This window comes from Sciurus vulgaris, assembly GCF_902686455.1.
Source record: "Sciurus vulgaris genome assembly, chromosome: 7".
Taxonomy (NCBI): Eukaryota; Metazoa; Chordata; class Mammalia; order Rodentia; family Sciuridae; genus Sciurus; species Sciurus vulgaris.
Window position 1 is genome coordinate 70,608,942 of NC_136467.1, and position 288,358 is coordinate 70,897,299.

Below are 288,358 nucleotides of genomic sequence, written 5' to 3' on the forward strand. Positions count from 1 at the left end.
ATTTCTAAAGTGTTCTGTCATGTTTTGTGTTTTTCAAATAAATCCTTTTAAAAATAAAAATAAATGTCTTTTAAAGAATTTTAAATTTTTTTCAGAATTCCATTTTTAGGATTTTGTGCTTTGGGAATTTTAGACTTCAGAAATTTTGGACTTAAGGGATTTTAATCTTTCAGGATTATGGCATTCAGGATTGAGCATTTGGGGATTATGGCCAAACCTAAGGAATGATCCATGCAAATGTCTAGAGGAACTACATTCCTGGTGGAAGGGATTCAAATGTCCTGAGGTAGAAGCAGGACTGTTTTGTTAGAAGAACTGAAACCAGCATGGTGAGAAAAGGAGAGAATGGGCAAAATAGAGCAGGAGAAGTGTTGACAGCTTAGTGAGACTGTGTGAGCTGTTAATGAGCTTGACATTCACTCACAGTTGAGATGGGAGAAACTGGAGTGTTCCAGAACAGGAACAATGCCTTCTACTCTGGCTGCAAGGGTAGTGCTCCAGGCAAGGAGGGTTAACAGACTCATCCAACATCTAGGGGTTAGATAATGAATTTTAAACTAAAGTGCTGCATTTTACACCTAAATTTCTGAGTTACTAATACATAGAACATAATTTTTTGAAGTTCAGTTAGCAGCCACTTAGAAAATGAGGCCTGTCACTTTGAGTGATCTTAGCAATCTTTTGAGACCTAACAGTGACATATTTTTTAAGAAGCAAAACTACCCTTAAACTTTAAAGTGACCACAGACCAGACTGACATCCTGGTTGTAACCTTTGAGGGACCCTGAACTAGTGGACCCAGCTAAATTGTTCTAGATTCCTGGACCACCGTAACCATGAGATAAAAAATGTTGGTTGTGTTAAGCAGCCTAAGTTTGGTACTAATTTGTTATGCAGTTATATATAACTAATACGAGAACTTTCACAAAGTTTTGTGAGTATCTTATTATTCAAATTAAATTCCTTCAGCTTAAAATGCCTAAGGTCGCTTCTGTTTCTTCAAATAAGTGTAACTTACACACTCCCCATTGTGCACTTTACAAATTCTCATGCTGTCTGAAATCTCCTTTCCCCATAGCCTTTGTCTGACTAGCTATTATTTGCCACTCAACTTCAGTATAAAATGCCAACTAAGGATGTTCTCTGTAGTCTGATTTATTGTTCTGAATATACTTATCTAAACACCAACCTCACTTAAAAAGCACAATCTGTTAATTGTGCATATTTCTGCCACATACTAAAATAAGTATGTTTTGAGGACCAATAGGGAAAATACGTCTTATGTAACTTTGCATATCAGTATACCTAGCCTAAAGATAGCAGAATGTTTCTATAAAGTTAATGAATTGAGGAAAGGAAGGCATTAAAATAGAAAAGAATGAAGAAAGAAATGAAGGGAGGAAAAAAGTGCCAACTTAATTCTAAAACCAGACATTTTTTCTATTATAGTATGATGATTGCAACATGATTCTCTAAAGCCACAGGAACCACACATGAACTAGATTGTGATACTCGAAAATCTGATGTTAATGCATAGTCTGGTACCATGATATGGAAGAAGCATTGCTGGCTAAATATAGAAGAATGGACTAGAGTAGAAGCCGGAGCTGGAATGAGTTATATGGAGGCTTGCTAAGAGGAATACGCAGATCTGTATGTAATGGAAGTAGTTCAGAAAGGTAGGTGGTATATTGTCCAATGCATATTTTGACAGGAAAGAAATGGTACTGCATGAAAATGGTGGACTCAGATAAATTCAGGAAAAAAAAAAAAAAGAAAAGAAAAGAAAAAGGCAATGATTGTCAACAGATGGCAGGAAAAGTCAGGCATTGAAGAGCAGTTGACACCCAGTAGATGGCAGACAGTTCGCACCAAGAGGGTGTATCAACAAGTAGCAAGGCCTAAAGCATACAACTAATATCCTGGCAGGGTAGCCATTACAAGGATGTGGGTAATTGGAAATTCAGCTCCGAGGGAAGACATAAAATAGGGAGTTGGATACCAGTTTTGGAAAACCTAAGAAAGACCGTGATTTGAGAACTAAACTATGGTCTTCTGAGGATGTATGTACCGCATGTTCCTTGAACGTTGCCTTCCCAAGGCTAGGTTTAATTTGGATAGGAATAAGATGGAGACTGTTTGTCATCTGATGGGTACAGAGAAATATACAAAGCCTGTGAATCACATAGATCTTTAGAAACAATACATGGCATGGGTATGTGGTTAGGTAAGTATTCTTGGATCTATGTTTGAGATTCAAATCAGATATGCTTAAAGAAATAATTATGACATGATAAGCACTTACATTTAATATTGGAATAAACACCTTATAAAGGTGAACTCTGAAACAAATACATTTTGAATTAATAGTGTTACTAAAGAACATATGTCATAAAATCTATAAAATGCATTATAATATATTTTGTGCAACTGTACAAAAAAGTACACTGTTACACTAAAATTTCATTTAGAACTTTAAAAGATCTTTTTACAATATGTCTAACATTAAAATTTAATTTAATTAATGCTTTTTATTTTCTGATTAAAATGGATTTTTTAAGAATTAAAGTAGCTAAAAAATTAAAAAGCTGAATATAGAACATTTTTTGTTAACATTTTTTGTATTTTGAGGTGTTTGAATAGGCAGACTTCTAACATTAATTTTGTACTTGTTACTTCTTTACTTTTCATTCAGAATCTTTCTTTACAACCGTGGTTCATAGCCTTGAGAATAAGTTTAAGTGATTGAGTCATAATATTAGTTATGCAAAATGGACACATCTATGAATTTTCTCAAATATGATGATTCACGGCATTTTCCAAAAAGCACCTGAAAGCATGCATTTATCATATCATTTCAAAACTTGGAAAATAATTGCTCCCTCCAAAGTTTAACTCAAAGAAATATGCAAATATACGACTAATTGTTAAAGACAGATGTGATGAGTAGAGACAAATTAAATTGAGATCTAAGAAAACTCTCATAAGAGGTCCTGTCCTTCTTCATTGGAATACAACATGGTTTCTCCTTACAGTGTACTTGTGAGATCAATAAGTGTCTTTATGTTTTTCATCTGTCCTTAAAGGAGGCACATTTTGTCTGTTTGTCATGTTATTTAAAATTTTCAGACTTGCCATCAAAACCTCCATGTTAAAAGACTGCTGAGAGAATAACTAGCAGATATTAAAATATTTAATTAAAGGAAGATTGAACTCAGTCATTTCCTCATTCTAAAATCAACTAGAGAATGTTCCAGTCTACTTCTGTAGCTTTTTCTATAATAAGGTGCCTATGAAACCAAACAATGATAATAATAACCTCATAGAATCTGAGATGGATTGAAAATTTTCATGAACTTTTCTATGTGAGCTGAGTGGAAAGAGGGAAAATGATAACAACTTTAGACAAGTCAGATGACAAAATCTTGATTGTACACTAAATCATCTTGTGACTTATGGCCAATAGAGTGATTAAGAAGATATTATTATTATTGATAATGTCAAAATTAACACATAGAAGAACTGGCAGATTACCTTTTCCTACTATGCACATGATCTGCTTCCTGTTTCTAAAAGGAAACATTGGTCACAAAGACAACCTGATGGGTTATGTCTCTTGAGTAAAGGGTATGCTTTATTTATTTGCTGATACTTCCAGTATCTTTTTAAATACCTAGTAAATGCTTGAAAGTCCTATTTTTAAATTGAGGTCAGTAGTCTGAAATATTATGTTGTTCAGATTCTAATCCCTAAACGATTGACTCACATCATTAAGAAAAAATACAATTACTCATCTTTTTAAAGTTGGCTTGTTTTGGGGCAATCTAACATCTTCCTTCTGAGGCTTTTTCCTCTCCTTAATTGTCTAAGAAACCCTGGGAACATACTGAGTACAAAGGGATCAGATTTCACATGTTCAGTCTAGTACTAACTTTCTTAAATTTTGTCACTGCCATACTGTATAACTTTTAAAAATTGCCTTCTGGTAATACTACCAGAAGGATACCTTCTTTTGTAGACCCCCTCCTCAGTGTAATGTAAGTTCACATATGATTCACAATAGTACAGACAGCTCATTTCATTCATATTTGCATAATCAGCACAAGCACTATAGCTGGGTTGCTGTGTTTCAAAGGCCTTCAAGTCTTAGGCACATGTCTTCATTCAACAAAATTTAAGCTCAGAATTTTCCTTCCCTCAGAATGTGCACTTCTCTGAGTGTTCATCATTCCCAGCTCCGTGAGAATTACCCTCATCTTTTGGAGTTTCTAAAAGAAACTCAAGCGGGATTGGGTCAGGGTTCTCTCTTCCTAGCAAGGTCCTTGTCTCTTAAATTTGTCTATTCTCCAGAGAGAAAAACTGCATTCCAAGTCAAGGGTGCTGTGAGGTACCACCTTTGGCACTGCATAGAATTGTTCCCTGGAGATGATGCCAGTAGCTTTAAATTTTCAAAACAAGTAGGGGGCACCAGTCATGCATTTCTTTCTCCTTAACTTAAATACTTCTAAATTACTATGATATCTAGAAACCCCTATTGCTTGAACTCTTAAAATGCTTTGAGATTATTCAGACAATTTTGACATAATTTAATTTTTAGTATTAACTGGAGTAGGAGACTGGGATGAGAAGTGGTCTCTAAAGTATTTCTCAAGATAGAGAGTTATGGGAAATTCAGAGGATGGATTCTTATAATGAACCAGTCCTAAGCTCACTCCATCCCTCCCTGGCCCTATTTCCAGGATAAAATACTTTAGGATAAAGGTAGAGAGTTAGGAAGAATAATACCTGAGATCTATCTGGAAATTCAAAATTCTTCATATGTTTACTTAAAAAATTAAAAAGAACTTTTCTGAAACATGTTTTATCTTTTTAGGTGCCTTGGAGCCCATTCAGTTAAGGGCCTCTAGAATTAAGTGGTCATATCAATTTTTATACAGGTTTTTAATAGGTGAGCATAAATGCAGAGAGGATATGAAACTCGCAAGTATCAATGAGATTAAATGTTGTGTCTTCACAATATATACATACATATACATGTGTGCACACATATGCAATTCCATAATTAGCTCATCCTTATTTTAGTGTGCTCTTGATTGGCTGGGCCACCCAGAGGTCTGGCGCCCCCTGGTGGTCACTGAATCATCACAGATCTCTTGACACCTAAAAATCTACTGGATAAAGAATTGAAAAATTGGAAGACCAGAAACCATGAAAGCATGTAGAAGTAATTTGCATAATCTAAGCCAGGTCTTCTAATCAGCACCAGTGATTTACAGAAAAAGTAGTGTAGGTATTGGAAACAAAGAACCTTCTCAGGCAAAATCAACTTTGAAAAAAAAATTATTAAGAGTACTAAATATATGTTGTGATTTTGAATATCATAAGCTGCATTTCCCCACTCTTATTTCTTTTAATATCAATCTAACAATAAAATTTGACTCAAAAGTTGACATTTTAAGTGATCAAAAAATTTCAAAGACTTTGAAGAAAATTCTTACAATTTTGATAAAACCAATAGTCTTATTTATTTAAGCTATATTAAATTAACTCAACAATTGCAGTTGAAGAGTTATGACAATAATCTTTTGATCTTTGCCCATTTATCTGACCTCACAAAAGTGGGCGAAATTTCATAAAGACACAAAACACAGTCATGACTTTTTATTTGATTCCTGATTTCCAATTTCCTACACTGTCAGCTAAATCTGAAGCTAAGAAAAATAAGTATATCTTATTAGAAGATATAGCTAAACTATATCTTTATATCTTTATCAGTTTAGCTTGTATATAGTTTTTACATGAAATTGCAAATAAATATTTTATATACAGTACAGTACGTAAATCATACTAATATAAATATATAAATGATTTTTCTGCACAGTGGAAATATTGTTTACATTTTGACTGAAATCACAAGTATAGAACCCAATTTTCTATAATATCCATTAACTGAGTCATAATGTTTCTTTTCTGTTTATAATCAGTTTATTCTACACAATACTTCTCCTAATTCAGTTTAAATTACCCTTTTTTCCTGTGATGAACTTGCATTTTCACATTTACCAGCTGTGAATACATTTGGACAGAAAATACAAAAGTAGTAGGTTCAGAAACAGCCCTTTGATTTCATTGTTGCTGTTGTTGTTAACTGTTTACTTTGAGAGCCTTGGATTTGTAACTTGCCGAAATTTCCAGTTGTTTCTTTACCCTCTAAAGGGACATTACTACACACACACACTCACATACAGAGACAGCCTGTTATTTTATTTGAAAATCCATAGAACTTACTCCCTGAAGTTATTATACTTAACTGCTAAGTAACTATTCCTGTCATAAAATCATAGGCTATTTCCTAGAGGTACATACATAGTATGGTAAATATTAGTGTTGTAATAATTTATAAGAAAATAACAGCTGTACCTTCATTTGGGATATATATCTTGAATTTGACCACTTATTTTTACATGTGTACAGTTATATGTAATTAGTAGTAATGGTACAGAAAAAAATAACACAAAAGACATATAAATTGGGAGAATCTTCCTTGCATCAGAAGACAGGCATTTTTCATCCTTCCAATGCATCTTTATGATAGATAGTTCAAAGGAGGGGATATAAATTGAAATATTTAAGTTTTAGAATCTTTTTCCATTTTTTAAAAATTTTCTAACTGTATGTTAGCTTTATGAATTGCATTGTATAATGAATACATAAAGACTAAAAATTGTTTTCAGAACTTCTGCTTTGGCTCACCTATGTTGGTTGTATACAACATTTGGTATCATTCAAGAAAATGGATTATTTTCAATTCATTTTAAACATACACACTTTACTTTTCTCAAATTTGTTCTAGGAATAATCTGCTTAAAACATAGATATTAAGCTAAATAAAGTGGGGTTTTTTTCAAATGATTTAAGAAATCCACTATTGTTATTTGAAACATTTTGCTATCATTTTTTATTTAGGTGACTTTATATAGAAATAGGTTTATATGTTTTACTGCTAGTCAAATACAGTCTAATATAAATTTGTATATTAAAACATGTTGTATAATACTGTATAATCTACAATCTATTCTTGACTATTATTTTTTATTCAAATGCTTTAACTTCCTTATAAATATACTGATACATTACAAAAGAAAGAAAAGGAGTTTGGTAAACGTAAAACTGTATATTATTGTGCAGTTCTGCTGGGAGAATAATCTGGCACATGTACAGTTAATGAGAAGCTTCTTGTCTCTAAAAATAAAAGTGGGTCTGCACATGCCCCTGTGTCTGACAGAGAGGAGACACAACAAGGGGACTCCCACTACCACTTACACTCATTAGAGAAGAAAAGGATATTACTTGTTTTTCTGATTTTAATGGAAGAGTATTTGTATTCACATCACTGAGTATTAGTCATTCAATAGATGAAAGGAATATTTTAAACTTTAAAGGCTATCTTGGTGTCATTCTAAGAAGTGGGGATGAGACCCTAGGGGAAGTGTTCAAGTCCTGGAGAATTTATTTTAATGTTAGAAGTGGTTTAATATTTGTAACTTTGTGGTTCTGTGAGTTTTAAAGCCTGTGCGTAGAGATTTATGCCTTTAATTCTAATGTTTTAGCTTACAATTTTTACCCTATTTGGCTAAATTGTGCTTCATCTTCTAACAAGTGTGCTCTGCCTACATTGTTTTGTCTGTTTCCAAGTTTACTCTATTAAGCAGTTTACATTTTACATGCATCTTTCAAAGGGCATTTGGGATGCTTTTAGATACATTTTCTAAAATATTTAATAGGTGTAATGGCTAGGAATACGTAACATTTAAGAAATACAGACTCAAAGAGGTTAAAGATGGAAATTTCATTTCTCTCCTCTGTAATTCAGTAGGCAAGTAAAAACTACAGGGACAATTTATCATAAAATAAAATAAAAATATCTGGGGACTGACATCTCTGAAAAATCTTTAGTATACATACCAAAAATAACTCAATTTAGTTAATATTTGTAAATACGTCAGATAGGAATAGTTTGGAGTCTTAGGCAGAATCAAACTTTGTGTCTATCACCAATAAAGGTAAATAATAAATGAATGAGAAATTTTTTAAAGGAAGTAAGTATAGGATAAGAAAGATGCTCATCTTAAACATATGATCAAATTACTCAGTGACCTTTGAAATTGATGATTTGGCAATTAAGGTTTTAAAGTTCTTTTTCTTATTATATTACCCACTTCTTTTATGCAAAGTGTCCAAAACTGTCTAATGGAAAACAGATTTCTCTAGGCAGTTATCCTTTCTGTTCGGTTTGGATGAATTCAAGTGGAAATGGTTACATTTTTATTCTTAGTTTTCTTTTGGAACATCATTATAGAATAATCACCGTACGATTACTGAAAACAGTAAATATTTGAGAAAAAGGAAGGTCTTGCTTTATGAATTTGATCTATAGCAGCTTTCTTTAAAATTAAGAATAATTTGTGCAGCGAAATGGGAAACGATCTAAGTGGAAGAATCCAAGAAAAACCTCAGAAAACGATAAAGATGTAAGAAAAATGATACGAATTCTGTGAAGATTCCTTTCTAATGTCCCACTTCAGTCAACCAAGTATTGTGAAATGATAGAGCGGAGATGAAGGGAAGCTTAAAACAAAAGACTTCCTTTCTTTATGCCTGTTTCTTTTGCCAAAGGTTGTTTCAAACTCTTGCAAACATTGTTTAAACATAATACATTTGATTACTTTTATTCTTCCAGGGATGGTGTGTATGTGTGTGTTTTGGGGGTCGTGCTCAAAGTTGACTGCCCTTGGAGTAACAGAAAAAGAGAAGTCGTAACTTTTCAAAAATGGCAAAAACCAAAGTTACCCGACTCGCGGAGGTTGGAACAAAAAAGTAAGACACTTTACTTAAAGGCACAGCTCATTTCACTGTCCGGGCTCCACGCTTGGTAGCTGAGAGATGGCTGGCTTTGCGTCTGGTTTCTAAAAGACCGCGAGGAGCAGAGCTATGAAGAGGATTGTAAACTGGGAGCGTTATTCTCGGATTTATTCCGCTTCACAAAAGCTGCTGTTGCTAAAAGCAGAGCGCCCACAGTCGCACACCCCTCGGCTGCCATCCTCATCCTCCCTTTGCGAGCATCTAGCGCGAACAGAGCCAGAACCTGGAGGGAATCCTGGACCCGCAACCCGATTCCGCTCTGCGCCGATTGGCTCGTGTTTCGGACTCCGCCCCCTAGGTTGAGGCTGCCGTATCGCTGGGACCCGCCCCTCGGCCCTGGGAATCGCCGCCTGGCAGGCCGGTTGTGCCTGCCACTCAGTCAGAGTGGCGGAGGCTCTCGGATCGGAGCCCCGCCTCCTCCCCCCTAATTGATATTATTGGAGTGTGGAGCAAGCGGCCGGTCTGCAGTCGGAGACTTGCAGGCAGCAAACACGGTGCGAACGAACAGGAGGGGGGAAAAATAAAAAAATCTAAACGTGGAGCAGCCGGCCTGGACCGAGAAGGGGAATCGATGCAAGGAGCGCAGTAATTATAATAGAAACCCACTTCGGAGCAGACAGCATTTAAAAAAGCTGCGACTCAAGATAACAGAAACCTAAAATAAAACCTGCTCATGCACCATGGTTTTTCAAACTCGGTACCCTTCATGGATTATTTTATGCTACATCTGGCTGCTCCGCTTTGCACACACAGGGGAAGCGCAGGCTGCGAAGGAAGGTAAGGCGATGGGAAAGCAAAGTTTGTTCTGACTTATTTATTTAGCTGTCTACCTGCACGAGCCGGCTCGTCCGCGGCGCTGCCGGCCGCGCCTCCGGCGCCGGTCGACCCTCCCCCGCCGGCTCCCCGCCCCCTCACCGCTCAGGCAGCTCCTGGAAGACTGGCAGGCAGCTAGCCACGATTACTCCGAGCCTTCTGCAGCCCCGCGCCTGGGGCGTTCTATCTGCTGGGAGCGAGATTTCGAGCACTGGCAGTCCGGAGGGCAGCAGCGGCTTCGGAGGGTGCAGGGGTGGGTTGAAAGGGACTGCCAGTGAGCTCATTCCCTAGGACCTCTGGCAGGTCACATCTCTCCCTTTACCCCTCTCCCTTCTCGTCGTGTTCGCCTCCTGTGGGAGCTGCGACCAGAGTTGGGTTGGAGACTGAGGAGCGCAGCTCCTAGCGTTCCGACCAGCCCTCTAGCGAGCGTCAGGAGCCTGGAGCATTCCCAGAGTGCCTGAGACTTTTGAGAGCTCGGAACATTCGGGTTACTAATGAAGTGCTCACTGCGTCGGTGGAGGCGGCGCGGGCCTGAGGTTGGCGCTCGGCCGTCCGCACGGAACAATAACGCCTGGAAGGTGAAGCGGGGCGCGTGCGCCCGCGCTCGGCAGTCGGGGATGTCTCCATTCAGGGCGCTAAGCGCGCGGGGCCCAGTGTCCTTAAGGCAGCGGCAGCCCAGCGGGCACGGTAGTGCTGGGGAGGCAGAGGGGTGGGCTGGAACTGTGCAATTTGTAATGAGATGCCGGCTGAGTGACTAGAAGTCTCCCATCATTTGACCCACAGTACTGCAGTTAAGGAGTCCATGGGACCAAGCCTTGGGGAAGATCCAGGGTTAGTTCTGGTTGGAAAGATCAGGTTTCATTTGGCCAGCTAGACACGCCTGTGTATAGTTATTATTATTTTTTTCTTCATCTTCTTTGAACCATTGACAAAAGGTAAAATACCTTTCGGTGCCTGTAGTTGGAGCTGAGGAAAAATAAATCCTGTCAATGGAAGTGTCTTGCTTCTAATCAGTGTCACAACCCCCCACCCCATCTTCCAGGCCATATCAGTGTGCGATCGAGATATATATATATATATATATATATATATATATATATATATATATATATATACACATACACACACACAATACGAATAATTGCTTGTTTCTGAAGTGTAAAGTGCAAGAATCTGTTGGATTTAGGTCATGGTGGTAATAAAGAAGGGGAGTAGTATTGGCCGTAGCTTCGTCTATTCCTGAAAATTGAGTGATTTAATACTGCTCTTCATTTTCTTCGTGCACCCCTCTTCGTTCACTGAACACCCCCCCAACCCAGTGCCATATTCTACTCTTTCAAATAACTTGACCTTGTGACCCCAGTTTCCACATCTGCATTCTGCGTTGGCGCTGAACCCATTGAGAGAAAACCCTGCCTCTGAGCTGATGGTTACGTGTTTGCAAAGGGACAGACCTCTAATACAAATACGCAACCATACATACCAAAAGCCACATTTCGATTCTCCTGATATTAGCGATCAGAAACATGCAGTCCTGCCACCTTGTCGCGATTCCTCCAGAGTAGCCGGACTGGAGAAAAAGTTTACATCGCCGCGGCAAAGACCAGCGCGCGAGCACACGCAGACTCCAGCAGGAGTTTGAGCTATAAATAACTGCATCACTAGGGGGAGAGGTTCCTGCAGCCAGAATGTCTCGCTCGCTCGCTTGGTTCTTCTGGGTGCAAATTACGTGGAGTGGATTCTGATTCTCGGAGCCTGAATTTTCTAAATGAAAGAGTGAGACGATTTAGACAGGTGGAGGGAATTGCTCTATGGTGGGTGGTTGGCCAATGCGCCTGACTTCTCCGTATCTATGCTCCCAGCGCTCAGTGGCGATCAAGAGCTGCCGTTCTAGGAGCAAACAAGCCCCAAGGTGGCCCGGGGCGTCGTGGCACCCAGGGGTAAGCGCCGAGAAGCGCCTCGAGGGAATATTCAGCTTCTAGGATGGTTGGAGGTGGCTGGAAGAAGAAAAGGGCCCCCCTTCTTACACTTTCCCCACGCACTTTCTCTCGCGGAGGTCAGTTCCCGCTACTGGGAACGTAAGTCAGGGAGGGTGTAAGTCAGAGTCTGACGTCTAGAAGCTAAGTGAAGCTGCTCCTTTTCTTTTCTGTAAATGTAGCCGCCACTGATCCCTCAGAGGAGACGCTTCCCGAATGCGTCTCTCCAGCTACCCGCTCTTTCTGGAGCAAGGGCGCCACGGGCTCCCTGAAGTGCCAGGTCTGGCGAAAGCTTAATGGATGCTTGGCTCCGCGGGCGCGCAGGTCTCCAGCCCCCGCCCCGCCCCGCCAACGGCACTGCCCCGCCCCCGGCAAGCCACAGCTGCCCGGGCGGCCCTTGACTGGCTGGGTCTCCGCACGCCCGGCATCTTGCCTCTGTGCACTCGCCCACGCCGGCCTGCGCCGCAGGTTGGGGAGCTCAGGAGCCCTAGACCTGTGTCCCGCGTCTGGATCAGCTGCAGGGATGCGCCTCGGTGGCGAGAAGGGAGGATAGCACTCGGTACTCTCAGCAAAAGGGAAAAAGCGCGCACTTGTTTTTTTTTTGTTGTTGTTGTTGTTTTGTTTTTTTCCTGAGAGTGGACCGGGGGAAGTGATATACCGATCACTTGAGACTGCTTCTGATTAAAAACTCCGTGGTCGTTTTTTTTATTTTGTTTTGATATGTTGCTTGCTCTCTTGTTTGTCATCACCGCCCTGCTATGGTCCTTTGCTCCCACCCCGGGGCTGATCTGAGGGGTGATGGAATGGCAGTGGCAGTAAACGATAATCTCAATGTTAATTTCATTCCCAAAAATCACCCAAGAATGTCACCTGAATTTTGGATCCAGTTGTCTATTGTCAGTGCGGAAGCAGACAGTCTCAAAAGAAGAGTACCAGGAACCCACAGTTTCCTTGTGCTTCATTTCTCTTATTGAGGCACGAATAAACTTTAAATATGTCTTTTCACTTAAATGTTCTAGTCCAACGATTTGTTGATGTTCCAAATGGAAATACAGATTGATATGTTGTAAGTGTGTGAATGTTTCCTAATTGAAAGGAAGTCAAATGTTTGTGGTTAAGGTTTTTTTGTGACATAGACTCAAGTATAAAATATCGAAACAAAAACTGATGTTTCTTGTCTTATCTTCAGTTACGGGAAATAACTGAGGAGTGTGAAGCAGTTGAACACATAATCAAGGGCTCCTTTGTTTTCTTAACACGTTTTCATTACCTTTCAAGTAGTACACATTTTCCCTCTAGTGACTGAAAATTGTTCAGTATTTGAAAGATCATTCAACTACATATTTTGAAGTCAAAATTTTAACGGTTTGCTAGGGTTAACGTTAAGTATATTTACATACCCAAAGATATATGTTCATATGATTTCTGCCCAAATTAATGCGTTTACTAAAATGCAGTATTCAAATGAATTTTTTAAAGCACATAAACTTATGTAACTCCTAATTCAGTTTGATCCAGTTGTGCTTCATGGCAATAATTGTCCAAAATGCAATAAAATATATCAAATTGGAAGTAATGTGTATCAATGTACAATATTCTAATGCATTAAATTATGAATTCTATTTGCAATATTTATTATACTTTTATAAATATTTTAATTGCATTCTGGCTTTTGATAGTAAAAAGTGGAATACAGCTGGTTTTGGAAGTCAATTCAGAGTTTAGATATACCATTTTGAGAATTTGCTAATCCACTGAAATATTCAGAAACCCCCCCAAAAAAAATAGTGAAAGCTGATGTTTGATTAACTCAAAAATATGTCTTGTAGATATTAGTCAATTTGTTTTCCTCATAATATTGCTTAGCAGTTTTTAATATCTATAGGTTCACTTTGGCAAGAGAGAAAATACTGAAAAGTTTTTTTTTTCTTTTTTTAATAAACTCCAGTTCTCAAGAGGGAGTAGGAAATACAGTTGGCAGAATATTATAAATTAGTGACTGACTGAAGGGTAATATGGGAATTACACCTTATTATATTCATGCTGTTGTATTTGAGAAAGTTTGGAGAGTTCAATGGTTTACAAAACTAAAACATGTAATTCCTATGTAGTCAGTGTATCAAATTTCAACTTTTTACTCTCACTTTTATGTTTTAAAATTTATCGTAACATTTTAATTAAAGACTACCAAAAACATACTCATATTTACTATTCCTTTTCCTTCAGAAAGTATACTTTAATCAAGTGACTATTTTTTGTGCTATTCATTTATAAAAAGTTATCTGAATATCATGTCATAAAGTGGTAATTATATAAAAATTAGATTCATCTTAAAAATGCTTACAGATATGTTCAAATTTTTCATGTAACATTTGGAAATAAAACTTTCTTTTTCAGTACTACTGCTGGATTCTAAAGCACAACAAACAGAATTGGAATGGATTTCCTCTCCACCCAATGGGGTACGTACTTCTACTTATAAAATACCACTATTTATTTTTTAAAGTAAGAAACAAAAACCTCCCTCTGTTCCCCAGGGGAATTATTCACATTCTTTTATTTAAAGTGTTTTAATTCCAAACATGTTGTTCAATGTTTTTTTGTGTTATGAGACTCCAGTTCTTTGAATATACAAGACATACTTAGAACTTGGGTAAGTGGGGAAAATTATCCCTATAACCATAGCTTTTGAGTTCTTATTGTGAGTGGAATCATACTTCAGGGTCCAGGCTGTAAATACTAGCTAATTATAGGGGACATTCCCTTCACAAACTCACTTGAACCTTTGTTTTTTGTTGCTGTTGTTGCTTTACACTTCTGTAGTATAATCACCAGGTATCTTGTGTATAATTGCTTAAAAGGGTGTATAATCTCTTATCCTCTTTAAAAATTACTTTCAGCATCATTCATAACATACTCTAAAATGTAACTAAAAATGTAATATGCTTAACATTGAGGCATAAGATTTGCTGTAAAAATTCTCCATATTTATATCATATGCTATCTGCTGTTATTAATCAATAGTAATGGCAGAATGGCCACATTAGTGTAAAAATCTGCTGCAGTAAATGTAGCAATAAAAGTCTATCAGAACAGAAATAAACTTTTAAAATGTTGACAGTTATTTTTCATGTATTTAGAGAAACATTATTTACATTTTGTTAACTACCTGTGACTTCCAGCTTATCTTTAATTATAGGATAGGGCACATTTTTCATCCCTTATTCAGGCAGAGTGCTCCAAGAAAGGTGAGCTTACCCCAGTGTTACTTAAGTTTATCTCCACCACATGAGGAAATCTGGAATCAAAAAAACTTGAATTCTGAGAGAATATAAATTCTGTTAGATACTGCAAATAGAAGAATGAAAGTCTGAAAGGGACTTTTCAGTACAAAAGCAATATTAAAATCAATATGTCATGAACTGAAAGTTAGTTTTAGGAATGCACAATGTGGACAATTTTAATCTGCCTAAAACATTCAAACTTTTCATTACATTAATTTTTGAGAAATTGCTTCAGATCACATCTGTATTTGTCACAGTAAACTATGAAAAAGTGACAAATATTTTACAGATTACATATTGAAGTGCACTGAGTTTGAGGTATGAATGTAATACTTTCCCTGAAAGTGAAGTGATTTCCCTGAGTAAAATAATGTACATAATAGAAAGATATTGATGATTAAAAATGAAACACTTTTCTTGCCAATGACAGATTTTGTTCATTTTCTACAATTCATCAATTAAAACAGAGATAGAGCATGGTATTATCTTTGTAAAGAAGTAAACTAATATATGATTGTAGTATGTCACCCATGTAATCCGCAAAATGATAAAATATGACATTCAAAGTTATCTTGGTCTCAAATGGGTATTTTATCAGTACAGAGAATATTGAGCTAATTATTAAACATATATCACAGTATGAACCAACAGATACTATTAGAACATGAGGTTGACAATATTTTCCATATTTGACAGATTTATTCATATGATTAAATTGAAAACTGGACAAAAATTGTTATTAACATGTTGAGAAAATATTTTACAAGTATGCTATAAAAACACAGTGGCTATATTAAGATATCTTTCCCAATAGTGTCATTTGAGAAATGATTGCAGTTTTAGATCATAAAGCAAGAGTTGCATTAAATGTATTTATCTACATTTTATACTCACTCTTTGTTACCTATATAACAATTTTCTTGAACATTTCCCCTCAGAAATAAAAAGCTTTAAATAAAAATTAAAATTAAATGGGCTTCAAGGAAGTTAAATTAATTTTTTATGCATAGAATAAAAAGTTATTCTTGAGGTAGATACAGGAATTCTTGAAATGCATTGCCTCTTAATAATTAGCCTTGGTTTCTGCAAACTGAGGAATTGTCAAAAACACACTTATCTTTGAGGATTTTGCCTTTTTTGGTTGATTGACATTACCAATTTTACTTCATTTGATAATTTCAATCTAATTGAGGGACCAAAATCAACTCATCCAAATCTATTAATTTTGTATATTTGGCTGAGTGCCAAACAGACTATAAGCAACTAACTGAAACAAAGGAAAAAATGTGAGTACTGTTGACTAGTTAAACAAAATTTGTACTATGTGAAAGTGCAACATGAAAATTGGTTCTTTACTATATTTGAAGACCTTTGATAATACTAGCCTGTTACAATAAAATTGTAGCTTATATTATAGAACTATTATGGGAAATTTCTAAATTGTAGTGCATTGCTAACTTATCAGTTCTGTTAATTTTTGAACAACAGTTTTAAAAGAAGATAATATTATACAAAGCAATTAAACTGATAAATCTAATCATGTTTAACAAATAAAACTCATTATCAAATACTTTATTTTCCCATCTTTTCTTGAAACAATAGTTTAAATATTACATACTGATTTTGAACTTTCATACTATTATATTTTTATATTTGACTATTGATTTATATTTGAATCTAATGCAAGCAGATGTGTTTCAGTATTAAGGTATCATAGATGTAAAATAGGAAATTTCCCACTAAGAGTAAGAAAGATCAGAAACTATTCTTATTTTAAACTTTTAAGGCTATTAGATAAAATGAATTCTTTACTACTGAGCAGTAGGTAATACTATATACGGTTCAACAATCTTTGAAATTGTTACTAAACTGCCTGTTCTTTTGTTTTTTGGTGCAAACACATAATATTGGTTGTAGTATATATTGTGTCACAATATGAATAGACATTTTTAAACTTCTGATGTTTCCTGTCAGAAAGCACATTACTAAATGGGGTACCACTTGCTGATTTGTCATGTCTATTGAATGTCTGTTGAAAACAATTTTTATAAAGACGAATCACTTTTGAAACTACTTATTTATAGTTGTGTGGCTTTATGTACAATATTAAAGCAATACTTCATATATAAACAACTCTGTAAAAAGCTACTCCCTTATACCTCATTTTGAAAAGATCGTAATATATCTCGCATTGTAAATAACATGTCATTGAATACTTCGTATATTTCACTTCTCTTGGCATTTTCTCCCCCATGTTTTTAGGTAATCTCTAAGTTGTAATATAATATGGCCACTTAAAATGTCAACTGAGTTTTCAGAAATTCTGCTATGCATCCAAGTGTATATGCTTTAAATGGTAATTTAAATAATTGTGAGTCTTAGTCTATAAAAATTGTCATCTCAGTGAAGAATATAGATATAAGCAAACATGCAAAAAGAAATGCTAATACACTAGCAAACAGATATTAAACAGAATGAAATATTTATTGTATGTTCAAACAAAGCAAGCAACATAAGTGATGTTCCAAGCTGAAGTGGGAATCCTTTCTCTGGTTTGCAGTGTTTGTTGGTATAAGAATCAGCGTAACACTTTCAACTATCCACATTTGAGATATAGTATAAGATTCTTCACGCACTTTGAAAAGCAACATGTTATCATTCTTTTTTTTTTTTTCTTTAACTGAATAACTGATGACCTTTCTTTAAAATTTTACAGTGGGAAGAAATTAGTGGTTTGGATGAGAATTATACTCCGATAAGAACATACCAGGTGTGCCAGGTCATGGAGCCCAACCAAAACAACTGGCTGCGGACTAACTGGATTTCGAAAGGCAATGCACAAAGGATTTTTGTAGAATTGAAATTCACTCTGAGGGATTGTAACAGTCTTCCTGGAGTACTGGGAACTTGCAAGGAAACCTTTAATTTGTACTATTATGAAACAGACTACGATACTGGCAGGAATATAAGAGAAAACCTCTATGTAAAAATAGACACCATTGCTGCAGATGAAAGTTTTACCCAAGGTGACCTTGGTGAAAGAAAGATGAAGCTTAACACTGAGGTGAGAGAGATTGGACCTTTGTCCAAAAAGGGATTCTATCTTGCCTTTCAGGATGTAGGGGCTTGCATAGCTTTGGTTTCGGTCAAAGTATACTACAAGAAGTGCTGGTCCATTATTGAGAACTTAGCTATCTTTCCAGATACAGTGACTGGTTCAGAATTTTCCTCTTTAGTTGAGGTTCGAGGGACATGTGTCAGCAGTGCAGAGGAAGAGGCGGAAAACTCCCCCAGGATGCACTGCAGTGCAGAAGGAGAATGGTTAGTGCCCATTGGAAAATGTATCTGCAAAGCGGGCTACCAGCAAAAAGGGGACTTGTGTGAACGTAAGTAATATGTGCTATTACAATTCTACTTTGAATTTTTTCCTGTTTCAAATGTCAGACATTTTAAGTAATAATAATTATTCAAACAAGCAAATCTGCTCTATCCCAGCTGTCGAATTCAGTAGATCTGACACAAAGTCACTGTTGAACTTAGCAAATGCTTACTGTGATATGTGCACTAATGATATGCAGTAAATATTGGTGATAATGATATTTGTTAATAAAATTTAATTTGTCTGATATGGAACACAACAGTTGTACTTTGGGCTATGGAGTTTAAGAGAGGAGACCAAATAGGTGGGTTAGAATTAGGAGGATTAAGGTGACATTAATCAGGATTTAATGAAATGTGATTCCTCCTATTTTTAAGGCCTTTTAGTAGTAGAAAATAGAAGTTTAAGAGGACTGCTAGCAAGAGTTTTACAGATAGACAGGACATAAACTAATACATTTACAAACTTTAGAAATGTTTATTATAAATAATAAAGCTTTGACACGAAATCATCAAATTTCACTTTATAACTCTGCATTTACTTCTGCCAAAGATGTGATTCTTTCCTGAACTAGGTATTAAAATGAGTGCTCTTCTGATAAGTCAAGTTACAGTGGACCACATTTTTTGTGAAAGTGGGCCATAGTGAAGTTTTAGTTATCTGCACATCAGCTGAATGTTCTCTATTTTCAGACAATACTAGCATACGAATTACTAAATCTTTTTCTTTCCTTTGTAAAACAGGATTTTCTCTTGTACAGCATCATGTGGTCAACTGATTGGCTAGTATTTTTCATTTTAAAACAACATCACATGAACCTTTCAAATTGATAGATATTATTGTACATGTAGGTCCTGAAAAAATATCTTATTATAAAATTATATTACTTGAATTACTTATAACTTATAATACATAATATATCACCAAAAAAAACTTTTGTATATTCTTTTTGATCCTATGACAGCAGCCTTTTAGGTAGGTTAGAGGGGACTAGAGCTAATAATACCTATTATAACTGAATTTTCTTGATAACTTATTATTTTCATCCACTATTCTATGTGCTTTGCATATTAGCTTACTTAACAAGGTAGGTATGATTATCATGTCTATTTTAGAATGTAGAAAATTGAATCTAGGAATAATTAACTAGCTTGCTTGGTGTTATATTCGTAATACTTGCCTTTTCTTACATTCAAAGTAAAGGCATTCTGATTCTGCAGCCTGGGCTTTTAGCAGCAATATTGCTACAGTTTTTAATCACAAAATAAGAAGAGTCATAGTGAATGTTCTTTTATATTGCTGAAGTTAAACGTCTCATATGTATCATGTGGTGCCCCCATATACAACATAAAAATCATGTTATTTCCCCATAAATTTTTTATTTCAGTAAAATACTCAAAGAAGAAATAACAATTTAAAAATGTATTTAGATGTGTGATATTCAAAACAGTCATGTGTAGCTCTTTGCATTTTGGAAAGTGGCTACTCTGAATTCAGACATGTTGTAAATAGGAATTGCAAACTGAATTTCAAAGGCATAGTACAAAATAGGAATGTAAGATATGTCATTAGTGATTTTTAAAAATGTTTGCTGCAAACTAAAGTCATATTTTAGATATATTGGGTTAAATTTAATATAATATCAAAATAAATTTCAACTGTTTCTTTTTACTCTTTTTTAATGTAGCTACTAGAAATTCAGAAATGACACACATGGCTCACATTATATTTCTATTGGATAAACTTTTTTTAATAGAGTAACTGCAAATATATTTTTCATACCATTTGAAGAGTTAAATTCTTTATTAAGATGGTTGCTAAGTATAAAAAGTACTGTGGCTCAAAACTTGATTATTTACGTCTTACATGACAATGTAAAGTGAACTCTGAGCGAAACAAATGGAGGTGCTATATGTCAGGTCCCATAGAACAGCTTAGCAGCATCCTTCTGTACCCCTTGAAGAAGCCGAACCTGTTTCCCACTGTCTTCTTTCTTGGTCCCTCACTAATTCAGTAGAATTAGCAGGTCCTACAGTGTATGTAGAAATCACTGTTAGTAGGTAGAATGCTGTTGCACAGAGTATGTATAAAAATATATCCACTGAAGAAATTCTTGCTAGTGCACTACTCATTTCAGTGAAAGGCTTATTGATTAGAAATGATGAAGAGTTACTTGAAAATCATAGTGGCTCTAACGGTAACTTTTATTTCAAAATTTTAAGAACACTACTACATTTTTGTTGTAAAAGCAGCCAGTTTCAATATTTTTCAGATCTTAGTTGATGTGGAAATGAAATTTTAAAATTTCACACATTTAAAAATGGGAAAAATAAGAACAGACATACATATAAAAGTACACAATTAAATTTGTCTAAGAAAAGAATAGGAACTAACATCCAAAGTTTTGCTGTTTTAAAATTTAAATATTGTAATGAAAATCATAATAATTTTTTGTTTCATTTTATGTAATTTAATTCAAATGAGTTCTACATTTATTTGCCAAGAAAAAGAAAACAGGAAGTGTTTGAGTTCTATAAATCTAAGAAAATTTTTAATAAGAAAAAGGTTTTAACCACAGTAAACAGATATATTTACTATGAAAACAATTTCCCAGTTTCTTCCAAGTGAGCAAAATCATTTCTTTAAAAGTGGTACTGTTAAAATTAATTACTTTAGTTTTAAGAATTGAAACCACATTTGAATACCAAGATTATTGCAAGTAATATAAGGTACCTAAAAATAAACTAAAATTACTCCACTGTCATCGACATCAATGCTGCCTTGGAATAGCTGGAATTTGGTGTTAATAGTGAGAGTCTATTTTAGAAAAAAAAAAAAAAAACATGATTATAGAAGGCAGGATGCCTCCTATTGTTCCTTATTGTGTGCATTGCTGTAAGTCAGGTAAATTGTTTATGACATAACTTTCTTGTTTTTTAGATTTGATGATGTTGACAAAGGAATTAAATACCTTAAACTTAACTATGGAACCATGTTCATTTGCAAAAGCACTTCTCTCCCTGGCATAATTCCAGTGCATTGCTGTAAGAGTGCTTGTCTCTGGATTCAATCCAGGCCTGCCTTTATAATATTCCTCCTGTTTCCTTTCAATGATTCTGTTAAGAGTTTGAAAACAAATCCAGTACCATATTGAGGAAAACTAATGTTTTGAGAGAGGATGCTGGTGAGTCCCTAGCCAAATGAGGGTGGTTAGTCACTTAAAGGAAAGTTTATCTGGGTACTTCCTGATGTGGTGGCCCATTATATGTTTGACAGAGGATAATATAAAATATGAGTAACAGTGAAAACTGAGCACAATTTTAATCAGTTGATATAAGTGATTTTTTTTTTTTTTTCATGAGCTTGAAAAAAGAACTCAGTTTTAAAAGTCAGTCATTTCTCACATCTAATATTTGGAAAACTTCTAATTCTTAAATATAATGCTTTTATGAGGATACTTCTTTACAGTAACTTTAAAATATATAATTCTAGTTAGTAGGTTTTTATTGTCACAATTTATTTTGAAAAATTTACCCTTAAGTTGAAATGTGTAGTCAAACTAGCCAATACATTTTCCTAGATTAAAAACATGGTCCTTTTAAAAACTGAGAGTAGATTGTTATGTTTTACATGTACATAAAAGTTTTGAAAGCACTAATAAAATTGTATACTGAAATATATTTTAAATTTTTATAACTTCAGTTTAATTTTATTCAAATTAAAAAGAATGGTATTTGCAGAAGTGTAGAGCTGAGTATTATAACTTGAATTAGTGTAGGAAATTCACAGTTTGTGCTGAATAATCATGTTCATTTTCTCATTTAATACCACATCATTAAAAGATAGAAAATTTTATGTTTTTCTCTCTTTTTCAATATATGTACAAATCAAAGCTTGGAGATATTAATAAATGACACAATTAGATGAGAATTAAGAATCCTGATTATCAATTTGTCTTTTTTCCCCACCATACTATACTGCTGTGCTACAGTTTGTTCTGGAATTCTACTAGTAGATCTTATTTACTAAACAACTAATGAAACATTATTTTTAAGTAGAGTAACCAAATGCTCAGTTTGCCTAGAATAATTGTTTTACTTGTTATTCTTGCCTCTTTTCACTTTCAAATGTGTTTTTTCTAATAATATGATAAAATATAGGATCATTCTAACTGCAGAAAGTTAAGGATATAATGCAGTTTCATGCACATATTTCAGAACATAGAAATGTGATTCACTGTCCTCATTTATTGCTCAATTTTAAATTTTGTGAAAACTAAAATACAGAAATTTCCTTTTTGGCGATTTCATGTATATAGATGTATAATGTTCATTATAAGAAATTTCGTTAATAGTCACTAATTATTTTCCATTAATAAGTTAGCAGTTCTATAACTATTTTAATAATGTAAAGCTATACACACATCACATATAATTCTATAAATTAAAATATGCATTCAACCTAATAGCTGTAATAATATTTAAACTTATTTTGGAAATCATTCTTTATTTTTTATAGACAAGTAACATGTAAATTGTACCATCAATTTTCATGATAAAAATAAGTGTTTAAAATGCATAGTATTCATAATTAAATAACATTTACAGAAATGTAAGATGACTACATGGAATTGTGAGTTTTAAATAGAATTTTAAAATTTTTTCTCCACAACTTACCAAGTACATAAAGTAGGACAAACTCTCTAAACTTTAATTTCTTTAAGTATAAAATGGGGCTAATAAAAATAGTACCTCCCTCACAGGGTTCTTGTCAGAATTGAGTGAAATAATACATGTTGAAACCCTAAGAATAGTATCTGGGACATAGCAAATAATCAATGAATACTTGCTATTATTTTATTATTAATAATGCAACAAGAAATTTGCTAAGAAATTTCATAGTAATGAATGAATGAATGTATATCTCATAGACTACAAATAGTTAAATATCCTTTAAACCTGAAATTTACCTGAGATATTTACTTAGGAGGACACTCAAATAAAAGAACTTCTGACCTAGGCTTTTTTTCTCTCCAGCAATGTATATATCTTAAAATATTGGAAACAACTGGAATGTTTGAAGTTAAGGTGTATCACGTTAATTTAATTTAGTTCTTAAAATATCAATGCTGCCTGTCAATGATAGGAATTTTGAATTGTCTTAATAATATCAAATGAAAAAGAAAATAAACTTTTGCATATATTGATAGAGTCATGCATAATATACCAGAGAAAAGAATAAATGGGTCATTCATATAACAATGACTATATTAGGGTGAGATTGTGGGTGATCTTTTTTTCCTCTCAGAGATTTTAAAATATTGAGAAATTAATTTTTATCTTTCAAAATTTAATTTTTACTTATAAGTAACCTGATAGCCCATAGAAATACAAGGTGAATTGTACCTTCAAAGTATGGGTTTTTAAAATTATGTTAGCTTTTGTATAAAGCAGGTAATGAAACTGCAGTAAATGGCAAGCATAGTTTAAGCAATATAAAAGTGGAGAGTTTCAAGGCATTTGATAGGATTTTATTCATTTGATAGATTTTATTCATTTGATCATTAGTTATTAATACATAGCAAGCCCTATTTTAAGTACTTCACATGTATTAATAAATTTAATCTTAGAGGAAGGTGTCACTATGTCATTTGGCCTAATATGCATGCACTATCATTACCCAAATATAAAGCACTACTTTAATTGAAGTATTAATAAGAAATCTCAATAGTAAATAATAGCTTGCGTACATCACCTGTATATGATATATATAAACTTTGTTTTTAATGTAAAGAAAACAAAGCATATTGAAGATGGGTTAAGTACTGACTATCAGAGTGGCAGACTCCTATTTAATTAATCAAGGTGTTCTGGCTTCAGAATCTATAACCAGTTTCCTGGTTTTTTAATAGAGGAGCATTTTATCTATTGCAAATTTTTAGGAAAATGTAATTTCAGAATAGCTAGAAAATCAGCAATACTAATCTGAGCATTTTCCTTCACTTATAATTATTTCAACATTTTTGTCTCTGTCTTTCCTAACATTCTATTTCATCTGCTTTGTCATTTTCTTTCCTATTCTGGTTCTTTAAGTAGCACCTAGAATCACTTTGTAAATCACAATATGTATGAGATCCCTTTGTTATTGAGAAAATGCCAGGCTCTTAATTGTCCACAGAATTCCCCATTTTTTAGGTTAGCATTCACATCCTTTCATCTTGACCCTGATGATCTCTTCTAACTTTCAGTCACATATTGTCCTTGAAGTCCTTGCTCCCCTGCCTGGCAGTGGTCTTGCTCTACCTTAAGCATATTTGTAGATATTTCTGGGATGCCCTATTATTTAACATTTGGCCTCTAAAACCAGGAAAGCTAATTAAATGCTATGCCTCTCATGTTCACTTACTGTACTAAAATCCTGCATCCTGAAAGAAGCTTCCCTGCTTTCTTCTGTGACTTCTCTAGACAGAATTTTGGTGGTTAGGGTCAGTACCATTCTGTGTCTTACCATGCCTTGATTATTTTCTACATCTGTACTTTATCTTGTAGTTGCCTTACAACACCAAGGGTAACTTAGGTTAAAAATTTAGAACTTTCAAATTAAATACTATTTATAGCCAGTTTGATAATTTTTCCCTTTTGATTAGTTGTTCTCTGCCCTCTCCCCATGGCAATAATGGCATGGTATTACATTTTATTCATATGTACTTTCATATGTACTTCCCTGATACACTGTGAGGCTTTGTAACACCCCAAACTTAGGCTTTCTACTGACATACCACAGTATCTAGTGTGGTTCCTTGAATGAATGACCTTAGTCTTCCAATAAATGTTTATCAGATTTCTTAATATTTACTCATAAATTACCCAATGAAAAGGCAAATATTTTCTTACTTGCAATTCCTGTCATTAACTTACTTTTGTACATCACCGTTCTCTAGGAGTCATCTTAAACTTTGGGAGCACAAGAACTGTCCATTGTGTTTTATTTTCATTGTCACATAAAGGAGGGTGATGTGCTCATCGTTACAAATATGGACAGCACGCTGATCCAGATTTGAGAAACTTATTTCTATGAAAATAATTGTTTGCCTTCATTATCTGTTACCATTTCCTGTCTCTGCTGTTTTTTTCTTTCTTTCCAATTTCTCCATCTCCCTCCTCAAATGAAATGAGAGGTGTTTCACCCTCTTTATCATTGTATACGTCTTGGGAAACAGAGCCAAGAGTCTGAAAGCATTTTCTAAATCAAGGAGGTCTGGAGAGGTATTTATATTTCTTATATGGAAAAATAATTTTTCTTCTAAAATTATATTGTTTTGGTTCTGAATTATGTATCATAAATATTTTAATTGCAAAACAAAAAATAGAAATAAAATATAGAAATTATTCCCTAAGCTAATATGATATTCTTTTCTGAAAAGTGGAAAGTATGTATGTTCCATTTTTTATCAAAATGCAATTCTAGTTTGAATTATACCTCATTACCTTTATAATTTTCCCCACACTTCTTTAAATTATTCACATTCAGAAGCACAGAGTTGTTTTAAGGCATTTTTGAGTCAGTAAAGGATCTGGAGCAGTGTCATCCCCGTGGTCCAGAACCACAGACATCCATTCCAGAAGCATCTGCTGTTATCAGTTTCTTATGTACTTTGCAGAGATAGCTGTTCATATATTTTTTTAAATGTGAGGAAATATAATTGTAATTTTTATAAGTAGAATCATTCCACAATTTCCTTTTGGACTTTGTATGAGTCTTAACATTATCCTACATTTTTTTTTAACTCATCTTCTGTTATCTTTTTATGTACCCACAATACATTGAGTATGGTAATCAATTAGTAAATAAAGAATAGAAAGAAGGAAGAAGCAATAAAAGAAAGGAGAAAATAAGGAAGGAAATGTGAAATTAATGTGTCTGATTTAGTTTTCTTGAATTTATTTATTAAATGATTTTGAACATTTCTAATTAAGCTGATATTAGAAAGTATATGGTCATTTTTTATATTTCTAGTGGAAGCTTAAATTAGCTTCAATTCCTGCCAGGTAGTATTATAATATAAATCAAATATTTTGGATTTAATTTGATTTTTCTATATAATTTACAGAAATTTTCTCTAAGATAATTATTAATAATCTGTAAAACATTTTATTTACAATGATTTTATCTATATAAAAGTATGAAATATAGTTGTATTGGATGAAAATAATATTTTCATGAAGAAATTTGATTCAGCTATATATGTGATATTTTTCTCTATGTGCCTAAAATATATGAATCATAGAGGAAGATTTCAGAAAATTATTTTATTTCAATTTTTCTCACATTTAAATAATTTCAAATTAATCATTGCCTGCAAAATAACTCACACATTTAATTTTATGGACTGGATTCATATCTTCATTAGGTCATTGATGTAAAGTCAATGTGTTACAAGTTAAATGTCCCATACACATATAATTTAAGGTTTTATTTAAAACAATTCAACTTGGAGTTTAGATAAAATTAATGATTTATAGACTTTTTATTTTAATTTTCTACCAATGGTCTAAACTTTGTTAAAAGTAATTGAATCTGCATGTCACAGTGCAGTATTAGTCTCAAATGACAGCCTTTCTCTAGGAACCAAAATTTGGTTCATTCACTTAAATTACTTACTTACTTTTTTCATTGTTGTTCTATAATTTACTGGTTGTTTTTAATTTTTAATTTTTGTTTGTTCTAAAATTAGTCATACATGACACCAGAATTCATTTCTTTTCATTGTACATGAATGGAGCACAACTTTCCATTTCTCTGGTTGCACTCGATGTAGATTCATACCATTTTGTGCTTACTTTTGACCATAATGTTTTCTCTTGTCTTCAAAGCATTAGGAAGTAAAGCAGCTTTGAAAGGACACTCACTGTGCTTGCTCTATATCTTGCCTCATGTGTCACCTAATTTTTTCCCTTACCTCTGGTCACATTCGTTTGCCTCAGACCTGTATTAAAGTCATTAGCACTGAATTATAGCTTTTCGTGGAAAAACCAGATCTGGAGAAGGGAGTACCACCAGTACCATGGTTGTTTTATCAATAAAGTATAAGGTTCATCAGATATAATTTTAAGTGCATATCTTGCATTTAATATTTTTATAAAGTTGAATTATCAGTGATTTTTTATATTGGTGTATGCTTCTCTACTTTTTAAGAACATTAAAAAAACTGTATGAGAATTAGAATAGAAGTGTAGAGGAGTGTGTCTAAAGAATATGCTTGTACTACCAGCTAATAGATGTAATAAAAATTTATTTTGAGGAAAATAAGTGAATTAGTAAGCTTACCATATGACTTTATATTTTCCAGTGATTTATATAGTCTGTATCTATTTTCTTAGTAGTTTACTATTATTATCTAAACTACTTCCCATGCAGGTAATTTTACCTAATGACATTAATGACATTAATTTAAAATAATAGTTTAAATGAATAAACCTAGCGGAGCTTTAGAAATCTTTCTTTTTATCTACTTTTAATAAACAGAAATAAATTATGTTGCATACTGTTCCTAATTAAGTTGATATTTTCCTATAACATAGTTTTATCCTTGAAAAGAGACAGAATATAGGATTCACTACTTGCCCACTGAAATATCATGCATTCTTTATAACAAAGATACTTTAGGAAATACATGTACTATTTAAGGATATAGTTTCTTACAAGACAATTAGAATCATAAATTCTTGGAATGTGAGTGCACATCATTAAAGATAAATTAGAGGGTTTTATTTTTTATGGACTTTAATTTTTGTTTTAAATCAATGGGAGAAGTAAAATCCTCAAATGTAGTTCTAATAATTAATCAATGAGAGTTCTAAAATTAAAACCACAGCTTTCTTTTTCTGTTTTTTTTGTACTTCATCATCTCATGTCTACACAATAAAAATATACATACACATATATATATATGCCCTTAGCACACATATGTATGTAAACATGTTTACATGCATGCATACATATAAATATTTATACATATGCACATACACAATCACACACACACACACACTCAGCACATCCCTACACCCATCAAGAGGAAAACACAAGTGGAAATTATGGAACAAGGAAACAAAATTTATTTTTCCCCTTGACCCATTTTTAAGTTTCTAAATTGCTTTGCACTAATGCCTCTATTTATAAGTGCTTAAACAGTTAAGATTTTCTTTTCTGTGGATGTCACAATTAATAATTACGAATAGGCTAAAAAGTTCTGTAGAAAATTCTCGAATTATTACACATGTAAAGAAAAAAGAAAATAAAGCCACCACCGTAATGTCTTTAAATTTGACTTCACAAAGCCGAAAATTTACAAACAACTTTTAATTGTGAAGTAACTGCTTCAAGGATTTCTTTGTCACATGTAATACTTGAAGAATGTGTCTTGGAAGAGAAGAAAAAATAAGTTCACTTTTACTTATGCTGTATTTCTGTAATATTTTAGATCTGAAGAAGATGAATTTTAGCAATAAATATATGATTTTAGTATTATGGCAATTGTGTATAAATATGTTTTATTTATTTATTTATGTATTTATTTATTTTTTAGTATATTTGAAAATGAGAATAGTGGACATCTCTTACCTCTCAGACACCTAGGATTTGAGCAGGAACAGAAGCTTTGCCATTGAACCAGACAGTTTCTGACTAGAGTTCCACTGTGCATCTTTCAGATTTTATCCCCTCAGCCCTTGGAAAGGCAAAAGGACAGTTCTGCAAAATCTGTTTTACAAAACTAACTCTTAAATTTAGCACATGTTAAACATTCGGGGAGGGAGCTGTAGCTGGAAAGCATGGGCTCCAGGTTTATAGTGAGGTCATTATTCTCATTTGAAAACAAGGAAAACTGGCAAGAACTTTTAAATTTCATTATAGGCTACAATTCCTTCTGTGCCTGAAGTTTATTTTCCTCCTATAATAATTATACAAATCAAATTTAGATTTATGTGTTTCAGTGAAGTATAAAATTACAAAATTTAAAAAGTCATGTATAGAACTGTTTTTTTGGGGATGAGCATAACGATTTGATCATTTCTCTACTTTGAAAACTTCTCCAGTATGATAGAGTACTGCAACTCTAAATTCAAAGAACTGTCCTATAGACTTTCAAGATTATTAGGAGAATATCACTCCTTATGTACCTAGCCTTCTTTTTAATACAGCTTACCCATCACTAAGGTAGAATGGAATTTCTTTTTCATTCCTGCTCCCTCTGGTTTGTTTGTTCATTCCTTCTTTCCTTCCTTCTTCCCTCCCTCCCTTAATCACTGCCTGTCTGCCTGCCTTCCTTCCTTCCTCTTCCTCCTTTTTTTGTTTCTTATTATTTCTTTGCATCTTCTCTAATAGTGGTTTAGTCTTTGGCAATTGCTTCTTCTATTTACTTACACTATTCCTTGTTTAAAACATTTTAGGATATACCTTCTCATTTATTAAATGGATTGAAACAATGAAAGTACATCTGCCTTTCCCATTCTGTATCTTTATTTATTGAAATGTAAGTTTTTAGCTGATAACATTTTACCTTTTTTTGCAGTCCTTATATGACAGCCATCTTACATATTCAGTGTGATGCTTATTAATAATCAAAAGAAGTAACTGAACATTATTAATAATTGTTATTCTTTATCATTGCAAAGTTTTGATCTAATGATGACATGTATCTCTGTTTTAACTACCACACATTGCTTTATGTTTTCTAGTAGAACTTTTTTTTGGGGGGGGGGTGCTTTGCTGCTGAGCTACATTCCTGATTTTTTTTATTTTTTATTTTAAATTAGGGTCTCCCTAAGTTGCTTAGGGTCTTGCTAAATTGATGAGGCTGGCCTAGAACTTGCAATCCTCCTGCCTCAGCCTCCCAAGTCACTGGGATTACAGACCTGTGCCAATGCTCCCCGCTCCAATAGAATTCTAATTAGGTATAATAAGAAATGTAATTTTTGCCTCTTAAAAATCAATAGCAGTGTTCATGATTTACCAAACCTTGTGAAATTAAGCTTATAAAAGAGTTTAAAAAAGGAAAGATGAAATGATAAATTTAAAAAAATCACAAATCACAATACTGTAATTTGAATTTTGAACTGGTTTGTAGATTTAAGTAAACCACACAATCAGGCTGAAGTTTATAGTCACTTTTGTAGTATTAGAACTGTGACTGTATAATCAGAATGACCATCCTTAATTTTTTAAAAGAACACAGTCAGTTGTGCCTATGAGTGTTCAAAGTTCTTAAACCTTATTCTTTCAAAAATGTGTAACAGTTATATTACAGTATGCTTAAGTTGGAGGAAGAGAAATGGAAACTTATAAGAAGAAAGAGTGTAGTAATAAAGTTTTTTACTGCTGGAAAGGAAGATTAGGGGTGATTGTGTAAGGAACAAGGTTAGAATACTAACACAACTTCTTCTGATCTTTAGTTTTTAAGGATTTTCTGTCATTGTGTACTCTGTTGCAAAGAAAGCAAACTACATGTTATATCTGTAATAGAGCATAAATATCCATGAGCCTGTTAAGTACAGCTTATTTAAGCTTATATGATATAAGCAGAGACTAAGTTTAGGCTGACTTTTTGAAAAATGAAACACTGATGTATATTAGAATTCACATTAAGTAAAGATGTTTTATTATACCCTTTTTATTTTTTTCCTCCTTCTCCTTCCTTCTTGTTTCTTCTTTTTGGTATTTTATAATGTATACGATGAAAATAAAAAAAAAAAAGAAAGATGGAAACAAAAATCAGGTCAACTCTTGCATGTGTGATCTACACCAAATGTAATGTACATTTTATTCATATAAACCTAAAGGGCATGGTTATTTATTATTCATTGATGTCAGTAGATAACTGATTGTCACTTGCCGGTCAGAGTTGACTCTGATAGAATGTTGGCATTGATTGATGAACACATTTATGGGAATACACATTAGCAGACTGCTTAGGTCAGTTGAACATGAACCATTCTGAACTCAAATTTGGGGTGAGGAATTTTCTTGCTCTTATTAAAAACAAAAGTGTACATAATGAATAACAATTGATTCTTACAGAATTTTAGGTTTTAGTGCCATAGTTATTTAAAAAAATAAAATTTCATGAGTGCCTGAGATATACATCTTAGAAGACTTTTGATTTTGTTCTGTTTTATCCAAAGAAAAGTCTAAATTGACAGTTGTGCTGCAGATACTAACTTGAAATTATCAGAAATTTTCTTGAGGAAAAACTATTTACTCAGACAATAAAAAATGCTTTGTTGATGTACAGTCTATATGATGTTAAAAATGAAAGTCGCTATACTCCTGCATTGCTCTTTGCATGACTATGAGTATTGTATGTTTTCAGTGAGCTTACCCATCTCAGTAAGTGTACTTGTTTTAATTATAGTTGATCTATTAAGAACAATGTGTTGGCTACAGAAATTTTAATTTATAGTTGCTTTCAATCATAATTTGTTAATTTCCTCAACCTAAGTGAAATATGCAGAACTACATAATCTTTTAATCTAGGCTTAGACACTTTTGTTTCATAGCAAAGGAAAATGATCACATTATACTCTGCCTACAATCTAGTGAAAGAGTTAACATAAGTTAGAATTAGTATATTCTTATCTTTGTTTTTGTGAAATCTACTTTTATTTTTGCATTCCCCTTTTATAATGATGATTGGTATATATATATGTTATTGGTTAACTGTGCAAATAGTTTAGATCATATTTTGCATGGAATAAATAATTTTAACAATTATGTATTATAATATTTTAAAGCTTCTGAATTATAAATTCATATATGATTCAAAATAGTAATTTTCTCTAAAATGTGTTATGCATAGATCTGTTTTTAAGAACTTGTAGTCTTTTGAGCATATGCATTTTTGAACATTGTATAAGTAGCAAATCTCCAACTTATTAAGAGAGCTCATGGCCAACATTTGAAGGTAACATGTGCTTGTTCTATCTATCGTCTTTGTTCTAGATAGATCTTTGTTAGATATTCAGTATTCTGTGTGCTTTTTATCACATGTTCAGCAACTACACAATAGGAAAATATGATTCTGAATATCATGTGGACTGTTTTTAGCTACATACATTAAAATATGTTTGTTGAAAACTTTATTTAAAATGAATGGGGAAGCATTTTTCCCCTACATTCTGAATAGTTTTGTATGGTAGTTGTACACATATTAGTCATCAAAAGGGCATGGGAGTTTGAATTTTCCATTTAGAATTATACTCTGAGATTATTTCAGGGTTAACTTCAACAGATAAATGAGAAATCACTTTTATTAACATGACATTGGGAAACTGAGCTGAATAGTTCAGCATTTTCTGGGCTGACACGGTGTGTTTGCTGTCTGATTGCATCCTTTCCAATAGGCAGCAGAGAAGCAATTACGGGAAAAAAAAAAAAAAAAAAAAAAAAAATAGACATCTGTGCCAAGGTTTAGCTAGCCAAAAAGGGCAAGATCTTGTGTTTAAAAGGTAGAGAATCCAATCGATGAAAATGTCTGGATCTGTTAGCACTAATAAAACTGAAGGCCACTGGGAAGCTCAGAGAGGGTCTTTTGTTGTAGAGATAGAAAGAGACCCTAACTATGACACTTTGTGGGGAGCAGGGTCAGCAAGGAAGATCATCCATCTTCTTCAGTGGCAGCTTTCTGTCAGATTCTAACTCTGTTTAGTGGAGGGACTAAGCCTCTACTGTTGACACCTACTGATTCTCAGCCAAGTGTAAATGAAGCTAATATTCACTGACCTTATGCATAGCAAATGAAGCCCTCCCTGTCATTTGAGAAATAATGTTATCTGACACTTCAAAAAGTGAGTGATGGACAGAGAGAGAGAGAGAGAGAGAGAGAGAGAGAGAGAGAGAGAGAGAGAGAGAGAGAGAGAGAGAGAATGTGTATCAGCAAGTTTTTCTGTGTGTTGGTCAAATAAGTGAGGATATATCCTCCAGCCACTCCATATTTTCATTTGCTAATCACTGTAGCTACAGACTTACCATTTTGACATAAATTTAACTTTGTAGTGTTTTCATCTACATGGAATCATATTACATGACAAGCTTGGCCTTGCTGTAGAATAAGTTCTCGTTAAGCTTCCTCCAGTCTTTAAATTCAGTGTCTGGTCACAGAAAGAAAAGATTTAGTTTTCGCTAATAAAAGCTGTAACTTTTAAAGACAGTTCTGAGTTCCTTGTTTACATTCAAAACATAATGCAGAATATACTAATCTTAAAAAGTGGATTGATCTTATTAAAGAGCAAGACAAAGTTTGTATTTTGTTTATAATTTTTAAAGCAGGGTCTAAAAGGTCCTTTTCTTTCTATAGCAATGTCTGTTGCAATCTAACAGTTGTTCTTCATCTCTAAATCAAAATTTTCATAGTTTGCTCACTGAGGATAATAATTTTTTACTACATATTTCTTATAATGAAGGAATTTTCATTATTACTTTTTTAAAAAGTCTCACAAAACGAGGGTTAAATGCAGCAGAGTCCATAAATATCCATTACATTAATGATATAAAGTAGTTGCTGAGCAGTGAAGCCTTACCACTGACAAAAAAGAAAAATTATTGTGGCAAATATGAAACAATGATTTCAAAGAATGTGTGGAATGTAAGGATTTGAGGAAAAGATAAGTTAAAGCATACCGTCACATTTTCAAAGAGTTTCATGGAAGGTGATTATCTGCCATGGTGGATTTCATGAGAATCACCAGAACAGATCTGCATCTAATTGACATCAATCATGTTTAAACTGAAAATAAACAGTTGTAAAATTTTTGGAAGCTGTCTATTGATTTTTGTTCACCTCATCACTCTTGTTTATTTGTACTTATTAAAGGAGTGAACATGTTTCTTGTTCTATTGAACTTAAAAAGACAGCATCTGATCCGTAAGATATTTTCTTCTCAATTCTTTTTTACAAGTAACTAAAATCACATGAGATCATGCACAAAGTTACCTCTTGGCAGTATTCCTGAACCTAATCATACAAAGACACTAAACATGTGTTTAGTCAATTATTCGTATTTTTTGTCCACATTTTTTTTCTGAGTCTAAGCACCCTGCTGAGTAAAATGATGCTCAAAGACCAAAGAGAGATTATCTGTGTGGACAGTAACTTCACTGAATTCTTTCATATCTTTCTCTCATCAGTTGTTTATCCTATGCAGAATTTAACCATTATCTATATACCAAGTTTCAGAGTTGTGCCTTTGTTTATAAATTACATGCACTATCTGTACAGATAGATATTAAATTCTGTCAGTGGAGCAATTACTTTTGAAGCAGAATTCTGACAAATAATAACTTAAGTATTATTGCTAGTGGTGGTGTTGGTAGCAATGGACTAAATAGAGCTGGTTTTCAAATCTTTTGAATTATAATAGCTGGTTTCTATAAAAATCTTTGAGGTAAATCTAATAGACACAAACACATACAAACATATCTACTGCAGAAATGAGAAGTACCTCCTATTCTGGAGATAAGTATGGACGAGTGACTTACGTTGCTCAAGTCTCCTCATAAAAACTTTGTGGAAAAGCTGATGCAAAGATATAGATATTTTGTGAATTTTTACATTACTTTGTCATGAATTTTTAAAAAATTCTTCAGAAATTTCAATGAAAGTGTTTCCATAATGCACAGAAAAAAGGAAAAATTGGTTTAAAAGCTATGGATTTTGCTTCATGGAATCACGGGTTAATGGATTTAGCCAGGTGTTTGAATCTACATTGAAAGCCCAATTGTACTTTATGATCTGCAGAAGTCATATTAGATTAGTAACACTGAGGTTCAGAAACCAAAATATCATTTTATGCTGCTGTTAAGTAAGTTTCACCCTCTTACTCTTAGAATTTATATAGTTCAGTCCAGTTCAGTCCTGCTAACCCAGTGTAGGGTATTTTTATGCAAATCAATGTATTATGGTGTCTTAAAAGCTTCCAGAAACTTTAAAAAATTATTCCATGTGGAATCATTTCAGACAGTGATGTTGTCTCATAGGACTTTTTGGTTTATTCTTAGATGCATTGTTTGGATAGAGACATTTGAGCCTAAGAAGGTACTATTCATGTTCTGTTTTAACAATCATTGCACTACCATACTTAATATTATTTGGTACTATATTCACATGAACAATGATTTATATTTTAAATTTTTAGGAACCAACAATGTCTTAAAGTGAGTTTTAAGAATCTTTAAATTTATTCAGCCTATAGAATCAAAGCACATTATTCAGAGTTCACTGCAAAGCACAGTATTCAGAGTTTATTACAAGTATTGCCATAAATGATTATTAGTACCATGACATATTTTGCTCTAAGTAGCATTAATTTCTTGGGGCTGTATTAAGAGATTGCTCTCACTTATTTAGTAAATAAATGTATATAAATTTGAAATAATTATTCCCAATAAAGAATTTGATTCCACTTAGTTTTTAAGAAATAATTTAAGTAAATTTTTATTTTACCTTTTATGTTTTTATATTTAAGCTGTCACCTGGAAAATATATGATATCAAAATATGTGATATCAAGACATCATGTTTATTGTTTTTACAATAATAAATGATGGTTTATTGTCTAATAGATAGGGCTTGGCATGCTTTTATATGTAAATGTTAAAATAATCATTTCACATTTAAGCCAAAATGAAAAGAAGCAAGTCTATTCCTTGGCAGGCAATTTCTATGCTAAGTGTATACTAAATGTTATTTTGTGTCTTCAAGGATAATTTATAAGAAAATAAGTTAAATAGTGTTCGGTTTCAAATGTGTTTTTGTTTTCCTGTTGAAAAAGTAAAGAAAAAAGTGAGACAGATCCTTGGTAGTATAATCAATTGGAGAATCATAGAGCGAATAGTGACATCCCTAACTGAGACCCATAGAAGTTGTTGTCTTTTCCTTTGTCTGGAGGGAAAATAAACTAGAGTTCCAATATCTGTTCTGACTCCCCCCTCTCTTCTGATTGAGGCAGCCAGGAAAAAGCACTGGTGACAACTGCAAAGGTAACCATTCCTTTGAGGGCAGGGTTGATTTTACTTTTGATTCTAACTGTGCTATAGGGGTCAAAGATTTCTGGAGAAGATTAACCTATGTTTGCTGTCAGGAAAAGTAGGAGATTTTCCCTTTCTATACCTGCAGATCTCTGAAGTCATGTGTAGATTGGAGTTTACTCTGTACTGCTTTGTCAGCATAGCTCTGGCTTTCTTTGACAGATGTAAAAGAATCCTGAGATGGAAGGAATTGAGCGTAAAAATTGCCTTGTGTAGAGCAGTGGAACATAGAATAAAATTTTAAAAACTTTGTATTCTTTCATATATATATGTTGTGGATACATGTATATATGGTTATACCATTTTCTACTTAAGGAATTCAAGTCAAAAATCTGTCTGAATATTTTCCAAAGTATCAACATTTTGATGAATTAAAAACCAACTGCAGTTCAGATGTTAGATTTTCAGTTTTAGGGGTTCTGTTTCCAAAATCATAAAGAGTTATGTTTTATTCTATTTTTAAATAGTTGGAAGGTAAATTAGGAAGTAAGAGGTTAGTAGATTATTTTATTCTATTACTCTTATCTTTTTGCCAGTTAACTAAGGAACTAGTTAGCTTCCCTCTTTCATATTTGTTTCCTTCATCCTTCCTCCTTTCTTTCTCTCACTTACTTATATTAATAAATATAAGTAGGCAGTTCATAATCCATACAAGTATATTTATAAATATGTAGAGAGTTTGCTCAGGTTAATAGGCTCTGCAGTAAAGGCTTCTTTTTTTTTATTTTTTTTATTTTATTTTATTTTTTTTTTATTGTAAACAAATGGGATACATGTTGTTTCTCTGTTTGTACATGGCGTAAAGGCATACCATTTGTGTAATCATAAATTTACATAGAGTAATGTTGTTTGATTCATTCTGTTATTTTTTCCCTTCCCCCCACCCCTCCCACCCCTCTTTACCCTCTATACAGTAGTTCCTTCCTCCATACTTGTCCCCCTCCCTAACCCTAACTCTAACCCTAACACTAACCCTTCCCTCCCCCCCATTATGTGTCATCCTCCACTTATTAGTGATATCATTCGTCCTTTGGCTTTTTGAGATTGGCTTATCTCACTTAGCATGATATTCTCCAATTTCATCCATGGGCTGGGGAGATAGCTCAGTCAGTAGAGTGCTTGCCTGGCAAGCACAAGGCCCTGGGTTCAATCCCCAGCACTGCAAAAAAAAAAAAAAAAAAATTAGTAATAATAAATAATAAGTAAAGGCTTCTTATATGAAACTTTTTCCTTTGTGACTTGCCATTGTCCCTTGAATTTGCCTGTTCAAACTGCTTCCCTTAGAGTCTCCTGTGTCCTTCCTATGAAGGTGGAATGCTGATATGAAAAGAGTTCAATAAGCAACAGTTTTTTCTTAGTAAAACCATATAACTGTTTTACCATCTGAATATGGGGAAGCATTTTCCAGTTTGCTTTTCCTCTGTTGCCAGTTGCCTGCTTTTGTTTACTTCTTATACATTGGTATCATAGTAGAAGGTAAAGATGACACTAAAGTTTCCATGCACACTTTTATAATTATAATGACCTTTCTTCCTCCCAAGGTGAGATTCATGTTTAGGAATCTGTATGAATCTCTGAAGAGCTGAACCCTGGTGCAGAATTCTGGAGGGATTGTTCTCAGTAGAGTAAACGCAATAGGGCTACAAGTATAGTTCAGCTCGTTAGATATTTGTTGGCAATTTAAATCACATCAAAATGTAATGCATTTAAATGAGGAAAAAATGATGAAAGTTACAGGAATATAATATATGAGGGATTAGGCATTCTTCAGTGGTGCATGGAGAGCAGAAGATCAAATACAATAATAATATTAGCATTATCAGTACTAAAAAGACTTAGGGAAGGGTGTTTAAAATATAAAAACAATTTAATATAAAAATGTTCAACAAACATTTCTTGAATGCTTTTTGTTTATTGATACCTATGATATGTTTCTTGGGGATAGGTACATTTACATGAATTTGTAGTTTGGCAAAGGCTCTTAAAATTAATGCTGTTTACAATACAATTAGCAATATGTTTTTAACATTTGAGAAGTTAAATTCTACCTTACAGTCTTCCCCTTTAAAATACCAAGCCAACAGAAAACTAGAAAGATTAGTGTGAACACCCTAACATCTTCAGACCCTGTAATTGTTAAAAGCTTGCCATATTTATGTAACACCCACCCCCTCTGTGTGTGTGTTTGCAGGTGTGTGTTTAACCTTTTTTCTTTCTTTCTTTTTTTTTTTTCCTGGCTGAACCACTGGACAAGTAACTGTCAGATATCCTGAGAGTTAATTTCTAAAGATTCTAATAATAAAACATAGAATTCCAAAATAAAAGCATTTTAATACTACATTTCTAACTCAAGAAACTTAAAATCATTTAAATTTATCTTATTATATAGTCCTTATACAACTTCCTAGTTGTGTCAAACTCCCTTTATAGATTTTTTTTTTTACAGTCCATGATCCAGTTAAGGTCTCATATTTGTTTTGTTGCCGTATTTCTTTTCTTTCTTAATTTAGAATTTTCCCTCACTTTTTTTTTTTAAGAATCCAGATCAGTTACCTCTTAGAATATGCCATTTTCTAGATTTGCCTGGCTGTCTGTCCTCATTGCCTTATTAGATTCAAGTTAAAATTCTTGGTGGAGATAGACACAGTTGATATGGTTACTTTCCATGGCAGCATAGTACTTTTTCTCCATATTTTTAAAGCAGAGTTAGATAATTTGGTTCAAGTTAAGTATGCCATATTTCTCTATCACAAATTTACCATTGTTGCTGATATTTAGAGAAACTATAATTGATTTTACAGTTTCATGGCAATCTTTTACTCAGGTCTTTATCATCCAGTAGTGTCAATTGGAAACACTTATTGCATTGATAGGTACAAAATGTTCATTTTCTCTTTTCATATTCCTTTCACATGTAGTAGTTTTTTTTTTTTTTTTATTGTAAGAAAGAGGTTTTTTTTCTTTCTTTCTTTAGTCCCAATTTTTTTTCAATACAGCTATGGACTCAGATAATTCTTGAATTGAGCTATGTGCTCATACTAATGGAAGTATAACTTTATTAAAAAAAACTCACAACTAATTTATTTTGTACTTGATTAAGAATGAAATTGAATATTAATTATATTCACTTTTATGTCAAATCATAACTTTTCAGGTTGAAATTCCAGTTGGTTTATTCCAATCTTGGGTTTATTATAAATTTTTCCTCTGAAGGGAAGTTTAGTGCAACTTTATTTATAAGAATTGAATAGATATTTTATTTTCAGAGAACTTTTTGAATCATCTTTTAGAGTAACACCATTACTCTATTGAAGTAAATAAATAATGACTAAGACTATTTCTTCTAGACTTGATGTGGAAGTGCCAGGCTATCTACCATCTGTTTAGCTGTGTGAATGGGCTAGCTGCATAATCTCTGAAGGCCTTCATCTCCTCATTCTGAGGAGGGAAATAGTAACAGAATCCTCCTCCAGAAGTTTTCTGTGGATCAAATGATAAACAGACAACTTGTATGTACACATACAGCTGTGTGCATGTGTACATATACACACATACAGTTGTATCTATGTGTACATCCGCATGCATGTGTACATACATACACATACAGTTGTATTATGTGTACATACAACTGTAGCTCATAGATACTGGACAATAAATATGTATAAAAATGAGATGATGGTTGTAAAGCATTTGACAGAATAAATGTTAGCTACAATTGTTGTTATTCTAAAAATTGCTTTCTATGTTTGTACCTTAGTAAATGTGACTGGCAATGATCCAGAAATCTTACTGATTTTTTCCTCCATAAAAATCTCTAATCTATCCTATCTCTCTTCATCCTGCTGCCAATATTGTAGTTTAAGTTTTTGTTCTATCTTAGAGAATATCAATAGTCCTTTAATTTATTTGTTTGCATTTTGTCTTGTTTCCCACCAGTATTTTTAATCACTCATGATTCACTTGTTTTAAAAATGCAAATTCAAAGATTCCTTTCTTTAAAATACAAAGATCTTCCTTAAGGTCTGATTGAAAATCATTTGTGACCTACCTCTGCTTATACTGTTGCCCACTATCCAATGATCCTGAATAATCTGAGATATACTAAATGTTTTATTTCCCTCTGTGATTGTTTCACAGTAAAATTTTCTGCCTCCATTGTCATCTCTTTCTAAGCTCATCTCCTACTCTGTTTGTTCCCTTTCCAATGAGTCCACAGTCACGCTTGCTAGATGGGTTTCCAATATGCATCAACTTTACTCTAACATGTCCCATTAGATTATAGGTTACTAGAATATAAAGAAAACATATCCTCTGCATTTAGTACCTTCCTGACTAACTTACTAAAAGATCAATTAAACATATAAATGAAGTTATTTAGTTCATTTCTGTAAGGCAGGAAATAGAGAGTACATTTTCTTATCCAAAGTGCAATTGAGTGCCAGCAAGTAATTTTGATGATGACAATTTTCATGATAGTAGGGATTCTTCTCAAAGCAATAAAACGTCCTTTTACTCTTGAAAATAAAATTACAACTTAAATCTTCACGAATAGGGAACTAAGACTATGAAAGATATCCACATGGCAAGATGTTTCAGACTCACAGTGTTCATAATATTAGGCTAAGTAAAAATAGAACCCTAAGGATTTGTACGTTTTTAAAGAAAAAGGTGAGAAAACTATACATGACATTGTTAATGTGGATCATCTGTAGCTGCTGCATTTTTTAGAAAATTTTTTCATGCTTTCTGCATTGATTATATATATTGCTACATATGCATTGAATGTATGAGCATACCTATATCTACTTCTATCTATCAAATTTATTATGTATAATTTTAAAGTAAAAAAAGAAATGTAGGAGTAGAACATGACAAAATTAGTACATTCTTTCCTTGTTTTTCAGGATACAAGAACTATTTTTGGTTTTATTAAAACTATGGAATATCTTTACAGTTAAAAAACACAGGGTTCTTTATTTTCAGGAACTTCTAGTATAAATTTAAAAATGCAGTCTGAACCAATTTAAAAAATGCATTACCATACATGTCAGGAGAAATTGGAGCTTTGGGGGGTTTAACAGTTTGAAGCATTTCATTTTTATGATTTCTATCTAACTGCTTGATTATATAGAAATAAATTATTTGAATGTGTTTTAACATATAAAATAAATAAATCTGTGTATATGTGCATACATAATATATTTTACTCTACTATATTACTAATCTTTGAGCTATAGCTGTACTAATAAGCCATTATACCTTTTCAATCAATTGCTGTGCATCGTAGCAATGAATATCATTTATAGAATAAGCTGCAAATGAGTAGAATGGCTTCTAATAGTTTTATATATTAATTCCTCAAAGTTAAGTGTGTCTCTTTGTTTAAGGAAGTCATTGGTATATAATTACATATTAATTCCAAAAAGGAAACCAGGTTAATTATATAGCTTAACTCTAAAAGGAAGTGACTACATTGTTCCAGTCTTCTTCAATGCAAACTTTTTAGCACAACTAATTTTTTTGTTCCTCAGATATTGCATATTCAAAATCCCTGGGTTTCTTAGCTTCATCAAAAATACAGTTTTTAACTTTCATGCCATTCAGTGGGTTTATTTTAAGGTACTTATACGAGACTATAGGAAATATTTTAGGGGAAAAATCATATGAGTTTTACAATAGCATCTAATTTAGAACAATTTTTTTAAGGATATATAAAATGTAACCTTCAGCTCTGCTTAGTTCTGTGTGATTTTTGGTAGATCAGCCTTCTCTCCTTAGTAGATAACTATAATTTCAGGATCTCATTAGAAGATTCAGCAGCACAAGAAAACTTGTGATTGGCAGATGAAATGGAAAAAACCACCAAGAGTCAGTGTTTTCCAATTATAACTGCTGTTGAACAGCATAAAGCTTCCATGACAAAAACCTGTCCCACTGATCATCTTTTCCCCAATTTATCCCCCAACTCATCATATGGGGGGGGGGAAGCCAGATAAATGAACAAAACTATATTTTATGTATTTTCTGTATACTTCAAATAGACTTTATATCTACCCTAAGTATTGGTATTTTAAATAACTGGATAGAAGATAAGTCAGGAAAAGGTAAATTGTATGTGGATTTCAATTGAGGAAATAACTTTCAACCAGAGGAAAAATAAGGGAACCCAGCAGATAATGCATACATTAAGTTTTTATAGACAGATGTGAGAGCCTACCAAGGCATACAGGCACAGTGACATGACAAGCAATGGTGGGCCACCAAGCTGGGGTTTGTATGAGAAGGACGGAGAGATACAGCTGGGAAAATAAATAATTTGGAATGAATTCTGCAGTGCTGTGTTGTGGTAAGGAATAGTACTGCTGTTTGTAGTTATGGAAGAATCATCAAGGATTTCTAAGGAGGCACATAATCCAAGTGGAGCAGCAGTGATAACTTTAAGGGGAGCTGAAGACTAGATTGGAGAAGGGAACAGACTGAAGGCAACAGAACCTTTCAAAAAAATCTCTAGGTAAAGACTGGTGAAAATGGGAGGGAAGCAGAATGGTAGGGAATTGTTATTGAGGTAGAACTATTGTCCATAAAAACGAGATATGAAGGGTTACACATTGTGATTTTGAGCTTATCTTTTACTGTCTTTTTAAAGGAAACTTCACTTCAGCCAACTTTATTTAATCAATAAAGTTACTATTTTTGATTGTGCATGTTTTTATTCTGACAATATCTTCTCTCTCTCTTCCTATATATTCACATATTGTTTGTTCTTCAAAAGTCCAAATGTTACTTCTCCAGGAAGTCCTCTCTGATTTTCATGGTGAAAACTAGTATTTCTTGTCCTAGAAGCCCCAGAATACTTTACTTGCATATTTTATATAAGAAATAAATTTTTACCCAAGATATTATGTTTAAGTGATAAAACACAGGAGCTGAGGAATCAAACTCTTAGGTTACAGTGTATACCAGTGATGATCTTGGTCAAGTTACATAGTCTCACATAACTTCAGTTCTTCATTTTCAGTTGGGACTCATGATAAAAAAAATTCATTCTGAGTAATATACAATATTATTATTAATACATATATACTGATGACTAACATTGCTGGCCAAAATCAGTGCTTGGTAAATATAAGTGTAATTATTAGGTATTTTGTAAGATGATATTTATATTACATAGAAGATTTTTGGCAGTGGGAATGATATCTCCTGTCAAATGATGATGTAGCTAGTCTAATTGGTCACTCCTAATGAAGGTGTCTTGAAATGGGATAAAAACCTCATGATTGTGTGCAATGGACAAAAAAGAAAAGAATAATTTCAAATACCCAGTTTCCCTAAGATCTCTTTGTTGGCCAGGACAGAAAATGTACCAGTCTGAGCTTCTGTCATAGTGAGTGTGGCTATACATAGTAACCAGAATTTTAGTGATATATCTTGAGTGTGCTGGGACATTTTCAGAGACATGTTTGAAAATTGTAGTGATAGAAAAATCTGAGGAGATAAATTAGATTATATTCTGGTAGATCACAGATTCAGAAGGATTCAGGAGGATCACAAGTTAGGTCTCAATTTATCGCATTAACAGTGGTGAGTGCAAAGACTAAACTGGAGTGAACCAAGGAGGGGATGATAAAGTGAGAAGATAACTGGAATAATAGTTGGTGGGAACAGAAGAGAAATGACTAAGTAAACCTTGTTAGCAGAGTAAACAAAAGTTTAATTATTTGTATGACCCTTTTAATAAGGGTTTTGTCCCTTTTGGAGGGGTGTCATAATAGAAGCTTTGAGAAATTAATATTAAATAATTTTTCTATCTGAAGTTTCAGAAACTTATTTCATCAGTAGAATATGGATAGGAGAATACATACTTCCATGAAATCCCTAGTAGTATTTAGAGCAACATTTGCAAACTCATTTGGGAAAATCATCACCAGCATTATAGTGAGAAAGGAACAAAATATAAGGCTGAGATCAAAGTGGGGAATTTCAGGTTTTGTGCCTGGGAAATGAAAAATTCTGATTGTTGATGATAGCTTAAATATTGTTTTGCTCATTGACAGATGGGAATGCTATTTTGTCTCTCTTCGAAACAAAGAGGAATTGAGGTGAAAGGGACACAGGTATAAGAAAAAGAAAAAGGGGCTGGAGCTGTAACTCAGTGGTGGAGTGATTGCCCAGCATGCATGAAACCCTGGGTTTGATACTCAGCACTTCCCCCCACTCCCCAGCAAGAAAAAGAGTACTTTACTACAGAATTTCAGAATGTAATTATCTTTCCCCTAATTTATTAATTCATTGCTTTCAATAACCAACAACCAAAGATATAAAGTTTCTAAGCTTTGTAATTTGTGATTTAATTTGTGATTAATTTAATTTGCAATTAACTTGCTTATGTTTATTAATTATCTAGTTTTCAGAATTATTAAATACATGTGTTAATAATCACAATATCAAAAGAAGCAGCTTGTTTGCATTATATAATAACTCAAAGGTACTAGTTTTTAAGGACATATTTTGAAATAGAAATTTTTTTAAAAATCTGTAGTTTGTTTCAGAGAAGATGATAAATAAAACAGTATGAACTTTAGAAGGCATACTGAATTAGATCATACATGTTTCTCCACATTTCAGTTCTAGATTTTTGAAAATGACATATGCATTACTTACATACCTGATATCTTAAAATAATAATTTTTATTACTTAATTTCCTTACAAGTTAAAATATATTGGAATTTTCTGTTTGCAATTGTGTTGTTGAGAATAGATGTACATGAAACACTGAAAATAGATTTTTGTATAAAAAATGTGATCCTTTGAGATGAATATACCTGTAATAACACTAAAATTTTTCAGAAAAATCTACTAGATACTGTTTCTAAGGATGACATCATTATTTTTAAAGAGGATCCTTTCTGAAAATTTTCAGGAAGCATTAATGGCAGCTGAAGCAAATGAAAAGCAAATGGAAACAAGGCAGTCACCTTCTGGGAGCTTTGAATAGTTTCAGTGAAAAATTAAGGACCACCTGCCATGTTGAATTTCATAAGTATGAGTGATGCAGAGGTCCTTGCCAATGCATTCATGAATAAGTGAAAAAAAGAGGGGTTTTATATAGTAACACAAACCTTCAAATGGAGTTGAAAGACAAGGCTCTTCTTTACTGGGCGAAAGTTATCTGCTATATAGAAAGGCCTACTGAATGAAACATTTGTCCTCAAGGTCCTTTTAATCTGCTGTGAGGTTCTGCTTGTTACCTCACTTGGAATAATGTGCCAATTTTGTAAGGATAAAGAGAATTTTATCCTTTTTTCATTCCTTTAGCTTCTTGATGCAGCATTTCCTTGAATTTCACAGTACCTGCCTGTTTTTAGCAGCTCTAATTTCAGACTATCACTTTCCTGGACAAAAGTGTAAGAACTGATATTCTCATCGACTTGATGGAGAATATTCAAGAAATGCAATCCCAGTGAGAATGTCACTTACTAATGGATATTTCTTTCTGCAGGCATCTTGAAAAATTCTGTTACTATTCTCCCTCGCTAATACCTCTTATTCAGTACAAAGACGGATTAAAATGTCTGTTATCCAGGGACATTTGCTAGTGTGGAAGCATGTTGCTTTTGTATTATGAGTGCTTATTGTTCACATCTCATGCTTTTAATAGTGTGAGTTAAACTATTTTCCTTCCACTAACAAAATATTTACTTTGTCCTGTGATAGTTTAGAACTGAAGAGCAAGAATTATGAGAGATTTAATTGGATTTGATCTGTTTTGCTTTTACTCTTTACTCCTCTAAGTTGAAGTTGAAAGGGTTATGTGGAAATAATACTAGATTTTTTAATCTTGTTAAAATTGAAATCTGGTTTATAACTGGGATAAGGAATCCAGGTTCTTATCACTGGACAAAAGTGCTGCAGTTAGTATGGGGGACTGTTAAAATCAAGCAAGCAAAAAATTTGTTTTTAATTGAGCTTTAAGCAAATTGTTATTGTGAAATTTGTTGATTATAACTAATCATAAAAATATTGGTTGAAAACTAGTAAAATTTTATAAAATTTTCAGATATCAGAACTTTGGTGTATGTCTAGGTTATACATTTAATTTAGTTATATACTGAAGTGAATTTTATTAAAAGACTTAACCATCCAGGGTTCAAGACTCTTTAAAAGTCCTCTTCTCTTTCTTGGTATCTCATTGTAGTGATTAAGGTGACACTTATTCTGTTGCTATTATTAATAGCTACCTACTCCTTCACTCTTGAAAGGTCCTGTTTGGCTATTAAGGGGTCATCTTCCATTTAACTATTTTGGTGGGAAACAAATAGAAACTCTTGATTTTCTGTCATTGAAAGAACAAAGCAATGACAATTTCATATTTTTTTCTTTTGAAATTTGAAATAAGGGACAGTGATATACAAATGGATAATAAAAGTAGTCTACCAACTTAAATCTAGATAGCACATTCTTAGATTGTTTTAAAGCTTTCTTGTTCACAGAATTATTTCAACAATATTACTTACCAAGCATATTAGATAGGGAACTTCAAAGAAAAACTAAATTTTTGATGAACAGGACTAATGTTCCTTCTAAAAACAGGTTTTGTTTATGTTTAAGTATTTTAAAAAATTGAGCCATAACCCATATTTATTTTGCTTTATTTGAACTGGGTTTCATCAACCTCAAGCATAGGAGAACAACTGATATCTACTTGGTAGTAAAGCAGGTTTTCTTATCAACTGTATTGTTGACATTTTGAGAAGGATAATTCTTTGTCTTGGTATGTTTGATATCTGCCTACTAGATGCCAGTACCAGTCCCCTGGTTTATGATTATCAAAAACATTTCCAGACATTGCCAAATTCCTTTTTTTTGGGGGGGGGACAGAAAATGAATAATTAAAAATTAAAGCCCTCGATGCAGAGATAGGAAAACTTTGTAGTATATTAGACCTTCGTGATTCTCATGTGCATTATTTCTGTATCTTTTTTTTTTTTTTCTTATGGTTGTTTTTAACAAAATGTATAGCATCGGGATGATTTTTCTCCAATACTGTCAGAGTAGAAGTGCTAAGGTCTCTTTAACTGCTTGTTTTAAGAAGCAAAGACACCTGAGTAATAGGTCATAAGAACTTAAGATAGACAATTACTATATGTTTTGAAGATTTGCTTCAAAAATGAAACGAGTGTATGAGTTTTCCAGAATCTTGGACTTGGAGCTCAAGATTGAAGCATTAGAGTCCTTACAAGCCTCAGATATTGAACTTCAAGTTATTTGGTGCACATTTATACATATAGTATAATTTATCTTTGTTCAAATATGTTGATATGGAAGAACTTGGATGTCTACTCTATAACAGAGAACATGATTTTCCAGAAAATCTGTAGTATATTTTCCTGTGTTATCATGTGTTATCATATGATTTGTGATATTCTCAAATGATTCTTCTCAGTTGTTTCATTGCAAACTACCAGTGTTGGATTAGTATGTGCAAATGAAACCACAAGGGGAATCTGTTCTCTGATTACTGGTGGTGATGGTAAGACATGTCTCCTTCAGCATGTCCTCTCTCCTTCTCTCTGTTTATCTTCAGGCTCATTTAGTAATGAAAAGGTGACCCACCCTCAACTATTACTATATACCTTCTCCCATATGCATGTATCAAAAATCTTTCATGATGAAACTTTTGTGGACATACTGGCTAAGAGAAATAACAATGGAGGAAATCCTAAATTATTGTTGTTTTTTTTTTTCCCTTATATGTTTATGAAGGAAGGAAATGGGAGCTTTCATTTCTCTTAGTTGTCCTTAGAAGAAAATGGTGAGATCTTATAAATACGTGTGGAAAGTAAAGTGATATCATATTGTGTATGCATCACTGTTAAGGATAGCAAAGAAAAAGCATGAACTGCCTTGAATTATAAATCATATTATCATAGAAATCCATTCTTTTTTCATTATTTTTTTTCAAGTGTTTGATATATAACAGCTGCCTACAGGGTCCTAGAATTTTCCTTGGGCCTCCTAAAAACTTCTCTGAGTTTTTATCGGTCTTCATTATTTTCTTTTATGTGGGCATTACATGGAAGTTACAGGCATATGTTTGGACTGTTTTCTTGCATTGTAGAGTAAAAAGTACAGTTGTAGCTCTAACAAAATAACATCGTAAATGTTATGGTTTGGATTTTTAATATCCCCTCCAAAATTCATGTATTAGGCAATGCAGGAATGTTTAGAGGTGAAATGAGATTATGAGAGATGTAACTGCATCAGTGAATTCATCCATTTGAAGGATTAATAGTTTGAATGGATTACTTAATGATAAATGTAATTGGGTGGAGTATGACTGGAAGAAGTTCATCTCTGGGGTCATGACCTGGTCTATATCTGTCCTTGGCCCCATGAGCCAAAGCAAACCTTTCTCTTTCTACATTGTTTGTGTCAGGTGTTTTGGTTATAGCTATGAAAAACTGAATCAACAAAATAAGTTTACCCAGACCAAAACAATAGAAGGAAAAATAGGTTAACATTCAAATGATTTTTTAAAAACGTGCTATTATCTTAAAGGATCCAATATACATTATTTCTTTAGTTGAATATATCAAAGATATTTTAAAGTTGAAACTTATGTGCTTTTAGCTACATAGCTTATATTATGAGATAGTTACAGTTAAAGAGAATATTCACAAAATATTAGAGAATATTTCCAGAAATTTTTGTATGGTTTGGAAGAAGCAGTGTTATTTTAATTTAAAAATATATTGTTCTTCACTATATTACAATAAGTGACTGATATAAAGTACTTACTGTATGCTAGAAACATAAGTTTTTAAATTTAGTTTTTATCTCAATCCTATTAAGAAACTATGTTATACCCCTACTAAAGATGAGGAAACTCATGTAATTTCCTATTAGTGGTTTGGCATTTGAAGCCATAATTTAAACTCAAAGTATTTGGCTTCAACTTCATAGCCTGCAGCCTGTTGCAGTATCTTCTACTATTATGTAAAGGTTTTATGATTCATCAATATGACTTCATAGAAGCTTCTTATAGTTGGGTAAACAAACTTATAATCCACTTAACTATACATAAAATACCAACAAGCTAGGTGATATAAAAGATTTGCTAATAAAACATGACACATTGCAGGAAGACTTCAAAGACATAAACTCCTGTAAAATGTAAAGAAAATATGTTTGACACTTTAAAATTTAATTGCAGAAATATGGTGATCTTTTTGAATTATTGCAGTGCAGGTGTAATGTACTCAACACAATAGATAGATAGAATCATATCTGTATTCTATCTCTAACTGTATAATGGGAGAAATGGGAAGATAAAGGTAGGGCTTAGTGACCAAATCTAGAGTTCAGGTATGGCTTTACCAAGGAGGTGATGTGATATGAAATTTAACCAAATATACCTATAATGACTTTCAGGAAGTTTGATACCACATAGCTTATTATTTAATGTAATCTTCTCTAGATTTCATGATGATTTTCTTAAAGATCTAGTTAAATATTTGTTGGGGTACTCCATGTCAGTTTGGTGAACACTCTTTTGACTAGGAATTCAATACTGTTCTCTTATTAATTATTCTGATGTTTGATAAATTTATTTATTCTTATACTGTTTCTCTGTGAAAGTTAATATAAGTATTTATGAAATACTAATATGTAGTATAACAGAATTTATTTATTCATATACTAGTCTGTTATAAAATGAGCTTTGATATTCTACATTTGATATTCTACATTTGATATTCCACACAAAGTTATTCTAAATAACTTTGGAGATACTGGTGAATCCTGAGACCTAAAAATACCACGAATTTTCATACTGTGGTCTCATCTCTAATTAAATTGTTTCACATTACACTATGTGATAATTTTATGTGGTAAACAGCTGGCAAATTAGTGAAACATCAAATTTCAGAAAATCAGTAATGTATGCTAATGGCAAGAATGATAATCTATTCCATACAATTTCCACAAATTATATTAAAAAGAAATATGATTTAAATATACTACATGCAAGGCTTCATTTTGTACCAAAGAACTGATTGAAGAAACTTAACTATGGGACTCACTATTTCTAATAAGTTAAGCATTTTGCTTCATAGTTGAGACATGTTTGTTTTTCTGTTTACCTTTTATTTTTTTATTTTTATTTTTTTTGGTAGTGAAACCGTTGGAACAGTTGTAGAAGAAAAGATAGTGAGAATTAGTGATCTGAGAATTTTCTCTTAATTTTGATTTTTTTGACTTTTCATATCAAAGGGCCAATGTAGAAATTTCTATTATATTTAAGAAAATTAGATATAATGAAGTCTATAGAGAAAATGTCATTTCTGTTCATTCTAAGCGATTTACATGTCGTAATATAGAAGTCCAAATATAAATAAAAAGATGAGTGAAAGGAAGTCTATTAGATTAGAGGAAGGCCAGTCGGAGAGGGGAAGAAGAATGAAAGAAAAAGGGGAAACAAAAGGGGGATCTTGAACTGAAATTGATTGTCATGCATGTATGAGTTTTTTGAGGTGCACTCAACTGTATAACTATAATGCCCTAATAAAAATATGTGCGTAAATATAAAATACATATGTATTTTAATATATAGTTATGTGTCATGATTGCATGTAAATAGAAATATGTTTATATGTGTGTGTGTGCATATATATATATAATATATATAATATATCCTGATCTAATTGGACAATTGTTGTAAGACATATGCCCTAAATTGTAATTTTATATATTTTAATTTAGAGTACAGCAGAACATTTTGAGAATTCTCTGCTTTCTTTGCAATATAACTTTACTTGAAAGGATAGTGAAAGAAGTAATTCAATAAAAAATTAATGAAATTGTCACATAGATATTACAGCAAGGTCAGTATTTGAACTTGTTCAGCTATTTCATTTTTTATGGGAAAGTATGGTGTTTAACCAACCACATTAAATACCACTTAGGCTATTAGAGCTACAAACATCATTCTTCAGAGTTAGATATGCAAACCATTTGATGAATGAACAGAAAACCAACTCCTTTGAATGTTCAGGCAAAGTATTGTACAGTTGAAGATATAATTCAAATGGAAAATGAGTAAAGCAAAGATATAATGGCGATAACAAGAGCAATACATCTTATATTGTTTCTTCTGAATTCTAATTTTTGAAAAATTGTTATATCACTCAACACAATTTGTATGATAAGAGAAGAATTTCTGTCTGGGAAAATCAAAGAACTTTAAAGCCTTTATTGACACCATGTCTAGACATATTCCTCTAACATCTGTAGCTTGAAAAGGTTCACCTGCTAGCCTCTTACTTAAAGGACTACTAATTTAAACTACAAAATAATCACGTTGGAAAATGTCAAAAGAAATACTCATATCTTTACAGAGCTGGGACTCTCCCTGTTTAATTCTTGGCATTCAGCAAGAATTACCCTTAGCCTTGTCTTGCCTCAGATATTATGTTCATTATGGTGACATGAAAGCACAATGGAAAATTTTAAGTGTCAGGTACCTTACTTTTCCACTGGTATTGGTACACATGCAAACTGTCTACTTCACAAATTTTTATACAATGCTTGATTATCACTCAATTACCCAGGACTAAACTAGTCACAATTGGCTTTTCTGTATTCTGTTTATTTAAACATACATACTGTTTCTCTTATCAGTCTTTTGTTGAACATTTACCCCAAAAAATATTTCAACTTAAACTGTGAAACAAATCTATTCTAAAAATATTGCTGGACCCATTCCACCTGGTGTCCACCTGTGACAGCATGTCTTCACAATCTGTCATCTGCTTTTCTTCTGTATGTTCTTAACCTCTTTGTTTGGGTACAATTTTTGAAGAGCCATTTTCCCTTATTTTATGCATTCTAGTTAGTAAAAATTGACATTTCCAAATCTTTAGTCAGTTTCCCGGATGATTTGGTACTATATAATTAGGATGACTTAATGCACTATCAGTTCTCTATACATAATATTATTTTATAGCACTATTAGTGTAGAGATAAAATCAATCATTATATTCTAGTTTATCATTTTTTTCTGAGAACTTTCAACACATTTTTCATTTAGAAATGTGCACATTTACATTATTATCCTTTTCTAGGAAAACATAATATTTCACTTCTAAATTCCCAATTATTTTAGATTCACATATATTTGTGTACATGTTAAGTCTAGTATTATGCAGTGCTTGCCATTACTTTTTCTGGGTTTACTCTTAATGTTAAGGTACTTTATACTTTTGTCCCATTTTTGTTCAATTTAAGTTTTAGCTTGAAAAACATGAAAAAGTATAGGTGCATGTCAATAGTCTTTGACTCATAGTTTGTCTTGCCCACGACATCTATCTGATGTTAAATAAGTTAATTTATCTTGAAGATATATAAAATTAAAAGGGAAAACACAAATGTACAGAACAGCGTGTTGTTCTATATGTGGGTTTGTGCTCATAATAAAAGATGTAACAGCTCATTGTATTCATATTAATTTTTGTTTATAATAATTGCTCTTAAATTTTAAAGAGAATCAGTAAGAAATAAATTGAAATGATTTTTATAAAAAGGCATTAATTGTATTCTAGAGTTTTCTAATATAAATGTTAATTATAAAAATTTATTTTAATAGCTGCCCGTATAATTACAAATGTGTATGGCAATTCTAGTTAACCTAAAACTAGGAAAAATATATGTATATATTTTAGTTTGGATAGGTCATATCTTTAAGGTAAAATGGTATTTTTTAAAGAATCCAGAGCAAAAGAAAACTATTATTGCTTAGTGCTTTGGCTTGGGAAAGAACACTATGGTTTTATTATAACTAAAATTCACAATGTGGTTGTTTCCCTCTCTTGGACTATCTCTCTTCTATGTTGAATGGAGATGTCATTTATACATTTCTTTATGTTACTATATTGAGGATGCTGATGCAATCATGTTAGAAATCATCTAAAACATTATTCTTAAAGTGTCTGTGCAGTTGCCTGCCTATACAGTGTAGCAAGTAACTCTTCTAAGAGTGAAAGCCCATGAAATGTCTCTCCTAACTGATGTAGCCCAGTCTACACTGCCCACTAATGAAAATGGGCTGAATGGGCCACATCAATGCCATTATTGATTATCATGAAAAATTTAGACTTAGTGAATTACTTGTGTTAAGTAGAATGACATTGCAAGATGCACAATGCTGTCGAATGAATATTCTTCATTCTTTCATTCCATAAGTGTAGATTAACCTATGGGGTAGATGTTGTGTTAGGTGATAGGAATTCTTGGATATGTATGGCCCCAGCCCTTCAGGGGTTCGTAGTGAGGTAAAAAAAAAAAAAAAAGAAATTTTTTAGCAGTATTAATGTCATCATTTTGGTATGTTTCACAGGGTAAAACTGTTCTCCTAAGTACCTTAGAAGGTCAGATAAAATGGAGGATATAAAGCTTTTAACTGATATTTAATGGGAGAATTATTTATTGAAAAACGAATGAAACTATGTGGAGTGTCTATTTACATTTCTAACACAACTACTTTTTCTGATAAATTTATAAAAAAAAAACATAATTAAGTGGTATTCAACAAGTGCCTACATTGTCTTTTTGCAAAATACTGTAGATTCAGAGTGAATGCAATCTGCCTAGAGCTGTGTGAGATTATTTGTTTGACATGAAAAAAAAAAAAAAAACAATTATTTAACTAGTTGCTTTTACTAAGTAGAAAGGGTGAGAGTCCAGTCATAGGATTCTTAGTGTTTTGTTTCTAACAATTATATTTATGTCACAAGTTGTGCGAGTGTGCCTGTGTGTGTGTGTTGCCTCTTTTCTTTTTTCTCTTCTTTTCTGTGGCCAGCTCCTTTTTTGAAAAAGAATGATTGACTTCAACAACATCATTTGTTGTAAGAATTTATTTTGCCTGTTATTACATTTCTAAGAATTAAGGATTGAGAATATCCTCATTGTCCTGATGCATCTTTTTTAAATGTCATGCTTCAGGGTAAACTGATTTCTTTATGATCTTGGAAAATTTTCCACTGACATAACAGAAATGATTATTTATCTCCCTACATGTTCAAACTGCCTTATACTGCTTCAGGGTTATTTGCTTCACAAGACTTAGTATTGATTCACATTTTATAACTGACTAAATAAGGCAAATGTAGTCTTCACAAAATAGCTAGAAAGATTGCTTTAACTTATGACTTTGTTTTAAACATTTTTTGAAACTGTTGTAGAAAATTGATGATGAGAACCATGTTGAATGACTTCACAAAGGACAGCTCTTTATTTTATAAAATTAAGATAATCTTTCTTTTGACTTTGGATTCTGCACACATTTTTCTACAAATATGTAAACCTAAGTATATCGTGGGATAAAAACCAATCTTTGAGGAGTCACTCAGAAATTTGAATTGTTTGTACTGAGTTAAAAATATTTACTAAATATAACGAAATCTCAAACATTTGTGTATTTGTTGTATTTCTTGTTCAGTTGAAGTTTTATGACTGAGACTAACCTGCCCTTGTACTTTGCTGTTGTTGAATCCACCAATAACCTCACTGAAAAACAATCCAGTAAGTGCCACAAATAGCTTTCCAGTTTAAATATAATTGGTTGATAATATGTTCCTACCCATACATCCTGCACATCTAACCTGTGCTGTGTAGTTTTCTCACTTCACATTGATGAGATGCTGCAGCTTTGGCAGGAAAGGTGACTTTAGAATCTATCTTCACCATTGAAATTGAGATAATTAGGCAGTTGTGAAAGATAAAAATTAAGCACAATATTTATAATTTATAGAAGTAATTTCCTTTGAATAGCAGGAATTTAGCCTGAGGTCGTTCAACTAGTTATCCATACCATTTAACATTACTGATCAAAATGATAATGTAGTATTTAGGCATTATTATATTGTTTTTTAGGTGATACCTTTTTAGTCCATTGCCTAGCACTGATAGATAGAAAAAGTTAGTTATGTGGTTAGAGGATGCTTCATTTGGCTATATTTTGTTAATAATTAACTTGCCTTTCTACTACATATACATCTGGTTGTGGGAACATGGCTCAGAGGTTGTCAAGGGTAGAAATACTAGGGTAAGAGAAAAGATATTGCATGAGAATCGACAGTGCAAAATAGTCATGATAGTTAACTATCAAGTACTTATTCTTTGCTGGGCACTGTGCTATGTTCTTCATTTAAGTATATGCTCTAATTCACAACAATTTTAGGAGGTAATCTTATTCCTTTTTTCATTTTAGATATGGGAAAACTTGATTGAGAACTTAAGAAAATTTACATAAGTGACACAGCTAGTAAATTCTAGAAGAGAAACCAAACTACTCATTTATAAAAAGAACAAGCTGTACTGCTTCATTGCTATGAAATTAGCATGCTATGAAATTAGCCATGTTTATCATTCAAAATATGAATATTATCTTTTCAGAAATGTTTTTTAATAATTGTGTAAAAACAAGAGTACTGATATTTTAAAAGATGAATATTCATTTGTAAATGTTGTTTTTGTATGTAAAACCAATATTGAACTTTTAGTATATTTTCATAATGAATGAGTAATAAATTTTCAAAAAGTGATATTGTAAAGAATATTAGAAATATTTGAAAATAAGCTTGACAGTGGCATAAATGCTCCACTGTCTGAAATCTTCCTAATGCAATTGTAGTTTAAGAAACCTCTTCACAGCAGACTCCTGTTTATAATTGCATGTGCTCAAGAAAGTTTTTTAGTACAACAAAATATTGCCGTCACAAATAATCCACTCTTGTAGTTACTAAAAATATGTAAAATAGCATTTGAGTTAGCTAAGCTTGCTTCCCCTAAATTGTTTTTACAGATTTGCTCTAGATTTGGATTAGAAGTAGTATTAACTTTCTTTAAATTCTTTTCTAGTGCAGTTACTAATATCTGAGATTTCCTAGTAAGTTCATTCTTAAAATATATATGGGAATTTTATATACATATTATATATTTTAGTGAAACACATGATTTTCACATGATTTTAAAAACTCATACTGGATCTTTTTTACATGAGTCAAAATGAACATGCACATCTTTGAGAACCCCATCTATGCAGGATTTGACAACAGTGTTACAGGAGAGCTAGAGATGAATCCTAGGCAGAGGGAGAGGTGGCTGGCACTGTCAGATACCAGGCATTCAGGATGGCTCTTGTGGAACCTGCCCTTACACACTTGCTGAGTCACTATTGAAGGACTAAGTGGGTGTATTGAATATTTGTTCATGGTTGTTTTGTGGGTTGAGGTGGAGTAATAGGATATATACATGGTTTAAAAAATAACATTTCTCACTCTCTTTCTCTGTTTCTTTTCTTTCTTTTTTCTTCTGCTTTTTGTACTGAGGATTGAACCCAAGGATACAGTACTACAAAGCTACATTCCCAGTCCTTTTTTTTTTTTTAAGTTAGAATCGCGCTAAATTGCTGAGGCTGGCCTCATCTTGTGATTCTCCCGCCTCAACCTCCTGAGTGCCTGGGATTCCAGGCATGTGAGAGCTCTTCCAGTTTAAAGATAGCATTTCATTTAAAACAATTGTTGCATAGTTTAACAGTTACTTGAATGATTACTGTGTTATTGTTAAAACAACCTTTTTCAGATTGAAACAAAAAAAATAACTATTTTGTTCTTAGTACTTTAGAGTTAATAACAAGGACGAAAGGAAATTGAAGGTCAGTGTGAATTTTATTCTATGAAGTGGTGGAGCAGATTTGAACACAAATTCTTTAAGTTAAAATTCACTTCTCTTTTTATATTTCACATTACTTCGTAATCTCAGCCTAATATTTATAAAACAAAATACGCAGGACAAGAAAAGACAGGTAGAACTTGACGTCTTTTCCTCCTTTAAAAAAAAAATCTTTTCAACAGTGACATCAAAATTATGATAATGTTCTGGTAAAATAAAGAGTGGTTTAACTCAGGCCTCAAGAATATTCTTAGCATATTGCAATTTGATAGTCTACATAATGCTTTTTTTATATCATTTTGCATTATAAATCTTAAAAATAAAACTTTTAAATGTTTATTTTTGTATCTTTCATTTCCACCATGTATAATATCAATAAAAATTACTTAATTAAGTAATGAAAATAAATAACAAACACATATGCACAACACACATTTGTAATGCTCTGAAATGAAATTTTATTTTAGATTTTAAAATTCCCAAACTGTTTTCAGGAACTTGACTACCAAATTTCACAACCTGCATGATTTCTAAGCTCTTAGAAGTAAGTTACAGGGTAATATGGATGGTGCCTTACAAACTATAATACAGTCATTACATCATGTTGTTTCTATCCTCCCTGCCTGCTGTTCATTCTCAATGTGAAAAATCATAGCATATCAGCAACAGGAGGTCTGGATTTTAGATGGACTTTTGTAATTATTCCCACTGGGGCACTGTCAATAGGATTAAAATACAGATTCTGGATCTGTCCATCCCAGATGAGGTCAGCACTTTGAGCAGTGGGAATACTATTTCTACAAGCTGTGCTCTCCAGTCTGCCTTATAGAAGCACAGATATTAACATGACAAAAATATTTGAAAGCTCCTATGGAAACAGACTGGTTTTGCCTGAATTAAGTAAAATGTCCATCTGTAATAAATAAAACAACAGCATTCATTAGAATCCTCAACTATGTATGTATGTAGATTCTACAATAACATTAAAGCGCAGAAAGTTTCAATTACAGAACAATCCACTTATAGTTCATAATTAATAAACTCTTTGCAGCTGTAGAACTGTGGCCGGAAACATCTGCAAAGCCTCATATTTTACACAGACATATATAATTCCTCCAGAAAAAGTTCAGTTGTGCTTAAATTCACAGGTCTGGAGATTGAGTAAGACCCGAGGAAGCTGAGTCTCCTTGTATTCAGTTAACTCATGGGGGCGGCAGAGTGGGAGTGGAATGGGTGAAGGAAACCACCCCTCTGACAAAGTAATATGCGTAAAAAGTAAGAATGTTTATGATCTAGCCAGATATTTAATTACAACTATTTTTATGTAATGAATCAAAAATCTCTCCCAAATAAAAGCTTAGTATTGATGAGAAGCTGTTTTTTTTTTTACATTATAAAACTATTATTCCTCAGATAAAAGATAAACTATTACTTACACAACTGTAAAAATACACACCAAATTAATAGAAGAGTAATGACAATACACTGATATTGTTTCCAAGTTTTTAAATTACTCACAGGTAATTTTTTACACCTAAATACGACTTTATAAAAATAGATCAATAGTATACATGTTAGAAAGATACAGTCATAGATAAGATTGCTATTTTCTTAATGTTTGTCTCCTTAAATGTCAGTTTTGAAATAAAATTATTAATTGGACTTGTTATAAAAGCTTTATTGAAATGTGATTCACATACCATAGAGTTCACCCATTGAAGTGTACAATTTAATGGTTTTCAGTAGTCATAGAATTGTAGGACCATTACTGTAAATTGATTTTAGAAAATTGACATCACCCTGAAAATAAACCCTGTACTCTCTAACAGTTGCTTGCCAGTGTTCCTTACATATCCATCTCCCAGCAACCAGCAATCTATGTTCTATCTGTATAAATTTGCCTATTTTGAATATTTCATATAAATGGAATTATACATAATGGACTCTTTGGTGATGAAATTCTTTCATGCAGTCTGTTATCAAGGTTTGTCTGTCCTCCTGTGTGTGGTTGTGCATCTCCTTTGCATTGTTGAATAATAGTCATCCATTAGTTGATGGATATTTGGTTGTTTCCACTTTTTGTCTACTATGAATATTCCTGTGTGACATTTTGTGTGAATATATACTGTGATTTTTCTTATATATATCAAAAAGTGGGATTGCCGAGTCTTCTAAGAACAAGTTTGGGCCTTTTGAGGAAACTGTCAATCATTTTCAAATTGGGTACACTAATTTACATTCCAACCAGTAGTGTAGGAACTCTCTAATTCCTCTTTATTCTCTCCAGTATTTGTTATTTGCTTTTATATTATATCCTACTAAATGTGGTTTTGGTTTAGACTTTCCTAATGGAAATGCTGAGATGTTGAGTGTCTTTTTATGTGCTAATTGACCATTTGTATATCTTTATGGAGGAACACCTATTCAGATTCTTCCCCTATTGCTGATTAGCTTATGAATGTATTTTAATTTTTGTGTTATTGTTCTTAAATTTTTAATTTATTAAGTTTATTGATATTATCTCATTTTACCTTAAAGTTTCATGTTGTTGACATTTTATTATCATTCATCTTTAGAGACTGTCAGTTTTAAGAAAAGATGTGGTACCTCCAGGATGTTGATTCTGAACACCTGAACAATTTTTAAAATATGGAAATGTTCAGACCCTAGTAATAATTTAATGATTGTAATTGAGTCAAGGTATTTTTTTTTTTTTTTTTAAATGCCAGGGATTGAAAGCAGGGACACTTAACCACTAGGCCACTTCCCAAGCTCTTTTTATTTTTATATTTTTATTTTGAGACATGGTCTGTCTAATTTACTGTGGCTGGTATGAACTCGCAATCTTCCTCTTTTAGCCTCCCAAGCTGCTAGGACTATGGGCATGCACCACAGTGCCTGGCCAATAATGTCTTCTCAAGGATTCTCTGATGTGCAGCTCTGGAGAACAGCCAAGTAAGATATAGATAATCAGAGTCTTCATGTCCAGGATAATGTCAAGGATGTTGGTGATAAAAATTGGAGCTTAAGGTTTTTAAAGCTGAGAGCCTGTTGAGGGTCAGCAAATCTTTCTGGGGGGACTGTAGAAGAAATCTATAGTTATGTAGATTTTCTAGGACAAGACTGTGGGAAGGGGATCATTAGAAATAATAATCACATAGGATATCCCCAAGCTTACCCATATGAAACAGGCATGTCTGATTATTTGCATCCCCATTTAGGAGGGATGATCAATGTTACCTAATTATGTATCCTAGAGGACTGAAAATTAGTGTGCAGCTTTTCAGATGGTCTTTAGAATGTTTAGTTAGAACACAGTTGTTGCAACAGTACCATGATTGGTCCGCCGATGCCTCAAGCCTGAATAGATTCAGAGACCAAATAACTGTGGTTTTAATACTTGTTATGCATTGAAGGCAAGTGTGGAATATGTGATTGTTAGAAAGAAGAGTTTAATTGAAAATTATAATATAAAGTTTTAATATTGATTCTCTTACATATTTAAATATTTTTGTACTCAAAATTTTGATGCAGTATTATTTTTCTTAGGTCCTTGATTTATAAATAGGATACTCTATTGCCTTTTGTGTAAAGAATTTAAATCCCAAATATTATTTGAATCAATTCAGTTATATAAGGCAATGTATTCTTAATTAGAAATAGTTTAATATAATGATTATAAGCTATTCCTATCGCAATAAAACTAGCAGATCTTGTAGTGTGCTGCAATTAAATGTATTAGATATATTAGAGTGGATGACATTGTTACTATTATACAGAAGTTTCATGTGTTTCCTAGATTCTCTCCCCACCCCTTTTTTGTGTTTTTTTCATTTAAAGAACAGAATAAGCAATACCTTGCTTACCATGTGAAATCTAAGATTACAGCTCATACCTTTAGGATAACAAATTTATTTTATGCATTAAGGCCCTAAGAACTGAAAGAACAGTCAAAAGACTAAATGTCAGGCCTTTGTGTTCACAAAGAAAGATAGCATTCTATAGCAGGGGAGAGATTATTTTTTACAAAAGTAATTAAATATTTGAAACAAATTTCATACATATCCTCAATTTTCATCAATATAGCACAATGTTAATATTAAAGCAATATGTAGATTTAAAAAAAATCAAAAAGCATCTAAAGGCAGGAAGTTGAAATGTTACATTTCTTATTGTACTTTACTGTAGTGAGTGCTACATGAATTAAAGATTGCTTCAAGTGCAAGTGCTGTTGAGCAATTTGAGAAATATAGCAAAGGATGAAAAGTTTGTAAGGCTGCTGTTGCACAATTCCTAGAAAAATTTTCTTGTATTCTTAATAATTATGTGTAAAGGGAATTTATCTTTGAGCTTTTGGAAGGCATTTACCTCTAAGGACTTTTTCCTAATACTTTCTGGAAAACCAGCTGCATTTATAGAGAAGAAATTGTCTGGATTTCCGTGAAGCCTTTTTGGGAGCAATTGGAGAGCTGATCTAACACTCTCTTATGTGTGTGACTCTCAGATATGCTGCTTCACCCAGTTTCTCTCATTGAGTACTGGCCTCTAGCTCTTTCATGTGGATATCTTATCACAAATTCTAATTTTAAGAGCATCTGTTTCTTCCTTCCCAAGATTTCTACCACCCAATTGCTCACTATTATCCTAAGAGACAGTTTTTGTCTTCACATGTTCTTGGCTTCACTCTTAACACCCCTGCTCCAAAGATTTTGTACTTATTTTTAATAACTCTAAAGTGGTAGTTTCCTTAGAGGTTAAAATGAAAACTGGCTCGTTACAACTTATAATTTTCAATATTAACTCAACAGCAACAGAATATTACTTCAAAGAAAAAGTTCAAGACTTTTCTGGTATTGCCTTTGTCTATTTAATGATAACCATATATGTACTCCATAATTTTGCAGGCAATAATTAGTGCCAAAGTTCATGGTGGAATGGAGAATGCCTATTTAATATCTCTTCTTAAGGTGTGCTAGGATATTATTTTATAGTTTTCTAAGTTAAAGTAATAGATTTTAAATTAGTAGAAGTGCATGGTAAAAGATAATAAAGATCCATTGAAGATTATTCTAGAGTTAAAAAAACCCTTGATACCCATTAAATGAATGCCAAAATTTGACTCATTCTGCATTGAATAGTTTACGGTTGTCAGTAGTCCTGTGTCCTAAATCCAATTTTAACCTAGTCATGTGGAATTATTTGAAGAACTCAGGTTACTTTTTATTCAAATCTGTTTTCCCATCTGTTAAAAGGGGAAGAGAATGTAATGTAACTTGAAAATTGAATGATAAGAGTTTTATATTTCTCAACATTAGGTGTCATATATATGGAATATGCATACACATATGTGTATAGATATTTTTGAAATCATTTAAGTTAAACATTAAATGAACTCCCTAATTTGAGGGGGAAATGGAGATTTGCCTTTTTTAAGAGGTTTCATTCAGTGATTCCACTGGAAAGCATTAGTTTGTTGCATACTACTTGTGGAAACCTTTCCTAATAAATGTCATGTTGCCATTGTGGTTCTGGCTCTCTGCTCCTGCTCCCTAAGCTCCCTAAAATGTAAATAAATACACATTTATTATCCTTTACATTTATTTATAAAATGTAAATAAATACACATTTATTATCCTTTACTTGGGTGTTATTCAAAAACTTAATTACATTTTCTTTCTTAGAGGGTAGAAAATTACATTTTCATTCGTAGAGGGTCTCATTAAATACTCACAGTGTATCTTTTCCCTTTTTCTCACTCTTTCTGTTCTGTGTCTGTCTCCTTTACATTCTCAAACCCTAAAATTTTAAGCCCCAGGTTGTTAGTAAAGCATTGCTTTCTCCAATTTTTGGCTTGGGATCTTCGGTCTTTGAATATAGATAATACATAAAATAAAATACAGTGGAGGTCTGGGGCTGTAGTTCAGTGGTGGAGCGCTTGCCTCCCAGGTGCAGGGCACTGGGTTCGTTCCTTAGCCCACATAAAAATAAATAAATAAAGATGCTCTGTCCATCTACAACTAAAAAGTATTTTTAAAAGAGAAATCACCATTACAAAATAAAAGATACAGTGGATATTTAAAGAATAAAGATTTTTCATCTGGAGAAATCTAAGCTAAATCCTTTGTCCCTCCTGTTAACCATTCTCTAATGTAGCAAGATCCCATCTGCAGGTGTTATAGTTTTGTTATAGTATTTTATAATTAATCTCATTGTTTTCTTTGCATCTTAGATTTATAGTAATTGTTACTGAGAATATGTGAAAATGCACTATGCTTCTTTATCTAATGTGTTTGTGATTGCTAGCCATTTGTATGAATTGAGAAGCCAACAAAAGGCATTTAGCAAAGTGGCTTCTGAGGACAGTACTGGATTATGCATTTACAATGAAGTCGTTGTAGTTCTGTATATCTATCTGTGTATCCATGTATCTATCACATTATAACTCATGTCTAATTAAGTATCTATAAGTTATATAATATTCCTGTAAAACAGTCTTCTTACAGCTTAAATAATGATTTTGAGCTCTCAAATATATTACAAGTATACATTAATTATTCAACATGTGAGCAAAAGTAAAGAATGACTCAACATTTTTTCTGAAATTGTGCCATCTCAATGAGATGAGATTTTTTCCTACTTCCTACCCTCTAAGAATGAAAATGTAATTAAGTTTTTGAATAACACCCAAGTAAAGGATATTAAATAAACTTTCAAATACTAAGTTAAAATTTAAAACAGAATTGTTAAAAAATATTCACTACCTTTTCTTTGTAGATATGAATTATTAAGTTTCATAAACTGTGGAATGCCATCAATTAATAAAATAATAAAATATCAAAAATTTTCAATGTGATTATATTTAATTGAAGATAAACATAAATCTATAATATGCAGGAATATTAAATGTTGCATCGTTAGCTAATTGAACATCAGAATCTAAGGAAATAAGAGCAGCTTCATTAGGAGATGACAGAAACATTAGTACCTCAGTTCACTGCTGAGAGCAGTTGCTGGGTCCATGTAACTGAACCCTTAAACTTTCTCAGCAAGGAGAAAGCATCATCATCTCTCTAGCATGGATGACTCTCCCCATTTCTGGGCTAGCAATCACAAACACATTAGATAAAGAAGCATAGTGCATTTTCACATATTCTCAGTAACAATTACTATAAATCTAAGACGCAAAGAATCTAATCCTATGTAGCCATCTGCTCTACATAGGATTTTGTTATTTTTTGTAACAAAAGACATGCACATGATGGAAAGAAGCTTACCTGACAACTTGCATGGTTCAAATTATATCTCAAAGTTCTTGAGAAGGTGGGCACAGCTAGATCTGTCATATTTAGGTAAAAGATTTTACATCATCATTACTAATTTGTTAATTAAAATTTACTAATATTTTTCAACATGAGCCAATATAACACTTTAAAAAGTTAATTTACAACGACAGGAGACTAAGGAAATGTGAATGTGCTAGGGTAGATAAACAGTTAATTATTGCTGAAATCAAAGTCAAATTGGACTTAAATATCTAAAGTAAATAAATATCCTAAGATTTTGTCTAAATAAATTATGCTAGTATTCAGTTTTGCACTGTAGAATTTGGCTATTGCTAACTAAAGGTGCAAGTTTACTATATTTTTATAGTATATATTTATATTATTATATTATTATCTATTATATTATCTATTATTAGATAATAGATAATTATCTATTATCTATTATTATCTATTATATTATCTATTATATTATATTATTGTCTATTATCTATATTATTATATTTTGTTTCCATTATTTTGTATTAAGATTTATCATAACTGAGCTATTGACATATACTAAAATACATCTTGAAAAACTTGTTTTTTACAAAACAAATTTGATACTTTATTTGTGGCTAAATATTTCTATTTTATTTAAACAGTGTGTTTACTCATATGTTCCTGTTTTCACTTTCTCTTGCTCACCCAGCCTGTGGCCGTGGGTTCTACAAATCTTCCTCACAAGATCTTCAGTGCTCTCGTTGTCCAACCCACAGTTCCTCTGATCGAGAAGGCTCCTCCAGGTGTGAATGTGAAGATGGGTATTATAGGGCTCCATCTGATCCACCGTATGTTGCATGTACAAGTAAGTTCATGATGTGAAAGCAGCAAAGGGCTTGCAGAGCCTTTCCACTCAGTTGTACCATTGTGACATGATTGAGAAAGCTATTGAGTTTGTAAACAAATTTGTTCACTGTTCTTAAACATTCTGGAAACTTTTCATAAACATAGTTAAGTAATAATATAAAATAGGTATATCATATCATTTTCCATGTGATATTCATTTCTCCAAAATTAAAATATGTTTTAATAACATTTTCACATGTATTTAATAGAATTCAGAAAATTAAAAGTTATTAGAGCCCTAAATGGATATGAAATGTGATTAAAATTAATGTTTTCTGAATTAAAATCACATTGCTAAATAGAGCAAATCTCACATTGGTGCTTCTAATAAGAATGTTTTAGAGGTCCAAATTCAAAGCCAATACTGCACATTACTATAAATCATTCCTGAGCGCATTATGAATGAATAAATGTATTTTCTGTTATATGGCTAAAGGGAAGCTATTTCTGAACAACTGCACAACTGTTTCTTTAGGTGCCTTAACTGTTCTTTTTTTAATTGCTTGGAAGAAAAATAGCTAAAGACTGTGGCAAAAGTACAAAGACAGTTGTTATCCTGTTTTCGTTTTGACATATTAAATGGAAAATAAATAAAGCCTCTTGCCAAGTGAATTCAAGGAGGCTTTTATATAGCTTTTCTAGTAAAGGTAATGAAATGTTTATATGAAAGAAAGCATTTCAGCTAGTGTTCTCTTTGGTAATTAGGCCACTAGCTTAATATCCCCACATAGAATTTGTGGTTCATTTTACTGTTTTTTTTTTTTTTTTTTCTATTTTTGTTTATTTGTATTATTTTTTTAATTTTTATTTTTTGGTTTCTAAAGGGCCTCCATCTGCACCACAGAACCTCATTTTCAACATCAACCAAACCACAGTAAGTTTGGAATGGAGTCCTCCTGCAGACAATGGGGGAAGGAACGATGTCACCTACAGAATACTGTGTAAGCGGTGCAGTTGGGAGCAGGGCGAGTGTGTACCCTGTGGGAGTAACATTGGGTACATGCCCCAGCAGACTGGATTAGAGGATAACTACGTTACTGTCATGGACCTGCTAGCCCACGCCAATTACACCTTCGAAGTAGAAGCTGTGAATGGAGTTTCTGACCTGAGCCGATCTCAGAGGCTCTTTGCTGCTGTCAGTATCACCACAGGTCAAGCAGGTACGTTTTGTGTTTGTCTTTTCGGAAGGAGTAATGTGTGTGACTCTATAAATAAGGCAGAGCTTGTGTATTTACTTAACACTGCTTGATTTCCCAGCTCTAATTATTTACACCTTGAACTTTTTTTCTCCTGTTGCCTATTAAGCCATTACTGTACTCATTAACATATCCCTAGATCTTGCCAGAGAAATAAAAGGGATAAGTTGTAAACCAGTTGAGACTGCCGTTAAGTCAGACAACTTTGTTGAAAGATCTAGAGAAAAGTGAAAATATTGGTCAGAATGAGGTGAGGAATGTTTCTCGCATTTTTACCTGTTGTGCATGGTACCTGCTCATAATCATAATCTATATGATAATTAGGAATAATGAAAGAGCTGGCTCGCTGACTTATATAATGTCAATAAGCACTATTTTACTGCACAGAATACGATCTTTGTAACATATGACAAGTCTACATTTAAATATTCATGAAGAGATTTTAAGTTCATTAGTAGATTTGTGATTATATAAATGTCCATAATATTGGAATTAAAATGATAATGATAATCATGAACTTGTAGCTTAGTTTAAAGTAGTTATTTATTTATTTTTTACTAGTGTTTGAGTTGTTCTCCCTTGTCATTCTTTGTTATGGTTAAGTATTTTTAGGAAAATAACACTGGGAAGGAAATTTCAGAATCTGGAAACTTCTAATCTTCAGAAAATCATTAGTACTTCAGCAAGTTTCAGAAATAAAGCTATCTCAGTCTTCTGAAAAATTCTTGCAGCTGAAGAATGAAGCTCTGTAGCAGCTGTAGCCCAGTACTGTCTTACTGTCTTGAATAAAGTTGGATGTAGACTAGAGTTGTGTGAGCATGCTGGTTAGGCTTATCAAGAGGTCTTCTTGGTCTTTGGCTGTCTGTCTTAAAACATACAGTAATAGCCCAAATTCCTGGGAGAAGACTAATCTATTCTTCATTTCTATGCCAATTTTAACAAAATGTTGCCTCTTTAAATTACATCTGCAAAAAGAATACTGTGCATGTGATCTTATGCACCGACGAGTGGGTTCTTATTCTAAAGGTTTCATTCTGACATTTATTTTAAAAGACTATTTCAAATCTGATCTCCTGTGTAAGAGCAGATACATAAGATCAAACATAGAAACTTAAGACTTTAATAATGCGACAAAAGAAATAGCTGACTTAACTGATGTTTGACTTATTCATTTTGCCAACAATATTTGCACTCTTAATATTCTGTTAACATGCTTTTCTTAGTAGATATTTTCACCTGTGTTGAATTATATTGAAACTTGTCATCTAAAATTTATAGTGAGTGGGTTTGAAGCATTCTAGGTTTTTGACATTGACATTAGGGCTATCTTTTGGAAACATTAATAGGAACTATTGGGTCTATTTAGCTAGAATAAATTTGTTTTATTCCTATTAATATCAAGAAGTGATATTTTTGTACGTATGTATGTATGTATGTATGTACATATGTTACCAGAGATTGAATATGTGATTGATTTGTGTTTTTTTGGGGGTGGTTGGTAATTTAAATGTGAAAAATTATATCATGCAAATTGTACAGTTCTGTAAAGTACTAAAACATTTAATTTTGTCTTAAAATGAGTGAATTTTGTGCTTCATAACTTACAACTCAAAAAGAATAAGTAAACATGAAAAATAAATTATGAAAAGAAGAAATATAAAGTTTAAAAAGATAGATATGTATTCTTATACTAAAATATTAATTAATGATTACCTAGTTTCTACTATCTCTCAAATGCTAAAACCCATGAATTTACACTGTTAACTTTCTACTTTGAAATAAAGCACATAAATAAGACAATAAATAATTTTATTATGTTTTTATTAGTACATTATGATTTTACATAATGATAATATTTAAAAGATTTTTAACAGAAAAAATTGGGATATATTTTTGATTATCATTCAATTCCATTTGTATATTGCCTACTAACTCCCATATTTTTGCTCTTTATAAAAGGAGGGATGATTTGGAATTTTGTCCAAGTTTATGGCTATCCAGAAAAACCTGCATCATCCTTGAAATTCTCATTCTCCATGAAGCAAACAGCATTACTTTAACCTAGTTTATGTTGCTGTTGCTTTGATTATGAATTTAAAACTGTATCTTTGGTGATTCTCTTCATCAGCAATCCACTGATGCCTACTATAAAAAGGTTTTTTAAGAATAGCTCCATGTGTTTGGGAAAAGTTAAGAGTAATAATGAAAAATAATTAGACAGTGCTTGAGACATACTGTGTACAATATGTACTGTGTACAGTATGTACTATGTACAGGAGGGAGAAGTTGATTGTGGTTGTAAATAATAAGACTATTATTTGCCACCAGTTATCTTAAGACTGAGGTGCCTACTGAAAGCAATACTTTTAAGTTTTCCATGAGTCTCATAGAGAAGCATACTATGTAAATATTCATATTTACATAATTTACGTATTTACTTATCTGGTACATATGACTTACAGATTTGCTAAAACATAATTCTTTTTGACGTTGTTTTATTAGTAATTGTCACAGACATCAAACCTATGTACATTGGAGTTACTTTTTAATCTATGTAAGTGAAGAAGAAATCAAATGCATTAGATTTCTGGTATCATGATCTTCATGCTTTCTTACATTCAAAGGCTCTCTTAAACAAATACATAAGAATAGTAATGACTACTTAAGTTGTTAAGGATTATTGAGTGCTACTTTTTATTTGCTTAGCCTTGGCTTTTTAAAGATAATCTGCTGCCTGCACTGTTTTTGAACTCCTGGGTTCAAGTGATCATCCTCTCTTAGCCTCCTGAGTATCTGAGGCCTCAGGTTCTCACCTGGTGAATGCTACATTTAAAGACTAATTGAACCAACCATTTTAAGTATCAAGGGTGTGAACACCATTAGGGAATGCTGAGGATAGGAAAGCAAAGAATAGTCCTTCCTTATGAGTCCATATTGCAGCAGACATGCACTTACACAAGTAATAATACTAGCCTTGACTGTATGTAATACATATTGAGTGAACTAGAAGATGCCAGTTGATCTCAAGTTTTAGGATGGATATACTTTTGCCATATGAAGGACAATAAGTCATACTCAGGATATTAGGAGAAACATGATGCTCACCCAATTACGAGGTTGTAACTGCTACTAAAAATCTTCCACAGACTCAAGTACTGTAGCACACAAAAGGTTTGCAAAAGTATGAAACTTAATAAAAACAGATCACCTGAAAATTATTGCCTTTTTCTGTTATTTTGTCATTCACTTCACAATTACTTAAGCATTAAACTTTTTAAAAAATTGTTAGTAAATATGATGTAGAATTATACAATGTGATCTCTCCCCAGAGGAATTTAGGGGACTTTCAGTTATCCTTCACATCTGAACTGTGTTATGTTTATTTGTGTTACCACTATCTAGCCCAATTCTTTCCACATACAAACTGTAAAAAGAATGTTGTTTAATTAAAACCAATGGGAAATCTACTCATACACAATAAAAATTAAATGATTATACAAGAGTGAAAGCATTGGGACATTATTCTAAAGGAATTTTAGTTTGATGTTAGATGACATAATCACATGAATTTAGACGAGTTATTTCTCTTCGAACTTGAATTTTTCTCCCCATATCAATGGCATAATAGTATTTGACTCTACATATTATAAAAACTGTTTGTGACTCAGTAATGATTATAGTTATTAAACAAAAATGGGCATGTCATAGTATTATAATAATTATAATAGCAATAAAAAGTTACTATTTACTGAACATGCACTATGTCCCTGATACTTTTTAAATATAAATTGTACTTGAAATGAGTGTCAAAATTGAGTTACCTAATTTCTATGGCCTCAGTAGTCTCCTAGACAATCAAGAGGCATAAGATAATACTTAAGACCTTGTCTTACAACCATAACAAGTGGACAAATAATGATATAATACCAATTATATCACTGTGCAATACAGATGTCACTGCAAAATATTAATCAACTGAGTAGATTGTGTGCATGTGCTATAATTTTTAATGGGATTAATAACTGCTAACAAGTTCTGAAAGCTTCAGGAAGGAATTGGGATGAAAACTTAAACTCCCTGAAATAGGATATGGATGGTTTCTCAGACTTGACTTTCCTAAAACCAAACACCTAGGTGAAGGTCCATGAATAGGAATTTCCTTAAGGAGAACACTTGGGATCAACATCATCAGCACAAAAGGAAGGAAAAAAGACTGAGCAGAGGGAAAGTTGAGCTGTGCTGTAGTCTCATTGGAATCTTCCACTGTCTCTATGGGGGGGCTTTCCACTTGTAATAAAATAACCTCTATTGTCCAGACATTGGTTGCAGGATTCCCTAGAAAGTACGAGGTGTTATTTTTTACATTAAAAACATTCTAAAGGGGACAAGGAACAGAGGCCTGCTTTCTGGCAGCTATCTCAACACCTGGGCAAATAATTAGTCTTTTCATCACCAAGAAGAATGTGTCCACCATATCCCAACATCATTACAGGTAGTTACATCATGAAAAAGAATAAGAAGGACAAGGTTCAGGAAAGGAAGACAATGATATAAACTGTATGAAATAAGGAGGTTTAGTGGGGGAGTTTATTTTTAGGAAATCAGACCTTTCTGATAGATAGTCGGGGAAAATTGGATGTTTTGGATAGGCAAGTGACATAATTGATCTGATTGAATTTTAACTTTTACATATCTTCCACAGCACCTTTGAAGTATTGTTTATAGCCATTTGTTTAAAAATGTTCTGCATAGATATAATTTCTGGACATTTTCTGGAAATATGAAACAGCATCAGAAAATCTTCCATTATGATATGGACATTCTATTCTCATCAGAGATATAGTCTCTGTAGGGGGAAAAATCTTTTTTATTCCCTCATTATCAATTTTGTTGTATATGGATGAATGGTTTATATAGCATTCACCTATTATGCCATTATATTTTGGAGTAAATTTGTGAAGTTAAGACAAATTCTGATACCATTTAATAGAGTTGAGGTGAGAGTATGTGACTTTATAAGGGACACAGAGTAAATTATATAGTTATAATCCAGATTATTGCAATCAAGTCCATTGCTTACCTTCGAATTACTTGAAGTGTTTATATAAATGTATCATAGACTGTTACCATAAGGAACTTAGTTCTATAATTTATTACATAGGGGATTTGCAAATTGATTCAGTCATCAGGATAAAGAACTACTAAGTGAAAAGGAAACCTTCTAAGAAGTATTAAATTCTTAGGATATTAATAACAAATATAATTTCTGGGGGATAAGATTGGTAAACATTATATTTTACATCTGCTTACAATTTTATTGCCCTTCTAGAAACTTTAAAAATAGCCTTGCATATTTTAATTTGACTAATTTCCTTATCCTTTTCAGTGCCCAGATCTGATTTCTCAGTTAAAATAACTATTTGTTTTAATGTTCCTTTTTCTTTGATTTGTAATGTTTATAAAATGTTCCAAATGAAATATAACCATAGTCATATGATATAACCTTATACACAAAATATAAAATTATAGCACAAAAGACAGTACCAAAAAGTCGTTTCCTTTATTTGTCAGAAGTAGCTTCATTCACATGAATTAATGAGTCAACTGTGCCTATTTTTCTTATAAATTAACCCAGATCATCTCTTTTCAATGATTTAAAGTTAACACACATCAAATTATGTGTCCTTTAAATAAAATGAATTTATTCCATTTCAGTTTGTATATTTTAACATTTCTTGGGCATTTATTAACTTGATTTATTTTTTATGGAAATATGATATTAAGAAAATACATTTTCTACTTTCAGGGCATTACTGATTATATAAAGTAATATGTAGCATGAGGATGTGTCAGTGGCAAAGTACTTGCCCAGCATTCATGAGGCCTTAAGTTGAATCCCCAGCACCAACAAACAAAGCAAAACAACAAAAAGACTAAATAAATACATAAAATAATATTAAATTCAGCAATCTGCACAGGGTGAAACACTATATAATTTCATTACCATTAAGTTAAAAATGGTACACACATACACTCACACTTTATAGAAAGAGTGTAACTGTTATCCAGACATATATGTAAGCACACCTATTCCATATGCAGCAGAAAAATCAAATAAGCTAATGATGTGACAGGAGCCTACAGTCTATCCTTGGGAGGCTGAGGCAGCAGACAACACTTGAGTCCAGAAGTTTGAGACCAGGCTGAGAAACATGTTGATACCCCATCTTTAAAGAAAGGAAAGAAAAAGTAAAGTCAATTGAATCTGATTCCTTTATCAGTAAACTGTTTAAAATATCCAGTTCTGTATTTGTAGTCAGTTTTTAAGCCTAAAGTTTCTGAAAGATCAGAAATCTTACTAATTTATGCCACTGGTCACAATATTTTAGTAATTCATATATTTTGGCTAACAAAGAGGAGTCTTAGAATTTATGAAATTAAATTCTTAAATACATAAGTATTTTTGTGGCACTAGTAATTTAAAAATATATATATTGATTCACTTTTATTTTTTTATTCAGTAGATATTAGTCACAAAAACATATTTGTAAAGAAAAATCTTTTAGTTACTACTTTTATAGAATTTAAGTAGAGGAAATACAGCCATGTTGGCATAAATACAAATAACCATTACCTACTGTTAGTTCATGCTGTATGTTCCTAGAGTAACTATTGTATGTATTTATAGCATTCATCATGTACTGGTTGTGATATGTTTAGCTTCCCTGTTAAACATCACTTCCTAAGAATATAGTAGTATCTTTTTATTCTCTATTTTAGGATTATAACATCTTAGGCACAGGGTAGGTACTTTAGTCAATATTTATTGAAATTGAAATTCTTTGTATAGTATAATATGAAGACACTAAGATGATCTAGATTATTATAGATAACATTAATTTAATTAAAATGTAAAGTGTTATTTAAATTATCCAATGAATATATAAGGTAATAACTTCAAATATAGAAATTTTGTGCATTGATTCTTGAAACCATATATATATTTAAAATATTAAAATGAGTTTTTACTCATATCTTGGCATTTAAAGAGAAATTTAGCTCAACAAAAAAAGTGATCTTATAGAATATTAAAAATAAGTAAACTTTGTGAAAATTTTGTGATTATCCATATTTTCAAAAAAAGTTTCCGAAGATATAATTAATTTTGATCTTAAATGTGAACAAAGGCCAATATTGGAAATTCTTTTGATAATGCCCAGGATACGTGGTGCCAACTTTTTGTACATCATTTCAACATTTTGGTAGTTTTTGTAATTTGGTAAAGTTGTAGTTTTAATAATTTTGTAATTTTTGTAGTTGTGTGGCAGGTTGAGACTATAGTACATTATTGTGATATGATCTTTGTCAATTAAAATATATATAAGGGAATGTCTCTAAGCAAACTGCTCCCATCCTCAATCTTCATCTTTCTATCTCAACACCCATTCCTGAGTCTTAGTATCTTTCTGAGTTCTCAAATCTACCCTATTCTTATAATGTAAATATTTTTAATATGCTATTTATGCTTATGTTGGACCGAGAGTAACTAGTGAATCTATATATTGTTCAGTGGAGTGTCTCTGTTTGGACATTTGCAAGAAACCTGTTGGATGTTCGAAGTAGCCTCTCACATTTTCAATTAATACCTCTGTATCTTTTCTTATAATCATTTGCTCTCAAAATTGCTACTTTGTGAATAATGACGTTTAAGTATCTGGGAAGCAAGTTACTTGGCAATAACCCAGATATATTACTATGTATGTAATTATGTCCTCCCCAAATCCAAATGTTGAAGGCCTAACCCCCATGTGACCATACTTGAACATTGGATCTATAAAGCAGTAATTAAAATTAGATGAGGACATTGCATGAGGCTCTGATCTGATAATGTTAGTTGACCTGATATGATGATACACCAGAGTGCTGCATTCTCATTGTTTATCTCAGTTCTCCTACTGAGAAGCCAAATGAGCACACAGCCAGAAAACAGATACTTACTAGCCAGGAAAAGAGGCCTTTCTCAAAACTGAACACTGTTGGACCTTGTATTTGGACTTCGAGCCTCCAGAACTGTAAGAAAATAAAAAACTTAAGGCAATCTGTGGTATGTTGTTATAGCAACTCATGCAGAGTAATATGACTATTCATCCTTGAAAAAAATTGAATTCCATCCTATTACATTGAGGGTATTTTCAATATACCTGAGATAACTAAGGCATGCAAACTGTTTCCTATTGGACAAGGAGGGGGAGTTGTATAAATTTTCTGTGTACCCATGATTTTGCTTCCTTAAAAAAACTACTAAACTTGCTTAGTACCATTCATTAGTAAGTGCAGGACTGACCAATATCAATGTTTTGCTTTCAATATCCAAAATAGGATTTGTTTAATAGAACTTATTTATTATCTAGTAAATTATAGAAGGTGCTGCATTGATGGTAGCAGAACATCCAGTACAAAATTAGTTATGCATTTTTGTCTTTGAGTTTTCAAGCTTGAACAAGTTTGTCATATTCTTGGCAATTTTAATCTAGAAATTTGTACATATTTCTTAATAAGTCCTTTTTTTAAGATTGTAAAAGTTTCTAGTTGTGCATTTTTGAGACTTAAATTTATAACTTGCTAAATTAAACTTCTTTTAAGAAAACTCCAGGATCATTACACTGGAAGAGTTCATAATGATGAAATTATGTAAAATAATTCTTCTAACATGTGTTGCCCTTAATAGAAGATCCTTCATTTGATACTGTGAATTTATTGGATAGATATTGTAATAAAGTGAAATGCATTCACTAAAATAATATTTATAAAGAAATAACCAATTTATTTTTAAAGTGAAATTTAAGTGAGATACAGAAAGATTCCGTTTTAACTAAAATGCAACTGATCAAATCACCCACTCTTTACTTTTATGGGGAAAAATACAAAAAGCAAGTTCATAGCAGACAAATAAAATATGTGAATCTTTTCAGGTTACAGTCTTTGTTCAATGTATATTGAATCCATCCTCCTTTTCTGAAGATACTAAGCTATTATAAATGATAAAAATAGCAAATATCTTATATGACAGGGTTACTATGCAAAATCTACAAATTAACATTTGTAGAAAGTTGCCAGTATGAGTTGAATCCAATTGTAATTTTAGTTTAATCTTTCTTTGACCAAAACCTGTGACTTAAGTTATTTGGTTCTGTTGTACAACAAGGTTTTGATCCATTAGAAATGAATCAGTTCTTATGTAGCAAACCATCACGCCCAAAAGCAATATCATTGTGGAAACAAATATACAGTTTCAGAAAAATGTCATTTAAGAGCAAGAAATCAATAACCTGCATTTCAGAGAATGAAAAGCCAGTGGAAGGTAATTTCATACATTATTTATGTATAGACAAGTACACATAATGTGATTGGTAATGATGATGATAATAATAAAAAAAACTTGGGCACATAAATTTGAAATACATGATTTTCCCTCCAGTCCCAATTCCTGTGCACTGCTGACCTCAACCATGCACACCATTTTAAACCTTAAATCAGCTGAGGGACATTGCCTTGTGAAAAGGAGATAATCTTTAAATTGATAAGCATTTAGTTGTTGTTCTGTTTTCAGTTACCAGGGTACTGAATAAGAGAGTAAGTGTTGATTATTTTATTCCTTGCTTTGTTGGTGATGAATTGAAGCAAATTTGATTCAGACAAGCAATCCAGTGGAATGATGCAGAGCTATCCAAAGAAAACATCTGTACTAATCCACCAATGCAGCAAATTAGAGCTACAAGGAAAAGACATTGATCCACGAGGATCATTAACAGTTTTAACCAACTGATCCAAGTAATAGGGTAAAAGAGAGAACACTATCAAGATCTTGCATTTCATATCTGCTGATTACAACTGCAAAAGCCTGTCTGTGACTTGTTTCAATTTCAACTCTTTTTTTATGACTTTGGTTCACTTTGCACTATTTGAAGGAAAGAACAGGATCAATTAAGAAGTAAAGACCTAGGGAAAAATTATCCAAATTTCCTGCACTTAATTTACAAGGAGGTCAATCACAAAGCAAGAGATAATTGCTGCAACCCAACAAAATTAATCGGGGACAAGTCAGAGTGGATGATGTATGTTCTGTGACAAAGTACATGGCAGAGATGTACATACAGACCTGGAGCTGCTTGCCTTTTTTTAAGATACAGTGACTAGAGAGGAGATTGTGAAGAACAATTAGCATACCTTTAAAGTATGCAGTTCTTAATTATCCATAGCATGTTGACATCAGATAATTAGTGTTACAATTTTTTAATAATATTTGGTCATTAACTTCAGCATATAGAAAGAAGCAAATCATAGAGCATAGCATTCATATTGGCAATTGTATATGATATTAAAAATAAACATACTGGGTGAGCCATGTCTTTATTGTATTATTCAAATGTTGCTAATACTGTTAAATTCAATGCCCATAATTCTAGTTATATCATTTTATACTATATGTGATCTATTGTATTTATTGTATAGACATGTCGATAGACAGTAATAAGTATTTATATTTGACAGAAAGGTTTTGAGAAAACCATCTGTCAGGAGAGAGAAGAATACCAACAGCATATGACGAAGACCAAAATGGAATGGAGAGAACATGTTGGATAGGAGGGCTGTCACACTCACCAAAGAAGGAAAGTTTTCTGAGTCAGTTAATCAAAAGAATCATTTATTACAGGAGGTTGTTAGAATGAGGATAGGAGAAGAGTAGACTGGATTTGAAAATTCAGAGCCATGAGAAATAGTTTAGAGGCCAGAGGTAGAAAATATCATAATAAAAATCCCATGCTTGGAAACAAAGCCTGCTGTGGCATATGTGGTTTAAGTGCTCAGTGTTGGCTGAAGTGAACTGTAATACATTACTCTTTATGCTGATTTCATACAACATTTATCAAACTGGTAAAGACTCTTAAGACTGAGAGTGAGTCTGAATTTTCATTAGAAAAATTACTGCCTTTGTTCTTTTCTAATACATTATCATAACCTTGTTTTCTCCTTGTTTCGCTATCTCATCCTATTTTCTCACATGCCTGACGTCACCAAGAACCCAAATTTAGCTTCAACATAAATTTCATTGTTAAGATCCTGATAATCTCAGAACTAGAGGTCATAACGAAAGGAAAGGTTATAATTCTATAATGATAAACTATGCATTTGTAACATTTCTCCTAAGTTATCATTTAATATCGAATACTATAAAATCAACATACATCTCATAGTCGATAAGTCTTTTTCTATATTGGAAATATATATATTTAAATAGTTTTTATTATGTTTTTAAATTTTATTTCCATGTCTTTTCCTGGTTTCTCTTTTTCTTTCTCCCAAATATTTTAAAATACGCCGCATGCTATACACTCACCTATTTAAACAATTGTAGAATTAAGTTAGGGAGGTAGCACAGTAGTGGCATGCATGCTTTACATTATGTGGGGACCTGGGTTTGATCCCTAGCGGGTGTACACACAAACACACACACACACACACACAAGCACACAAGTAGAAGAATCATCTAAAAGTTTGCAATCTCTATTCTTGCTATTTTTAGTATTTGTTAATACTTATATATTCTCTTATCTTTAATAGTTACATAAACAATGAACAGACATCCATGTTGCTATTTCAACAAACCCTGGATATTAATATATTTTGTAAATCACTTCTGGTGCACCTGCTGCATTAAAGCTGGTATTAGGTTCGAAAGGACACTCACTAACTGACCTTCTGTAAACTGCTGTCTGACTACTTTGATGTTTCATTATTTCTTCAATCCAGGGTTGAAATGGTTGAATGAATTGTAATTATAGTATCCTGGTGACTCTCTTTCAGACCATTTTTCTGGACAAGCATCAGCTAATCTGACAAATCATGAGCAGTTTACTTTATAGTTCGATTGGGATTAAGTTACCAACTGGAACCTGCAGGAACATAAGAGCAGTGTCCCCTGATAAAATGCATGGGATGTCTGCTACGCTTGTTTTTACTTTTAATCTGTAACCCTTAGGAATGGATAACTATAAGCAGATATTTCTTTGTCAGATGTATTCTTACACATTTACCTATTGCATTTCAAACACAAACTCAGTATTTGAAATTTACCTGCTTAAAATCTGTAGTGCATGTTTACCAGTGATTTGTTTTTCTCACTTCTGAAGTTACCAGCATGTGGAAAGTACTATGTAAAATTTATTTTAAGTTTTATATATATTTCCTTTTTAGAACTGCATTAAAGCATTTATAACTAGCCTTTCAATTGCTGATAGGCAATGGTGAAAAACAGCTTTTCCTACTATGATTATTTTTTGAAATATTTTATGTGATATTGAGATAGATGGATTGTTGAGGATATTAGAATTTGAATTTTGTTCTTTTTCAACTTTAAATAAGAATTATACATTTTTAGAAAAGTTACTCAATTATTTGAGTGTTTATATTAGTGAATTAATCTTAAAGTTTGCCAAATAACAAAAATTTTCAACCTTTCTGCTCAAGTTACTATGATCTTTTCTAACAGCAGTTGTCTTTTTTATGAAAACCGTATGCCATCTACCAGATCAAATGGGTCTCCTGCTCAACATTAAATTTGTTCTTGTAGACAAGAAAACCGTTGTGAGTGTTCTTTATAGAAGTCAGTAAAAGTAAGATGTGTTCATTAGTTAGAGCGGGAAAGCAAGTGAGCATGTAAAGCCATATTTTCCAATAACTATCATTTAATTGGACATTTTGTTTTATCTGTCTGCTCTTAGGTGTATAATAAACATATCCAAGAGAACTCAACATAGAAATTAGATTTAGTATCCCTCTGGGTAGCTGAAATTACCCTGCCATTGTTATAAAACATGGTTTTTTATTGTTCTTAGACTGTAAATAAATGTATTGACAGTAAAGAATTAACAACACATCCAGGAAGACTTTATTTAATAATGATGATGTAAAATACTTCTTGTGCCATTCGATTTATCTAATTTATAACTCTGTTTGATTGCCACAGCATGCCTTTCATCTGTAAGAATTGCCCCCTGGGGACCAGTCAACTTATTAATTCATCACTTGCCTTCTTTTATGGTTGCAATCCCCATTATACTGTGAGCAGAGTGATTCTCTGTTCTGAAAGCCGCTAGTCAACTGGTTCCAGTCCTGCTGACCTTTTGTTTGTAACCATGATCCTAATGGTTTTTCTATTGGCTTCTTTTTCTAATAGGTTACATTACAGTCTACCTTTTTGTCTTAAGGTATCTTGATGAGGATAGGCCAGCAAGAGTGAATTCCACACCCCAATTACAGAGCTTTATAAAGAGGAAAGACCTGCTTCAAGTTAACCTGTAGGCTTTTTAAAATGCCTTTTGATTTATCTGTCACTTGATCCATCAGCAATGAATAATTTTCATGGAAGGTGCACTTTAATTACATTCCCATTTGACTTGCATTATCAACCCCTATCTAGGTAATTAATCTCACCAAGTATCCAATTTCGGCCTTTATTGCTGGCAGGCAGACCTCCTGAATTATGTGTGCTTGAATGGGTCTTGGGTCTTTTACATCAAGCAGACCCTGAAAGAGATCTGAGGCTTCCCAATCCTTGAACTGTGCCTTAGAATTTTTTTTTCTTATATATTGTGAGTAAATTTAATGCAGAATCACAAGTGTACTTCATAACCAAAGAAACTTTTAGATTTTGTAATCATGAAATTGATAAAACTGCATCACTTTTCCTTCTCGGTGTAGGCAATCTACATGTCATTTAGTATGTGAGGGATGTATGTTAACTTGCTAAGTGCAGATCTGTTTTAAGTTTTTCATAATTACCCTCTAAAATTCCCCATTTTTTTAAAATGCAGGTTTTAAGATTTATATGAATTGATGTGAATATTTGGGTTGAAGTTCAAATATTAGATCAAAATTAGAAACACTTAAAATTATTTTTCTTCTTTATATTCTGTCTTCTACAACTTGAATATTCTGAATTTAAAAATACATCACCTTTTTCCTATCTTTGGATTTTGATCATTTCATTCCTTTATTTCCCATGCAGATTAATGCATAAGATCAGTAATTTTACTGTGGTTTGTATATACACATACAATAAGTTTGAAATATATAACTTGCCTTTTCATTATGGTTTTATTGTAATCTGGTACAAAACATGTATAAATGATTTACACTTTCAGACTTGGAAATTAAAATTATACTATGTGCCGTGTTTGACTTCTGTACTCAGAGGACATTTCGGAAACATGAAGAGTTTCTTGAAAATCAAATTAAAATATAGAGTAAACAAATTGCCTATCTATATGAAAGTGATCTAAATATAAAACATTATTTTAAGACTTGGAAAACAGTTCAGTTATTATCAGGCTAACTAGATTATAATGCTGTAATATATTTTTGGAAAATTTTAGCTGATGATACTGGAGAAAAGCATGAGCACTTTTATCTCTCCTACACAGATACTCTGTCTCTTCCTGTAGTCCTGCTCTGTCTCATGAACTCCTACTTGTATCTTCAGATTACAATTGCATGTATAAGTATTCCACCATCAAACCAAACTCTCCACAGCAAAATCTAACTCAATTTTCTTTAAATTCTTAATGTTTAACTTTAAATTGACCTTTAGTTTTTGTATGAAAATAACTGAACACATTTTAATGTTATATCTAAATGTAGAGTCCTAAAATATATAACATCAATAATTAAACACATATAGCATTTTTTCTAGTTAGTATCTTCTCATTATTTTGAAATGAATATTCATTTTTTTACATCAGTTTAATTGCAAGATTATATAGGAACATTTTACTACCTATAATGTTTCTAGAATGAAATGTGATAATTTAATACTACTTGTATTAAATAAGTAGATAACAATTGTTTACAAACCACATAGTATTTTAAATTAGAATTGAAATAGGCCAGGAAGATTCATTATTGAATATTTAACTATTGTTAATTCATCAGTAAAGTGAGTATGAAAAAAATGGATACACATGCACGCAAATGAACATTCAGATATGTTTGGCATGTTGTACAAATATCTATTAATTTTTATACTTTTTTAAAGAAATTTTCTCTATCAATATACTATTAACATATACTCCTTTAAAATAATTAGGTATATGTGCCAAATGAAAAGCTTATGCTCTTTAACTTCTATGTCCCCATTAATCTCTTTGGAACATCTGAATCATGAAAGTTTGTATGTGTCAGGTCTTGTTATTATTCCCTATAAAATCATTTTAAATAAGAATTTAAAAGTATAGTTAATCTAATCTAATGTTTAGAAATTAAGAAATTGAAAATAAAATAAGAAAGATATCATCAGACAGTGAATCAATACAGTCTATTTTATAATTTAAGGAATATTTGATATCTAGAAACATCCTACTTGAATTATTTTGCTTTCTTTCTATATATTCTTTCGACATAGTTGTTATCTTAATATATTGACATAGCAAAAATGTGTTGCTCAGGCTGGGGATGTAGCTCAGTTGGTGAAGTGCTTGCCTTGCAAGCACGAGGCCCTGGGTTCAATCCACAGCACTGCAAAAAAATATAAAGAAAAAAAAAATGTGTTGCTTGGGCTATTTAACATAGTCAATATACATACTGAACTGAGCAGATTATTTTCCTACAGCAAAACAAAGTCAGTTTTTTCTGTGGAATTGTTTATCTAGAGAAAAAGAGACCTAAAATACATACCAGACAGTTTATGCACTGGATGTTGTCGTTTATCCCTCTAGAATTTGAAAAGTAAATTAAGTGATAAAAAAAATTCCTTATGTGAATATATATGAAGATATATGTATATAAAATTTAACATTTATTTAACAAAATTTAATTCTCTATATAATGTTTACAGCATATACACATAGATGTATTTATAGTTCTTTATCAGAGTACAGAATCTGTTACACCATTGCAGTCAATTTATATTGTATTTTGAGGGTTAGATTATATAAAATTGGAAAGTAATGATTCTATAAGAAAAGCATTAGGAAATTCTGAAGATCAACAATCTGTAGTTGCTTAAGTTTTTAAGATATTCTGTATCTATCTGCAGTAAACAATAAGAAAACTTAAAATGACCTATTTAGGGTTTTGATTACTATTTAACATCAGTAATAGTTGACAAGTTTGAGGAAATTTTAAATATTATGGTATACATTATGGAATATATTATGGTATATATATATATATATATATATATATACACATGTATACACACACACATATATATAGTTGAATGGAAATATATATATTTAAATCCCCTTACAGCCAAAATGGGTATGAGAAATATGATTTATTAGAATATCAATTTGAAGGAAAAAGGTGAATTTTGAAGGTTCAGATGTGGCAAAGGATCAGAAGTAGAATATTCCACTTTCTAGTTCTGTAAATGCTGACTGTGTACCTAAAAAGTTTCTCCCATTTAATATATTTAATTGGTTTTTATTTTTCCTTTATCTCTTTCTCTGTTGGCCAGAAAGGAGCCTTAAAATACACACACACACACACACACACACACACACACACACAGTTTCTTCAATTACTTGAAATTATTAAATGAAAAAGCAAGAATTAGGAAGCCAGTGTATGTAAAACACAAGATAAAAGAGGAAGGAAAGCTCATGATTTCAAGTTTGCAGAGTAAACAGATGACAACAGGTTCTCACCATCCTTTATCTCAGAAAACTTCTTTCTCACCTCTTGCATTTCTGTTGGAGGCGCTCTCAGATGGGATTATTTTCAACATGACAATATTCTTGGCTTTTATGCTCTTTGTCTAGTTACCTCTCTTCTTTTCTCTCTCAGTAAATCAATCTTTCTCTCTCTCCCTTTTTTTTCCTTTCTCTCTGTTCTTTTCTTCCTGTTTCTTGGTAAGCAACTAGATGCAGAGGAAAAAGCAGGCTTCAATGTGAAACCACAGCGCTAATGTCACAAGAATCATAGAAGTGGTGAGCAAAGGGCAAGTTGTTCCCTGAGAATTTGTTTCTTTCCCTCTGGAGTGCTGCTGCTTTTTCTTCCCGTGATATTTACTTCCCTTTCTGAGGAACATCCAACTTAAGAGCTACATTTTTTAAGATCAGTGATGAGGGTAACAATAAGTTTGTCTATGATGTTCTACTATTTGATATGAAAAAAAAAAAATAGACTATTTTCCTTTCCCTGCCAGTTCCCTATGAGAGATAGCTCTCAATTATCTACTGGATAAGTTCATACAAATCTGAATAAATTTATATTTTTTTAAAAGAAAGAAGTTGTTTGAAAACAGATCTCACCCCCACTTCAGACATTTAAAAAAAAAAAAAAAAAATCTCTCAAGTAAAACACAACACAAAGTCCAAACTGATTTTACATTTGTAAAGCTAGCTTTTTCTAGGGGAATTGGTCAATGAACTACTCACAGGAAAAAAAAAAAAAAAAAAAAAAGGTCTCATTTCTATTCCATACTCCAAAGAATAAAAACGGAATCTTTTCTTACAACCTTGTTCACTCAGCGTGTAAATGCATTCACTTACTAAATAATCTTGTGATTCTGACCTTTTGGAAGTGATGTGCATTCACTGGAACCTTGCTTTTGATCACTGGTAATCTCTGACATTATTGAGCAACCTTATCCTCCAGGATCTTTCTCTAGTGTTCTGGGTCAGTCTCCCATGGGAGAAAAGTGTGGGTTTGAATTGTGAATCTGAAAACAAAGCAGTATCACAGTCTCTTGTTGTTCAAATGCTTTCTGTGAAAAATCTCATGCGGTGAATGTGCCTTCAACCAAATGGGCGGAGCATCATCACTTCCCTTTCAATTACTCAATTAGACTTCACTTGTGTATCTCTTTTGTAACCACTTCCAACCCCAACACCTAATGGTGGCAAAAGATAAACAAACAGGTTGACCAATATAAGCCTCTTTGTTTTCCTGTTCTTTTTATAGTGTTTTCTAAAAGGTATCCAATTTATACTGCTCTAAATGTCCTCCTAATTTGTAGGAAAATTTTTAAGTTGGAAGAAGAATGCCTTTCAAGGCAAGGAGTTACTCTTGGCTACTTGGGCAGAAGCTGGGGACCTGGTGTTGGGGTGAAATTGTTCACTCCTATTTTTATAAGGTGGAAAAGACTTTGAACAGCTGTATATTTGACTGCCTTCTAGACTTTCAAAGTGATGTGCACACTACCTCCTAACAGCTTGTAACGTAAGGCATATGAATAGTATCTGTAACTTTCGTGGATATATTGCATACATGATGTTAACCAAAGAGAGTGTAAGGCATAGTTCTCTGGGCAGCCTTAAAAATCAAGCACATTATTGTACATAAAGTCATGTGATAGTTGTATATAATTTTTCTTTCATGTTTATTTGGGTCTTTTAGTACTCGAAAAACTTAAGTTTTGGTACTCAATGCATAACATGAACTATTTTTTCCTTTTATAATTCTACATTTAAAAAAAAAAACTAAAATATTGACATCATGCCAAGCACTGTGGTTCAGGCCTATAATCCGAGTAACTCAGGAGGCTGAGAAAGGAGGATCACAAGTATGAGGCCAACCTTAGCAACTTTGTGAGACCCTGTATCAAAATAAAACAAACAAACAAACAAAAAAGGACTGGGAATGTAGGTCAGTGATAAAGTTCAATCCCCAGTAATAACAACAATGAAAATTAAATTATGATAAAACATCCATTTTTATTAAGTAGCAAGGATCATATTTGTGCATCTTTTTTGATGTTACCACAGCAAAGATATATAATGTATCTCATATGCTATATACATGCTCATGTATCTATCCAACAATTTCTGTATACTGTCAAGTAATGAATAAGGAAGAATCCATTGTGTTTGCTTTAAATGTTAATAATTATTCCATTGCTAAATAAAAAATTCTTTCTCTTAATATTTTCTAAATGCAATGGAAAACAATTTAGCTTGTAGTTATTTATATTTTGGTAAGAAAATATTGTTATAAGAATTCAAAAGTGTTAATAGATTTTCAGTCTCCATTTTAATTGCTATAGATACGTAGACATGAGATTTTAAAAAAGTATATAATTATTGCAAAGTCACCAATTATTGCTATTTAACTTACAGGGCCAATAGATTTTTCCATCTTGCTCCTCTCATTTTTTTACTACTCTGTATCTTTTCTTCTTGTCTCCTTTACAAAGCACAGGTGCTTTGAAAACTACGATTATTTCACTGCTTATTAAAATTGCACTCCACTATGTCTTTAATGACACCCAGATCTTTAACAAATCCTTTGGAAATATAATGTAAATACCAATGAAACTATAAAATTTTAAATAGAATTCATGGCTCAAGTTTGGTCAGGGTAAAAAGCTTATATTACAACTCCAGACAGATAATATATACCATATGTTAATGATTATGTTTTTCATTTTAATACTAAAAACAGAAGTAGGGAGAATTTTTACAGTTTTTCTCTAGTGTCCCTATACATACTTAGAGGCAGAGAAATTGAGACTGGAGTTACACAAATGATCAAACCATTCAGTCCTGCCTTTTAACACTTTATTGACTCCTAGGAGTCAGACTTGGCTACAGTTTAGTGTGAAAAGTGTTATTGTTCAGAATGCAGGTAGAGAAGATAAGCAATTTGTGCAAGGTGATTAGTTTGTAAAGTGGTTTTGTAAGACTTCTGGTGAGGTCGGACAGGTCCTATGGCCCAGGTTATTTATCTTTACCTATCCTTGATTTTTATGGTTGTGTTCTCATATATCTGAGAAAAATGAATCAATTCTAATAAACATACAGTGATACTTAGGATGAAAATTTTAGATACGGGCTACATATCCAATCCATATTAGTATTGGTTTAAGTGTTAAGGTGAAGCATGCAAAAATATTCATGGTTATCAGCAAATGAAATGGATTTGCATCACACTTTTAATCTTGGTGTTTGTGATTCTTTTCAGAATAGTCTCTTTATAATGCATGCAAAAGTCATAGAGCATACAGATTTCTATGCAGAGTAGTAGAAATGATAACATCTTAATATGATTCTTTGGATATTTTTCTAATATAGTACATTAAATTTTGCTCTCTAGGAACTGGACAGTGTTTCAAATTTTAGGTATTGTATATGGTGGCTAGAAAATTATCTCTGGACATGTGAACTTAATATAAATGGAATTATAAAATTAATTTCTATTCTTTTGATGAATTTCAACCAGCATTTTTGTGGGGTTTTTTTCCATTTAATAGTTGAATTAGGATTCATAACACTGAAGGAAAATGCTATAGATAAGAAAACTAACAAAAAATAAATACATTAACCAAAATGAATTTCTTTTCTTTGTGATAAAACTGTGAAAATAAGTAAGATCATTTTGAATCTTCACAGGTCTGAAAGGTCAAAATTATAACATTTTCATGTGTAAATTAATCCATGCACAGTTTACTTGCTTTAAATATCTGCCTTATCACATTGCTGACCATATCAGTTTATTGGAAATTTGAAGTTAAAAATATTCTGTATGGTCATTTTATTTACTTATATTGAAAATTTGAGGCACTTTCTGGAATATTTCTTGTTTCTGTCTTCATAACTGAAGATACATTAATAAGATATTCATAAAACCCATACTAAAGTTTATACAGACATTCTATTTCCTCATCTGTCATGAGGTCCACTGAGCTCCACTCTGGTATACTTGATCTTAGTCAAAAGTATAAGAAGCAATTATTATAAATATATTTTGAATATATTTGAGAATATTTTAAACACTTATTTTATTAAAAGTCTTTTCAAAATTCAAGCACCTAACAATGGCAGGTGTAGAATACTAGCACTATATATATTTCTTGAAAAAAATAGATTAATGTATTATTTCTACTGAATTGAACTATCGAGGTAAGGTGACCTGATGTTGTCTATTTGCCTTAAGGCAGAATTGTGTAAGGAGAGCCTATTCCTTCACTATTAACTGTGATGCTGCAGAACAGATAAAATGACATATTGGCTTACAATGTCCACTGAAATGTAGAAAATAATATATTTGAATAAATCATTAATTGATGTACTCAACAGGTTGAATGACTGTTTGCTATACACATATGGATTACATTGAGGAAGTTATTGGGTGAGAAAGTAACATTGCCTCAATTGTGTGTGTATTTCAAGTGAAGTTATTCTTTGTCCTCCGTTATTCTGATTATTTCTTTAATTCTGTGATAATATTTTGAAAAATATTTATCTGTGCACTTGAATTATATATAATGTTCATTTTAGAAGGTATCTCTGCTTCTTAGTACATTGCATGTGAAAAAAAAGGATCAAGGTCAACATTTTATTTAAAGGAAGTCAGAAAATTCTTCTTATATTGGTTTTCTGCTGAAATTGTAATTTTCATCTTTCAGGAAGGTGTATGGTCAGGCGTTTCCAAATTTGGAAAGGGGTTAAAGATAAAATAACTGAGAAAAAAATACTATAGATTTAGATAGAAAGGATATCATTGAAGACCTTAAGAAAATGTGGTTCATTGGAGTGGTGTGACTACATGTGTAGAAAATAAAACTAGGGAAAATCTGTTAGGCCATCTTAGTTCACTGCTTTTCCTAAAATACAGTGACATTCTAAATTTATTTATAGTATTGTGAATTACACATTCTTTGCAGTTATGCCTAAGCACTTACCAGTCTACTACATTCCCATGTTGCTTATTGAACTCTCCATCACCTGCAGGACTTTTCTCCAAATAGCACATTGCTTTATTGAAATTTTGACATGTATGCCTACACTTGATGGTAAACCTGAACAGATCTTAATGAAAGGCCACTTAATACTCTGTGTTGTGGCTAGGTATGTCTTTCTCCATGCAGCAAAGTTCTAAGATGAGGTGCATAGTGAGGAATCGCTGGCTGCTTGAAACATTTTAAGATGCCTTCTTAGCTGATACACCCATGCTTACACGGAAGAGGAAAGAATAATTATCTTACCTTTGTGAAGATGTTATTGATTGCCTCAATTAAGAGCCACCTTCTTCCTGTGATCACCCTTTTAGGCATTGTTTTAAAATTTTTTAATCGTTATGTTTAACAGAGTATATTAACTGGGACATTAGTCTCTATCTCCTCCGAAGGTAGGATTAAAAGGATAGATCAACTAACATTTTAGATAATAATTTACATTGCTTATTATTTAATTCATTAGTATCATTGCTCAGTATTTTCTGCTTCAAGTATAAGTCTTTTTTTCTTTTTTTTCCCCTTTGGTACTGTAGATTAAACTCAGGGACATAACCACTGAGTCACATCCCCAGCCTTTTTATTTTTTGAGATAGGGTCTCCCTAAGTTACTTAGAGCTTTACTACATTACTGAGGCTAGCTTTTGAACTTGTGATCCTCCTGCCTCAGCCTTCCAAGTCACTGGGATTACAGACATGCAACACCATGCCCAGCAAGTCTTTGATTTTTCTAAATGACAATTCAGCTGTTGAGTGTAGTTGGAGAAAAGATGGACCTTGGAGAAAGAAATGTGGTTTATTTTTCTAGTTGGACCACATTTTCATTGTATGAAATATACCATGCATAGAACAACATTAGTGTATCCATATTAAAATCAAAAAAATGTTCAAGATGACAAGATTGTGTGAGAATATCTATAAAGTCACTAAGTTTATTGAAACTCAACCATACCTTTTGTAGATGGAATGTATGATTTAGGAGATGACCCCTTATTTAAAAAATCTACAAAGAATTGTTGTTTTGGAAATGTATTTGAAAAATCAAATATGTGAGGACTGATAGTTCTTGGTACAGCACTCACATTCTTTATTAGGCTCGAGTAAAATTCTTGGAAGGGTTGTTGGACCATATGCTGTTACTGTGTTAGCATGTCTAAAAATGACAAGTTTATTTCCATATTTTCATTAATATGGCTTATAATCTGACTTAGATGTTAATTGACAAAACCTTTCAAACTTTCATGTTTAAGATAAAAACATGATTGGCAATTAGCATATTCAGGACTTCTGCTTAAAAGAGGTATTATAAATGTTTAGTAGCCAGTGTCTCAATCAGAATTTCTGAGACATGCTTTACCATTATTTCTTAGGTGTGTATTACTCATGTCTTCACAACAGATGTGAAGAAAAGAAAATATTCATTTAATATGAATGTAAAAACTCCTAAATATAAACATTCCTGAAATATAAAATCCCTAAGGAAACAGAAGTTGAAGTTACCAGTAATTTTAAGAAACAACATTACTTCATTTCCTTGAGTTCCCTGAGGAGTTGGTTCCTTGTATGTGTGTGGCAGTGAGAGTTCATCCTTATGATGTCATTGTTCAAGTCATTTTGATGATGAAAGATGAACATGATTTTTATGACATTTTGGTTACTTTATTACACAAAATATGACCTTGACATGATCTTTCTTCTGTTCCTTTCTCAATATTTTCATCTTTAAATTAGAAAACTCAGACCCTTGCCTATTTTGTTGATTTTTATCATATAGTCAAATTATTATTTGCTGTATATAGTATTCCTAAAGCACCTGCCATCTCTGATCCCTCTTTCCCCCAGTGAATTTTTCTCCTTATTGTTTAAGTTGTGTTCTTAGAGAGGGCATATTGAGTACATAGGAGTTTCATGAGTTTCTCTAATGAGACTATACTACTCCCCAGATTAAACAGTTTTCTTTTTAAGCTTTAAAATTGCTATACCTCAGTAATTAATGTCCTAGGGGATTCTATCACACCAAACTGCTCCTAGTCAGCCGACACTTGAAGATCCATCAGTGAAACATTTTCCCTTAGAACTCTTATTCATTCTTGCATCATTCAAAACTATTTATTCATAATTCATAATTTCATACATTATTCTAGGTGCTGGGGAAATGCAGTAGATTAAAAAATCTATGTCCTTAAGAAGTTTCTAGCACAGGTGAAATGGGAGTGGAACAGACAAAACTATGTTAAATATGTAAAGTAAAAAGATTAGATGCTGTTTTTTAACAAGTTATCTAAGAATGGCACGAATAGAGTGTCAAGAGGGGTTACAGGTTTATAAAGTTGTTAGGAAAGGTTCATGGAGGAGATGATGTTTGAATGAAGGCCTGCATGGCATATGAAAGCCAAGTGAAGGAAGGTTGTTCCAGATAGAAGAACACAGAAGAAGGTCCTAATGAAAGAATCCATTTGGCATGTTCACTGGCCTAGCTGGCATGGCAGTGAAAGGAAAAAGCAGAAGAGAAGATTGAAGTGGGGTTGTTGGGGTTGCGAAACATTGTGTTAGGCCTTGTAGGCTTTAGATGGGGATGGAAAGCCATTGGGACATTTAAACAGAGGAGGGACGTGAATCTACTTCCATTTTAGCAGTGTCACATGGCTGCTATGTTATAAATAGATATGAGGCTCAGGAGTGGAAGCAGAGGATTTGTCTTAGAGGATATTGTAGTAATCTAGAAGAGAGTAGGAGGTGGTTTCCAGTAGGGTGGTTGCAATGGAATGTCAAAGAAAGGTCAGTTTGGGATGCATTTTGAATATGCAGTTAACAAAGCTAACTGGCTGTTTGTGGTGTATGACAGAGAAAGACCAGGTGTGGTTTTGAGTATTTTAGTCTGCAAAACTGAAAAGATGAAATCATTAGTAATTCAGAGTTATAAGTTTGTGCGAGGGATAGGATTGAAGAAATTTAGGAACTCCATTTGGGCATGCTAAGTTTAGAATGCCTCTAGCTGGTTACACCTGTCTATAGTTCATGTGCAACTTCTGGGTTAGTGATTTGAATGTGGAGTTCTCAGAGTAGATATGGAATTTCAGTAATAAAACTAAGTGAGATTTGAAAAAAGCAGATTATGATCTGAGTGCTACTGGGTGATGAATAACACTAAAAAAAAAAAAAAAAAAAAGGTGGAAATGAACAGCCAGTAAGACAGGAAGGAAAAAGGTAGAGATTGATGCTCCGAAAGCAAAGGAAGTATTTAAAGTAAAAGGCATTGATCTGTGTCCACTGTTGTTGACAGCCCCGAAAGGTAAGAAATAAGAACAGAATTTTGGTTGTCCTCATCTCATTATGAGTCTCCTGGCCATCACACCATCTCATGTGTTTAGGCTGCACTAGTCTGTAGACTAAGGGTGACTCATGGTCAGCTCTGCTTCACAGATGTCACCTCCATCTGGGAGTATTGTGCCCAATTCTGGACACCCTGGGTGAAAAGCAATGCAGACACATATTTTAAGACAATGAGGAATGTGAGGAAACACACTTAGGGAATTTGATGGAGGTTGGAAGAATGGGTTGGGTTAACTTGGAGAAAACTGAAGGAGTATAATTATAACCATCCAAAAATTCTGCAGTTTCATAACTTAAGAAATTCTTTCTTATATTAAGTTGCAATATGTCTCTCTGTTATTTCTCCCCATTCATTCATTTATTTAATAAATATTGATTGTGAGAGGCAAACTCTGTGCTAGCTGCTGGAGATGAAGTATTATGTATGGAAGATACAATTTATTATGTTTATCAGTAGAGTTTTGGATTTTGGTACCATAATGACATCCCAGGTCCTCTGGGCATTTCATAGTAGCAGGCAACTGGCTCGTGGAAGCTAATGAGGATAAAAGAAATAATATAGTCTTACCTCAAGAATAAAAGAACAAACCATGTGTTAGTTTCAAAATCGCTCTCTGTATTTGCTTCTACTTAAAAATTTCAGTGAATGACTGGAAATCATCACATGTGGGTGATTGTAGATCACACACTGGTCAGTTTTCTAAGTTCTAATTGTGCTATTTGTTAGATATTGAGCTTTCATAAGAAACTGTCTCGCTCTGTTTTATATCAGCAAAGCATTCACTTAAAAATTGCTCTTTCACTTATTAAAGAGGACACTCTGTCATGTATTGTCATACTGAGATGCAGGTTTTGTTTTCACTCTTCTGTTAAATAAATATCGATTGAATGTCTATGGTATGTCAGGTAATTTGCTCCTGGCTGGAGTTAAAGTGGTGAAATGAACATAGCCTTTCATGGGCCCCAGACTGCGGAGAGAGAGACACACAAATACCATTCTCTTTCCTTTTTGCTTCTGCTTATACTATAACATTACTCTTGAATGTTCTTATGAGATTTTTATTATCTGAATCTGATCTATGAATAGAATTATCTGTTAGATAGCTAGTGTTTGGTGAAAACATCAGGCAGTTTGTAAATCTAGAACTGTTATTCTTGAATCTTTGATAAATCTCACTGATGGCAAAGAGAGGATGTTGTGTCATTTCTTTCAGTAATCATAGTCATCAGCACTACACCCATCTTGAGTCAGAAGAGAAAATGAATAATTGTTTAATCGCATGTGTTTGATGATAACCATTTTTTTTGGCAAATTCTTGGCAAATTCAATTCTCAAATTAAGCTAGTTTACTTCATTGATGTTCCCATGACTCAAAATCCTTTTTTTTTCCCCTGACAATTAGATATATTTGGATTCTTCAAATTGTGTCTAAATAAATCTAAAATACTAAGTACACCGGTAGATTCAAAACATTTTTTACTACAATCAAAATTGATTAATGTATATGTAATTATAGTGTTAAGGAAAGTAATAGTTCATTTTATTAAGATATTTTAAAAATTCTCATTTGGTTTGTCCTTTTTTTAATTTTTTTACCAAGGTACTCATAGGTGTGGAGAGTAGGAAGCAATATAGTTGCAAAATGCATCCTTTTACCATTTTAAACAAAGTTTTCAATTACAGAAACTTTTAGATAATTAATTCTAGTAGTAGTTATCTGAATTAATTAACCATTACTTGTTTTGTTTATTTTATCCTGTAGCTCAGTGTCCTGACATTTGTTTTGATAAAGAGATAAACTCTCTTTTTAGAAGGATAAGGTGATGAACTTTTCACTCAAGAGAGTTTTGGTTATTAAAAGACAGTACAGTAAGTGAGATAAAGTTGAGATTTCTATGATATAAAACCATTTAGAACTAATTCTTTCTAAATTCCATTGGTCCTCTGCTTTGAATTTAAAATTAACATTGAACCATATTTGATAACAAACATTTCCCTGTGTGCATATATCATTCATGAAAATTCTTAAATTTTTAAGTTGCCAGGACATTAAAGCATATTTTGGTATACAAAAATATGGTTTGGAATATGTATTTATTTTTGCTTCTTCCTGGAGGAGGATAGAAAAGGAGGCTCAAAGGCGTTTCCCTATAAGATATTTGTCTGAAGTAAACCTCTATCTCTGTTCTCCATCTTTATCATTCTTCTCCCATTTACCCTAGTTTTTAATACTACATACCCCCCCAAATGGATGCCTTTTCCCAGAATTATTATGTATTAGTAAAGAATAGAGCAAGAAGTGGAAAGTCTCTGGGTAAAGGTTTGCACATATGACTTCTTCCTCCTAAAATATGAGATTCTTTTATATCTACTCTTGTTTGAATGAGCACACAGAAACATTTTCCTTTATTTCCTAATGTCTTGATTTTTAAGAAATTTCAAAGTTCTGGGTGCATAGGTGATTTTAAAAAAAGTAAGATTTGTTTCTGTCTGTGTACCTTTTATTCACCATTGATTTCTTCTTTTCTTGATCATGTTTCTCAAATCTGAAAGAATGGACCTACCTACATTTACCCCAACATACTCACATACATATTTATTAAAATGGAGTGACCAGTATTACTTAGAGGTAGTGTACACAGTTCTGACAGGTGAAGTTCTTTGAAATTTTCCTTGTTATTCACTAAGGTGTCATGTGAGTTCTGTGGTTCTGTATTTGCCTCAAGGACAATCCTGCTGCATGCTTGTATTTCATGACTGTCATCTGCTCTCAATTTTCCCAGAACCTAAAAATGATTTGTGGATGATTCTTCCCCAATCTAGCATATCTACAATTGAGGTTTATGGAATATTCCTTGGCACCACTTTAGATGTCTAATTTTCGGTTGAAACTTAAAAAAAAAAATTACTTGAGATTTTTTTTGTCAGTCTGCACATTTGGAGCCCTAATTCAAAAGAGCCCTAATTCAAAAAGTATCAAATAAATATTATCAGAATTTGATCACAAGCATATTTTATGAGTTAATATATATAATATATATACACATATCTATGTGTATACATATATAATATATATGTATATATATGAAAAGGAAGTTATCCTGGAACCAACAATACAGATTTTTTTTTTAAATTCTATTCATTAGTATTAATTTTGTGTAGTTTTTTTTTTTTTTTTTTTTTTTTCCTAAGCAAACACATCAATATTTCTGCTTTAGGTGAAAAATCACAGAAATGTTTCTTGTGCTCAAAAGAGTTCATCTTCCCCTTTGTGGATGGCTTAAGATAACTTATGTCAATTTAAAGTAGACAACTGATAATACTTGGAGGTAGTTTTGTATTTGTGATTAAATACATGTGAAATATGTGAGTGGAAGGACTCCTGGAGTTAAGATTTTAATATTTCAGTTGTAGATAACTCTCTTTGAAAACATAGCTTTTTATACAGATTTGGTGTGAAAATGTTTAGTTGAGCAGATGGAGATCCAGCTGGTAGAATATATGTTTGTCAGGGTATCTGGCATTTAGCTACATCCAAAAATGATATCAAACTGAAAGATGCTAAAGAGCAGCACTGTATGAAAGCCAGTGTGATCGGCTAAGGGTAGAGTGCTTTCTTTTTTGATTTCCTAACCCTGAAAGAATACATTTTAATACAGATGGACTTTTCAATTTTAATAATAAAATATGAGAAAATGTAAATAAAATTGTCAAACAGCTGCCTTTCCAAAATCTTGATGAAGTATGCCAGGGAAAACATGCTACTTTGTATATTGAAATTTAGTACCTAATGAATAGTATATATCTGTAATGTACAATAAACAAGTACATTTCCCGGAACTTTATATTCCATATACTTAAAATCATTATTTTGGTTTCTTGAGCTAAACTGTGAGAAGTAGTGAATGATAATGAGTAGAGTGAGAGAAAGGAGGACTCCATCTCCATGTGTGGAAGAAGGACAAGAGTTCTAAATACAGAATTTTTTGCCCCGTGAGGCACCAGTATTTAAGCCCCCACTGAAATGAATAAAAGGTTAAGGTGGAAAAATAATGTGTTTACCCCTGAGTTTTGGAGCATATCAGACCAATCATCAAATCATACCAATTTGATCAGCTGCTATTATGTAGGAGCTCTACAGCACATTAACATATTAATTCACAGAACTAGTAAAACATACTTGTGGTGGGATATGAAATATCCTCTGAATCCTTTGACTTGCTTACTGCTGAGTGAAAGTATCTATAGGTGACTTTTGGAGGGCTTGGATTTATTTCAACCACTAAATCCAAAGAGAGTTTTGATCCTGATTTGATTCAATGACTTCATGAAGATGGGTTCTAAATTAAAGGTATAATCAAAATAAAATAATTGCTAATATGCCTCTACAATTCTACCATTGATATAACCGAAGTTAAATGCACTGCTTTAAAATATCCCCTTACCAAAAACTTGGGCTGTAAAAAGCATGTTCCTTAATGAACATAATTTAGTAAATTTAGACTTTAAAATCAATTAATGAAATGTGTAAATCTTAGTACTCTAATATATTGAGCAGAAAATCATTCTGCCAAAAAATATATTAATACTCTAATATATTTGTCAGAAAATCATTCCTTTAAAATAGTAAGTCTTTTGGCCTTCCCAGAAACATTCATGTCTTATAGAACAATAAAAAAAAAAAAGATTATAGGCTAGCAATAGACTATAAATGATACTTGCTTTTGATTTTGTTATAAAGCATTATTAGAAGATTTCTTCTTAAATTTTAAAAAGAATACCAATATGATATTCCCTCTTTCCAAATATTCATCTTAAAATTTGCTTGCTCTATAATCCTTTCTTATGTATACATTATATACAACATATATTATAGATATATAATACACAAATTACATCATTGTAAATTATAAATATATTTATATATTATGTCTTTATGTATTTGTGTGTATATATATAAAATGTGTAAGTGTATGCATCTGGACAGTGTGAAAACCTGTGTGCTTAATTTGTATCATACTGAATCCCATAAAAGATTCTTTGCATTCCTTATATCAATGAAACCTCACAGTACCCTGCAATGTTATTAATGTAAATTTATCCATTTTATACATAAGAAATGAAGGTCCAGAGAATTTGAGTAATCCAAAGTTGTACAGAATCAAGACTCAAACCTCAAATCATATATTTACCTGAGTAACTGACCAATTACTCTAACAGATTACCGAGCAGCTAAGTGGTTAGCGTTGAGGTCAATGTGGAGTTGTGTAGCCAATGGGAACCTGGAGAGGGAGTGACCTCTCTGAAGCAAGAAGTGGGCCTCACCTTGCTCAATGAAGACACTCACTTTTCCAGTGGGGCCAGATAGGTAAATCCCAAAAGGCAAATGAAAAAATCTGGATTTTTCAGTGAAATCTTCAGATTTTACAATATTTGTCTAATAACTAAGCTTAAAAATAAACAGCACCTTCACTGTCTCAAACCAGATCAATATACAGGATTTTGGAAAAAAAAAAAAAAAAATCCTATATGGGCTCAGCCATTGCCAGACATTTACAAGTCAAGTTCCAAGTATAAACAGATTCTGACACAGATATGTATGTAGGCAGGAATTTTATTGGTGACTGCTCTTAGAATCAACAATTCAAACACTGCAATTAACATAGGCATCACTAACACATAATGTATAACTATTGCCCATTATTTGATTATCCCAGTATCTGTGTTTTATTCTCAAACTTCATTTTTGTTGCTTAACAAATGCAGATTCTAGGCTCACACTCAGGAAGTCCCCGTTTTGTAGGTAAATAGGTGGCTCCAGTTATGTATATTTTTATATATATAAGGTGGATTCTAATGATTTTAATATGAATGACAGATATAGCCGTTTGAAATATACTGACTTAAAAGAGATACATAGAAATACACATTCTTCTCTTTTCTGCATGACATGGGTCATGTATCCCACAGCTTTTTTTCTCTTTTCCTTTTTTTTAACTCTTCCAATAACACTGGCAAGTAAAACTTTACTGCCACAATTTTATTTGTTTATTGTTGCAGGAGACCAAAACACACAAATTATTTTGTGAACCATGGGGCATTTTTAAGTAAAACTATGTTTTAGCTAATCAAAATAATTTTTTAAAACTTCTAAGTTACTAAACTCCTACCATCCAATATCCCAACATTTTAATGCTGCCTCAGGAGTTAGCTAATTGCATTGGGCCATCTTCTCTCTAAAGCAACTAGCAAAGCTATGTAAGCTTTAAATACATTTTTCCAAATTATATTTTACAAATAATGCTTATGAAATTTCATATATTAAAAAAGCATAATAAATATAGTATATATCTATCTCCTTCACCTTTAATTGCACATCTTACTTGTGTCTAATAGCATTTTTTTAACTATGAAAGAGAATGGTTACTTCCATAGAAACTGTTTATTCTGGGTACCTTCATAAATAAATTTACTGAATATGGAAGGGAATTGTTTTTTCCCAAATGAAGTAAAATTGTGTTTCTAATCATTTTGTGCTAATGATTGTATTCTTTTAGAATAGCATGCATGTTTAGTCTCTAATCATTTTGCCTATCATTGTAATATAATGTTAATTTTAACAAATTCTCTTTTGGAATGAAAGAACTAATATGCTGAATCTTTATTCAAATTTTACTTATATATTAAGAATCTGTGCTAAGCTTTTGTTAAATGTTCAGAATATTCCAATAGGCTGAAGTGTCTTAGTATTGAAATGTGACATCTATTAAAGCACTTTCGTGTAAAATAAAAACAGTAATGAAAACATAACATCAGATAGTTTCTGTGGTTTTAAAAGAAAGTTAATCGGTGAAATGGATTACTAATCTCTCTTCTTTAAATGAGCAATCCATTACTATATATGCTAGAGATTCACCATTGGGTCACATCTTTAATGATCTTCCCTACATTTTTATTGCAACATTTCACCCAGTTTAATACTAAATATACAGTAAGTATTTACAAGTAAAAGGAAGCCTTAACATAGAAAATTTATTTTACATCTTAAAGGAATCACGGAGTGGGAGAGAGGAAAAAGCAGGAAAGTGCTCAAGAGTAATATTGGACAAATAATATTGTTAAGTTGTGTGCATTTATAAATACTAACAACAAATTTCATCATGTATAGCTATAATACACCAATAAAAATGTGGAAAGAAAAATATTTACACCTTATCACAGAAACTGAAAAAATTATAAAGTGAACTCTTTCTCTGCTTGATAGGTATTATTTTCTATTATATTTGTAATTTTCAGTTATTGGTTATTAAGGAGGTTATAATATTTTGTTTATATATACATCCTCTCAGAAAATATAACTGAATCTCACCTCAGCATATTTACAGTAGATATGATCTGACCACTTTCTTTACTTGCACAGCTAACTAACTCCAGCATTTCTTGCCTGCATTACTGCAAAAATTCCTGATAGATCTCTGATCTTCTGCCTTTGGTCACATAATATCTATTCTATATCCTTTATTAAAGCTTGGACTATTTCTGTCCTCTGCTCAGAAAGCCATTCATTGAGATTCTGCATCTCATTTACAGCAAGTGTGAAAGTTGGCCTGGCCTTATATGATCTGCTTTGTGTCCCACCTCCTTAATCTCTGTGGTCCCTTCTCTTGCCTTTCCTCCCTCACTACATATTCTAACCATGTCATTCTCTTTGCTGGTCCTTAAGACACACCAGAAATGCACCCACCTTCAGGCCTTTGTTCTAGTTATTCCCACTACTTCACAATTGTCTTCACCTGGCATTACGGTTTAGATATGAAGTATTCCCCAAAGACACATATGTTGAAGGCTTGGTCCCCAATGCAACGACATTCAGAGGTGGGGTTTTGGAGACATGTTTGGATCATGACCTCAATAGTGGGTTAATCCACTGATAGCTGTATGGACTGCTGGAGGGTGGTAGAAACCAAGCAGGTAGGGCATGGTTGGAGGAAGTAGGTCACTGGCAACTTGCCCAGGGAGACTGTTTTTTGTCCGTGGCCTCTTCTTCACTGTGTACTTCCTGGCTGCTATGTACTTCCTGGCTGCTATGTACTGAGCAGCTTTTCTCTGCCACGCCCATGGTGTTCTGCCTCCTCTCAGACCCTGAGCAATGGAACCAGCCAACCTTTGACTGAAACCTCTGAAACTATAAGTAAATTTAAATCTCCTCCACTAACATTTTTATGTCAGTTTTTTTTGGGCAAAGCAACAAAACACTAATTAACACACCTGGGTATCTTTTTGGTTTACTAATTTCTTTCAAAAAATATTCACCCTACATTCTCAATGAACCTGTCCTAACAGCCTAACTTAATATGACAATTTGTAACAATATTCCAGACCCCCTTAAGGTACTCTGTTTCTGTTTTCTCACCATCTTCAATATGCAGTTTTCTTAGTAATGCTTTATAGCATGTTTTCCTTCATGATCATGTTTGCTTCATTAGGACAGAGATGCTTCTTTTCCTTGATTTCTTTTCCTAACATTTATGATGTATGAAGCCCTTAATCAATATTTGTTATTGAATTACAGTTGAATTCTAGCTTGTGACATTACTAGGAAGACAAATTATTAAATGTATATCATTTGTGCGTAAAGATATAGTTCTGTTTTTAAACAACAGCAAAGATAAAGAAATTGAAACATCAAAAAATTTGCTGTACCTATGATAATAGGTCACCATTTTTTTTTCTTAGTTATATTAATGGCTTCCTGATTCTAGAATTTTATGTGTCTTTAAAATTAAAAAGAAAAACATATTACATATTTTTTAAAATAAGAGCTAGCAAGTGACTGTGACCTGTTAAAGTTTTTTTTTTTTTTTTTTTTTTTGCACAAAAACTGCATGAAGTTTTAATAACAAATCTCATTATGGCATCATTGCTATAAGGGTATAACATAGACAACAAAGCAAAATGTAACAAAACAAAACCAGAAAACCAAAAAGACAGTAACTTTCATTTTTACTGCTTCTTAAAATTACATTTAAAACCCTTTAAGCAGAAAATACAATGAAAACATTAAGGACATCTTTTTAAATTAAATACACTTACCTTTATAAAAATGCACTATTTTTTTGCCTTATCTGCCTTCTTTTTTTTTTTTTTTCTGGTGAAAATAACATTAAAAAAGTTGTATGACTTCAAATCTGAACTTAGATGCCATGAATTAGTGAACTCTTTGGCTTCAAAATGCCTATTCCAAGTAGCATTTTCTATGCATATCTTTCACTTTCTCACCAAGCAGATGGCAGCATAGTGGCAAGCTATGGAGACATGCAGGCCAATTTATTCTGCCATACACTGAAAACTGTGCTAGAATTTGTGGGCAAAATAAAAGCAAAAGAAGGAAACTGACACTCCTTAAGAGCCATATTATATACCAAGCGCTGTGTTAATGTTTTCATATACACTATTTTCATTCAAGAAATCCTTGAATTAACAAGAAAGATATGTTAAGACTTAGGAGTACAGCATGCCTTATAAGTACAGATTTCTTTGGATAAGAGTAGTGCCTTTAGTGCATCATTCGTCTGAACTTGGACAGTGTGTGGAGGAAGTGTAGAGCACTCCAGATATAGAAAATGATTATGAAGGTGTGGAGGTGTAAATGAGAACTGTGATTATTGGATGGCTATCTTTAAGGATTGTGAGGAGTTCCAACTCATATGGAACCTTATTAGATGTACCACTTCATCTCCTTCTGTAGTTAATGATTCTCCAAGGATTTCTAAGCCAGCTGTGATGGCAGCAGGAGCCAGTTCCACATACTACAGGTGCTAGACATGGTCAAGGATTTCTGCTTTTGTAGCAGCTGAAGGGGGGGGGGGGGGGGGGCGCTGGTTTGAGTCAATATGGAAGAATGCAACTTAGCTGTTTTAATTTTTATAAAATTGGGTCTGCCCAAACAATTAACCACACAGTTAATATTTAAACTTGTGATTATTTATAATTCTGTGACCAAGTTTAAATGCAACTTAAGATTAAGTCTCTGTATGATAAGATATCCTTAAAAGAAAGATCATAGTAGAATTAATCAATTTATGAATATTAAAAGAAAGTGACCTGAGAAATGTACCGGCATGTCCAAAGTGACTTATAATTCAAATATAAAATGTTTCAAGGACATCACAAATATAGATCCTGTAAAATGCACTCTCCAGGTTAGTAACTTTACTACTTGAACAGTTCTTCCCCCACCCCAGGCTAGTTAGAATTGCTACTTACATCATGAATTCCTAGGACACACTTCTATATCAGATATATGGAAATACAGATTCATTTTTACATTAATTTATAACATAATTGAAATAGTAAATCTTCTTTAAAATACTTGTAAAAGATTCAAAATCACTAAACTGCAGGGTTTCTGCAAGATTATTTTGTATCAACCCAGGAAAACAGACATCTTATAACTCAGAAATCCTCAAAAACATTTACCCCTAAGCTTGCTTTCATACTAGCAGAAGGAAAGAAAGAGGAGAGAAGGAAAAATTCAAAATGTTCAGAACAGTATCGTATGTTTAGAAGAACAGCCAGGGAGAAATGACCCTAGAAAACATAGCAGGTAGTTTTACTAAACATGAAGTATGAAATAACTGCATTCCAATTTAGGACTGTGGTCTACTTATTCTCTTGTCAAGGCTAATTATTATTCTCCATCTGATTTCTAAATGTTTTCAATAGTTGTATACTTATATCACTTATACATTTTCAAACCATACTTATAGAAAATGCATACAGATAATCTGAAAAAAACATTCAATTTACATAATATAGAAACTCAATATCAACCAGATAGTCTTGAAAATATAAAATCCTTCTAAAATATAATCAGATGTAGTAAGAATTTATGCCTTAGGTTTTCTCACTCATTTTTTCATGTTAGTATAGAAATCGTGCAATCTATATTTTATGTAAATGATTCATTGTATGTCAAATAAGCAAATTGCTCCTGATGTGTAGACATTTAAAAGTGTACAGTCTAGAAATTCTATGAATGTAGTATGTAATTAATCACCAGCAATATTAGAACAATAGCTTCGAAGGTCTCTGAAAATATCTGCAGCTCCACAAAGAAAAACCTAAATATTTTCATGTTAATTCTTTAAGAGGAAATCCTAAGCTTATTGACATATTCAGCTAATCAAAATGAAAGACTTATAAAGATTTACTTTTCAACATTAAGTTGTTAGAATATGAGAAATTAGACAGTATGCCGTTATTCTTAAACATAGATAAGCCTCTGCATATGCATTATTAAATACAAAAGATTTTTTTTAAATCGACTCCTGCCTGCCTTACCAATTAGTTTCTCAGAGTGAAGCTGGCTTCTTTTAATGATCTGGTGGCTTCAGTTTATTATTGTTAACTATGGCAACATAGAACCTTCCTTATGTTAGCATAACTAAATCATTTGCTTTCTTTAAGTTGTGCATTCTCATTATACCATTTGATCACTTTCAAAAACTGGCTTACGTTAGCCTCTTATATGACTAATAGGAACTTTAATTTCTATAACAGGACAAATGAAATTGATTTTTCCTAAACCATTAAATATGTATTTTAGGGTACACACTATAGAGGACCTAGTCCTACAGGAAGGTTCATATAATAAAACATAAACTGCAGTTTCCTAAAGAAAGTACCAGAAATTGAGAGTAAATGATTAGTGTTTTTATTGAAAGTAAAGAATACATTATGAAAAGCTTACAAGGATTCATAGCCATGAAATTTGTAAGACAAAACAATACTCCGTGGGTAAAAAGTAGGACAGGGAAAAATCGGCAGACAGTGAAGTTTTGATTTTAGAGTTTAGGATGGGTACTTTGAAAACTCTCCAAAAGTCAGATTATTTATCTACAAGAGGAAAACTAGATTTCTATAGACTTTTGAAGTACTAGAAAAAAAAAAAAAAAAAAAAAAAAGAGAGAGAGAGAGAGAGAGAGAGAGAGAGAAAAGAAAAAAGAAAGAAAGAAAGAAAACAACAACAACAAAAAAAGGGTTGATCATTGGTTTTCACAACTAGAGAAATTAGTCCAAACCAGAGTAAGCCATTATTTAAAAACAAAGTTTGCAGCCAGTGGTATATGGTGGTATATGCCTGTAATCTTAGCAAGTAGAAAGACTGATGGAGAAAGATGGTAAGTTCAAAGCAAATCAGAGGTAACTTAGCAAGATCTTGGCTCAAAATAAAAAATAAATTGGATGAAGGATATTACTCAGTGGTTAAGTGCCCCTGGGTTCAATCCTCAGTACCAAAAAGAAATGAATAAGTAAGTAAAAGAGAAATTTGTAAATATTTTTATCATTTAGGATTTTTAAACATTAAGCATTTTCTCTTCAAGTTTTCCTTGAATTTGCATTATTTGAACCCTTTGAAGACAAAGATAGACCACAAAACTGTTGAATATTCCTATCATGATATTCTTTATTTTGTAAATTGGTTACACACCTTTGAGATAGTTGATGCATAGTTTAGAACAAATTGATCTGGTTAATTTTGAATTTTCAATGTCTAAGAAATTCAGAATTTAATCAGACACCTAACCCCATAAAATAATTTAATATTCTATTTTATCAGAGTTTGAAAATATGTATACATTAATAAGCATTTAGTACATTTAACTTAAAATTATTATCAATCAGTTTTACTGTAAACTTTCAAATTTTAATATATAAATATCATAGTGACTTGTAATATTTTAAGTAAAAATTACAAACACCATTACAGTAAGTATTACAAAGATAAACTGCACCATTACAATATATATTATGAAGCTAAAATATTTAATAAAATCCATACATCAATTTTAGGTATTGCTAGTTAAAATATATGAATTCAGTTTTCTTATATGAATATGTTCTTTTTTTTAATCACCCCATACTGGTTTTGTTTTTCAGAATGAAGCCTTCTAATATGGTTTTCAAGTTTTGCTCTAAGTTAGGTCATGGCTGTGGGTCACATTCCTAAGATGAGCTTGTGTCTATGTTGGTTGAACTTAAATCTCTGTAAATGTTCAGTAGATGAACAATTAAAGGTCATGTGGTAAGTTAGGAGAGACATGTCCAGGCAGGCATGTCTGGGAAGTATCTGCCCCTTTACTGTCAGCCATCCCTATATTACTTTGTTAAATATTCTACCCAAGGCTGAGATTCTTCATCTCAAATGTAGGAATCACAATAGTAATTAGGATGATTATTATGCCAGGCAAATAATAGGTAAATAGATAAATAATAGGTAAATTACATATTAAATAATATATCATAGGATATAATAGTGGAAACTGGTTTATAACCTATTTTTTTCCACATAATACTTTTCAAAAGAAAAAAATTCAATTTCTCAATATTTATTTTCCAATATAACTCATTTTTGAATATGATATAAAAATCTCAGATTATTTTATGTAATTTCCTTAGTGAAAAACAATATTTTCTTTGTGATATTTGGCTTAACCTCAGGAAAATATATGAATACAATATGATTGCTTCAATATGACTGCTGTTTAAAACAACAGAAATAGCCTGCACTCCTGCTCATTGGGGTAGCTCTTCTGGCTATTGCTAAATGGAATTAATGTCTTATGGAAACAAGATGATAGAAGCAAATGGATGAAGGAAAATATAAAATGGTTGATGGAATGGAAAATAATAGAGAAAAATCATGGATTGTAAGATGTAAGAAGAAAAGAGAAAAAGAGATGAAAGGAGTGATAGAGTAAAATAGAACTCAGAAGTAAGGAAAAGAAAACAATTTAAAATAAAGTAAAGAAAAGAAGAGAAAGATTATCCCTAAACTCCTCATTATTCCTGATGTTTTTGCTGCCATCTTTTATCTGGCTGCTAGTTAGTGTCAGAATGCCCCCAAATTTCCCTCTTTCTTAAACAAAGACTACCTTTCTTAGTCTAGTCCTCTTTCATAACTATAACCTCGTTAAGGATAAACAACTTCTGATTGAGCCATCACACTGCTTATGCCATCTCTTTAAGGAATATTTGACCTTGATAATTAATAACTTAAAAATAAAACTGTGTTTCTTCAAAATCAGAAGTCAGGGTTGAGGTTATAGTGTACTTGTAAGGCACTGGCTTAGCTTGCACAAGGCCCTATGTTCAATCCCCAGCAACACAGCAAAACCAAATTAAAATAAAAAATAAAACAAAAACAATAAAATTGTATGAAAAATGTCTTGCATCTAGCTTAGCAATCTTAAAACATCATATTTGTAATTGCTTAAAAAGTGAATTATTTTATTCTGCTTAGAAAGTCATATTGAGTTTTGTTTGTATCTTGATTATATGAAATAAGGACATTTTTACTATGTAAGTTTCTTTTATAATAACATTTAGAGTTTCTGGTTAAAGAAGCAATATATATTTGGTATAAAAAAAAAAAAAAAGAGGAGAACTACACATGTAAACTACACATGTAAAATGTAATGAAAAGAATAATCACCATTAAAACTTTTCCTCATTTTAACCACATAGTATCTTTGATTTAATACACTACTTTTCTCCAATGCCACATTATATAATTTTTCTCATGAAACAAGGTATTTCTTGAAAACATTACCATCAGTGTATTTATAACATAGTATGATAGTTAGGTTGTTTTCAACTTTTCCACAACTGTTTGTAATTCCTTGCTTTTTATTAATGTCATACTTTTTACAAATTGGCATCTATTTCAGATACATTTACAGATATTTACTTACCCAGAAACTTAGTACTTATTGTTAAATTACTTTACAATGAAACTTATTTCATTATACATTGTAGTTAATGGTATGATGGAGACCACCTATAGGGTTTTTGTTTGTGTTTGTAACTTTATAAAACTACAAAGTGAAACACTGTATAAAAAAATTTGATGTCATTTCTTTGAGGCATTTTCCCATTGCTTGTTTCTGCTTGATTTTCAAGGTGAAACTGAAAACTGAAAATTTACTTTTGGTTAGGTGGGGTACTACTTTCTGCATTGAGGCCATAACCAAAATTGATGTAAGCTTGACTTCTGACATAAGCCAAATAATTTATTACGAAATGTATGAGCACCATGCAAATTCAATTCATTTAAATAATTTGTCTTTACTGAAGATTATCAAAAAGATATAGCCCATTTTAGTCTCAGGATTTTTAAATGTACTTATTAGATGACTGATAAAGCAATAACACAAATAATTATTAAGAACTATGAATCAAATGTAAAATTATGAGAGTAATTAAAATCCATCTCCTACACAGTAATTTTCAATGCTCCTGATCTTTCTTTCTTTGATTGCCATTTAAAGAAGCAAAAATTGCTGAAAGGCACCTGGGCTGGTTCCATATTTTGCTGTTGTGAATTGTCAGGTGCCCATCAACAGATGAATGGATAAAGAAAATGGGGTATATGTATTTACCCCATGTGACTGGTTTTACTCAGTCACAAAGAAGAATGAAATTATGGCATTTGCTGGTAAATGGATGGAACTAGAGAACATCTTGCTAAGTAAAATGAGAGACTCAGAAAGTAAAGAGTTGAATATTCTCTCTCATATGCACAAGCTAAACCAGAATAACTGGGAAAAAACTTGTAGAGGGACCCATGAAAAACAAGGGAGAGCAGGACTGAGGTTGTGGCTCAGTAGTGGAGCACGTGCCTAGCATGTGTGAGGCACTGGGTTTGATCCTCAGCACCATATAAAAATGAATAAATAAAATATATTTGTAAAAAAAGGAAAAGGAATTTCTGAAAGAACAGACCCAAAGCCAGATTGTAAAATAAATAAATAAATAAATGACAGAGATCTGTGAATGGGATAGACAGGGAGGGCAGAGGGACAGGAAAAGGGAGGAATGGTGGAATGAAATTCACCAAATTATGCTATATACATAATGAATATACTACAGTGAATTTTGTCTTTACATATATCCATACAGTAGCAATTAAAAAAAAAAAAAATGAATAGAAAGAAGACCAGAAGAGTAGAGGAAGTAGAACAAGGGGAGGAAGGAGGAGGATAAAGAGAAGGATGGAGACTGAAGTGGAGCCAATTATTTTCCATGCATATATATCAATATGAGCCTCAATATTATGTATAACAATAATGCACTAATAAAAGCATAAAAAGAAACCTTCAAAAAAAAACCAAAAAATCTGAAAAAATGTTAATTTTACCTTAATGAGATTAACATAACATTTACTACGTTGTTTACTTAATTTTGCAACTATTCATGGTCTTTAACATAAAAAGATATGTGAATGATTTTAATTGTCAGTCTCTATAAGAACATTGTTTTTATTTGTCACCCACATTAATGTCAAGAGTAAAACATCTTATCCTATAACATTTTATAATAGTATTATAATAGGTACCTGCAAATGCATTTCGCATATATTTTATTATACAAACTATGTAGTATGAAATATAAAAAATAGATTTCTTTTAACCTGCATATTTATTGAAGATATTTTAATTAGTGTTATTGTATACCAGGTTATGTTTTTAATACTTAAATAAAAGTGATAAATTTCTTCTAAGTCATCGTTTTATATCTAGATTAGTTTTTCAATTACAGCATCATCATGATGAATGCAGAAAAATATGATGGCTCAAAGAATATTGCGAATACTTTTATAATTATGAAATTAAGTAATTTGGTTCAGAGAATATTGAGAATACTTTTATAAATTTTATAACCATAATACTTTCTTATTGGCATTTTAAATGTTTTATATTACATTTAATAATTATATGTGTTTATACACAGAATTCATTTTTGAAATAGCCTGCATGGCAAGACAAATACAGAAATTATCTTATGTTACCTTTCAAGGAAAATAAATCTCTTGTGAATTTATTTGATGAAACATACTTGAATTATTAATAAGTAATTGTCAAACTCACATGGCCTTTCTTGTCTAATATGTTTAACTTGCTATAAACTTTATGATTAGATTTAATAGTGCATCGATTCCTGATGTAGAGCAAAAATAATATATATATATATATATTTTTTTTTTTTTTTTTTTCCCTTTCACTATTGAAATCTACTCCATAGCAGCCAGGGATGTGTTGAAGGGCCTCTGTGCTCTGATCATCAAGACTTAGAGAAAAGGTTCTAGTGTTTTGGAAAGAAAGGATGGTGATGGTTAGAATCCCAGAGAGAATTTGACTCACTATGTAGCATGTCATTCAATAGAGCTTAAAACCTCAAAAGATTAAAAATAGTCAGCATTTCATTAGGTACAAAGAATATGCTTTCTGTTTGGACAGCGTCAGGTTTCTGGACTCTGATACTGTTGATACTGTTGGCTCATTCTCTTCACTGGCTGCTCTCCCAGCACACACCCTTTAGCAAGATCTCTGGAAAATGAGAGGATTCAGGATCACATTCTCTCTTTATTCTGATGGTGATGACATCTGAACAAAAATGCATAAATTCATAGTCATTGGGGGAAAGTTTTGATATTTAAGAACTAAGTAAAAGTTGTTTACTGCTTTCACTATTTTCAAGTAATAGAATGTGCTTTTGTTATTAGTAAGTCCACTTGGTTTCATCCAGGCTCAAATCGTGTATGACTTGTGTTTTTCCCAGAATGAAGAGGACAAAAGGTGTTCACACAGCATTCAGGGGATGAAAAACACAGTGATTCCAGTTGACCTATGTAGTATGAGTGCATGCATAGTTACCATAATTGTTTTTTCACTGTCTGCTTCACTGCTTGATTTTGGTGATATAGAATTTAATTTGTATGAGTCAGCCTAAGTAGAGTACAAATAAACTTCATGCAGAATTGTATACTTTATAATGTCAAATTTAGGAAGCAGTTTTTAAATTTTCATCAAGTAGATTGATCTTTGTAAAACTTGACCTTTTGAAAAGAAAAAAAAAAGTGTGGGTTAGGTTAAATAGTCTGCTATTTTCCATAATACTCATTCCTAAAGAACAGTGGAAATACTTAATAATTTGGTTCAGAGAAAGCTGGAAATTATTGTATAAAGTTTATTCAGATAAATGTTACATGAACCAGAAAAACTATGTATTACCTACACAGATTTAAAAGTTTATTATTTTGTATTTATTTATCCTAAATGGTGGGAGAGCATTTTTTTGAACCAGAATTATGTAGTTATATCTACCATAATAAAAAAGGTAAATTTTATATCTTAGTAGCAGATATTGGCACACTGATTGACTTTCTAACAGAAAATATAGTGAGTCTGATATGTGATCAATAAAATGATGTTATTCTTTTGTATTTTCTTCATAATGAAATGCAGATTTTGTATACTTGATACTTGACAAACTGATTCTATTTGTATTGGTTAAGTTTTAGTCTTTTGTTCAAATATAATATTATTTGGAATCATAGTAATATTATTTGGAATCATAGTTTTATACAAAGTAATCTTTAAGTTTAAATGAGGATATAAGCAATTCTATATGTGTCTACTATGAAATAGTCTGGTATAATAAATTATAAGGGCTATTAAAATTATTTAGTCTAAATTTTATAAAATTTGTTCTTATGGTCATTATTATCCAAGAGAACATTGATTTATTTTGCCTGATGAACCAAAACCTACCGTTCCCACAGTAGGCCATAGAATTAAACTGATATTTTAGTCTTATGGGAATGAAACTGAGGGCTGATGGTCACCTATTTTTGAAAATTTAGAGTATTTACATAGGATATATATCATTTACTTATATAATAACCTGGTTTAAACTAAACTTGAAATTTAACTTCGAAGTCAGGGAAGGAGCCTGGCATGGTGGCACATGTCTGTAATCCCAGTGGTTCAGGAGGCTGAGGCAGGAGGATTGCTAGTTTAAAGCTAGCCTCTGAAACAAGGGCCTGAGCAACTTAGCAATACCTGTCTCAAAACAAAATTTAAAAAACAAAATGGGCTTGGGATGTGATTTAGTGTTTAAGTGACCCTGGATTCAATCCCTGGTACAGGAGAGGAGAAGGGGAAGGGGAAGGGGAAGGGGAAGAGAAGGGGAAGGAGGAACAAGAAGGAAAAGAGTATTCAATTCAGTATAACACAGGTTATGTGAAATACCATGCCACTGTGGCATTGTGGGTCTTAGTTTTACTCTAAGTCTACTAGTTAGATCATTTTTAAACCCATGGTGCTACACCATGTACATATTTTAGAGGTTGACTATTTCAGTACAAATTGTTTTCTTTAATTAAATCCATTTGGATATTTGATAAATATACTCCTAAAAATTTTAGTACTTTGTAAAAATTTGTTACTTAGGAAATCCCCTCCGAGTATTCTCTATATTTTCACTTCCATAGAAACTAAAATTGTAGTTCCTTCATCCCATTAAATGAGATAAAATATGGGCTTTTCAGTAGAATCCCAACAATATCAGCAAAATAAAGAATCATTCATATGGGATTCCTAGGAAAATTTATTAAAGTACAGAAAATTGTAGGCTGCTTCCAAAATCCTACAGTTAAATCTTATATTTTAAAAAATTGTTTTAGAGGTAGAGGTTATTTAGACTACTTTAGTTCAAATAAATATACTTCTTACATAATCATTTCCACATACCTTTTTCTTTTACATGAAAATATTAGAAGCGATTTCTACTTTTTTAGATGAAATAGATTGTATTCTGATATTCTATTGTGATACTCATTATACTGACTGAATTATTATAAAGCAAGAAGTTTCAAATAATAATTGGATATCTATTAATGATAATAGTAGTGACTGTATTAAATGCTGTTACATCTATGTGAACATTCAGGGTATGTGAAAGCATATGTTTTCTTTGAATCTTCTATTTCCTGCTGTAATTTCAGTTCACAAAGATGGATTGATGAACAATATCAACAATAGCAAACAAACCAAAATCTGTTCCCATGCATAAAGAAATAAATTAATTACCTAAGGTTTTCATTTGCTTGGGAGTTTAGTTTACATTATTTTTCACAATAACCTAAATATGTCTAGTAAGTCCAAATTAGCATTAAATTTTACTGAAGAATGAGAAACCACTCTGAGAATCTTTAGATATTGGTCACATAATTGTATGTGTTATGGTTTTTATGGTTACCAGAGCAGATTTTTCTCTCTCACATGAACACTTCGGTTAAAATTGCCTGTGTGAATTTTAATGTTAAAAGAAAAATGAAGGAGTAGTGATTCCTTTTAAAAAGTGGTTTGTGACCATCTAGTATCAGGCATTATAAAAAGCTATGAAATTCTCTGCAGCACAACAGTTTCAGTCTCTCCTATCATTCCTTGGACTTTTACTTGTACAATCTCTCTTTTTATTATCATCACCTTTTAATGTTTTCTTTGCCTTTTATTGTTTTTCCTGGTCAACCAAATCTCTCCACCTCCTTTCAGGTTTAGTTCATCCTTTTCTTCTACATACTATTTCAATTGTGCATTAGTTCTACACCTGTGCATTTTATACCAGAAAGTAATTAAAATTATGAAAACACACACACACACACACAGAATAAAATTGCAGCTCTCTGTAGCTGACATTCTAGTGAGATGGGGAGAAAACAGCTAAATTAATAAACAATATTATATTTTAGAAGGTGATAAGAATGTGGGTAGGACTGGGGTGATAGGCATAGGTTGATAGACAATTTTAAGCAACATTGTGAGAGTTATGTTTAATCACATGGAGGAAGAAAGGAGCAAACTATGCATACCTAAAGGAAGAATGTCACAAACAAACATAGCACTGCATGGGAAACCATGAGGTTGTAGCATAGTGATGATCTCTCATAGCAGTAAGGAGCCCATTGCTGAAAATGCAAGGGAGAGAAAAGGAGGCAGTGAAGCATCTGTTGTAGGAATTTGGGCTTCTCTAGTAAGGTAGTTGGGAAACGTCAGGGGGTTTCAACAGAGCAGTGACACAATCAGACTCTACAACCATGATATTCATAAAGCCTATCATTTTTATCTTATTTTCTGCACTTACTTCTGACTCTTCTAACTTGATTATATGCTCCTTTTAGTCAAGGCCATGAGATATAATCAATCATTTTATATCCCCCTGAGCGTCTAGAATAATATAGGTGGATAAAGTGGCATTTGGTAAAGAATCATTGATTTGGTTTGGGAGGATAGATGAGAATGGATAAAATCAGCATTGCTAGCGGCATTGGCAGATCTTGAAATTTTTCTGCATGGATCTGTTAGTTTACCTTGTAAATACAAATAGTCCATAGAAATCGCCCTTCTGTCTTCAATCTAGAACCAAGAATAAATCACAAACCCTCAAGCACCTCTCTTTTATCTTTCAAAATATGTAATTTGGACAAGTATCCAAAATTTGGGACTTTGACCTAATGGCCCCTCCTTCCTAAAATGCCTACTAGTCCTTTACACTCTTCCTGAGTCCATGTTTTAATCAGAACATTTTCCAATTCTGCTTCATTTGAGTGCAGGGAAGCCTGTCTTAAACAACAGATGCAAAACCATCTTTCTCCTATTCATTTCTCAGACATTTATGTCTTGCAGCATGTGAGAAGCATATTAAGTGGTATTCAGGTAATAGAAGAAAGGTTTCTACAGATAATGCTTGACAATTCAATCAGAGAAATCAGGGGAACAATTTATGGAAAAACGTGGCTCATAGGAGAAAGGTGGAGTTTTTGTGGACATTTTTAGAATAAAAAGTATGACCTTTTGCCTTGATTTTTATATTACGAAAATAAACTTCACCCCACATTTTTACAGAATCATAAAATCACCAATCTAATGATGAAATTACACCTCTTACTAAAAGTTTTTATTTCAATTTAATTTAAAAATGCAGTGTGGATATATGTGAACATGTCTATTTCTTTTTCATTTTGATATGGAGGAGTGCATGTTAATTTTTTTATACCTTAATGTCATCTATCTGCTAGATCTAAATCGCAGCCATCACCAACATTTTCTCAACTGAGTTTTATTTTTCCTCTTTAGTGCTTCTTCTCTATTAACGTAGTATGGATTTTACTGGTTCATCTTTTTTCCTGTTTGTCCCACTCTCATTAGGATGTAAGATACTTGGAAGATCACCTTTACTGTATTCAAATGAAGGTGGGAACAGGGCGGCATGTAGTGCCATCTCTTAAGGTCAGGAGAACAGGCTGATACTGTCTGTATTTTGAAGATTGAATCAAACGGGTTTTTTGATGATTCATTGGGTTGTAATAAGCTGAGAAGTGTTCAAACTCAGCATTTTCTGATCCATGTGACTGTGAAGATGAAGTTTCTATTGAGACAGTAGTAACTATAAGCAAAGCAGATTTGACTGTAGGCATCTGCAGTTACATTTCACATGTGATAAATGTGAGCCAACTATTGATACCTAGGTAGTTCATGGCCTTGTGCTCTTTGATCCATTCTTCATGTTTCCTTTACTCAGCATGTAGTATGGTACTTCACCCTGCAGGTATTATTTTCGACGCTGCCTTCCAGCTGGTTATGCTGCTGTGACCCTTGACAAATGACAGGCCCTTGAAGGTAGATGAGGGCATAAGGTCAGGCCACTTCTCTTCTTTCTCTGGTTTATGTGTGGTCTCCAATTGCAGCTACATCTCTTCCATGACTCCAAGTCCGTCTATACAGCCAATTGCTTCTCATTAATCCTTTCCCAGAAACCCTGCTTTCTCCCTTTTTCCTTCCAGTCTAAGGATGACAAAACATCTACTGTTGCCTGAGATTTGTCAACTCTTCTAGCATATGTGAAAAAAAAAAATCCATTAATTAACTTATCTGAATTTCAGATACATGTTTTTGGCATTAGATCTAGACTTAAACAGTTTACCAATAGAGATATCAGGTAAAACAGTCTGGATCTCAGATAATTATATGTGCCAGAGCAGATGAAGAATCATGACAATCAGGATACTGTAGGGAATGAGATGAAATGATAGGAAGTCAGAAGGAAGGAGTTGGGAATTGTGACTATCAAAAGAGTAACAATGAAGTCAAAGGTATGACTTTCATGAGACTGAGTGGTTGAGATATTTGGAGACAAAAAACTGGAGAACCAGAGGTCAAGGAATCCAGTGGTCAGAGTTTAGTAAAATTATCTACCTGGACATTGACATCCATAAACATTATGACAAGAATAGAATGAGTGGAGATGTCAGTAAGCCAGGAGCTAAAATCTTCCAGGAATGAGAAGAACTCATCTAGAGTCTGTGGATGACAACAGCTTGGAGGATGGAAGTCACTTAAATCTCTTGCCATGAATATAGTAGCTATGAAGTTTTATGTCAAAATCAAGAAGTGGCATGGTTTTCAAGATTGTGGAAAAGAGAAGAAAGGGACAGAATTACCCCCCGATTCTGGCCCAGTGGTAGGAGAAACATGGAAGAATAAATAGGGCTGAGGAACAGGCTATATGAGTTCAGACATAAACTCAGTTTATGGATTTTAGAAAAAGAGAGGTAGGGATGTTCTAATGAGAGGGTGAGAAGTTTGCTGATGACTGAAGACAGAGTGACACATTTCAATCTATTTTAAAATTATTACGTGGACTTTAGTTGGTATTCATTTAATAACCTGGAAGCTGATTTACACAAATTTTAATGTTTAATTATTAAATAACTTATTTCCCAATTCATAAGATAGATTTTTAAGGTAGAAAATGTATTTTAGATTCTAAAATCTTCTGACTATATATTTAAATTCTATGAGTTGCTTCTTCAACGCAAGGGTATATTCTTCTCCTTTATTAAAAGAAATTAATAAATCTTTAAATGCAAACTTAAAATTTTCCTTATGTTTTGTGACTGAAGTGTCTAGATAAATTTGAAATATTTTAAAAATATATTATTTAAATACAAAGGTCATTTGAAGAGTTTTCATATTTTATTTGTTTTATAGTTAAAAAGCTACAAGTTATTGAAGTAATTTCACTAAAATATTATGAAACATGCAGGACTCTTAATTATTTGCATTGATTTATAATGATTATTCTTATTAAAACAGATGTTCAGAAATTCATAAAAATAGAGAAACTTGTAGGAAAATAACAATTGACCAAAATTTACGCTCCGAGTGCATGATCTCAATAGTCATTCAATTGTATTCTGCAGTTGTCCATTGTTTATTTAAATATATCAGTGTTGTGTTGTAGATTGCCAATTGCCCTGGAGTAAAGATTGAACTCCCAGGAGCCCTCACCAGTTCTGAGCACTGACTTTTGTTTTCTAGCCTTGACCAAAGCAAATGGCAAAATAACATCTCATTTTAAAACCAATATTTCTTAATGCTTCTAATACTTCTAATAGTAAGGCCTAAGATTTTCATGTCTCCCTGGCCATGCATATTTATGTGTGGAGTAGATCAGTGTGCCTTTTTAGGCCTTTTATCTAGTTTAAATGTTGAGATACTCTATTTACCAAATATTTTGCATCTGGGGATATAACTGGTAGAGCACTTGCCTAGCTTGTGAGACCCTCAGCACTGAAAAAAAATGTATAAAATCTTTGAATATTTCCATTCTTGTTTTATGTACATATATGTTTATACATTACATATATACACAGATTTTTATACTTATCTTTCAGCTCTCGTTTTATATATGCTAGTCTTTGACAAAGGAAAATTTAAATTTTTATGAGTCGTTTGCTTAATGGTTTTCAATATGATTTGAAAAGCCTTATCCATAACAATGTTAGGGAATACTTATTCATATGTTCTTTTATTATTAAGTGGCTTAAAATTTTTGTTAAAATTTTAATTAACCAAGAATTTATTTTGTGTATCATATCAAGATGTTTCTGTACCAACTAATCTTTTTAGTCTCTTTGATGCTGTTTACTGTGAAATGCATGCTTCCCACAGTCTTTTGAAATGCTAATATTTTTTCCAAGGCTATGTAGAGACTAAAGCTTATTTTTGGACTTTCTTATCTTATTAATTCTTCATTCCTTATTTTGTCTGGTAATAAGACATTGTCTTAGTTTTCATAGATTTAGGTGTTTATATTTTTTAATTCATATAAGGTAATTATAATTGTCTTTCTTAATTTTGCTAATTTTACTAAATCATTTATTTGAGAGCTGTATTTTAATTTCTCCTTGTTGAAATGTAAGAAAAAAAAAATCTTCTGGGCCAGGCACAGTGGCACACACATATAATCTCAGGAGGCTGAGGCAGGAGGATTGCAAGTTTGAGGCCAACCTCAGCAACTTAGGGAGGACATAAGCAAGACCCTGTCTTATAATAAAAAATAAAAAGGGCTGAGAATATAGCTCAGTGGTAAAGTGCCCTTGGATTCAATCTCCAGTGCTAAAAAAATTTAAAAAATCATCTTGGATTTACATTTAGTTGTCATTTTATTAAAATTACAGATTAATTTGGATATAATTTGTAACTGCCCAACACTGAGTCTTCCCATCAAAGAACATAGTGTATTCCTCTACTTAATTACCTATTTCTCTCTGCAGCCCAGTGAAGGACAATTGTTTTCTTCATGTAAGTCCTATTGATTTTGTACTTTTATTTTTAGGTGATTATTCTCAACAAATTTGTATGTTTGAAGGAAAATAAAATTGCTGGTGACTTTCACATTTGTAAGACTAAGTCTGAAATGTGAAACCCAATTTTGTAACTTATAGAATTTACAAATATGTGCTGTGTTTTAAAGATCATAAAATAATTCACCATAAATAATTGATAGTCCATTCTTTCTCAGTCAATTTATTCAGCTAAGGGCTTCAAATCACAGTGGTTCTGGTTTTTAAACCTTGCAACTAAAAAGCACCTAAAAGTGGGGATGTTCTCCATATCTGTCTTTTCTATGGTTTCTAATCCACGAATCAGAAAGGTGTTGTCATTTGGCTGCCTACTTAGGAGCAATTTGACATACTAGAAAACACTTTACCCATAACACCAGAAAAGTGAATCCTACTCACTCTCGTGCTACGTTACCGTTCACCTGTGACATGCCACCTGACTTCTTGGAGTCTCAGTGTCCTCCGGTATCAAACTCAAACTGTTGAGAAGATATTTTAATTCACTGTATCCACTCCCATTGTAGTCCCACTATTGGTCCTTGTTGGATATACAGCAATCACAAGACAAAGTTCCTATCTTCACCTGATACAGACTCTTGTGTGCTGAGGGTGACTCTGAGTCTAATATCCTGTCTGTATTACAAGCTGTGAAGAAGCCTGGGGAAGAATCAAAGCATTAGTTATAAACAAGGAAATTATTGTAATCACTTGAATTCAAGCATAACAAATTCTCTGATGTGAATTTTTTTAGCAACTTACTACGTATTTTAAACTGTACTTTTACAGTTTTATTTCATTCTGCTTCGCACAAGTCCATGCTAAAGTCTCACTAACCTTTCTGGTCCTCAGAATGCTCTTGAGTGTACAGGCTAAAATAACAACCATCTCACTGGTTTATTTTGAGGACTGAATGAGTTAATAATGTGAAAGAAATAATATGGCACCTCAAAGTTCTGTGCTCAGTAAATGATAATTTTTATCCCCAAATACCCTATTTTTACTATGGTCAGAATTTTTTCTTTATGAATTTTATCAGTCTTAATTCAATATCAAAATCACAATAAGTTGGGCTGGGGTTATAGATCAGTGTTAGGGTGTTTGTCTAGCATGTTTAAGGCCCTGGATTTAATCCCCAGTACTGCAAATAAAAATTTTTGAAAAAGAAAAAAGAAATATCACAGTGGGTTGAAAACAAAGGGACATAAGTAACAAGTAACAGAAGCAATGTCTATTTAATTGGATACTGACCAAATACCTCTTTAAAAAGAATCTCTGCTGTAACACATATCTAAAGCTGATGCTTGTTTAGTTGAGGACTAATTTTTTTCTTATCCAAACTAAGGATAATTTCACCTTTAATCAATGGAGAATTACATACAAAATATTATAATGGAAACAAGTTCTAACGAGTATTTTTGGCAGAGGCATTTGCTGAAGTAGAAACTTCAGTGGCTTAAAAGGCAATTAGCTCAAGTCTTTGTAGTACAGCTTGGTGCAGACTTGGAGCTACAATATATGGGCCTCAATTACTGAGTTCCTGTTTTTAGTAAATAGCTGCCCTGTAGGTCACTAAGTGCTATTTCTGACAAGGTTGTATATGAGAAAGCTTTTATTTTAATAACCAGTGGCAACTTGCACTTATAAAGAACCATCCATTTCTCGAAATTCTTCTTTGGTTCAGAACCACTAGACAGAATTGCAGTCAGCTTGGGGAAAGTAGGCCTGAACCAGTTATTAACAGAGGACTAAATTGAACATCAGAAAAGTTTTTGAATAGAGACAGAGAACCAAAACTTACGAAATGTGGCTTGGGGTCTATGTGACTGTATTAAACAAAGAGAACTTAGTTAAAATTAACTCACAATAGCCTAAATACAAATCAGCTCACTTTTCAGAAAGAAAAATAAAGTATGCCTAGTCCTTGTGGAATCTACATTGTAGTTGCCACCTTTTAGAGTCATAGATTTAGTGATTTGGGGAGTTATTTAAATTCTTTTAATCTATTTTTATTGATAAATGGTGAAAATGCCTTCTCTTAAGATTGTTTTGAGGTTGAATTAGGAAATTATTTTGGATGACTTCTTCAGTGTATAGCACATGGAAGTTGGGAAATAAAGTGTAACCAATAAATAAGCATAATTTTATTTTTTTTTTAAGATTTTTATTTTATATGTCAAAGGAATACAACTTGATATTGTGGAATACATATAGATGGTAAATGTTTACTATAGTGAAGCAAATTAACACACTCATCATTTCACACTTCCTCACCCCCTTTTTGTAGCAAGAGCAGGTTAAATATACTCATATAACAAGATTCCTAAATACAGTACAATTCTGTTAACTATAATCCTCATATTGTGTATTAGGTGTCTTAACGTATTCGTCCCATATATATGCTATGCTGTATCTTCTGACCTACATTTATCCTTTTCCTATCTCACCCTTGTCACTGGTATCCATATTTCTATTCTTTATTTTATTTTTTAGATTTCACATGTGAATACTATCATGCAAAATTTTTCTCTCTGTGACTGACTTATTTCATTTAGGATAATATATTCCAGGTTTAATATACTATGGAAAATGGCAAAATCATATTCTATATATATTCCTGTATATGTATACGCACAAACACACACACACACACACACACACACACACACACACACACAGATATGTAGATTAAGACTCATGTGCCACCTAAACATTTCACTCAGTCATGATCATTTGTGATGTTGATCCTACGAGATTATATTGGATCTAAAAAATTCCTGTCATTTAGCATTGTTACTATACTTTTTCTACATTTAGGTATTCTTAGTTGTATAATATGTGCCTTTATGTCTTAGTTGTCCACAGCATATAATACTGTAACATAACATACAGATTTGTAACTCGGAGGCAAAATGTGCACTAGGCCATGTAGCCTAATGTGTGGCAGCTTATACCATCCAGGTTTGTATTAAGTACACACATCACTTTCACACAACATATCTCTATTGTGTAAGTGACATATTTCTTTGTGTGTGTGTGTGTGTGTGTGTGTGTTTACATCTGTGTGTAAGACTGTGCATGTACAACTTTATCAGTTAAACAATCTTTTGAATTAAATAGCAAAGGGAAATGACTAGGAATAACTAAAACATTTTGAAGAAAATGATGTGCTATAAAGCTATGGAATTTAGAAAATATCAGGAAATAGGTAAGTAGCACAGTACAACAGAATACTCAAATGTGGAAATATGACATATGATGGAGGTAATATGATTAAATCCTACTATAACATTTATTATAGTACATATAATAAATGAAAATAAATTCAGTAAAGACAATTTTGAAGATAATATCAAAGTCTATTGTGTGACTATTGGTAGAAGAAGGAATTCCCAGGAAACAAGCAAGTTCTAGAAGAAATGTTTGATGAAATTGACCATAAAAATGAGAATGTAATCTTCATAGTGGGAGAAAATGTCGTATGTATTTGACAAAAAAAGTAAACATAATACACATATTTTTAGAAAAAATAGAAAACTAAATAGAAAACAACCTAATCAAATAAACAAACAGGAATGGGTAATCAATTAGGCATAGAATACAAAATAGGAAATTTCATATATTTCTGATAAAACTCTAAATTTTTAAAACTGCTTAGATTAACAACCCCTCTCAAGACAAAATTTATCTTACAAATGAAATTTAAATACACAATTTCAAAATACTTCACCATATGATTTTTCTATAATCAATAAGTTATAATTGAAATTTCAAAGTTATATAAATTTCTGGTAGAAAACAGAAATTTCAAGTAGAAAATGCAATGGGATATGTTTCTTTCCATTTGTAGAATTGAGAAAAAAAATCTTAACCTAATTTTTTCTAAAATTTTTACCTTGTCTCTATCTTTATCTCTAGTCCGTCCGTTCCCCTGTTTTTCTCTTTCTCTTTTCCTCCTTTCTTTTCTTCTTAGTTTCAAAAAGTAATCACATAATCACACTGTAGAATTTGGAAGTTTTTTTTCTCTTTGAAAAAGTGTAAATTCAAACCCTTTAAATTATAAGCTTTTAAAGAGATGACCATTAAACAATCTAATCTTGTTTTAAACAGATGTCATTTTTCAGAAAATAATAACATGCATACAAGTAAAGCAAATTTATTGATTGCATTCTACTTTCTGTAGCCCTCTGAAATATTGATTTATTATTAATACCATGTACAAATTCTTATCTATTAATATACTCACTGAAAAAGTTGGATTTAAACAGCATATAAAATAATAGGTGTATTAATTCTGAGAGCTGATAAACAAGAATTAACATAGCCATAGCCATCATTTCCTATGATGATACACATTTTAATTATACATTTCTTTGAGGCAAAATCACTTCTACCTACAAATTTATAACATTGTCATCCTGTTTCTTTTAAATCGATATAGGTTAGAAAGCATTTCCCTTAATGAGGATCAAACTAATTGTCCATGAAAATGATATATCTAGCTAGCAAATTTTCTTCAATTCTAGGATATCACTAGTTCCATATGCATCAACTTTTGATATATAAAATGGATGGTCTTTACCACAATGACTGTTGCACTTACATTTAGACTCTCTTGACATATTGTCCCTGATAAACTGCCCATTTACAGAGCAAGGAGAATTCTTACTACATGAAAAAATTTTTACTTTATTGTATCCCATTGGGAATCAATAGTTAAAACCCTAGCTATATTGTCATCTCCACATTCAAAATCATAGTGTATTAAGACTTTTTCCACAGCTAACATCCTTGAGGTTGACATCTTCTTGTGACTGAGTAGATAGCAGCAAGAAATTCAATTACAGCCAGTCGGCTCTGTCATTGCACCTGTCTGCTTGCACGGGAAATGATTTGTAAATTGGGCTTTATCTTTCCCATCCCATAAATCTCCTGTCCGTAATTGACACTTGTCAGCATAGATGAATAGTGGGAGAAAGAAAACAGAAAGTAAATGAGTAGCCCACCTGGGAAAATGATGTCTTGTTGCCTTTGGGAGTCATTTACAAACAGCAGTACCTACAGGCCAGAGTTTCTATCCATAAGCAGGTGGCAAACACTTTGCCATTGAAAAATACAATACCAGAGCTGAATCCTAACAAAGAAAAGACAAAGGAATGATAATTAATATATAACTTTTCTCACTGAATGTAGACACGCATTCCCAGGAAATTGAATCTTCTCTCCCCTGTTTGTGATGCTTGCATATTGCTGCTGCACATTTTTAAGTATCAGGTTGGTGTCTGACCTGTCAAAATGCATTCATGAGGCAAGCATTTTGGCTGTCTTGGGAGTTGATATTGTCACTTGTTACACAATTCAACATCAGTTCAAAGTTGTTTGATACCAATGTCGACAGATTGGTTTTTAAAAGACATAAAAATGATGATATTTTCTTTCAGATGTCAAAGGAAGAAACAGGGGATTTCATAAAGATGATCTTGGGAGCAAGTACTAACCATAAAAACATGACAGATAAACCTTCAAATCAAATTTTCCAAAACGGCTTATTTAACTTCACATCTCTTTCTGAAGTTTACCTCAAATAGTGGAACTCATATTTTAAAACAAATGAAAAGATTTCAGAATTTATTAATAACCGTTTCACATACCTAAGAATTCTGAAAAAAATCTTTCTTAAACCAAAATGTTGACTATTTGAAATAATAAAAAAAAAAAAACTGAATAAAGTTAAAGGACAGTAGAATGAGTATTTTTCAAACTACATGTATGAAATTTGAAAAAAAAAACACTATATACATAAGTATGATTTCTACACTTGATTTTTTAAATAATTTAATACTTTAGTGTCATAATTTCACTATCTTTTAAATCATAAGCTTTGTATTGTGAAAAATTATTTTGTCATTTATTTGGAATTTTACAGGGCTATTTTTTATTCTGTATGATGTATAAATAGCTTCTAAGTTAAAAGAATAACATCTTTCTCTCACATTCCTCTTTGCTTCTACCAAATCAGAATGAATAAGAAAAGAATGAATACTGAAGTTTCTATCTCCTCCAATATAAGAGAAGAAGATCAGAAATGGAACATGGTAGGAAGGACATGGCATTTATCTTGAATACTTCCCATCACTATCTTCTAATCTAGCTCCCATGGTTCAGTAGGTTGTTTGCCCATCTGGCTATTGTTCACAGAAGTTGTTAACATTATGTTATACTTATGCTATGAAATGAAAGTTTGTCCAGCAAAGTTAAGTTTCTTAACTGTAGGTTATTGTTAGTGTAAAATAATTTATTTATGCCTGCTTTCTTATGCTGGGCTCATAAGCACAGCAGGGAATTTCTTGGTTATTGATCTAAACAAAAGGTACTCATTGCATAATACTGAGGCACTTCCACAACCTTTTAACTGGGTTAGCTTGGCCATGTGGCAGCATAACTAAAGAATAATAACAAAACCCTTCCCAATACAAGGAGTGCTGCAGTTTTGCCTACCCATTAGCAATTTTACAATAAAAAGTATATTTGATATTTTGTTCTAACTAGGATAAACATTCTCGATATAGATGTTTAAAATACTAAAGTAAAACTAAAAACTAGGTAGTGGTAGAATTGAAAATAGAGGTGCGTGCTTTTGTATTCACATGTGAAAACTTGTAAAACTTCTTGCCTGTCTCAATGTCATGAATCTTTCTGCTTCTTCCACAAACATGTATAAAGTACCTGCTCTGTGTTCACTACTGGGCAGAGTCCAGAAATGTAACCATAAATACAGTCTTGCCCCAGTGTGGAGGTCATGTTCTGGTAAGGGAGGAAGACATAAACAGGCGATTGCCCTAGTTGAGGAGGTCATATGAAGTACAAAACTCTGAGCTTTCAGTTCTCTTGAAGTTGTGAGAAGGGGTTTGCCAACAAGCTTGAGTGTAAAGATTTCCATGTAGAATACATTAAGTAACTAGAACCATGGATTCATAAAGTGGCATGACTAAGTAAAGATAAAAAGAATTATTTCCCTGTTAAGTAAACTCCAAAGCATTTTAAAATCCTAATATATAGATATGTGAAGGAAATAACAGGTAATTGATGCTGGAGAGTAAACAGTGGTCAACAGTATATCCAGGAGGGACTGGGGAAACTATTTCTGTTGTGAATGTAGTTATTTATTATATGCTCACCAGGCTAAACACATCTCATATTTTCTTGTTTAATGCTGTCAACAACCTGTCAGAGCTTGGTATTCTTGTTTCTATTTAAGAGATAAGAAAACTAATAAAAGAAATAATGGGTCCAAATCATACAATTTAAGGTATCCAACACTATAATTGTTAATTAGGAATTATTAAAGCACTTTAAGGCATCAGAATAACATGATGATGTGGTTCATTTTAGAACAGTTATCATGGATGCTCTAAAGACGTATTAAGTTATGCTTTCAAATCACTTAAAAATATATCAGTCAGGAAAAAAAGTTCAGGAAATGTTCCATTTTATAATTCATAACCAGCATTTACTGCAAAATACTTTATGTAGTATTATTATTACATGAGAGTTTGTATGCATAGTTTTACATTTTATGAAGCACTTGGTCAGGTTCTCTATTATCTCACACGATGAAAATAAATTATTTAGGAAATCATAATTAGAAGAGTGTACTCTTATAATGTGCACCTCACCAGATGCCCAAGTGTATCTCTCTCTGTGTACTTGAAATACTCAGGTCTTCAAATATATGACATTTAAAATACTTATGTTGTTTTAAAATTTCAGTTTGCATTCGAATAAAATAATGTAAATGGACTGAATATAAATGCTTCTTGGTTTTTTAAAGTCAATTTTGCACATTTATTCCTCCCTAAATGTCTTTCCTTTTAAGTAATGCATTTACTGAAAGATTGCCAATTGCTAAACATTTAAGTGACTTATGTTCCATATGTTTTCAAATTCTTTCAACACCCTTATAATTCCCATTTTACAGATGAAAAATATGTGACTCAGAGCAGTTTAGCAACTTGAGCGAGAAGGTAGAACTAATAAGAATAGGAATTAACATTTTCTGCATGATTTCAAGGTTTATGAAGAGACGAAGGGTAATCCTTGGCAATGCATATTCTTCCCTTTGTTTACTATAATCAACTATATGCATATGAAACAATTCTCCATCATATATTTTGTTGCCATTGTTCAACTTCAAGTATGAGAAATAAAACTTAATCTAGATAGGTTTGAAATTTTCCTGCTGCCTCTGGTATCTAATGGAATTACAGAGTCTATGTTCATTACAAAAGTGACATATATGAACATGCATGCAAATGTGTGTGTTTTCTTGACTAAGTGTTCTTCGTCACCTCATCTGAGGAAAATATATTGTTTGGTGTTCAATGTAAATCAAGGAGAAGCATCTTACATAGTTCTTGTTAAGTTTTTTTTTTTTTTAATAATTATCACTTGACACAAAAATTGTATATATTTATGGGGTACCATGTGAGGTACATAGTATAATGTTCAAATCAGGGTATAAATTCTATCTACTCATATATGTATTATTTGTGGTGAAAACTTTCAAAAATCTTTGTTCTAGCTTTTTTGAAGTATATGGCACATTATTGTTATTTATAATCACCTTAGTTCTTATTTCATGAATGTATAGCCTAATAATCTGGCACCAGAAAACTATTACATATACATTTAAATGTATATTACATATACATTTAAATAATATATTTTGCAACCTTTGTCAAATATTTTATTTGGTTGTGTGATTATATACTTAATGATAATTCTGTTTTGCCCTTAACTACAAAGCAAACGGAAATGCGTAAAACACTAGAATACTGTCAAATTCAGAAGTCTTTATGTTAAAATACTACATGAGGAAATTTCCATTCAAAATAAATTCTTAATAAGTACTAACCGTACAGAATATGCCTTTCATTTTTCATTTATATGCAACACTTTCTAAGCAAAATGTTACAGAATTGCTTTGTTTGCATCCAAGACAATTTAAAATAGAAATAAGTATAATGGAATTTTTCAGAGAATGGTGCCATTGGAAAAAAATTTTATTACTGGACAAAATAGAAAATGCCCTCATTTTAAAGAGCAATTGAGCATTTGTTGGTCAGTGAGTTACAAATAGTAAATGAACATCTGCGGAGTAGTATTTGTAATATCAACTCTTGGGACTCATTTCAGTTTTACCTTCATTGTATACAGGTGTGTGTTTTATGTTTTTGTTTTTCTAGTGATGATAAAATGAAGATTAGATATGAATGAGGTACAGTTACCTTTCAATGAACCATTCATGTGACTTTTTGCCAGGCTACTCGTCTTCAAATGCTAGAGCAGCAAGATCCTGAAGAGCTATGCTGTCATTTAGTGAAATAAGGTTGATGTGTGAAATGTAGTGGAAAGTACTGATAGCTTACATTGCTTCACAGCTCAGGAAGCAGATTCTGTTCTCAAGTTTTGGTGAGTGTCTGTGGATAGGTAACTGATTTAAGGCAAAAGAAATTAAAATTAATCTAAAACTAAAATTAAAATTAAAAGAAATAGAGGTGAGGGGTGGGAAAAGAAGGAAGAAATTCTTTATATTGCAAAGGAAAATTTTAGATAATTTAAAGTTTTCAAATTTTATAACAAAATTTCTCTGATTTTCATGAACTCAGTTCCTCAGGATTAGATGTACAAAACTACTCACAGAACTAAAGAAACTTCAAAAGCTCTTTCTCATATTTTGGGTCTTATATGAATAGAGTGCTGAAAATGCATTGATTTAGGTAAAAATGGTTTGTTATTTCATAATTTGTGAATATTTTGTTTTCTACCCAAAATAGTTTTGAGGTCAAGGGAGTATAGTAAATGAAAACCCTTTATCATAATGACCATTTAAATGAAAATTCAAGGGTATTGAAAATAGCATTTTTGATAAGCTGTGTTTTATTAACAAGTATACTGTGCATAACCAAAGATTTCATATGTTCTACTTGATCTTCAAATTTCTGGGCAGGTACATAGCCAAATGTAATGAAAGAACTTGATTGAATTTAAAGTATTTGTTTAAAATAACATAAAATAAAGCCTCAGAATACTGTTAGCATTATTTTAGGTACATTTTTAAAACTATCAGTTTAAAATCTTTGTAACTTACTAGTTTGAGTTCACTGTTGTCAAAATTTGTCTTTCTGATGTATTAAAAATCACTAAAAATTAAATTGCTGATATTCATTATTAACCTAACCAAAAATACTTAGAACAATTTCTTTCCTTTTAAAAATTTGTGATGTTTGTCCCTTAGAGAATTGCAGTAGCCACTGTAAGCACTAGTTAAAAATAAAAAGTCTGAGTTTTATTTTGTTTTTGTTTTTGCAGTAAAGGGGATTGAACCAGAGCCTTAGGCATGTCAGGCAAGTGCTTTACCCTTGAGCTATATCCCTAGTCCAAAAGGTATAATCTTAAGAAATATGTACAACTTTGTAGAATTGTACAAAATAGTTTCATTTCTTCCCCTTGAGAAAATAACCTAGAACTTAGAAAGTTTCCTTCCCATCCCAAATGAAAATATTAGATAAATGAGATTTGTTATTCATTCATTAAGCCAGAATTTAATGTGTGTTTAAAGGTGGGTGATGTGCTACACAGTGGTAATATTTTGGTCAGCAAACATGGCTACCTCCCACCTTCTTGGAATGCATAGTCTCATGAGGAAATTCACTTTCATCAAATAATCATACAAACGAATGTCATTTTGCATGTTTAAAGTGCTACTAAGGGAGGTTTCAGATTCCTGGGAATTTTACCTAGTTAGACAATTTAGAAAAGTTAGTTTAAAAAACAAGAACAAAAGCATAATGGCATTTCAACTTGGTATTCAAAGAAGCTTGGCACTGTTAAGGAACAGAAAAGTGTGGGGGATGCACAGAACAAGGGATATTACACATGGTGAGGCTGGAATGATAGTGGAATCAGATAATAAATTATGCTAAGGCTTATGGTTCTTATTCTAAAATTTATAGTGAATGGAATATTTTTAAACAGCTTACATTAGATATAATTAGCATACATTAAAATATATACATTTCAAATGTATAATTCAATGATTTTTAACAAATGTACTTAATTGTACCACCATCACCACTATCTAATATTAGAACATTTCCATTATCCCAATAAGATCTCTCATGAACATTTATAGTTCCTGTTCCCACCCCTAGGGTTAGGAAACCACTATTCAGCTTCACATCTCTATAGAATTGCCTATTGTGGACATTTCTTATAATCAGATGCATTCAGTGCAGGTCTTATATATGTGGCTTCTTCTACTTCCCATAATGCTTTTTGAGGTGCATCCATCCTATAATGCATGGATTGTCCACTCATTTGTATTGATCTTGTAGTCTTGTATATATTTCACTCTATCTGTTCACCAGTTAATGAACTTTTGTATTGTTTCTACATTTTGACTATATGTATAACATTGCGTGGGTATTCATCTTCAAGTCATCAGGTAGACCTGTGTTTTTATTTTTTGTGGATACACAACCAAGAGTGGAATTGATGTGTCATATAGCCATTTTACATCTAAAATTTTAGAAAATTTCTTTTCCAAACTGGCTTAACCATGAATTATAGTTTTCCACATCCTTGCCAACATTTGTTATTGTATATCTTTCTTATTAGTTATTCCAGTGGGTTTCAAGTGATATCTGAATGTGTGGTTTTGATTTTCCTAATAACTAATGAAGATGTGCGTCTTTTCTTGTGACCTTGAGGGAATTTGACAGTTGATTGAGGAGAAGGGGCTTGCAAAGTGGACAAAAATATTAGAAGACAGCTGAAAATCTAGAAGAAAGTATATCATGGAATCAAGGGAAAAGGGAAATAATGATTATTGATAATTATGTTACTGAAAATTCAAGAAAGGTAGGTTTCATCTGTACATCTTTCAGAATAGTAAGATGGAGTTATTTGTCATCTTGACAATAATTCACTTAACAGCATGAGATGGACTGAAGCCAGACTGGAGAAGGGTGAAGCTTAAATGACTTAAGAAATGGAGAAAAGAAATCCAGACAAGTTTAGGTTTTTGTTTGTAGTGTCATATTTGGTTGTAGAAGAAAGAAGAGATTCCCCAGAAGGACATAAAAGATTATGAAACAATTTTATTTTCATGGAACAGGTTGAGTTCATGTAAGGCCTTTTTGGTAAAATCCACTGGACAGGAAGAGACTGGTTATGTAAAAGAGAAAAGGCAATTTATAGTGCATTGAATTTATACATTTGTTTAATATTCATTAAGTCCCTAAAACATGCATAATGAATTTCTTACTAGTATTGTGAATCAATTTTACTTTTTTTACATGTATTTTTCAACTGTAAAATGATTTAATCAAGCAATGTTATTGGAAGTTGTTCTTTTTGTAAGTACTTTATTCATGTTAGTTAACACATTATTCATGCCATCTAGTAAATGACTTAACTTATTGGAAATTAGTTTCAATCACCTAATGTGACTGGTTCAGGTATGACCTCTACCATATTCAAGTGTTCTACAATTACATGGTCCTACAGTGAAAAGATAACCTGAAATAACTCCCAGATGTGGCCAAACAAGAAATAAATATTTCTCTCACCTTCCTTTTAAGCCTTGACAGATGAAGGCTAAATGGTACCATAAATATCCCTCCAAGTCCTGGTTCACAAAATATTTCTTTTTGTCCATGATCTGGTGCCATCACTTAGGGAATGAGAATCAATTCCCCTATTACTTCCTGTTCTAAATATAGAAAATAAATTAAACTGATGGGGAGGGGGTCAGGTTAAGTTCATAATCTCCCTCTTCCCTGCAATTGAGAAGGTAAGGATGGCAGATACTGCTAGTTTCCTTCCTAACATCCAGTGCTTTCTTTTTATATATTGTCATTTCTCTTTGAGTTGAATGCAGCAGTGCCCTCAACTTAGTTTTAAAAACTCATTTCTTAGCTCAGGAATGGGATTGATGAACTGTAAATAGAAAACTGCCAGAGTTGACTGGAAAAATAATTTTTCCTACTTTACTTTAGGTCCTGAACATTTGTATTAGCTCTTCCTTCACAATGCCTTCCTCCTAGATGGGATGGCCTTAGTGGCAGCAGAAGCAGCCTATTGCAACCATAAGAGAAAGGCTGTGAAATCAACTTTATAATCTTCAATTACTAAATGAACAAATTATATACCTATCTTTGGAATACTTTTTTTTTTTGCATGAGAAAAAACAGCCTGTATTGCTATTTATTTAGGTTTTCTGAATTGCAGACAGACTAACTCAGAGAAAGGGAAACTTCATGAAATAAGTCCAGGAAATAAGCATTTCACACTGAGTAGATCATATTGTCCATTACAGTTCCTCAGCTCTCATGCTTTTAGCACAACAGCCGGAGAGACAACATGTAAAAGGGTTCAGTTGTGTTCCAATTAAACTTTATATACAAAAACAGGTGGCTAGCAAGATTAGACCCATGGGCCATCAACTCCTGCTTTATCTGAGGAAAGGTGAAACTGGGGATATTGTCTTCCTTGTTTTTATGTCCTAATTAATTATCAAGGTGAGTATTTGTGGCTGGAGAATATTTAATAGAAATGTAGTGAAAACTCCATATATGGCAAGAGAAGGGAAGGAGGCAAAATTGAGCTGTTTCTGTCTCTAGCTAAGAGACACCAGAAAGTTGAGAGGATTCAAGGAAATCTGAATTCTTGTATTGAAGCACCTGCATTTGATAGTAATAACAAACATATTTTATTCATTGAACTGTTTTTTTTTCTGTTTTGAATATGTAGTAGCTATTTTAGTCAGCTTTTTCACTGCTGTGACTAAAGGACCTGACATGAGTAACTGTAGAGGAGGACAAGTTTATTTGGAAGCTAATGGTTTCAGAGATCCCAGTCCATAGACAGCAGGCTCCATTCCTCAGAGCTAGAGGTGAGGGTGAACATCGTGGCAGAAAAGCGTGGAAGAGGGAGGCAGTTCACGTGATGATCAGAAAGCAGAGAGAGAGAGACTCCACCCTCCAAAAACAAAATATATACTCCATATCTATGCCCTCAATGAACCACTTCCTCCACTTACACCCCACCTGCCTCCAGTTACCACCCAATTAATCACTGATGGGATAAATTCACAACTTAATCCTCTGAATCCTCTCACATTGTCTCACAAGTGAGCTTTTGGGGGACACCCCACATACAAATTATAACAGTAGTATTAAAACAGAATAGTTTTCAACACCTTTTCTGTGCAAATGTACAATATTTGAACAACATTCTGGGTCAAATTCATTTTGGGGGGCTAGTCTGGCAGTCTCTTATCATATTGTTTCTTTGGTAAATGAAATTCAAGTTAGAAACAATAATGGATTAACTTTTGGAATAAAACTTACTCATAAATAGTAATTCTGCCTACTTGTAACTTTTCATCATAAGCCAGATATTCCCAGTGCATGAAAGTAACTCCTGAGTATCAACTGGGGGCTTCAGGAAGCTGAATTAATTTTCTTTTCATAATAAGATATTATATAGTAAATTAACACCATATTGTACCATTGGTATCCTACAGGTTTCAGAAATTTAATGTAGTATTCACTTATGCCTAACCTTTACTTGGTAGTATTTTATAGATTTCAAGCAACAACTTTAAAATACAAACTGTAAAGCTGAGGGAAATATATTTAGCAGACTATATGAAATGCTTAGATTCCAATAGACTTTTGTAACAAAGTAGTAAATCTTGATGGGTGTAGAGAACTTATTATTTAGCGTGCAAATTTGTTAAGTTTATAAACTTTTAAGAAGAAATTCATTTAGAATACCTGGAGCAATTGAGATAACCGTTTTTAATCGCATATTTTAACTGAGGTCTTAATGAGTCCATCTTCATTAGGTTCCCTTCCTTTTCTTCTCCTCCTCTTCCTGCTCTTCCTTGTTAAGTTACTCTTCTCTTCCTGTTCTTTTTAAATAATTCATCTTATAATAAGATGGAAAATTAAAGTCAAATTAATTCTGACAATTAGCAGACTGATGATTTGAATTAAAATAAGACAAAATAAAATGAACAAACCACTAGTTAGGAATAATCTCTGCCACCCCCCAAAAAATTTTAGATGATAGTTTAAAGAGCAAAAAAGTAGGTAGGTTTGAATACATATCTGTGCTAGACCTAGAGAAAATATACTTTAAAAAATTCATAACAGAGTAGAAGAAACAACAAATAGAAATAGAATACATACAAAGAATAATGTAGAAAACATGAGATTACTGGTAGCCAAAATATAATGAAATTTGGGGCATTTTCTTCAACTACCAAGAACTTTGGGATGTAAATGATAAATAGTATAGTATGTAACTATCAAACATTTTGTAGTAATTTGTTTCTTATATAAATTTTAACAAATATACGTCACTGTAAACAGATGTATCCTCAGATATATAATATGAAATATTGATTTTCAAAAAATCTTAAATGTATTTATTGATAGTAATTTGTAAATGCACATTATATATCTTTAATACATCCATATTAACAAAATCACACATGTGAAGAAAACCTAATGAAACTATACTGATTACTACTTGTGATGAATTCAGTTTTTATTCTATTTCATTCATTCTTTAAAATTTTTGGTTGCATTTCATTACATTGCTTTTGCAATAATGAAAAATGCTGGTGTAATGAATATTTGGGAAGTTATGAATGGCAGTGCAGTTATACCGTAACACAGTCAGTATTTAGTAATGTATGTTTTAGTCAAACAGAAAAATATGATTTATTCAAAATGTGTATGATTAACACACTCCTATAAGGCAAACCTCACATCTCTCATTAATATGCTTCCCATTTACTCAGTCATTAATAACCAACCTGTATGTTGTTTAAATATCCACTTTACCATTCCTAAAAAGTAAAGCAAATCTGTGAATTTCCACAGTGTTGCAGGGCACAGTATGTGCAGGGCAATATTTAAACTTAATATAGATATCTAGGAAGAGGAACTAATGAGCTTACTTAATCACATAATGATATATGTAAATTAATGTAAATATTACTGCATATTTATTATATAAAATTATTCATATTTTATGATATATATAATAGAATATAAATTAACCATATCTAAATGAAGATTACATTAATGCACATGCTGTAAGAAATTATACTTAATCAAATATAAAATAATTTAGAAGCATATGTATATCATAGAAATTCACTTTATAAGGAACTTAGCTCAAAACATTATAAATGAATGTAACCATACATAAGTGTTTGGGCTAAATTAGCATCTCAAAAATTGTCTACCAGCATTACAATATTTTTGTGGTTGTAGTACAATATAATTCTCTTTTTATAAATAAAATTACGCTCTAAGGTCAGAGAAAATGTACACAACTGTTATTGCGATGGCATCCAAAAGGGGTCATTAATGCATGAGCACATATGTATGTGCGTGTGTGCATGCGCCTGTGTGCATATATCTTATTTTATTTAAGGGTTCATTTCCGACATTAAAGCAGGGAATGACAATGGGCATAGCTGCCCCATACTTTCTGGTAAGTCCTTGCTGTAAATATTCCATTATTAAAGCAAGGCCACTGTCATGTAGTAGATGTTATAAATAAGATAACTTTTGGAATATTACAGATGGAGCCAAATTACCTGATAGACCAAGTTTGAAGATAGTTTAAATAAATCACTCAAAATCTTAGTTTCCTTAACAATGAAAAAAAAGTTGCTTCATCTGTGTTTTTCACTACCTCGTATATTTATAACATTTTGAAAAGGATGTGTCTTGCTGGTCAGCTTCTCATTTCATTGATCTTATTTCCTTTTTTATAATGATATATCCCTTCTAAATGATTTAACATTAACATTTTACCTTTCTATCTAGCCAGTTTTATACATCCATTGTACAAACTGATCATTTTCTGAAATAACTATTGAATAACAACTGTCAATGTAATGTTTAGAAATCTAATACTGCCAGCATTTACTATCAAGTGTATTTGAAATGATAGCATATGTTCTTTCCAAGCTTCAGAGGAATTGTTCTCAAAATCAGTTGTATATCAGATTTATCTGTACTGCATTTGCAAAAAGGAATACCAATGCCTAATTCTGATCTTTAAAGAGGACTCTGGAATGGGTCCCTTGAATTAGTAATATTAATACAGACAAAATAAATACAGGACAATAATATACCAGTTTTGGAGAAAGTGTCACCATGTCCAGGGGTAGTTTAAGTATTTAGCAAGGATTTATACATTTAATTTCCATAGAAATTTATGAAGTGTGCACTCTGATTATCCCTATTTTAAAGCTGAGAAAACGGAGCATAGGAATGTTCATTTTCTTGCTCAAGGTCACACAGCAAGTAAGCAATGAATACCCTTGGGCCCATACTCCTTCCTGGACACTATACTCCTACCTTTAAAGAACATCAGAATAAACTAAGGAAACAGGCATAACATAAATGGATACCATGCTGTATAATACCATCACCAAAAAGAATTAATAATCCATAAAACTCTTTGTTTTTTCTATAATCAGTCATGAAAAACTTATATGTTAAAATTATGAATGAAATCATAATCTATGATTTCTCATCAGAAATCTATAAGAATATCGTTATAGTGATATTGCTTTCTGGGCATTTAGGTATAACAGTGAAGAACATTTAGGGCTACTACTAGAGTACTTTTAAATAACACTGCTACTCAAAATGCCAGGATATATAACAGATGAGCTGCTTATGTCAGAAAGAAAATCATGAAGCTGCAAATAAAAATAAATACTTCTTTCATTAAGAACTCTCACTAAGAGATTAATCAGCTGAGCAACACAAAAACATTCTTATTGAAGAGTGGTTGCTTTAGGGAAAGGTACCTTTGTAATTTGGGGACCAGATTGGGAGTCAGTCTCATTTTTCCTCTTTTGTAATTTTTGAGTATTGTAGTATACATGTGCATTTGCTATTTTCAAAGTTTGTTTTTTTTTTTTTTTTTTTTTTTTAATATCTGCTCAATTTATCCTCTTTTGGTGTCAGCAGGTTCTTGTACTTTGTCTACTCAGCAGATTCCTAAGGGTCTTCTCATCATTAAATCCCCAAACCTAACATTTTGGCACATCACAGATTCTCAGTAAATATTAAATAAACAAATGGTCAGCTGCCTCTTTCTAGTATGTAATCTCAAGTGCCAGCACCTAGAATCATTGCAGTATAGTAAAATAAATAAATAAATAATAAAAAATAAATTTAAAAAAAGCTGGAAGTTTAGACTTTAGAACATGGATTGAATTCAACATTAACCCCTTTGTGAAAGGATACTTCGTAATTTTTTTAAGGCTCAGGTCCTTTACCAATAAAATAGTACAATAGTATCTACTTCTTGTACCATTGTGGTATGGAAGAAAGCTCTAAGGAGATGACACAAACATACACACACATATACATATATATACATATATATGTGGAAATATATATGAAATGGATTTATATGAAAATTTATACATGTGTGAAGAATTTTTGATACTCTTGATGATCTATAAAAATTTTCTGCATATACTAACTGCCAAACAATTATTTGTGAAATAGAAATAAACTGTTTAGAAAAAAAGCACTATTGGCCGAAACCATAAGTAGCATGTACAACTCAATATCAGGGACTCCTTATCCATTTTGAATTGCTATGTTAGATAATAATTTGCTTAATCCCCCGTGAATAGGGTAATGTGAATTGGACCTCTAGTTCTAGGAAGCTGCCTAATTTATATCTGCAGTATCCAAATTTTTATTTATTTATTTTAATGACATTTAAGTTACAACTTAATTCTGTACCAACAGTTGCTTTCTCCACATCCCTCACCTCTGTGACTTTTAAAGCTACTTGTGTAGAGATGTTGCTGGGAAGTGCTACTCTTATAGTATTCAATTGAACATCTAGACAATTGGTTATTAATTAATAATCTAATGATAACAGAGAAGAAAATTTTTTTTCACAGAAAGATTTATTGTCAGACCATTGTAATCATTGCTTTGAAGATCTGGACTTTCTTAGCAGATACAATAGTGAAGCAGTGGCTTTCTTTGTTTCTGTTATTTGTTGTATTGCCCTATGTCTTAGCTTTTTTGCTGCTGTGATTAAATGACCCAACTAGCACAAATATAGAGGAGGAAAAGTTTATTTGAGGGCTCATGGTTTCAGAGGTCTCAGTTCATAAAAGGCCCAATCCATTCCTCAGCGTTCATGGTGAGGCTGAACATCATGGCAGGAAAGGATGGTGGACAGAAGCAGCTCATATCATGGTGAGCAGAAAACAGAGAAAGAGTCTCCATTCTCCAGATGCAAAATGTGTACCCCAAAGCCATGCCCCAGTTCCAATCTTCTCCAGCCACACCCTACCACTTCATTTACCACTCAGTCAATCCCATCAGGGTTTAATTCACTGATTAGGTTAATACTCTTGCAACCGAATCATTTCTCCTCTGAACCTTCTTGCATTGTCTCACACATGAGCTTTTGGGAGACACCTCATATGCAAATCATAACACCCTACTGAAAACATATTGACTTAATTGCATGTATCCTTGACTAGGGCACCTATAAAGGATGCCTTTATTTTCCTGATTTGTCAGTTCAACATCATATTCCTTTTTTCATATAATATTCAGATCTTATCTTTAGCTCTATTTAAGTTGTCACTTCAGTAACTGTTCTTTGAATTTATTCTGAAACTCTATTATATACTCATTTATTGTATTATATGTTTTATATTTTGAATAAAACATTATTATCGTAATTGGTAGGTTAAGTAAGTAGCAGTGTAAATAATGTAATTTAATTTAGAAAAAAGGATGAAATTTTTTCCCAGTTTTTTTTTTCTACTAGCTATTACAGAATGAAATTTTCTTTTTGTTGTAGCCACAAATCATGCTTCTCTCTAAACAGATAAATTGACAGACATCTACTGCAAATGGATCACTTCATCACTGCTACAGACTCAATTGCCCCTAGTTCTTGTGCTTTTCTTCACTATATTTTATACTTATCATTTACAATATATTATTGACTCTCTTCTTCAAAGCCCAGAAATTAAAGTTAAAATCATGTTAATGTTTTTATATGTATTTCTGCATATCCTAGAAATGGAATTGCTTGAGTATATGATACTACACTTGACCACATATACTTAAGGCCTTGTTTTTTGCTATTGAAATAATTATATATATTTTTATTTCTTTCTCCTGTGTTGCAAAAATAAAACACCTGTTGGGAAAAGTAAAAAACCTAAAAGTCATGTATTATGAAATACTAAGTTCCTAATAATGAATATGTTTGTTATTTAAAAGGATCCTAAAAATAAATTCCATACCTAAAATGTCTAGCAAAGGAAGTGTTCAGTAAAGGACTATTTTTCTATTATTATGAGTCTTTGAGTTGATGGTTTTCCAAAGATGTCTTCATTTCCAATTTTTGTATTTATCTAATGGACATTTAACAAATTTCAAAAGATTCAATAACTTGACATGCTTGCTAAAAGGTCATTTCATGTCCATTGACCCATCTTGCTTCATTGTATTGTTAAATAATGATATATTTTTCCTCTTCATTTTTGCTGTGCTGGGGATTGAACCCAGGGCCTTGTGAATTTAAGGCAAGCACTCTATCAACTGAGCTATATCCCGAGCCCTCCTCTTCTTCTTTAACTGAAATTCAGGTAGAACATTCAAGTGTAGGGAAAATGATAACTAGTATAAATAAGTTATTTTTTTTATTGTAAACAAATGGGATACATGATGTTTCTCTGTTTGTACATGGCATAAAGGCATACCACTTGTGTAATCATAAATTTACATAGGGTAATGTTGTTTGATTCATTGTTATTTTTTCCCTTCCCCCCACCCCTCCCACCCCTCTTTTCCCTCTATACAGTCCTTCCTTCCTCCATTCTTGCCCCCCTCCCTAACCCTAACTCTAACCCTAACACTAACCCCTCCCTCCCCCCATTATGTGTCCTCATCCACTTATTAGCGATATCATTCAACCTTTGGTTTTTTGAAATTGGCTTATCTCACTTAGCATGATATTCTCCAATTCCATCCATTTGCCTGCAAATGCCATAATTTTATCATTCTTTATGGCTGAGTAATATTCCATTGTATATATATATACCACAGTTTCTTTATCCATTCATCAATTGAAAGACATCTAGGTTGGTTCCACAATCTGGCTATTGTGAATTGAGCAGCTATGAACATTGATGTGGCTCTATCTCTGTAGTATGCTGATTTTAAGTCCTTTGGGTATAGGCCAAGGAGTGGGATAGCTGGGTCAAATGGTGGTTCCATTCCAAGTTTTCTAAGGAATCTCCATGCTGCTTTCCAGAGTGGCTGCACTAACTTGCAGCCCCACCAGCAATGTATGAGTGTACCTTTCCCCCCACATCCTCGCCAACACCTGTTGTTGCTTGTATTCTTGATAATCGCCATTCTAATTGGGGTGAGATGGAATCTTAGGGTGGTTTTGATTTGCATTTCTCTTATTACTAGAGATGTTGAACATTTTTCCATATGATTGTTGATTGCTTGTAAGATCTTCTTCTGTGAAGTGTCTATTCATTTCCTTAGCCCATTTGTCGACTGGATTATTTGCCTTCTTGGTGTAGAGTTTTTTGAGTTCTTTATAGATTCTGAAGATTAGTGCTCTATCTGAAGTATGATTGGCAAAGATTTTCTCCCACTCTGTAGGCTCTTTCTTCGCATTGCTGATAGTTTCCTTTGCTGAGAGAAAGCTTTTTAGTTTGAATCTATCCCAGTTATTGATTCTTGCTTTTATTTCTTGTGCTATCGGAGTCCTGTTGAGGAAGTAAATAAGTTACTTTTAAAAATCCCAAATCATTAAAGTTATGTCACATCAAAAACAAAATGTTTCTTTCTTATGAATAAATACTGTTTTGGTCTTAATTCATATCAAAATCATTTACATGTCATTTCTTTTAAAAAATTTTTTTGTAGGTGGACAGCATGTCTTTATTTTGTTTTATTTTTTATGTGGCATTGAGAATCAAAACTAGTACCTCACACATGCTAGGCAAGTGCTTTGCCACTGAACTACAGCCCCAGCCCTACATGTTATTTGAATATAAAATGTGATAGATCATGTTATTATAACACGAAATCATTAACCTTTTTTCATAGAATTCATAAAAATTTCAGTAGGTCTACTTTTTTTCTTTGCAATGTGTGTTAATTGTCTACTGCTGCTGTAAGAAATTACCTCAAAACTTATCGACTACAGATAGGACTTACTATCTTACAGTTCGGTGGGTCAGAAGTTTGGGCTCAGTGAGACTCAGCTGGATCCTCTTCTCACAGCCTCAGGAGTCTGAAATTCAGTTGTTAGCTGGTCTGGACATTTTTATTTATTTTTATTTATGTATGTATGTATATATTTATTTTTGGTGGGGGCTGGTGTCTAAGAAAGAAACACTTCCATGCTCATTGTGTTTTTGGCAAAATGCAGTTCCTGGGTAGGACTGAGGTCTCCATTTTCCTGCCTGTCAGTCCCAGCCAGTTTTTGATCCTCAGGGCTGCCTACATATTTTCTAGTGTTTCCCATGTGTCCCCTTCAGCAATGATGGATTGAAGCCTTTCAGGACTTGAATCCCTCTGACTTTGATAGCATCTCTCTGACCTCAGCTAGAGAAATTTCCCTGCTCTTAAAGGGTTTTGTGGTTAGATTGAGCCCACTGGGAAAAAACCCACAATCATCTCATTATTTTAAGACCTATAACTTTTCTTGCATCTGTAGACTACCTTTGCCATGTAATTTACATATTCACATGTTTCCAAGATTAGGGTATGTGTGTCTTTGGGCTAGTCTGCCTCCTCCACCATTTTAAAATTATCTTTTTCCCCATTTCATATTAGAAAAACCTCCCATATATACAGGTGAGCTTAAACATTTTAGGAAGGGAAAATGGAGCTTTTGTAACTATATACTATAATTTAATTTAAATATAGCTTTGTATTTGTATTTTAATTGGAAATGATTAAGAGCAAAGATTGTGAGTGCTTCAGAGTTAAATATCTGTCAAGTGATTTATTGGTTCAGGTGTATACATAAACCCAACTTTCTTAATATCAGTTTTTTTCTAATTCAAAATTTCATACTAAGAAAACAGTCTACAAATTTACTTTTATAACTTTCGTTAGATTTTTGGTTTCCTGTTTCATCATCTTTTTCAACTTTGTTGTTATGCTATTGATATTTGCCATGTTGAATGACAGAAACCATTTCTGAATCTCCTAAAATTTTATTTTATCTTCATTGTGCAGATTCCAAATATGATTAAGCATGTGTATCATGGCCAGGTGTGATGGCAAATACATGTAATCCCAGTGAGTCAGGAGGCTGAGGCAGAAAGATTGCAAGTTCATGGACAGCCTCAACAACTTAGGGAGGTCCTAAGAAACCTAGGGAGAGATACTGTCTCAAAATTAAAAAATAAAAAGGGCTGGGGATGTGACTCAATGGTAAAGCACCCCTGGGTTAAATCTCCAGTACTTAAATAAATAAATAAATAAATAAATAAGTTTATGGCTTAGTCTCTTTTATATTCTATTTATTTGTTATGTTCCCAGTAAGTCTTAAAGAGGTTTAAAGACGAGATAGTTCCATCTATTTCTCTAGTTGAAATTAACTATCATATTTAAATATTTCTAATAATTTATATGAAATTAACTACCACATTTCAATATTTCTAGTAACTGGTGAGAAATGAATTTGTGAATCATTTGTTAGAAACCCACCTAAAAATATTATAACAGCTTTTGGGTGTATAGTAATTGTTTTTCTACATTTTCTAATTCAAGGACTTTATTATTGATTACTATTTATTAGCTTCACATTAATTCCAATTGAAATAGACAATTGCATTTTTATAATTATAAATGTTATAATTTAATGTCATACCACCTAACTGGTTCTTAAATATACATATAATTTAGCTATATACATTTCTTTTTCAGAAATAAACTTGAGGTTATTAATTGAATATTTTGTGTAATAATAAGTGAATTATTAGTGAAATTGTTATAGTGATGAATTTGGTATATCAACTAATATATTAACCATAAAAGTCATTGTGTTTTTACATTAGGATACCTTATGCCACTTAGGTTTTACTTTAATATTTAAATTTATCTGTATATGATGGCCATTTAAGAATCTGTTGAGGTTAGAAATATTCTTGTTTACAATCTGTGACTTGTATATCCTTTATGTTAAAGATACTTAGAATCAAGGGCAAGTATAATCGGTTTTTCTGTATCAAAATCTTGCATTTCAAGGATATAAGACAAAGATTTCTCTCATTCTGCAATTCACTATTCTCAAGGGCCATGTGTACTTTTGTCTCTGACCCTCTAAAAATGTGTGCCTGGATATAGTAAGCAAGGGTTTAAAAGTAAAATAAACCATACCCACCCCCCAAAAAATCAGGAGTATATTCCCAGATATGGCTCCCTGTGAAAAAGAGAAAATGTGTTTCAGCACCATGCACTGTGTGCTGTGCTATGAATTTCAAACTATTATACACTTCAAATATATTTTTAGGCACCCTTCTTTCCCCCAAATCCTCAATTACCATAATTTTATTGGTAAAAGTTCTTTCCCAGGATGAAATAATGAATGTAATTTTAGTGTGTAACGTGCACAAATCAAGTCTTATTTTATACTCAGCTCTTGCTTCCATGCACTAGAAACTAAATAAAGTAGGCTCAGACTCCACATCTCCTTCATAGCTCAAAGAATTCAGTGTTCCTGCTTCTTTTGCTCTATGGTTTTGGGATAGAAACCAAGCAAAGATCTTACAATTTACTTATACCAAAAATCATGTTAAGCAAGGTGCAGTATTTGAAAATGACCTGAAGACTCACACTTACTTCTCCCTTACCTGTTTCTTGCTAATTTTTTTTTTTTTTTTTCTGATGGCACATTTAAGTCATGAACCATGATGGGAGAGCAGCAGCTCTACTGGGTAGTGAAGTGTACTGTCCATGTAGCATTTTCTCCTGTGCTGCATTCTATATTTATTAACCACAGATTTTTCTGAATGCCATTATTAAGTGCATTAGAAATTATTTGTTAAGTGGAACTTCTCCTGACAATTGGTTGGTTTTTTGTTTCCTAAGGCAGCATTCCCTTTAAGCATCCCACTCTGTGAGATAGGTTAAACTTGTTCTGGTCAGACAGCGATCATGTTAGCAACCAGTTCTTCATTGCATAGGCTTGGATTTCAAAAGTTGTGGCAAAAATAAGACTTCTTATTAGAAATTTGCTTCGTTGAAGACGTAGCTAAAATGCATTTAGTCTGTAAACACAGTCTATTGAGTACTGCAGCGGCATCCCCTTTGAGGAAAGTTGTCCCACTTAATCTGCCTTGTTACTCTTTTTTTAGTAATCTGTGAGGAAATGGGAGTCATGAATCTTCCCTGTCCTTCCTTCAAAATTGCCTAGCCTGAAAGAAGTGAAAAATGTGTTTTCTAGACATTCATACAAGAAAATATTAAGTAGAAAAAACAAAATAAAGCCACAGGGATAAACATCAGAAGCTTGCTTAAATGGCTTCGGCCTCATATAATTGCTTTTCTGTCAGCAGGATTATTAACAATTTCGGACATCTGAAAATTAAATTAACAGCCTGAAAATATTTTACAGAATGAGATAGAGCATGATACATGAAACATAATGACCCCACTGAAATTCAGCCAAGCCAGCGCAGCTACTCATGTAGACAGAGAAGACAACTAGTTAATCATCACCGAGCAAATTAGACAGAGCAAATGAGCTTGCCACATTCCACAGCCTTAGCTACCAAGAAGACGATATGCCACTAATTAGAATGAAAGAACTCTAAGCATATTATTATCTGTATGGAAAGAGAAACCAAGAATGTAGCTTTGAATTGCTCCTACCAAAACCAGAAGCCTAGGTTACATAGTATACAGTACAAAGTGTACGTGTGCAAGTTCCTATGTGTATGTATGGTGTTCATGCATATGTTTAATTTGGAGCACTTTTTTTATATCCTGATATCATGACATTTAAAATGTTTTCCCAATGTTAATTGATACTCTTTGAGAACAACAAACACTTGAAACGCAAAAGCATTTTGTAAAAGTGCAATCATCTCTTTAAAGAATAAAATAGCCATTTTGTATATCTTTTCTTACTTAGTATTGTTATTTTTTTCTTTTGCAAAGTATATTGCTGTTGCATATGAAATAAATATTTGGACTTAGTTTATCACTGGAGATTAATCTGAAATCATATTTTCTAGCCTTAATTAGCATTCATTTGCTTAATTGTCATTCTCAGCCCCATCATTTCCATTTTTCACTAACTTGAACAATGCTATCTTCTGCTGTTTGCACTTTAATTTAAATTTCTATTAAGGTTTATGAACAGTAATAAGGTCCTGTTTGAATATTCATTAGCTTCTGAATTGTGAGCTATGAAAAGGTGCTTTCTTTTACCTTAATGAAACTGGCACAGCATGGGACTGATCAGTTGTGACATTTGATTTGAGGCATCCAGTGAATTTTCTCATTGTTTATTGACACATCTTGTCCAAACAGCTCCCTCGCAAGTGAGCGGAGTAATGAAGGAGAGAGTGCTGCAGCGGAGTGTTGAGCTTTCCTGGCAGGAACCAGAGCATCCCAATGGAGTCATCACCGAGTATGAAATCAAGTATTACGAGAAAGTAAGTGCTAAGAGCAGCTGAAATGTACCACAGTGTGCGCTGTGTCTCATGTCATCCTACTGTTTTGTACACTGAAGTTGGTCATTATGCCAACAACTTGGAACTACTTCAAAATTTGTAGTTGATTTTAGCCATTTTTAATAACCATCTCCCCACGTCTCTGCTTTATCATTGCATTCATGATTTTTGTGTTTAAAGTTTCTGTTACAAAACTGATTGTTCCATTTGTAACCAACTTATTTATTGGATTTTTGATATCACAGTCATTAGAGATACAATGTGTTAGTACAACAGAAACAACAAAGCCCAATACATTTTCCTTGCAATTTTGTTTGTTTGTTTGTTTGTGTTTTGTTTATACAATTTGAAAAGTGTTTCTTCTGATATTTCTTTGGACTCTTAATGTTTATTGAATTTCTGTGATTCAGTGATTATATCATTAAATACTTTAATAATGTGGAAAAAATAAGAATATTTTCCATAAGATTATGTAGTAGTGTCCAGACTTAAGAATCATGATGTTATTTCACTCCTTAAAATTCTTCCTGAAGTGTATCTTATGTGTGTTATGCCAATCATGTCTACACCTCCCTTCATGAAGAATAGTGGGGCTAGCACTCAAGACTGCCCTGTAATCTCCTTATAGCAGGTGAACTAGGCAAATAGTTGGATATCTGAGTATATGAGTACATTTACTCCTGTAAAGAGAAAAAGAAACAAAAATATAAAAAAGACCTGTTCACAAATATCCATGCTCCACTTCACCAAATTAAAAAAAAAAAAACAAAAAACAACAACAACAACAAAAAACCTGAATCAAGGGGTCTTAAACATGGAAACTACTACTCTTGTTTCAGTAATCATAATAATAAATGTTGCTAATATTGTCTTAACTAGTTAGCAGAAGTGCTGCACTAAACAAACCATTTTAACTGTGTAGACAGGATTACTAAATAGTGACCTAAAGCTTTGGAAAACTTTGGGATTTAGTTGACTTGGTTAAATAAATTACAGTATGCACAATGCCCTGATAATAAGTACACTTTTTTTTCTTCACAGGAAAAAAGTTTAAAAGTTACAATTAACGTTTATACTATGTTTAAAATATTGTTCTTATTATTTACATTATGAAATCAGTTTTTCACGCTCGAATTTTCAATTTATATGCCTCATTTTTGTACCAGAGAATGTATTTTTTTGTCCCAAAAAGAGTCGTTCAAAGGGGATCACTGGTTTTAATATTGTTTTTTTTAAATCTGTTTTCTGATTAGCTCAAAAGTTGTAGTCCATGAAATTATATCAGATTTCAAATATAATAAAACACAGGTTTCAAGACTAAAGTTTCTTATAAAGCAAATTTGAAATATTTTGCAAATAAATGTGTTTAGTTAATTTCCATTTTATATGCAAGAAATTATCTGCAAATTTGCAAATTAGGCAATTTTTTCAAAACAGTTAAAGTATTACATTGTTCTATAATGTATGCAGGCATGTGATCTATATATATCATGTTCCTCTAATACATTATGCCTAATTCTTTTATTTGAGATAAACATATAGACAATACCAACTATTATTTTTACAAAGGATTATAATGAAGACAATCACAGGTTAGTTGTACAAAATTGAGTATAAGTATAAATTTATTTAAAGTTTTGTAAGTATCATTGTAAAGGTAAATCAAACCATAAGACTGACATATTCAGATTTCAATGAATAATTTTATTTCTAGGTAAAACTGAATGGGAGCATTTAGTATAGAATGAATAAAAACTGTCTAAAATTATATAATTTAAAGTATAATTTTTAAACTACTCACAAATAACTTAGAGTCACATCAAGGAAATTTTAAATTTTTATTCATCTAAGAATCATTTTGATGAGGTTTTCTATATGTGCAGATTTTTATATTTATTTCATTCTTAGGCTTATCATGTATGTGCATAAAATGTGTTCGATGCCTTTGTTATAAAGAAGATTAAAAAATGCTACTTTTTAAAATAAACTTCTCAAACCTCAGTTTTCAAAGAAAAAAATTAAATTTAAAATTTTGTCAAACCATAAATCAAATGATATTTTATTTTCATATTGGTTATTTTGATTAAAAAATATTCCACTAAGTACTGTTAAAAACTATTTTGCAGAAGTGACTTTTTTCTGTGAGAAATTAGTTTTTATTGAAAATAATTGATATGTCACCTAATGGTGGTTTGAACAGAATTTCTGGATTGAATAACTTTCTTAATTTCCGACATATGGCTTTTTGCTTCCTGCACAACATTGAGAAAAATGAAAAGAACTACACTATGACATGAAGAGTTCTAATAAACCATAGTTTTTATAGGTGTACTCACATTTTGATCAGTAGGGCTCTTGGTTATATTATGGTTCTTGCCATCACGCCCTATCCCAACAAGGCGAAAACCCAAACATCATAATTATTTCATTCATAAAAGTGTTTCTCTTTGAAAGGCATAGAACAAAGCAAACATTTTACATTTACGTTTTATGTTATCTTAAAAGCAATTCACTGTTATAATATTCTGCACAGCACAATGTAGCCTCTATAAAAACAATAGAGCAAATTGAAATAAATTGCAGAATTGGCTGTCAAATTATCGGGTTACATCTACAATTAAATATTCTCTATAAATATTGTTTCTAGGATCAAAGGGAAAGAACCTACTCGACTGTAAAAACCAAGTCCACTTCAGCCTCCATAAATAATCTGAAACCAGGAACAGTGTATGTTTTCCAGATTCGGGCTTTTACTGCTGCAGGTTATGGAAATTACAGTCCCAGACTTGATGTTGCTACGCTAGAGGAAGCTACAGGTAAAATGTTTGAAGGTAATTACAACCTTTGGTTTGAATTCTTACTCTTGATAACTCTCAGACTTATTTTTCCCAGTATCAAGGGTGATAATTTGCATCAAGATAATTTTTACATATAAAAATAAATACATATGCACATACATGCATACTTTATAAAGGTCATTTAGTATAATAATTTTTAGATTTCTAAGTTTTTTTTTTCCCTGTAATGTTCAAACCTTATAATTTACTTTAGTCACTTTAACATATACTGGATTTATTTATTTAAAAAGGTGAAGTTAGAATTAGAAATAGGGTTTTATACATTTTTTGTGTTGACACAAGATTTTTTTCATAGACTTTGAAGTAATCATACTTTGTGTCCATCAAAGTTGATCCTGCTGAAAAATCCCCAAATGAGGTCAGGATGTACATTGGGTTAGGCAAGAGAACCACTGCCAAGAGCCATGTTAATTTAAATACTTGTCATTTAGCAGTGATTTCAATCACTGGAGTTCAGAAAGAAGATCTTAGAACGTGTATTTCTCTTATTTTCATTATTATTTCTTCCTTCATTTTTGTTATAAAATATTTCAAGGATACTAAAGAATATAAAGTATATAAGAATATAAAGGAGATAATTAGATGAATATCCCTGTATGCATCACTCAGTTTAAATATAGAACAGACCATTAATTTTGAAGCCCTTTATTGTGATTGATAATCTATAATGCAAAATAAAATTATAACAAAAACACGTGTATGTAACAAATAAGCAGATGTATCTTGAGGAGTGTGTCCCAGTTAACTGTTAAGAGGGTAGATTCAGAACACCTGACTGCATTGCTGACTGTTCTTCAGGTGTTTTGAGGTCTGTGTGTGTTTCTGTACTGGGAGTTCTTGACTCCTCATATGACTACTCAGGCACAAGGTTCACCTCATCTCCTTGCCAATATATTGTATGTCCTTACCAGTCTATTGTACCTATAATATTCTAAACCAGAGAGAGTAGAAAAATGTAAGATTTTTCCTTAATTTTTAAGTTTTAAAAAACATATTAAATCCATACAATTGTGATCAAAGAGTTACTTTGACTTCAGAGATTTTTTAGATGTTTTAAGAAAGAAATTATAAATAGCCTTTGCATTATTTAATGTTTGTAGAGTTTGCTAATAGCAATCTTCTTTCAAAATATTTTTGTTACTTTTTTTTTTTTTTTTTGTACCGGGGATTGAACTCAGGGGGTACTTAATCACTGAGTCACATTCCCCAGCCCTATTTATTTATTTATTTATTTATTTATTTATTTTGAGACAGAGTCTCACCAAGTTGCTCAGAACCTCACTAAAGTTGCTTAAGGTGGCCTTCAAATTGTGATCCTCCTGCCTTGGCCTCCTTAGCCATGGGATTATAGGCATATGCCATCATGCCCAGTCTTGTTACTTTTTTGATGAATCAATAACACTTATGACCACAAAAAATAAAATATATGTTGAAATCACTGTGAATATAAATCATTTTATAGAATTGTAGCTATATCTAGGCATCACAGAAAAATTTGTCACTTAATTTGCTATGATGGGTTTAATGCTATTCTTTATTATCATTTTTAAATAGATTATACAAGAGCAAAAGTGAGCAGGGCACACACATCTGTAATCTCAGTTACTCAGGAGGCTGAGGCAGGAGGATCTCATGTTCAAAACCAGCCTCAGCAAAAGTGCAGTGCTGAGCAACTAATTGAGGCCTTGTCTCTAAATAAAATACAAAAAAGGCTGGGGTTGTGGCTCAGTGGTTGAGTATCCCTGAATTCAGTCCTGGATACCAAAAGAAAAATAGACCAAAAGTGGAAGTATCTAAGTTAAGTGCCCCCAAAATATTATGAAAGCATTTTAGGCAAGAATTTTAACATTTAAACATTTGAGTGGTTTATTGTCAAAATATACTTCAGTATTTTTCAACTACAGTCTCTTGCAGACTAGTGGCTGGGTTTACAACTCACCTCAGCTATATCCATTTATAGAATTTAGGATGAACTATTTCTGTGCTATTTCTGTGCTGGGATAGCAGTACCCAACTCAGAGGGTATTCTGACAATTAAATAAATTAATATACACAAAGTACCACATGTTGTGCCCAACATGAAAATTTTCACATGCCAGCTTTTATTATTTAGCACAGCCATTTTAAAATTTTCTGATCTCAGAAACATTTTAACAGTTAAAAATATTGAAGACCTCCAAAAGAATTGTGTTCTTGTGAGTTTTAGCTATCACTACCTGCCACATTAAATATTAAAATGAAATATTTAAGAACAAAAGAAAATGCAAATACTATCTTCCTATTATAGGAAAACAATTTTGACCTTGCCGATCCCACTGGAAAGCTCTCGAGGGAGAATCCTTAGGGATTCCTAGACAATCCTTTGGGAACCACTTATCTAGCACAAGATACTGTGTAAAGAATTGTGTATACACAGAGATGCAAGATCCAGTTGGCTCTCTCTGTTTAAAGCTTACTGAAAGACACAGAGAGTTTACAAATTTGGACTACACAGTTAAACTCTGGTAGAGTGTGTGGCCCTATATGGTGAGCATGTCAAAGAGCAGCGGGGACTTACTGGGTTAGACATAGGGCAGGAGTGAAGATGCTTCCTTAGAGAAGTGACATGAGCACTGTTTGAACAAGAAGTTAAACAGACTACTCAAAAGCACATATACACCAAAATTCCCTCCTATGTAGTGCCATCCGACTGCTTTTACAGTTTTTAGGCCATGATGTTCTGATTATAGCCTTTACAAATTACTTCTAAAATTTATTACCCATGAAATAGACGAAAACATTAGCCATAAATGTCAAGTATGGAAAGATTAAAGTCTGACTCTAACTGTATATAAATACATATAAATAAATATTCACAAATTCTGATTCATCAGTCATCTGAGTTCATTTTTCTCATGGAGCTCTGTTTCTGAAGCTAAGGGAAAAACTAAGCCTAAGACAAGCAGAGAATTAGACCCATGGGACATATTGATTGAATGGAAAGAATTTCTACACATATGTGTATAATCTTTTCCTTCCTTGCTACTCCATTTTCCCTCTATATGTATCTAAATATGAATATATACAGATATATATGCAAATTAAAAACAAAAACGAACCAAACCAATGAAACAAAAATATTTGAAATCATCTTGTCTTTGTTATATGTTAACAGGCTAAAAATTAAAACTTGAAACCTTGAAAGTTTTTTTTTTTTTCCCCCAACTTTTGCTTAGTTCCCTTGGAGAGCAAATCACTTGATGGTAAATTAGCAACTATATATTTAACTCCTTTGTTCAGAAACCATCAGACCAGCTATTTTTGCTATTTTTCAGTATAGAATATACCTCTTGTTTGCATGGATATACAGAATTAAAAATTAAATTGTCAAAAGGAAACACTCATGGATAAATAGAGAAAGACCAATCTAAAAAAAAAAAAAAAAGAAAAGATATAAAACAATACTAGTGCTATCTATTATGGCAAGTTAGACTCTGCCTACCCTAGAGACCCTGTCTCTTGCCACCAACTGGAGTAGTATTTTCCATCCTGCCTTAAAGATTAAAGCTGTTGATAGTTTCAGAAGTAAGCAAATTATATTAATTTGACTTCATGTATTATATATTTGTAACTGGATCATTAACTGGATCATTTATTGGCATATATGTTTTCATTGTTTTATATGCCTGATGATTCTATCAAGTCTATAATAATATTGAAAATGTAATACTCTGGGAAAAATATGACAGTGGTAAATTACAATATAAGAAAACCTTGACTAGTTTGGAAAAATGGAAATGATAATATGAGTTACTTTGAAATATTCTAAATCAGAGTCTGTTTTAAAGGACATGGAAACATGAACTCATTCCCATAGAGACTTTTAGAAAAATCCAACTGAGTGCATTAATGAGCATGGAAGAACCTTTTAGCATTGTACAGGAAGTATTACAAATAATGATAAAATGTTTTTTAAAGTACTTGGCAGAAAGTTTTCTTTATATAAGTAGGCTTGTTCCTCTCTAATCTTACAACTTATTTAAAATGCAAAAGCAAACATTTATTTAAAATTACATGATAACATATAATGAATTTATTTAAAATTTGAAGTGAAACAAATAAGACAGGTATCTCTTATTTTATTTAACCTCTACATTCTTGCATGACATTAAGTATTTCTGAGCCTCTTTCTTTTGTTTACAGCTACAGCTGTCTCCAGTGAGCAGAATCCTGTTATTATCATTGCTGTGGTAGCTGTGGCAGGAACCATCATTTTGGTGTTCATGGTGTTTGGCTTCATCATTGGAAGAAGGTAGAACATATAATTGTTCTAATATCTGACATAAAATATATTGATTTTTGAGTATTATATGAGCCGACTACTTATTAATTTAGTATATTAGAATTTAAACAGTAAATGCAAATTATTAAGATTATATAAAATCTTAACTCAATAAATTGTTATTCTTCCAAGATCCAAACACAATAAGAGTTTGATTATTGCCTTCAGTTTAAGGGAAATGAGTATTATAATTTCTATGGGATGAATTTTTGTTGGTTATTTGCATATTTACACATTTTTATAAAAATGTAGAAGATTCCTAAGGAAAGGCTTGCTTTTTAGATATTGAAATAAATGTCTGTGGAAACCATTTGAAAACTGTGAGTTTTTTTGGCAAAGAAATAATAAGCAAATGTGCATTCATTTATAAGTCTAAATCTATAAAGTTCCTATTGCATTGTCTTACACTCAGACTCCATTTCCTGTGAGTTTTTAAAATCCTGTGAATTGTCATATTATCGCTAAATGGACTTATATCTATGAAGAATTAGTTTTTGTTTTTAGTTATAATTCTAACTAGTATGTTGTTAAGTAATAAAGGTACTTCATACTGAATGTTAAATATGTAAAGTAAAATAATTGATTAGTGATTGTCACAAATTTGCTTTTTTCTAGGCACTGTGGTTATAGCAAAGCTGACCAAGAAGGGGATGAAGAACTTTACTTTCATTGTAAGTGTTTGGCTTTTCTTTATTATTCTGTACCCCAATTAATAATATGCAAATCTCATTGTTAGTATCAGCATGAACAAATTCCTAATGCATCATGCTTGAAATTACACGAGTTTAAACTTTTGCTTTTAAGCATTTAAGATATTTAAAATGAAAATCATGTGATGTGAATTCAAAACAATAAAGTGCATTGAGAAATGTGATATAATTGAAAGATATTCAACTGCTTTTACATCACAGTTTTTCCTTTTGTAAATTTTGCACAAGTATTTCTTAATATTCTAGTAACAATTCATGAAATGTTCCCCGTCCTGATTTTCTGTCTAAAGAATATCACTATAGATTAGGAGAACAGACCCTTTTTTTTTGCACAATGAGTGATGCTACTATGAAAGATAAAGCTAAGGAAACTTTTTCTACTATGAGTTGCTTATCACTCATAGATAAATCATAGGACATAAAGAGTACAATAGTATATTCAATCCTCTATATTTTCCTATTGATTTTGAGTTACCTGACTCTTAAAAATTCACATCAGAAGTCACATTCTGAAGAGAATCTCAGACCCAAAGACAATGCCCAGCTGCATTGATCTTATTCTCATTGCAATGTGAATGGCAAATGAAAATGAGAGCTGAGCATAAAATAAAAGCCTAATAATCAAATTATTTCATTTCTGATAATTAATAATTCTTATCCAAACCCATTTTCCTATTTTTAATCCTTGAAAATATTTAAAAACAATTTTACATATTCTTTGTTTTGTAAATATGCATAAATAAATTTCCTATAAATTGTATAAAATATCACTTACTGTGCAATTGATCACATTCTTATGTCAATATTGTAGAAGATTTTGTCATATGACTTCCTAAAGTCATAAGAATATCTAAGGATCAATCAAGAATTCCTAATCATTTTAGAATATCCTTGTGATTATTTTCTTTAAAATTCAAATGAATATATGTGGTTTAAATACACAAATCACAAATACTCTTTTTATCATTCGTAAATTTTTTCAGTGTGTTTTTGTTTGTTGAACCATGTTACCTTGTCTTTAGATTTTGGAAGAGAGGTGGTTTTATGTAATATGGGTCCAAATTGTTTATGTATAGAATTCCAGTCAGTGAAGGCAGGAAGGACATGTGGGATATGACAGATTACTAAGTAAAGGAGAGGTGGAGTTATCATGATTTTTAAACTTTAGGGCTTCTCACTTTCATGGACTCCTTTCACCACCCTGGGAGCCCTAGCACTTTTACATATATAATCACATATTCCTTTCTCAAAGAGAGTATCCCAGATCATATAGGGTTCCAAACTTATAAAACTTGAAGCTACTCTTGATGATAAGGGAATTCCTGTGACTCCACCACCCTCTTGGGATTATTCAATATGCTCCCACTGTGCCAGCTTCCTTTTGCTAATTCATCAGTGACTTTCTTATGAAAAGCCTCAGTGAAGAGAGCACCATAGTTAGAATATAGCTAAAAGATATACAGGAAAAATGAAAGTCACAGTTTTTCCAGTTTCATGATAGCAGAGAATATTTTTAACATTTCCCCAGACAGAAAGAGAAGGATCAAAACTTGAATCCCTAAATTTTTATTTCTAGTGTAAAATGTATACAGAAGGTTAACCTGAGACCATATTTCCTGGAATCCTTGATCCTCCCCTCATGTGAATAATGTAATGGCACAATTCTTTAAGATTATTATACTCAGTATGTCACTTTCTTTTGTTTATTGAGTATATCTGAGACATCACAAAATTATCAAATATACAAATTTTAGTTAATTTGCTTTTAACTCATAGGTTAGTGTAGACATTAAATTGAAACATGACTTATTCAAAACAAGTTATATAGCCTTGTGTTTAATTGTTATCATTCAGTTTTAAAATATTTTGATGCCATTCACATTTTCATGTTTCACATCTACTTTGTAATTAGAAAAAATATGTAAGTGCATGTCTTAAGCCAACTTATAAAAGATGAGCTTGCTATAATATCAACAGTTTTCATCTCTGTGGCAAAGTATCTATGGTGGTTCAAAAGGATGTACCATTCATGAAAAATGTAAATGAGGTATTAAAGCATAAAAAAATCACACTTTTACATTGGGATAAGAACAGACCAGAATATTCAGAATTTTTTTATATTAAAACATCCATTTTTAAATGAATAATGAAAAATAAGAGCACTTAACCTGTCCTATCCTGGTAATCTTTGATATTTTTTGAATCATGCTTTTACAAGGACATCTTTTCTTGTCATTTGATAAGAACCTGGCATTTCATTTTATTTTATTATTGTATCTAACATACCTCAAGTACAACACTGTGGTCACCCGCTGTTTACAAGCTGGGGTTCTTTTATTCCCTCAGTACATGGACAATTTTCCTAGATGCTAAGACACTGGATTGAATTTTTACAGAAACTTGAAAGCAACCATTTAACTGGCTTTTAGAGCACTGAATTTAATAGAATGTCTAGCCATTTGTATCAGGTGCACTCAACTCTCGGTGGCCCCAAGTGCTACATTTAAAGATATAAACACAATGGAGGAGTTTAGTGAAGCAATTCCAATTTACATTTTGTTTCCTCCTACCATTTCTCCTAACAATGTCTTGGAAACCAAGCTGGGCAGCATTTCATGTTTTTATGCCAAAATAGCTTTGGCCTGTCAAAATGTTTTATGACAGCTTGAATAAAGAACCATCAAAGACCCATTTGAAATGCAGAAGGCTAACTCCAATCTAGCTCCCTTATCAAAAAAACAAAGCAAAAACAAACAAACAAGAACCAAACCAAACCAAACCAAACAAAAAAAAACAATGAAAGAAAGAAAGAGAGAGCAAAAAGGGAGAAGATGGCTTTTTCTCCATCTGCCTGCCAATCTAGGAGGTTAACCTATTGTTTTCTTCCCTTCTCTCTTTTTCTCTTTCCCCCTCTTCCTGTACTCCTTCTTCTCTCTTTTCTCTTTCTATCCCCTCTCTCTTTTCTTTTTGTGTTGTTTTTTTTTTTTTTTTCATGTTCAGCTTTAGTAACAAATGAACATCTGTCAGTTTTATAAACTGCAACAATAATTGTTTAAGACAATCAATTTTGGATAAACAATCAACTACAGCAGAATGAACCAAGATTTTTAAATTCCATTTTCCTTTATACATTCTGCTTCCTTTTGTTTGTTATATGTTTATTTTTAAAATATAATTTTAATTTAATGTGATGGCATAAGCACAGTTAGGCTGCAGTGTAATATATGAAGAAATATATTGTTCTCCAAATAGTAAGATTTCTTGAAAAGATTGTTTGGTGGCTTTGTTAACAATAAAGACTTTTTGAGGATATAGTGTAATTTTTTTTTCATTGCATTAATATAACCAAATATATGCCTATTTATCTTATCTTTGTCTTTAACCAAATGATTAGATTTGGAATACATTATTGTTAACTGAATTTGATATAAAGTTGACATAGCATTATCTGTTACCTGCATGCTTCTGGGTGCATTTTAAGAAGATTTTAACTTTTAAGATGAATCTATGTTGTTTGAACTTTGACTACCTTTTGTGAGGCATACTGGCTACCTCCTCATAGCAGTTAAGATCTTCCAAAGCCTTATAATTAAAAGGTCTTATAAACCATTCCTCTTTCGAATTGCTGTCATACTTGGTTAACAGATCCCAGGAATATTGTACATTTTCTAACTTTCCTCTGCACTTTGTACATGTGGCCTCTATTGCCTTTCAAGGTGAAGATGAAACTATGTCTTTAGAAGATTTCTCTTTGATTCTGTGATAGCGCTCCTTCATATCTTGTATTAATTTTGTGTATATGTCAACAGTGGTTGGTCTTTAAAAAAATAAATCAAAAGAATAAGTAAGATGTCTAAATGTTTTTTAATATTGCTGTCAGTGTAGTAGTCTACCTGTAAATGAAATGTCTTCTTTTCCCCATGTATTAATTTGATTGATTGACTGACTGATAGTTTTACAAATGTGTTTCCAAGTCCATTACAAACCTCAATATGGCTTGAACTATGCCATGATAGCAGTGAATTTAATTATACCTCAAGTCTGATAGGCATGTCAGAAATTTTGGTGGATGTCTTTTATTGATTTACTGGAAAAGCTATTCAGTTAGGAACCTATGAGCTGGATCCTATGTTACCTATAGAAGCTTGCAGATAATACCTATACGCCAACAGACTGAAGTAGTCTGTTAAAACGGCTGTGAATCAGGTGATGTGGAAGCAAGTTCACTGTTCCAAGGAGCACTCTGCATAATGAAATTCCTGGGCTGACTGCACAATAAGTGCTTTGCTTCATCACAGTCATGCTTTCTTACATCATTACAGTTAAATTTCCAGGCACCAAAACCTACATTGACCCTGAAACCTATGAGGACCCAAATAGAGCTGTCCATCAATTCGCCAAGGAGCTAGATGCCTCCTGTATTAAAATTGAGCGTGTGATCGGTGCAGGTAAGGCTGTTGTAGCTTCCTTGTTCAGCTGTTCCATTTAGCCAAGATCGAAAGTCATACATCATAATGACAGGCAAATAATTATACCTCAAGTATAGAACTTTTGCATTTACCTGAGCTGTTGGAAGCATTGACGCTGTACTTATTTATAAAATCTTAAGGGAAAAAAGTGAAAAAGAAGCATGGGAAAAAAGTGAAAAGAAGCACAGAGAATCTGTATACATCCTGTTTTCTGTTGGTTTTCTTAAGATATTATTCTATCGTAAGCTATTTCATAATAATTCTCACCTGTTGTTAAGAAACAACTTAGTAATTTTTAAAAGTCAGAATTTTCCTGAATTTTGGTGGAATGTACATTTCCACTTACTTATAATATTCTTGCAAACCTTCATTTTTATCTTTTTTCTTGTATTTGTAATTATTAGCTATTGTATCATTCAAATTCCTTAAGAAAAATCAATGTATATGAATTGCTTAAAGAAAATATTATTTTCTATATATGTTCAAAGTTAATTATACATTTTTTGTATCCCAGTCACTTAAATCTAAAACAGTGCACATAAAGTCCATACTTCTAAAGCATTAATAAATATTTGCTTCTCATACTTTGTAAATATTAGGAACGTTGAGGATCTTCTAATGTGCCCTCTCTAGTAGGCAGACTAGGTTATATGGCATACTTCAAATCTAAATGCTTATTTGGAAAAAGGTTTAATAATTGAATTGAAAAGCAGTAACCTATGCAACAGATAGTTTAGAAAAGCTTTACTTCTATGAATGAAATGTATCTTTAAGTTTTAATTTCATTTTGCCATTCTTTTCATAAATTATTTCATTGTGTCTGAGAAATAGAATCACCCATTCATGGTAATGAATCCATTTTAACTTGCAAAACTTTTTTTGCAATTAAAAAATACTCTTAAAGAATTTAATTCATTTACTTTGAGAAAGGAAATGTTTCAGAATTAAAATACAACTGGATATTCTGTTATTTCAGGAGAATTTGGCGAAGTCTGCAGTGGTCGTTTGAAGCTTCCAGGGAAAAGAGATGTAGCAGTAGCCATAAAAACCCTTAAAGTTGGTTACACAGAAAAACAAAGGAGAGACTTTTTATGTGAAGCAAGCATCATGGGGCAGTTTGACCACCCAAATGTTGTCCATTTGGAAGGAGTTGTTACAAGAGGTAGATATTGGCTATATTTTCAGTAATTGAAGAGAAATTACTATTAATTACCATTACTGTGTTCACAATAAAACATCAAGTCATGGATATTTTATATATTCTAAGTGAGCAATTTTTTTGTTACTAATTAAAACAATTATTCTTTTATGCTACCACTTCAGAAACAATTGAGAAAAATTAATATAGGGTTCAAGTTGGAGAATACATCTTATATAAATAGATAGAATGAGTGAGAAATGCTTTTATTTAGTTTCAAAAGCCAAAAAAGTGAGAATTTAGTCTTTACATTTTATATAAAGTTTCATTTTCTTTGTGTTTCATTCACAAAGCAGGAATCTGAAGTATATATTGACTTTTATTCATGTGGTTTAATCTTGTGAATCATGACCACTTTCTAAGCAGACACTGAATGACTTTTTAAGCTTAGCAGCAGCACTAAAAATATTAGTAACAGTCACACTACCCATTCAGTCTCTCAAAAGAGCACCATGCGTTTTATTGGGGATAAAAGGGAATAACCCAAAAGTTTACGTGATGGCTTCTGAAATAACATTTTTTCCCTTTTATGTATTTTTTGATATTAGGAAAACCAGTCATGATTGTAATAGAGTTCATGGAAAATGGAGCCCTAGATGCATTTCTCAGGGTAAGTACCCAAATTATCCTCCCATTCAAAATATATTATGCATGCTGCCAATAAAACTTTATGAACTTTCTTTTACAATGTAAAATGCGAACAAAATAAACCGAATGAGGTCAGAAAATTGTCTTCAAAAATGTTAATAATTAGAGCTCTATATTGGATTAAAATAAAATCTTTTGAATGTTTACATAGTACAATGCTATTTTAAAAAGTTGTTTCCGAATATTAATACTGAAAGTATAGAGAATACCTTTAAACCTTGTAATTTGAACGTATATTATAGAATACTATATGCAATTGTAAATGAAATACAGAGGAAATATAAAGAAAACTGAAAAGTGAGATAATCAGTTGATTTTGGCTCTGTGATCTTAACTCTGTCCTGTAGAAACATTTCTGTTGTATTGTTATGTGAAAACCAATCATAAAATGAACAATTATCAATATGGTTTTCAGTTAATGGACTTTGATTTTTTGTGATAAATCCCAAATGAATACACATGCAGATTTTTACTCTTAGAGGTTTTTCACCAAGAATACAAGCACGTTGGCATTTTTCCAAACGGCAAAAGGAAATAATCTAAAGAATAAGAGGTCATGTAAAGTTTCTTTTACATGGTTCTAGAGTGACACAGTCAACCCAAAATTATAAACAATTAGAGGATCCAGAGAAATTGTAATTGTTGCATCATTATGATGGGCTCTCCGGAGCATCGAATAGGCAGTTCATCAGCTCAAAGCAGTATCCTGCATGCCACCTGCTTCTATTCAGTTGTAGAAATCTGTGGGTTACAAATACCTTAGGAGCTAGTTGCAAAGGTTTCTCAAACTCATGTGCTGCCATGTTGTTGCATGTTATGTTTCTATCAGCAGCAAAACAATGAATGAAATAAAAACAAATCAGTCTTTAAAATCATTTTCTACTGCTTAGTGTTTCTTCATTCTCAAATACTTACCCTTTTCTTTTTGTTACTATATGAAAAAAAAATCTTATAGTTCATGTGTATTTATTTGTTAAAATATTTTTAGATTATTTATTTAACTTTTGGCATGGGGAAAAACATGACTGTCAGAGGTAATATTTTTGTATATTTCATTTCCTAAATTTGACTTATAATTAGGGCATACGCTTGGACTTGTATAATGTCAAGATATTGTTAGTTAATATTAAAATAATAAATTAATATAAATAATTAAATAGTGATCCCACCTCTATCTCATTTTATTTGAATATCAATTAAATCAGCATGTGTTATATTTTTTCACAAGTGTCTATATTATATAGGAAATTAATTAATGCTTTCCATTATACAACTGTAAAGGACAAGAAGGTAGACATCTTTAATGTTGACTTTTTTCCCATTTTAAAGTACATTTTACTGGACTTTTATTTTGTCTTCCTCCAGAAACATGATGGGCAATTTACCGTCATTCAGTTAGTAGGAATGCTGAGAGGAATTGCTGCTGGAATGAGATATTTGGCTGATATGGGATATGTTCACAGGGACCTTGCAGCTCGCAATATTCTTGTCAACAGCAATCTTGTTTGTAAAGTGTCAGATTTTGGCCTGTCCCGGGTAATAGAGGACGATCCGGAAGCTGTCTATACAACTACTGTAAGGAAAAGTCTATCCCTGTGCTTTTTCATATTTGTAAGATTTTCTTAATATGAAAACAGTATTTTCTTCAAAACTAACAATAAGAAAGAGACAAATTGACCTCTCAGCTTTTTATGGTATCTTATTTTTTTGTTGTTGTTTTAGAAAAACTATCGTTGTTATTACAGTCTACATATAAGCTTAGAAGGGAAGTAATAAGAGATAACACTGCTTAACTTCTGTCTGGATGTTTCTGTAAATAGAGTACAATTGCTGTGTATGGTGGCACATGCCTACTATCCCAGTAACTCGGAAGGCTGAGACAGGTGAGATCAAGGCAAGCATCAGCAACTTAGCCAAATCCTGTCTCAAACTTGAAACGCAAAATAAAAAGGTCTGGGGATATAACTCATTGATAAAACACCTGGGTTTAATCCACACACACACACATATATACATATGTATGTACATATGTACATATACGTAATTACATAGAGCAATGTCTAGTTACTAGCTCATAATTGAAGCAAAATTTTAATAATATATTCATTTAAAATAAAGATTTCAAAAGAATCTTAACTATGCTAACTCATAAGTTTTGTGATATTAGAAAAAGGTAAATAGCTGGGCACGGTGGTGCACATCTATAATCCCAGCAGTTTAGGAGGCTGAGGCAAGAGGATAACGAGTTCAAAGCCTCAGCCTCAGCAAATTAGCAGGGCTCTAAGCAACTCTGTGAGACCCTGTCTCTAAAATAAAGTACAAAAAAAGAACTGGGTGTTTGGCTTATTGGTTAAGTTCCCTGGGTTCAGTCTCCAGTATCAAAAAAGAAAGAAAGAAAAAAAGGAAAGAAAGGAAAATATGTGAGGGTTTATATAAATACCCCATATTTCACTTCATTTTACTAGTAATGCTACTAATTTGTCATCGTCTTTTCATTAAACTCTTTTCCCAGAGACCACATGGACCATTAAGTACAGTTGCCTTAAAAATGAAAACTTGTAATGAGATCCTGATATATAAAGATTAGTGACTTTAAATACAAATAGATTCAAAATAGTTCAAACTGCCGCTGCTGAATATCTAACCAATATATAAATGTTTAACAGTAGCTTTTGGCATGACCATAAATGATTTATAAGTTATTATACATATTTAAAATGTCAACTTATTTTCATAACAGGGTGGAAAAATTCCAGTAAGGTGGACAGCACCTGAAGCCATCCAGTACCGGAAGTTCACATCAGCCAGTGATGTCTGGAGTTATGGAATAGTCATGTGGGAAGTTATGTCTTATGGAGAACGACCTTACTGGGACATGTCAAATCAAGATGTAGGTGTTACATTATATAAACAAACAAAACCACTTAGTACGTTAATAGTCATTATTATTGGAACACATAGGTAATGACTGATTAAGAACTTTTTACAGAATTGTAAAAATATGGTTACTTAGTTTTCCACAAATATTACCACAATAATTACCATTTAGTGGTTCTGTGAATTTTGGTTTTTGTTGTTAAGAATTCCACTGTTTCTTTTATTTCAATTCCATGGGCTTAATAGAACTATAAAGCATACTTCTTCCTTAACAAAGGTAGTAATGCTGTGCTTGCGGAGCTATAGTGGAACAGCCACATAAGTAAAAATTGTTTGAGGAGAGGAAGGGAAGCAAGGCTGCATTTCATTTTGTCTTTGAAGCTTATCATTGGGTTTCCCTTAATGTTCTGAAAAAAAAATCTTTTAAAGTTATTATACACTTGTTCAATTAATAGTTTCATGATGTAATGTAGATTTTATGATCGATAATGGTGTTTCATAGTGACATTTTAGAATGTCATCATGATGACAACCTGGGAAATTTCTTTTAAAAAAATGTGACTTATTCAGTGTGGATACCCTGTTACCAAGAGGGCATGCTAACACATAAAACATGCAGTTATCCTTTGAGAAAAGACATTGATGACCACCCATTGGGCATACATGTCACACCAAGAGATCATTTATAATTTTTAAAATGACATAGCGTAAGTACAAATAAATATTTGGTTTTCTTAGGTCATACTTTCTAAAATTGTCATTTTTGTAGGCCAAGAACATTAAAATATTAGCAGAGTCATACGGTTCAACATATTGAAAATGTGAGCAATTTTAGAGAAATATAGAGCAAATATAAAAATCTAAGAATGTTCCTGGATTGAGCTGAAAATCTGGTGAAGGCTTTGTTTATGGATGATAAGAGAAATTTCTGAGGGAACATATTGAGAAGTCCAGAATCAAAGGTTTAAGGAGGTATATGGAGACCAACCAAATGTATTCACTTTCCTATAACAAAGATGCAGTTCCCTGGTGGAAATTAAAAAGATGATGTCTGAGTAGATTGATGAAAGGTTTCTTTGAAGGAGTTTGGGATTGATACAAGACAAGTTCTTGAAGACTAGTAAAAAACAAGAAGCACTTAAAGGGAAATGGCATTGCCATTTAGAAAAAGAACGATTAGCAATTTGGAGTTGATAATTCTTAAGGGATCATAAATATGAACAGCAATCAAGCTAAGTACAGCTAAAATTATTTTTCAAAAAGAAATCATTAAAATATTATATTAAATTGATATCATTTTTATATTTTAGAATTGCTCCTATCAATTTATTATGGTTCTTAAAACTTATTTTTAGACAGCTAAAGTAAGGTTGTCCCTGGGTTGTTGGTAAGTTGAATTTTTGTGGGGTTTCATCTAAATTTCTGCATTATGTGAAAGTTTATGCCTCAGAGTAGGAAGGTTTTAAATTAGTTAAACCTTTTGGTATTTTGAATTGAGTAATGACATGAAGCTTTTTCTTGTTATGTTTTGTTTTGTTTTTATTTTTTTATTTCAAAGATAAAAGTCTAAATAATGAGTCCACTTGGCAGAAGCAAAGTTGTTAATATTTGACAGGTCTCAGTGTCAAAGATATCATAGACTGTCAAAATGTGGGCAAACAAATCCTTGGGGTAGAGAAAGAGAAATATTTACATTCCCCAGACACTCCATAGAGTTTCATTTCTTTTGACACCTTCCTTCTATACGAGATTCAAACATAAAAGGACTGACAGGAATATGAGATGTCTTAAATCCAAGGTTCACTTAACTTCTGAAAACAATGGAAGCAGTTAAGGAGGAAGAAGTAAATATCTCTAATTTTAATTTTTTAAATTCCCCGAGTATTATTTCCTTGAAAATGAACATAACTATAGAATTTTTATACCAATATTTAATATATATTTTATTGGCTAAATGAAATTGTAGTGAAGTTTAGTTCTGTCCTATTTAGCACCATCCTTTTTTTCTCTTTTATTTTGAAGGTCTGAATTATATTTGGACACAGGTTTGTTTAGTAGTAAGAGATTACCTACATGGTTCATTTTATATAGTGAAATTGATATTAATATTCTTCTTATTGAATAATATCCATTACATCATATTTACATTGTTAAAGTACTTTTTGAACAGATGTATGTTAATTTTCAATATACAAATGGATAAAAAATGGACAATTCAAATTAATTTCTGGGATAAAATTTTCTAGATAATGTTTTTTTTTACTTGGAGTCTCTGGTAAGAATTCATTGAGAGACTGAAGAGATCTGTGAACTCCATGGTACGTGTTGGAAAAACCTGCTTATGTGAATATACTGTACTTTGGTGGGAGGAGGGAAAGTTTGCCAGAGTCAGATTTTCAGATATATTCTGGGAGGAGGGGGAGATATATATATATATAATGTATGTGTATATATATATATATATATATATACATATTAGCCTAATATATGTACATATACACAAACATACATATACATCAGCCTAGAAGAATTTATTGAATGAACAAATTTACTTTGCAGTGTTAAAATTTAGTAGCTAGGTATTTGTCAAGGATTCTAAAGAACCCTCCAATTTGCTTTGCATTTTGAAAGATTTTTCATAAGTCACCGTGAAAACCAGAAACAAACTGATTGTTATATTTCTAAGTCCACAGGCTGAACACTGAGTAAAATGAGGTTTCTGTAATCACAATGGAGAAATAGGAAAAGAGTGGTATAGAAGTGAGTCAGAGAGTTATCATAGGCAACCCAGGACAGACCAGTGAATGCATGACCAGACCCACATCCAAACAGATTATCACCTGATTAACACCTGAATGAGCCCTCATTTTTATTTCCACATACCTATAACTTTCTTGAGTTTTAACTGCAATGGAAGGAGTTGAATTTAGATATTTGCCAATAAATTTAAGTAGTTCAGCTTTCCAAATAAATTTCAAACTTTTATCCTTTAGAAAAATCTGCAGATAGTTTAGCTCTTTCCATTAATGCCTTTCAAAAAGAATGCTTTATGTATGTAAATATGTTCAAACACAATAAATATTGGGAAATTGATAATACTCCTTGGGCTATGATAGCAGCTTTTAATTGAATTAATGTGGATTAGTCCAAATAACATTTTTACTTTGATCTTTAGAAGTTTTGAAATTACATAGATTTTCTTTTGTTTACAGTATACAATGTTTTATTTTTCTTAAAGATAAAATAATTAATTGTTAATTTTATTGGTAGGTAGTCATTAGGATCAAAAATTTAAGCTTCCATAAATATATGCAACATAAAGATTATTACTTGAAGAAATCCATTAAAATTCACTTAAGACCTTTGAAAATATAATGAACTTGTTACTAAATTTATTCTTAGCTAAACTGTGAGCTCTGAATTTTTCCTTTTAAAAATAATTAATGGAGCCAGGTGTGATAGTACATACCTTTAATCCCAGCAATTTGGGAGTCCGAGGTTGGAGGGTCAGAAGTTTCAGGCTAGTCTCAGAAACTTAGCAAGGCCCTAAGCAATATAGGGCCTTGTCTAAAAATAAAAAATTAAAAGTACTGGTGATTTAGCTCAGTGAGAACGTGCCCCTGGGTTTAATCCCCAGGACCATACACACACACACACACACACACACACACACACACACACACCAATTATAATTGATTTATGACTTTATATTTTCTATATTATAATGGAAACAAAATGTGATTTTTGGGTAAAACTCTGACTAACACCATAAGTGGAGTCCAACATATTTTAATTGAAGAAAATGTGGGTGGTGTATTATTGTGAGGTTAATGAAATGAAAATGAGCATTGAACAGAGGACAGAAGCCAATCACAAAATATCCCATTTTGAGTTATTACAAGCCCATTGTCATGGGGTCTCTCCATCCTCTATTTTTGTCTTAATTATAAGGGTCATACTGTGATAATATGGAAACACTTCTCAGCAAGTAACTTTTGATTTATTTTTAAGTATTTGTTGACAGTATGTGCCAAAGGAGTGAGCCCTGTTGTGTCCCAGAGGTCTTTTTAGAAAATGCCACTTGTACTTATCATTTCCCATTCCTCTGGGAACTATCTAGATATAGAATTGTTCATGAATATTTTTATTTCACTTTTATTAGAACAGTAAAAGCAAATCTGAAGATATATCCAAGGGGTTTCTGGTAATTTCACAAAAAGATGTTTTAAATGAATTCAGTGAATAATCACATAATCCTTCAAGTGGAGATTTTACCATTTTACCTGCATGCTTTGTTTCCCAGAATATTGTAGAAAGTTAGGTTTTCTTTTCCTAATTGGAAATAAAGAGCAGTTCATAACCACATGGGCTCTATTCAACCAGTGTACATCAAATTCTGTCTCCTTCACTAGCAGCTATATGATATTGGCCCTTTTATTTCCTTGTGCCACAGATTCTTTCTAGAATCATTATAATAATCACACTTATCTAACAAGGCTTTTTTAAAGATCAAATGAGATAATTCCAGTTTAAAACCATACCAAGCACCTAATAAGTATTCCATAAATATTTATTCAGATTATTAGTTGTGTCTTTAACAGATCAGTTGTTCTTCTGGTAGACTAACCAAATAAAAACTGCCTGACATCCAAGTCCAGTTTGTGACCCTGTTGGCCAATTTGTCCTCAAAGGGTACACCTTGGATTATGCCAAACTATTTTAAAAGTCAGTGGAGAGTCCCAGCAAGAATCTTTAGTGCTCTTCTGGTTGGGGACATGATCGTCAATGGGAGCTTTAGGATCCCAAATTCCAGGATATCACTTTCAGTTTTATATTCTTCTACTGTCCTTTGAAAATTTGTATCACACTCTGTCACTGAACATAGCTAGAACTATTGTTTTGTGCTAAGTTCATTGTTGTTTCTCTACTATAACAATAAGCTGTCTCAAATTTCTATAAAGAAATTGTACACCTCTAGAGGTTAATTAAATCTTTCATCCCTATAAGAGTCATCTGCTAGTACTATACTTTTCATTCATTGGCCCCAAAATAAGAATGAACTGTGTGCAAAGCCCTCAAGAATTCTAAATGTTATCACAAAAGCTTGAAACCCTGTAGAAGTGTCTTTAGTAGGACCATGAAAAAATATTTCATTTTACATTTGAAAGATTATTTGGAGGGAAAGATCATTCCATGTGCATTATTTCTTTAAGGACACCTGAAGAAACTATAAGCAGAGAAAAAGATTGGGAGGTGGTGGAAAATAATGAGCATTAAAATGAGGTTCTGCAAATCAGAAAGATACTACGTATGCTCAAATACAAGCAAACTCAAATAAAAAGAAAGTCAGTCTTTTTCTAATGGAAAAAAAAAAATTCCCCAATTGCTTGTTATGTGGTCATTTTGAATACATAAAATTTTACAAGTTATTATTTTATTTGTTGATGACTTGAACCACTATTTAAATCATTTAACCCAGCTTTCTAAACATACATTATATTTACTTTCATCTAAATTGTTTGATATATAGCAGTTTTGAACCCAAGTACACTATTGTTAGAGGAATATTATACAAAACCATATGAAGTCCTTTGCATGTAGAGCAGACTCTTAAAATATAGTTCCTCCTATACTTATATATTTGTGATCTTTTCAGAGTTATCATTTGTGTGTATTTGCTTGTGGAATAAATAGTTTTATACAGGGCATTTGAAAGGAATATTTACAGTGATAGTCAACATTTGTAATTATGGGATCATAAATGGGAATTTTTAAAATTCTATCATATGAACTTCATTAGCCCTCAGTATCATGGCTAGTTAGTTCAGGTCACTTAAAGTTAAGGTAAATTCTCCATAATTATTGTTTAAATAAAATTCCTTACACCTATAATTTTAGATTTTGTGAAGACAACTATAGGACACTGACTACATCCCTCTTCAGGCAATGAAAAATATTTTCCTCATATTAAGCATATATTATATTTAGGAAGTAAGAAACATCAGAAAGTGTTAACTAATTGGCTATGCATGTAAGGGAAAGAAAGTTCTCAGCTCTTTAGAGTGACTGGGAGTACTGATAATTGAAATAGGAAAAGATTGAAGAGAAGGTGATAAATTCAATTTTAAATTTGGAGTGACAGAGACCCTTGAAAAATCCAGATGTACTTGTCTTTTAAATCAATGGAAATATAGCCTGGTCACCAGGAGAGAGTTTGGGCTAAGATGTTATAACTAGAATACTTTTTAAAGATTACAATCTGTAAAGGTATATCTACTTATCTTCTATACTTTATCAATTTGCACAGGGATATTTCTTAAATTCAAATAGAAATTTACCTTTCTTCACATATATACAAGATTTTCTCCAGAAATGATTAAAACCAGCTATATTACTCATTAAATCCTACAGTTTTTTTTTTTTTTTTTTACATTTTAATGTGCTATTATTGAATGTAAACATACATTTCATGGATCTGTTTCCCTAAATATATTAATGTCATTAACATTTTTTAAAACCAGATTTTTGTCTACTTTTGACCTTATTTTCTTCAAAAACTCAAAGCAACATATTATTTTGAGAAGGTAATTTTTCCTACGTTTCTATTGCTATTGTATCATTATCAATAGTTATTTCCCCAGAATAATATTTTACTCTTTTATAAGCCCTTGTTATTTGTGTTATCTTCTTATTGTGTTCTTTCCTCAGTTTTCATTAAACTCTTTCCCCAGCCACGCACCCTCCTCTGTGCTGATTTCCATGTGTTGGTGTGAGGCTGCTGACCTTGGAGTTAGGAAGAGATGCCATCCCCTCTCATGAACCAGTGCAAACTATCTCCAGCACATCATTGTCTGACACTAGGCTTCATATTTTTAAAAAAGAATAGGGTGCTTGATAATATTTTCTGCCATAGTAATTCACATATTTTGATATTATTTTTAAAAGTATTTGAACTCATCAAAAAGTGAATCTTTTGGGCTCACATTTGGGTAACTCAGAATTTCCTTTTCCAGCTTGCAGAACTTTTTATTTATAGGAAAATACATACATTCACAACTTTATACAAGTAAAATAGTTCCATAACATGTTCCCTTTTGAAAACCTCTGGGATGACATTAAAAATATTTCCATCTCTTGCACCCTGGGTGAACTTAATTGCTGCTCCCTATTGCCGAATTAAATAGGAAATGTCATCATATCCTTCCCTTCACAGACTCCTTAATAACAGGCTTAATGTTCATGCATGTTTTGGAAAAAACGAAGTCAGTCTTTTTCAAAGCAATGTGCCTCACTCTTCTAGGGATAAATCATTTTGCCTACCAAACAACTTGTTTGATTATAATTGAACCTCAGTCAGTAATATATTTAATGTCCTTTTCACTATTAGGTTATAAAAGCAATAGAAGAAGGTTATCGCCTACCAGCACCCATGGACTGCCCAGCTGGTCTTCACCAGCTAATGCTGGATTGTTGGCAGAAGGAGCGTGCAGAAAGGCCAAAGTTTGAGCAGATAGTTGGAATTCTAGACAAAATGATTCGAAACCCAAATAGTCTGAAAACACCACTGGGAACTTGTAGTAGGTAAGAATACCTAAGAAAATGAATCTGTATGAAATTCAAATATTCAAATAAGCTATTTTTCTCCTCAGCCCTACCCCAATAGCAGATTGACTTTTCCATTGACATGTAAATACATATTAAATGTCTTTCTTAGAAAACTATCTTTATGAAAAAATGGCATTTCATATTTTTAGGCCCAGTATTATAATTTTCTTTCTTTATTTCTTTTGCCTAATTTTTAGTTATACGCATATTGCTTATTTTATTATCTTGCTTTCAGTTATTTAATAAAATGGTTCTGTGAAGTTAAAATTGATAAAAGTAATTTGATAGATTATTTAAGAGGTATTCCCATTAAAAAGAGTCAATTCATTTGGTTGGCTTGCTGCATTGTGACACTTATTAGCAGTTGCTCAGCTTCTGCTGCCAGGTAAACCTGATGTTTTGGTCTGTACTGTAGGAAGCTGAGCACCTGTGGAGGGAGGCACTGGAGCTCCCAAGGTGGTCACAGGGTGCACCTGTGCAGCAGATGCATCGTAGTTTTGATGGCACCCTTGTGGCTGGAGCAAGTTTAAACAACCAAATTTGCTTCCTTACTGCTGGTTACATTTGAAGAAGCAAATGAACATTTACTGACTAATTCCAAATACTGCAAGCTATACTTTTGTTTTTTGTGTTTTTGGTACTGAGGATGGAACCCAGAGGTGTTTTATCACTGAGCCATATCCCCAGCCCTTTTTATTTTTTCTTTTGAGACTGGGTCTCACAGAGTTGTTTAGGGCCGCGCTAAGTTGCTGATGCTGACCTCAAACTTGTGATCCTTCTGCCTCATCTTCCCAAGTTCCTGATATTACAGGTGTGTACTGCCACACCCACCATAAGCTGTATTTTTAAGAACATAGGAAAGACACATCATCCAGTAAAATTTAAATTCAAGAATTTATACTTACTGGGTAACCTATATGTTTTAGGTTTTTATTATCACATCTGGTTATTATTATATACATCAATTAAAATGCTAATTTTATTCCTTCTTCTCTTATTCTTGTATAGGTTAAGTCATTCTTTTCTTTGGTAGTTCATGAGAATATTTGTTTTTGTTTTTTCTTATCAAGGCCAATAAGCCCTCTTCTGGATCAAAACACTCCTGACTTCACTACCTTTTGTTCAGTTGGAGAATGGCTACAAGCTATTAAGATGGAAAGATACAAAGATAACTTCACAGCAGCTGGTTACAACTCTCTTGAATCAGTGGCCAGGATGACTATTGAGTAAGTTCAAAATCCTTTTTAAAACTGTATTTAAGAATTGATTAGATACAAACCACACTTTCAACTTTAGGTTACCTTCTTTATATGAAACACAAAATCAAGGGGGAAAAAAAACCTTCATTAAAGACACTTAATATATAAATAGGTCTTTATCTTTTTAACCCTTGCTGTAACCATTTTATTAAGTTGATAGTTACATATTCATTTTACAAATGATGAAGGTACGACTAAGACGATTTAAATATTTACTTAAATGACAACTATTTTGGCTCCATACCCAGTGTTCTTATACACCACCCAGTGAGACTTCCTTTTTCATTGACCACTTAATCATTTAGATTTCCATTTAGATTTCTTGTATCATGTTTGTATCAGACATTTAAAAATTCAAAATTTCATGCCCAATACCAATACATTAGAATGTATAAGATGATTATTTACTGAAAAGGTCAAAGGAAGCCTAATTAACTATCCTTGAGATTTTGAACTTTTTTTTAAAACGTTAGATTGATTCACTATTTTTCAACTAAAAAAATGACCTAACAAAACAGCTTTTAAACTTGCTATGAACTTGAAGTTAAAAGAACTAAGTGTTCACTTCATTATATGATCTTAGAAAATCTATTTACTCTTTCTGAATCTTGGTTTCCCTAAGTTTTACAGGTGATGCAGTTGCTCTTTATCAATATGTTTGAAAATGAGAAACAATGATCAAAATTCTATTCATGAGATCCTGTTTCAGTACTGCCTTGAGAAGGGTTGCAGATTCTCAGATTAGAAAATGACCAGCAATCAAATATTCTTTCTGATGTATGTCAGGAAATGGCACGGACATGAATTTAAGAATGTGCACATGATTTTGCTCCATTTTCTTCTAACCACCGTATGGCTAGACTTGACATGCGCCTTTGCATCCATAAAGTAATCAATGTCTCTGAAAAACTATGTTCCTGCTTTGAATACTTAAGTATTCAAAGCCCCTGGTTTGAATACTTCAGTATTATACTATTGCAATATTTTAACTGTCCATAGATACCTAAACTTAACCTTTCCGACTATTGAGAAAGACAAAAGTACATAAATAGTTAACTTATTTTAAATCTAAGGTGTTATACAGTGGTAGTATTTAAGTGATAGTATTGCAGTATGTTTTTAAATATTTTCTAACATATAATCAAATAACTGAAGTAAACATACAGCCAATAAATATGCTCAGAACTAACCACAGGATAATTCACCTACTTGTAAAATATTGTGTGGCAAATGATGCTTCCTCATATTTAAACTGGGTCTCAGAAATGTATCCATTTATACTACATCTTATTTTTTCCAACTAAAAATTTCAAACTCAATTATGTTAGAAAGTATAATATTTCAAATAACATTTCCTAACTGTATACATTAATAATAATTTTTAAAATTTTAATAATTTCTCATATAAAATTTCACATCTGTTCAAAAATAGCTCCCATGACAAATTGAGACCCTGAGTTAGCTAGGTTTTTACTAAGGAGAATGTTGATGCAGATTACCAATGTGCTCCACTTCAGGTATATGATCATAATACCCCACAGCAGTAAGTTAAGATCTGTTAGCCTAAGACAATTATATTATTTAAATAATTGATTACAGTTTAGAACCTTATAAGCTCTTTGCAAGGTACATGATAAAAAATGTATTTGTCTCTTTCAGGGATGTGATGAGTTTAGGGATCACACTGGTTGGTCATCAAAAGAAAATCATGAGCAGCATTCAGACTATGAGAGCACAAATGCTACATTTACATGGAACTGGCATTCAAGTGTGATAAGTAGTTCTCCCTATGTGGGAGTTTACAGACTGCAAGAGAACAGTACTGGCCTTCAGTATATGCATAGAATGCTGCTAGAAGACAATTGATGGACTGGGTCCTTCCTACAGTGAAGAGAAGATTTAAGAAGCACCTATAGACTTGAACTCCTAAGTGCCACCAGAATATATAAAAAGGGAATTTAGGATCCACCACTGGTGGCCAGGAAAACAGCAGTGACAATAAACAAAGTACTACCTGAAAAACATCCAAACACCTTGAGCTCTCTAACCTCCTTTTTATCTTATAGACTTTTTAAAATGTACATAAAGAATTTAAGAAAGAATATATTTGTCAAATAAAATCATGATCTTATTGTTAAAATCAACGAAATATTTTCCTTAAATATGTGATTTCAGACTTATTCCTTTTTAAAATCATTTGTGTTTATTCTTCACAAGGACTTTGTTTTAGAAAGTTGTTTATAGCTCTGGATCTTTTTAGTGTGAAATCTATGACACATTACTACACTGGGTACCTTTGAAAGAATCTCAAATTAAAAAGAAAAAACATAGCATGATTGAAGTTATATCTTTGTCACAACATTGGTATCCTTTATGTGCCATTTTATTATGTTTAATCAGTACTGTTTTGATATTATTTGCTGATTGGCAGGTAGTCCAGAAAAATGCAAGTTGCCAAGAGCTCTGATATTTTTTAAAAGAAGTTTTTTTGTAAAAATCAGACAACACACTAACTTTTCAATGAAAAAAAGCAATAATGATCCATAAGTACTATAAGGCACTTTTAACAGATTGTTTATAGAGTGATTTTACTAGACAGAATTTAATAAAAATAACTCAAATTTTAGGTTTATGTCTATATAAAACAAAAGATGAGGCACTTCATCTAAAGAAGGTTGGTGAAGCCAAGTCTCTGAAAGCAAGAACTATCCAGTGTTATCTAAAATTTAATCTGAGCACATCAAGATTTTTTCAATCTTGTGACATTAGGAAATTTAGGAGAAGTAGTCGACGTCTATTTTATATTCTTTTCTGTTGAATGCAGTCCAAACATGAAAGGAAAGAATTAAGTTTTATATTAGAACTCTGAAGCATGATAAAGGGGGCAGTTCACAATTTTCACTGTTAAAAATAAATTTGCTGCATAGAATATCACCACTGCAAGTAAAAAAACAAAACAAAAAGTATTTTATTTGTGAACACTGATGCAAGAAATGTGTTAAATGAAAGAACTCTTTTTACCCAAGAAGGAAGAGGTGAAGGATCTGGCTTAAAAGAAAAAAAAAAAAAAACAAAAAAAAACTTTATTTATTAAACCATATTATTTGATTACTGTGTTAGAATTTCATAAGCAATAATTAAATGTGTCTTTATAGATATTTCAGGAATGTATACATATTGTGAGTAATGTGAGTAATGCTTTCAAAAGTTATGAAAATCATGAACTACCCCAGAATTGAACTGTTGTACTTCCAAAGAAAATTGGGCTGTTTATAATGATTTTAATAGAGAAAGATCCCAGGGATCGGTCATGATTGGTCTTGTTTGATAATGTGGACCTCCACAAACAAACAAATAACAGAAACAAAATCTGTAAATGTTCCTTTGTAAAACTTGTAAATTTTATTTATACTGTCTTGTTTTGTACACACATTTCTCTGTAGTGGGCTCTGAATACATTGAAAATGCACTATATTTTTCTATTTTACTTGCAGAGCATCACAAAAGAACAGGTATTTTCAGTGCTACATAATGTGTTTTCCCACATTTAGGACCAAAGATGGCTATAGAAAAACTCAAATGGATTGCTTCCCAAACCCCTCCCCACCCTTTTTTTTTTTTTTTTCTTTTAGGTCACTGTACAGTGTTATTTGATATTTTAATTTATTTTTTAATTGACTAGAAAAATCATTTTAATTTCACTAAAATGTTTTTTGTCCCTAAGGAAAAGTAATCTGTAAAAATAATTTTAATTAGCATAATACAGTCACCTAGATACTTCCATTTGTAATCTTTGTAATAGACTGTAAATATATTTTTGGAACTATAACACAATGTGCTTGAGGGTTATTTTTCAGTGTCTGCAGTGTATACAAGTGTTTATACTAAGTACAGCACTTTACAATTCTAATCAGTAGCATTGGCCTTTGTGAGAATGAGTGAGAGTTTGAGTGAGTGTTCTTAATTCCGTTTGGATTCTAGACTCACTAATAATGAAGTTCTTTTCTTGTTCATAGCTTAAGGTGCTTATTTTTTCTATTAAAATTAAATTAACAAAAAGCCATTCTAGAAATAGAAGACATAGTATGGTACACGCAAATGGTGTCTTTCCTGCTTTTTTCTAGCACTAGATTTATAGTTGAGTAGTCTTTCTTGAGTAGAAGGGCAGAATAAAAGTTTTTTTGAGTTTTTTTTCAAAAATAACTTTTTTCTTCAGCAATATACCTCATCTGCCTTAAATTTTTTACAGCTCTTTACAGGGAAAGGGGAGAAGGGATGGGAAAGACACACAGCACAATAGGAAGTGTATGATTACATCACTCTCTCTCGTTTGTAGGTTTCTTTTCCCAGTTGACATTATGATTTTGAAGTACATGTATGTGAAACAAATATTAGGAGAAAAAGAATTAACATTGTAATGCTGATTGTAATACTCTCTTCCAGAAAGAGACGAAATGGTATAATGATAAGAATGTACAACTTGCACCTTGAAGTCTTTTTTGATAAATTAGTGCTCAGGGGAGGAAAAGTAAAGAAAGCAAACGTCAAAAATAGAATTCCAAAATTATAAAAATGCAAAAGGAAATGGCCTCCTTGCTTTAATAGAGCCACCTTTTATAGAACACTGTTTTCACACTTGGTCTGTGTTTTGCATTCAGTACTGAAATAAAAGTAACTTTTATTACATCTGAATCTAAGGTTTTCTCAGCAATTGATCTGGGCCTTGTTTACTAAAACTGGTGGTTTATGCTTGTCAGAGCACTATTAGTTGAATCATATTGTATACTTATGTAATCTACATTAGCTAGTACTATTTAGGACTATATTTTAATTGCTCCTCTTATCCGTGTTTTTAAGACAATTAAAATGGTGTAATTCACCTCTCTTTTTTATTTAGGTAATGCTGATATTCTCCCTTTTGTTTCCTGAGTAGCCTAGAACTGTGCTACTCACTGATGTGCATGTTCAAATAAATTACTAATGTGTATTTTTTTGCTATATGTGGAGAAATCATGGGGAACTCGGGGCGAGATGTGCTTTTTGTTGGTTGAATTTGTCCCTCCTTGCCTAAGAATTACTACAGGGGTCATCCTTTTATAAGGACAAACTGCTTTTGAACAGTGTCTTCAATGTATCAAGCACAAATAACTCTTTCTTCAACACGAATCATAAGTCTCTTTTTACCAGCTTAAAATAATAAACGAGTCTATTAGACAATGTAAAGAAAATCCTGTCTCCAATCATTGGTGGATTTCTTTATGTCCCTTATACATTCTTTATTACCTTACACAATATCATGAGAAGAGTTTTGTAGAAATATCTGCAGTTTCCCATTCATAATATGAATAAAAATTAGTCCCTTGCTTCCTCTCATTCCCTTGTACAATGACTTGATTACAGTTAATTATTACAGAATAGCAAGATCATGTCTTAAAGAGTCATACTATTGAACATTTTTAGCTAAAACCTTTTTTTATTTATTCCTGAAACTACTACTATCAAGAATATTTTCATGAGAAAGGAAGTATTTTATCTCTGGACCCTGAGTACTGTTTCAAACATTTGATGTAATAGAGCAACCTGGAGAGTTTTTGCACTAAGGACATTTGATGATGCAAGCGTGGAAAAAGTGATAAATCTGATTGTATGACTCAAGAGCTTAACACTGATGCTGAGCTATCATTTCAACTTGCACTTGAAGAAAACTAAGCACTCTCTAGAGTATCTCCATCAAAACCCTACAAATTCTTAACCCATATCAAACATGTTTCAAAAATGGTAATGGTAGTCAAAAGTCAGATGTGGTGCTATGACATTTGTGATGCTAATATTCAGGTTAGAATGAACAAGTCACATTATCTCTCCCTGAATCCCCTATGTTGGAGATCAAAGTAGAAATACACTCTACCACAGAGCTACATTCCCAATCCTGGAGCATTTGGAATCAAGGCCTACTCCTGCTTATCCATGATATAAATGGTAATGAATTTCTTGGAGGTCAAAAATGCAAGGCACGGATGAAGAAGAGAAAATACGCAACATGTAATAACCCTTTTTTTTTATTTCACATGGTGATAATTTTATCATTTAGAACAGTGAGGGCTATGCCTGAAAAAATTAAATAATCTCTTAAAATACTAGTTTCATAAATGGTACAAAAATATACTATCCTCTTTTCCTTCAAAATTGCAAAGCCATTGTATAAAAATATACCAGTTCTATTACTAAGTAAAAATTATGTTTTAATATTTATGGTAATCATCTAACAATTTTTGTTAAAACACTTATCTCTTCCTTTTATGATTTTTGTAAATCATTAGCTATAATGAAATCTCAGTATCAATTTTGAAGAAAGTTATTGAAAGGCAGACACAGGAATCAAATTGGTGATCAAATTCCCAAATGCAAAAATCACAGCTACCAATATTAACAGATGATAAAAGACAATGCTTGGTGCCTAGCAAATTTTCAAGGTGTCCTAAAGGAAACAATATCCTCTTGGCCTTGTGTCAATGTCCATGCAGTGTCCTTTGGCTAGCTGCTCTCACTAATGTCTAATGCATTTCAACATAGCTTGAAGATTATGGGCAGGAGAATAAAATATTTTAATAAGAACACTTCTGTGAGTCTCATTAGAGTTAAGTGCTGCAAGGGTTTTTTTTTTTTTTTTTTTTTTTTTTTCCCCAAGTTCAGTGATTAGATGTAATTAAATCTGTAATTAAACAATAAAAGACCTCTTCTGATTGACCTTGAGGTTCAAATAAATATAATTAATTGATCCAATTTAATTATTTAATTGGGACTATTGCAAAGTTTGGTAAGAACAATAAGTAAAGCTAGTCAAGTTTTTTTGTAGGTAGGTAACAATAGAAGGAATTCCTGAGGTATGGAAATATAGTAGGGGTTCTTAAATTTGACAATTTGGTAAAATAAAATATGTGTTGTCTATTATAAGAGTTCATGATTAGCAAATGAAACTCCATCACACATGACCTGTACTTGTTTTTTATTACTTCAAACGTCCCTCTTTGTACTACTGAAGATTATTTTTGTTTCCCTTTTAAAACTCACAGTCTGTAATTAGATATATTTACAGATTTTGCACGTAAATGAAGTAAGTACAGTATACTTTCCAATGTGTGATTAATCATAGTTCTTTCTTGAGGAAGAAACAGGCACATTGTTTTAAAGTAATGTTGGTTCTTGTTTAGCAAAGGGCAAACATGCTATTCAAGTCTCACTACATAACCAAAACTAAATAAAATGATTAGACAAAATAGAGAAAAAAAAGTGGAGAAAATTAAGCTACTTATGCAGAATTCGTGTTTGTACAAATCCTGTGCTTTTAAAAATATTTCAGAATTTGCCAAATCGATACAAACAAGTCAAGAACACTTATAAAATGTGAAATGAATTTGAATACACTTATTACAATAATACCATAGACTCCAGAGCAAATTGCAACCGAATGTTCTAAGTTTAACCTGATATTCCTCTGTCAATATGTAGAGATATGCACTGTTTACATTAAATACCAGACTGAGATGAGGCCAGAATGTACTCTTCCCAAATGAAAGAAATACCTTCCTTCCGTTCTGACATTTGCAGGAGTGTATTCAGGATCTGCTGTGGTAGAGATCTGTTGGCCAGGCCTCATAGTAATTCCATGTTTTCACTTAGATCCTTAACAGATGCACACTGTGCTACACATGTATTCACTGGAACTCAGTTTAATAGAAAAAACGATACTACAAACAGACATGCTTAGCTTCACCTGAGAAATAAATATGGGTTAATGCATGAATTACTACATCTATTTCAGTAACTTCCCTCATAATAAAGAAATACCTGTTTAGTAAGGTTTGATGTAGAACCAGTAGAACAAGTTGCAATGAAATCTCTTCTGACCTACTGACAAAACCAGCAAAGACCAAACAATATTATCCTTAAAATTTTGTAGAGAAGCAAATAATACTGTACATAAAAGACAGATGAACTTCAGGAATTCTTGAAAGTCATATAGGCGAAACAGCATGACAGAAGAGGTACTGAAAAGCTATTTGCAATTTTGACCAAAAAAAAGTTTGTGGTGGAAATGAAGGACTCAAGGTCTGGCAACAGTGTCTGGATGTAAATTGAGTTCTCTATTTCTGAATCATAGCAACAGAATATACTTCTACATTGCAAACTTTTGCTGTCCCATTCCACAGTTCCTTACACTCTTCTAAATAGAAGCTATCCTCCTCTTCAACACATAATTATTTGCTCCGTTTCTTCACTGAGGTAAGGAGCCAGAGTTAATTCTCTTCTCTGTGCTTTGCTTACACTGCTGGTGTTGTGATTATCCTACCATGTTCTCTTAGATTATTGGTGTGTTTCTCTCTTCCACCAGATCAAATGCTCTCAGAGGGCAGAAGCCAAATGCAATTCTTTGTTTTATGTCCTTGGGGACTGAGCAGTTTCTGGCACTCAGTAGACACTCTATAAATATTTTAAAATCCTTGAAGTGTAAATTAATTCAAATTGTCTTTTTTTTTTTTTTTTTTTAAGATAGTGACAATCAGGTGCTCTGAAGGATGAATGGGGTGCAGAGAAGGTGGTAGTCAAACAGGTGTTGAGGGAGAAAACTAATTTCAGATCATGGATGGATGCTTCTATGATAGGCAGGGGCAGCAGGGATGCCCTGAGGGATTGAGAAGAGCAAGGAGATGTGGAAGGTGGAAGGAGCTGATTAGTAAACAACACCAGGGTGTAGCAAATAGCAATATCTTTCATTTGTTGAAAAGGAATGGGAGGTTTTACTGGTTGTAAATATCTGTGTAAGATTAAAGAATTTGAAAGCAAGAGGAAGAAATTGGACTTGTTGAGAGAAGTATTGAAAGGTTATTTACCATCTCTGATTCCATGAGACAAAGACATGGGGAGAATAATTTTTAAGGAATCGAAATAGGCAGCAGTACATAAATGTGATTTTGACTATTTAAAAATTTGTTCTAGGGGCTAGGGCATGGCTCAGTGGCCAAGAACTTGCCTAGCACATATGAGGCACTGGGTTCGATCCTTAGCACCACCCAACAAATAAAATAAAGGCATTCTGTCCGTCTACAACTACAAAAAAATTATTTTAAATTCTATCCAAAGAAAGAATTTTTTTTTTTTCTTTCCTGATGAAAAGTACTCTCATTTCAGTTCTTAAACTCAAGGCATGTTAAAAATTTGATATTTAAGTAAAAGTATGATACAGGAGAATTTTGTGAGTCAGTCTAAGTGGACTTACCATTTATATCATGACGAAGCAACATCAGCTGGTGGGTGACTGCAGAAGGTTTGAGTGAATGAATAACAGACCATGTGGGATTCATTCCTATTGCTATTGCTACATATGGCACACAGCGAAAATGGTACCTGGAAAACAGGTGAAAATAGTACCTACCTTAAGGATTGTTAAATTTGTAAATTGATATTCAGGATGTACTTATCACAATATTAAGTGCTCAGATAGATGTTAGCTTTCATTATTTTTTAAGAAATGTTTTCATATGCATTTCTTCTGATTGATTTTATAAACAGTGGTGAACACACAAGAATTCTGAATCAATAATTCACCTATAAATTAAGCTTAAAATATAAATTATATGTTTTGTTGTTTGTGGGACTGGAGATTTGACTCAGTGATAAAATGCTTGCTTAGCATATGTGAGGCACTGGGTTAGATACCAGCACCACCACAAAAAAAATAGAAAAAGAAAAAGAAAAAGAAAAAAAAAAGAAAAGAAAAGAAAAAAAGTTTTTGTCCCAAACTTCATTCTTATCTTTCACTTAACTTTTTGTTTGTTTTTTAAATAACCATTAATCATATCACTCTGATAAGTACCAAAAGAATCAAAGAATCAAACTTCACTCATCTAGCTTAGCAACTACTAAATTCCTCAGATTTTAGTTCTTCCTTATCTCTGGAATCTTCCACCATTCTCTTCCACTGCCTTTAGTTATGTTTTCAACATCTCTCACCTAGACTAATGTAACATCTTCCAATTCTGTCTCTCTACCTCTGTTTTTATATATGACTTTCTGAACAATTTCTTTAACACACATACAATCAAGCTATTCCCAGCTTAAAGGACTGCAATGACTTTTCATTCACCAGAGAATCTCACTCAATATGTAACAGAGCATCTACCATTGAGACCTTGCCTACATGGGATATTCACCCCTTCTCCCCTTTTTTCCATATTCATGCTGGATTGAATTACTTTCATCTCCTCCAGTATACAAAGTCCTTTCATACTCCCTTGCATTATGAATTCTCTCTTGGGGGAGTAAACAAATGTATCTTATTCCATGCCCCTTCCTATCTACAAAGTCCAACTCAGTGAAAAAACTGGGGATGGCTATGTTTATATCTCAAAACAGGACCAATGTGATTATATTTAAATTGATTCTTTTATTAGGAATATTGTACTGAACAGAAAAGGAAAACACACAGTTTTTCTTCAATTTATAACTGATTCCACAATGTTATTTTTCTTCTCTTTCTGCATTAATGACTTGAAGAGGTTTCTGGAAACTATAAGGCAAAAATATTGTTTTGTTAACATGTAATTTACATTACAGCATGAAATTGTATCTATAAGTTAATATGCTTGTTCATATTTTCTTTCATCAAAATATGTTTTAAATTTTATCCTTCACTGCTGTTTATTAAAGCAGTATTTAACTGCTTTAACAACATTATTCTGTCATCTTGTTAAGAAATTAGGAAACGGTCTTTCTATTCTATCATATACTAGTTTATACAGTTTTCTTTATCTGTCAATTATTTTGCCTGCATAGATGGGGCAACATAGAGATTTTTCCAACTCATATTTGTGTTCTAAATCCTGTTCTTGCACTTTGCACCTTGCAGACTCCTAATGAGAATATGTTGAGTGATTGAAATTCACTGAATAATCTAAGCCAGGGACTCTCATCCTCTAGCAGTAGACACTAATTTAGTATGTAAAGACTCCTCTCCAGAACTGAGCCTTTTAATCACCCATCCTGCTGAAGTGTATGTATCTCTTTCCAGTGTAAAAGATTCCCATATGCTGCATTATGCCATTCCTCAATTATCCCTTGTCTTCAAAGACCTGAGAGATGCTCATCTGTAACTCCAGACTACAATATCACAATGATCAACATACGTCAGAGGAATACATAATCTGAATGACCTCAGCAATCAATGTTCACAAGATAATTTTTAATTGGTGATCACATTCAATTAAATGCCCATAAACTTTTTGATTATGAAAAGATATATAACTTTATAATTATAAAATATCATTCTTACTATTAAAAATATGATTCTTGCTATAATGTGTTTATATTTCTTCCTATTTTTTCCTATAATCACACTAAATATGTATTCTCTTAACCACATGGCTATTTCTCTCATTTAGCAAGACATCTGATGGCCTTAACAATAAGACATTATCACACCCAATATTTAGTCTCTTTTCTTGCATTTCACATTATTAAAATACACACCTATGTGCTTTTTTAATTTATTTATTTATGCACTATGTTAAATAGGCTAAATATATGCTGTTGTAATTCTCTATCTTTGTTCTCTGATCCCAAACCAGCAGCACACCCTGCTATCTGCCACAGTAGTGTTTTGGGGGAAGAAAACCAGGTTTACATCTACTGAATTTACACAGTATGCTAATGTAAACAATATCTGCTTCTAGAGACATGCCTTTAATGATGATTTTGCCATCACTTAGGAATGAATATAACGTGTATTTCTTATTTTTATGTAAATATTGAACTTCCTCTTAAAGTAAAACAAAGTTTCTCTCTACATGAGTTATGACCAGAGAGTTATTATAAGAAAATTTCATTTTCATATACTCACCCAGAATTGTAAATAGTCTGATAAACAGTACTGCAGACAGTACATACATAATCAATAATTTTACTGAATGAATAATTACATAACTGCCTTTGATGTTAAATACTATATTTTAAGCACAAAAATGCAATACAATCTTTCATTAGGTGTCTCAATTTTGACTTAAGTTTTAACTATGATCATGATCATATATGAATTCATATAATTTTACATTCAAAGAAGAATCTTCACACAGAGAGGATAAGAACCACACAGAAAAGGAAGAAGTTAAAAGCTCTCAGAAGTACACCCATTTGTCCTGATTCTAACATTTAATGATTCCTTGACATTTGCAGACCAATTTAACTCCAGGAAACTCAACTTCCTTGTCCATCAGATTGAATATACCTGCTCTTGCTTTTTTTTTTTTTTTTTTTTTTTTCCTATAGTAGCTTTATAAAGAATATGTAAAATTAAACTGATGAGCTTTAAATAATAGAAAGCAAATGTAAAATACCATGATGATTTTATCTCTTTGTAAAGATGTTATCTTCTTGACAATTGACTTTTCATTTGTTTCAGTTCATCCTCATCAATTCTAATCCAAGTATACAGGAAAAGATACTGACTCTTTCTTCTTTATTATTATGCTATATTTATTGATGTTTAGGTTGACATTTCCTAACTTTGTTATGACTTTTCAAGCTTCTTGACATGAATGCTACATGGTTCAAGAATTGCCCTGTACCCTCTGCTTTCCTTTCACTTCAGTGACTTCCAGTCAAGCACAGGCTCAAGTTCAAGATTTTTCTTTTTTAGTTACTAAAGCTTCCAGTGATCTTGCAATATATAACTTGCAAGGTCTCTTAAACCCATAAACTATAAATCATGTCCTCTACTTTCCAAACTAGATACCATTTATCTGCTCGTATAGCCCACCTGGAGTTCCTTGGCCATCATGAATTCTGTGTGTTGGCCCCTAGGTTACAGTAGGTGGGTGTTATTTAGCACTTGTGGAAGCTGCATGAATTTAACAACTGTAACTTCTGCATGAATAAATTATGTTTGCTTGTTTGGTAGTGCTCCAGGGTATAGTAAATTTTGATTTCTGTATTTTAATCTTATTTATATGCATATCTAATTATACTTGTTTATTTAGCACTGTGTGGAGAGTGTTAGGTAAGGTTATTATCGATGGTTTGCTCATCTTAAAATGTCAGCCATAGGACTAGAGCAGAACACTTAAAGTAGAAACAACATGACTGAGGTTGGGTCAATATTGCTTTTAGGCTCTGTGTAATTTTAGAGATTTATAACTTTGATGTAAATATTCACATCTGACTCAAGGATGGCAGGCTTTCTCTGACCCTTCTTATCAGGTTTTAGATTATTTAAGAATCATATAAGATGACTGGCATTTTCAAGACTTTTGTTTTATTGTTTATTCTTTGGGTTTTCAAGTGGCTCACTCCATTTAAAAAAACAGAGCTCACTTCCAGTTTTTTGGTCATAATATAATGCAGGCAGGTAGAAATATGTATGCATATGTATAAATAATAATGCTTTAAAACTACTTAAAAATTTCTAGGCCTGAATAAATTTATAAATGCTATTGAGATGAAGGCACTATATTTCAAAACATTATTGAAATAAACTCTGACTCACCTGGTAGTTTCTCCATCATTGATTATAAAATTATAACTGCTATCATGTATAGATCCAAAAAGTCTTATATATGGTATATTGTGCTTGATTTTCATTTTGCTATTTTGTATAATTTCAGGCTATGTGCCAGAAATTCTGGTTTCCAAACCTCACTTTTGCTTAACAGGTTAGTAGCCTTTCTTTTCAATTTAATTTCACAAAATCTGGTGGGGAAAAGTGAGGGTAGTCCCTGTTTTCATTTCAGGTAGGTGTGTGTATGAAATTGCTACCTTCATGGGAATCCAAGATATGACAATTACGTTTGAGCAAATTAAGCACCTACAAATATTTGAGTTTGGCTGGAAGAAAAAGTTAATAATGCTTCTGAAGAAGGAAGAAAATATTCGTCTCTGACTTCAAATTGCATTTCTACCAATTACCAGTAGTGGGTCCATGGACTGCTCACACAATAACATTTTTCCTCTTTTACCTTGTTTATAAAATGGGAATGACAAATCCTACCTGTTTTATAAGGTTACTATTAAAGCTAAATATCGTATTGCACCACACAGTTCTCCCAGATTTTATGTCTTTTTTTTTTTTCAAAATAGTGGTATGTAACCATTATGTTAAACTTTAAAAACAAATTGAGCCAGTATTACTGAAAAATCATTTATCGCTAAACTATCTTTGGTGCAAAATTAGGATTCATGGAATATTCGTGAATAGATGTTAAAATTGAATAGTTCAAATTCTCTTATATAATTTCTTTGAGACCGGTTAGAGAACATTTTTCCAGTTATTGATTTGTTCATTAAAATCAAAATATTACACTTGAGAAAATTTACAACAGTGTTTCAAAGTATAAACTTAGAAAATTTAATCTTTATTTCTGAAGATTCTGCATCGCTATCACTGGTTCATATCTGACACACCTTCCTAATGCAACTCATACAAGATGTGTTTACTGTGGTACTGCAATCTCACCCAGCCAGGCAAGGCAGCTTTCTGAAATGCGTTCCTGATGCGTGTGCACTGAGGATTCCAGGCTCTGGGCTCACAGTGCTGGAGTACATATGCACATCCATGTGCCACTGGTGAGTATGTTGAAGCAGAGGGAAGAATAGTATTATACCGTGTGAAGATCACGGATGAAAGGTTATAATCAGTTTTCAGACTGAAAATATAAGGTACGACGATTATGTGGTGGCGATGATTACTTAGCAAAATAACATAAGTTAACATAAATAAATCTCTTCTTAGAAGAGTACCTGGCTATTGCTACTTTTTTTGTTGTTGCGGGGTCGGGGCAGGGGTGCCGGGGATTTAACTTGGACCCTCGGACACTGAGCAACACCCACAGCTCTATTTTGTATTTTATTTAGAGACAGGGTCCCCTGAGTTGCTTGGCGCCTTGCTTTTGCTGTGGTTGACTTTGAACTCAAGAACCTCTTGTATCAGCCTCCTGAGCACCTGGGATTACAGGTATTGCTACTTTTTAATCATTAAGCTCTGTAACTAAAGACTCCTCAATATTTGTAAATTAAAAGGGGAGGAATCTATCTGAGGATGAAATGGTTCATTTTAAGCATTCAAAAAGATACTCTGACAGCAACTTAAAAATGAAACATTTTTCTAGGCCTCTGATTATGGGAGAACAAATGATAGCAAATGTAGAGAACCCAGAAAACTTTTAGAGAACTAATAAAAGAAGACAGCTGAGTATCTGAATACAGCAGATTTACAGAGCTCAGCATAGGTTCCAGAGAGAGGAGAGAAAAACCTGTTTAGGCAGTGCCTAAGGGCACAGACATAAACTGGATTTCTCAAATTCTCTTCTAATCAGATGCAGATAAGATAACTGCACAGATAATGCAGTGATGTATACTTTGTTCATGGTGAAGAAGTGGTCACTCACTAAAAATGACCTTGAGGAAACCTATTTTGTCACCTGTCAAGTGGGGCTGAAAATACTGCTTCAAAGGACTTTCAGGAAAGAGGGAGACCCTAGCCTACTTCTGATAATATAACACAATATTTACTTTTCTCTCGTTGACTGAAATAAATACTTGATAGGTGGACATGTAGGGTATACTTTTTTCTTTGTTTACCAGGGTCTGTCCCCAGTGGTAGAAATACTGGCAGCCCAGGCAGGCACAGTGATGACCACATTTCTTCAGTATACAAGAAACCCCAGCTGGTCTCTTTTTCCAAGGACACTGAGAGTAAATTATTTTTCAGTCTATGTACTTTCCCAGTGTCACCTTGCTAGTAAGGCACAGGATATAATTAGGATGCCAAATCTTTAAAGATGTAACAAAAAATTGTAGAATCACTCAGAATTAACAGTATGTTCTAAAACTCAGCTGACATCACAAATGTACAGAATTGAAGTAATTTTTTTAAAAAAGTCAAAGCAAAAGAGATAACCACTTAGTCATTGAAGTAAAGATGAAATCAATAGAAGAATCAAAATGAGCTAAGAGTTGATGGGATAAGCACATGCATGGGAGAATTTAACTAACTGATTTGGGTGTTCCTGAACATGTATGATAATCTGACATTTGAAACCATAATGCTACAAGTAGTATGGACAAGACAGTAATTTAACCGTTCCTCAAAACTCAGTGTAACTTACTACAGGAGAAAAATAAGTTTAAGAAAAATAATAATTATTTTTATAACTTAATTTCCCCTTTTGCCCAAATGCCCCTTTTCACTACTATGACCTATTGAAAGTTAATTTTCAAGACAGTATACCTACAACCTGCCTTTCTAAAATAGCATCAGTTTACAAAATCTATTTCTTTCCTATTTTCTAATTAACTGTAAGCAGAATCATGAAAATTATAGAAAAACACAATCCTCCTCTATTTTATGTAGATATGCATTTCATATTTTGTCACCTATAGGGAAAACTCGTATCTTGCCTTTATGGGAAGTTAACCATAAAATGTATTTGGATAACTAGGAAGAGATCTTCAGTCAAGCAATAAAAAGCAAGTCAAGAGAGTATCTATACCTATTCCTTGTGAGAGTGTTTTAAAATGGGAGCATGATGTCTAGTTGGACTGTGGGCAGTCATTGAGCTAACAATTCTAGTCAGGCTAATGTCAAGCTGGGCTAAATCCACATTTGAAATATTGTAAAAAGCTTGAAAGTTGTCTTTTAAATCCCAGCAGTGGGACTCCTTTGCTTTTACTAAGGAATTTGAAATCAAATATAGTCATGATTTCTATATTGTGGAATTCCAGTGGTGTACTCCTACTTTATTTGGCAGTATTTCCACTGATTTGTGAATCTCTTGGTGGTGAATGCTTTCTAATTTAGGAGGATAGTAGTTGAGACTTGCTTAGAATGATTTATTTTTTTAAATTTTAGTGATTGGAGGTGTGACTCAGAAGTAGGGCAACTGCCTACCACATGCAAAGGTCTAGTTTTGATCCCTAGTACCACAAAAATTAAGCAAAACAAAAATCATTTAGTGCCTTAAATATTTCTCTGGGAAAATTCAAGCTGATTCATTTGTAGGAATACTAAGGAAGAAAAAATGAAGTTCAGTTTATTTTGTTTTTAAATTAAATAAAAACTATATAAACAAATAATGTAGTGTTAAGTAACAAGATCATCTTGAGAGAAATGCAGTTTCCATTTTTGCTTCACATAACTTTGATGGTACTATGTAAAAGTGTTTCTGGTGTTTGTTTGCTTTGCAGTCCTGGAGATCAAACCTAGAACCTTGCCCATGCTAGGAAAATGCTCTACTACTGAACTACACCCCCAATCCATGAAGAAGCATTTCTAAATTGCTATCCGACTTTATAAATAAATACAAGCACAATCAGTCAAAACTCCTATGAAAACTACCACTTTCTCACACCATCATCAGATTGAAAATCATGTGTGAAAAACCTTGAGAAACTCTGGAATGTAAAACAAGAAATGTTTTTTTCAAGGAAGAATAAATAGAAGAATAGCTTTCTTGTTTATATTTGAAAGCAAAGTTCCCAATGTTTATTAAGTTTCATTGAATATTTTACATGAGTATCAATGTGAGGTCTAATTTTCTTAGGAGTGAACTCAACCCACTCACTGTAATTCTCTTTCTAACCCCACAATTACTAGCACCCATACCCTCTTGATTAGCCCTGATTATGCTGCCCACAAAGTTTAAAATCTTGCTGAACAATAGTATCTTATTTTATTATTACTACTTTCTACTTTACTTGAGCATTACTTCTTCAAAAGCCAAACTTTATGAAAAGAAGTCAACACTAAAGTGTTTCACCTAAATATTCACATTAGTGTAAAAATCTTCAGTTAGTAAATTGAGACCTGGGTCTAAGACTGAGGTTGCCAAGTAATACATACAGCAAGGATTCCCAAATTTGGCACATGTTGTAATCAACTGGGAGGTGAATTAAAAACATTAATGCCTTGCTCCCTCTACAAGCATTTTGATATCACTGGTCTGGGATACAATCCACATTTTGGAATTTGTTTTTAAACCAGATAATTTTATCGTATAGCAAATTTGGGAACTGCTGACTTGGATTATAGATTTACAGGCTAAGGGAAGGCCTAAATAACACTCCTCTAACTCTACCCTCACTTAACGAAAATTTTATAAATGACAATCAATTGCAAATCTCCTTTCTACCCCCACCCCTCATAACCTCTGGAAAAATGAAACAGTTGCCTGTCTACCTCATGATTTTTCATAAAGTTTGAGGCATATCTACGTGGAGGATTGTTCTGGAAAGGATATTCATCTTAATTATGATAATACTCCTTAGTCAAAAAATGGGACGTTGAGATCATTCTTCTGGATCAACAGAGATATGTTTATCTTTGCCATAAAATTGTTTTTTGGTAATCTGAATACATCATTTGAGTTAGTAAAAATACATGAAATAACAGCATATTTCCCTGGGGGTTACTCTATACCATGTAAAATACTAGAGGCTAAGATTCTTTCTATTTTTCCAAATGTTATTATTTCAGAATTCTAAGTGATTCTGTGTAAGTACACCAATTTAACTCTAGGACAGACATCTGCATCAGTCTCCCTCATGGAAAATATTGTAGGCAGTATCTCTTCAGCAAGATTTTCAAATAAGTGGTCATTTGTCAGACATATGATAATAGTACCTGTAATATTTTTACAAGACAGAAAACAGAAAACACTTAAGATTTATTTATATTGGATACTTGAGGTAAATGTGTTAGGTCCATTTTACATGAGACAAAACATTTAGCTATTTCCAGAGATTTCATAGAACTGAACTTAATTTTTGTTATCTTACTTTTTAAATTAAATATTCTTCTTTAGAATATATATTTAACAATGCAAATTTATAAATTTGATTTATTTATATCAGGGGTTCTATATTATATGTTTTCTTTCTTCAATATCAATTAAGCTTTGTTTTAAAATATATTTGAAAATGTAATAACAAAAATAATAATAATGTTCTGTCATTAGTAATACTGTTGTTAGTGATAAATGTAAACACAGTTACAGTGTATTGCCATGAATATGCTAAACATGACAAGCAAATTATTTCAATTATATCTTGTAAATAAGTTGAAGATTTTTGTTATTCCAATTTCAAGATGTAGAAATGGGTTTAGAGTGATTAAAACATTTGCCCAGTTTACATGGAGGAAAAAACTGCAAAAGACCAGAATTCAAACCATAGCAAATTATTTTTACAATCTGCGCTTGATATAATATAGTGAAATTAACACTAGACCTCAACCAAGTGTGTCACATCTAAACATTCTGAAGAAAACAGGAATGCATAATTTTACTTTATTGCTAATTGGTGTCACTCACATGTAGTCTTTGTTTTGATAATTTGAATTAACAATTAACAAAATCCAGAAATTTTTTTCAGAACAAATTCACATATACTTCAAACATGAAAGATTGTGCCTGAACCAACCATTTGTACATAATTTATTGAGATTTTCTCTTAAAAATATATAAACCTTACCTATGTTTATAGCAACACAATTTGAAATAGCCAAATTATGGACCCGACCGAGTAGTCTGTCATTAGACGAATGGATAAAGAAAATGTGGTATATGTACACAGTGCTGTTTTACTCAGCCATAAAGAAAAGCAAAATTATTGCATTTGCAGGAAAATGGATAGAACTGGAGAATATCATGCGAAGTGATATTAAACTCAGAAAAACAAGTCATATTTTTTCTCTCATTTGCAGAAGTTAGAAAAATAGGAAAGAAAAAGGAACTCGTGAAAGTAGAAGTGAGACCAGTATAGAACAAGGAACAGGGAAGGGCAGAGGGAGGTATAGGGAAGGGCAGAGGGAGGTACAGGGGAATAAAACAAACCAATTTATGCTATGTGTATGTTTGAATATATCACAATGAATCGCACTATTATGTATTACAATGTGTCAATGAAAAATCTTAAATATATGAATTTATGCATTTTAAAAATTAGAATATATATTGAGCATATTGAACACTGTGCCAATTACATGCCTCCTTTTCCCTCCTATTATCTGACAGTCACACTAGGATCAGGGCCAGGCATAAAAAACTCAAATGACATAACCCATAATTGTTTCTTTTCAAGGATATCAAGGTATACCCCAAACAACCTTAAGACTTTTCTAGTAACTTCCTTCATGTGGTGGGATATGTGTTCTCATGTTCTAAGTCAATGCCTAAAACTTGACAGTTCCTATTGTAAATTTTAGCCATTTCATCATTATGGACAGAAGTCAGCATGTTTCTTAGATAATTGTCCAACTAGCAAATTGTCTCTAGATTCTAAGGAGTTAACCCTTAAAAATTAATGCCCTTAATATTCAGTAGATTAAAACACAACGTAAGAAATGTTGAAAAATGCATATAGAACTATGAAAGTAAGAACTGTCCCCAAAGAGGTTTCTGGGATAGTGGTTTCATCCTGGGAGAAATTAATGGTAAAACACAATGACCCTGAAGTGCCTCTTTCCATTCCCATGAACTGGACCAAAAGAACAATGAATGAGTCTGCACCAAAGTACGTAGGTAAATATTATCTTGAAGCACACTGGCTTTCTATCCTGTATGCTGGGAATTAGGGCAAGTTTGTACATCTGGAGAGAGCTGTTTCTTGCATGTACACCAAGTTCCTTGGGATGAGATCATACGATGGGACAAAGCAAGCTAAGCTAATGATTCCCCCCTATTCTGTAACCTAGTGACAATGTATTAAACTCTCCTCCTTGTGGTAACTTACATGGAACAGAGCACCATGGAGAAGGAAGTACTCCTCCCTCCAGCTACCACTGCACAAAACCCCAAGGGAGACAGAGGTGGTATTTTCAGAGGCATCCTGGGAAACAGAGTTGCACCTGTTCAGTCCATTACCCCTGGACTTTCTGGTGAAGCCCCTGTTCAGTCTGTCACCACTGGATCATCACCATTATCACTTTTCAGTAAATTTTACGTCTTATATCTCATCCCACACATGTTAGGAACACACAGGACATAGTGTGTCATTTTTTGATAAGAAAATAAAAAAGCATATAAATTATATAGCTAAACTTTGATGAATACTACTAATACCATTGCATCATAGCCATAGGGAAGGCTAATTACTAGACTCAATATGTGGCTTATTATTTATCATGATAATTCTTTGTTGCAGCTATAATCATTCTCATTCCACAGATGGGAAAGTCAAGTTCTAAAGAAGTTAAGTAACATATGAAAGCTATACAACCTTGGAGGCTGTGGCTGAGTCTGAAACATCACACTTTCCTGGGTACCACATTAACTGAAATTATTTGATTGTTTCTGCCTTACTTGTTCTAAATAGTCTATCACATGAGCAGGATATATATATATATATTTTTTTTTTCATTCCTTGAATCCTATAATAAATGCTTTTCAGACCCATAATGTGTGAATGCCTTTTGTTCTCTATAAAAAAAAAAATGGTAAATGAAAAAGTAATTTAAGCCAGGAATCTTAGTTCACAGGTATAACCCCAGTGACTGAGATAGGAGTTCAAAGCCAAGCCTGGGCAATTTAGCAAGACCTTGTCTCAGAATAAAAGTAAAGAAATAAAAGTAGGCTATGGATATAACTCAGTGGTAGAGTGCTTCTTGGTTTTTGTCACTATAACCAAAATACCAGTCAAGAACAACTCAGAGGAGGAAAAGTCTGTTTGGGCTCAAGGTTTCAATTTCAAAGGTTCAGTTTGTGATCTGCAGTTTCATCACTCTGGGAGTGAGTTGAGGCACAACATCCTGGACAAAGGATTCAGTGGAAGAAAACTCAGCTCTTGGTGGCTGGAAAGCAGAGAGAAAGATGGGAAGGGGCCCCTGGGAAGATAAACCCTTCCAGAGAATGCCCCCTGTGACCTACCTCATTCACTCCCATCCTATCTGCTGGCAGTTACCACCCATTTAGTCCATTCAAACTAGGATGGACTAATTAGGTTACAGGTCTTATAATGTAATCATTCACCTCTGAATATTCCTGAATTAACACAGTAGCTTTGGGGAGACACCTCATATTCAAACCATAATACCAGCACCACAAAAATAAAATAATTCAGTTCAAAGTGATCTTTATTTCAGGGTCATTCAGTGACAAGTTTTTTTTTTTTTTAAATAACTATTAAAATAATCATAAAACACTTTATCAGAATCTTGCAGTTCCTGTATTAGAGTATGGTTTCAAAATTTTTGAAAGATATACTTTGGTAAAATTCAATAAATAATCTGAAAATATTTCAAAATGTTAATAAATAAAAAACTCTATATTCTAAATATATATTATACAAAAATCTTCTAACCTAGTTTTCAAGTGCTGTTGGTCATGACAATGCTTTTTTTAAAAAGAACATAAATGGCATAAAATATGAAAAACAATTGCAAACAGTTTAAAATGAACCTCGGGAGAAGAAAAAAACCATAGAAATTTTACAGTCATGAGTTACAAACACCCAAAATTAATTTTGTTAGTCCTCTAAAGTTGTAACATAATGCCTGGTTCTGTAAGTTTTTGTGATAATGATGCAAAAATGAAATTCTCAAGAAAAACAATCCTAAAGTTATTTGGCTCTCCTACCCTACTTCATTTCTGCAGATCGGTCATACCTTTCAGTTTTCACTGCTAGTTTTAAAGAAAATAATAGCCTAATTCATTACTTAAGAATTTAAGGAAGGACATAGATGCAAAAGTAGTATTAGCTAAGAGACAAGGCTTCTAATCTTACCTCGGGTCCCAATGAATTTGACAGTCTCTGTGAGTCTTAGTTTTTTCATCTCTCAAGGGAAGAATTGAAATCAGGCTAGTGGCTTGCAAATTATAGTAGGCATCACAACTAATAGGAGGACTTGTTAAAGCTAGATCCTCCCCAACCCCATTCCTGCTTCAATGGTTTTATGTCTGGATGGGGGATTGCTCTAGCTAACAAGTTTCTGAACAATGCTGGTTGGTTGGTGTAACCACCACACTTTGAAAACCACAGAATAAGATGATCTTTATTGTATCAAACATTCTGATTTTTCTGTTAAAATTTAAAACAATTCCCCAAATTTCCCTCCACCAACATACCTAATAATGAAATTTTTACATTTTTATAACAAAAATCAGAGTGTAAACATGTTATACCCATAGACTGAAAGAACAGTCATAAAGAGATTTTAGTCTTTCATAACACCTTTTTAGGAGAATGAAATCAACACCTGACCTATTGTCTTTATTGTTTTTGTGATTAACATTAAGAGAAACGAAGACCCAGAAATTAGTTTCCTCAAAAGCTCACTAATGAAAAAGACCCAAGGTTTGATCAAGTTCTTTTCTCCTGGTCACTAAATTACTCTTCATTTCAGTGTTGCTTTAGAGTTGTGCTTGATATTATATCTTCTACTGTGGAAACATTTTGAAATTATTTTGGTATCTCTCTATGCTCTAGACATGAATAGATTAAAATCTGAGTAATCACAACAATCTCAAGGTGCAATTTTTCTGGGTAATAGTGTGAACACAATGTTACCAACAGTCAGAATAATTATTATCACAGCCCAACATAGTAGTTTGAATGTGTATCTGATGTGTCAGCTTTGATATGAGTTCTGGGTATAAATATCAGTTCCATAATGCTTTTTTTTTTTTTTTTTTCATTTCAAAGAGACAAGTTCAACAAGAGCTCTTTAGCAGTCATGAGGCTGGGACAAGGTTATACAGTTGCCTGATATCTCAGGCGCTCTCCTGTCACCCAGCTCTTACTGCAATACTTAGCAAATAATTGTCAGAAAAGAGGCAGAAGAGAAATTCAAGGGCAGGCTTATGTAGGAAAGGGTTACTCTCTTACAACAGCTGTGGCCTCAGGATGCTATGGTCAGTTTCCTAATGCCTGATCCAAATGAACCTTTCCAAATATGTAGGTGGGTATGAAAATATTATATACTCTTTGCTTCTTTTTATAATCAATAAACAAATAATTGGCATCTGAATGTAGGCCATATTTTTCTGAAATAGGGAATACTGGAATAATTTAAGACATAGTTCATCAGGGTAAGAGTCTGTTTTGTTTTCTAGGGTTCTCAGGCAGGTATGAGACCTTCACTGATAAGGTCTTACATGCTGGGTGGCCTAACCAGCAGGGCAGGATGGTAAGCTGTGCTATTCTCCGAGGAAGTCAGCAAATAAGGAAGGCTTGTCTATGTAATAATGGTTTTATGTTATCCTTAACTTGACATTTCAGTACTCTACTCCGGATCCCAGGTACTGTTCCAGATTTTTTTCTTACAATTTGGTATCTGTGTTGTTTTTTCTCATCTTTGACATAAAATTGTCCTCTTTTAGGAAATTGGTGAGTTTTCTAATTATAATTAATGGTATAATAAACAATAAAAAGTGAAAGTAAGAATTGTTTACTGCTGGTGATTTTAGCCATTAGGAAAGAGTTTGGGAGGGGGTACTCAGATATTTAAATGCCTATCAATTACCAATAGATTATGTCCTCAGGATGATGGCAAGAATAGCAAAAGGCCAGGAATAATGACAGTTCCGCCCTTGTTGTTTGATGTCAGAATATGTTCCCATTAGATTATCATTATATGAGTAAAACTACAGTAAGGATTTTATGTAAATGTTACCACAGAGCACATTTATACTGAACAAAGAACTGATAATCTTCTAATGCAAAACCTTTTGCTTTCCCTTAATGTCTGTACTATATTAGTTGGGGAAATTGTTATGCATTTTGGTCAATCACATGTATGTTAAAAGGTAATTTATGGAGGGTAGCTCAATGGTAGAGCACTTACCTAGCATGTACAAGGCCCTGTTTTTGATCCCCAGCACCAAAGTTTTAAAAAAGGTAATTTAGCTATGTGTGTATATTTAAGTGCCTTTTATGGTTTTTACTGTACTAGGAAAATAATCCATATCTGAATAAGTACCTTCCCCATAATTTTGTGACTGTTCCTATGATTAATTTAAGAAGATACAGAAATTTAGTCTTTAAATTCAAATGAGTTGTATGGTTCAAAGCTCTTTGGGGAAGGTAAGATTTTGAATTCATAGACACAAATATATATGTGACTCCTCATGCAGAGTTTTCTACTGAGCAGCTTTCATGGAGAGATACAGAGTGCAAGCTTAGGGACAGAGAATACCTCAGCTTGGGCCCATGAAGGATAAGTGTATATAGCAAGAGAAGCCCAATTTAGCAGACTCCAAGGTTTTCTTTAAACAGTTCCTCAGGGAGGAACCATGGATTAATGTCAATTACTCCCACCATTCATTTATTTTTTCATCCTCCTGGCTTAAGTCTCATTTACAGACAAATATCCACTTCTGTAACAAGGGCTTCAATGTTGTATCTAAGAGCAAGGTCTTATGTACTTAAACTTTCAAATTTTATTTTATCATTTGAACCTCATGTACTCAGGTTTGCTTTACTCATGGTCTGTTTTTTGGGGGTGGTGAAGGTAGTACCAGGGATTGAACTGAAGGGCACTCAACCACTGAGCCACATAGCCTAGTGCTATTTTGTATTTTATTTAGAGACAGGGTTCCCATGAATTGCTTATTGCCTTGCTGTTGCTGAGGTTGGCTTTGAATTTGCGATCCTCCTGCCTCAGCCTTCAAAGTTGCTGGGATTACGGGTGTGTGCCACCATGCCTATCCCAAGGCCCTTGGTTCTTGATGCACTCGTTTTATTATTCCAAGCATGGCCCACTTTTTTGTTTGTTTGTTTGTTTATTTAATATTTAGTTAGTTGAACAGTTTAATATTCTAATAAGAACCAAGGAACTCAACATTTTAAAGTCCTAACTATGAATCTGATTATATATCGGTCTTTATTACTCATACTGGTTTTTTCAAAGGTCAAATAAATAAGGCATTTAGTAATAAATAAACAAACCCTGATGACACGATAAAATATATTATAAGAGATAAATAGATTTTATTTTCTCCTTTGAAGATCTAACCTCTGCCTACTTTGTGTGATTCTGATGGTCTATAATCAAAAGTCTTCATGCAACTAGTCACAGGACTGTAAATGTAGCCCATGCATGACCAACCACAGCAAATTGTCCAACCTGCTACTGTGAGAGGACCAAGGGTCCATCTGCCCAAAGTGGGACAATCAAGATGCCACAAGCAAATGCAGTTTAGCAATTGCTAAACTGAGGTTTTTTATGCTCCTTAAGTTGTTACCAGTCTCTCCTTACCTGCTCCTGTCTGGTGAAGAAACTCTAGTTATAGAACAAAAAAGGCAAACATGACTAGAAAAGCAGAAATTATAGAGGAGAAAGAAAAGTTTGAAACATAAAATTTGAATCTCTTGGTCACTAAGGCCATTTCTATCCTGGTTAAATGTAACAATAAATTCCTTTTGGTTTGTAAAGTAATTTGACTTGGATTTCTGTCAGTTTCCACTACAAGATAAAATCATTTATGTTTAACCTAAATTTAATCTTCTAGGGTGGAGAGGTAATATATTCCAATTTTTTCAAGTTTTAACATAAAACTAAACCATTTGGATTCATATCTCATGTATGTACCTACTAGTTCTGATAATTTTCATACTCAGTTTATCTGTTTCTTGGTTTGAGACACATAATGTAACATAATGGTACCTGTCTCCATGAAATTTTTAAGGATAAAATAAGTTTATTTATATAAAAAACTTCAAATGTGCTTGGAACATATTTAGTAATCAGTGAGTAACTACTAATGTTTCCCTTAAAACAATGTTTATAAAGGGTTTCTAGCATATCCTATGCTTTCCTCTTATAGAATTCAGCATAATAGACCAGGTGTGGGGGCACATGCTCCTAATCCCAGTGTCTTAGGAAGTGGGGCAAAAGGATTGCAAGTTCAAAGCCAGGCTAAACAATTTATCAAGGCCCTAAGCAACTTAGCAAGACCATGTCTCAAAATAAATAAATAAATAAATAAAATAAAATAAAATAAATAAATAAATAAACAAATAAAGAAAGAAATAAAAGGGCTGGGGATGTGGCTCAGTGGTTCAGTGGTCAGTGGTTAAGTGTCCCTGGGTTTAAGCCCTGGCACCAAAAAGAAAAAAAAAAAAGATTTCAGTATAGTAGCAGTTACAGTAACACATCTGTTTGCATTTATGTAATAACTCTTTATTGAAAGCCTACTATGTACACAAAGGCACTCTTCTTAGCTGGGCTATAAAAAAGAATGAATTTTTACATAAACATTATACTTTATATTTCAGGTGTTTGATGCAGTGTATTAGTTAACTTTGTGTCACTTTGACCAAAAGACCTGACAAGAACAACTTAGAGGAAGAAAAGTTTATATTGGCTCATGGTTTCAGAGCTGTAGTCCATAGTTGGCTGACTCCATTTCTCTGGGCCCAAGGTGAGGAAGCACATGGCAGAAGAGAGATGTGCAGCTCATGGCAGCCAGGAAGCAGAGAGAGCTCCATTCATGTGGGACAAAATATAAACCCCAAAGTCATATCCACATGTCCAACTTCCTCCAGTTGCACCCTAACTGCCCAAGTTACCAACCAGTTAATTCATTCAAGTGGATTAATCCATCAATTAGGTTGCAGTTCTCATAATTGATCATTTCACCTCTGAATACTCTTGCATTGTTTCAAACATGAGTTTTTACAGGACACCCTATAGCCAAACCATAACATGTAGAAAACAAATAAAATTATTAAGAAAAATATGTAGTTTGTTACATGTCAATAAATGCCTGAAGAAAAATATAGTAGAAAAGGGGCCGAGATGTACAGGCTTCTTTAAGAGACCTGGATACATGGGTCAGTGTTATACAGAATAGTTGGGGAAAACCTCAGTGTGAAGGAATTATTTAATAAACCTCTTACTGGAAATAAAGGAGCAGGATATTCCAAACAGAGGAATTCCAGTCAAAGTAAGTATAGAGATTTGAGGTGGGAGCAAACTTGACAAGTTTGAGGAGCAATATGGAACAGGTGATAGGAAACCTGAAAGGTAGTAGGGGATGCAGATTAAGCAGAATCTTCTGAACCATTGTAATAATTTCCGTCTTCATTTTGAGTGGGATGATGTGAGGAACTGGCGGGTTTGATCAGAGAAGTGTTGTGATCTGATGCACAGGTGCAGGGTTACTCAGCTTGCTCTATGCAGAGGAGAGACAAAGAGATGAACAAGTCAAAAGTTTTGTTATGGAAGTGCCCACACACAGCCTGACACCCTCTTTGTCCTCAGTTCAGGACATGTTGGCCAGGTTAAAATTACATTGTATGCAAATAATCTACAACACAACCAGTATGTCCTTGTTCCATCTGTATTGAGTACGTGCAAAATTGCTTTGGAACTGCATAGCTACATGTGTGTTAGTATCTTCCATCTATCCCGCAGGTTTTTTTTTTTTTTTACTATTTTTTTAAAATTCATACCCTACATGGCAAGGATCAGGGATTTTTATTGGAGCACAAAGTGGGATGCATGTGACCACACAGTGTGCCTTGGCTCTGGAATGAATCTATCATAGGGGACAATGCAATGCAAGGAACTGGATCTTGTGTACTCTGTCTATCCATCTGCTGTAAATAAATACTGTACCATTTGAGCCAGAGCAACCTCAACTTATCCTTTAGTGTGAGTGGCACTTATCTGCCTTTTGACCTTGGTTTCACTCATTTTATATTCTATGCTGCAACATTGTCTGACCACCCAGTGAAATAAGTATTATCCTGAAGGAAGATGAAGGATGTTGGGTCAGGTCATAGTGGTGGAGTTGGTAAGTACATAATGGATGTATTTTGAAGGTTGGGACAACATAATTGACACTGCTTTGAACTAGGACCAAAAGTTTAAAAAAATAAAGGAGAAAAAAGAAAAAGAAAAGAAGAGAAAAGCATAGCAAAAAGAGTGACACCAAGGACTGAGCCACTGGAAAAGAGAATGGCCCTAATGACAGATGGGGAAGATTGGAAGAGGAGTCAGTTTGGAGCTAGGTATAAATTGGTTTACCTTTGCAGATGTTAACCTTGTGGGGTCTTTAGATAACCAGATGGAGGGGTCGAAAACAGCTTATTCTTGAGTCCAAATCAGAGACTGAAACTATGTGATGAAGACACCAGTGTGTTGCCTGCAAGTAAAACCATGAAGCTGAATGAGATAACAAGGACAGCCTGTGGATAAATAATTGGGCCAAGGACACACTGGAGATGCTCCCGTGTCTGGAAAGTAGAGAAGTCCCCAAAAAAGAACAGGGAGGATCAGTTCCTAAGGTAGGAAGGAAACCAGAAGGGTGTTGTCCTATCCTAGAACACATGGGCAAAGGAACTTGTTGTAGGAAGGAGTGATTAACTCTGTCAAATGTTCCTGATGGGCCAAATAAGAGGAGGACTGGGAATCAACCAGTGGGCTTGAGAGCAGCAGTTTTTGCATAGTGGTGAGATGAAGTATTTATTGGAGAGACTCAAGGGAGAATGGAAAGAAGTAATTGGAGACAGCAAGTATTGAGGTTAGACTTCTTCCTTGAAATTTCCATCTTAATCCTTTGGAAAGATTTACATGCTATTAGACATTTTACTAAATGTAAAACTTACATGGCAATTAATTTAATAAATTCCATCTTAACATCTAATGAAACATCTGTGCCTTTTTGTCTACTGTGATGATTGAGATGTATGGCATGCAATAAAATTATTAATAATGTTATCCTTTTGAATGTGAATCTACTCTTTGATTCACACCATTAAATAACCTTCTAATCTATGAGCCAAAATGTCAACTGATACCTTGGACTGGATCCTAAAGATATTGGTGTGCAAAGAACATTCCTTAGCTGGTTTATTTTTCTTCAGTATTAGTGCTAGCTTGGCTCATCTCAATGTCTGTAGTAAATTGCTTTCCACCCAGGAATTTGCAAATAATTTAGTTGGAGCATTTCTAACCATATGTATATATATATTTTGTATTAAATTCTGGCCAGAATCCATCAGTTCTGGAACTGTATTGTTTTACAGATTTTGTGACTGGTTTGTCACGGAAAGTAGGAAAAAATCCAATCCTTTTTCTTTGTTTCTGAATATTGGTTTTATTTGGCAATGCTGGTATTTCAATGGCATACAAGATGTCTGATGCTGGGTCATGGCTGAGACTGAGCCATGGTTGAGCATTTTTTTTTATAACACATATTCATAATCCTGAGTCCAGTGTATCCCCAGACTGATGAGAAAAGGTTGTCTATTTATTCTGGGCAATGTGTTCCTAGCAACCTACTTGGTTTTAACTTTGGTACAAGCAGATGGATTTCAAAAAGATACACAAAACAAATCCTGCAATTTGGAAATGAGTATTTACTTCCTCTTCCCTTAACTGTTCCATTTAAGTATTGAATTTTTTCACTTACAGTAATTAGTAAGACTAGACAAATTTTGTGATTACATAGGTTATAAGAATTTTAACATGGATATTTTAAAATATAAATATTTGATAATCTCAAATTATTTGGCAATTTCATTATTTATTTTTGTGATTTCTAGAAGTAGTCATAGAATACTTCAATACATATGTCATTATTCTGGTACAATACTTTAAACTATCAGATTTAACTACTATGGCTTTAATCGAGGTATGTATCAAGAAAATTATTGAATATTATGTGAAGAATGAAGAATAATTTATGTAGAATTCTACAGAAATCTCTATGACCTTCTCTATAAGTTTGCCAGGACTACTATAATAAGTATTACAGTGTCTGGGTGGCTTAAATAACATAAATTTATATTCTCACATTCCTGAAAGCTAAGTCCTATATTGAAGTGCAGGCAACTTTGGTTTCTTCTGAGGCCTCTCTCCTGGGTTTGTAAATGGTCCAACTCCTCCCTTTGTCTTTGCATGACCTTCCTTATGTTTCTCTAAGTCTATGCCCAGATTTCCTCTTCTTATAAGAACCCCAACTGTTTTAAATGAGGACTCTCATCCTAATGTATTCATTTTAACTTAGTTGCCTCTTAAACATCTTATTTCCAAATACAGTGGCATTGTTAGATAATGAAGGTTAGGACTTCAGCATTTCAAAATGGGGTGGATGGCAAAATGTGGTCCATCACATCTCCCATCACATCAGATAGCTTAAAATAATCCATATCCATTAATCAATAAATGGAAAAAGAAAACATGGTATGCGCATGATGGGACATTATTCAACCATAAAAAGAGGGACATTATATTTTTTGCAACAACATGGATGAACTTGGAGACATAATGCTAAATGAAATAAGGCAGTCATAGAAAGACAAATGCTACATATTATCACTTATATATAGGTGTTTTTAGAAAACAGTACACAAAGAGGTAAAAAGCAGAATGACCAGAGGATGGACAGTAGGTGAACTGGAAAGATGTTGATCAGAGAGTACAATGATTCAGTTCAACAGGAGGAATAGGTCCTACATATTTGAGGTGATGGATATGTTAATTAACTGAACCCAATTATTCCACATTGTATACATACATCAGAGAATGAGTTTGTGCCCCCCAAATAATTTGTCAGTGCCCAATAAAATACATAAATAAAGCATGCCTAGAGTAAGGATCTTTCAATCTATTTGCACAATGTATCCAAAAAATATTTTTAACATACACACAATATTTGTGTATTTATTTATAAATTGGAATATCTGAAACATAAACAAATGTGGACGATTTAAAATTAACTTGATGATGAAATATACCATGCTTTCTATTTTTCATGACTTCACACTATAACCTAGTTTCTCAAGACAATATGACAATATGAACTTGGAAAGAAGTCCCATTATTTCAACAGTGAATATAATTTTGTTTTTATCTATTAGGTTAACTGCATGCACCACAGTGTGTTAGAGATATCTGGTAGAGTAAAAATTTTTAATATTTCATTAAATAATTTAAAACAATCTTTTGAAAAAAATTGCTGATAAGTTAGGGAAGAACTGTAAAAATACAGTGTACAAATATTTTATTTATTTATTTTTTTGCAGTGCCAGGGTTGAACCCAGTTGGCACTTTACTATGAGCTTCATCCCCAGCCTATTTATTTATTTTTGACAGGGTCTTGTAAAGTTGTTGAGGCTGATTCTGAACTAAGATCCTTTTGCCTCAGCCTCCCACATTAGTGGAATTACAGGCATGTGCCACCACACTCAGCTCAAAAATATTTTAATAAGAAATTTACCAAGATTCTTTCTGAATAATGATGTGGAAATAAGTCTAATGAGTATAAACAATGGGAAATATGCATCAAAATGATAAGTGGAATATTGATAACTAAAGGCTCCAGGAAAGAAAAAGTAGACAAAACAAGCAAAATAAAAGGAAAGTCACACTGTAATTCAGTTTTTGTAGAAACCAACTTCCAGGTCCCAAATTTTAATGCTTAAATATTTTTAGAGACACTGTCATTTGTGCTCTCTAGGAAGCAGATGCTGAGATGGAGTTAGTTGCTCAAGAGTTTGATTAGGGGATAGTGACTGAAAAAGAAAATAAGAATGAAGCAAGATAGCAAAGAAAAACTTCAGACTTCAGTATAAGCAGTGTTGACACTGCAAACACAGAGGTGGGGGCTGGATGTGGGCAGAAGCCAAACTGTGAGGGAAATACCTCAGATTGAGTTGCAGATCTGAAAATGTTTCTGACAACCCAACAGTGAGCTCCAGAGCAAAGATTGCCCTTAGAGGTGGCTCACATTGGGCAGCAACATTCAGGCCATTGTACTCCCACCTGCTCAGTCATTTGTTGGGGACGCAGCGCTAATACCCAGAGACTGTCATTTAACTGTATTCCTTGAAGCTTGACAGCAAGATGCTCCTCGTGAGGATATCAGAAAGGTGCACCTCTATGCCTATAGCACTCACAGAAGTGGGAACAGCTGCTATGTCAAATTGGCTGGCTTTCCAGAGATCTCACACTGTAGGTCTCCTCTCTGCTATCCTTGTTCTTTAGTGCCAGTGTTCTTAGTTTTATCAACAAACGTATTTCAGAGAATTTTTTTAAGACCCCTGACTAATTTGTGAATGCCGACTTCATTAAAAAGTAGATAGTACAGTTCAAAAATTGACATAATTGAGCATAGATTAACTACAAATTCTGCAAATTGCTAAGAGGAAATGGAGCAGTGAGAGTACCCTTCCATCCACTACCCACTTTTCAAATTTCTCACTGAGCCTCACCGATATGTAGTTATCCCATACCAGCAGATTAAGGTTGCTTGTTCAAGTCTACAAGTATAGCAGAACCTAATTTCTTTACATCTTTCTTTTTCTTTATTTATGAAGCCATACTGCACACAGTCGAGAATTCTAACATTTCTTTCTGGTGTTCACTTAAAGAGTGGTAATCATCTGTGACAAGCGGTGAGGAGATGCCTAAGAGCGCAAATGGATCTGCAGACCTTTTGAAGCCAAGATTCAGAAAGGAAATTTGTTTGCCATATCTGCCAACTACTATTATCAGATGGAATACAGATGATTCTGGTAGTACTCTTTCAGTCCTAACGCAGGTGGCTCTTGATATAGCAACTTCATTATCATTTATTGAGGCCTCAAAACATGCCAGAGTCTTTTTCTATATTATTCTTACTTTTTTCCCAAAGAATCATAGTATTATTTTTTCCATTTTGTAGATGGTACAATTGAGACAAAGTAATTGATTATCTGGCATGTGGCAGGGCTGAGATTCAAATCCAGGTCTGAGTCCAAGTTTCAATTTCTAACCAATAATTATTTTTCAAAATGAGAACTCACATTACTTGCTAAAATATTGTTACAAAAATAAAAAATGAATATTACATTTTTGTCTAAATGTAGGACATAAGGATATTTGGATTTGTTTTAGTTTTGTGATTTTTTTTTCCTACCTCATTAATTTACATCTTAGTTGCTCTGTGCAGCTACAATTTCTGTATATATTTCAAATACTTTTTCTTTATTGTTGTGGTATTGAGAACAGGTTTCTCATTAGTATTCTGGTGACAATGAGAGGAAGCTACCAAACAATTGCTATGAAGGAGGCAAGGCTATCATTATCAACTGAGCTTATGAGAACTGCCAGTCAATGCTGGTTGCTCATAGACTTTTCTTTCTTTTCTTCTTACTTTTAAAAAACAAGGAAAGTATTTATTAGAAATAGACTTGTTCTGCATGGTAACATGTTGAGAGCAATGGTAGGGTCTGGTGGGTTGAAAGCAGAGTGGAGAACTTGGAGGACATTTAGGGTGCATATCAAGTCCAACAAATGAACCTCTGAATCAAGTAAGGAAACAATTGACTATTTTCAGAGGAATCAAATTCTGCTTTGTCAAAATTACTCAATATTGCTTATGTTCATGTTCTTGCTCTATGTTCAAATATTTCTGGAGGACATTCTGATTTGAAACCCTAATAAGAACCACCATCTGTAGCCAGCTCAGCATGTGCCAGTAAGTACTCCTATGAGCAATGTAGATCTTCTTGTGCTGAGAGATACACAATTTCCCCACATTGTGTAGTGAATGCTCTCATAGAACAAGGATCTTTGGCTTCCCTGACTCCTCAAGTGTAATCTTGCTTCGAACAGTGAGGATTTCCCATCCCATCCATTTGGAAATCTTCTAGACAATCATCTTTAACTAGAATAAAGGTAGATTGAATTGACAGTTAACAGAGGGTGAATAAATCATTTCCCCAGAATAATTATCTTGAGTCATACAGAGAACTATATAATTTCTTGTGTATTCAGTGAAATGTATTTTAACTCATTTTTTTCTGCCTTAGAATATAAGTTCTATGAAAGGAATAATGGAGTAGCTCTATATAGATCTATATTCTCAGAGCTGAGTTCATCACAGTCATTGATAAATATGTGTTTATATGAATAGATGGGCTGAAGAAAAAAATGTTTGTGTTGGTTGGTTGATTTATATTACTCACATGATACACTACATTGAAACCTCAAAAAAAAATTTCTACAGGTTCATGTGAAGTTCCTCACCACTAACTTGATTTTCATCTATTTCAGTTTTTTGTCTTTATTCTTATTTTAATTTCTATCATGTAAAAATTATACATTTAAAATTGTGGATACACAATAGTGTTATGAGATAAATATACATGTACAGTAGAAAATAATCAGTTTTGAATAACCCACTTTTCTAGATTCCTCCTGGTTCTTTCTTGTCCACCTGTGAATGTTTCTTTCTGTCATTATTTACATCTTCTCTGGCTCTGCCTGATCCTCAGACTCTTGCTTCATGAATTCTGGAACCACTCATTCCTGCCTGTTTCTCAACACTCTGACCTCTGCTTGTGGGATCTTCACTTTCCAGGATCTCCCAGTCCTTTTATTCTTAAAAGCTGTAACTTTTAAGCTCAGTGACCAAACCAATGTTTCCTTGAATCAACCACTTTCCTGTCACTTCTCCTTCCGTAACCTTCATTTGTGCTCTTTAGGTGGAACTATGTCATGAACGCTGGGAATTTTCTTTGAAAGTAATGATGCTTGCTAATGTGAAATGCTTCTCTGGGAAGAGAGACTGACAGGTAGAGCACAACTAAAGAACTCTTGCCCAAGGTAGAAATGAAATGCAGTGTGGCTTTCCATTCTCTATACTTTGAAGATATGCTGTCATTCAGCAGTCAGTCGTATGGGTAGTATCCTGAGCGCATCAATAGACCAGATCTGTGAGGAACAGAGGAGCACATTACTCACCCTTCAGTGAACTATAGAAAGAGGAATGCCACTTTGTATATAAAATTACAGATTAAGATAACATGTTACAAGGTATATGTGAGTGCTGCCAATACAGCAGGAGTTTTAGAAGCAAGAGAATTATTAAGAATCCCAAAGACCTAAAATAAATGCTTTACTTCTGAAGAGCTGTGATCATTGTGGTAGAGTTTTCATATGCTGATAAAACCCAGTGAGACAGATTTTAAAACCATTTATATATCATATTTATGAAGAGATAAAAGAAGGTGTGTCTTTTAAAATATGTGCATTAAGTTATATACCCTTCCATATGCATAGTGTGGTGGCACATGCCTTAATCCTATTTTGGTCCATTTGTTCCCTTGCTTTTTCATTTTATTTGTGTGTCTACTCATCTAACAGTGTGGATCTGAGGTGGGAGAGTTTCTACCCTGTGGACTTATAGAGTCTCTGAAGGTTTCCAGTACCTCACCATCTTGCTGAGAAACTGCCTATCTGCTTTCTTGGTTTCATTCCAAGGAGCAGCCAGGAAAGTGACCTTGTCTGTTCTGCTATCCGGAAAATCAATCCCAGCTATTTGGAAGGTTGTGACAGGAAGATTGCAAGTTGGAGGTTAACCTGGGCAATTTAGTGAGACCCTGCCTTAAAATAAAAGTAAAGAAAGTGGGCCCGGGTATGTGACCCAGTGCTTTCCTGGAATGTGTGAGACACTAGAACCACAGAAAATTTACATTAAATTTAAAAAAAATTTAATAAAAGAAGGGAGGATATAAGTTACTGACACAGCCCTTGCCTAACTTGACTAGCATAGTCAAGGCTCTGAATTCAATAACTAGTATTGGGATGTATATACGTGTGTGTGTGTGTGTGTGTGTTGTGTTGTGTGTGTGTTGTGTTGTGTGTGTGTATTTTCATATATATGCCTTTCCAACAATTTATTCTGCAGATATTTCCCCATATGTTTCTACATATATCTCACTGTAACATAAAAATCAAGGAAGGTAAATTTAAGATATTTTATCACTTTTTATTTTTAGCAGTACTTACTATGCAAATGTTGGTATAACCCAGCCATGAGTTGTGTGAATAATACACAATTTTTCATTTTTTTCAAATTAGAGTGTTAACTTCCAGACTTCAAGGAATGTAGCCCTTTAGTCAATGATGTTGTCCAAGGGGGTAGAGAATCGAATCTTTAATAATCTTCCGGGTCTGTTATAATTTGAGATGTGGATGTAGTTCAGTTTCCAAGGCCCTGAAGAAATAATTTTTTCTGACAAAAGTTTATCTCATGCTGTGTAACAAGTAAACTTCAGTGATTTAAAACTCATTCTTAAATTTCATGGTTCCTGGGTTGACTGAGAAGTTCTCACTCAGGGTCTTGTATTGCAGGCAAAGGGTAACTGATTTCTGTGTATCTGAAGGTTTAGCTGGGGCTGAACATCTCAGAGAAATCTCTCACTCACATGGCTGGCAGTTTAGGCTGGCTTTGGCTAAGAGGTCCTCTCACACTGTTGAATGCACTGAATGTAAGTAGATTTTGCATGTGGTCTTGAACTTTAGACAGCATGGCTGCTAGGTTTCAAAAGGGATTGTCCCAAGAGCAAGGGGTCTGAGAGCCTCAGATAGAACTGAAGCCTTCTTATAGGTCTAGTCTCCAAAGGCCCAATGTCAGCTCCATTATATTCTGTTAGTTGAGCAAGTACTGGGATAGTCTATATTCACATTCTTATGTCCATGTCTTGACATGAGAAGCTCCATGTGTGTAGGGAACAAGACTACCAACCAGTCACATTCTCACATTCCCATATAGCATTAGCACAAAGTTGAGGAATTCTTCAACTAAATCAAATTCAGGAGTGGTAGAGATTTCTCAAATTTAGTTCCTCTCAAATTGAGATCTGCAAACCAAGGGAGATGAATTACCTTCCTCCCTCACACACACTATGCAATGCTGATGCAAGAACAGAATAAATGCATTAAATGATTCAGTATAAAAGGTGGGGCAATGTGGAACAGGATATAAATACCAGTCCCAGGTTTATAGCATTTCTGAAGTTCAGCCAGGCATATTTGGCCTTTGCCTTGACTCCGGCCCCGATTCTGTTCCCTAGGAGTGATTCTATATTCTAGGCTTTGCCCTCTGGACTTTTGGTTCATTTTTATAGTGTTCACAGTTTGCTTTCTTTTCTATAAGATTTTCTTTTCTTTGATTTCATTTTTTGAACTCTGCTCCCTTCTTGCCCCAATCCAAGCTAGCATATAAAATTCCCTTACCAACTTGAAGAGTTTCTTATAAATCACATTGTGGTTCATTCTATCAGAGGAGAGTTAGATGTGTTGATCTCTTAGATAACAGGTTTCTTTTTTTCCTGAGAATCAAGGTGCTATGGGACACACCCATGTGATACTAAACAGTTCTATTGTTTAGCTGAGTACTTAAAAGTCCTATCTCAAAAGTTCTCAGAAGCTTCACTGTTTATTTAGTAGTCTTTAATCATATTCTTAAATCTTTCTGAGTTTTTAAAAAAGGATCTTAGAGTTTTACATACACCTGACATTATCTTTGCCCTAAGACAATTTTCCACTTTGAGAAACATTTAGTCTGGAAAGCCTAGTTTGGGCCTTCTTTAATTTAACTTTAAACTCCTTACTCTGTCTCCCTACTTATTCATTTGCCACTTAAATTGTTCTGATAATCAAAGTTTTCACTTTCATCATTCTGCCTAGAAATGATGAAATGGTACATTCTTAGCAAAACACATCAGGTGGGTGTATTCCATTTACCTTACCATCATAGGTGACAGTGTTGACAAAATTTCTTCTATTATATAAGTGAGTACTTCTTCCCCAGCCCTGATAATAAAGTCCTTCCTTCTTTACTAGTAAACTTCTCAAGTCTCTTCTATCTTTTGATTGTCTTTTAATCCCAAGGAAATGTTGTTTCATATTTTTGTAAATAGGAGGAACTTGTTTAAAGGCATAACTTCTGCTTTGGTTATTTTTTTACTGGAAAAAATGCTTCATAGCTTAGTGACTTCTTAGCTGGGCATGGTGGTGCTCACTTGAAATCCCACTGACTGGAGGCTGAGGCAGGAGGAGCACAAGTTCAAGGCCAGCCTTGGCAATTTAGCAAAAAATCCATTTCAAAATAAAAAGGGCTGGAGATACATCTATATATACATATATCTATATCTGTATGTAGATACACATGGAATACAGAGTGCCACTTGGTTCAATCCCTGGTACCATAAAACACTAACAACAAGAACAAAAACAAGGTAAGAGCTTGTTTGAGAGTTTTCTATTGATTGTGTGTTATTATCTGGTGAAACTAGGCTCAAAAATGTACTTCCTAAATAGCCTCTTTACTCACCTGTCTGATCAATGCTTCTTGGAATTTTTCTCTTTTTGCACATGGTGTTTCATCTCCCAGGGCTTAAAGTGTGAAACTCTCAGTAGCACCACTTATTACATGACCTATGGTTTCTAAGAAAAAGGAATTAGAATATCCCAGGTGAAATTAAGGACAATGTCTGGGACTGGTATATTATTGGTTGAGTTATGTAAGTCAGACTGTCACTAATTCCCACCCATGGTCAATGAAGTGGAGACTCAGAGTTTATTCATTTATTTATTTATGGTGCTGCAGATTGAACCCAGGGGTGCTTTACCACTGAGCTACATCCTCAGTCTTTTTTATTTTTTATTTTGAGACTGGATCTTGCTAAATGTTTAGGTCCTCAATAGTTGCTCAGGCTGACCTCAAACTTGTCATCATCTTTTCTCTGTCTCTGGAGTCACTGAATTATAGGGGTGCCTACTTTTCTGATGGGAATTGCAGCAGATGAGTTGGGGGATAGAGTTGTGAGCATGTTTGAAGGGTTTGGTCTGCCATTTTCTCTTTGGTGTTCCTGCCAAAACTTTCACTTGATAACACCTCATAACTGTATCCCACTACTTATCCACCCAGGCAATGGCATTCCCAAAAGTTGGTATTTTATTCAAATTGACATAAAATTAAATATTAATGTCAAAATGGCACTCACTTATAATGTTACTTTGATGAATAAAATTTAGCTGTTAAAACAGGCCCTGGATTCCCTCAAAGATTAATAATCTTTAATTTCTCTCAAATATGATGGAACATTAGGAAAGCACAAGGATTATCAGATGTGATAAGTTCAAGTCTTTCCTTCACTTAACATATATAAAAAAAACCCTCAAATGCAAAAAGATATAGTTAAATGTTTCCGTATGAAAAGATCTACAAGTTTAAAAATTTTTTTTTAAAAACTTGTACAAGTTAGTAGGGTACATTGTGGTAATTCACAAATGTACAAGCATGTAATAATACAGTCAAGGTAATAAGTATTTCCTTGTCTTTAACCATGGATCATTTTCCATGTGTTGGGAATTTTGTACTCTTCTGGTCATTTTCGAAGTAAATCTTTCAGTTTTTCATCCTGTAGTATCCAACTGTGCTAATGAAAAATCAGAGGTGACTTCTCCAGTCTTGTTTTGGTGCCTCTTATTCAACTTGTTTCTGTTCTCCCTCCTCCCTGCCTTGTCCAGACCTTAATGACTGCTATTCCACTCCATTCTTCCTGCAGGATTGACTTGTTGGTCTCCACAAATGGGTAAGAACACGTGGGGTATTTGTCTTTCTGTGCCTTATTTCACTTAACATAATGACTTCCAGTCCTGTCCATGTTGATGCAAATGACAAAAATCTCTTTTCATGACTGAATAGAATTCCATTGTGTAAATGTACAACATTTTCTTTTTCTTTTTTCTTTTTTTTTTTTTAAATATATCCCTTTTTCTTTATTGATTCATCCACCGAGGAGCATGTAGACTGATTTCATATTTTGGCTATCATGAATAGTGCTACAGTAAATACATGAGTGCAGGTATCCTTCTGGTGTAATTATTTCATTTTCTTTGGAGATATACATCCAGTGGTAGAATTGCTGAACATAGTGTTTTTTTTTTTTAATGTACAATTTAGCCACCTGTATTTATTTCTGAAGAAACTTTAACAATCAAAAGATTGCCAAGGGCTGGGGATATAGCTCAGTTGGTAGAGCACTTGCTTTGTGAGTACGAAAAAAAAAAAAAAAAAAAAATTACCAAGTAATCTGTGAAATGCACACTATTCAGCATACATCGACTTACATTATTGTAAGATCACATTATGATTTTTAATTTTTCTCAACTTGTGATGTTAAGAACCATTTATTTGAACCATGGTGTAAACTCACCATAGAAACAAAACACAATTTGGTGTTTAAAGAGGATATGAAAATGAAGTAGATACAAATAATTTAACATTTCTCTCAGTTTAATCTATAATATTGATAATAATTTATAGTAATTAAAGAATCAAAGAAAATTTGTTTTAAGTTTTTGTCTTTTAATTTCATGGATCAATATCCATTCACACTTTCCCCAAACTCTAAATAGATTTTACTGTTTTTCTTTATTTCGCACTAGTTATTTCTGTATCCTAATATTATTTTGGATGCCTTTCTTTTGAAAACTGCATTTTTGATATTATCTAAAGAAAATCAGGTGCACCTATTTTAAGGGGTGTTGGTATTTTCTTCTTTAGCATTGTCTACATTATAAGAATAATTAATATGTATGTGTGATTGTGCTAGACCATCTAGAAACAAACTTAAATTTTCTCATGTCAGTAGAATACCAGACTGTGGCAATTATGGGGAGAAAAACCTTGCACAGAATTCAGTAGCCTATAGGACCCACTGCCAATATAAGAGTAAGGGATCTGATAGTTCAGTAGATAGTGTAAGTGGAAGACACCTGGTTTAGAAATCACCGTGCCAGAAATTGTATAGGTTATTTTGTTGAATTAGGAGCATTTGATTTCCTTTTCTACCTCCTCTCCTTCTTTCTTTTTTTAACTTTTCTGAAAGTTTTAAAGTTTTTTTTCCCCCTGATCTCTTTTAAAACAGCTATTAAGTAAGGTATGTTCACACATAATATATTGCATGTATCTTTAAAAAGTTTGAAGAATTTGGCATTTGACACATGGTGAAATCATCACCACGATAAAAATAATGGAAGTTGCCTCACCACCAAAAGTTTTCTCATATACACTTTAAATCACTCCGAAAGTCAACCTATCTTCCTTCTTCAGGCAACTGCTTATCTATTATTTGTTACTAAAGATTAATTCACATTTTCTAGCATTTCACAAAAATAGAAACATATAGGATATATTCCTAAGTAGTATTTAAATGCAAATATACTACAATGCATTTCAAGAATATTGGAGTTATGCAGATTTGGGCCATTGCAAATAAAGCTGTAATATCCAGGAGTAGAATTACTAGATAATATGGTCAAAGTATGTTTAAACTTTTAAGAAAGTGTCAGGTTGTTTTCTAAAATATTTGTCACATTTAACATTCCCAACATCAATGTGTTATAGTTTAAGAGCTTCACATCATTATCACTACTTAATGTGATCAGACAGCTGAATTTTACATATCCTAATAGTTCATTTAATCTTACCCAGAAAGTAATGAAGCTAAGTGACTTTTTTGTACTTATTTGTCATACATACCTCTTTTGTTGGTGAAGTATCTATTCAAATCTTTGGTCTAATTTATTTATTGGGAACTATTCTCATGGGTCAGTTTTGAACGTTCTTTATATTCTAGATTAAAGTCATTTTTCAGCTACACACATTATAAATGTTTACTCCCAGTCTGTGGCTTATCATTTTCTAAGAAGTGTCTTTTAAAAAGCAAAAGTTTTTAATTTTTATAAAGTACAATTTATCAACTTTTCCTTTATGTATTACGCTTTTTGGTGCCATATATAAGAAATCCTTGTCATATTTTCCTTTAGAATTCTTATGATTTAGACTTTATCTCAAGGTTGGTGATAAGTTTTGAGTTAGTTTTTTACATAGTAAAATTATGTCTCAATCATCTTTGTATGTGACTGTCCAATTATTTTTTGGAAAACAATCCTCTTTCTAGTCACTTATTTCGAACTCCTCTCAAAAACCAGTTGTCCATTTATGTAGGTCAAAATCATACCCTTTATCCAGTTCCATGTATCTGTTTGTCCATTTCTATGACAAGATAATGTACTTTCTTGATGATTGTAGATTTATAGTTGTTTTAAAATCTGACAGTATTCCTATTCCAGCCTTGTTATTCTCTTTTAAATTGTTTTGAATATTTAAAGTCTGTCAGCCAGTTTTTTCACTGGCAACACTAAAAAAACTGACAGAGCAATTAGAGGAGGAAACTTATTTGGGGAATCATGGTTTCAGAGGTTTCAGTCCACAGATGGCTGACTCTGCTGCTCTGGGTCTGAGGTGAAGCAGAACATCATGGTGAAAAGGGGTGGTGAAAGAAAGCAGCTTAGAACATGGAAGCGGGAAGCGGAAAAAGAGAGAGAGAGAAAGAGAGAGAGAGAGAGAGGACACTATTCAATCACAAAGACAAAATAACAGAATGAATCAAACAATATTACCCTATGTAAATTTATGATTACACGAATGGTATGCCTTTACACCATGTACAGAGAAACAACATGTATCCCATTTGTTTACAATAAAAAAAAAGACAAAATAGACAAATACCCTAGAAGTACACCCCCAATGACCCACCTCCTCCAGCCATATCCTACCTACCTACCATTGCCACCCAGTTAATCACATCAGGAGATTAATGCATTAATGCATTGATTCAGTTAAGGTACTCATAACTCAATCCTTTCACATCTAAGCTTTCCTGCAATGTCACACACATGAGCCTTGGGCGCCATATCATATGTAAACTATAACAAAGTCGTTTGCATTTCCCTATGACATTTAGAATCAGCTTGTCCATTTCTTCCCATATGTTGTCATTTTCCTTTAACAGTTCTTGAACAGTAGGTCTGCTGGTTATGAATTCCTCTAGTTTTTGTAAAATGGAACATGTCTTTAGTTTGTCTTCATTTTTGAAATTATTTCCACTGAATATTGAGTTGTAAGATGACAGGTTTTTTCTTTCATTTCTTTAAACTTAGCACTCCCTTTTCCTCTCACTGGCATTATTTAAATCATGTTTTTCTCCATGGAATGTCATTTCTTCTCTAGATGCTTCTAAAATTTTCTTTTTATTGCTGTTTTCAAGCAATTTTATTATGGTTGCCTTAGTATTATGTGTGTGTGTGTGTGTGTGTGTGTGTGTGTGTGTGTGCGCGCATTTGCACATGTGTGTGTGCTTGGGTTTGTGTGTGAGTAGTTAGTATCAAATTTGGAAAAATTTTGGTCATAATTTCTTTAAACATGTTTATTTTCATCTTCCTTTTTTTAGGTTCATAAATAGTAGGTTTCCTGATGCCATCCACAGTTCACATTCAGTTTTGATCCATTCATTGTTAAATCCTATTTTGTCTCTGTTTTCCATTTTGGATAATGTGCTATTTCAGGGCACTAATTTTTTTTTTTTTTTTTGGGTGCATGTGTGGGGTCTAATTTGCTATTAATCCTATCCAAATCATTTTTCATTTCAAATATTGTGGTTTTTGTATGAAGAACTTTGAGTTTTTTAAAATCATCTATGCTTCTGCTTAGTTTTTAAAATATAAACATATAGTTGTAATAGATATTTTAGTTGTAACCAACTAAAATACCTAGGACAACTGTCATAATTTTTAATGTACCTGTTTATTTATTCTAACATCAGTTTTAGTTCTGGTTTGTTTTCACTTGATTAATTTTTCTCATTACTTATACTGTAGTCCTCTACCTTAGCATTCCTCATAGTTTCTGATTGAATGCCACACATTGGGGTCTTCATTTTGTACTGTTTGGGATATTTTTTGTGTTCCTCAAAATATATTTGAATTTTGTTCAACTTATTTACATGGGAACATTCTAATCCTTTCAATTCTTGATTTCAAGTTTTATGAAGAGAATCCAGACCTGTGTTTAATCTAGGTCTTACTTCTCTTCATGAGTGAAACAAACTTCTTTGAGCACCATACCCAATGCCCCATGAATCATGAGGTTTTCCAGTTTGACTGATACTTCTAGTCATTAATGAGAAGTGCCAACTGTGCTCTCTGATACTTTTGTGTGATTCTTTACCTGGTGTTGAGTATTTCCATTACTTAGATGTGATAATCAGTATGGCATAATCAAGAACTCTCCTTTTTAGGTATCCATTATTCTCTATCAATGCAACACTCTCTTGTTCAGTATTGTGTCCTATAAGCTCTACTACCATGGTCTTCCATGACCCTCAACTTGGTCCCGTTTCCTGAACTACAACCTGGAAACTCTCAGGCAGAAAGCTGAGGAAATTATAAAGATAACCTCCTTTGTTTTCCTTTTCTCAAGAATCCCCTTTACTTGTCCGATGTCCAGCATTTTGAAGTCTATTTTTTTCATTTTTGTTTGCTTGAGTAGAAATATACCTTTGCTCCCATTGTCACTTCATTTGAACTATAAGTGGAAGTTCTGGATTTTTCTTTATTAAGTTAGAAAATTATACCCATTTTGAGCCAGTCTAGATGAAGTACGACTTTAAATTGAGATAACAAACAAATATAGCAAGCAAACAAAAATACACCTAAACTTTGCCAGTGTTTTTTCCTTATCTTTATTTTTTAAAAAATAATTTTATTAGTGCATTATACTTATACACAATACTGGAGTTCATTCTGACATAATATAATAAAATTTGTTCTATTTCAGTGCCCTGTCATCTCTTCCCTCTTTCCTCTTCCTGTTCCCCTTCCTTTCCTTTAGTAGTCTTCCTTATATTTATTCATTTATTATGTAATTGGTGCTTTATAGATACATAAAGGTGGAATTCACTGTGGTATATTCATATATGTATATACATAGTATAATTTGGTCAATTTAATTATGTAGTCCCTCCTTTTTCCCATCCCCTTTCCTTTCCATCATTTCCCCTCTTTTCTTCCACTTATCTACCTTCTATTTTCACAGGAGCCCTATTTTTCTTTTTTTCCTTATTTCTTTCTAGTTTCTGTACATGAGTGAAAAATTTGACCTTTGACTTTCTGTGTCTGGCATATTTCATATAGCATGATTTTCTCCAGCTCCGTTTATTTACCAACAAATGCCATAATTTTTTTCTTTTTTATAGCTGATTACGATGCCATTGAGTATGTGTGTATGTATTTTTTTTTCTTTTTTTGTATTTGTTGTTGACGGAAACCTAAGTTGTTTCCATAACTTGATTGTTGTGAAATGTGCTGCTATAAACATTGATGTGCCTGTATCACTTTAGTATTCTGATTGTAGTTCTTTTGGCTAAGGACCAAGAAGTGAGATAGCTGGGTCATGTGGTAGTCCCATTTCTAGTTTCTGGAGGAATTCATACTGTTTTTCGAAGTGGTTTTACTAATTTGCAGTCCCACCAACAGTGTATGAGTGTACCATTTTGCTCAAATCCTTACCAACATTTGTTATCATTTGTATTCTTGATGATTATCATGCTAACTAAAGTGAGGTAAAATCTCAGTGTTTTTTCATTTTATATTTGACTTGTATTTCCATAATTTCTAGGAATATTGAATATTTTTTCATGTGTTTGTTGGCCATTTGTACTTCTTCTTTTGAGAAATGTCTGTTTGGTTATTTTACCTATTTATAGGTGGATTATTGGGGGAGTTGAATTCTTTTTATATTCTGAATATTAATCCCCTATTGTTAGATTAACTGACAAAGATTTTCTCCTATTCTATAGGCACAGTATTCACACTCAATTTTTTCCTGTGCTATGCCAAAACTTTTTAATTGATACCATCTTACTTGTTGATTTTTGCTTTTATTTCTGGAGTTTTAGGTGTCTTTCTAAGGAAATTGGTGTTTACACTGATATGTTAGTATGTTGAGTCAGTGTTTTTCTTCTAGTAGTTGCAAAGTTTCTGGTCTAATTCCTAGGTTTTTGATCCACTTTGCATTGTCTTCTGTGCAGTGTGAAAGAGGAATCTAGTTTCATTTTTCTACATATAAATATCCAATTTTCCCAGCACCATTTGTTTAAAAGACTCTTTTCTCCAACATATGTTTTGGTACCTTCGTTGAGTATCAGATGCCTGTGTTTATGAGCATTTGTTTCTGTGTCTTCCCTTCTATTACATTGGTCTTCATATCTGTTTTGACCCCAGTACCACGCTTTTTTGTTCCCATAGCTCTGCAGAATGTCTCTAGCATCACTCTTCTGTGTTAGTATTACTTTGATTAGTCCATCATTTTTCCAAACAAATATTAGGACATTTTGTTGTTATTTATTTATTTAGTTAGTTAGTTCTCTGAAAAATATCAGTTCTCTGATATTTTGATGGGAATTGCATCGAATGTATATAATACTTTTGGGAGTGTGTCCATTTCAACAATATTAATTCTACCTACCCAAGGATGTAGAAGGTTTTTCCCTTTTATTAGATCTTCAATTTCTTTCTTCAGTATTTTATAGTTTTCATTGTAGAGTTTTTTTTGCCTCCTCAGTAGATTTATTCCTAGGTACTTTTCCCCTGCAAAATTATTGTGAATAGGATAGTTTTACTGATTTCTTCCTCAGCAGATTCATTGATGGAAAATAAGGAAGCTATTGTTTATGTATATTGATCTTGTATACTGCTACTTTGCTGAATTTGTTTACCAGGTCTGGAAGTCTTGTGGAGTTTGTTTTGTTTCCTTTTGTTTTTGTTTTTTTTTTGGAGGGGGAACAGTCTTATAGATAAAAAGCAAGCAGAAATTACCTTGGCAAACAGCAATAATTTGACTTCTTTTCCTATTTGTATCCCTTTAATTTTCTTTTCTTGCCTGATTGCTCTGGCTAGAGTTTCAAGAACTGTGTTGAGTAGAAGTGTTGAAACTGGACATCCTTGTCTTATTTCTCATTTTAGTGGAACTGCAGTTTAGAGGAAATTCATTTTTTTCCATTCAGTCTGATGTTGTCCCTGAGTTTGTCACATATAGCATGTTGATGTTGAAGTAAATTTTCTCTATCACTTGTTTCTTTAGCATTTTTAACTTGGGTGGGTGCTGGAACTTCTCAAGACTTTTTCTACATCTATTGAGATAATTGGGTGATTCTTGGCCTTAATTATAAGTGATGATTTACATTTAATGATTTGCACATATTGAATCAACCTTGTGTCTGTGAAGAAACCTACTTGATCATGGTGTACTATCTTCTCAGTGTGCTTTTGAATGTGGTTTGCCAATATTTTATTAAGAATTTTAATGTCTAGGTTAACCATTTTGAACATTTAACAGAGAGTCATGGACTATGTAAAGATGAATGCCATCCATAATCCACTTAGCTCTTGGAAGTCTTCTTTCTTCTTAGGTGGACCCCAGCCACTCCACCATAGAACTCTCCTCAGCCCCAGTCTATGGCAGCATCTCTTCCTCTTCTTGCCTGTTTTTCTCTCTCTTCTACCTATCTGATTTGATATCTCTACTTTCTAATATAAATCATTGCATATTTTCCAGTGTTCCTTAAAGTTTTCTCTCTACCCACTGCACAGATATACCATATATAGGCCTTCTTTCAAAAACCTAAAGGAAATTTCCTGATAAAGTAGTATGTGCATTCATATACATATATATGTATGTATGTATATATATATATATATGTATATATCCTTGGATATATATACATACACACACACACACATTCATACATTTGTGTGAAAGAGAAGACTGTGAACATATGTATGCTATCTTTTCTTTTATGACCAGCATATCTTCAATCTAGAAAAGTAATAGCCTTAATTAATTACTTTTATATTTGGACTACTTTCACAGCTATCTTATTCTGGTTTCCTGATTATTGAGATCTCTTCTAGCCTTCACATCTGTAAAGCATTAGATGACTTCTACTCCTGCTATGTGGTTCTGAGGTCAGTTTTAGAGGACAGGAAATCTGGCGTGGCAGGAAGTATCTCTGTGTAGTCAGACAAGAAGGGAGGAGGGGCCCTGAGGAACCACCACATGTTTTCTCCTAAGAACCTTATCTTTTGAGAGGGAGACTGGTGTTCAGGGACAGCACAGCCCTTGGTTCAAAGGTCAGGCAAGAGTCAGTTGGAAAAAGTTTAACTTTACACCCTTGTGAGGGTCTGAAATAAATGTGCCTGGCCTAGTCTCTGACACTGAACTAAGTGGGATACAGTCCTCAGAATAACCCACCACACATACTGATGAGGCTGAGAAGTCTTTGTTGAGAAGAGCACCTGAGAAGGCCAACATTCCTCCCACAGGCTTCCTCACAGGACTTCATTTTGTTATCATATCTGTGTTGCATCCTTTCTATAAAAGAGAATCTTCAAACTAGAAATCGTAAAATGGTGTTAAGAATGAATTAAAACAAGACAAGGGAAGAGATAATATTATGTGTGATGATTAGGCAGCACTTAAATATGTTAAATTCGTGTCTTTGGGCAAAAACAAATTAAATCCTGCTTTAGTGTAAAAGTTTGTCCATTGATTCAGCAAATATTTATTGAGTTTCTATCAAGAAGCAGCACTGTTCAAAATGTGTGTTCATATAGTAGGGAATAAAATAGATCAAGGTCCTGCCTTCAAAATGCTTTGATTTGTAATTGTGACTGTAAGAGCATCACTACAATTAAAGATTGCTACTCTTTGAAATGTCAAAGTCCTTCTTCATCTTTGAAAGGAAACAGCAGAATTTGGAAACTCTATACCTTGGATGACAACCTGAGAACAAATGAGGAAATAGATTTGTATCTTTACAATGAGAAAAAAGGAACTACTTGCTGCATGCCCAGTTAGACTAATCACAGCAACAGCTTTGCTTCATTTTGTCATTGAGTTGTTAGGTAAACCAGGAGAAGTTCAATGTGCAAAAAGCATCTTGATTTCAAAAAGGCATTTTACAGTATTTCCATATCATTTCAAGGGTATACACTGGGTAGAAGGGTATAAATTGACTGAATAAATCCTCCCTAAGCATCTTGATTTAATAGATGGGTAATAATTTGGAAGAGATTTGAATTTTTAGCTGATATGAGTATGTCTTTTCCTAAGCTAACAGGGACTCTTGGTCTTAAAAAAATAATAGTGAAATATAGAAACAGGTCTAATGCAGAATAAAAACATCTACTTCATGGTGTGTTATGAATATGAAGCATTTCATGTGCTTGTCACTTAGAAGGATCACTGTAAATATACTAGGCTCAAGATATCAGCCTAGTTTCAACCTGCTCCTGAATAAATGCTTAAACAACATTATTACTAAACAAAATCATCTGCATCCTATGATTCAAAATTGGGTAATATCTGGTGTAGCAGTTTAAAAATGATCTACAACCACTCTCCCTATATTGTATTATATAAAGTTATTTAAATTTTGAATTTGTATATACATCTATTTTATTGTTTTACTTTTTAAGTTTTCATTTTTATCCATAGTTTTATTAGTGCATTATAGTTATACATATTGGTGGAATTTTTTTCATATTTGTATATGCATGCAAGGTAACAATATAATTTGACCAATATCATTTCCCAGTGTTTCCCCTTTTCTGCCCTCCCTCGCTCCCTCCACCTGGTCTCTTTCCTCTACTTTACTGAACTCCTGTCACTGCTCATTAGATTCCCCATATCTTTCTTTACCTTCTTCCTGTTTAACTTCCACATATGAGACTAAACCTAGGACCCTAGACTTTCTCAGTTTGGCTCAACATAATGTTCTCAAGTTTCATTCATTTTTCTGCAAATGACATAATTTCATCCTTCTTTAGGGCTGAGTAAAGCTCTATTGTGGATATACATCTATTTTAAAATATAGATAACTCTTTAACACATTTAATAATGAAATGTTATTAATTAAAGATAATAATTAATGAAAGTTCAAAATATATAAGCAATTCATTACAATACCTGTATTTCTCATAAAATAAAAGAAAAGTAACATTTAATGTTCTCACCATAATCTACATTTGCAGTTTATCTTTTTTGGTGATTTTAAGAACTGAATGATGTTCTTATAAAAATGTGAGTATACAGATACTCTTTCCAGCATTGTTTGAAATTGGAAAAATTTAAATAAAATTGCAAATTTAGAGGAGTGGTTATGTGAATTACAGTAAATCTTTGCACTGAAATCAGATTTCCTATTATAATAACCACCAGGAAGTGGACAGGTAAGGATGATGCAAAGCAATCTTAAGACATACATGAAAAGCACCACTCAAAACAAGGCAGTGTACTTCCAGGAATTTAAAAAAGAAAGAAGGCAAGGCACACATGTACGTGTGTGCATGTGTGCCTACCCACTAATGCATAGGAATAGGGACTGCAGGAGAGTGGCCAGTCTATTGAGAGCGGTCACCTCTTATGACTGAGAGGAAGTCAGTGGGAGAGAATTGAGTGAGCTATTTATACTTTGTTCTGGCTACTCCTGTAGTGATCAAGTCTTTTCCATAAAAATGCCATCATGCATTTTTAGCATAAAATAACGAATAAAAATAGTACTGATATGACTTGTAGGGATTTAAAGTAAAAGATTGCCAACACTTTAAATGATTGGTCATCTTCTCAAGCAGGTCTCACTGTGCACCTAGCTAGCAGGAGAAAAATTGAAGACTCAAATTCAAACCGTAAAGCATTTGTTTAAAAAGAATTATGAAATAATATTCTAAGGATTAAAATTTTCTCTAAAAATCTCATTTGCCTATACAAAGAAGCAATTTTACCATTTGCAATTAGTCTTCTTTAAACAATAAGAGTAAATACAATTACCACAAATTCTTTTCTTCCATTTCAGAAGATCTAAACCAACACACTAAAAGGGAAGAATCATTAATTTTATTTTATACCATCATTCTAATTATTATGTGTGGATTGATTCTTAAAAAAGAATGAGAACTCCTACTTTTGATAGCTATAAAAGGAACTCAGGCCTCAATGTGACTATGAGCCTCGTGTTCTTCTCGTTCACCACCTTGGTCTTGTATTTTCTTTTCCTTTTCTCCTGCTCTTTCATTTCCTCTCCCTCAACTACCTCCTGCTCCTCTTTCTTCCAGTGGCACTTATTTCATTCCCTGAATTACCAAATTAGATTATATTAGATTTGATTTTCCTTTCACTTATATTTACTTAATCTGTATCACTGAAAAAAAATGTAAATATTCTCCCCAGACAAATCTTTGGAGAGACCATTATCAAGCTCAGTGTTCCCAGCAATACCTCAACCACTATTCTACCTTTATTCTTTTTCCATTTTGGACCCATAAAATATCAGAGACTGGTGGGTGTAAAATGAAAGTGCTGATGCCAATCAATTGTTCTACTTGAATTTAAACGTGTTCCAGAGAGCTAATTGATCTTTTTTTAAGGCAACGACCTTGAGTTGCTAATGTCAAAAATGTCATCCTCTCCTCCTAAAGAGAACTGTTATCCTCTTGAACAGCTGGTAAATTTTTATCTTGGCAAGCTATATATCCTTCTTTTCAAGAGTCTGTCTGTTTGGTCATAGTCACTTAAAGCACTTATTTTGTAAATGGAGGATGTTCTATTCTCTCAGAGGTGTCATGCCACTATGTTCTTATTCCTTTCTAAATGTTGTAATGGGAAAAAAAAGCCTTTCAATAAAATGCAGATCATATTCTTGGACTTGCACTGAATCAGGACTGTATCTTTCAACTTCAAGAAACCATTAACTGTCACATAGGTTTCCTCATTTTGCATGTTAAAAAGAAATAAACAAATATTTTAAAATGACATGGGACTGTATGTGATAAATAAATTCCTATTACAATTGCTGTGTAGCCACCCCTACTGCTCAACATGGAGAGGAACAGTTCCCATTTACTGGGTGTGGGATTTTTCCTTTTAGTTTTCCAGCTTGACAAAGTTTGCTAGCAACAATCTTTTCATGAACTCAAAATGACAGAGGAGAGAGAGCCTGTCTAGATACTTTTTTGCTAGTAACGTTTTTTGCTTTAGTAGAGTTGTGTTGCAACTATGTGATTTTCTAAAAATTTTACTTACACTTCAGGAAAAAATAAAAGACAGAACCATGATTTGGCTCGGCATTGACCCCAAACCTTTGATACAAATCCAGAAGCAAAGAAGTGCTAAGCATAATGAAATTTAAGTTTTTGAACATCTCATTTAAGATCATAATTTAAATGAGATTAGAATAAACTGATGCTGAAGTATGATTGGCAAAGATATTCTCCCACTCTGTAGGCTCTTTCTTCGCATTGCTGATAGTTTCCTTTGCTGAGAGAAAGCTTTTTAGTTTGAATCTATCCCAGTGGTTGATTCTAGCTTTTATTTCTTGTGCTATGGGAGTCCTGTTAAGGAAGTCTGGTCCTAGACCAACAAGATGAAGATTTGGACCTACTTTTTCTTCTATAATCTGCAGGGTCTCTGGTCTGATTCCGAGGTCCTTAATCCATTTTGAGTTTAGTTTCGTGCATGGTGAGAGATATGGGTTTAGTTTCATTCTGTTGCATATGGATTTCCAATTCTCCCAGCACCATTTGTTGAAGAGGCTATCTTTTCTCCATTGCATATTTTTGGCCCCTTTGTCTAGTATGAGAAAATTGTATTTATTTGGGTTTGTGTCCGTGTCCTCTATTCTGTACCATTGATCTACCTTTCTATTTTGGTACCAATACCATGCCGTTTTTGTTACTATTGCTTTGTAGTAGAGTTGAAGATCTGGTATTGCAATACCCCCTGTTTCACTCTTCCTGCTAAGGATTGCTTTAGCTATTCTGGGTTTCTTATTCTTCCAGATGAATTTCATAATTGCCTGCTCTATTTCTGTAAGGTACGTCATTGGGATTTTAATTGGAATTGCATTGAATTTGTATAGCACTTTAGGTAGTATGGCCATTTTGACAATATTAATTCTTCCTATCCAAGAACATGGAAGATCTTTCCATCTTCTAAGGTGTTCTTTAATTTCTTTCTTTAATGTTGTATAGTTCTCATTGTAGAGGTCTTTCACCTCTTTTGTGAGATTGATTCCCAAGTATTTTATCCAGAATCTATAAAGAACTCAAAAAACTCTACTCCAAGAATTCAAACAGTCCAGTCAACAAATGGGCTAAGGAAATGAATAGACACTTCACAGAAGAAGATCTACAAGCAATCAACAAACATATGGAAAAATGTTCAACATCTCTAGTAATAAGAGAAATGCAAATCAAAACCACCCTAAGGTTCCATCTCACCCCAATTAGAATGGCGATTATCAAGAATACGAGCAACAACAGGTGTTGGCGAGGATGTGGGGAGAAAGGTACACTCATACACTGCTGGTGGGGCTGCAAATTAGTGCAGCCACTATGGAAAGCAGTGTGGAGATTCCTTAGAAAACTTGGAATGGAACCACCATTTGACCCAGCTATCCCACTCCTTGGCCTATACCCAAAGGACTTAAAATCTGCATACTACAGAAATACAGCCACATCAATGTTCATAGCTGCTCAATTCACAATAGCCAGACTGTGGAACCAACCTAGATGCCCTTCAATTGATGAGTGGATAAAGAAACTGTGGTATATATATACTATGGAATATTACTCAGCCATAAAGAATGATAAAATTATGACATTTGCAGGCAAATGGATGAAATTGGAGAATATCATGCTAAGTGAGATAAGCCAATCTCAAAAAGCCAAAGGACGAATGATATCGCTAATAAGTGGAGGTTGACACATAATGGGGGGGAGGGAAGGGTTAGAGTTAGGGTTAGGGAGGGGGGCAAGTATGGAGGAAGGAACTACTGTATAGAGGGTAAAGAGGGGTGGGAGGGGTGGGGGGAAGGGGGAAAAATAACAGAATGAATCAAACAACATTGCTCTATGTAAATTTATGATTACACAAATGGTATGCCTTTACGCCATGTACAAACAGAGAAACAACATGTATCCCATTTGTTTACAATAAAAAAAAAAAAAAAAAAAAAAAAAAAAGAATAAACTGATGCTTTGTTCACTTTCACAAAACAAATATATGATTGCTTACCCTGTTCCAGGCAGCATTATGTGCTGGAAATAGAGTTGAAGGAGAAGCAGGCAAAAGTTTTTGGCCTCATAGTACATATACTCAAGTGTATTGGGAACCTACCTGCTGAGTGTCACAACTGCATAGTGTTTTCTAGGGATCCTCTTTGCATATCTCTGCTAATGTTCAGATATTAACTCTGAGACTCTGTAGAGATAATGGAAAATTACCAGAAATAATTATGGATTTTGGAAATATATGATTGTAATAAGTATACATATAAATATAAAAGTTAATGAAATGTTTTAAAATAAATTTGACATTCATGGTGTGGTAAGTACATAGCATAATAGAGACTTGTTAGAATTTTCCTAAATTAAATTTTCTGCTATTCTTGAAGCACATTGAGAAAAGAGGTTGGCATGTAAAGCAATAGGGCTATAGTTCAGACTGAGAAGTTCATTAAAAAAATTAGACATTTTGGTATCTTACATATTCATGTTAAAGGGTTCTGAGAAATATGATTATCTCAATTGTCATGGACACACCATGTGAGGTTTTCTCCTGAACTAAAATTTTGACATAGGCTAATACTATAATGGAAGTAATGATCTCTTGAGAATATATGTACAATTTGGCAATAGAGATTATTTTCTGAAAGTGCAACTCCTTTCATGAAGAAAGGATATCTGAAAGAATAGACAGGGTGCTGCAGTTGAGGCAAATATCTAAACTTATCCCAGACATTCTTAGTAAGTTGACTCATAAAAAAAAAATAGAAATTTAGAAACGGGATTTGAATACTTTTTCAACTTAAAGAGATTTATAGGCATATGAGAAAAACTTTTTTTTTTTTTTTTTAGAAAGGAAAATATCCTAAGTGCTTATAGGGACTGGTTAAAGAAATAGAAATATAACAAGCTGCCTACACTTTTACTGCTGCTAGAAATCTTAGTCCACAGGAAATAGACAAATATAGAATAATATGATTGGTTGATTTCTAACATTTTTGATAGGGTCTTGATAATGTCCTATTCTGTGCCTTTTTTTTTTTTTCTCACTGAATACAAAGATCCCCCACCCCTTCAAAATTTAACCACTGAAAGTACTAAAGAACAGAGAGGAAATGGGATTTGCTCACTCTACATGCTATGAATTTAAGCTAAAAGTATTTGTTAAGTAGCAATTCAGGTCATGCAGACCTGCTATTATTTATATTATTTATATGCATTCATGGAAAATTTCTGCTTGAAACCTCAAAGGCTTTTGAGAAACCAGATAAAAGCATATCTATACTAAATCAGAACAAATTATATTCCATGTTTTTATAATTATGTTAAAATGAATCCTATCATCGTATGTAACTAAAAAGAACCAATGAAAAACCATAAAAATATATCTATAAGTTTCCCAAGAATAAGCTGCCAACTAAAGAAATTTCAGTATCCTAAAATGGACATGATCCTTCATATGTCATTTATGTGTTGGCCAATGGCCATGATAGACTAACACTGTTGCAGATCATTAGTCCATAACCAAGAATCATCAACCACACACAAAAAAGGTCAATATCATGAAAAAGGCATTAAAAATTCCATGGAATGGATCATGGGCCGAGTTTAATATGCTAAGCACCTCATAAAGCACACTTAATTGACCAAATATTCCATAAAAAGGAGAAGCAATCTCATATAAAAGAGATCTATAAAATCATAAAAAAATCATGTACAGTTATATGTCAATAGCCTTGAAAATGAACAGATTTTAGAGAAATCTGCAAAATTGACACCAAAAGAAAAAACAATTTTGAATAGATTGATAGTAAATTATAATGCTATTGAAAGGCATTCTTTTCAAACAGTTCTAGGCATAAAAATGATTTCAAGTAAATACTATCAAAATGGCAAGAACAGATTCTATTTGTCTTTCCCAACATGTTTCTTAAAATTAAATTGATATATTAAACTGAGCAAAGGGTCCAGTCATTTAATTATATGAATATTGCTTTAATCCTTAAACTACCAAAGAAACAAATCTATATGCAAATTTCAGAGTAATATAAGAATATGAACTTCACATTAGCTGATCAAAAAGTATAGGGTATTAACTAAATAATTCATTTCAATTAAGTAAATTTACCTTGAAATACAAGGATAATTAAATAAAAGAGTGTCTCTCAGTGTTTATCGAAACAATGATGGGAAAAAAAATCACATACTTTTATACATTCTCACTAGTCATTTGAAAAGTTTCAGCACTTATTTATGACACAGACTAATAGAAAGCAGGAATAGATAGAAAACTTCTTTACTTAATGAAAGTTGTCTCCCCAAAACTCAAAGTAATTGTATCAGAAAATTTAGAAATATTATCTTTAAAGTTTGGAAGAAGATATAGATTCTTGACTGCCTATATTGAACAATTTACCATGGAAGGTCCTCATAAATATGTGATATGCTGTGTAGCATAGAGCAGATAGCATTGTCATTATCTCAAGATAATTTGGTAATTAAAGAAAGAGAATAAACAGAAAAACTTTTCAAGTCAATAAAATAATTCAGCAAGTTTATTGGACTGGAAAAAATAAGCGAAAATCATTACTATCTCCCACATCAGCAAATCCAGAAATAATATAAAAAAAGAAGATATCAAATGTTTTGCAGTTAATCTAACAAATTTCTGCTAAATTATACAACATACAACTCATATAAATAGAGAATTATAGTATGATCATATATCTATAAACAAATTAAAATATTTTTGGGATTGAGAAAGGATATTTAAAACAAATCATGAGATCTGAGAAATTAAAAATCTGGATTTATTTTTAATTTTAACTGATATATGAAGATATAAGTTATACATATTAATGGAGGTATTATGTGAAGTTTGATACTTGTGTACATTGCATAATGTTTAAATCAGGTTAAACATATTTATTTCCTCTAACATTTATTATCTTTGTGGTGAAAACTCTCAAAATCCTTTCTCCTGGCTTTTTGAAATGTGCAATAAGTAATTGTTATCTATAGTTGCCATGTTGTGTAATAATGCTTCAGAATATCTTGTTCCCGAATGTAATGCAGCACCCATTGATCGATGTTTTCCCATTCCCTAGTCCCACTGTTGCCAGCCTCTCACTATCACTTTGCACAGTTTCTATGAGATCTACTTTTTCAAATTCCACGTGACTGAGATCATGTGTTCCTTGTCTTTCTGTGCCTGGCTTATTTCACTAAACATAATGATCTACAATTCCATCCATGTTTTTGCAATGAAAGAATTTCATACTCTTTTTTCTGACTGAATAGTATGCCATTGTGCGTTTGTACCACATTTTCTCTATCTGTTCATCAGTTGACAGAAACTTAGGTTGTGTCCATTCCTTGACTATTGTGAAAAGTGCTAAATTGAGTGCAGAAGTGCAGATGTCTCCTTGACCATGGTTTCATTTACTTTGGATATATACCAGTAGAGGAATCAGTGTATCATATGGTAGTTATGTTTTTAATTTTGGGGGAAACTTCACACTGTATTCCATAAGGGTTGTACTAAATTACATTCTCTCTTACAGTGTACAGGGGTTCTCTTTTCTTCATATCCTCATCAGGACTTTTTATCTTTAGTCTTTTTGATATTAACCTTTGTTACTAGGGTGAGGTCATATCTTATTGTGGTTTTGATTGGCATATCTTGCATGATTAGTAATGTTGGGCATTTCCACATGTACCCGTTAACCTTTTGTAGGTCTTCTTTTGAGAAGTCTATTAGATTTATTGTCCATTTTTAAGATTTTTGTTTGTTTTGCTCTTCAGTTCCTAAAGTCCTTCATAGATTGCCAATACCAACTCCTTGTCAGATACACTCACAGCAAATTCTTTCTCCTATTACGTAGTTTGTCTTTGCATTCTGTTGAACATTTCCTTTGCTGTGCAGAAGCATTTTAGTTTTATGTAATCCCAGATGTTTATTTTTGCTTTTGTTTCCTGTGCTTTGGGGTCTCTTCCAAAAACAAATCCTTGCCTAATCAAATGTCCTGAAGCATTTCCCCATTTCCCCTATGTTTTCTTCTAAAAGTTTCATAGTTTATAGTTTCACATTTATGTCTTTAAACAATTTTGAATTGGTCTTTATAACTGGTGTGAGAGAGAGAGAGTTCTAGTTTTGTTCTTCTGCATGTGAATATCCAATTTTCCTAGGACCATTTATTGAAAAGACTATTTTCCAATGCATGTTCATTCCTTAGCACCTCTATTGAAAATCAGTTAGCTATAGATTTGTGAGTTTACTTTCAGGCTTTCTGTTCTGTTCTATTGGAATAATGTTTGTTTTTATGCCAATAACATGCTGTTTTGATCACTACAGCTTTATAGTATGTTGTGAAATCAGGTAGTGTGATGCCTCCCTTTGTTCCTTTTCCTCAAAATAACTCTGGTTATTTTTTTGGTTTGTTTGTTTTTGCTCTATACAAATTTTACAATTTTTTTTTCTAATGCTGTGAAAAATTCCACTAGTATTTATTTTTCTTATTATTACAGACTGCATGTTGATGCATTGTACACAAATGGTGTACATCTTTTCCTTTGTATGGCTGTGCATGATGTAGATTCATACCATTCCTGTTATCATACATGTACATAGGGAAATGATGTCAGTCTCATTCTACCATCTTTCATTCCCCTGCCCCCTCCCCACTCTCATTTCTCTCTACATAATCCAAACTTCTTCCATTCCTCTCTTACCCCTTACCCCCTTACCCCCATTATGTATTATCCACTAGTATTTTGATGGGGATTGCATTGAATCTGTAGATTGTTTTGTGCAATAGGGACATTTAAAAATTTTTAATCCCTCCAATCCATGAACATGTAATAGTTTTCTTTTGCTTTTTTCTTTCTTTCTTTCTTTCTTTCTTTCTTTCTTTCTTTCTTTCTTTCTTTCTTTCTTTCTTTCTTTCTTTTTCTTTTTTTGGTCTTCTTCAATTACTTTATCAATTTTTTTTCTTATTGTTAATATTTTCACCTCTTTGGTTAAATTCTTTTCTAAGTAAATGAGGTAGCTATTGTAAATAGGAGTGCTTTCTTGATTCCCTTTTCAGATAATTTTATTTGCATATAAAACACTAATTATTTTTGTATGTTGGTTTTCTATCCTGCACTTCGATGAATTTTTTATTAGTTCTAATAAATTTTGGTGGACTGCAAGATCATATCATCTGCAAACAGTGAAAATTTGATTTCTTTTCTTCTAATTTCTTTTGTCAATTTTTCTGGTTAGGGCTTCCAAGACTATGCTGAATAAAAGTGGTGAAAATGAGCATCCTTATATTGTTGTAGTCCTTTAAAAGACATTCAGATTTTGCTCTTCAGTATTATTTTAACTAGTTACAGAACTGGGGCTGTAGCTCAGTGGTACACTTCTTGTCTAGCATTTCTGAGGCCCTGGGTTCAGTACTTAGCCAAAAATAAAATTAAAATAATGAAAGAATGCATAAATAAATAAATAAATAAATAAATAAATAAATAAAATGTTAGCTGTTGGTTTATAATAAATGGTTGTTAATATGTTGAGATATGTTCTTTCCAAGCCTCATTTGTACAGTGTTTTTATCACAAAGGGATGTTGAATTTCACTTTCTGATTCAGCTGAGATGATCAATGGTTTTCCTTCTTCATTCTGCTGACATGGAGTATCATGGTTTATTGATTTGTAAATATTGAAGTATGCTTCCATCCCTAATCACGGTGAACAATTTTTAGTGTACTATTGGATTTGGCCTACTAGTATTTTGTTGAGAATTTCTGTGTTTATGTTCACCATTCTGTTTTTTGTGTGTGCTTGTTTGGTTTGATGAAAGGGTATACTGGCCTTGTATAATAAATTTGGAAGAATTCTTTCCTATTTTATTTTTATGAATAATGTATAGAAAACTAGTATTAGGGTTTTTTAAAAAATATATGGTAGAAATCAGCAGTGGAGTCATCTAGTTTCAGACTTTTCTTTGATGGAAGACTGTTTATTACTGTTTGAATTGTCCTACTTTTTTTGATTTGTTTAGATTTTCTAGTTATTCATGATTTAGCTTTGGTAAAGTGTATATGTCTAGAAATTTGTTCCTGTCTTCTGGATTATCAAATTTATTAGTATATCGCTATTTCTAATAATCTCTATTGATGTTTCCCACTTCTGTGGTGGCAGTTGTAATGTTTTCCTTTCCATCTCTGATTTTATTTGTATCACTCTTCTCTCTCCTTATCTTAGTTTAACTAAAGGTTTGTTTATCTTTTCAAAGAATCATGTTTTGTTTTGCTGTTCTTTTGTATTGTTTTTTAGTCTCTATTTCATTTCTTTCTTTTCTGCTTTTTTCAAAAAAATTTTTATTTGTTCTAATTAGTTACTCTTCTCTGCTTTTATTGTTTCTTTCCTTGTACTGATTTGGAGTTTAGTTTGTTCTTGTTTTTCTAGATATTGTGTGCAGTGATTAAGTTGAAAGCTTTCTACTTTTTTGCTGTTGGTCTTGATTGTTCTAAACATCTCTTTTAGTGTTCCTTTTGCTGTATCCCATAGGATGTGCTATGTTCTGTCTCCATTTTCATTTGTTTCAATACATTTTTAAATTTCATTTTTGATTTCTTCCTTCATCTGTTGGTTGCTAAAAAGAAAATTGTTTATTTTCATGTATTTGTTTAACTTCTGAAGATTTTCTTATTATCAATTTCTAGGCTTATTGCATTTTGGGTGATATTCAACTTTTAAAATCCATTGTGACCTGCTTTGTGGATTATCATATTTACTTTCCTGGAGAACATTCCATGTCCTGACAAGAAAAATGCACATTCAGTAGACACTGTTCTGTAGATGTATGTCAGGTGCATTTGGGACAGTGCACAATTTAACTGGTATTTCTGAGGGAGATGTATTTTCTCAACTTTTGTTTGGGGAAAATCTTTACCCCTCCTTAATTTTTAAAGTTGAGTTTTTCTAGGTACAGTATTATCAGTTGACTGAACTTTTTTTCCTCTTCATTCCTTAGAAAATCCCATGTCATTTCTTATGGCTTGTAAACTTTCTCTTGGGAAGTTCACTTAAAGGCATTGGGCCCCCTTCTCCCATGTGTTATTTGTTTCTTTGCTTTTGCAGCCTTGAGAATCTATTCTTTAGCTTGGAACTGTGGGAATTTGACTGTATGATTTCTTGGGTTTGACTTGGTTGAGTTAAACTTGATGCTGACATTTGAACTTCTAATAGTTGAATGTTGTATCCTTTGCTAGGTTTGAAGAGTTTTCTGTTATTATTTCTTTGAAAAAGAGGTTGGGGGATGGGTGGTGGAGAAAATCCTTTAACCAGCACAACTCACCCTAAGCTGAGATGAACCTAAGACTCAGACATAGGGACCTGCATAGTCTTAGGAGGAAGGTGGTGATACCCAGGCCCACGCCAAGGCTGGAACTGATGCAGCTGAAACTCTAATCTTTCGTGCAGGTCTCTTCCTGATGTGGGATCTGGTCTAGATGATTTGTGAGCTCTGGCCTGCACAAGGGGCTACTTGGTCTCCCTGCGGTAGGCCTGGCACTGGGTACTGACATAAAGCCCACTTCTCAGATTAACAAAAGTTATATAATCTGACATTATTATATGACATATTATATAATATTACATTATTATTATTATTATTATCATTATGTGTTGGCAAGGCTATTGTGCACTGATACTCACACATTTCTGTTCATTGGAATCACTTAGAGAGCTTTAAAAATGCTGACGTATAACTCCATTCCACTATTCTAATTTAATTGGTACAGGCTTTTGAAACTGTGCTTATAACTTACTTAGCCTTAAGCAGAGCAATATCATGTGGGATGTGCTATGTAATTTCAATTATTCAAAAGAATGTCAGAAGATTAGTTTGTGAATCTAGTGGGAAGACTAATACTAATATCTTGGAACTGAAAAAAAATTGGGAAAAATTTATCAATAGTACAAAAGGTAAGAAAGGGTTTGAAGGACTCAACTTTATTTGATTGAAAGTTACATGTCATTGGAAGTGTTTAAACACAGTGTTCCTTGTTAACATTTACAGAAAAAAATTCAGATTATTAGATTGTTGCTTATAATAAATAACCTTAAAAAAGTTCTTAGAAATATGATACTTGGAAAAGTAGTTATAATACAAGTTGAATCTTTCTTTTTTTTCAGCTCTCCCCACCCATTCATTTTGCTTCCAAGAATTCCTGATTCAAAAAAACAAAACAAGAAAACCACCACCAACACACACACACACACACACACACACACACACACACACAGAAAAACCTTAGAAAGTTTTGTTCCTATAGCATTTTATTGACTTCTAATTAAAGAATAAGACAGAATAGCAATATCACCGTGATCAGCTGACATGTAACAGAATCTTTCCCAACTTGGAATAGGGTGAAGACTTTCCTCCACCTTTGTGGCAACACTGGTGTCAGTCCACTTGATTGGTATGATAATGCTCTAGACTGGGTAGTTTATAAACAAGCAAAATGTACCTCACAACTCTTGAGGCAGGAAAGCCCAAGATGAAAGCCCCAGTAAATTTAGTGTTTCTGGTGAAGGCGCTTTCCTTCATAGAAGGTATCTTGTATGTGTCCTCAGATAACTGAAGAGTCAAGTAAGTGCTTTTGGTAATCTTTTGTGACGATATTAATCCCATTAATGAAGGTGGAGTCCTTATGATCTAATCAAGTCTTGGAGACACTGACTCTAAATACTATTGCTCTGGGGATTAGGTTTTACCATATGAATATTAAGGGAAAACAAACTTTCTCTCTATGGAAATCTGGCTCCTGCATCCAAGGTCATTCTTATGGTAGTCTTCGGTTCTTTAGAGTCTTGGAATTTTGGTCTCATGCAAATTTAAGGTTTGCCATATTGCATCCTCCAAAGCCCTACATTTATGGTGCTTTATTTGTTTACTAAGAACAATGTTGACTAAATCCTTGATGCTATATACTAATACTCTGTCTTAGGGTGTATCAAGAATGAAGTTGCCAAGGCAAATAATCATATACCATCACTCGAACTATTCTGGGACATAAAATAGGGCTAAGTGCAGCATGCTACATAAACAATTATATAAATAATGACTTTCTTAATACATGGACAATTTCTTACAATATTGAATTAACGAAAAAGATTATATTTCAATTCACATGTATTCATGTATATTAGCATGTACAGTACATCATACAAATCAATGTTTAGTTTCACAATTTATTCCATAAGTTTACTTATGCAATTATTGGCAGAGGAAATAAGATATCATAACCATCAAAAAAATTCTTCAAGGTCTTGAACTAAGTTATTAATCTGTAGAAGATAGTGAAGTTGATTTGTTACTTCTATTGACTTTCTTGTATTTTATCAGCCTTAATATCTAGTTTTCATAAATTTCTGCTATTTTCATTTTTAAAGAAATAAAGAGTAAGCATTCATTATCAATCGTGTGATAGGCATTGTGCAAAATACCAACATGAATAAACACCTCCATCAGATGGAAGAGATTGAAACTTTAGAGACTAAGTAATTTTCCCATGGTCAGATAGTATATGACAGAATTATTATTTGAACCCAGAGCATTTGACTTTTACCATGGATATATGTGGTCTAAATAAACTTTAACATTAGTGGGATAGAAAGTTTTAATTTCCATGTCACATATGAAATACTAGGATGAGGCACATATCAAAGTAATTTAGTTTTATGTGAAAGTATTTTTTTTTAACTAAGTCAAAGGCTATTTTATTTTTAACATCTTATTTTGAAATAATTATAGATTTACACAAAGTTGTACAAATAATATAGGAAAATCTCAAGTACTGTTCATTCAACTTCCCCCAAGAGACACATCATAATAAATATAGCTACTTATAACCAGAAAATTTTTTTTCCATACATATATATAGGGTAATAATGTGTGTTTCATTCTATCATTCTTCCCATTCCCACAGCCCCACCCCTTCCCGCCCTCCCCTCTGCATAATCCAAAATTCCTTCATTCTTCCCTACCAACCCACCACTATTCAGTAACCACTTTTCAGAGAAAACATTCAGCCTTTAGTTTTTTGGGATTGGCTTATTTCACTTAGCATGATATTCTCTAGTTCCATCCATTTACCAGCAAATGGCATGATTTCATTCTTTAAGGCTGAGTAATATTCCATCGTATATATGTACCATGTTTTCTTTATCCATTCATCTGTTGAAGGGCATCTAAGTTGGTTCCATAGTTTAGCTATTGTGAATTGAGCTGCTATGAACATGGATGTGGCTGCATCACTGTAGTATGCCGATTTTAAGTCCTTTGGGTATAAACTGAGGAGTGGGATAACTGGGTCAAACGGTGGTTCCATTCCAAGTTTTCTTAGTATGAAAAGTACTTACTAGGGGAGTTTTTATTTGCTTTTGTGAATTAATCAGAAATTACATGAACCTAAAATCAAAAACTAAAATGCATTTATAGGACAGACCTCAAATTAGAATTTGTAATTAATTATATCTAGTGTAGATAAAATTTACCTGTACACATTCTTAAGAAAGGGGCATTATACACAAAAACATATAACATTAAAAATATTTAAATTGGTAATGGTGGCATGCTCCTGTAGACCCAGCACTCAGGAGGACTGAGGGAGGAAGATCACTTGAGGACAGGAACTTAAAAACAGACTGGCAAACAAAGTGATACCTAGTCCAAAAAAAAAAAAAAAAAAAAAGTAATAGTTCAGACATTTCTCAAAATTAAATGATAATATCTAGTAATTCCAGATCAATGAGATTTAGTTATATATATAATATATATATCTATTTTAATCAGTGCCTATGATTTTTATTGATTTTGGAGAGATGGGATGTTGACATTCTTAAAATGTTTCAATTGTAGGTTACAATGAATTTTCATTTTCCTTTTAATAGGCATTTTTCTTAGTTGAAAGTAATGTAACAGTATTTCTTCATTTCAATTTTATGTTCAATTTTTAAGTCCAAGCACCTGAGATCAAAGCTGAAGGGTTGTGGAAAATAATATTCCTGCAAGATAGCCCCTGAAGAAAAATGAAGAGAAGAGTGGAGGAGGGAGGAGGGAGGGGAAACTAGCCAAGGAACAATGGGTGCTGGGGGAAAGGGGCAGATACTGAATGCTGGGCCATAAACCTTGGCCCTCCCCCATGGTGAATTGTTCTAAATGGAGGCACAGCAAATGCCAATGGGCAAGATCTGGGTACTCATCCCTCTGGGTCTGGACTCCTATCTCCCCAGACAACAATGTTTCAACCTTTTTACAACTGCCCTCCTAGAGTTTTAAGATGTACAACTAGCCCCTGACAGTCAAAACTGCACTTACATGGCTTCCAATGATTACATCATTGTACCCTATAAAACCAAAATCCCTCTAACTGACAGTCTTTTTCACATCAGGAAAATGGGCTCAACAGCACCTGAATCCGCGAAGGAATAAAGGCTTCTCTGAATCCATTGAGGTCTGCTTCCCGTCCTTTTGTGCTTACAAAAACTATGACTGTTTTTAAAGTGTAAATCATACAGAAATTTTGAAATATGGAACATGTTCTTCCTACCATTTGGGGGATTCTGTCCTAAAGATAAGTAATAACTTACTGCAGCACTTGAACAAAATTACGAATGCCATTTCCAATGGTATCATTATGTTATACCCCTGACACCAAAAGCAATAGTTAGGGCTGAGGCACAGCATAGGTGCTTGTTCTTAGCTTGATCAAACAAGCTTAATTACGACCTCCAGATAAAGGTACTGCCATTAAGCCATTGAGTTATCACAGATAAGACCAGTCTCCGTTACTGTCTGATGATAGATCACAGCTAACAGCAGCAAAGGAGTCAGTGCTCTCACTGCTAATCCTTGGGAGGTTTTGAATGGGCTGGTTCTCCTACTGTTTTGCATCTATTTATATTGCACTCAGAACCCCCAGATGGCCTCTGCTTATCTCCAGCTTTAGATAATTTATGCTTTTTGGTGTGTCACCTCGCTGCTGAAGCTGTTATCAGGAAGGAGGAGGTTTAGGAAATCGGATCCACTGAAATGCTAATCCTCCTGCCAATTACTACACAAAAACAAGTTTTCTTCACTGATTTGCTTTTGTTTATTTGATACTGCAAATGTGGATTTTATGATTACAGTTTAGGACAATTGTTTAGCTCCAAAACAAAATAAGCATTTAATTTGACTAGCTTTCTCTTTTCACAAGAGTGGTTGGGCAATTTACACTGATTCAAATGGCCAGATGGTTTCTTCTCTGTTTGTCACTGACTAAATAGATGTGTAAATATTTTTATTTTCACAGAGGGCTGGTCTTGAGAATTTGTTGAAGCCCCTCTCCAAGATGGGCTTCAAGATACACTCATCCTAATTTAGATTCCTCAATATGATGTAACTTCTATGTGAAGCAATTTCACATAGAAATATGATGCCTGTCTTGGAATTTCATTAAGATGAATTTTTTTTAGCCCTTACTGCTGTCCAAGTTTTATGAAATCTTATCTCTGAGAATTTTATGAGGTTGTTTGACTAGTAGTTAAACGTATTACTTTTCAGTGATATGAAACATTTCCTAAATGAGGAACTAACAAACGCATATAATTTTCATGTGCCTATTAATATAGTATAATGAAAATTTTAAATGCAAGGTTAGACTATACTTTTGAACAGGTATATCAAATTGAGGCCTAGCTACATTTTGCTATTTACTCTTTCTCAATAGGATCTCTAAGGTTTTGAGATTTGGAAGGGATGAGGTCACCCAATTGTCATGATTGATCACCAATTATTCAAGTCTTCTTGTGTTGACTATGGATGCCAGTTATGGAGATAGTAATCTTCAGAGTGATAAGGGAAGCTACAAAATTAATTCAACCTTGAGATTCCATTACACTTAATGTCACCTAATAGAACATTTTATATTTTTAATCCTAGTTAAAGGCTTTCTCCCTAAGCTATTGCTGATGGCAGAAATGATGGAAAAGAAAAATATCTGACTTTATAACTTCTGCAATTTTTTTCTCCTGTGGGTATATTTCAGTGCAAAGCACTTATGTAGGTGGCTTCTCAAATGGCTTCTTGATTCCTCTATAGAAATGTGAGGAAGATGTCTATATTTTAACTTGAAAATGAAATGTTAAAAAGACTGATTGTCTCTTGTGTTAAAGTTTCTTCTCTAAAAGGACCTGTTTCTTTAAGAGACTTATTTTTATATTTTAAATGTAAATTTAGAAAACTTTCTTAACATTTTCTTCTAAAGTATCACAATTAAAAAAAATCTGGAGTAGTAAACCATGCTATTCCAGGAACTACCTGAAGTTGAAGTTTAAGTGAGATTAAGTGATATACTTCATTGTTCGATATTTATTAGTATGCACATTCCTTTGAGATAGTAGGTTTTATCTTCATTTTATTTCTCTTCCATTTAGCATCATGATTTTGGATATTAATTTCAAATTTCCCAGATGCCAACAGACTCTCACTACAAAAATGCACTTGTACTTTCTAGTATCGAGGTCGATGGTAATATAATTCATTGATTATAATGTAAATGCATAGGAATGATTAAGTAGAACTGCCAGTCTGCTTCCTTAAACCTGGGATGAAAGTTTTAAAGAGAAAAGCAAAAGCCTTCTTCAGTTTATGATACAACTAAATCATGGTATAAACAGATAGTCATAATTACTTTGATTTTAGAAACAACAATATTTGCCACAAAATTTGTCTTTGATGAGCAAGGAAAAACTGGAAATCATGTGGCATTAAGGGTTTAAAAAGTGTGTTTCTGTTTGTATGTCTTCATTCATCTCAATCTATTTGATGCTTTTTAAACATTACAAAACACTTAGTAATTTTATGTATTACAGATCTTAGCACAGCACTGCATACCAGAGTCCTGGTTAATATCATTCCCATCACTGAACACACAAAACAAAACAAAAAATGCAAAAAAAAAAAAAAAATACAAAATAAGCAAATGAAAATAGAATAATGTGCTTTCTTGCTGGTGATAATGATTATTTTTTACAGGAATTGAGAACAAAGATGATAAAGCTAAGTAAGTATGGAGGGACTACAGAATCCCATTTTTTGAAAGTTAGAAGACTGTTCTTAGTTCTTATCTGTTTGCTTGTTATTTGTAAAGGATCATTTTTTTGCGAACTGTGTCAGTCCCCACTGTCCTCCTCCTCTCTCATGTTGGATTATTTTTCTTCTCTGATACCTTTCCCCTGTTTTCTATTCCCAGATATCTGGCTTTTCACAATGCCCAGCCTGGTTAACTTTTCACACATGGACCACATGGTAATGATGACGAAAAATATTTTCACTATGAAATTTGTCCTTTATATAATAGCAAAACCATTAGTAAATGAAATAAAAATTGACCTTGATATAAGAGAAGCTAAGCATTTAAGGTTTTAAAATTATTTTTCTGAGAGAATTTGTTGCCCTCATGACCCAACCAAGCAAAAGTCACTGAACTTGCCTTAGATAAATCTCTATTCGCTGGGAAAAATATAAACAGGGAGAGATACAGAGACAGGGCAGAAGAGATGGAGAGAAGCATATAAAGAGAAGAGAGTTGGTCTGTAAAGGAAAAGCATGACATTTTAATATTTTATGTCATTATTTATTAATACACATGGCTACCTCCTTTGCAATTTTTCTCTGCCTCAACTTTGGATCCCTTTGGATGAGTAAAAGTATTATTAAGCCTCTTTATTGATTTCTCACTTTTTCAAATTCTTAGAACATTTCTATTTGAATTATAATATCTGGGACTAGCTATTATCTTGCCTTAGCATTCTTTTGCTATTTCATATATATAAGTTTTATTTTCCCAAATAAACTCTGATGTCCTTCAGTAGGAAAACACTTTATCATTCTTTTATATATTCGTTGCCCTAAGACTACTGCTTGGCTCATAGATATAGGTGATCAATATATATTTATGGATTGATTGAGATGGGGAGAGATTATAGCTGAAGATCAACACAGAGCTGCTCAGAGGTGGTTTCCATAAGACACTCTGAAGTCTTAGGCTCAGCCATAATGTGTGTTGGTTTAAGGAGAGTCTGACAGAGATGAAAATAAATAGCATCTGATTTTTTCTGATAAGTCAAGTAACTCTACAGCAAGGCAGTTGGCAACTCACTGTGGAAATGTTTAAGATCCATAGCTCCTTCAGTAAGGAGCACAATCTAAAGCAATCATGAGTACTTGAGATGATACAAATAGTTCTTGGTTAGTATTTCTCTATAGGGACTTTTCATGATAGTGCTATTTTTTATCCAAAAATATGTAACTATTAGAGTAGAAATTTATAAAACTACAGTTAGACCAAGGGAAACTGGGGGAATATTTTTGACCATGGCCATGGAGTGAGGATTTTCGTCATAAGCATTTCCCTGGTACTTTAGAATTTCAATAATCATAAAGTCAAACAAAATCAAATGACCACATGTTGTGGTTTGAGTTAAGCAAACAACTAAGGAAAACATGGAAATCACCAGATATCTATGTAAACTTACAGTTGGTTCCCTGGTTTATGCATGTGTATTCATGTGAGGTGTTGACCCTGTTTTATGAAAGCTTGCTGAGAAAAAAATATTGGCTTTAGGATTTTATTAGATTTTTTTTTCAAGGGAAAGAAGTCCAAACCTCTTATAAATCTTGCCAATCTCACTAAATCTGTGAAAAATATTAGAATACTCTAGAGCAAAGGTGAAAGCACTTGTGTTTACTTTTTCTCCTATTTTTCAGTAGGGAAATCTCAAAGGCAAAGACATTTTTGTTTCTCACATTAGTATTTGGTACATAGGTACAGAGTCAGATCTGTTTCTCAGTAGATTATGTTTCTCTTTCCCAATCCCTCCTCTATGTACTTGCAAGAGATACCTAATTAAAGAGCAACTTGGAATGGAGAAAAGGACAAAATATGCCATTGAAATTGAAGAGGTAACCTAAGAGAAATGGTGATGGGAAGATGTAGCTACTCTGAAATTTGGAGATGAAATGAACTTTAGAAATCTGGTATTCTCATTCTATAATTAAAGACATGGATGTCCTGATCTTTTCAATAAATGAAATGCACATCACTAATTAATTAGTGATTAATATAGAACTACATCTCCCTATCCTAGCTTCTAGAGTTGAGCTTTTCCCCCTAAATCATATTTCTTTCTTATAAGTGATATGTATGAGAAAGGAAGGAAAAGTCACACTGTTTAAAACACTTTCCAGGCTTCTAAACGCCACCACAAACCCTAGCTTTGCCTCTTATTGTCATTTCTGAGTGAAATTTTTCTGTCCAATATTCAAGACCTACATTTCACTAAAACTTAAAGAAAGTCTGGACAACAAGCTACAAAGATAAACAAGAAATATTGATATCTGATTGAGTGACTACAGACTGGGAAAGTAAAACTAATGTTTGTTCATCCCTAATGAAATTGGAAAAAGACTGTTGTGTATGCTTTGCAAATAGCCATGTAGAGGGCCTGTGTGTTGTTTATAACTTTGGCAAGCAGGTGTTTAGACCTGTTCTGGAGGCAGCCAAGGGAAGACATTATCCGGAAGGGAGAGTGATGCTGGCAGTGAAGGCCTGTCTGAGATCCAGAGTACAGTGAGTCACATTCTACATGCTCTTGTGTTCTAAAAGCACATGGCAGTGAACTGAAAAGATGAAATTTTCTAATACAAAGAGCAAGGGTAACATGTAGAAAATTGCCCTGACAAGCTTGTGTGATAGCTTGGAAAGAAGCATATAGTAAAATCTTTGCACAGCATACCTAGTCCACTTGGGAGGAGATGGACTGTTACAATGGACATTTGTACTCTTCTAAACTGAGTGAAGAACAGCTGATAGCAATATTTTAAACTTTCTATGTCTTAGATGTATGTGCTCAAGGGCAACAGAAAGTCAGAAGCTCACACTCAACTTTTGTCCTTTAATATATTGTGTTAGTTCATGTTTTTTCTTTTTTCTTTTTTTTGGTGGGGGGGTTGTTACTGGGGCACTCTACCACTGAGCCATATCCCCAGTCCCATTTTGTATTTTATTTATAGACAGGATCTCATTGAGTTGCTTAGCACCTTGTTTTTGCTGAGGCTGACTTTCAACTCACGATCCTCCTGTCTCAGCCTCTTGAGCCACTGGGATTACAGGCATTTGTCATGGCACCTGGCTTTCGTGTTTCTTTTTGATCTTGATGGCAAATGCAGAGGGATGTGCAAAACAGTGCTGGGTCTTGCTGCACAGTGTTGTTAGCTGCACATGTATCCGTTTGTTGGAGTATAGCCAAGTAAAGCTCTGGACAGGAGAAAGATATGCCAATGTTCTTAATAAGTGTTTTTACTTTGGTAAACTCACAAAAATTTTTTTTCAATTAATTGGCAATATGGAGGAAGCCTAATCAAATCTCAAAGGAAAGAACATCAAGAAAAAGAAAGTGTCCTTTTACCTCTTGCCTAACACATATTTAAGACTGGTAGAAATTAAAATAGAAGCTATATGAGACCAACAGGAAAGGAATCACTTGCACAATCATTCATTTACTCATCTCTCTACCATCTGTTTGATGTTCTACACATGAGATCTCATTCTAAAGTAGATCTGGTAGGAGTCTAACATGAGTACTAAAAGATTTATGAAACATTTCATAGTTTTACATCCCTCACAGAAAAGACATGCAAAATAATGAAGATACAGGTTATATTTTCCTATTAGGAGTACATTTTCCCCTACCACTCTAGAAGGAATCTAAGGGTTGTTTCAAAATGCATCACTAAAAATGATAAGTGGGGGAAAGAGACATTAAATGAATACCTGTAATGTTGTTTAGCTCCTCCTTTTGGCCCCTGATAGTCGAAAGGCCCCATCTGCCCCTTCCTTTCTTGCCTCACCTGTAGGAAAATTGATTAGAAGGCTCTCACATTCCTTGGTTTGGGCCAGTGGGATGTTCAAATCACCAGGTCCTGCCTGTACTCAGGAGCTCTCATCCTGAACCCACCCACTACATGCAGTTAATCTCTTACTCCTTTGCACTCCCATGCCTGCTCAAGGAGTTTTCACACTTGCTTGAGAATCACACTTTTCTCTCCAGAAGACCTCATTGGGTGAGTAAGCTTTTTTATATGAGGTGAAAGTGTGGTGTCTATTTATTCATTATCTGAGCCAACTTTTTAGTGAGAGCTCATCCTCCCACCTCTTTGGGCCACCTACCATATTACCAAATATATGCAGTATCCACAGGGATAAAGCATAAACCATCAAATGTAATATTCACTACAACTTATGAAGTAGGAAAACCAAATATGAAGAAAATTTCATGTGACCAAGTAAGTTGCAAAGCTTCTATTCATATTTGGGTCTGACAATAACTCCACACTCTTTTTTCAACATGTATTGGACGGCTTTTAGCTTCAAGTTTCAGAAAACCCAGTGTTTAAGTAATAAGGAATTGGGTAGTTCTTACAAGAATGGAACCAACATTGTATGAGACACAAAGATTCCAATTAATAAGGAAGGTATTTAAAACCATATATCTATTTTTTTATCAGTGAGAACATATTTTCCAGAATTCACCAGATTTCCTAATCCTGGACTGGGATCATGTTTACAAGCCTCCATCAGATACTAGAGAGAGAATTGATAAAACCTTGACTAATTTATATTGGCAATGATTCACTTTGAGAAAAGTAGGAGTCCTCTACAATGAACATGGTGGGTGATTATTTGGAAAAAGTGGGGGAGCTGGCACCAAGAGGAGAAAGGGATGACTCAGGTGTAAGCAGCAAACTGTACCCACCATTCCATCATATGCTGCCTTATTCTCTGTGTCCTGCTCCTATAAACTCTAGTAGGCTAGCATACTATATATTTAACACATGTTGCTTTTTTCACATGTTATTCTTTACTAGTTTGTATGTTCGCAAGTTAAATAACAATAGCAGCAGGAAGAAGCAAGCTAAAGATGGACCAATCCTCTGCTCTCTGCTGTTTGTTACATCTGAGCTTCATAGCTTCTGAGATTTTTGGTCACTAAGGATGGATGAAATTCTTAATTCCATTTAGGTCCCTCCACTGTAAACTACTCAGTTAATTAAAGAATGACTAGCTTGGCTTCATGGCACACACCTGTAATCCCAGAGTCTTGAGAGGCTGAAGCAGGAGGATGGCAAGCTCAAAGCTAGCCTCAGCAATTTAGTGAGCCCCTAAGCAATGTGGTGAGACCCTGACTCAAAATGAAAAAAAACACATGCTGGGAATGTGGTTCAGTGGTTAAGCCCCTTTTGGTTAAATTCCTGGTGTCAAAAGGAAAGAAAGAAAGAAAGAAAGAGAGAAAGAGAGAGAGAGAGAGAGAGAGAGAGAGAGAGAAAGAGAGAAAGAGAAGAAAAGTGACAACTAGGACAAGTTGAATGGGGGAAGTAAGTGGTAGATTCCAGGAGGAGTTTGTGTTCGGAGACATATGAACTCTTTAACAAATGACAGTACATGATCACTGTACATTACCCTAGTCAACTTGACTCACTAAGGTCCAGGCTAGAACTGGAGTCTTGGCTGAGACTGTGAGTATGTAGAGAGTTCAGAAAAAAAAATAAAATAAATAAAAAGGGACTTCTTTGGGTATCTCAGGAAGAGGCTTATAGCTCACCAATAATTAAATGGGGCAGAGAAACCCTTTTACCTCCCATCTGCAAAAGAAGCCTACTCTAAATAAATTCCAACAAGAACTTAGCTCCTATGTACTGATAAAAAGTAAACTGTCCATTTAAAAAACTAGAACAGCCAGAGAGAGAAGAATCAAGTTAAAATTCATGATACTTATTTTGAGACATAATGAGAAAATGAGCAACTGAAGTGTTTAAAACAAACAAACCAGGAAGAAAAGGACACATTGGAAGATGTTCAAATGCAACACATACACACACACACATTCATCAAATTCCTGATTTGGGAACTAAAACTCAAATAAAAGCGAAGAATAGCTGTTCTTGAGACTTGAATTCATCACTGAATGGGATAAGTACAAGAAATATGTCAAAGCATGGAAAAGAAAGATAAAGAAAAATCGTAACGGAAAACATGTAAGAATAGCTCTTAAAGGGGATTCAAAATGAGGAAAAATAGTAAAGGAGAGAAAAGTATTTACTTCTGGAAATAAAGTTTCCTGAACTCAGAAGATATTTGAGTCTGAAAACACAAAAAGCTGACCAAGATTCACGTTGATTTAATAAGAACATGTACATAACCAAGTACATCCTTGTAAAATGTCTGAAGTCCAAAGATAAAAGAAAAAATACATTTCCAGCTCAAAAGAACAAGCCAGCAACATACGAAAATTAATCACATTGGCGTATTTTTTTTGATGATAGATCTTAATAGAAGATCATTTGATACTCATGAGAAAAATGACAGCATGCAAAGCATTTTGTACTCAGCCATAATCTAGTTAATATAAAAGGTTTGAAGTTGATCCCTTATAAAGAGAAAAGAAAAATATATAGATAGAGACATACACAGACTTAGACAATATTCCATGTAGAAATACTATCTAAAAGATATACTTGATGAAAGACTATAAACAAAACCAATTTAACTATAGGAGAGATCACAAGACCTAGGATGAGGAAATAGTGGTGAACAATAAAATTCAATATATATGAATTTGATGAATAAAAATAGCTGTTCTTGAGACTTGAATTCATCACTGAATGGTATGAGTACAAGAAATATGTAGGAAGACTTTTGAAACTTAAAGAACTTAATGCAAAATCAAGTCTAATCATGGCTAAATTACCAGCAAAAATGTTGGATTTTGCACAGGTAGGAGAGAGAAAAGAAACTTTGAAGATGCCCTAATGGTCTCATTGGTCAAAGAAGAGAAAAGACAGAGAAGTAAATGTGTTCTAAGGGTTGTGTCCTATTGAGAATTAGGGAGGATAAGTGGAATAAAACTGAAGGATTGTGAGGGGAAGGAAAGGTAAGGTCTTGGAATAACTAAGAGTAGAGATATGGTTTAATTTGTGATTAACTAAATTCGCACTCTCCTTTCTTCTCACTTTCTCTGGCTCCTAAAATAGGCAAAATAAATTTATAAATTTGCAAGGGCTGCTATAACAAAGTACCCCAGACCAGGCACCTTCAACAACAGAAATTTATTTTCTTTCAATTCTGTAGATCAGAAGTCCAAGACCTTGGCATCAGCAGGCTGGCTTTTTCTGGTAAGCTCCCTTTCCTTGGGGATGGCCATCATCTTGGTGTCTTCCCATGGTCTTTTGTTTGTCATGTCTACATCCTCATTTCCTCTTTTATATTAGGAAACAAGTCATATTGAATTTAGTTCACCCTTATGACCCCATTTTATGTTAATTAGCCCCTTGAAAGACCTATCTCCAAAAATAGAGTCACATTTTGAGTTACTAGGGAATAGGCTTTCAGTGTATGTATTGTGGGGGCAAAATTTATCTCATAGCAATAAATAAGTGAAATAAAACTCTGACATCTTTCTGTGGGTTCTGAATTGTCTTGGGCATGAGTTGCTTCATTTATTATGGAAACCTCTGATTCCTCCATGAGTTCTTGCAGCCTTTGAAATACTGGTAGAACTAGAAGTTCTACAGAAAGAAGAATTTTAAAACATCCTTTGAGTATGTAGGGATATCAAATTTGAATCTCATTCTGGTATCTATTTGGCAATCTATCCATTCATTTATCTACTTAAATTTGGAATCTTAAGAGATTGTCCAGTGTAGTACTTTCCCCCAGCTCTCTCAATACCTGTACCTGAAATATTCTTCTTTTTCAATTTGGGCAGCATGGACAATCTTCCATAGGTACTATCCCTTTGGGAAAGCAAGCAGAAGCTAGGAAAAATAAATCACTGGATGACTTAATGGATTTTGTAGAATGTTTTGCTGAAACATAATGCAGACACATAAATGGATTTTTCTTTATATATGACAAAATAATGCAGCTGAAAGAAATACTTTGTCTTGTTCTTTCTATCCTAATAATCAGGTGGTTAAAAGTATCGGTTGTGTTTTCTTTTTGTTTTTGTTTCCTTTAAAACCCTAGTGTAATATATAAAACTCTACATTCTGGGGGACTAGGAATATGAAGTTTAAACTATAAATCATATAATACAGAAAACTAATGTGTAATGATATCAGAGATTTGATTTCTAACCAGGAGGAGATAAAATTTCAACCACCGAGGAGGTGAGCAATGTGAATCATATAACAGTCCTTAATGAGTGGCTGTGGAAAGACTTTGTATCCTGCTTCCTCCAAGGACTTGAAATCCCATTAATGTCTACCGAAATTTTATATAAACCTCAGTGAAACCTGGGTGGCCTCAAGGCAAAAAGAACTGCCTGACCAGAATGCAATAGCCCCCTTACTGCAAGTCCCAAGGAAAAGTCCAATGTGGTGACTAACGGACAGAGTATCAGGGACTGAGGAGGAGTCACAACAAATGGGTAGTTGGATAACCACAGAGAGTTCTCAGGAGAGGGTTGAGAAAAGGGAGATGCAGTGCATGGGTCATGTTTATACTTCAGCAACCGCTATGACAAGGACACAAGTTGACTTCTAATATCTGGAAGGATTTTTGTGCCAGAAATATGCATTGTTCACTGACATTAGTTTTTTGCCCCTTGGACCACTAGGAAATATTTCACTGTTCACTTGAAATTAGGTGTGGCAATTAGCTCTGTTTAGACAGTGAAATGTGACAATGGCTAATACGTGTCACTTGCAGGGAAGCATTTATTGCTAATGTATAAATCCTTATTTTTCTCTTTCCCTGCTATTGCAATTGCAGAAATATGTTTAATGTCACTCTTCAGAAATGATGAAGGCTTCATCAACTGCAGGACAAGACCAGCAGCAAGACACCTGGCACAAAGCCATCTATTGAGCCCCCTCTACTATTTTAAGTGCTGTGAGTTTGGTCTAGCAGTGCCAACTAACCTGATTGATTCAACCAGCCATCTCTGTGCAGACAAAAATGTGACTCTCAGAAAAGACTATTGTCTCCTGATGCCAGGAGAAAATAGTCCTGACAAATTTAATAACCTCAATGGACATGGGAAGAAGAAGAAAGGGAAAGAACATGTGAGAAACCACATTTAAAATGACTAGAGACAGAGTGCTAAGCCAGACACAACTCTGCTCATGAATTAGCAGTTTAAATTTCTCAAAATCAGCAGAAATGAAAACTAAAGAACAAAGCTCATAAGGTTACAGGAAAAAAGGTCATCTTCATACAGTCTATTTTAAGAATTAATGTGACCATAAAGGTTGCAAGGTATGTACAGAAAATCATATTGTTTAATGGTAGAATCAAATTAACTTTTAACAATATGTTGATAAATATGCCCTGTGAACTATTAAGATCAAAATATTACACAGTGATACTGTTATGTTGACAGCACAGTGTACTCTCTGTCCTTAGATGATTTTTTAAGACAAAATGATGATCTTTGAACTGAGCCCCTTTATTCATACTCAGTGTATTGTATTCAGAAATTGTTTAAAGCACCCACACATATGGGGAAGTAGAACTAAAAGTTGCCATATATATTTTTTGGTTTTGTTCTGATTTTTTATTTTAAGAAAATTGAATGAATACAGAAGTCTAAGTTTTGTAGATGATGGCATAGACTCAATGTGTTGGAAAATGGTAAAGAGTTAACCAAAAGTGGACTCACAATGAGCAACTGTACCTACAGAGGCTGGCATAAAACTCCAGTGACTGTTCAAAATCTATGAGCATTGATATTGAGGTGGCAGGTACACTGAACTCTCTAGTAACTATATGCCTGTTGTCATCATTTGTCAAACAAGGATAAATAAGCAGGCCCACTATTGCTATAATGACTGGCTGCAGGGGTATATAGAATTTTGTTGGTCATTTTATATTATAAATTCTAATAATTTCAATAAAAATATTTATAATAACAATGCATAAATTATACATTTTGATAACAAATTAATGATAACTATTGATTAAATATGTATCATTAATTATATATTGTTTTAATCAATAAATCATAATTACTATTTTGTATATTGGTAAGTTGAAGTCATTTCTATTTGACACTGATTTTACCATTTGTACATTCAAAATTTCAAGGTATTTTTAAATGACATTTTAGGAGAAATCCTAAAGAATGAATATTTTAAAAGTTTGTTGTTAAAGCTACGGTTGGTTAAGAAACAAAGGTAGAGAGAATCTGCTTTTAACTGAGTAAAAATATCATTGCTTACATTCATGTAATACTTATTACTGTACAATTTACTTGTTGCTTTCAAGTGCAAGTGTCCTGAAGCATGCATCTCACTTAATTTCCTAAACATAATACTCATATTATAGATATCATATTTATGTTCAGAGAGTTAGAACTACTTCATTTAATAGTTAACTTTGGTATAAAATATTCACTACTTGAAAAGTAGTAAGTATGTATTCCTGCTATTTTTATATATTTATGTATTTTCACATATTTGAATTAAAGCCAATCAATGTATGTGTGCATATCAGCTGTCAAGTGGAAAAGGAAGTTAACTTGTTCTTTGAGGTATGCTATCTTCATTGTCTATTTCATGGTTACTTGAATTATGATCTATTAACTCTATATTCCTACTCTGAATAAATAATTTTAAAAATTTAGGTGAGATTTTTAAAAGTTTTACAGTAAACTGATATTAGTATACAAGATCAGTGAACTCATCTCATTAAACAGGGTGTAGACCTGGTTCTACTTTAATTTCTATGTGAATAGTTTTGTTGCTTGATCTGTTTATTTATATTGATTGAAGAAAGACTGAAAAAAAATTAAAAACTGATTCTTCACTATACATAATTTGAGAAGAATTCTATATTTGTAAAGATGCACGGTAACCTTACATCAAGATAGTTTACATTCAAAATTTTTACTTTTCGTTATTAACATTTGTTTAAATGATTCTTTAAACTAAACTGTGAATGATTACCAGAGTTAAACAAAATATCTATTTGCCTTATAAGTAATTTGCATATACTTGAATTTGTTATCAGTGAACATATATAGTTACACACAGAAGGTTTAACAATTAATATTCAATGTAATAAATATGACAAGAAAATGTACTGAACTTATGTCAGGCTAAGTACTTCAAAATCACTATGCCAATTAATCCAAAATCCAGAAGTTAAATACTATATTATCCCTTCAGTATCTAGGAGGTTGAAGTACAGAAGAATTGTTACCCAAGGTCAACTATCCAGAAGGTGGTATTCCAGAGACTAGAGTTTTGGCTCAATAATATATAGGTTCATTATCACCTATCAGTTTTTCTTTAACTTTAGGTATTTACATGAAGAGTTTGTTAAAGTATTTCTGGTCCAGTAAACTTAAGATTCAGCATTTCGAGCAAGCTACCAGTGACATGGCTCCCCAGCCGCCAACTCACGCTGTCATCCCACTAATCTCTGCTGAGAAGTGTTTAAGTGCTAGAGTGGCCTGGCAGGCTGGTGAGCAGTCCTTGACTGCAAGAAGCCCGCAATGTTAGTGTGAGCCTGAGGCAAGGTAAGCCAGTGCCAAGTCAAACCAGGGCATGCCAACCAGTCAACTCTTAGGGGTTCACCCTGGGCAGGTATGAATGTATGTGCCACACAACACCAGAATCTGGGATTTACAATCTGCTGACCTCTACCTCCAACTTCCCCACTAGTAACAGGAAAACAGAAGTAGAGCAGACCTGAGTGGATTTGCAGGGCTATCCCACAGTGTTAGTATGTTTTCAACTGACTAGCATAAATTTGGACAAGTGGCATTGACCCAAGAGCTTATGAACCCCTAGACTAGCTCACTCAGGGGCAACCTTTCATTATGGCCGAGTTACCTTCTGTTCGCACTTGAATAAATCCTACTCTTACACTCATTCATCCTCAGTTACGAATTTCATTCTTCAAATTTATGAAACAAGAACCCAGAAAGAAGAAATCAAAAGTGAATGCTGGGGTCTGCTGCAACACTGGGGGACACAGCACATCATTAAAAGTTGCAGCATGGTCCTCAGCTGCAGAGGTACAGCTTATACAGACCTCACTTGCCTGCAGTAGCAGAGAAACTCCTGTTTCACCAGAATATGCTTGATGTTGTGTACTATGCATTGTGGGAAGACTTCCAACATTCAGAAGGGAGCATTACAGAGTCCTGTGGCAGGAAAACACTCAGCTGTATGGGTACATTTCTCTTCTTCCCCTATATGTCATTCACATCAAAGGATGATGAGACCAACTCATGATACCTGGAATAAAAAGCACAAAATTGAACTTCCTGTGAAAGATCTATGCTGCCCAGGCACGATCTTTCTGAGAAGAACAGAAAAAGGATGCCGTATAGGTTTGGGCAAAGCATGGAGTTCTGGGATTGGTAAATATTCAGAAGTATAAGTGTGTTGATATCATCTGTTACCATGGCTATAGAAAACAGTCTTCTAAATTTATGGGAATATTTTATTCTCAACACAAAATCTGATATACAAATATACTTCTGCCAAATTCAATTATGATCTTCATGCCACTGTTACCAATTTGTGCAAATGTAGTTGATAAATGAGTTGTCATACCCAAAAAATTGTAACAATGTATCTATTTAAAAGTCTCATCTATTTGTTCCTTATGTACTTATAGTACATATTTAATGCATGTTTGTCAAAATTGCAAATGTAGAGTTTTTTTAAACAAAGTAGTATTCTGATAATTCAATAACAGAAATGAAGAAAAGATCCATGGATATCTCTAGCAGATGTTGGGAAATTAAGTTTCTTCTAGAAATTTTTATTTATACATACATAGTGAATAAATAGTTAAAGAATAATTCTTTCCTTAATTATCAACATAATCATCAATGTGCTTATCCAAAATACTGTATATACATGTATGCATGTGTGTGTATTTATATACACATGCATATATGCATATGTTTAAAAATATACATGTTCATACAAGAGTAGATAGATACATATTTTCTAGAACAAGCTATTGTTACTCTTCCTGAAATTAGACACTGAGAATTATGAATACTTACATACTGCTTTGAATTAACAAGATCATACAAATTTTGTGTACCATGAATAAATGACTGGCATCACAGATCTATTCTAGTATTTCTTACATTTTTAACCATGAAAATCTTCATGAAAAACCCATTGCTTACTTTTAGAAATGCAAGACCAATGTTTAAAGGTGGCAAATAATGTTAACTCAAAATTTATGTAACTACATGTTTTTGCTCTAGAACTAATCATCTTTTCTACAAAGTGTAATTTTGCAATTATTTTCTTATTTAGTTCTCTGTGACTAATTAAATGCTTTAATGATTCTTCCCAGGGATTAATGTGGAATAGATATCCAGTGAAAAAATTACCCTAAAGAAAACGGTGATGGATTCATAGCTATTTGTTTAATACTACAATTTTATCCATTGTGAGCAGGTGATAGCAAAACTATAATGTATAGACCATCAGTAACTAGCTATGGGAAACAGGCTGTACTATTTGTTTAAGTTGTTCTACTTTACCAAAGAATTAACAAGAATTAAACATCAAAATTTACTGTGGAAGTCATGTTTTCTGTTGCCTAGAATTTATGTTGTATCAGGGCTCTACTAAAGCAAAATGTTTGTTTAGAACAGTCTAGAATAGCATCTAACATATGGTAACTGCTCATGTCTTGATTGAGTCAATTAATTTATTTGGAGGCATCTTCTTTGAGATTGATCCAATGCATACAAGAACCAGTCTACTATGGAGAAATCAGCATAAAATTATTTAGTCCAGTGCTTCTTCAACTTTAATGAGGTTTGTAACTCACTTGGTGATTTTGTTTCAATGAAGATTCTGATTCAGTAATCCTGCAGACAAGCCCAGAGGTCCATTTCTAATAAACTCAGATAATGTCAATGTTGGTGGAATCTGAGTCATACTTTAAATGGTGATGACTTTGTCACTTCTACTTGAAATTGGCCCTCATACCTTTTGATAAGGTAACGTGGAAACTAATTGTGTTGTTTTAAAGATGATCAATGAATTCCATTTTGGGGATATTTAAGTAAGATTCAATACAGTAATCATTCATAACTTTTTCTATTTATAAATTGAATGAATGTAGTTTTACAGTGATTATAAAGCAATAGAGAGTGTTTTTCTTCTCATGAAAAGAGATCTAACTCTGGACAGGAAAATAGACTGTTAGTTCACTTAATTAGCTATCCCTCCTGAAACATGTGAATCACTTCAGGTGAGCTTAGTGAAAGAATCACTCTGTTTTAAAAATAAATATAGTTGATTTACACTTTAGATTTTCTCTTAGTCTTCTTTCTCTCAAACTAAAAAGTTTATTTATTTATTTATTTTTGATGGTTTTGTGTGTCCTCTTTTTTTCTTTATTTCTTGGAATAAGACTTCCCTATCAGAGAGTATAGAAGTCGACAGAGTTAGCCAAAATTTCTTTTGTATAAGTGTACAGAAAGTAAAATATTTTGTTTTGGCAGAGCTACAGCCCATTTCAAACTTATGACACAGACAAGAGGTATAAAATATACTTGTCTGGAATAAAGTAATAATTCTTGGGATATAATCCTCCAAAGAAAGAGAAGTCTCTTTGTTGGCTCTGGGAAGTGTTTGATCATCCTGAAAACAGGATGCAAAAACACTGTCACATCCTGCTTTTAACGTCTGGGTGGCTTAACAATACAAAGTTTATTGAACAATATGTGAGATAATCCTCTCACTGCCTGTTGCTCAAGGTCAAATTCATACTGATGATTACAATGATATTTGTTGAAGTCACTTGAATGGCAGGTATAAATGCTGCCACTTTACCAAACTGGTTGATCTGGTGACTTTGTGAATCTTGATCCTCACTTTTGCTTTAGAAGAATCACTTGTGTGGAAAGACAAACATGTTACTGGCCTAGCCCAATTAACCAGGAAGCTAACACAGTCACTTGGAGATAGACCTATCACGCATTTTCACAGCATTGGGTAAGTTCGATTCACCTTTAGGCAAGCTGTTTTCTGATTCTCATAGCTCAAGACTTAGGAACAGGAATTGTCATTGGCACTCTTAATTGCAGTTATATTATCCAACATATGAATCAATGAGAACTTAATCAGGATACATTGATTTTTATTTTTAAATTTGGAGTTTTCTTCTTGTAAATAGACCTCTATTTTCTAACACCTTCTCGTGACTCCCCATCCTGCTGCTCTTGGATGTCTGCATGCACTGAACAATCTGGGAACAGATCTGACTCTAGCATAAACAGAAAAATAGTTTTGGAACACTTCTACTTTTCCAACATAAAACACTTACTAGGAATAATGACATTTTAAGGGTGACCTCACATGGGAAAAACAAATCTTTCAAATAAACTTGAATTACAGTGTGTTACAATGTTATTTGAAAATATAATTCATTATAGAAACTATAAAGTTAGACCTTGGTTATCAATATTATCACAAGTCATCATATGATTGAATGAATTTTATAGGGTAGTTATAAATATGCACCTCTTATCAGAGTAAATATTTGACCTAGTGTCAGCTGTTCATTACACGCTTTGTTAATATTAAATATAATAGATTCTCCTGGGGAAAAGAAAAAGATACTGCTATAGATGAAAACAAGTTATAGATTACTATTTATACATTATCATACTTTTGAAGAAATAAAAAAGAAAATATTTTATTTATTCTTGTTTGTCTATCTTAATATGCATGCATTCTGCATAGTATATTGATTGGGATAGGAAAGGCCAATCTGTTGTGATAAATATCTTCCTGTCTCAGTGATTTAATATAGCAGGAATTTACAGCTTACTCTTTGAGTAGTTTATGGGTATGGAAGACTCCAGTGGGCAGCCCTCCTCCCAGTGAATCAGTATTCCTGATGGCTTCCATTCTCTACTCTGCTACCTACACAGAAGTTCAATTGGTTGATCCCTGCAGGAGAAAAAGAACTACTGAAGAGTTATATGGAGCTTTGTGATGGCATTGGTTGGAAGAGACACATCAATTCAATTCAGATTTTATGGAAATTATTAATCACATGTAATCACTTAACTGCAAAAAGGCTGAGAAATAAAGGGGAGCACATGGGATATTTGGTAATTCTGCTTTTCCACAGTAAGAAAGGGTTAAAAGAAACACACCTTATTGTTAACACTAGATCATTTGGGTGAGTGAAAGAAAAAATTGTAAGGGCTGGTCACTTTTTGTTCTACTCTAAAGTATTGAATTTTTCAACAATATTACATTTTATTTATAATTGAAATATTTTTTAAATCTTACAGATCCTTATAATCACCCTTGAGAGAGCAGGGGAATCCTCTCTGGCTTAACTTTTAGAGAATGGCTATGACTATGTTAGCATCTTGTATGATATTTAGACTAATTTTCATTCAAAATTGTCCTTTACTTTTCTGTCCTAGTTAAGAATTTTTTGGATGGCTATCAATTCTCTTTTCATAAATGAAAGCTTTTGAACTTTATTTTTGTTGGTTGATGATTTTCAATTCAAAATCTTATTTGCTCATAAGTCCTTAATAAAGTAATCAGAAGTTGGGCTTGTCTAGTTAGTCCTCCAGGAGTCCCAGTGGAATTCCATCAAAGAGAGATTAAAATTCCCAGGGAGAATTCTTGCAAAGCTATAAACTTCAGTTATATTTCATATATAATATGATTGAAAATGTCAGAATCTAAAATTATGTATGGTGGATAAAATCCTAAAAACATGCACTCAGAATTCACAGAAGGACAGAGAAAGCAATCAAGTGAGTTTGCTTGGAATAGTGACTTTGAGAAATTCCAATTAGTTTCTTTGGTTAGCTGAATTACAAGTATCTGACTTTATCTGGGATTTTATGTTTACCTAGCTTACTTTGAAGGTATACAATTTGCTATTATGTTAGAATAATATTATGAATTCTTCAGATATAAAAAGTGTTATATGAATATAATTCTTAACAAATGATACATAACTGTAGTTATTTTAGGTATGATATTATATAAAACAATTGCCACTCCCAAGCTTTAAAAAGTACACATAAAGTCTGGCAAAATTGGATAGGCTAAAGGTAAAGATTTATAGAGGAAATTTGAGAACTTAGTATTCTTCAAAGATAATTAATATGAACAAAAAAGTATTAAGCTGAGGTAACCATAGGAGGAAATGTAGGATTTGTTCAGAAGACAGTCAAGGCCTAAAATTGCATGCAAAGTTTCAGCTGAAGTCAGCATTTAAAATAATAGTGTGGGTTAAAGTCTGATTTTTTTCCATGACCACAAAGGATAATATTATTAGGGGAAAATACCCTAGTGAGGACTATATTAGTTGTAGAAAACAGACTCCATTGTGGCTAAAATTTAAAAAGGAGACTTTATTAAAAGGTATTACACGGTTTATAGATTCTTTAAAAGAGTTCAAGAATAAGATATGGACACTACACAACCAAAACCAGAGAGGTTAAAAACAAGTGGCAAATATCCCACATACTATGGATTATTCTATAGTTGTGTTACTCAAGGTGTGGACTTTGGCCCAGTTACTGACCCAAGTTTGGGATAAGGAAAAATGCTTTCATCACACTGCAAACCAACTCTGTAATTAGGCACAATATTTAGTTTAGATGAAATTATTTTCATTGACTTGTTCATAAAGGAAGTAGTGTGTTAATGTACATATTGTTTAGAAGCTCTTGTTCTTGTATGAGCTGGAAATGTTAAGAAGGACTGTTTTGAGGATATGTCACTGCCTTCACCACCTGTCACATGATGGCTTTGATTCTGCAAAGTGCAGAAAAAAAAAAAACAACCACTCCACCACAGATGACCCAATGACTCCATCAACTTATTTCCCAGAGATTCAATGCACAGAGGCTCTGTCATGTTCTGTTCGTGGTCTTCTATGTAGGTTCCTCTTCTTGGGAGGAATGGATATGCTCTCAGTCCATAATTTTCAAGGAACTCTGCTAACTTTAGTATTTAAATACATCATATATAACATAAAAACAAGTAAGAGCGAGAAGTATATTAGAAATGGGTGTGGCCCTAATGCATACCATCTATCATAGCAACCAATTCAAGACAGAAATATTTGAAAATGAAAAGAGAAATTAATCAACAGTATTATTGCTTACTTTTCAGACATGAGGAAAAGAACAGATGTGTAAAGGACTTTCCAAGGGTACACCATGGCCAAATAAATGTGCATATGGACTTATTTTATGGAAATAGCAGAAGGTATCACTTTTCTTATATTCTATTAGGAACATATTTGTTGTGTATTTTATAGTTTTTGTTTTCTTGATTTTAACTATAAATTATCCATAGTTATTCCCATGAAATTAAAATTTCATTTAAAGTGACTTTTGAGTTCACCTAATTGGACTTCTCCCATTACAATATTTTAAAATAGATTATGATATTGTTTATCTACTTATATATTAAAACCACTGACAAAGAATAATTAAATAAATATCTGAGATATGGCTTGATAAATATTTTGATGTGTAGTTAACACATTTCCTTTTTTGTAAATAGGTGATTCTTGAAAATTAATTGGCTTATTTCAATTGACTAGTCATTTATTTCAAATGTCATTAGAAGCTTAGTAGGCCATGTTAGATATATGACTGAATATCATTTTCAAACTTGGAATCAAATGAAGCAGTTTTATTTTATTTATGAAATTCAAAATTAAGTTCTTACTCATGGATATTATTATACATTAGTATTGGACTCTACAAAAATGTACAATTTGATAGTGAAAAAATGGTAGTAAAAATAAGGCGTGGTATTTTAATCAAATATTTGTAGTACTGGAAAAAAGTATCATCTAAACATTGCTCAATAACTTTTAATAAGTTCTGAATTGTTTTGTGACTATGATGAAAGCTTGGATGCTCTTCCTAGAAACTCGCACATACATGTAATTGTTCAAGTACCTGAAGATTTATGGACACTTCAAAGGCTATTTTCAGGATATAGGTTAACAACTTGTGATCCAGAGTAGAACAGAAATTGCCAAAATTTCCAAAACCTTGGATTTAACACAAAATTAAATATTTCTCATAATATGAGGTTTCAAATTGGTACTGAAATTGCAGCTTGATTCATGACTCTTACTTGCAATATGATCTGTGCATACACATTTTGAATCAAAAACCTCACTTGTAATTTGGAGATGACAATAATAACCTCACACAATCACTGTAAATATTTTCTCCACACTATGCCTGTCACAAAAATGTTAAATAAGCATTCATTCACTCATCTATTTATTTATTCATCTTTTGAAATATCAATAAAATTTCTCATAACCTCTTGATCACTTTGCGATTATGCAATTATGTTCAACAAATATTTAACGTTTTCTTTACACAAGGAGTTATGTTAAATGAATGTATAGATGACCAAGACAGGATCTCTGCTCAGGATAATTCATAGTTCAGCAAGATACAAAGAGAAAAATTCAACATATTGTAGTAAGTGAAATAAGACATGGAAATAAGAAGATATAGGAACCCAGAAAAGCAGCAGTGTAATTGATATTGAGAATTCATGGAAAGATCCATGATGGAAATAATACTTAACTTGTGCTAATAATATTATTAATACAAAACATTCTGATTGCTTATATGTTAATAGTTTTGATATAAGTATTAGCTAATTTGACCTTTAAAAAAATCTCTATAAAGTATAGACCTATTTATCTACTTTAAAAATATGTACTTTATAGATATAGTCACTAGGCTAAAACAGGATGAACAAAATATCCAAAGATATATAGTAAATTAGTGACAGAGTTGGAATATGCTTAGACTTTAGACCTGTGTTGCTTAATAAGCAGTTGAAGAAAATTTTGAATAGCATTTCAGGCAGGAGAAGTGACCACAGAATGTATGGATACATGAAATATTGTATAAGGGGGACTATAAAGAATGAAATAATGATAATAATCATAAATTTAAATAATTATAATTTTCAAAACATTTAAGATACAATGAAGCATAACAAGCATTGACTAATTGTAAGAAAGGAAAGAATAATCACAATTGAATTGCAAGTGTCTAGCTTGTGGATACTAGACCAATGGGCACAGAAACTAGTTTAGGTGTGGGAAGATGAGACACATCCAATACTTGATAAGACAAAATATATCTCCAACTATTTTCTGAATAGCTTGTCTTATCTATCTATCTATCTATCTATCTATCTATCTATCTATCTATCTATCTATCTATCTTTCTATCTATATATGACATATATATATATATATAAACTTAGCCCAAAGACAGTTAAAATTAGAGACAACCTATGGGTTAATATCAAAGATAGCAGTAAAGTCTTAGAGTTATATAAATATTAGAGTGTATTGATAAAGAAAAATAAGGTTGAACTATATTTTTACTTTTTAGGTTTCAGTAATTGATTATATTTATGCATAATAATGGGGTTCATTTTGGCACATCCATACATCCATGAAATTTAAATGACATGTTCATACATGCACAGAATATAATTTGCTCCATTATAATTCCTAGTACTTCCACTTTTCCTCTAATTCTCCCTGCCCCTGCTCCCCTTCCTCCCTCTACTGGTCTCTCTTTGATCTGTTTATTGGTTTTTTAGTTGGTGCCTTATGATATATATAAAGGTGGAATTCTCTGTGGTATATTCACATATGTACATGGCATAATTGGGTCAATTTCATTCTGCAGTCCCTCCCATTTCTCATTTCTTGTCCTCCCACTCAATTCCATCCATCTATTCAACTGATCCCCCTTCTATTTTCATCGAATTCCTCTCCAATTTTATTTATTTCCTTGCTTCTTTCCAGCTTTTACATAGGAGAGAAAATATTTGACCCTTTACATTCTGAATCTGAATTGTTTCACTTAGCATAATGTTTTCTATTTCCATTCATTTACCAGAAAATGCAGTAATTTCATTCTTTTTATGATTGAGTGAAATTCCATTTAGTATATAAACCACATTTTCTTTATCCATTTGTATCTGTGGCACTAGGGCTGTGTCCATAACTTGGCTATTGTGATTTCGCTGCTATACTCAACAATGTGCCTGTATCACTATAGTATGCTGATTTCATGAACTATTTATTTTGACCAAAATACATCCATATTCCAAAACTTACACATATAATTTTTTAATTTATTATTGATGAATTAATAGTTTTAAAATATTTCTTGTCAAAAATTGTGGTAAAACTAGAATTCAATGCTAAAGAAAGTTAACGAAATCCTTGGTTAAAAGTTAATTAACATTGTTTGTTCAATGAGACAATAACACTCAATGGATGAACCTTCAATAGATTAGTCTATAATGCTTATATTAGAATAAGCAACAATTAAAACAAATTTAAAAACCTTCTAACTTTGGGGGTGGGGAGAGTTAAAGTAGACCTGGGGAGGAATGATTGAGAGCTTTTCTTTTTTATCTACTATACCCAAATTTCTCCAAATGACCCCATTCATATTCTATTTTTTAAAATAAATTCTTATGTTTTTTAAAAATAACTTTTAACTTTTTTCCCTGGGTAGTTGAAAAAAATCTGGAGACTGAAGAAAATTTCGTCTGTTTTCTAAAAATGTAGTCCTTAGGAAAATGCCTAATTTACAAGTCAGTTTATTTAACAAGACTGTATCTTCCATATTGATGATTTGAAGCAAAAAGAGATAATATGAATACTCATTTTGATTTCCCTATTGCATTAACTTTCAAACACTTTCCACATTATGGTACTCAATATGATTAAAACACGTGTAAGTTGTAAAAAAATAAAGACTAGATTTCTGTAATTACATTTTATGCAGACTTATCATTTCAGATATATAAGTAGGTCCCTTGATTAAAAAAAAAAAACCCTTGCTTGCTTCATTGTTATGTGAACAGATGTAGTTATTAATCTTGCATGGAATTCATATGTAACTTTAACAGATATCAGAAAAGGCAATGAGGGAATGACATGGCCTCCTGTGTTTAGGACTTCAGCAGTCAGGGCAAGAAAAAAATCATGTCAAAAGTATTAAAAAAGAAGGGCTAGAGGTGTGGCTAAGTGGTTAAACACCTCTGGATTCAATCCCTGGTACAAAAAAAAAAAAAAAAAAAAAAAAAAAGGAAAAGAAGTATTAAGAAAGAAACAAAAAGATGTAACCCTTTTGTGCAAAAAAAAATTTAAAAAAGAAAGAAAATCTGTTATCAATGTTCTTTTTTATTTTAATTTTTAATTTTAAAGCAAAATTTTCATCTAAATAAGTAGTTTAGGCATACATATTTTAAAAAACAATTTGCATGTTTCAAATGTGATTCTTTTTAGCACACTCAAAATACTTATCTTCTAACTTTAAAATTTTCTGATGGTTTTCATTGTTCAAAAACAGGGAATGGAAAGAAGAATGATTATTCTATTAATGCATAAGAGAAGCAAGTCTAAAATCAGGTTAGAGAAATATTAAGCAAAGGCCAAGTGGAGCTATTCATGAAGTTATTAAGAAGAATAAATAAAAAATGAATATCTCAACAGCAGGAATAAGCCACTCTTATGAGAGATTAATATTTCAAATATGAGGTTGGCTGCAGAGGTAGTGTGGTAAGTACAATGCTATGTGCCCAGAAAACCCCAATTGCTAACTTATTGAAAACATGTTGAGTGTGCATTTAAAATAGAAATAAAATCAGCAGTGTGGTTACAGGCAATATTAAATATTCTAACTTGGAAGCACTTTTAACAATGACATAAATGATTTTCTTGAGTCTTAATATAGCCAAAAACTGCTTATGTGTTTTAATTATAAGCAAATAATATATGGAAGTAACTTATCTACAGCTTTGATTTTTGACAATTCAACAATGTGACCACATTACAGTAAATTGTAGTAGGTCAAATAAATGACAATAATTTGGGGATAACGACTTTTGAAAATAAAAAAAAGATGCTTTAGACTCAAAACTATTTCTTTTTTTAACCATTTTTCTTTAATACTTGACATTCTATCTTTCTGCTAACAATGTCGGCACTGAGTGTGTCAAGATTAGTGGAATAGAATTATTAGAGAAAGGATTCAAAAATCAACTTGTGTGGAATCTCTCATTGAGGATGTCAGTGGCAAAAATTTCAAATTGAGGAGTGAGTCATTTATTCTCAAAGTAGGATTTTCTATTTTAAATATTTTACTATTTAATAGAGTAGGGTTTTACATTAAAAAGAGAAGTCAGAATATGTGGTATGTGTGAGTGGGAAGATAGCTATAGCATAATGTAATTTAATAAAGGTTTGTCATCTAGTGAGAAAGTTAATCTTTTGATAGCTATTATCATTAACCTGTCTTGACTATCTGCTTGGAAAATAACATGTAAAAATCTTTAACTTCTTTTAATCACAGACAACAATACCTGTTGTAAATAAATTTCAGATTCTGTATTTAGTACATATCATAGGAATATATAAATAGCAAATAATGATTTTTAATACAAATAGTAATAATTTCTTATTTTTTATGTGCTTATTGGTGTTTGGAACAAATTAGCATTATGGAAACACTTCTATTCCCTTCCCCCAAAAGGGAAGAATAGAGAAAGGGTAATCACACGTAAGCGTGGAGTTGTGTAGACAGGAAGAGACAAATTTAGTGAGTCAGTCTAAAAAAGGATAGTTATATTGCAGGGAGGTTAGTAAGCCAGTTAGTAGTTAGTACAGTCATATATATTATGTTTTATCCTTTTCTTGAGCAATCAAAATATATTTTGTTTTATCTCTTTACCACATTGCTATGCAATGATTGACATATTTTCCACTAGAAGTCTTTTGTGCTTTATAATTGCACATAAATTACTCTGGTGAAATTCACTGATTTATAACTAGAACTTTTTTTTTGAACTTGAACTTCGATATTTACATATAAAGATGAACAGATTTCCAATAATCAACGTGATATGCAACCCAGAAAATAAATATGGAAGGACATTTCTTCAGCATCCATTAAAGTGCTATTGCTAAGATGCATTGTTAGATTTCACTTAAACTATATTTCTCTAAAAGTAGTAAGAAGAACTTAGACTTAATTAATGTCCTAGCATCCAGCAAATGTTACAAATACATTGGGGGTAATATTTCTCTCAATATTATCATGTACCTCAATACTCTCTTAATTTCAAGATATTAGGCTTCTGTTTTTCCTAGATATTTTTTCCTCACCTAACTTGCCCATTTCAAAATAGTACAATAGTCATTGCAGTGAAAATGAAATTTCTGCCTGTTTTCAAGGATACTTAATAGTAAAAGAGATAATGAGTTTGGATGAAGTTTGTAGGGTTATCCTGAGTTTGAGTCCTACTACTGGCTAGCCCAGAGATATATAGTCCTACATCAATATATTTTTCAAAGGAGAATATAGCAATCTATTTCCATTATCTGGTATAGTATCTACTTCTATGCATGCTTCTTAGATGTTAAAGGACATGGACTTTTATATAGAAACCTAACTAAAAAAAGAAAAAGAAAAAGAAAAATCACACACCACCAATTAAAAGACACAGAATCTGAATGACTTCAAATCTCAAAGAGAAATATAAGTATTATTGAACAATTGAATCTGTGATCCGAGATCTGTTCTAAGATAATGTCATGATTTAAATCCTTGCATTTTATATGCAAATATAGAGTGCTATTACCCACTAACCTAAATTAGAATATTTAAAACGTATTAATATGCTCCTCACCTATTTTGCTCTTTTCTTTTTTATCAGATTAATTTTGTTTGCCTATTCTTCAAACATATCATGATTGTGAGATGAAAGTACTATATTTAGTCCTTTAGTTCAAAAAAGTAATTACTGATTAACTACTGTTTATTGAATGACTCCTAAGACTATGTTACCTCTGTGGGAAAAAGAAAGTAATACAGGATGTAGCCTATCATAGAGGAAATTATGCAAAGGATGAGTTTTACAAAGTCACTTCCATAAAATGACTATTCATTTTTTTTTTCTCACATTTCTAATTGGTATATTATGTTTGTGCTTATTGATGGGATTTGTTGCCACATATTTGTTCATGTATACTATGTAACAATAATTTGGCCCATGTCACTTCTCAGCACTTCCCCCTTCCTCCCTGCCTTCTGCCCATGGTCCCTTTCCCTACTTATTTCCTTTTGATTTTTAGGATATCCACTCCCACCTTTCTTTTCCTTTTTTCTCTCTAGCTTCTGCATACGAGAGAAAAATGATTATTAGTATTCTGAGTTTGACTTATTTTGCCTAACATGAAGGTCTCTAATTCCATTTATTTTCCTGCAGATGTCATAATTTCATTTTTCTTTATTGCTTGAATAAAACTCCATTGTGTTATATACCACATTTTCTTTATCCATTCATTCATGGATACTGAGGCTGGTTCTATAGTTTGGCTGTTGTGAATTGTGCTGCTATAAACATGGGTATGCATGTATCAATGTAGTAAGATGACTTTAACTCTTCAGGATTAATACTGAGAAGTGGTATAACTAGGTCATATGGTGGTTCCATGCCTAGTCTTTAGAGAAGCCTCCATACCAATTTCCATAGTGGTTGTACTAATTTGCAGTCCTACCAACGGTGTGAAAGTGTTCCTCTTTCTCCACATCCTTTCTAACATTTATTATATGAATTCTTTATTTTTTAATTTATTTTTATTGTAAACAAATGGGGTACAACTTGTTTCTCTGTTTGTACATGAAGTAGAGACATACCATTTGTGTAATCATACATTTACATAGGGTAATGGTGTTTGATTCATTCTGTTATTTGTTTTCCTTTCCCTCCACCACTCCGACCCCTCTTTTCCCTCTATACATTCCTCCATTCTTTCCTCCGTCCCACCCCCAATTATGTATCATCATCAGCTAATCAGCAAGATCATTTGTCCTTTGGGTTTTTGAGATTGACTTATCTCACTTAGCTTGGTATTCTCCAGTTTCATCCATTTGCCTGCAAATGCCATAATTTTATTATTCTTTATGGCTGATTAATATTTCATTGTGTATATATATACCACAGTTTCTTTATCCATTCATTAATTGAAGGGCATCTAGGTTGGTTCCACAATCTGGCTATTGTGAATTGAGCAGCTATGAACATTGATGTGGCTGTATCTCTGTAGTATGCTGATTATAAGTCCTTTGGGTATAGGCCAAGGAGTGGGATAGCTAGGTCAAATGGTGGTTCCATCCCATGTTTTCTAAGGAATCTCCACACTGCTTTCCAGAGTGGCTGCACTAATTTGCAACCCCACCACCAATGTATGAATGTACCTTTTTTTCCCCACATCCTTGCCAACACCTATTGTTGCTTGTATTCTTGATAATCGCCAGTCTAATTGGGATGAGATGGAATCTTAGGGTAGTTTTGATTTGCATTTCTCTTATTACTAGAGATGTTGAACATTTTTTCATATGTTTGTTGATTGCTTGTAGATCTTCTTCTATAAAGTGTCTGTTCATATCCTTAGCCCATTTGTTGATTGGGTTATTTTTCTTCTACTGTAGAGTTTTTTGAGTTCTTTATATATTCTGGAAATTAGTGCTCTATCTGAAGTATGAGTGGCAAAGATTTTCTCCCACTCTGTAGGCTCTCTCTTCGCATTCCTGATAGTTTCCTTTGCTGAAAGAAAGCTTTTTAGTTTGAATCTATCCCAGTTATTGATTCTTGCTTTTATTTCTTGTGCTATGGGAGTCCTGTTAAGGAAGTCTGATCCTAAGCCCACAAGATGAAGATTTGAACCTACTTTTTCTTCTATAAGATGCAGGGACTCTGGTCTGATTTCAAGGTCCTTGATCCATTTTGAGTTGATTTTTGTGCATGGTGAGAGAAAGGGGTTTAGTTTCATTCTGTTGCATATGGATTTCCAGTTTTCCCAGCAGCATTTGTTGAAAAAGCTATCTTTTCTCCATTGCATATTTTAGCACCTTTGTGTAGTATGCGAAAATTATATTTATTTGGGTTTGTGTCCATGTCCTTTATTCTGTACCATTGATCTACCTGTCTATTTTGGTACCAATACCATGCAGTTTTTGTTACCATTGCTTTGTAGTATAGTTGAAGTCCTGGTATTGCGATACCCCCTGTTTCATTCTTCCTGCTAAGGATTGCTTTAGCTATTCTGGGTTTCTTATTCTTCCAGATGAATTTCATTATTGCTTGCTCTATTTCTGTAAGGTATATCATTGGGATTTTAATTGGAATTGCATTAAATCTGTATAGCACTTTTGGTAGTATGGCCATTTTGACAATATTAATTCTGCCTATCCAAGAATATGGGAGATCTTTCCATCTTCTAAGGTCTTCCTCAATTTCTTTCTTCAATGTTTTGTAGAGATCTTTTACCTCTTTCCCAAGTATTTTTTTTTTTTTTTTGAGGCTATTGCAAATAGAGTTGTTTTCCTCATTTCCCTTTCAGATGTTTCATCACTTGCATATAAAAATGCTTTAGATTTATGTGTGTTGATTTTATAGCCTGCTGTTTTGCTGAATTCATTGATGTGGTCTGGAAGTTTTCTGGAGGAGTTTTTTGGATCCTCTAAATATAGAATCATGTCATCAGCAAATAGTGACAGCTTAAGTTCCTCTTTTCCTATTCGTATCCCTTTAATTTCTTTAGTCTGCCTAATTCCTCTGGCTAGAGTTTCAAGGACAATGTTGAATAGAACTGGTGAAAGAGGATATCCCTGTCTTGTTCCCATTTTTAAAGGGTATTGTTTCAGTTTTTCTCCATTAAGAATGATGTTGGCCATGGGCTTAGCATAAATAGACTTTACAATGTTCACGTGTGTTCCTACTATCCCTATTTTTTCTAGTATTTTGGGCATGAAGAGGTGTTGTATTTTGTCAAACGCTTTTTCTGCATAAATTGAAATAACCATATGATTCTTTTTTTTTTTATTGTAAACAAATGGGATACATGTTGTTTCTCTGTTTGTACATGGCGTAAAGGCATACCATTTGTGTAATCATAAATTTACATAGAGCAATGTTGTTTGATTCATTCTGTTATTTTTTCCCTTCCCCCCACCCCTCCCACCCCTCTTTACCCTCTATACAGTAGTTCCTTCCTCCATACTTGCCCCCCTCCCTAACCCTAACTCTAACCCTTCCCTCCCCCCCATTATGTGTCAACCTCCACTTATTAGCGATATCATTCGTCCTTTGGCTTTTTGAGATTGGCTTATCTCACTTAGCATGATATTCTACAATTTCATCCATTTGCCTGCAAATGTCATAATTTTATCATTCTTTATGGCTGAGTAATATTCCATAGTATATATATACCACAGTTTCTTTATCCACTCATCAATTGAAGGGCATCTAGGTTGGTTCCACAGTCTGGCTATTGTGAATTGAGCAGCTATGAACATTGATGTGGCTGTATTTCTGTAGTATGCAGATTTTAAGTCCTTTGGGTATAGGCCAAGGAGTGGGATAGCTGGGTCAAATGGTGGTTCCATTCCAAGTTTTCTAAGGAATCTCCACACTGCTTTCCAGAGTGGCTGCACTAATTTGCAGCCCCACCAGCAGTGTATGAGTGTACCTTTCTCCCCACATCCTCGCCAACACCTGTTGTTGCTCGTATTCTTGATAATCGCCAGTCTAATTGGGGTGAGATGGAATCTTAGGGTGGTTTTGATTTGCATTTCTCTTGTTACTAGAGATGTTGAACATTTTTTCATATGTTTGTTGATTGCTTGTAGATCTTCTTCTGTGAAGTGTCTATTCATTTCCTTAGCCCATTTGTTGACTGGACTGTTTGAATTCTTGGAGTAGAGTTTTTTGAGTTCTTTATAGATTCTGGAGATTAGTGCTCTATCTGAAGTATGATTGGCAAAGATATTCTCCCACTCTGTAGGCTCTTTCTTCGCATTGCTGATAGTTTCCTTTGCTGAGAGAAAGCTTTTAAGTTTGAATCTATCCCAGTGGTTGATTCTAGCTTTTATTTCTTGTGCTATGGGAGTCCTGTTAAGGAAGTCTGGTCCTAGACCAACAAGGTGAAGATTTGGACCTACTTTTTCTTCTATAATCTGCAGGGTCTCTGGTCTGATTCCGAGGTCCTTAATCCATTTTGAGTTTAGTTTCGTGCATGGTGAGAGATATGGGTTTAGTTTCATTCTGTTGCATATGGATTTCCAATTCTCCCAGCACCATTTGTTGAAGAGGCTATCTTTTCTCCATTGCATATTTTTGGCCCCTTTGTCTAGTATGAGAAAATTGTATTTATTTGGGTTTGTGTCCGTGTCCTCTATTCTGTACCATTGATCTACCTTTCTATTTTGGTACCAATACCATGCCGTTTTTGTTACTATTGCTTTGTAGTAGAGTTGAAGATCTGGTATTGCAATACCCCCTGTTTCACTCTTCCTGCTAAGGATTGCTTTAGCTATTCTGGGTTTCTTATTCTTCCAGATGAATTTCATAATTGCCTGCTCTATTTCTGTAAGGTACGTCATTGGGATTTTAATTGGAATTGCATTGAATTTGTATAGCACTTTAGGTAGTATGGCCATTTTGACAATATTAATTCTTCCTATCCAAGAACATGGAAGATCTTTCCATCTTCTAAGGTGTTCTTTAATTTCTTTCTTTAGTGTTGTATAGTTCTCATTGTAGAGGTCTTTCACCTCTTTTGTGAGATTGATTCCCAAGTATTTTATTTTTTTCGAGGCTATTGTGAATGGGGTAGTTTTCCTAATTTCTCTTTCTGAAGATTCATCACTTATGTATAAAAATGCGTTGGATTTATGGGCATTGATCTTGTAACCTGCTACTTTACTGAAATCACTTATGAGTTCTAAGAGTTTTCTGGTGGAATTTCCTGGTTCCTCTAAATATATAATCATGTCATCAGCGAACAGGGATAGTTTGAGTTCTTCTTTTCCAATTCGTATCCCTTTAATTTCTTTGGTTTGTCTAATTGCTCTGGCCAGAGTCTCAAGAACGATGTTGAATAGAAGTGGTGAAAGAGGTTATCCCTGCCTTGTTCCAGTTTTTAGGGGGAATGCTTTCAGTTTTTCACCATTTAGAATGATATTAGCCATGGGCTTAGCATAAATGGCCTTTACAATGTTAAGGAATATTCCCACTATCCCTATTTTTTCTAATGTTTTGAGCATGAAGAGGTGCTGTATTTTATCAAATGCTTTTTCTGCATCTATTGAAATAATCATGTGATTCTTGACTTTAAGTCTATTAATATGGTGAATTACGTTTATTGATTTCCTGATGTTGAACCAACCTTGCATCCCTGGGATGAAACCCACTTGATCATGGTGCACTATCTTCTTAATATGTTTTTGTATGCGATTTGCTAAAATTTTGTTGAGAATTTTTGTGTCGATGTTCATTAAGGATATTGGTCTGAAATTTTCTTTCCTTGATGAGTCTCTGTCTGGTTTAGGTATCAGTGTGATATTGGCTTCATAGAATGAGTTTGGGAGGGTTCCCTCCTCTTCTATTTTATGGAATACTTTGAGAAGTATTGGAATGAGCTCTTCCTTAAAGGTTTTGTAGAACTCGACTGAGAACCCATCTGGTCCCGGACTTTTCTTTGTTGGTAGGCTTTTGATGACTTCTTCTATTTCAGTACTTGAAATTGGTCTATTTAAATTGTTTATGTCCTCCTCATTCAGTTTAGGCAATTCATATGTCTCTAGAAACCTGTTGATGTCTTCGAAATTTTCTATTTTGTTGGAGTATAGATTTTCAAAATAGCTTCTAATTATGTTTTGTATTTCCATCCTGTCTGTTGTGATATTTCCTTCTTCATTCCGAATTTTAGTGATTTGGGTTTTCTCTCGTCTTCTCTTTGTTAGTGTGGCTAAAGGTTTATCAATTTTGTTTATTTTTTCGAAGAACCAACTATTTATTTTGTCAATTTTTTGTATTGTTTCTTTTGTTTCAATTTCATTGATTTCAGCTCTGAGTTTAACTATTTCCTGTCTTCTACTACTTTTGGTGCTGTTCTGTTCTTCTTTTTCTAAGGCTTTGAGCTGTAGTGTTAGGTTGTTTATTTGTTGAGTTTTACTTCTTTTATTAAATGCGCTCCATGAAATAAATTTCCCTCTAAGTACTGCTTTCATAGTGTCCCAGAGATTTTGATATGATGTTTCTTTGTTCTCATTTACCTCTAAGAATTTTTTAATTTCCTTCCTAATATCTTCTGTTATCCATTCATCATATAATAGCATATTGTTTAATCTCCAGATGTTGGAATAGTTTCTGTGTTTTTCTCTTTCATTTATTTCTAACTTCAATCCATTATGATCTGATAGAATACATGCTAGTGTCTCTATCTTCTTGTATTTGATAACAGTAGCTTTGTGGCATAATATATGGTCTATTTTAGAGAAGGATCCATGTGCTGCTGAGAAGAAAGTGTATTCACTCTTGGTTGGATGGAATATTCTATAAATGTCCATTAAGTCTAAATTATTGATTGTGTTGTTGAGATCTATGGTTTCTTTGCTCAATTTTTGTCTGGAAGATCTGTCCAGTGGTGAGAGCGGCGTGTTAAAATCACCTAGTATTATTGTGTTGTGGTCTATTTGGTTTCTGAAATTGAGAAGGATTTGTTTGACATACATAGATGAGCCACTGTTTGGGGCATAGATGTTTATGATTGTTATATCTTGCTGATTTATGCTTCCCTTAAGCAGTATGAAATGACCTTCTTTATCCCTTCTGACTAACTTTGGCTTGAAGTCCACATTATCGGAAATGAGGATGGATACTCCAGCTTTTTTGCTGAGTCCATGTGCATGGTATGTTTTTCCCCATCCTTTCACCTTTAATCTATGGGTATCTTTTTCTATGAGGTGAGTCTCTTGCAGGCAACATATTGTTGGATCTTTCTTTTTAATCCAGTCTGCCAGTCTATGTCTTTTGATTGATGAATTCAGGCCATTAACATTCAGGGTTATTATAGAGAAATGATTTGGTTTCCCGGTCATTTGGTTCATTTTTAAAATTTTGTTTATTTATTTGTTTGACACAACTTGTTTCCTCCTTTATTTGACAATTCCTTTAGGATAATTCCTCCCTTTGCTGATTTGCTTCTTTGTTTTTCATCTCTTCCTCATGGAATATTTTGTTGAGAATGTTCTGTAATGCTGGCTTTCTTTTTGTAAATTCTTTTAGCTTTTGTTTATCATGGAAGGATTTTATTTCATCGTCAAATTTGAAGGTAAGTTTTGCTGGGTATAAGATTCTTGGTTGGCATCCATTTTCTTTCAGGGCTTGAAAAATGTTGTTCCAGGACCTTCTAGCTTTTAGGGTCTGGATTGAAAAATCTGCTGATATGCGTATTGGTTTCCCCCTGAATGTAATTTGGTTCTTTTCTCTCACAGCCTTTAAAATTCTGTCTTTATTTTGTATGTTAGGTATTTTCATTATAATGTGCCTCGGTGTGGGTCTGTTGTAATTTTGTGTATTTGGAGTCCTGTAAGCCTCTTGAACTTGATTTTCCATTTCATTCTTCAGATTTGGGAAATTTTCTGATATTATTTCATTGAATAGGTTGTTCATTCCTTTGGCTTGTTTCTCTAGGCCTTCCTCAATCCCAATAATTCTTAAATTTGGCCTTTAGATGATATCCCATAGTTCTTGTAGATTCTGTTCATGATTTCTTACCATCTTCTCTGTTTGTTCAGCTTTGTTTTCAAGGTTAAATATTTTGTCTTCAATGTCTGAGGTTCTGTCTTCCAGGTGTTCTATCCTATTGGATATGCTTTCTATGGAGTTCTTAATTTGGTTTATTGTTTCCTTCATGTCAAGGATTTCTGTTTGGTTTTTTTTCAATATCTCTAACTCTTTATTGAAATGATCTTTTGCTTCCTGTATTTGCTCTTTTAACTGTCGATTGGTGCGATTAATCAATGCTTGCATTTGCTCTTTCATCTCATCATTCAATGCTTGCATTTGCTCTTTCATCTCCTCGTTTGCTTCTCTTATCATTTTAATTATGTACATTCTGAACTCCTTTTCTGTCATTTCTTCTGCCATGCTGTCATTGGGTTTTATTGATGTAACATCTAGATTTGTTTGCAGCATTTTCTTTCCTTGTTTTCTCATGTTGTTCAGATATCAGTGGACCGCTGAGATATTGCAGATTTCCTCTGTTGATTTACAATGACCCTGAAGATTTCTATATATATCCCCTCTTAGCCTTCAGTAGGCTGAAGTCTTGGAGGAGGTTGATAATGCGGTGCTCCACAAGGAAGCTGCCTCTCTAGGAGTGGTGGCCTTCAGGTGGGGTATATTCCCTGCTAGTGGGCAGAGGTGCCTCCACTTGTTGACCAATGGTCATCCAAAGGGGACCTAGGCTGTGGGCTGAGGCAAGGCCTGTTTGGGCCTGTGTCTCTGGTTTTACCGTCCTTGTGGGGAAACCTCACCAGGCAGGGAAGACTCACCCAGTGGGGAGGTCTCGCTGGTCAGTTTCCTTCTAGAGGTTCCCCTCAATTTACAGCTACTGCCTGGGCTGGGCTGCCTTCCTCTGCAAAGTTTCCAGGGGCCCGGCCCTACCTCCTGGGCCTGGGAGCCTCACCCTTCGCAGATGAATCTCCTTAGGCTGCCCCTCCTCAGAGAATTTGCCCATAGGCCTAGAACCTTCGCTCCGCCCTAAGCCTGTCTCTGTGCGGCTCTTCCACCCAGAAGCCTCCTAGATCCTGGGACCCTGTTCTGCACCTAATCGCCTGGCTGCGTGGCCCCTCCTCTGAGCAGCCACCTGTGGCCCCGAACAATCGCTCTGAGTCCCAGAGACCCGCCACAGGCCTCTTCCTCCAGACAGCCGCCCAGTATGCCGGTGCGGTCACTAGGAGTCCAAGAAACTCACTTCGTGCCTCCTCCTCCCACCAACCACCCGTAGCCCGGGGCAATCAATCACTCCGAGTCGAAGTGACCCTCCCCATTCCTCCTCCTTCTCCAGATAACCCCCCGGGTGTTCAGGAGCAGTCCCTCTGAGTGGCTCTGAATCCACGTGACCCGCTGCACGGGTCCTCTGGGCACCGCCCGGAGCTCTGGTGTGGCCCCTCAAGACCAAGCGTCCCACCACGCTTCTCCTCCAGGCAGCCCCCCTGTGTTCAGGAGCTGTCACTTTAAGACCAAACAACTCACCACTCGCCTTCTCCTCTGAGCCGCCGCCTGGAGCGCTAATGCAGTCACTGCGAGTCCAAAGGACCCGCCGCGCTCCTTCTCCTCCTTCTCCTACTCCTCCGGGCAGGCCCCGGGGTTCAGAAGTGGTCAGAGTCCAAACAGCTCGCCACGCAGCCCCTTCTCTGGCAACCGCCTGTAGTTCCCGTGTAGTCACCCGAATCCAAGCGGCCGCTCCTCTTCCTCCTTGTCCTCAGGGCAGGCCCCGGGGTTCAGAAGCGTCGTTCTGATTCCAAACAGCTCGCCGCGCGGCTTCTCCTCTGGCAATCGCCTGCAGCTCTGGTGCAGTCTCTCCGAATCCAAGTGGCCACGCTCCTCTCCTCCTCCTCAGGGCAGGCCCCGGTGTCCTGAGTCCACACAGTTCTCCCCGCCACTCCTCCCCCGGGCAGCCGCCGGAGCCCCAGTGGCTGCTCCGAGTCCCAGCGCTGTGCCGAGCGGCCTCCTCTATGGCGCTCCAGCGGGGGGAGGGGCGTCTCGCCGGCAGTTCTACTTCACAAAGTTTCCTGCGTTCCGGGACCCCCGTCCCATCCGGGATGCCCCCCCAGGGGGTGAGAGTCACCCGGCTACTTTGAGTTGGTCCCCAGTGTCTCAATATCTCCTCTCTTGAATCCTGAGTTCTGGAGCAACACGTAATGCAGCCACCCTCTAGGCCGCCATCTTGAAAAACCCCAACCATATGATTCTTATCCTGAAGTTTATTGACATGATGGATTATGTTTACTGGTTTACACATGTTAAACCATCCTTGCATTTCAGGGATAAACCCCACTTGATCATGGTGCACCATTTTCTTAATATGTTTTTGGATACGGTTTGCCAATATTGTGTTAAGGATCTTTGCATCTATATTCATCAAGGATATTGGTCTAATATTTTCTTTCCTTGATGTGTCTTTTCCTGGTTTGGGTATGAGGGCGATATTAGCTTCATAGAATGAGTTTGGTAGGGTACCCTCCTTTTCTATTTCCTGGAATACTTTGAGAAGTATTGGAATGAGTTCTTCTTTGAAGGTCTTGTAGAACTTGGCTGAGAATCTGTCTGGTCCTGGGCTTTTCTTGAATGGTAGGTTTTTTATGGCTTCTTCTATTTCATTGCTTGATATTGATCTGTTTAAGTTGTGTATGTCCTCCTGGATCAGTTTGGGAGGAGCAGATGTCTCTAGAAATTTGTCAATATCTTCGGTAGTTTATATTTTGTTGGAATAGAGATTTTCGAAGTAGCTTCTCATTATGTTATGTATCTCAGTGGTGTCTGCATTGTTATTTCCTTTTTCATCACTAATTTTAGTAATTTGAGTTTTCTCTCTTCTTCTCTTTTTTAGTGTGGCTAAGGGTTTGTCTATTTTGTTTACTTTTTCAAAGAACCAACTTTGTTCTGTCAATTTTTTGAATAGTTTCTTTTGTTTCAATTGCAGTGATTTCAGCTCTGATTTTAATTATTTCCTGTCTTCTAGTACTTTCGCTGTTATTCTGTTCTTCTTTTTCCAGGGTTTTGAGCTGTAATGTTAGGTCATTTAGTTTTTGACTTTTCATTCTTTTCTGGAATGCACTCCATGCAATGAATTTTCCTCTTAGTACTGCTTTAATAGTGTCCCAGAGATTTTGATATGTTGTATCATCATTCTCATTGGCCTCTAAGAATTTTTTTATCTCCTTCCTGATGTTTTCTGTTATTCATGTTTCATTCAATAGCATATTATTTAGTCTCCAGGTGTTGGAGTAATTTCTGATTTTTATTTTGTCATTGATTTCTACTCTCAGTCCATTATGATCTGGTAGAACACAAGGCAGTATCTCTATTTTTTGCATTTCCTAAGGGCTGCTTTGTGGCATAACATATGGTCTATTTTTAAGAAGGTTTCATGTGCTCCTGAGATGAAAGTGAATCTGCTCGTTGATGGATGGAATATTCTATATATGTCTATTAAGTCTAGGCTATTGATTGTTTTATTGAGATCTATGGTTTCTTTAGTTGGTTTTTGTTTGGAAGATCTATCTAGTGGTGACAGTGTTGTGTTAAAGTCACCCAGAATTATTGTGTTGTGGACTATTTGATTCCTGAAATTGAGAAGGATTTGTTTGATGTACAGGGATGCACCATTGTTTGGGGCATAAATATTTACTATCCTTATGTCTTCCTGATTTATGGTTCCCTTAAGCAGTATGAAACGTCCGTCTTTATCCTTTCTGACTAACTTTGCCTTGAAGTCCACTTTGTCTGATGTAAGGATGGAAACCCTGCTTTTCTACTAAGTCCATGTGCGTGGTAGGTTTTTTCCCATCCTTTCACTTTTAGTCTGTGGGATCTTTTTCTATGAGATGAGTCTCTTGCAGACAGCATATTGTTGGATCTTTCTTTTTAATCCATTCTGCCAGTCTATGTCTTTTGATTGATGAGTTCAGGCCATTAATGTTCAGGGTTATTATTGAGATATGATTTATATTCCCAGCCATTTGGGCTCATTTTTGGGTTTTAATTTGGCTTGGTTTTTCCTTTGAGTGGTTTTTCTTAAGGTAGTTCCTCCCTTTCCTGACTTACATTGTTGTTTTTCATTTCCTCCTCATGGAATATTTTGTTGAGAACATTCTGTAGCGCAGTCTTTATTTGTAAATTCTTTTAACTTTTGTTTATCATGGAAGGATTTTATTTCATCTTCAAATTGGAAGGTTAGTTTTGCTGGGTATAGGATTCTTTGCTGGCAACCATGCTCTTTCAGAGCTTGAAATATGTTGTTCCAGGCCCTTCTAGCTTTTAGAGTCTGGGTTGAGAAGTCTGAAGCTATCCGTATTGGTTTCCCCCTATATGTAATCTGATACTTTTCTCTCGCAGCCTTCAAAATCCTATCTTTATTTTGAATGTTAGGCATTTTCATTATAACATGCCTTGGTGTGGAATTGTTGTGATTTTGTGTATTTGGTATTCTGTAAGCCTCTTGTATTTGATTTTCCATTTCATTCTTCAGGTTTGGGAAATTTTCTGATATTATTTCATTGAATAGGTTGTTCATTCCTTTGGTTTGTCTCTCTGTGCCTTCCTCAATCCCAGTAATTCTTAAATTTAGTCTTTTCATATGTCCCATAGTTCTCGGAGATTCTGTTCATTTCTTACCATCTTCTCTGTTTGTTCAACTTTATTTTCAAGATTAAATATTTTGTCTTCAATGTCTGAGGTTCTGTCTACCAAGTGGTCTAGTCTTTTGGTGATGCTTTCCATTGAGTTTTTTTTTTTTTTTTGGTTTATTATTTCCTTCATTTTAAGGATTTCCATTTTTTTTTTTTTTGAGAATCTCTATCTCTTTGTTGAAATGATCTTTTGCTTCCTGCAGTTGCTTTTTCAACTTATTGGTATTATCATTCATTGCCTGCATTTGCTCTCTTATCTCCTCCTTTGCTTCATGAATCATCTTAATCATGTATAATCTGAAGTCCTTTTCTGACATTTCTTCTAACATACTGTAATTGGATTCTATTAATATAGAATCTAGATTTGTTTGGATCATTTTCTTCCCTGTTTTTTCATGTTGTTCATGTATCTTCCCCTCTAGCGCTGCAGATCTGGGGTATTGCAGATTTCCCCCTATAGACTTATAGTGGCCCTATAAGTTTCCAAAACCTTTTCTTTAAGGGGAGATCAATATTAGCAGTGCCCAATTCAGACACTATGCAGTCCTAGACAAAATAGCCCCTATGAGGACAATAACAAAATTGTCATAATAAACAGAATGAGTTCAAATATTATCTTCAGTAAAACAAACAGATTTGCAATAAGGTCTGCAGTTTCTAATGGAGGATAAAGAGGATGCAGAGGGATGTAGAATGTGGCTGTTAGTGGAATAAGAAAAGAATATACAGAAATTCTAGATAATAGAAAGGCTGAGAGTGTAATCAAAAGAAATTGGATGTTAGCATGCAAAAAAGGGAGAAAGAGACTCCAAGGGAACAGGTAAACAAAAGGAAAAGAGAGCAAGAAATGTAAAGAAATAAAAAGTTAAAATTTTTCAATAAGGAGAAAAAAGAAAATCTACAGTATAACAGTCATATACTAATGAAACCTCCCAGTCTTCAGTAGCCTGATCAATGAGAGGTACCTGACAATGAGCTTCAAGTCTCCAGCAGGCACCCCAGGATGGGATTTGCCCCAGCTAAAGATTGGAGCTACGGCTTCCAGGATTATCCAAGATGGCTGCTCTGGCTTCCAAATGTGTTGGCAAATGGGAAGCTGCAGCTCAGGGTGTGGACGTGGTCAGCTGGAGGTCCTGGAGGCGGGGTGCGGTTGGTCAGGCGGGGTCCTGGACTGCGTGTCTGTTTGGTGTGTTTGCAGAATCCTGGAGGCCAGGTGCAATCAATCAGTCTGGGGTCCCAGTGATAGGGCGCAGTTAGTCATTCTTGGGGTCCTGGCAGCAGGGAGCAGTCAGTTGATCCAGAGGCCAGGAGTGATCGGTCGGGCTGAGGAATCCCAGAGATGGGGCTCAGTCAGTCTGGCCAGGGGTTCTATGGGGCCTGGCTGTTGTCTCAAAATGGCAGCAGCCACATGTAATCAAACCTGCAGGTATTGTAACATTGAACTTCCAGGCAACAGCAAGCAGCTGGTGCTCCACTGGTGGTCGGCAATCAGTTTGCTGACTGTTGTCGGAAGATCGGGAGGTGAACCTCGTGCATTGGGTGATGGATAGGTGTAAGGCAGGCAATGGACAGGTGAGAGGCAGGCAAATGGCGGATGATAGGTGCCTGACAGTGAGCAATCTGCACTCAAAAATGGCGTCAATATGCTGGCAGACTGCAGGTGATCACAGCAGACAAATGGGGTAAACAGCAGGGAATCGATAAGCAGCAAAAACTGACTCACCAAGAAACAGATATCCTCTGCCTGAAACCTGAGTTATGGAGTGACAAGGAAAGCAGCCTCCCTCTAGTCCACCATCTTGGAGAGAGCATGAGCTCTTTTATAAAGGTTTTGTAGAACTCGGCTGAGAATCCATGTGGTCCTGCACTTCTCTTTGTTGGTAGACTTTTGATGAATTCCTCTATTTCATTACTTGAAATTAATCTATTTAAATTGTGTATGTCCTCCTGATTCAGTTTGGGTGAATCATATGTCTCTAGAAACCTGTTGATGTCTTCGAGATTTTCTGTTTTTTTGGAGTATAGATTTTCAAAAAAGCTTCTAATTATGTTTTGTATTTCAATCGTGTCTTGTGAAATTTCCGTGTTCATTTTGAATTTTAGTAATTTGAGTTTTCTCTCTCCTCTTTGTTAGTGTGGCTAAGGGTTTATTAGTTTTGTTTATTTTTTCAAAGAACCAACTTTTTATTTTGTCAATTTTTTTGATTGTTTCTTTTGTTTCAATTTCTTTGATTTCAGCTCCGATTTTAACTATTTCTTGTCCTCTACTACTTTTGATGTTGCTCTGTTCTTTTTTTTCTAGGGCTTTGAGCTATAGTGTTAGGTCATTTATTTGTTGATTTTTTCTTCTTTTATTGAATGTGCTCCATGAAATAAATTTTCCTCTAAGTACTGCTTTCATAGTGTCCCAGAGATTTTGATATGATATATCTTTGTTCTCATTTACCTCTAAGAATTTTTTTAATTTCCCTGATGTCTTCTGTTATCCATTCATCATCCAATTATTTAATCCACAGGTGTTGAAGTGGTTTCTGTTTTTTATTCTGTCATTTATTTCTAATTTCAATGCATTATGATCTGATAGAATACAGGGTAGTATCTTTATCTTCTTGTATTTGCTAACAGCTTTGTGGCATAATATACAGTCTATTTTAGAGAAGGATACATGTACTGCTGAGAAGAAAGTGTATTCGCTCTTTGTTGGATGGTATATTCTATAAATGTCCATTAAGTCTAAATTATTGATTGTGTTATTGAGATCTATGGTTTCTTTTTTCAATTTTTGTTTGGAAGATCTGTCCAGTGGGGAGAGAGTTATGTTAAAGTCACCTCGTATGATTGTGTTGTGATCTATTTGATTCCTGGAATTGAGAAGGATTTGTTTGACGTACATGGATGAGCCCATATTCTGGGCATAGATATTTATGATTGTTATGTCTTGCTGATTTATGCTTTCCTTAAGCAGTATGAAATGTCCTTTATACCTTCTGACTAACTTTGGCTAGAAGTTCACATTATCTGATATGAGGATGGATACTCCAGCTTTTTTTGCTGAGTCCATGTGAATGGTATGTTTTCTCCCATCCTTTCACCTTTAGTCTATGGGTATCTCTTTCTATGAGATGAGTCTCTTGCAGGCAGCATATTGTTGAATCTTTCTTTTTAATCTACTCTGCCAGTCTATGTCTTTTGATTGATGAGTTCAGGCCATTAACATTCAGGATTATTACTGAGATATGATTTGTATTCCCGGTCATTTGGCTCATTTTTGGATTTTGACAGGACTTGGTTTCTCTTTTATTTGGCTATTCCTTTACAGTGGTTCCTCGCTTTGCTGATTTACATCATTGTTTTTCATCTCTTCCTCATGGAATATTTTGCTGAGTATATTCTATAGTGCCGGCTTTCTTTTTGTAAATTCTTTCAGCTTTTGTTTATCATGGAAGGATTTTACTTCGTCATCTAATCTGAAAGTAAGTTTTGCTGGGTATAAGATTCTTGGTTGGCATTCATTTTCTTTCAGAGCTTGAAAAGTGTTGTTCCAGTCCCTTCTAGCTTTTAGGGTCTGGATTGAAAAATCTGCTTATATCTGTATTGATTTCCCCTGAATGTAGTTTGATTCTTTTCTCTTGCAGCCTTTCAAATTCTGTCTTTATTTTGTATGTTAGGTATTTTCATTATAATGTGCCTTGGTGTGGGTCTGTTGTAATTTTGTATATTTGGAGTCCTATAAGCCTCTTGTACTTGATTTTCCATTTCATTCTCCAGATTTGGGAAATTTTCTGATATTATTTCATTGAATAGATTGTTCATTCCTTTGGTTTGTTTCTCTGTGCCTTCCTCAATCCCAATAATTCTTAAATTTGGCCTTTTCATGATATCCCATAATTCTTATAGATTCTGTTCATGCTTTCTTACCATCTTCTCTGTTTGGTTTCAAGATTAAATATTTTGTCTTCAATGTCTGAGGTTCTGTTTTCCAGGTGTCCTATCCTATTGGTTATACTTTTTATGGAGTTTTAAATTTGGTTTATCATTTCCTTCATTTCAAGGATCTCTGTTTGGTTTTTCTCAGTATCTCTAACTCTTTATTGAAATGATCTTTTGCTTCCCATATTTGCTCTTTTAACTGTTGATTGGTGCAATCATTCAAAGTCTGTATTTGCTCTTTTATCTCATCATTTTCTTCTCTGATCATTTTAATCATGTACATTCTGAACTCCCTTCTGACATTTCTTCTGACATGCTGTCATTGGATATTATTGATGTAGCATCTAGGTTTGTTTGGGACATTTTCTTTCCTTATTTTCTCATATTGCTCAGGTATCTACCCTGTAGTAGTGAAACTGAAATACTGCATATTTCCTCTATTGACTTACAGTGTCCCTGTAGATTTCCAATAACTCATCTCCTAGTCTTCAGTAGCCTGAAGTCTTGGAGGAACTTGATAATGCAGTGCTCCACAAGAAAGTTGCCCCTCTAGGGGTGGTGGCCTTCAGGTGGGGTATATTCTCTGCTAGTGGGCAGAGGCACCTCCACTTGTTGACCAATGGTCAGCCAAAAGGAGGACTAAACTGTGGGCTAGGGCATGGCTGTCTGGGCCTGTGTCTCTGGTTCTACTGCCCTAGTGGGGAAGCCATGCCCAGTGGGGAAGTCTCGCTGGGCAGCTCTCCACTGAGAAGTTTCCTCTGGTCCAGAACTACCACCTGGGCTGGGCAGCCCTCCTCTGTGACGTTTCCCCGGTTCCAGAACTACTGCCTGGGCCAGGGAGCCCCGCCCTGCGCTGAAGACTCTCGCTGGGTGTCCCTCCACCAAGAAGCTGCCTAAGGTCTGGTCCTGCCACCAGGTCCTGGAACCCTCGCTCTGCTCCAAAGCCTCTCGACAAGCGGCCCCTCCTCTACAATGCTCCAGGTTGTCTGGGTTCACAGCTTAGTAGGGGAGTCTCCCTGGGCAACTCTACTCCTCAATGTTCCCTGCATTCCAGGACTACTGCCCCATCCAGTGAGACTTGCCCAGTGGGAGAGACTCACCTGGCGACTCTGAGCTGGTCCTGAGTCTCTCAATACCTCCTCTTCTTGAACCTTGAGTCCTATAGTGACATGAAATGCAGTCACCCTCTAGTCCACCATCTTGAAAAACTATTATATGAATTCTTGATTATTGCTGTTCTAACTGGTGTGAGAGAAATCTCCATGAAGTTTGATTTGCATTTCCCTAATTGCTAATGTTATTGAATATTTTGTTGGTCATTTGTACTCCTCTTTTGAGAAGTGTCTGGTTTTGTTTGTTCATTTTATTTGTTTTTAGTACCAGGGATTGTGAACCCAGGGCTCCTTAACCACTGAGCTACATTTCCATCCCTTTTTTATATTTCATTTTTAAACAGGGTCTTGTTAAGTTGCTCAGGGCCTCACCAATTGAGGGACTAGCTTTGAACCTATGATCCTCCTGCCTCAACCTCCCAAGCCACTAAGATTATAGGAGAGCACCACTATACATGGCAAGATGTATCTGTTTAATTCATTTACCTATTTACTAATTGCACTATTTTACTTTTTGATATAAAGTTTTTTTGAGTTCTTTCTGTATTCTAGATATTAATTCTCTCTCAGAAGAGTGATTAGCAAAGATTTTCTCCCATTCTACGTGTTCTTTCTTCACATTCCTAATTGTTTCTTAATTGTGCGGAAGTTTTTTGATTTGATGCTGTCCAATTTATTAAATTTTGGCAATATTTCCTGAACTTTAGGGGTCCTATTGAGAAAGTTGTTGCCTCTGTCTAGAAGCTTGAGTGCTGATGCTAATTTTCTTCTAGGAGTTACATAGTTTGTGGTCTAACTCTGAAGTGTTTGATTTATTTTGAGAAGATTTTTGTGCAGGGTGAGAGATAAGGGCCTTACATATGTGTAACTAGTTTTCCTAGCACCATTCAATAAAAATCTTCTATTCTGTACCATTGGTCTATGTGTTCATGCCAGAATCATGTACTTTTTGTTACTGTACCTCTGTGGTATAATTGAAGTTACGTATTGTGATGCCGCCAGCTTTGATTTTTTTGGTTTAAAATTGCTTTGGTTACTCTGGGTCTTTTATTTTTCAAATGAATTTTAGGACTTTTTTTCCCCCTAGTTTGATGAGGAATGCCATTGGTATTTTGGCAGGGATTGCATTGAATCTGTTTACTGTTTTTGGTAGTGTGGTCATTTTAACAATATTAGTTCTGCCTATCCAAGAACATGGGAGGTCTTTTCACCTTCTGAGATCTTCACCTCCTTTTTTAGATTTATTCCTAAGTTGTTGTTGTTGTTTTGTTCTTTTGAGGCTACTGTGAATGGAATGTTTTTCTTACTTCTTTTTCAGCAGATTTATTGTTGATATTTAAGAAAGCCAAATATTGACCTTTGTATGTTGATTTTGTAATCTGCTACTTTGACACATTTGTTTATTAGCTCTAGATGTCTTTGGTAGAATTTTTTGTATCTTCTGGGTATAGGATTATATCATCTGCACACAGTGATAATTTGACCTTTCCTTTTCCTATTTTTATTTCCTTTATTTTCTTCTCTTGACTAATTATTCAGCTAGGCTTTCTAGCACTATATTAAAGAGCAGTGATGAGACTTGGCATCCTTTTCTTATCCTAGATTTAAAGGAAATGCTTTCTGGTTTTCCCCATTTACTATGATGTTGACTTTGGGTTTTTCATATATATCTTTCATGATGGTGAAATAGGTTCATTCTATCCCTAGTTTCTTCAGTGCTTTTATTATGAATGTGAGCTGAATGTTGTTGAAGGCCTTCTCTGCATCTCTTAAAATTACTAAGGGATTTTTGTCCTTAATTCTGTTAATGTGATAGATTACATTTATTGAATTGTGTATATTAAAACATCCTAGCATCTCTGGAATGAAACCAACTTGGTTATGTATGGTGTACACTCTTCAGAATATGTTCTTGAATAGAATTTGCTAATATTTATTAAGAATTTTTAATCTAAGTTCATCAAGGATATTGATCTGTAGTTTTCTTTACTTGGTGTATCTTTATCTAGTTTGGGTATAAGTGGGATACTGGCATCATAGAATAAATTTGGAAGTTTTCCATCTCTTTATTTCATGGAATAATATGAGGAGTATTGGCATTAGTTCCTCTTCAAAAGTTTGGTAGAATTCATCTGAGAATCCATCTGGTCCTGGGCATTTCTTTGTTAGAGGCTTTTTATTACTACCTATATGCCATTACAAGTTATTGGTCTGTTTAGGTTTTCTGTGTCCTCTTGTGGAAGATTGTATTTGCCTAGATATGTATCCATTTCTTCTAGGTTTTCCAATTTATTATTATATATATGTTTTCAAAATACTCTCTAATGATCTGCTGAATTTCTGAAATATCCGTAGTGATTTCTCTTTTTTCATTTCCAATTTAATTAATTTGATTTTCTCCCTTTTCTTTTGGTTAGTTTGGCTAATGGCTTATCAATATTGTTTATTTTTTCAAATAACCAACTCTTTGTCTCTTTGATATTTTCTATTTTTTTTATTCTCAAGTTTATTGATTTTGGCTCCAATCTTAAATAATCCTTTCCTTCTTTTGCTCTTGAAATCAGTTTATTTTATTTCTTCAAGAGCCTCAAGATGTATCATTTTGGTTGTTTATTTGGGATCTTTCTGGTTTTCTTATGTAGGCATGCATAGCTATAAACTTTCATTTTAGAACCGTCTTTATAGTGTCCCAGGGTTCTGATACATTGTATCGCTATTTTCATTTGAATTTTTAAACTTCCGGATGTCTCCCATCACTCATTCATCATTCAAAAGAGTATTTTTCAATCTGTGTGTGTTTATATAGTTTCTGTAGGGTTTTGTCATGCTGGTTTCTAATTTCATTCCAGTATGATCTGACAAGATGCAAGGAATTATGTAGTTTTTTATGCCGAGGATTAATATTATCTACTTTGTGAAGGTACTTTGTGAGCTGCTGAGAAGAAAGTGTAATCAGCTATTTTTGGATAAAATATTCTGTATATAGATGTCTGTTAGGTACACTTTATAAAATTTTTGAGTTCAAAAGAGTAATTACTCTTTAGTTTATGTCCAAATGACCCCATCTAATGATGGGGTCTAATGATCACAAAGTCTTATGTGGGGTTTCAATTTGAGTAGTTGCATGGTATATAAATTTCCATCTTTTCACTTTCAGCCTGTGACTGACTTTTCCTGTAAGGTGCATCTCTTGCAAACAACATACAGTTGGGTCTTGTTTAATCATTCTGCAAGTCTATGTTTTTTAATTGGACAGTTGAGGCCATTTACATTCAATGTTATTATAGAGAGATCTTTATTAGTTGCTGCCATTTTCATTTATTTATAATATTTAATTTGGTTCTGCTTCTCATTTGCTCAGTTCATTCTCTTCAAATGAGATCTTTTCTTTTGTGAGCTCTGAGGCTTGTTCTTTATATCTTCTGTGTGTCTTATCTTTTTAAGTAAGTTCTGTGCTATCAATTTAGTAGTCATGAATTTTTTTTCTATTTATCATGGAAATTTTTAGTTTTCTCTTCAATTTTAAAGGATAGCTTCGTTGGATATAGCTGTCTTGATTGACAGTTATTTTCTTTCAGGACTCAGAGCACACTGTTTCAAGTCCTCCTGGCTTGTAGAGTTTGTGTTGAGAAATTAGAAGTGATTTTGATTGGATGCCCTCTAAATGTGGTCCAATGTTTTTCTGTTGAGGCTTTAAAAATTCTATTCTTATTCTCTGTGTTAGGCATTTTAAACCACTTATGTATAAGTGGTTTTTGTTCTTGTTGTTCTTTTTTAAATCTTGTCTAATTTTTAAATTGACATTCTGAATTTGGACGTCCATCTCATTCTGAAGGTTTGGAAATTTTTCTGTTATTATTTCCCTGGATAGTTTATCCCTTCTATTAGTCTGCATCTTATAGCCCTCCTCAAGTCCAGTAATTCTTAAATTTCGTCTCTTCACGTTGTCCTAGAGTTTTTGTATATTTTGATCATGGTTACTTTTTTTCCTTGAATGCTCCCTGAATGTTCAAAGCTGATATCTTTTATCTTCCAACCCTGAGATTCTGTCTTCAGCATGGTCTATTCTGTTAGGGAAACTTTCAACTGAACATTTTATTTGAGTTGTGTCTTTAATTTCCAATTTTTTTTTTAATACTTCTATCTCCTTATTGAATTTCTCATTCATATTCTGTACTGACTTCTTTAATTCATTCAGCTGTTTTTCCGTGTTTTATTGAACTTCATTGGTCATTTTAATAATGATTCTTTTGAACTCCTCATCTAATATTTTGTCCACTTCAATATTTTGGGGGATCACCTGCAGGTGAAATATAGCCTTTAGGATGTGTTATCTTGCTTTTTTTATATTTCTTGTATTTGTCTGTTGAATTTTATGCATCTTTTATTTGTCTGTTGGATTTTATGCATCTGTTGTAACAAATTTCTCTTCCACTCTTATGTGTAGGCCTTTTGTAGTGCAGTTTTCACTTGCCTAATTGTCCTGGAAAGATTTGGATTGAGACACCCTTTGTAGGTGTGGTGTTCACAGCCTTTATGTTATTTCTTTGTGATTTTGCTATAGCAATAATTTCCATAATTGGAACTTTGAGGCTCCACCTGGCTATTTCTACTTGGGGACTTGTTAATTAGCTTGAATTTGTCTCTCCTATTCTTTGTATTAAGGCATAACTGAAGATTGAGTGTATTTAATTTGTGGAGCAAGGTTTGTGATCTTTTGTCTGAATTTAGTTCAGCACCAGAGTTTCTACCTTATGAGTTTATAGTGTCCTTGTAAGTTCTCAGCACCTCATATAATAGGGGAAAACAAACAATAGCAATAACCAATGCAAAAAATACACAGCATTAAACTAAATACTTTGCTTCTACTAAGACATCTACAATGTTAATTGCCACAAAAACAGAAATGGTAGTGTCAGCAACTGCCAGCACTAAAGCAAACAACAGGTGTCAACTCAGTCATCCAAGCAGTAAGAATTGAAATAGCATTAATGGTGGGGGCAGCAGTTATATACACCAATTGGTGCTAAAAGATGGTAATAATACAGTTAATTAAGAGAAAAGAAAATATGAAAGAAATATAGAAAATTGTTTACAATTTCAAAAAGTGAACAGAGAGAATGAAGAAGAGATGTAGCATGTAATGGTTATAAAGAAAGAGCATGCAAAATAGAAGTAATAAAGTAAAGAGAGAGTGATAGAACAATGTTATTGGGTCATTAGCAAAAGAAAGGAGAGAAAGAGAAACAAGAGAAACAGACAAATAAAAAACAATACAAAACAAAACCAAAATATAGTAATCAAAAACCTTAACCCTCAAAAGACAAGGCAAGAAGAAATAACTATATTTTAAAAATGCTAAAAATGAGAAAAAAAGGAACAAATATGTATATGTACGTATCTCCATGAAAAAATGAGCACATCAAAGACACACACAAACAAAAACAATAGCACAAATATTCTTAATAAAATTAAAAATTAAAGAATCATTTCAACTGAGGTGGTCAAAATAGTCAGTGAGAACAGATGGTCACTATCTATGCCTGACTGTCTTTATTTCCATTTCTTCTTGAGTCATGTACTAAGCATAAGAGCAAGGGCTGAGTGTTATTAAACCCTTCCTATTTTTGTGTCGCTCACCAAGCTGCCAGTTGGAGTGGCCTAAGACTGAAGCTTGTTTAAATAATTCTTAGCTTCTCTCATTTCCAGTGTGAGGTAGAATGGGAGAGGACATACTGTCAGAGTTTTGTCTGCACAGACCAGATTGATGCTTTCCCAAAGTGGGGCCCCTGCAGAGTTCTATGAGTGGAGTTCTAGATGGTGCCGGTTAGCTCTAATCAGGCTTCACCGGCTTTACTGAGTGGTACCTGCTCTGGAGAGATCACATCAACTCACCTCTAGGACTTCACAGTTGCTGATCTCTGCTAAGAGTCTGAATCTCAGGATCTTTCCAAGGATTTAACTCATGGGGCAGGGGAGACAATCCCCTCTGCAGCCCACAACAAGCCTTTCCAAGTTTCCCAGGCTTAGTTTCTGAGTGTATTCACACATGCCTGTTCAAGTTCTCAACTGCTTCAGCTGATCACATGAGTCACCAGAGTCAAAGTGAGTTGAGCCCCCCCTTCACTTTTTTGACTTGAATCTTCCTGTGTGAAATATTCTGTATTCCCATTTCCCTCTCATTCTGCTAGGTACACCCTAAGTCACCAGGCAGTCACTTGTTAGGACAGTGGAGCATGTTTGCTCAGATCTCCTTTGCCCTGCAGATGCAGCTGCAGCACAGCTACCTCAAGAAGACCCCTCCTCAGTGGTCAGTTGGGAAACACAGGGCACTATTCAAGCACCATATTGCACAGTGCAGTCTCTGGATCAGCTAAGGGCAGGCTGCTTTTTGGATCTCAGAATTTTCCGTACTAAATCTGTCTGTTGTGTTTCTCTATATTCTCCCTCACTCTGTTCTGAACCACTACCACTATCACAGCTGCCTCAACCAGCTTGACTCCAATGTAGTCTTTCTTCTTTGTTTTATGTACTCCAATTTCTGAGTTTCTAAGACACTCTGTCTGATACTAAGTTTTAGTAAAATCCCTCTTTCACTCACCTTGCAGAGAAGCAGTACTCATGTTGCTTGAATCCCAAGCCACCAGCAACTAGGAATGCAGACTTTCTATAGCCCTCCATCTTGAATCTCCTTGACTATTAATTTTAAACACATATCTGTAATTTCCTTGAACAAGAAACTGGAATAGTAAATAGCATTTGGAAAAATCCTTTGGGATTACACAACAAAACACACTATGCTTAGTACAATATACTATGTGTAAATTCTACTTTAAGTTTAAAGAAACAAACTCAAATGTTTTAAAGATTACATAATGCAAACTTGATTTTAATGTTAAAAAATGAAGTAGGTGGATTTTGAATATGAATGTTTCCAGAGCACATTGCATATGTATAAAGTAAACACGAAGGCAGGAATGAAGTTGAGAAATTTCCCACCAGATATATTCTGGTCAAATTATCTTTGTTCAATTACTTAGAAACTTCCATGAATTTCCATGAATTTCATCCCATGAAATTCACTTCCATGAATTTCATCCCAACTGACTGACATGCAACCTCTTGGAAAGAAAGTAGATATATTTAAAATAGAGAAATATGTAAAAATTTATTTAAAAGACATTAAAACATTTTCTAGATGTATTATTAGCTTGCAAAACATTATCATTTATTAAAAATGGTTGTTCCAATTTTTTATTTGTTCTAATTAGTTACACAT

The 288,358-nt window shown here is 33.3% G+C and overlaps 1 protein-coding gene across 6 annotated transcripts; it reads left to right on the forward strand.

Moving 5' to 3' along the window:
* Nucleotides 1-9,353: 9,353 nt before the first annotated feature.
* On the forward strand, nt 9,354-175,112 carry EPHA7 (EPH receptor A7). Of its 6 annotated transcripts, none has more exons than XM_079148377.1 (17): nt 9,354-9,699; nt 14,109-14,173; nt 17,712-18,381; nt 65,154-65,309; nt 66,175-66,510; nt 143,808-143,932; nt 146,598-146,781; nt 150,991-151,099; nt 151,745-151,800; nt 156,174-156,287; nt 157,285-157,470; nt 158,055-158,116; nt 159,520-159,729; nt 160,895-161,044; nt 168,419-168,612; nt 169,707-169,862; nt 171,555-175,112. In XM_079148377.1, exons 1-17 carry the CDS (start codon nt 9,603-9,605, stop codon nt 171,667-171,669), a joined length of 2,985 nt encoding a protein of 994 aa, XP_079004503.1. In that variant the 5' UTR covers nt 9,354-9,602; the 3' UTR covers nt 171,670-175,112. The 6 variants fall into 6 exon arrangements, with proteins under 6 accessions (XP_079004503.1, XP_079004505.1, XP_079004502.1 ...); XM_079148379.1 differs by having other exon boundaries at nt 146,598-146,766; XM_079148376.1 differs by having other exon boundaries at nt 9,355-9,699; nt 156,162-156,287.
* Nucleotides 175,113-288,358: the final 113,246 nt, after the last annotated feature.

Bases quoted from the DNA above. Each gene is read 5' to 3' on its own strand.
- EPHA7 (XM_079148376.1), top strand. From the start codon at position 9,603: ATGGTTTTTCAAACTCGGTACCCTTCATGGATTATTTTATGCTACATC. The intron at 65,310-66,174 runs GTAAGTTCATGA...TGGTTTCTAAAG, and splicing joins ACCGTATGTTGCATGTACAA to GGCCTCCATCTGCACCACAG. The intron at 157,471-158,054 runs GTAGATATTGGC...TTTTGATATTAG, and splicing joins GGAAGGAGTTGTTACAAGAG to GAAAACCAGTCATGATTGTA.